Consider the following 276,466-nt stretch of genomic DNA (forward strand, 5'->3'; position numbering starts at 1 on the left):
TCTTAGACTCAATTTTGTGTTGTATTCTAAAGAATCTAATTCAGTTTACTTAACTATATGCATGATTACTTAATGTGTATTCTGGTATTTAATATTATTCCACTGTCCCTCAACAGCATTTGTAGCAATGGCCCTACGCTAATAAGACAGTCGACACATAGCTCTAGATAACAGAACTTCCACATTCATTCACATCCAACCACATCTGATGATAAATACAAAATAAATTTCTGACTCGTAACAGATATTGGTTAATGCTGGAAGTGGCACCATCAGTCTCATCTGGTAATTCTCAGTTACTGCCCCACTCGTGTTACTGCTGTAGCAACCGTTTCGCTGCAAGACTACGTAACTGTTTGGTATTTACTGTATCTATATTTCATGTATAGTTATATGTATAAGTATACATATATATACATATACATATAGATTATATATATATATATATATTTGTATTTATTTATTTATATCTATTAAATCTAATCAAAGACAGTCTGACTGTTTGTACATAATATCAACATCAGCCGACTTCCTCCTGTAAACAAACATGTACTTCCACTTCACTCATAACTAACTGTACATTTAACTAACACCATTTCGGCAAGGCATAAAAGAAAGGAATAAAGGACTGACGAACCGGAAACTCAGTCCTCATTACATTCAGACTCAAAAGTCATCTCTCACAATATGTTCCAGCAAAAATCACAAGAGAAGGAAACATCCATGCCAGTTTCACCACTTAGTTGTCTACAACTGCTGTGCATGCTACAAAGAGGGCCGTGAGCACTGGAAAAGAACACTGGAGATTACAGCTGCCACTTGCTGATCGAGGATCTGGCTCATGACGAGGGATAACAGACGCTGTTCTTGCTGCAGGAAGAGCGGCCGGTTTTCAGGATGTCGTGCCAGATGAAGTAATGTACCAGCCGCACGCCTCAGCATATCCAGACTGGTTCCCATAGCATCTGGATTGTCTCTAAGTGCACTGATACCATGCTGATAGGCTACCCCTAATGCAGTAGCTGCCGCCTGCTCGATGAATGCTACTAGCAAGGACACACACGGGCTCTGCAGTGCAACAGTACGTGCCACACCACTGTCCGCAGTGGCCAGGTAGTGCAGCATATTCACTGCAAACTCTCGTAGCACTTGCTCTTCTGAATGGCACAGAAGTCGTGTCAGCACAGCACACAGACGTTCCAAACGGGAGTAGGGTGGCGTAGCTACAACCAGATCTACATTAGAGTCCGTTACGCACAATTTGCACAGAGCTTCCAGTGCGAGGCGCTGGGGTGACAACGAGCCTGAAGATCCCGGAAATGGGTCCTGACCATGAGCAGCTGGACAAACTGCCCAGTGAAGAAGTCCATCAATTACGGGCCGCGACACTTCCTCAGGATGTTGACCGAGGTCCATATGACCGGCAATATTAGCCGCTGTCACCAACACATTTTCGCGCACATGGTGCAAGAAGTCCCACCACCATTCCGCCTCACCTTGTAAACTGCTACAAGAATCTGCAAAGTCAGCATCTTCTTCACTGTCATTATTGCGCTGTTTCTGTGCACGAGGAGGATGTTCGTGGTGTAAGAGTAAAAGCTTCCCCAACAATCCAAGGAATGTAACATTTTTGGCAAACTCTGCTTCATTGCCCGGGACAAATGTCAGATTCCTCAAAATATTTGAAAGACAAACACAACGCCTTGCCTTTGCATGCTCTGTATCAGTAACAAGGTAAAGGCTCGCTTCATCTCTCGCGTAACATTCGTCTTCATAATCTGACATACGTCTTCTTTTCAACGTTCCCGCAGGATCCCTTATTTGTATGCCGCCCCTGTTTTCTCCCTTTATCTCTGGTCTCACATCTGTTACTTTTGACTTTTCTTCAACTTCGTCACCATAGTCATCTTCCATTTTTATGTCTTTTCCTTCATGTTCAGAACCTTCGAGGAACACATCTTGTTCCATTTCTGTTTCCGTTTCTTCGTGTTCTTTTACAGTTCCGTCACAACTGTTGTTGCCATTACTACTTTCATTGCTTTCTAAACATTCACAATTGTTAAGGCTAGTTCCTTCAACAGCATTTCCAGCACTTTCATTACCTTCACTGTTTTCTTCACTGGCAATAATTTCACTTTCAACACCTTCTTTGATCTTATAATCGCAACTGGATTCATTCGGTGTTGTGCTGTTACAGTTATCACCTTTGCTTATGTTGAATATACTACTCTCATTGCTATTAGAACTATTGTCGTTGTTTGTATGTTCTGTTTTTATGTTACTGCTGCTAAAATTATTTGTGTCAATAGTTTCTGATACAGCATTATCTCTCTTTGTTTCAATATCCTTTGGTACATTTGGAGAATGCGGCAACTCCCTTTCATTATTACTACTGCTCTCACTTTCGACACAGTTTGCTTCCTTTTTCACTTCTACAGTTTCTTTAGGAGGCTCTAAGGGGTCTACGCAGTGTTCAGGCAGCAATGAATTTTCTCCCGTATTTTCCGTTTTTATCCGCGAAAACACATCACTCAAAATAGTTTTAGTCCGTTTCACTTCATCACTATCCTGCACATCTACGAAGGAGCTGTCTTTACTCAAATGTTCCTCATTAAGTATCACATTAGATGCACTGCTCGAACTATCAATAACACCGTTGTCATCACTACATTCCACTTTTAGCACTATAGGAGGAGTTACACTCAAGTTTTCAATGGGATACGATTCTTCTTCACTTACTTTTGTCCGACAATCTTCTTCCTCTTCGGCACCTACAGTTTTACTGTCATCGAGCAGTCTCGCAAATGGAACATTACCGAACTCTCCTTGGAAACATGACACAATGTACTTCGTCGAACTGATGTCTGAATAGGTCAACTGCCACGGGTCTTGAACCACATCATCGTTTTCTGCCAAGTCACCTTCAATGTCCCAGCTCTTCCGATTATCCACAACAAAAATCTCATTACCTTTGTTCACAATTCGAACTACCTCACCCTTTCTAGTCACAAGAGTATAATTTGGTGTCGATTTCATTAATGTTATGTGATCTGCAGGATCAACTGGCACTCTAACTTGCCCTAGGTCCACTTCCGGTGTTTCCACCTTTGGTGCCTGGAACCACTTCTTCCCAGAATCTGGAAGAGGCGAGTCAAACATGTCAGCTAAACTGCATCTGAAATGCTCCAACAGCACATCAAGGAGTCCTGGCATGTGGGCTAGTCCAAAATATGCAACTGTGGCATCATCAAACAAAAGGATGTTGAGAATATCCAGAGCCCAAGCACTCTCTGCCAGTAGGCCAGAGCGCAGACTCATCATAAGCCTCCATGCTTCTACGGGTGCTACATCCCCTCGTGTCATTCGCTTGCGTTTATACAAAACAGGCAATGTTGCTTCCACACTTTCTGGAGGGAAAACGATCTCTCGCTTTGGGGCACTCTGTTGTTGGTAGACCTGCGCATTATTCATCCCAGGCGGCTGCGCCTGAAATAAGACACCAGTAGAAAATAAATATAGGTACAAAACATGGTCAGCAAAACTGACAAATCTTAACACATGTAATTTTTTAAACTTCAATTTGGATTTTTTTTTTTTTATAAGTTTTACTTTATACTATGAAATGGGCTATGGGAGAAAATAAAATTCAAAAACTTTAAACATGTGCAAAATTTATACTCACCAGGATTATCATGCTTTGTTGAAGAACAGACTTAATACTTAAAAAATTGCAAGCCTTTGAGTAAGTGGCCCATGCATTGAGAATTAAAGAAATTGGTACATTAAGAGTAATGCAAGATCATCTACCTGTATGAAATACTCAGGAGGAGAGAAAATGCCTCTACAGAAACTAATAAAACCCCTATCTTGTTGTCATCTAAAGTCTACATAACTTACTGCACAATCATTAAGCAAGTTGAAAAGGGATGAGGCAAAAAAAAATTAAACACTGTAACAAATACTGTATTATAACAGCCTCCAAGTTACCTTGCAAAATTTATTAGTCATGCTTCTCTGTGGAATGAAGTGATTCATGTTTTGGGAATTATTGGCAATTTGTTCCTTTGTTTTACCCAGTCATTACTAAATAACAGCTAGAGGCAAGCTGTTCTGCTGGTATGGTGGCACTGTGGCATCTCTGCACGAAGTACAAGTAACTTGCATATAGCAGTCCAGTTTCAACATTAAAAAGGATATGGCAAGTATATGTAACGTCAGCCATTATGTACAAGTGGCAACCTACGGTACTTTAATACAGTGTAATGGGTTAGAACGATATGCCATAATGAGTCATAACAGTACAACATGCTGTATACTCCAGCAAAAAAATATGAAAGCTGACTTAGGATGAAGTGAGCAAAATGAATATACGCAATATAACTTTTAAAAAGTGCATAAAAAGCATTCATGATTCAAAGTCTGCACAAGAAAGGGAAACAGACAAAGGAGAAGAAATATTCTGACTGTAGTGCTGGGGAAGGGGCAGGGGAGGGGGGCTTGTTCCTTATAACTGTCTCAGTAAGTGGTGTGGTCATGTGGAGCTGCTACAAGGATAACAGAAAATGAAGAGACACACAACTTTTGAAATCTATATAACTACAGCATTAAGTTATTTCACAGACTATTTGCATAGTGGAGGGTAAGTTATGAACTTCTGACTACTGATCTTACTAGTGGTTAGCCAGGTTCTTATTTTTATGGCATGTATCATATTTTGTGGGGATGTACAGTCTAGGCAGGTATCTGAAAATTCTGACAGTCTCCAATGGTTCTGCCTGATAAACAATAAAGCCTCTCCAATTCTACTTGTATAAAGTGTACCGAAACAGTTGGTGACTGCAATTGTTTCATAAAGTCATGTAGTTCACTGAATTTCCATTTTCTTTAATGTTACCAACACAATCATTCCACGTAACCACTTTTGGTGCCTGTTGATGGTATTCTCATTCAACATTCAGCAATCTATAGATGAACTCTTTTCATTCAGAGTCTGTAGTGAAGCTTCAACACCACAATGCCAGTAGGGATTCAATAACTCCACCAATGATTTTTTTAACATTCGCGACTCGAAAGAGCTATTCTTCCACAAGCCGAGTTCACTATTTCTCATTATCATTCTCCACCTATCAGACCACAAAATTTATTAGTTTAGTGTGGTACATAGTAAGGTTGGGGTAAAGTGATATGAAGTAGGAAGAAGTAAGTTGTGTAATGCAATATATTATCCAATAGGAAAATTCTGTTATTTTTGTAGGTAGCATACATGATGGGTGCAAATCTATTTTCATTTTTAATATGAACATTGTAGATGGCTTTTAACAAAGATTGAGAAGCTGCAGAACATAAGCATTCAAAGTGGAGCACAAGCGTGCAAGATTTTTTAAAACGACAATTCTTAGCTGAAGATGATAATTTATGTCCTTTATTCTTTTAATTCATTCTTTTCTACAATGAGAACTAATAAATAAATTGGACTTTGCTCTACTATTAACTGAACCAAACCACTGTCACTTCTGTTCCACATTAAGGATGGCTATAATAGGATCAGAGCCACATTTTTGTAAATTAATGTGCTCATATTTAAGAGAGAGAATGGAAAAGAATTAACTGTGTATACCTGAATAAAAACTGAACATGAACAAACTCAATGAATATCAAAAAATATCCTCGAAGGACTGGGTTTGGTGGCACCACTGTATAGTATGTGCATATACAGAGGGGTGGTTGTGTTATTGCTTTATTTGTCACAGTAATCAGTGATCAGATGGCACTCTGAAGGCCTGTCTGTGCACCCTCTGTTTTGACTCTGCAGGCAGTAACTATGCCAAGTTTGCCATAATCATTTTAGGGTACAACCACGCCCTACTGATGAGTCAGCACTCCTGTTGAACAGATTCAGCCATTTGAATGGTGTCACATTGGGGTCCTGGGGGAAGCGGCGGACGTATTAACGGATCGCTGCACATGTTGGACACAATATATCAGTGGCGTGTTGCTGCTTTCAACAAAGGTTTGTGGAACATTCCCATACCTGTATACCAGGCTCTGGACATCCTCACAGTACAGATGCATGACGAGATAGGTGCACTGTGCGAGCATTGGTGTCTGATCGATTATCATCCAGGGCCAAAATCTGTGCATATGTTGCACCTGTTGTGTCATCATGGAGCACTGGGAATCGTCTGCTTGCAGCAGGGATAAGATCACATGTGCCTCTGTCCAGACTATTACTGATACCACAACACTGTCAAGCATCACTAGTGATGGATGTACACACCTGTATGGTGTAGACCTGGTGAGCTGCCTACTCCAGAGTGCATTTGCCCTGAACACGCTGGTCACATGGTCACATCCCAGGTCTCATTGGGGGAGTGGGGGGGGAGCAGTCATGGTCATATTTTGTGTTTCTGGAGGTTAAAGTAACCAAAGCAAACAGTGCCCGTTGCCTTGCACAGGCTATTATCCCCACACTACTGCCATTTCTTCATAGAAAGGGATGTGCTTTTTCAATGGGATAATGCACGTCCTCATACAGCTGCTGCAACACAAGCTCTTTGTGGTGTACAGAAACTGCCCTGGCCAGCAAGATCAACTGATCTCTCGGCTACTGAACATGTATGGGACATGATGAAGTGGGAACTTACTTGTTCTCTGGGGGCCTGCAAGAACCACGACCAAATTACTATAAAAGGCACAAGATGCTTGGGACAATCTATCACAGGATGCCATTTGACACCTTTATGATAGTTTGCATGTGAGAAAACACACCTGCATCACCACCAGAGGGGAATACACTGTGTATTGATGTGACTGGGCACTATTTACTGCGATGGGAGTTTCGTTTGATCTGAATGATGAACAACCTGTCACCTCAATGGTCAGTAAAACCACTGTCCTTGAGGCTGTTGCTTTTTTTCAGCAGTGTATATAGTCCCATAAAAAAATACTCAATACCTACTGTCAACATGCATACTGATTTCTAACACAGTAAACTAAGTAGTGCCTTAATCAAGATGACCTTTTTTTTCCAGTTTCAACATTTTGTTGCCAAGGAAACAGTAACTTTATTAAGTTTCTTAAAGCATTTATTAATGATTCTGTCAGCAGTTCCTGTATTTATATTAGGCAATTAGTTTCAAATGTTATAGGTTCTTTTTCATGCCTGGCCTACTGAGGCTGCACTGACAGTGCCTGAACGATAATAATAAACATCAAAGAGGCAATGCATGAGTGTGATTTTGACTTAGTAAAAGGCATGTGTGGATTGTAGCATTTTTTCTGGAAACATTTATACAGATTAAGTTGCCTCTTTGATGTTTATTATTAATATCAGGCACTGTCAGTGCATCCTCAGTAGGCCAGACTTTAAAATGAACCTGTAAGGTTTGAAACTAGCCGCCTAACATAAATACCACAACTGTTGACAGAATCATTAATAAACGCTTTAAGAAAATATGATTTGTTATTACTTTTCTTTAATTTTACTCATCTTAACCTGTTTCCTGATGGAACCAGAAAGTATGTGTGTGTGGAGTGGGAGATCAGGGCCTATTGTTTTAAATGAAATCTCAATAGTGATACAGATTCACAAACCTTATATGATCTTTGAAATCTCTGTATCTGCAGTTTACCTCATGGTCCTAGCAGCAGCCGAGTTGCTCTCTTACCTATAGCCATGTACATCTGATGGCAATCCCATTCAGTCACTCTGTGCTTCAGTCAAAAGCCAATACAGAATACCAACTGTACAAGCTGCTTTAATGGGGCAAAAATGAAGCAACTACATTTGAGCATCCTGACACTGCACTATTTGTTCCTTTCTCAAATTTTAAATGCCTCATTTACAACCTACTAAATGGCTCACTTATTAACCATGCAGCTTACTCATGGTTGAACTTAAGAAATCTTGGACTGCAGCTGAAGCACTATGCAGAATTATTCTCACACTTACACATCATAAGAACTAAAACTCTATGGCACTATCACACTATATAACATTGACCTGCTGTCTGACCACTACTTCATCTGAAAAATTGCATATTACCTCCTTGAGCTGCTGGTAAAATTCCTTATCAACCAGTTTCAGCTGTCTGGTCATCAGCAGGTTCATCAAAATATTTATGGCATCATGTTAAGTGAAATTAAAAATCATTATCGTTAGAGGATAAAACCACAAATTATTGACTGCTATCACAAGGTAATATAAGCTACATTGTAAGCTTATAAAAACTATGCTAAGTAGTGTATTTGTTCATGTTATAACTGTAATCCTCATTAATGCTGTGAACAGATTCATACCGCATACCAGATGTGCAGTACTAATCTGTTCAAAGTTTTAATGTTGGTTACGGTTATAACATGAATGAGCACACTACATAGCACAGTTTTTATAGACTGAGGATGTAATTTATATTATGGTGTAATAACAGTGAATATTCCACCGTTTTATCATCTGATGATGATTATTTTATATTTCACCTAATCTTAGGTTGTGAGAACTTTTATGAACCTGATGATGTGGGATGACAAACTAGCTGGGTAAATACAGAATTTTACCAGCACTTCAAGGTGGTAATATGACATTTTTCAAATACATTAGAGCTGTGGGACACCATCTTCTGAAAATCCACTCAATCAGCACTGTGCAGTAGTATTACGAAGACTCACAGGCAGCACATGACCTTGTCAGCTGCTAGTGTCAAGTTTCTGAATTAGAGCTACCACTATGCCATAACAAAGCTCCCCATTAGTGTTCACGAGGCTGAGGGCACCCTACTAAATATCTGTAACAGGTTTATTTATTGGTCATAACACAGTACAAACATGAAAGCTTTATGTGTTTGCCAGATATGCCTACCATAGAGACACACGCCCTCGACAGTGTGTTAATATTTGTTAAATGCTGACTTCAAAAGCGTGCTTCGGAATCAATTTATGACTATTTATTAATAGAACAGACAAAACGAGCCATATGTGATGTAAGACCAAATGCACATACTCTTTATTATGGGCACTTCATTTAATGAAATAAAAGTACATCGACTTCACAATGTGCTGCAAAATCATTTCACGACATGACCCGAGTTTAACACAATGGTTTGGAACAGTGTCTACAAAACACTGAATGTGTTTATTTTTCAATATGAAGCAAAGACTTTGACATACTGTAATGTACAAGCCTCTTAATTTTTTTTTATAACACAGGTTGTCCTCAAGTTGTTAGCACACGAAACAAAGGCTTCTCTAAATGTCTTTCAGTATCTCGACATGGTACAAAAAGCAACACCATAAGTAGACTCATGATGTGTGTAGAAAATTCAGATTGAGTGAGAAAAAATTAGAAGCAGCGAACCTTTGAACCCGGTAGTTGCTGCATCGAATACGGCTTTCCTTCCGATCGGAACGGAGCACGTGGGCTAACCATCGGTGGCCTTAGGAGTGAGTTTTGATTAATACCAGGAGTCTGCATACTTGGAACCCACTGCTGCTGTGCCTTAAGGAAAAAAGAAAGAAAGAAGTAAATAAGACTCTGAATAAAATACTTGTGTTACTAAAATTATTTATAGTAACATCTCTGACAGTTTCACTAACAGCTTCAATCTCAAAAAGAGTAAGAAATACACAGTTCACACAAAAATTATGGTTACGGATGTCTTCAACCATAAACAACCAACCCTATATGGACAAAAGTGACAGAGAACATCGTAATTCAAACTGTAACACAATACCTGTTGTGGAGGCTGATACGGTGACTGTCCACTAGCTTGGTAGCGGTGCTGGTCCCACTGGCTGTTAGCTGGCTGACCAGGCACAGGACCACCAGCTCGTTGAGCATTTTGGTTCCACTGTGGAGGCCCTTGTGGAACAGGTCCTTGTGGAGGGTACTGTGCCCGATACTGAGTGTTACCACTACTCCAGCCTACAATACAACAAATTCTCTATTTTAATCACACCACATTTAAATCAATCTCATGAGATGCATTTATGTCTCATCAAATACTAGAACATCTCACTCTAATGTGAATCCCTCCAATAACTACATACAACCAAGAATATGAGAGTTTAATCTAAGAGGCTCGTTATTAATCCTGCTGCAATGTATTTCAAATGGAACAACAAAGTGTCTGGATCTGAGGAAATTATAAAAACAGAATTGCATAACTTAGCTCTCTTAAATGTTCACTGTTAACTTTATTAATCTGAAACTGATTACAGGTTTAAATCTTTAGAAAACCAACGCAAAGTTAAAAACTAAGTAAATAAAAGTCTCCAAGGCACTAATTTTTTTTATGCATTCTTGCACTTCCAGTTAACATATTACTGTCCAACAATTCAAGTTTGACGAACCTACACAGATCAACATTTTTTCAGTTGCCAATTCATTCAGTCATCCCAAACACAAGAAAACATTTTTGTAACATTCCATAAAACACTAATTCTCATTTATAAGTACTGAAATGGAAAATTGTAAGTACATTTCATTGATACAATACATCTGAAAACACTTGCAAAACCACAATGAACCATGAGCTGTACGATTTATTTATATATTTTGTGTTCCGGAGAGCTGTGTTGTAGATATATCACAGGGTATTGAACATGTCAGTTTTACTGATGTGTTATGGTATTATAAAAGTAGTACTACTATTCATTTTTAATATCTAAAGCTCAGGTTCTAACACTAAAAAACAAATTTTGCAGTTAAATAAATATTACAGAAAATGTAAATATTACAGTACATATATAATATAAAAATAAATACATTTACAACAATAAATAGACAGGATCATAAACACTCTATGGTCTAAAATGACACACACAACAAGAACTGACTTAAATTTCTTTAAGCAAGAGCTCGTCTTGCCATCTGCCAAACCTAATTTGTGAAGAAAGGGCACTAAAAACCTAACAGCCACTGAAGTGCATCTCCTTCCAAACTAATGCCAAGTTTGCATGCCAGAAGTGGATATCGCCTTTTCTTCTAGATCATGATTACGATATGCTCTAGTAAGTTTGAAAAGGGGCTTTTCCCCCGAAATTACTCAGGCTGTAGATTTTGGGATATAAGGAGGCACCACAGACAAAACAGCACATGAAAAACCTGTGCTCAAGCTTAAGATGGGTTTGAACATTACAGTGCTTTAATAAATACAGAACTTTTAATGGTGGTAATGTCACCGACTTCCTACAATCTGTGAACTAACTCAACCAATCAGTTATTGGGCAGCTATAATTTAACCGGGTACATTAAATGTATTCACAGTTGTGAATATGGACAACCATCAGCAGTATAACGGAACGACAACAGAGAAAATTTGTGTCGAACCAGGACTCGAACCAGATTTCCAGCTTATCGTGAGCAGTTGCCTTACCATTAAGCTATATAAGCACAACTCATGGCCAGACCCAAACTTCCACATGTTTCCAACCACGTGTCTACAACCTGCACTCGTACATTCATATGTATATTCTCGTACAGGGGAGACATTTTAGGCAAAAGTCACTTTGCCCGGTGTCAGTAGATAAATATTATATTTCAGCACCTGTGTTATTCAGAATTACAATGCACTGTTGCTTTGGACATGCATACAATGATAAGGTGACCACTTGTGGTAATCGGGAAATCCAGGTTCGAGTCCTGGTCTGGCACAAATTTTCACTGTTGTCACTCCGTTAAACAGCAATGGCTGTCCATATTTGCAGCTGCAAATACATTTAATGTATTTCATAACAGCTGTAGTCACCACAGTGTCTTTTCCTTCAGGCATGTATGAACGTTTACCCAGTCAGTCACCTAGTCACATGCACAAACACCAATTTGCCTCCTTGGTTAAGCTATCAATCAGAGTTGTTGGTACAGAGGAACATACACAGAAAACAGCAAGTAGCAGGAACCGGAATAGGACATTAGACACAGCAAAGGGTGTTGGACAAGCATGTGTAATGACTAGGGACTGGAAAATGTAGCACCTATTTTTGGCAAAATTCGTGTCCAGTTTCTTAGTTTGTAAATGACTAGACACACAAATTTAAAAGGTTGACACACTACATGAGTGCAAATAGACAAATTATTAGTTCTTTGAAATCAACTGTTAAAAAGAGTGCTGATTGCGGGCTTTTGACTGGCATGTTTGTTTTTGAAAACACTTCAACAACTTTTTCTACCGAAATTGCTTTTGTTTTCTTCATTTGGCTGTATTTATACTTTCAAAAAAGATTGTTCTGTTGCAAAGCACCAGCATTTTCTCACCAGTTAACTGAATTCCTCTCAGATTAAGGTGTTACTGGACATTATTTGTCTTTTCTTGCCCAATCTGAAGATTAAAAAATCTGCAGACTATTAATTTCGACCTTCCGTGGGCATTCATAGCCCTACAACCCATGCTTGACAACACTACAGATAGAACTGACAAGACACTTAGCGTAAAGTAAATCGATCATACGTTAGCTTGGTTTTAACATTAGAAGAATCATTTCTGCACCATCAAAAAACATTAAAGACTGTTTTCCAATCACTATAGCACAGAGGGCATTATAGGCTATAGTCACAGACGGCAGCAAGTGTAAACAGACTAGAATTTTGACCGCCGCAGGGGAAGGAGCAGTGTGGGGAAACAAACCCCGCCTCCATTTCATTGGGCAGCAGCCTACAGCAGAACTGACACACTGTCACAGGGATTGCCGATCTCTTCTGGTGTTGTAAGAGTCATAATTGAAATCTGTGATGGAGCAGGATTAGTCGCTTCACTTATTTCAAAATAAGAAAAGAAAACAATGAGTAACACACAACACAAAGCATTTGGGGTAGCTACCACACAATTGCTTGTTGAAGTTGCAGAGTATTGTTAATGATACAGGCCGGAACTCTAGCGGTACATTGCATTACGCGAGTGTGTGTTAAACAGACCACTCAATCATCCACAATTGGCATCACACCAGATCATTGAGTGTATTGATACATCCTTGCATTTGTACACTTTATTTTGCACATAGGTCCTTGTGCACATTATCTATCCAAATTGGGTTTCGTCATATGGTGTATAATGCCAGTGACTGCTTACATTTTCGATATTCTATGCAGAAAATACAGCCATTTCAAACTTTCGCTAACAAATAGCTCATCTGGATACAGTTCGCTATGAAATGGCATCTATTAAGTAATTTCACATTTTGAGGCAGAATTCACATTTATTTTGGATTTATCGGAAAATGTGAATTATTCCAGTCCCAAGTAATGACTCATTATTAAAGGTACCTATTTTCTGCAAAGTGCAAAATCACAAAATTTTACAAATTTTGTTCAAAATGAGTAACTGTTGATCTTTAAGAAAAATCACAAAATAAATGATGAAATTGTGTGGAATCATATCATTTGAAGTTAATGGAGTAAATTCAATTAAAGTTATGGCAATGAAATACAAATATTGATGACACTCGATTCTACACTACTTCGATATATTGAATTCAGTATTGCTAACTAAACTTCCTGCACAGGGAAGTAAAGTAAAATTAATTTTATGTGATGCTGAAATAATAGCACTGATTATGTGTGTGTTTTAAACAATATGATAAATACAGTCTTTTCTGCTGTAGGAGATGGTATTTCTTGCTCCTACAGATGAGGTAGTGGTGAAATGTACCAAACATCAATTATACCTTGATCAAATCTCATTTCTTAGGGTCTATTTCATTATTTTGTTGTTGCCAGAATCCATATCCTGATTTGTAGGTAATGGTTTGAAAAATATTGAGACAAACTGGTAGTTGTACTGAAAAATAGTTCATGAAGAACATGTCATAGGTAGAAATACAAATGATGCCAGAAATTATATTCATTATGAAGTCAAACTTGTTAAGCATCATTTCTCTCCTAAGATGAGGGTATTGCTGAAGGACAGTCAGTAACGCTCAAATGCTACAACTCTATCTACATGAGTGCAACAGTAAAATGTAATTTCTAGGCATTAGTAGCCGGCCGAAGTGGCCGTGCGGTTAAAGGCGCTGCAGTCTGGAACCGCAAGACCGCTACGGTCGCAGGTTCGAATCCTGCCTCGGGCATGGATGTTTGGGATGTCCTTAGGTTAGTTAGGTTTAACTAGTTCTAAGTTCTAGGGGACTAATGACCTCAGCAGTTGAGTCCCATAGTGCTCAGAGCCATTTGAACCATTTTTTTAGGCATTAGTTTTGAAGACAACTGGTACACAATCTTTATATCAAAGGCAAACTAATGTACCATACTCTGGAAGATATATAAATGTTGTAATGTATTTGTTTCCCAAATGAACCTACATTAAACTCAACCTGAAGACACATTTGTTAGCATAACTAGTCTCGGTGAACTATTGCGGAAGGTTACTTAACCCTTTCATTGCTACATAGGTGCTCTTTGCATTCTGTGTTGAGGTGGCTTTTGTTAAGGCTTTACTGCTCTCCAGATGTTGGTGCCTGTGCCGAGACACAGTGTTCTATGAAATCTTTTTTCAAAAACTATTAAGTGAGAAACACTTATTTTTGTATATCTTACCTGATCCCCCTCATGCACACTAAAGCTATCAGTTGGTTTGTTGCTTGTTCCATAAAGTTTGTTAATTGCTCCACACATAAAATTCATGATAATTATTATGATGTGGAATGTGACAACAAACACATAATTTTTATCTACAACTAAATAAAAAATTGAAAATAATGGCCGCATGTTTGCCATTTACAGTTCTTCTTGATCTTCTTCTGCTTCTTTTAATGACTAATCATCTCTACTCAAGAATTGCTCTATGGCGTATAGGGAGTTATTAAGCGGAAAGCTCTTTAATCTACTTTTGGAAACACTTCTGCTATTTGTTAAACATTTTATTCCCGTACGTAGACTTTTAAAGAGCTGTACAGTTGCATATTTAATCTCTTTCTGTGCCGAAGTTAGATTCATTAAAGGGTAATTTTTCCTTCTAGTGTTGTATTTGTGAAGATCAACGTAACTGTAAAATTTGGACTGATTACTGATTATAAGTTTCGTAAGTGAATAAATGTGCTGTGAGGCTGTGGTTAATATTTCCAGCTGCTTAAAGAGATATCTGCAAGATTTACATGTGCACACTCCATACATAACTCTATTTAATTTATAATGGGCCACAACCACTTTTTGCCTAGGCGAGGAGTTAGCCCAGAGTATTATCCCATATGACATCAATGAACAAGCAAAATATTTTAGCTTGCTGACTTCTACATTCACAAAGTTGGCAATTACTATTATGACGAAAGTAGCAAAACTTAAACATCTTAGCAGGTCTACAGTATGGTTTATCCAGTTTATGTTTTCATCACATTCACACCAAACACTTTGCAATTTCCATCCCAGTTTATTATTTACTGTTGGTGTACTCAGTTAATAGAAGGGAGGATATTCTCAACAGTACAAGATTGGGTTAAATGCATTTTTTGAAAGTTTACAGTAAGCCCATTTGTGCAAAACCATTCAGTAACTTTCACAGAAACATCATTTACCATTTTCTTTGTTGATGGTTCATTGCTTTCTTTGTTGATGGTTCATTGCTCAACTTCACAAAAATGCTTGTATTATCTGCAAACAGAATTAATTCTGCTTCCCAATGCAAATGAAATGGCACATCATTAACATGAAGCAAGAGCAGCAATGGACCAATGCTACGTCGGAATTCATCAAGCAAGCAAGAAATGGTCAATAGTTATTTACTTGGAATGTTTTTTAGAGCTCTGAGAAGCTGGATGTCAAGACATTTTGGAAAGGTTTCCTCTTAAATTCCATGCTTAACAATACACGAGCCCTTCAACAAATAGTTAATGGTGGCACAGGGACACACGAACACAAAACATATATCTGTATGGTTCTAAGCATAAGTCAGAGATGATGGATGCTCAGCTTTCTGCAAGGTATCTCGCGCCCATCCTTTTTGCCCTTCTATACAGAACCAGAAAAAATTATCACTGAGTACTGTAATTACCCATGTTACTCAATTCTATTTACTTTCTATGCAGTTCCATATAATGCGGCAATAAACTGGTGTAACTGTAACGTATAGTATTTCATATTTCCAAAATTGGAAAATTAATCCCTTGATATATTGACTTTTCTTCACAAACTGTTCCAAAAAGGTATTTTATTATTAATGAAAATAGCTTTTGAAGTAAGTGTGACTTACAAATTTTTGAAGATCACTGTTAATAAAATCCAGAATATACTTGTGCACTGGACTTTCACTGAAGTATCCTGAATCATAAAGTCATTTTGTAGTTTGTGTGTAGATATGGAATCAAATCATGTGTTTCACAGTGTGTCCCTTTGAATGGAAATATTGGTGGAGCTAGTCACAGTACAGTATAAGCATTTATCTCGTACCACTGGTGAGTACTTGTCAGTCATCTGTTCAACTTTTATCACTTTCAGTCTCCAACGAAATAACATCACATACTACTTCACTTTCTGGGGTGCTAAATTCAATGTCAAACTTAGAATCACTGTACAGCCATCCATTTTAAAGTACCCAAAGCTACAAACAGTAAAGGTGATGCCCCCTAGTGGCCGAACACTTAACTACCCATGCTGAAACGGATGTAAGCAAGGCTTTACTTTTTCAGAGGTCTGTTCTTAAGTTGCTGGGATACTCTTGGGATTTTAAGTTTTTGTCAGAATAATAAAAACTAACTCTGGCTTTATGTTAAAGTGTTAAATTTTTGAAATCAAGTATTGCCTCTCTATAGTTTCTCATTTGTAACTAATGAATTATTTTCATTACATACAACAAATAGAAGCTGTTTGGGTTGAATCAATACAACTGACAAACTGTGATTATCAAAAATTAAGTCTAATGTACATGGCACAAAAAAATCCCAGAAACAAATAATTCCTGGCTGTTACACCACAAAGTAAAGGGAAAAACAAAGATGATGATGATAGGTCCACAATATCAAATTATGAAACTTTACTGTCACTTTAAAACATGAGGAATATCACATAAAATAGCTAAACAGAGGGAGAAAGTTCATATTGTCCTCATAAGCTGGGAAGAGACCCCTAACAGCACCAAGAACTATGTGACTTAGCTTCTTTTTTCTGTCCCCAATCTTTAAACTTTTAAGAACCCTCCAAATTACAGTGCTTACCACTTACCGTATATAGAAGGCCTTTGTTGACTATATGGTGGATAGGGAGACTGCTGTGGGTCTTTTGCAAAATCTGGATGCCTTCTAGGGGTCTGTGGAGCTGGAGGTGGCATTGATTTACTATGAGGGCTTCCAGGATACATCTGACCACCTGAGCCAGTTGCAGTAGCTGCTTGTTGACCAGAATATACCTGTTGGCAGTATTTACTTTCAATTGTAACTATTTTTCACAAACAAATATCAAATAACAACACAAACTGTAACAAAACTATCACTTCTGTTTCTTCATGAATAACATTTTTAAAAAAAAAGTGTTTATACATTACTGTTCACAAGCTCCTTGCTGTTAACTGCACTAATTATTCCTGGTAATGAACTGCAATTGTGCTGTACATTTTCACACTATCCCCTTATTAGAAACAGTACATCAGAATCATAACATTTTTGTATCAGTGAGAATGTGATCTCATATCTACCTGAATAATAACTATGAGGAAGCTAAAAAGATATAAATGATCCCCAATTATACATAATGTATAGACAGTGTATGTATAAAATAAAAAAAATTAAAATACACATTTGTTTATGACGACTTGAAATTTTCAAACTCTGTTCAGAATTAGGTAGGGGTGGGCTTTTAGCTTAAAACTTGTTGGCAGAAAAGTAACAAGTATGTTTTGTGTGTCCCAGAATGTGTTATAAATTCATATTGGGAAGAAATTCATATTGGGAAGAAATTCAAATTGGTGTTCAAGAAATCATAAAATTTATATGAAGTGTTGTTATCTGCAACAATTTCAAAGTAGGAATCACATGAATTCAAGTGATCAAATCTCAAGAACTTTGTTTTAGAATATTAAGACTGTTAATTTTTACATTTCAACTGAGGTTTTTGCACATAATGATGCCTAACTAGATAATAATATTGTTGGTTTCAACTGAGAATACTGTATTATTAATCTCGAGGGTGGAAGTGTTGCAGGCATATTGTCCTCCTTAAGGCAGAGTACATTACACTGTTTATTCAAATAACGGAAAACCTAGGATGAGATGATAATAAATAAAGAGTTATGATAGATAGCTACTCACTACACAATGGTGGTGGTGAGTGGAAGACAAGCACATTGAAAGAAGACTGCTACATACTATCAGTGAATGCCCAGAGGGGGCAGTGGCAGTGTGTGTGTGTGTCTGTGGGGGATGGGGAGGAGGAGAATTTGTTGCCTACATCTGACAAAGGGAATAGTTTGATAGCTGATATTACAAAGAGACTCAAAAAGTATGTTTCATAATATAATTGCAGTCTAAGTATATTTTCTTGAATGTTCCACTACACTTCAAAGTGACACAGATACACGACATTTTTCAACATCATCAATTCTCTGTAAATAATGATCAGAATGTTCTGTCTGTCAGTCAGTCAGTCCCTCGACAACAGATATCTGCTCCTCTGTCATGAAGCCATTTGAGCATTATTGTGTGAACATCCTCATCATCGGAAAATCTGTGACCGTTTCAAATCAGTTTGTCAATTGGTTGGACATTGTCATCTGTAGTAGATGCCACTGGTCATCCTGCCCTATCAGCACCATTCACACCCATGCGGCCTTGGTCACATTGTAAGCACCATTTTGCTATGGCTGGATGCAACACTGCATTTTGTCCATATACTACCAGAATTTCAAATTGCATTTGTGAGAAAATTAGACTTTTATCCATAAGATTTTTACAGACTCAAGTACTAAGACTTTGCAGCTTTGGAGTATGTTTACAGTTTCCGTGCCATTTCACTTCCACACTGTGATGCAGTTGTTATCCATACCCCAGTAGAACAGTGTCTGCAGGACATCTAGAACATGTACTCTCTTTTGACAATGTGCCATTCTTGTTGCACAATAGTCTTAACATGGGACAACCAGTGTAACTTACTATTTCAAGTACCCTCGTATATAGTAGGCCTCTTTCAGTGTATGTCTCTGCACTTCAAAGCCTCCTCTATGTAGTGAATACTGACCTATCCCATTAAATATTATTATTACACTGTTTATTGACAGTTTTAAAAATGCAGACTGATGGTAACATCAGGTATGTATGTAAAAGATTTCACATGGTGTTTCCTACATCAAGTGCAAATAGAAATTTGTGTTCAAAGTGATTGTTTTTGTATCATATACTTCTATCATATCAAGTGACATATTCTGTGTAGTTTACTCATGAGGTAACATGCAAGTCAGATTTCATCCTAAGAAGAACATTCTTTACCATGAAGTCCTAATAACTGTAAATGTAAACATTTTTGCTTCTCTCATCTATAAAAAGAACAAAACTAATGAACTTATGCCACAGTAGAGTTCCATCAGAATATCAACAGAACTACGGCAACTTTTGATTACCCAGAAATAACTGTGTAGAAGGAGCAAAACTAAAACAAGTTGTGAAATTCGATTTTTTAAAAAACCTATGATCTGTAGAAGGTAGACGTGTTTTCATGATTTTTACTCTATATACTAACTACCCATAATTATTATTATGTACCAATGACGAGTACATTAAACAGTAAATTATCAACTGCAAATACACATTTTTTATAATAAAATTTCAACTATGTTGAGACACACTGTGTGGAAAGTTATCTGTTCAATGACAAGTACACACACTATTCTTCTTCATTCTTACAGTAAGTTTGCCTGTAATGATAATGTAAATGTGTGACTTTCAAGGGGCTTACTACAGAGAAATTATTCTAACCAACATAATTAGAAAATTACCTTTCAATGGACAACAGAAATTTTCTGTTGACATGTATTTAGTTCCATCTGCACATGGTGGGCAGAGAGGGGGGGGGGGGGGGGGGGGATGATAATACATTCCCAACTACTGTCTTATTTTCTCTCCAATTTTAAAATCTTCTGCCAACAGTCCATCCGACACTGCATTAGAAGCAACTTCAAGAAATGTAGATTTTTTTTATCTCCCCTCTGAGTTTTTAAAAATGTAGACCTCTCAGGCTGAGCACTAATTTAGCTTAAGTAGCTTCAATGTATCATTGACATTTATTTGTAAGAGTCTTGAATAAGTAATGGGTGTGCTCAGAGTTTTGGAATGCCACAGGCAAAGTCAGCATTTTGGTAGACATCATCACTGCTCCTCTACAACCTTCTTTTGATTTGCTCTCTTTGTACCATTCAACTTTGTTCCGTAAAATGTTAAAGAAACCTGCCAGTATTACCATTACATCTGAAAGGGGCTGGAAAATCTCAAATGAGTGAACTTCAAAGGGAAGCTAAAACTTCGAGAAAAGTGTATGCCATGTATCACTGATGTTTTGATAAGAAATGATTGAATATGAACTGAGTAATGTAACACTACATCAACTCTATTGATAAAAGGCCATGCACAGTACTTCTATAACATAAATATATAATAATGTGTCTATGTACATACCAGCTGTACTAGATTGTTATGCACTGTGCAGTATCTGTAGCATACCATACAAACAGGTGTGAACAGTATTGCATGATGTGGTATTGGTACAATCAGGCCCAAAACATACAATATTTATAATGACAAGAAAAACAAATTACAGAAGACGCACAGTTTCACACGTGCACCAAGTGATTACAGTCATGAAGATCCACCTTCCTCTTGGTTGAAATGTGAATTCACTTCATGATCTGTGCTTAGTCAGTGAAAACTTAATGAAGCACAATTAGATGCAATTTTAATATACAATACTGATTTGGCAATGAGGCACTCAAATACAAAATCAGTAGTTTGACACACAGGATATCAGTCTAAAGAATGTGACAAACGAGGGAGCAAATCATATCACAGAATTAAAGAATTTAAAAGAAAGGCAGCTAATAAAAACTGAAACTGTTAGTGTTACAATGCTCTCCTATGAAACCAGCCGAGGCTGTTATAAAACTGTAGCTACACATATTTTATAATGGGTTATACTCATGTCTAAATTAACCAATCTTGAAACACTTATTAAGAAAATGTGGATGGAAATCTCGGAAGTCTCAAAATTAAAAGTTTTGGGCACCACGTACATCTAGACAAACATTGCAGTAAACCTTTTAGAGATCTGAAAAATTGTGGGCTGTTGAACTTGCGGTAAGACTGTTTGGAAGTTAAAAATTTTCAGTAACTGCAATACAGGCTGTAACAACATTTACATGGCTTAAATAGAACTACTCAAGAAAGAATATACAATCCCTTAATTGTCTATGTCCTCAATGAGAAAGTTACAAGGCACAGTAACACAAATGGTACAATTATGTATGGATGAAAAGGGAAACCATATAATTTAGATATCTCACTCAACATAGAACATAATTACACATATACTTAAGAAATGGTATGACACACTCATGCATTTACAATTTCTGTGGCATAGCATTTGGAGCTGTAAAACCTTATGTGATGTAACAAAATATTTAATATTGCATTGCTTCCTACAGTTATAATCACTGACTAACATGACACAGTGATTAGTGTACCACAGGTACATTCATCCACCCAAATATGGGTTACACATGGTTGCCGTAAAAAGCTTACAGTAAATGGAGGGATGATTTACTTGAAAAGAAACATCCCACTCCATTTCCATATTTATCTTCTGTCATCTTCTTTACAGTTGTAGGTATTCAAAAATACATCGCATTGATCCAGAAAATGTAAATGAATATCAGCATTGTTATTTCTTTCACATTTTAATGAAGAAGTATGATTTACTTTTATACAAATGACTATAATTACCGGATCTTGACGGTAATAGTCTTGCTGTGGTGGATACCCTGTGGGTTGCTGTGCTGGTGGTCCCGTAGGTGGAGCAGGATAGCCAGTACGTGAAGGATAGCCAGGTGGCTGGCTGGGCCCCCCGTACTGGTTGTGTCCAAAGGGATCTTGACCACCAGCCGACTGCTGCGTCCCACTACCTTGTCCATAACTCCTGAAAATAATAAAAACTAATTGCAACACATTATTTTCCTAATTACAATGCCACCAACTGTTACCTCAATATAGATTCTCACATTTGCTCAATTTTAGACTACTGCCAGCCTATTCTCTGATAGAACAAATGTTCTTGCTAAGCCAAAGACAATATGCAATAGACCCAAATGAAAATTTAATATTCTCTTGTTTTTACTTTCACGCAAAGGTAGGTGTGTGTGTGGTTTTTTTTCTTTTTTTTTTTTTCTTTTTGGAGCTTACGGGTGCTCAGTGTTGAGGCTATCAGTGCCCTTACATATTTTGAAAGAAACAAATATGATTAAAATGTCCAAAATTGTTGTCTCACAGTGTGAAGGAAACCTATAAAATGACACTCATTCACTCACTCCCATGCCACTCACATGGAACCACACAATCACCATGTCTCACAGGAATTAATACAATGGAGAAGGGTGAAAGGCACCATTCCTGGGATTAAAATAGAAGTAAAACCACAGAAGAGCTAAAGGAAAGGCACAGGGAAAAGTGACTGGTCGACCACTTACAAAAATATGAGTGACCCAGTCATCCTGTTAACAGATTAGGAACATCATCCTAAAATTTTTGGAAACACGTTGGAGATATCACAAAATCTTAAAACTCTCAAACACATTCCTTTCAATGTCACTTGAAACAAAGGGGACATATGCTGCTGCCGCCCTCTGGTCTAAAAATAAAACATAATCTAGTAAAATGTGGTGCACAGTCATCTGTATGCTACAGGCAGCACACACTGGAGGATCCTCTTGGCAGAGCAAGAAGCCATGCATCAGAGGATTGGCCTATGTGAAGACAAGTAAGCAGGACTCCATCCCGTCTTTGTGGCCAAAGCTTATTACCAATCACTTCCACCCACCCAATCATCTTCCCATTGACACACTGTTGTGGATTGGCAAGACAGCCAACCCACTATGAGAGGAAGCCGAAAGGCACACGTTTTAGCTCACGCAGGCTGGCATGAGGTCTGGAACAGGTCAAGGAAATGAGACTAACAAAAAACGAACGTAGATGCTGGAATATTTAACTTTAATCCATAAATGGTGAACATCACTCTTGACGGTACATGTCTTACAGCATCACTAGTAACTGGGAATGGCGCTTTGCTAGGTTGTAGCAAATGACGTAGCTGAAGGCTATGCTAACTATCGTCTCGGCAAATGAGAGCGTAATTTTTTAGTGAACCATTGCTAGCAAAGTCGGCTGTACAACTGGGCGAGTGCTAGGGAGTCTCTCTAGACCTGCCGCGTGGCAGCGCTCGGTCTGCAATCACTGATAGTGGCGACACGCGGGTCCGACGTATACTAACGGACCGCGGCCGATTTAAAGGCTACCACCTAGCAAATGTGGTGTCTGGCGGTGACACCACACACACAACTCTACTTAAACAGTGAGGTGATGGCATGCAGGGGGATAGCACACTGAAATAACTGAAGATCGCTCCATGCCTCCTTGACTGCTACATCCACCCTTTTGGTCCCCTCAATACCCATGTGTCCTGGTACCCAGCAGGACACCTCCATGCCCACCCAGCCATTGTAATTGATGGAGGATGTCCTGGATATTTTGGCCTACTTTATCTGCTGGATACGGGCATTGTAGAGAGTCCAGAGCATTCAGAGAATCTGAACAAACAAGGAACTTAGCAAACTAAGCACACCTCATCTGCTCCAGTGCCCACAAAATCGTGTACAGTTCCGCATCGAAGACAGTAGAGTCTCAAGGCAGTTAAACCTTGAGGACACTATCAGGGAAAACAACAGAGCAAACAATGGGGCCCCTGTTTCAACCCATCCAGAAAGACAGCTGTAGAGCTGTGGCGCTCAGTTAAAATGGCAGAAAATATAGTATTTAAACATATGCAGGAGTGCAATCTCTCCTGTACTGCACTAATTCTAAAATTACCCTGGGAATATGCAATGATGACAGTGGCAGGTAGTTAAAATCCTGGATTTGAGGACTTACGTTTCCCATATTAAGTGACTCCAGCACACACTGCACGCAGATTGCAAATGGCGCTGTTGCTCATAGACGATTAGAGAAAAGGTGTTCCAAAGGTGGACGAGCAACAGTATTGTATGAAAGTGAATTTGGAGTATGAGGCTGGTCCTGCAAGCACCGGTGGCCAGTCTAATCCCCTCAAGATGGATAGCATCAATGATATTCAGATAAGAAGGCCTCACTGAGCTGTACAATGTGCATCCACAGTCAAAGCGTGAACACACAAAAGCCCTATAAAACTAAACAGATGTGCCCTGTCTGCTCCCCAACACCTGTAGCTAATGCACTTTATGATATTGAGTGCTTTCTGGGTTCTGGGTTTCAGCTCTCTCAGGTGTGGTAACCATAACAGTTTGGAGTCAAAAATGAGGCCCAGAAACCTGACTGAGTCTTTCAAATGTAAAATGGTGTCTGCCATATGCAAGTCAGGTAAATTAAAAATACTATGATAATGACTAAAATGAAAACACATACACACTTTTCTGCAGAAACCTGAAAACCTCTCTGTGCAGACCACTCCTACAACTTAGAACTACTTAAACCTAACTAACCTAAGGACATCTCACACATCCATGCCCAACGCACGATTTGAACCTGGTTCCAGACTGAAGCACCTAGAACCATTTGGCCACAAGGGCCAGCTAGTTACATCTGACAGGGCACGACTGCAACACTGGAGGAGTAACAAATAAATAGCAAAATCATCCACAAATAAGGAGCACATACAGGACTCCTTACCATAGACATGATTCTGTTTAAAGTACAGCAAAGAGATTAACACTTGAAACACTGTCCTTAGGAACACCATTATCCTGCACAAAATGATCCAACAGCATGTCACCAACTTGGGATCTAAAAAAAGCACTTAAGACAGTAAAGACTGCATGGAGATCTGGAGATGGCTACAAACGCCTCATTGATGGAGCTGCATGTCAATACTTTCTCCAAGTAGTATCATACATCTTACTTATATCAAAGAAGATATCAAGTCAGTGATGTACTGTAAGTAAGACTGTTGAATAGCCGTCTCCAGTACGGCAAGGTTGTCAACAGTGGACTGAAATCTGGAATTCACACCAAACGTGATTAAGGAATTACCTGGTCTCTAACAATCAGACCTGACAACAGTTAACCATTTGCTCCAGGGTCTTTCCTACACAGCTCATTAAGGCGACACTCTGATAACTACTGGTACATGTGTGGTCTTTTACTAGTTTGAGGAGAGGTAGCAGAATTGCTTCTCTCTAGGAGTTGGGAAAGTTTCCTGTCTGCCATATAAGTTTGAAACATTCGAGAAGGATTTCCTTTGATGCTGCTGGCAAATGTCGAAGTATGCAGCACTAGATTTGGTTGTGACCGGGTGCAGTATCTTGAGTTTCAGGCAGTGCTAATTCCAGGTCCCACATGGCAAGAGGCCAGCTGAAAGCCTCAAAATTGTGGAATCTGAAGTCCATATTGTCCCTCTCTGCAGTCACACAGTAACGGTAGATCACTGGATCCCAGCTGGAATTGGTAGTAGTTGCTGTAAAATGCTCTGCCATTGTCTGAGTGATGACACCAGGCATTGTTTGGAAAACACCCTCATTTCAGCACTGCTGCTATTGGTAAACAACTGTGCCCCAGAAAATCCTCCCGATGGCTGTCCATACCTCTGTAGAATATGTGGAACAGTTGATGGAGCCCGGGAACATTTGCCATGACCTTTCCTTGCTCTCCTTAATTACGTGTTGAGCCTTGGCTCCTGCAACTTGAAAGGCTGTGAGGTTGCTTGCTGTTGTGAGGCATTTAAACCATCGAAGAACAGCATGCCACACCCAGACTGCTGAACAACACTCATCAGTCTACCAGCACACAGGCTGCCTCCTAAGATGACCTGAAGACTTTGGAACGGAAAGTCAGCAGGATCACTCGTCTGATGTGTGATCCACTCATTTCTGGACACTGTCATGGTGTTCAAACACAACCAGCTGACTGAACAGTGTACAGTTAGCCCTGCTGCCCATCCATTTCGGTGATTTCTGTTCAAGCAATCCTTTTCCAGTGGGTGAATCCACGCTGAGAAGTGGTCACCGGAACAAAGGTCATCAGTTGCTTCCCACTGTGTTGAGACTGCAATGGCTGGAGAGCAGAAAAAGAGGTCATTGTCTGAGGACAAGCCGGTAGCAGCTGATAGAAGAGTAAGACTGCCTGTGTTGAGGATGCACAGCTCCTGAGATATCATGAGGTTCTCCAAGTTTCGACCCCTGGGACAAGTATAGTTCAAGCCCTATAATACATTATGGGCATTGAAATTAATCAGTAGCAGAAACAGGCAGGGGAGTTGTGCAATAAGACATATAAGCCTCAGAGTCTATCACATCCTGTAGAGGTAGATACAGGGCGCAAGACAGTGATCTTATCACCCATGTGAAGAGCAACAGCTACTGCTTCTAGACTGGTAACCAAGGAGAGAGCAGAGGATTGATAGGATTGATGTGCGTTACTGACAAAGACAGTAACCCCAATCTTGGCTCTTTCCCATGTCAGGTGAGGGTACAGCCCAGTAGCACAGGGGCACCAGTGGCCTTGAAATGTGTTTCCTTAAACACAAACACAGGGAGTGTGCCTTTGTAAGGAATTTCGGTTCCTCCATGTGTGTCCTGAACACATTAAGTTTTCGTATGTCCATCCTTCTGACTGAAGGTTGGAGGGACTTCGGTCATCCACTTATGTAATAAAATGGAACACCTCAGAAGCTATGTTGGCATTTTTGGGTTGGAGACACAACATCAATGTTATAGTCTATGGAAACCAGTTCAGAGATGTCTGCCACTGATGGGATTGTGTATACGATTGGAGTTAACCCCCTTGGCATCAGTTAAGGCCTGAAGATCATATATTGAGTCACCAAAACTGGTAACTGTACAATAAATAACATCAAAAGGACGACTGCAGGTGTCACATTTTATAACATTATATGAACCCATTAATGTTCCACTTTTAGATGGGAGCCGTCTATCACGAGGTAACACTTTCACCCTAACTTTTGGCCTGGGAGGGGAGCCCACAATGGGTGGAGCTCAGTCTTTGGTTGAGATGGTTGTCCCTGTCTCACATCAAGGTCCATAGCCTCCAAAGAAGAGTCAAAACAGGTGTCTGAAAGGATGACATCAATACTGTCAGACTGTGTACTTCCCATCCCCACCAGTGGACAATTCTTTGCCTTCAACTTTGATTTTTTGGTCCGAGGAGGCAACTGCAGAAGTGGTAGTGTCAGTACTGGACAGTGGACCAGACTGAGTCTTTGGAGGGGCAGAACTTCTGCATTGTCAGCAACCACGCTTTTTCTGAAGTTTTGGAGGGAGGGACAGGCTTCAAAATGACTGCAGCAGCACAAGTACATTGACCAACGCAGGTACTAGTGCTGATAGTAGCAACCTCTGTTTGCATAGCAACATCAGCTGTTTAGGAACTGAAACAAAGGAGGTACAAGTAGTGAACATTGGTGGGCGGCATAGCTTTATTATTTTTTTGGCCTCATTATATGGAATGCATTACAGAGTCTTATGCTTTCGCACCTTTTGTTCTTCAAGGTATACACTACAATCCTGACTCCAGACACAGTGAGCCCCAGAGCAGTTCATACACTTCAAAGGAGATGTAAAAGCGACTCTTCATGGGCAGCCTTACCACATTTTCCCGAAGTGGCTTCTCCACGACTCCCACAAGTAGTATGTCCAAAGTGCTGGCATTTGAAAGAAGGCATTGGGTTGGTGACATAACGCCGCATGTTTAGATGAAAGAAATCTGCCTTAATGTACTCAGGGACTTCCATACTATTGAATATCAAGATAAAGGAATCTGAATTTACAAGATCCCATCTACCCTCTTCACAATGTCTTTCACATCGACTATACCTTCTGGAGTCCACTCACATCACAATACCTCCTTGGGAATGTGAACGAGATCCCTGCAAGTCACAACACCTTTGCTGTAGTTCAACGTGTTGCACAGTTCAGTGTCTATTGCACACTCCCCGAAGCAGCTACCTTCTTGGAGGTTAGCTGATGGTTGGGAACTAGAAGTTTACACTAACAATGTCGCATTGCACAAGCACTTTACTGTTTTTAAAGAGCCACAGGTTCCCTCAAAACCCTTTGGGATATAGGATGGGGAAACCTTCTCAAAACTACACTCTTTTCTTCTCACTATTAAAACCACTTTCTGATAATCAGCACGTGTTCTATTACTCAAGACAATACTTTTAGAATGAATCAGAAGGACTGGCTACATGAGCCCGTTTGTTAGATTGGGTACCTTCCAGCAGTCTACCTTTTCCACTGAGAGGAGGAAGGGAAAATTTCGAAGGATCCATTTTGGTCCCATGAACAGCTAGGGGAATAAAAGTTCACCTAGACAGAGCCCCACATAACAAAGTAAGCCTTATACAACAGAGGCACACCAGGTTCTTCAGAAGTTGCCCGCAAATGACTGTTCCACCTCATCAGCGTACAGCACACCTTGAGACTGAGGGGTTTCTAACAGCAGTTTGTACCATCCATGTGATCCGGGTGGTAAAGCCCATGACACACAACATTCCACCATCATGCTGCACAGTGGTTGCTGCAGCATGCCCAGAGCTTATGGTGACAGGCGACTGGTGACACTTACCAGTCCCCAGCTCAGGAACCGTAGGGTCACCAAGCCTGTACCCAGGAAACGAATCCTGAGCACCTGAGGGCCTTTCACAAAAGGCTGATGTCAGCCTCTAGATGGCCATTATTAAGGAAGCCAAGAGACTGACATAAAAAGGAGAAAAACCTTGACACTGTTTTGTGTTTTAATTATCATGTGATAAGATACAGATATCATCAGCTGTAAGAGTGTACAACTCAAGTTACAAAAATGAATATAAACTCCAAATTGCATCTGTACAGAAATGTATCAGCCATCCATGTGATAAAAATAAAGCTGCATAAACAAAGTGAAAATTGGTATGCCAGCAGTAACGTATAAATTACATCCAGCCATCCCCCACATAAGTACATACCATACACTTACATTCATTTACCAATAAATGGCTCATTTACATATTCAGTAACTAATATGTAAATGGCTCATTTACATATTCAGTAACTAATATATACAGATAATAACTGGGTCTGGTGCTATGAGTCAGTCAGAAAGCAAGCACATAATCAGTATGCTACTATGTTGAAATATTACTTGCAGGTGAAACTTTACACATTCATATTCACTCTGTATGTTCTTCCTTTTATATTGTGCCAGCAGCTTCAATGTTTCTGTACAAATAAAGATGTAACACCAGTTGTTGCTTGTACGGTAAACAGCAAGTTTCCGCAAAGCACTATCAAACAAAAACCGAAAAAGAGCTGAAATAATTCCAAGCAGAAGGAAACTCCTGTTGTATGTAAAACGGGACTAATAAAGGAGACACATTGAAGCTGCTAACCTGTCACACAGCGTTCACTTGAGTAGTTGTGCTACTTCCAGCAGATTCAACAGTTTGCTACACTATAATATTTACAAGAAAGGTGTTGACAGATCAGACCAGATGACAGCACATTAGCCATTCAAAAGAAAACAGCTGAAATGTTGGCAAAAATTATTCTTTCACCTTTTTATGATCAGTGCTGCTAGTACTTTTTATCCGGTATTAGGAAACCAGGAATCAATGTTGAAAGGAAAAAATACAAATTAGCAAATTTTCTTCTGGAACTAGCAGTCAGTTTTATCCCAAAAGAAGGTGAATCCAAACCTTGATTTTATAGAGTGTAACAAAGTAATCAGACAACAGAGGTGTGAATCCCCATGGAGAGACACTTTCTTGTGGTATGTTGTCTGAGTTGTGGAGCTCTCTAGATGCTAAACTGTTTCAAAATGTATCACACACAGACAAAATACATGTAATGTGTATGATGCGTTTCTTTTTTCAGATGACATAAACATGGTATTTTAATACAGATAATCCATGTTTTCATTTGATAAGATAGAATACAATAAATCTTTACATATATTTCAATAAACGAATGTCTAGATTTTTATGGAATAATTCAACGTATTTATTTTATTGTTCCAAAGAAGCAAGTTTTCAGAAATCCTCTAAAAATGATAGTGTGGATAGTCTGAGATAGACCTGAGAGACCAATCTTGAAAGTGTTAATAATGATCTATTTGTCACAATGTATTGTCCTTAACTATCTCCTTAAGTTGCAAGCAAGTGTCCAAGTGAACAGCTCAGAATTTGAATGTTAAAGTGCCCACAGCAAATGTTCCACTGTAAGGCTTTAAGTTCCAATAAAAAGAATTTTAAGGTCCAGAGCCATTAATTATTACATCATAAATATAACATCCACAAAATGATTTAAAATGTTTGTTAACAGGCACATGAGAGAGATGGCAGAAATTGCAAGAAGTTCTTTGAGCAAGGTCGAAGGTTGCAGGCATGATAATCTGTAACTAAAAGGTGACACAAACAACATAGTGAACACAGGGTTGATCAGCAACTGTAGCATACACATAAACATATCACATAAACAAGTACTTAAGTGCAGAACAAAACTAAATAACTATACACAGAATAACTGTCCCACTGAAATTATTTCTGCTATCTGAACTTGATACGTTACAGACTCAAAATACCCTAAAGCAAAGCAACTAATAATGAATTTTCTTATTTAAAGCCCTCAGGTCAATCAAATGAATACAGGCAAAAAAAGTGAGTACCAAATCCATGACAATTTTTCACCACAAAACAAATGGAATATTATATAAAACAAGCCAGTTACTTTCAGAATGAATTTTCACTCTGCAACAGACTATGCACTGATCTTTAGAACTGTGTGCTGGATCTCTGCCTTTTGCGTCTGATGTATGAACAAATAAATCACAAGGTTTCCAAAAGTGTGGGCATGTCACATACAGCTATATGCATAAGAAGCACGAATTTCCCAAATTTAGTCCATACACTCATAGCAATTTTCCCTGTATTTTGTTGATGGTCACAGAAAATGCAAGTCACAACACAAACTACAAACATTTCAGTTTGAATGGCATGTCCATTAAAGAATCATTGGGATGTGTGGCAACAGTGCATCTTCTCCTGTAAATTTTCCACTTCAAACTGAAGCTTTGATGATATTGTTCAACATCTTTTTCACTGCAACCCTGGTGCTGTTGCAAAGTAGTGGTGGATTTATGTTCCACAGAAGAATGATAGGCATGCCACTTTTCAATGCTGAAATGTGTCGTGGAATGCCTGGCAAATCGAGTTGAATAATTAAGAGCTTTTTCTTGATTCATTACGGTATCAATGGACTCATATGTTGTCACTCTACCTGGTGTTTCATTTTAGATGCAGGAATTGATGGCACTGACATCATTGGTATTGTCTGTTAATGTAGCACTTGCATGAGCAACTAGTGATTTTTGTGATTCTGTGTGATATTTGGTAGAACTTAGTGAATCAGTTCATCTGTAGCTGCTGTGATTTTATAGAAGTTTGTTGACAATGCATAAAGTTGTGCAAATTCATCGATTGCTATTTAAACATTCTAGTATACAACAACTGTTTTGCAAATGTCCAGCAGATGCTTCATGTCGTAATTGCACATGTTAATTGGTCTTCAGAAACCAATGTCTGTAAATGTTGTAATAAAACTGATGATTTGAGACATGAGTTAATGTCATCAATGGCTGTTTTAGATGGGATAACTGGTGGATTTTCCAAAATTTAGTTCCTGGCAAGCATTGCACACTTGAAACACACACATACGTGACCAATTACTATTCCCAGTTTTTGGAAGGTTGTCGGGCCATGTAGGCTAATTGACAGTAATTGCAAGTAACAGCATGCTGCATTGTCTGGTGAATGGTGTACTGATGGCCTAAGATGTCAATCAAACCTAAATTGGGATGTCTTGAAACTGCTTTGCACTGTTTGTATTGTTTAAACTTGTTTTCTGATGCATTCTGTGAATAACATGTTGGCACTTCAGATTACTGTCTTATGCATGTAACATCCTCACACATTGAAAAAAACACAGTTAACATTGTTGGCAAACATGACAATGCTCTTGCACATGCATTTTCCATTGTGAAGTACACACACTGTCAATTTTCAAGGTGCACTGTCAAATGAGTAACTATTTGACATTGTTCATGGATTGGAAATGATAAAATGCACCATACTATTTCATTCCTACTAATGTACCATTCCAGTTGATAGTGGTCGATTCCATTTATAGGCGCTGTTGCATTTACTGCTCCAAAAATTGCCATATCATTTCCTCCATTGAGATATTTGCAAATGTACTTTATCAGTTTCCCTGAATTGCAATACTCGACACTGATGAGTGCTTTGTATGTTTTTGAGAGTAATGGCGAGTACAGAAAAGCCCAACAATTACAGAGTTCAGCATCATTGTTTCATACTTTTTAAGTGATGGATTTGCAGCCATCTTCAGTGGAGTGTCGTGTTACAGTGGATATCCTTCACTGCCACTGGTAGTCAGTCTCAGCAAGTAATGCTCCTAGGTATCATCTCATTCATTTCCCATTAGATGTGCATGGAGAATGGTTGTTGAATAAGCCACATGGACCATAAATAACATTTTGGTGACAACTTCAAAGAAGTCCTGATCACTGGTGATACCTGCTGTTTCTGCAGAGATGACACTATCAACCTGACATTGAGAGATCTTTTCTGTCAACTAAGGCAAAATGTTTACATGTGACAATTATATTTTGCCATTAAATGGAAAACAACCAACAGCATTTCTCTTCAAAACCGTGATGCTTGGAAATGAAATCCACTGAAGATTTCAATTTTTGTTTAAAGCCTTGGAGAAATATAATGATGATCCAATGACAATTGACTAGTTAACAATAGTTCTTTTATTTTATCTTGTGTAGGATTTCATGTGCATGTAATTTAAAAAGGTCTGTGTGGGCCTATGCACAAACATGCGTTATTGCATCTTGTGCGTACCCATGCATGTGCTGTGGACTACCTATAAATGTGGCCAGTAGTGTGACCATTTTGCTCAATTCACTGGGATTCACATTGCCATCTTTAACAACTGAAGCATATAAATGAAAGTACCCTTCAGAATGCAACTTGGTTTCATGCAACTGATTGTAGAGTTGTCATTAGGTTTGGATTTTCCCATACATACAGACAATTTCATCATTTTCACAAATCATCATCAAAATGGCACTGACTGTTTTCCTAGTTTGCTATAAATGTATGTATTAATTCAGAAGCCTCAAAGAGTATATGCAGGGTGATTATGATTGAAGTACCAGTTTCAAAACTCAGTAAAAACCTAACCAAATTTGTACAGATTATTATTGAACAAGGGGAAAATGTTATGAATAAAAAATTATGACTAGATGGGACTGAAAGTGGCAGAATAAGCAAAATAAAAGACACAGGGTAACAGCTGTTCCTAATTTTGAACCTGAGATGCTCGGCATGCATGTCTCAAAGCAGTATTGCATGATACTGGTAAAGCTCTTCTACAAGAACAGTGATGTGTGCCAGTTGGGCTGAGTTGGGTTGTTTGGGGGAGGAGACCAGACAGCGAGGTCATCGGTCTCATTGGATTAGGGAAGGATGGGGAAGGAAGTCGGCCATGTCCTTTCAAAGGAAACATCCTGGCATTTGCCTGGAGGGATTTGGAGAAATCACAGAAAACCTAAATCTGGATGGCCAGATGCGGGATTTAACCATTGTCCTCCCAAATGAGAGTCCAGTGTGCTAGCCATTGTGCCATCTCGCTTGGTGTGTCAGCTGCTTTGCAGAAAGTTCCAGGTGCTGAAGGGTACAAAAATAGGCATTGGTCCAATTTTTGCCAAGGTTCTGGAGAAAATTATTATAAAATTCAAAAAGACAGGTTCTTCTGTAGTAAAGTGTGGCACAGGGAGAAAAACAACTGATCAAACATCAGTAGAAGTGACCACAGCATTGCAGGAGAGGTCACAAGGTGGTGTGTAAACATGCAATGCATGGGGAATTGCCCAAACTTTGGACATGAATGTGAGCATGGTGAATAAATTTTTACAAAACATCCTGCATTGCTATCCACAATTTTACCAATCTTCAGGAGTTGCTTCATGCTGACTTACCAGTAACAAAAACGTTTTCTCTAGTGTTCTTACTTGCACGAAAGTGGACAATGAATGGCCATAGAACATTCTGCACACAGACAAAACCCATTTCCAACTACAAGGACATGACAATACACAGAATTGCAGAATATGCACATCAACCGTTACTGCTTCAATCTGCAACAGTAACTGCATGGTGCAGGTTGATGATATTATAAGACCATATTTTTTGAGGAGATGGGTCCTGCAGGGCCTGTTACCTGTGCCATCACAGTTAAACACTGAATGCAAGGTGGTGCTCCCCTGCATATTGCACAGTCAGTGATGAAGTTGCTGCAGAGGCACTTTGGAAATGCTAGAATTATCAGCTGTCATTTCCCTACAGCCTGGATGTTCAGATAATTTGATCTTTATCTATGTGACTTCTGTCTGTGGGGTAACCTGAAAGATAGTGTTTAGTGCTCTGATAACAAACACAGCTGATATGAATGCACACATTGAGCACCACATTCTGAACGTGAACCATGAGACACTCCAATCTGTTGTGCAACATGCCATTTTTAGATTTCAACTTGTGGCAGGAAACGGTGGACAGCAAATTGAACACATCTTGCGCCAGTCTTATGACATGCTTTTTATGCCATTTCTTGGCCTTGTGAAAACTAAAACCAGATGTCATTGTTGCTTTTTATGCAGTTTCTGGTCTCTGGACAGTTAAAAACCAATTTTTCCCATCCGACGTAGTACAACAATGTCGCAGTGGATGGGCTTTGCTAACTTAAAGTACCACAACTATTGAATGCCAAACTTCTGCCATCATTACACAGTATGGTTGGTTTCATATGCAACTAACATCATGGCTGTCATATTGCGATTCATCTTTTGTTAGTAGCCAAAATCACTTACATTATGACGCTTAAAGTGCTGCCTAGTGGTAAACTTTTCATCCCCCCCCCCCCAAAAAAAATAACGTTTCCCCCTTCTTCAATAATGTTCTATTGATATAAGATGTCATTCTGAGCAATGTTTTTTTTTCTTTTTTTTTTTTTTTTTTTTTTTTTTTTTTTTTTTTTTTTTAATTTACAGCATTTCGAAAATGGAATTCAAATGGTAATTACCCTGTACTTTACAGTGGCTCCCTGTTCTGAGATACACCTATCAAGATTACTGCTCAGAGGCAAAAACAAAGGCAAGAGTTTAACATTAACTATGTGGGATTACAGTACACAATTATCCATTTGCAATGAGATGACATACCAACAAAGGATAGAAGTCCTCTAATTTCTGTATACATTACATGCCACCAGATAAAATGTATTTCTCTTAAAATTTCTGGACAGCAAAGATGCAAGAGATAAGGTTTTACAGCTTTGTAGCAAGACAGGGAATAAATAATATAACAGCAATTACCATGTTTTGATTAACTTTAGAACATATCTTAAAATTCAGTATCAGAGAAATCATTCAGATCAGTGGTAACACTGTCTACAGAACTTTCTTCTGACTGTGCAAATTTTCAGTGTGGTGTAAGCCTTTCACTTGAACACATCTCCCACAGTTACAAGATCAATCACTTCCTGGAGCAAACTCTGCACATTTTAAATTCATTCCGCATGTGTAATTTCTGGATGTAACCTCTTCTTGCACTCACCTCCTCATGATAAAGATTGAATTTGTCGGAAAGGAGTATTAATTTTGCACATTTCTTCAGTTAGTTGTATCTCGCAAAGCACTTATTGACAATTTGTTCAAAGTCTCATCTATTTCAATCACACTTCAATAATAAATACAAATAACAATATACATTTATTGTCTAAGTGCAACTGAAATAACAAAGACTGCAAAAATGTCTGTTTCCTTTCATGGCGAACACTTGTAAACTACTACTGTCTTTCAAATCTTGCCAAATGTGACTGTCGTTACGTCAGGTCTTCAACACACACAAAATTTTTGATCCAACATTGGATTCTTCTTTGGATTGTAAACCTTATCAACACACTTTATGTATTTTAATCCCAAAAATTTTACAATTCTGTCTATCAAATGAAGGCCCCCTGTGAAATCATTTCATGCATTTAAGACATTAAGACATATGCCACTTGTGGCTTATAGGATATGGACAACAATCACACAATTCTAAAAAAGCGAGATCAAAAACGTTTTTTTCTAGAAATTGTGCAAATTATGAACACAAGTCTTCTTTCCTTAATATACTTGAAACTTCTTGGCAGTTTAGAGCCATACACTAAACCAGGACTTGAACCGTCACCTTTTGTGGCCAAGTGTTCTAGCAACTGAACTACTTGAACATGAATCACGATTGGCCCTCAAAGCTTCACTTCTGGCAGTACCTGATAATATCCTTATTCTGAGACAAAGTTCCATATCAATCATACGTTTCCATTCAGTATACTTCTGCACATATTCTATATAGTATCTAAGGTGAAAAGGCACATGCTTTTGCTGTGGCAATCTGCTGTCTGGTCACGATTTCTTCTCCTCTGGGACTCTCTTTAAAATTGCATGAAATTCTTAAATACCTCGTATGTGATCCTTTCATTTTCCTCTGTGCGTACTGGAATTTAGTAGCATTAGCTAACAAACATGAGCAAGGAAGTACTCAAGAGGAATCTACATTCTCCTTGCCAATTATTTAATCCAGTGACTACATAAGTGACTCAAAGTCACAACACAGTTTGAAAGCCATACTAACGGCAACTGCATGAATCAAGCATAGTATTACTAAATAATACATGTCAGTGATAGGTATCACCTGAGTAACTGTTGTTTTTTATGGTGCTGCCTGAATGACAGCCATGTCATAATTGACACTGTGTTAACTGTATGCATTTACTGCCATGGACTGAATTCTAATTGGCATTGGCAATTACAGAAGAAGAAAGTACAAGGGTTGGGGGAACTGACATTCTCCTGGCGACTGCCACAACTGTTGTATCCCAGAATATGTAGTCATAACTTATCTTGTGTAGAGGAATGGTCCTGGTCCTGGTGGTGGTGGTGGTGGAGGTGGTGGTGGTATTTTCAATCCACGTCTGCAATGTAATGCTTGTCACATTTTTATTTCTAGTGGGAGTCAATAGAAAATTCATGTTGCGGCACCATAAATAAAATACTTTTTTTAACCTTTGTTACATGGTTCATGTCAGTCAGTCTGAACTCTCATGCAAAATTCATTTATGCCATCTGCACACTAGTTCTCTCCCTCTCCCCCCCCCCCCTTCCCCCATACAGAAATAAAAGAACATCAAACAGTACTGTAGAGCAGTAAACAGAGACAGCTCCTTTGATTGCTCTTCATATTACAGTTGTTACATTACAGTTTGAATGTTGTAAGCAAAAATTTGTAGTGGAGAAAAAACAATGCAACAATTACTTTACTTCACACAGACTGGGTATACAGACTTAAATTCAAATTAGTGAAGAAAAACAAATACAAAATGCATGGAGTTAAAACATCATTACTCAATACAACAACAACAGCTCGACATACTAAAAAAATTTCAAAAAAGTGCAAAGAAATAAATCTATGGGAAGAAACAGTAGATGGTAAAATATAAGCAGCATCTTACAGCAACAATTCAAATTTTGATTATGTGAAATATTTTAACATCAACTTTACCTCAGCATAGACCAAACAGTGCAGACAATATTCCATTTGTTGGTAATTCTATGTAAGCCACTTACCACAGCTTAAATGTGTTGTGGTGGAGTTCACATTTTTCATTCCCCTGCGAAAATGCCAGAGGAACAGAGCACAAATAGTACACTTGTAATCCTCCGGTGAGAATGACTACACCACTGCAGAGGAGCTTGCACAAGATTCATTCATTAATATTACACATTACCTGCAGTTTCTTTCTCCAAACATAAACATTTTCCAGGAAGAACCACTCTGGCTGTTCTCCAGAGTAATAAATAAACACAAACAAAAATATCTGACCTTTCTCTCCTCCAAATATGAGGCAATTTTATTACCATTCTATCCCCCCCCCCCCCCCCCCCCCTCACCATTGTTTCACGACTGCTGCCTCACTACACTGTCCTCTCATATACTTCGTTGTTTCCAACTAAGGGATGTTTACCTTTCAGAGATCTGTGGTACTTCTCTTTTCTATTCTTCTGAAGCAAAAATTAGTCACAAATGCATGTCAGTGAACAATACAGAACAATACATATCCTGACAACACATTACAAGAAGTCAATATCAGATCACTCCATGATAAAATACATGCACATTGGTTTATATACTGAGGAACTCGAAGCCCACCTTTCAGCCTCAGAAGCGTAGGGAGGATACATAGGCCGAGCAGGTGGATATGTGCTGCTGGGAGAGTACTGCTGACTGAATTCCTGCCCCATATTCATTGGTTGTCCACGACTATGGGGATACTGATCCGGATACTGAGAGTACCCGGACTGGCCTTGATAGCCTTGCTGAATTCCTGCAAAAATTCATATTAACTAGAGTACCATTCCAAAACTGTACTATATTTGCAGTAAATTGTAATCAGTGTAATTTGGATATTCTATATATTGCAAATTAAAAGAATTACTGAGATGAGCAACTTACTGAATATCAATAACAAACAATGCAACAATTACTTTACTTCACACAGACTGGGTGTACAGACTTAAAGACAAATTAGTGAAGAAAAACAAATACAAAATGCATGGATTTAAAACATCATTACTCAATACAACAACAACAGCTCAACATATTAAAAAATTTTCAAAAAAGTGCAAAGAAATAAATCTATGGGAAGAAACAGTACAAAAAGAGGTAAACCAGCAAGCAAGCAACAACACTGGACAGAATCACACAGAAACCATTCTACAGTTAGCCACCCATTCCCTCCCATGTTTTAGGAAACAACACAATTCCCTTTATGAATTTTTGCCACTCAAGCTAACATATATAGGCAAATTAACAAGGAAATTAGTTTTCTTAGAAGATTAAAGTGTCAGTTCATGCTGACGTGTGAAATGGAAAAAAAAGTAATAAACAGAAAGCAAAAGGAAAACTCACACTGAAGCATGCAAGCAAGAACATCTAAGGAGGGTTACCTTGGGGACGAGAGGGGCCTCCAGAAGGGCAGTAAGGATTGGGCCTCTGCCCAGTCGCCACGTCATCAAAAGGGTTGGAAACGCTAATGTTATCCCCCGCACCTTGCGTCGGCACCCCCACACCTAGCACAATAAGCAACTGCTGTCACAAATTCCCCCAACAGGTTGCAGTCAAAATCAAGTTATGAGTTTTACAGATAAAAGCAGAGAAGGAAGATCAAACTTAAAAGTATGTTTTCTCATGGCCTCCATAGCTACTAACAAAGCAAATTATAAACACAAAAATGCAAAGCAATCTCTTACATTATACTATATTTTACAAATTAAGCTCAAAATGAGGCACAGATGTAATACAAAATAAAGTATCAATAAATGCCTACCCATGAGGAGCACTTTACTTTCAGATTATGATAACCCTATCTTTCTCCCCCTTCAATGGCACCAAAGAGTGGTCACACACCTAAAATAACAAATATAAAAGCAACAATTCCTGCCAGAACTTGCTGGTCTACCTCAGCAGGGGAGAAATATTTATCCAGCAATCTGAAGCAGATATCTACATGTGACATAATATTTTGATACTGAGTTTATAAAAAATGAAGATTGTGCATTACGAATTTATCAGAATTTCAGATTTTTGCCTCTGGAAATTGTACAAAAGCAGTGCAAACTGGACTCCTCAGAAGATATGGGAAATAGTCTCTTAACTGTAATATCAAAATATTTTCTATCAAATCTTATGAAGGTTTAAGACTTACCCGGGTGGGGCGAAGGGGCATTTGTTTGGGAGGAAGGCCTTTGCATTGGTGGAGAACTGTAATCAGGTGTGCTTCCTGGTGGGTAACCGTAACTGTATCCATCCATGGATGCTCCACTTGAACCAGCTGCTGGAAATGAATCCTGTGAATTTGATGAGCCTGTAATTGAAAGAATCCTTTATCACACACAAATGCTTCAACAAGTGAAGTACAATAGTCGAAATCTGAATCAGTAATTGCTCCAAGTATTCACAAACTACAGAAGTGTCAAATTGCTTTTTATAACAATCTGCTTAATAGTCTCTCAAAAAGATTTCATATTAAAGTAAAGTATTACCTTTTCTCAGCAAGGAACAGAAAAAAAAACTGTGTGTAAATTATAGGAACATACATTCAGTCAGTATGTGAAAATGTCGAAGGTGTTACACAGGGAAGTACATTTTTCAGAAATTTCACACCAAATCATTAGCACAGCAAAATAACTAACAATGTTTTGTCTTGGAATTATCACTGATTCATGCACATGCACATAGAGACCTGTCAACAAGTCAAAGAGGACAATTAAATTAACCATCAAAATGAACTTGCTAAAAAAAGGGGAGGTGTTGAGGAGCAGATGGGGAAAGGATTCAGCTGTGGCCTTGTTTAAGGAGCTTAGGGAAAGAAGACAATGGTAACTCAAACAGCGCTAAATCAAGAAGTTTGGATTGTAGACTTGAATATCAGCAGCCCCAACATAAAGTGGGTCCAATGTATGAATCTTATCACTCAGTGCTAACAAAGATTCACGATGATCAGCATTAGTATATATACAAAGAGAGGGGAAAGGGGCTACATCGCGGGTACTGCTGCATATTTAGCAGTCACAGTGGACACAAAATTCTACAAGACATTCAGACCAGGACCTGCATATTAAGATGTTCATCAAATACTGGGACTGTCTGCACGTGCCGAGCTATTGAATAAAAATCAGTTTGTTATGTGGCAGGAATTGCTCCACTATACAAAAGCTGTTCTTTTCCATTCTGTTTGGAATTATAATTCTGGAGGGAACTTTATAACATATTTGGAGCAATGCTGTACAAGGGCTTACTGAAAAGTATGCCTGCAATGATTTTTTAAATAAAATTAATGTTGTTACCATTCTACACATTTATTCTTTGTGTCTACATATTTGCAACCCTCTGCCACTAGAGGGCTCCGAATTGTAGTGTACAGCATGGCAGTATGTAATGTAACTATGTCGGTGTGTGAGAAACTGAATGCTGTAATCGATTTTTGAATTTGAAGAGTTCGTCCAACCTCTTCTTTAGCATGACAATGCCAAATCACACACGAGCACAGTGAAATCTGCTGTAATCCGATGCTTAGGGGGATCACTGTCGGTCGATCGTCCTCCACACAGTTCTGACTTGGTCCCATCTAACTTTAATCTTTTTCCAAAACTAGAAGAACACCACCGAGGCCTTCAATTTCATGCTGATGAATCATTGCAAGTAGAGGAATAATATCTCTATTATTAACTGTTATTCCATTCTAAAACAATGCATGGAAAAAACCAACAACTATACCTTTCCATGCAAGCTCTGATTTCCCTTATTTTATTATGATGATCATTTCTCCCTATGTAGGTCAGCGTCAACAAAACATTTTCACATTCAGAGGAGAAAGTTGGTGATTGAAATTTCGTGAGAAGTTACTGTGACTGTGAAAAACACCTTTGTTTTAATGATGTCCACCCCAATCCTGTATCATGTCCATGACTCTCTCCCATATTTCTCGATACTACAAAATTTGCTGCCCTTCTTTGAACTTTCTCAATGTGCTCCATTAATCGAACCATGTAACGATCTGACGCTGTGCAGCAGTACTCCAGAAGAGGATGGACAAATGCAGTGCAAGCAGTCTATTTACTAGATCTGCTGCATCTTCTAAGTTTTCTGCCAATAAAACACAGCCTTTGGTTTGTCTTCCCCACAACATTTCCTATGTATTTTCTTCCAATTTAAGTTGTTCGTTATTGTAATTCTTAGGTATTTAGTTCAATTATGGCCTTTAGAGCTAACTGACTTATAGTGTAACCGAAGTTTCATGGATTCCTTTTAACACTTATATGGATGATCTCTCACTTTTTTCTTATCAAGTGCTGCATACTTAAAAATGATTTAATTACATAATTGATAATGGCACTGGCAGGTGATGAAAACGATGTCATGAAGAGAATGTGGCACATCTTTATGTTACATTAGAATACTGGGGAAAAAATTAGTCACCCCCCAAAACAGTACAATGCTAATACTGCACAACGTTTCTAGCTTTCACAATCACTCCAGTTTTGCAAGGAAGAGAACCTGTAAGTTTCTTCAGGTGTGACATACCTAACTGAAGCCACTCAGTTATGGTTAAATCCTGTATAGCTACCAAAATGTGGGGAGGCTGACTGTCATTTCACCCATTATTCCAAACCTTCCCACACAGTTTCTATGGGATTACCATCAGATGATTTAGTACACCAACTGAAATGCAGTAAGGCCCCAAGTCTTCATCAAACCAAGCACATATGCGTGAAACCCAGTGAACACAGCTGTTATTGTGTTGAAAGAGGGGAGTGTCCACAGCATTCTCATCATGACTATGAGGAAAGGGTGACATTTAGTCACTCACAGTGTTGAAATCAACATCCCAGCTCATGTTCACAGTAACCCAATTGGGGGATTCCAAGTCACAACGTCGTGACGACCACGGCGGACAGAGCCATCACACCGACGTCATCTCAGACGCCGTCGCAATCTGTTCCACCGCGCGACCGTGGCCCTGGGCGCGGACGGCGGAGGGAGCGCGCCGCGGGCGGAGGGTATTTAAATCGGCCGCCGCCGCGACCGAACCCAGTTCCCTCTGAGCAGCCATAGCGTACGGATCTCCGTGCCTGCACGTTCACAGGAGCTCAGTCCGTCAGTTCACCTGATGATGGCGACATGTTTGATCGCCGAAATATTGTGCCCGTTGGACACTATAGACCGGCAGCATACCCGTGGATATTTTGATTATCAAATACGCCGGGAGAAACTCAAGAATCACACACTAGCAACTATCTATTTATGACATCAAATTTTACAGCTAATCTTAACTACATTACTGCTTAATGTGCATTCATTTTTAATAAATTTCAAAGTTCAGCTTTAACATTTACTACATACACAATAATCTCAAACTGAAGGTAATTCACCACCTTCAGTGGTTTAGGTGAGAGCCTTATTCCTTTGTAATCTGTATTTCCAAAGTAATGGGAGTAATTTCCAAAGTAATTCATAAAATTCAGGAGGTGGTCAACATTAACTTTCACTTATTATTGGAACACACATGAAATAGAAAGATGTTGTGCACTGGTCGAATTTCACACAGTAAAAAACTAACTGCTACTGTTTATGGAAAACAGCTTGCACACAGACAACCCCCACACACACACACACACACAAATGACCACAAAATCCTACTATCTCAATATCCGAGACAAAAAAAGGAGCAAATACTGCTCAGCAATTAAGAAACAACTGAAGAAGGGCTTAAAACGACAAACAGCCACTCCTCTTTATCTTCATTCTGAACTGTATTAATTCTTTACTAATGGTTATCCAGCACAGTATGTGAAGCTGAAGATTAACGAAACGTAACCAGTCTTCAAATTACTTACTCTGTTTAACGAACTACAAAAACACAGAGAAAATGTAAAGCATTGTTTTGTTTTGTTACGAGTCCATAAATTTCAATATCTGCGATGAACAAGATGGGGAATATTTTGGTGCAGAACAAGTCAGATACGTCAAAACTCATTTTTTATCTTATTGCTAACCACTACAAACAAAACAGGATTTCTTTATTGCAGACATTAGACTGCAAATTATCATAAAACTGGTTACAATAAAAGTACAGGAAATGGATGTTTCAGATTAAGAGGAAAGAGAACAATTCATTACATAGTAAAGCTACATGGCTCCTTGTGATATCTTACCTCATTCCCACACTCGTATTGAAGAAGGGTGTAACTGATCAAGCACACGCATAACCTAACACATCCAAACTTAGATTTACACCCTGCAAGCCACCTCTCATGGTATACGGAAAAATCTTTTGAGGATCAGTCAACAAGCAGTGCCTCTTTTTTTTTCTTCAGTAATGCTTATTAATTTAAAAATTTGAATTTGGCACTATTCTACAAAGCTTCTTCTCTAATCTACTGCAGTGGTAACTTCCTGCATCAACAGATGCCAGTACTGCAGTTGCTTGCAACGTGGTCAAAGTCTATGTTCGTATTAAACAGCGTTCTGTGATAGAAGCCTGAAATGTAGAAGTAAAAATGCCCATTGGCATTCATGAAAGACAGAAAAATGTGTAAAGTGATGGAACAGTGGATACCAGCACTGTTTGTCGGCGTAACAACGCTGAAGACAGATCATTGGCTCATGAAAAGCAGAGCAGCAGGTGACGCCACCCAACATGAAGTGAGTCGATGACATTATTCATGGTGATCACCAGGTGACTGTGGATGATTTGTGTTACATTACCTCCCACAGTAATGGCATTGTGATGATGATGATTTTTTCAGCAAATGTGATACTCAAAGCTTTGTGCGACTCGAGTATCAAGAATATTAACACTCTGTCGGGCGTAATTGGCCCGACAGGCACAACTGAAATGTTTTTGTTCCCTCTCTCCCAAATAAGTCAGCGTGGGATTTGCCTGCCATTAGTACCTTCCTATCTTCAGGCAGTGTTTACAACACCCTCCACAAATTTTTGCGTGACCTTTGTAGAGAGCAGATGTGACGTTAGTGGCCTCTCATGCTCATTGCACTTTAATACATCTTTGCTTTTGGAGGTGTGTATTTTTGGTTCTTTTTAAGAGTTGTTATTTTGCTCACTTTATGGATGAGTAATGTGAATTTTGTGAATATCTTGTAAAAATATACAGTTCAGTAAGCTTGGCCTTTCAGGCACATTCCGACTGAGTACATAATTATCCTCAAGTTCTCTCTTTTAGACTCTAGATTCTTCAAAGATACAGCTCAGAATTATTACAAATTGTCTAACCCCTGTCATCTCGAAGAAATACAGGATTTGCTGATGTACAATGATGAGGAAGACTCCATACTGTCTGAGGATCTTGGTGATGAAAGTGACATTGATTCACAAGATGAGATGGAAGAATGTGAAGGTGATTCTTTAAAGCAGCGAGATGGTGAGGATACTGCTCAAGATGAAGAAAGAAGAGACAACAAAACAAGGAACTTTTATTTGGGAAGAGATAAGAAGACCATGTGGGCCAAAAAGGCACCTGAGGAAAGACATCGTAACGGGATCTTACATCATCACCACTCACCTCCCTGGAGTCATAGGAAATGCTTAGAATGCTACAAGTGCAGTTGAGTGTTGGAATAATTTATTAGCCGATGATATCCTTGCCACCATTATCAAATATGCAAATCAATACACTGACACTATCAAGGATCATTTCACTAGTGAGAGAGACATCAGATCCACAGATGTAATTGACCTAAGAGCATTTATTGGTTCGTTGTACCCAGCAGGTGCATACGGAGGAAATGGTCAAAGTCTGGAGGAACTTTGGGAGACTGAAGGTGACAGACTGAAAAATTAAGTCTTGTGATGAATATCAAACAGTTTAACAGTCTGATATGTTGGCTTCGTTTTGACACCTGAATTACCAGAGCCCAACAGAAGGAACTTGAGCAGCTAGCTCTTATTCATGAAGTTTTCGAAGAGTTCATGAAAAATTGTCAGAAGAGCTATTGTCCTGAGGATAGCATCACAACAGATGAAATGCTTCCTGGTTTACATGGTTTATGTCTTTTTTTGGCAGTATATACCCTCAAAAACTAACAAATATGGAACAAAACATTTTGGTCTTCTTGATGCTAAAATGATATACACAGTGAACATGGAGATCTAAATTGGACTACAGTCTGGAAGTGGTTTCTGTGTCAGCAACAAACCTACTGGAGTTGTCAAGAGAATGGTTAAGCCCATATTTGGATCTAGCCAAAATATCACTGCTGATAACTGGTATTCAGATTCTCATCTTTTGACTATTTGAAGACAAAAAAGCTGTCGTATGTTGGAACTGTCTGAAAAAATGAAAGACAACTGCCACCAGATTTTCTTAACATAAAAGGGAACACACAATACAGCAGTATGTTTGGCTTTAATGATGGGAAGGTTTTCGTTTCCTACACACTGCGCCATAACAAAAAATTAGATTCTTGTACATTTGCTTCATAATGATGATGTCACTGGTCCTGAATCTGGAGAAATGGAAAAAAAAACAGAGATAGTCACTTTCTAGAATTCAACAGACGGTGGCATTGATAGTGCATATCAAATGTGTGTTACTTATTGTATGAGCAGAAACACAAAGCGCTGGCCAGTGATCGTTTTTTATTCACAATGTTGAATGTAGGTGGTCTCAACTCCCAGGTTATGTACCTTGAAAGTCAATTGGAGAAATTGCAGAGAAGAGTGTACCTAAAATCTCTGGCACATCAACTTGTGCTTGGAGAGCTACACAAAGGAAGTATGAAAAAGATTAGAATCCCCTCCAGCTTGCGAAGCTGACTCAAAAGATTTATTCACAAAAAAGACACAGAAATCACCTCCTCTCCCACATCCCAATATACGTAGACGCATCACCTGCACTACAGAAATGGGTCGCAGAAGAATGTCAAACTATGAATGTAAAAACTGTCACAAATATAGTCTGCCAACTTTGCTTATCTGTGCACCTATGTATTTCCTCTGGTAATTGTGAGAGAAGTTGAAAGGCACCAGCATCAAAACAGTGACTTAAAATGGTAGTTTTTTTCATAAATTTATTGTTTGATAAAATTTATGTGCTGAAAAGTGTTACTGTTCAGTGGTGGATTCAAAAGTTCGGTCGTTTATATTCTGTTTCTTCTGTGTTTAATAAAATGTTTTTTCAGCATCCATTTTCATATGTTGTGTTACTACACTTTCCCATGAAAGCCACCTACCACATTTAGGTTACTAAAGTTGAAAATATGAAATAATAGCTGATTTCAAAATCTCTGCCTGTTACGCTCATTGTGCCTGAACACAGGATTCTCAGAACTGCACCTGACGAATGGTTAACCAAGCAGAATAAAAGGCCAAGAAAAACAATTTCCTGCCAACTCTTGCAGCCCTTCTGTTTGGAGGGAGAGGAGTTTTGGGAAAATTTGTGATTGGAGACCAAACATGGGTTATTTTTCTGAAGCATACTCAAAGAGGTAGTCAATGGAATGGCATCAAAGGAACTCACTGAAGAAGAAAAAGTTCAAAACTTCGTGCCTGGCAGCTAACATTATAGCTACAGTATTCTGGAATGCAGGGGGCAAGATTATTGTTGATTTTTTGGAGCAGAGATGCACAATTAATTCTGTCAACCATGTCAGAACCCTCAAATAGCTTAAAGCACATCTACAGTGAGTTTGCACAACATAAGCTATGGTGGATGCTGTTGTTCTGAACGACAATGCAAGACCACACATCAGTCATTACATCACTAAAGAGATTGTGAAAACTCGGTAGGAAGTTTTGCCTCATCCCTCATATAGCCCTGGCCTGGCATCATTAAGCTTCCACCTGTTCGGGCCACTAACAGCAGCTCTTCATGGGATTCACTTTGAAGATGAGGAGGCCATGAAAACATCAGTGTGTCAACGGTTTCAGAAGCAGGACTGTGCATTTTACCAATCCAGATTACGTGCCCTTGTTAAAAAGATGGACCAAACCCATGGAAATGGACAGATTATATTCAAAAGTCGTAGATTAATTGTCAATGTGTGCTTTCCAATCTATGTAGTTGCATTTGAAATCTTTGACACACACACACACACACACACACACACACACACACACACAAGAAGCATTTCTTTTTGACTGACCCTCTTTTAAGCAACAGTTATTTCTCTTTCCTTATCAAACGCACAGAAAAAAACTTAACACTTGCACAATGGCTCTATTATTTATTGAAACACATTAAATTCCAATCACAAAATATTCTTAAAAAATATGTTAGTAGGAAAATCTATTTACAGTACATCTAGTTAGTATGTCTATGGAACTGCCATGGAACTAAACACTGCACCTTGCATACCTCCATGAAGCCCCCTCTTTCCTTGACGTAAGCATACAACCGATAGAGATCGAGAGGATTCTTGGAGATGGTGGGACATGCTGAGATAGGTGTTCCACGCTCCTCCATGAACTGCAGCAGTTTGTCAAGCCACATGCGTCGCTCGTGGTTCTCATCCATCTCATACAGTTTGCACAGGCTGTCTGGCTTCTGTGTCACATAACATACTTATTAGTGGGTTCAACCAATACACATTAAAACTCAAAATTTACAAGTACATCAAAATAGTTACAGTATTCTAACACCAATAACCTTAGTTACAATTTGTTGACTGTCAAGTTCAAGTGTAGTTCATACTGCATCTACCCCACTTCCCTATGGGAATACTAAAAACTGCTTTGACATATCTATCTTACCATGTTACATCAAACTGACTGTGATTAAAACTCGACAATTTCAGTTATGTGAAAGAAAGACTACCCTTAGTGGTTACAAGCTACTTTGTCTGTCGTAACACATGACATATAAATTCTCCCACTTTGTAAACGAAGATGGTGTCTAGAACTGATAGGTGCAAAAAACACACAGGAAAAACAGAAACACTATTTCGAAGTACAAAGTGATATTTGTTTCTCTTTTGATGTATGTTCTTTTTATTCGGTATCAATAAGTCATTGCAAAGCCTAATCTAATGTTCGCATTCAAAGTAAATGTAAATCGCGCTCTGGAGACGTATGTGCTAAGTAAGTGCATTAATAATCGGAAAGTTCTACCGCAGATAATAATAAAATTTGAAAAATGTTGAGAAAGCAGAGAGTGTTGCACTCTCGATTCAAAAAAGAACGCCCAGCGATCGACAGGTAAAAATTGGTAGAACTTCGTGCGTCCGTTAGAAGATGGATACGCGAAGCATACAAAAATTTCCACCGTCGTACCATAGCGAAAGATCTTGCCAAGAACCCCGGAAACTGCTGATCATATGTAAAATCACTAAGCGGATGGAAGGCTTCTATGCTGTCACTCGTCGACCAGTCTGGGTTGGCAATAAAAGACAGTAAACGGAAAGGTGAAGTTTTTTATTTCGCGTTTAAGAAATCATTCACGCTGGACGATGGTACAAATATACCGTCGTTCGACCGTCGCACAGACTCCCGCATGGAGCGCATAGAAATAGACATCCTTGGCATAGGGAATAACTGAAAGAGTTGCAAACAAGTAAGTTGCCAGGTCCAGATAGAATCCCAATTCGGTTTCGGGGAGAGTGCTCTGCGGCACTGGTCCCTTACTTAGCTTGCATTTCCCGCGAATCTCTCGCACAGCGCAAAGTTCCGAGCGACTGGAAAAAAGCGCAGTTGACTCCTATATACAAGAAAAGCAAAAGTACGGACCCACATAATTACAGACCACTATCCTCAACATCGATTTGCTGCAGAATTCTTTAACGTATCCTCAGTTCGTTGCACGGATTGCCCTTTTTTCACGTGCTGAGCATAGATGAAGGGCAACAGGCAGATTCCATATTCCTCGATTTCCGGTAAGCGTTTGAGCCGGTGCCCCACTGCAGACTGCTAATGAAGGTACAATCACACGGAATAGGTTTCCAGTTGTGTGACTGGCTAGAAGACTTCTTAAGAAATAGAACCCAGTAAGTTGTCTTCGGCTGTGAATATTCATCAGAAACAAGAGTATCGTCAGGGGTGCCTCAGGGAAGTGTGATAGGACCGCTCTTATTCTATAAATGATCTGACGGGCAGGGTGAGTAGCCATTTAAGGCTGTTTGCTGATGAAGCTGTGATGTACGGAATGGTGTCTCGTTGAGTGACTATAGGAGGAAACAGGATGATTTACACAGAATTTTTAGTTGGTGTGATGAATGGCAACTAGCTCTAAATGAAGAAAAATGTAAGTTAATGTGGATGAGCAGGAAAAATAATCCTGTGACTTCCGAATACAGAATTAGTAGTGCTGCTCGCCACTCCATATGAATTAAATATCGAGGTGTAACGTTGCAAAGCGATATGAAATGGAACGAGAACGTCAGATTGGGAGTAGGGAGGACGAGAGGTCGACTTCGTTTCATCGCAGAATTTTTCACCTGTAGAGGAGATTGTGTGTGGAGCACTAGTTCAACCCATTTTTAAGTACTGCTAGAGTGTTTGGGATCCACACCAGGTCGTATTAATGGAAGACACTGAAGCAATTCAGAGCCTTGCTGCTAGATTCGTTACCAGTAGGTTCGATCAGCAAGCAAGTAGCACAGAGATGCTTCGTGAACTCAAATGGGAATCCTTTGAGGGAAGATGACGTTCATTTCGCGACGTATGCCATACTGAGGAAATTTAAAGAAGCAGCTGCTGAGGCTGACTGCTGAACGATTTCATAGTCGCCAACGTACATTTCGCCTAAGGACCAGAAATTAGGACTAGTAAGGAGGCTTACAGACAGTCGTTTCTCCCTCGATCTGCTTGCTACTGGAACGGGAAAGGAGGTGACTATCAGTGGTATGTTGTATGTTTTACCTTTCGACATGCACCATACGGTGGCTTGTGGGGTATGTATCTAGATATAGATGTAGATATCATACGTATTAAGCCTTAGTGATTTTGTCCGTCGTTAAAATGGTTTGTAGATGAACCTTGCGATAGCATTTCGCTGGTGGCAGTTTATCCCAATTGGAACATGGTCACCTTGACGTCCACCATATGTCACAGAAGTTCAGTGGAGCAAAAACTCTAGACTCAGAATTGTGTAGCAACCTTTAGTTACATTATACAGCTATTCGACGCACTCATGAACTCATTCTGCCCCCACCTAAAACATAATATTGCTGAAACCAGTTACTTCGTCACCGTCTCCTACCCCCTGCAAACTATAGTGAAGGGCGTTTAATTGTTTCCTACCAACGAGGTGAAGATTTGCCACTGACACATGCGCCCCTGCCCCCAATAAAATGTACGCCCCTAGTCGCTTACCACTCCCACAACGCCACTTTCCGCCTCCACATACGTTCTGCAGCATTGATGTTGAATGGGGTTCCCGTTTGCTTTTAACGCTTGAACATTTCGCCCCCGTCCATTCCGCCCCTTGCTTCTACAGTTCTTCCCGTGGTGCCCAACCACACGACAGTTCTCACGTTGTGACTGACGGCACTGCCTCTGGACGTGCCCTGAGCGCCCACACCTGTAGGATCGCACGTCAGCGGACAAAATGACTCGCCTATTGCATACCCCTGTCGCTATATCTATCTCCTGATCCGTAGCTAACCTAACGGCAGCGTTAATGTCTTTCGGGCTACATCACAGAACGCTTTTATACACATCGGACGGCAGACCTCTGAGGAAAGCGTCTGGACCTTTATGCTCCTCGTCCTGGAAGATAATCTTATTTGCTTCATCTCTTCCCATTAATTCGTAAGTATGCCAATTGACTTTTATTACCCCATCGCTGAAACTTTCGACTGAATCATTGTGCTTCCCTGACGTTCCACGCAACTGTTTCCGTAAAAACCTCGCGCTATTCTGTTTTCTACAGCGTTTATTGATCCACTGTTCAAACCGCTCAGAAGACAGTACTTCTTCAACTCCCAGTTATACCTATCAAACGCTTTTGCGTCCTCTGTCAGCCGCAACTAAGCCATTTGCAATAGCTAATCATCTGTGTAAACGCCAATCTTTGCTACTGCCTCCAAACCACCCAAGAAGGACAAAAGATGGTTCAAATGGCTCTGAGCACTATGGGACTTAACATCTCAGGTCATCAGTCCCCTAGAACTTAGAACTACTTAAACCCAACTAACCTAAGGATGTCACACACATCCATGCGCGAGGCAGGATTCGAACCTGCGACCGTAGCAGTCGCGCGGTTCCAGACTGTAGCGACTAGAACCGCTCGGCCACTCCGGCCGGCCCAAGAAGGACAACACATCGTCAGTTGGTTTGCCAGAAAAGGGAGAAATCAAATTAGCGGCGGCTGAATCCGCCGATGTAGTAGATAAACTGGACGATAGCCCATCTTCTTTCACATCAACCATTTGCCTATACGTCTCTGCCAAGTCCATTGTTAACTGCTTTACCTGATTTATTAACGTACGAATCACCTCCCGCCCGGAAATACCATGCGTCCTGGACTCTGTCACTGACCCCAATACACAATTAAGTATAATAAAACAGCAACACACCGAGTGACATGGTGCAGTGCTTAACACACTGGACTCGCATTCGGGAGGACAACGGTTCAAATCTGTTTCCGACCATCCTGATTTAGGTTTTCCGTGATTTCTATAAATCGCTTCAAGCAAATGCCGGGATAGCTCCTTTGGAAGGGTACGGCCAACTTCCTTTCCATCCTTTCCTAACCCGATGCGACGATGACCTCGCTGTTTGGTCCCCTTCCCCAAATCAGCCAAAACAGCAACAACATCAGGACAATATCCTCTCACAATCATCGATTAAGGTAAGATAAAGTTCCGCCTTCTGGCCCAATCGTGCCCGACCCATCGCCGTGTCATCCTCTGCCAATGGTGTCACTGGATGCGAGATGGAGGGGCATGTGCTAATCCCTCCGCTCTCCCGGTCGTTGTCGGATTTCCTGATCTTGGAATAGCTGCTAATCGGTCGCGTAGATCCTCAATTGACCCACGTGAGGCTGAGTGCACCCCGTAACCTCCCTGCAAGGAAAAAATCCTGGCAGTGCCAGGAGTCGAACACGGGTCCTCCAGCTGGCAGTCAGCCGCGTTGACCACTTTTTTTTTTTTTTTTTTTTTTTTTTTTTGTGGACGGGTGGTGGCTCGGGGGGCAAAGCGGGCAGGGGTCGAAACCTGAGGCCTGGCCACAGCGTCCCCCTCACCACCACCGATCCTGTGGTGCTTAGGGAAGTGGAAGAAAACGGGAATCAACAGTAGTGGAAGGCGTTGTTAATTATTTATTTGCATGTGTTTTTGTAAGATTCACTAATAGCATGAAATTATGGGAACACATATGCGAAAGAGAAAAGAAATATAAATTCTGGTTAAAGAAAAAGAAAGGAGAAAAAAATAAAGCAAAAAGAAATAAAATCCGCGCAATCTGCAACGCGCTCTCCCATCCGCGGAGGTCAGAAGTAGAATAGATCGTAGGCGGTTGAAACTCAGACACCGCCGGGGGAGGAGGGGTAGGTGCACTCTGAGCCAGGCACCCCCCAACTCACTGGAGGTCTAACAAAGACCGCTCGAAGATAGTTAGCAAATAATGTTCGGTAACGTGGCGTGTTTTCGAGAGCTGCATGGGCTGTTCGTAAATAGGTCCAGAAGTCGAGGCGGGATTTAGGTCCCTCACGAAAGAGATAAGCGACCGCCCACCCTTTGACCCACGTAATAGCATGATATTTGGCGGCGGGAAAATGTCGGTCCTCCGGGTATAGAAACATTCGAGGTTCGACTGTGTCTGGTGGCACCCGGAGATAGCAGGCAATGATTTGCTGCACAAAGCGCCATACATCTTGCGATGAGGCGCATGTCAGACGGTGTTCATCAGTGTCCAGTTGCTGGCAAAGGAGACAAAGAGGGGATCCCGACAAGCCAATGTTGTGCAGGCGCTGCTTCGTGGCAAATTTCCTGTTGACTATGTGATACCACAGTGCCCAGACGTTCGTAGGGAGGAAGGGCTGGTGGACGGTAGTCCACACTATGGGCCACTGGATGGAGGGGTGTTTGGTCTCCATCACATTCCGGGGAACACAGCGCAGCAACAGGCTGTAAAAATCCTTAGTCCTAGGTGGGCATGTGTCTGGGAGACTGGTATGTATGTAACTGTAGTCGACGAAAAAGGTCGAAAAATGGGACAAATAAGGCACGATATGGCCGACAGACACCGGTGGTGAGGTGGAAGCAGGTAGGAGGACCTCAAGCAAGCTGCGGGTTAGAGATGTACCCTGGCCCATCCACTGTTTTCTCATGGTACTCATGTACAAGGCTGCAGCTCGCATTCGGACATTGACGAGCCCGACGCCACCATACCGTGAGGGCAGGGTAAGTGTCTCATAACGGACTTTAAACATTGAACCAGCCGTGAGATAATAGCCAAAAGCCGCCTGAAGGTTGCGCCCAATGGCAGTTGGTAGAGGGAGAACTTGCGCGATGTGAACCAATTTTGATGCCACATAAAGATTAATAAACTCAACCCGTTGAAGTGTGTCCTGGCGGCGCAAGAGGTTCTGGCGGACGTCGTTGCGGATGACGTGTAACAGGCGACGGAAATTCGTTGCCGCCGTGCGTGTGACCGTGGGGGTAAAGGTAATTCCAAGGTACCGTAGAGTCCGCACAAGCGGCAGGGGTGCCACTTCAGCCTCCTGGAGGCCTCGTCCAATGTGCATTGCAGAAGATTTGGCGACATTCATGGCACTGCCAGCGGCAGCCCCATAACGGGTAATCAATTCGAGGACATCCCTAATCTCAGAGCCAGAGCGAATGAGGAGGAGGAGGTCATCAGCATATGCTCGACAGCGAAAAGTGTGTTGACGCAGGGTGAGGCCAGAGAGCTTGGTCGTCAAGCCCCCAATAAGGGGCTCAAGGGCAATGGCATACAGGAGGGTAGAGAGGGGGCACCCCTGCCGTATCGAACGGCAGATAGGTACCGGCCCTGCTAAACGTCCATTGACTTGGACACGGGAACTGGCACTGTCGTAAAGACGCCGGATGACGTCGAGAAACGGAGGGGGGATGCCCATTCGGGCTGCCACCGAAAACAGGAAACGATGACGCACTTTATCGAAGGCGCTGTCGAAGTCTATAGCGACGACCGCTGCCCGGAGCCTGCAGGCCGCCGCTATCGCAATTAAGTCGCGGCATTCCCCTATGGCAGTCTGTATGTTAATCTGCCCGCCAGGCGTCGTTTGCTCTGGCGAGAGGATATGAGGGAGTGTAGTTCGGAGCCGCATTGCCAGTAAGCGCGCGAAAATCTTGTAATCGGCATTGAGGAGGGTGAGCGGTCTGTAACTCGTGACCATCGAACCACGGGCTGGTTTGTGGACTGGTATAATGATGCCCTCAGCAAAGACGGGTGGGATTGCTTGGTCAGATGTTATCAGTTCTTGATACATAGTCGTCCACCGTGGGGCCATGAGGTCCCGAAAGGAACGGTAAAACTCAATCGGTAAGCCGTCAATGCCGGGCGATCTGTTGACTGCACCCTTGGCGATTGCGTTGTGGACTTCGTCTAGCGTGACCGCCACTGTCAAAGCATCCGCCTCCGTGTGGGGGAGGGTGCGCGTGACGTAATGCAAAATGGAGTCGTCTGCTGCAGTTTCCCCCGCGTCGTCATCACTATAAGTACGACGGTAGTGCTCGACGAATGCGCGGACGATGTCATTCTGAGTGGTCACCTGCGTTCCATGAGGCGCGGTCAGAGTGCTGATGATCTGCCGACGACGCCTTCGTTTGTCGGACACTATATCATGCATGGATGGAATTTCTAAATCCGCGTGATCGTGGCGCCGCGTCCGTATCACGACCCCTTGCAGTTTCCGGCGTGCCAGCGCAATTATCTTCGCCTTAGTTCGTTGCCGTTCCAACTGGTTGTCCGGGGTTGGCGGTTGAGCATCCAGATCTCGGAGAATCGCGTAATAGAAGTCAACAGTGGTGCGATGCCAGTCGGCCATGTCCTTCCCGTATCTCATCAGTGTCCTCCGGATCGCCGGCTTGGCGCAGTCTAACCACCATGTCAATGTCGAGTGGTAGCGGGGAAGGCGTCGTTCGCAGGCTGTCCATGTTTCAGTGACTTGTTGGCGACACGCCAGGTCATGCAAGTGTGAGGTATTGAGTTTCCATGGCGCACGGCTGCGCCATACTGATTGCGGCGGAAGGAGGACCGTACAAATATAAGTGCAATGGTAGGAAAAAGCCAGCGGCCAGCGTTCGCCGCCCCGTATCGCAGATCTAAGAGTTTCTGAGACATATATCCTGTCTAGTCGGCTTGCGGAATGACTTGTAAGAAAGGTATGACCAGAAAGGTCGCCGTGTTGTACTTCCCAGGTATCGTGAAGCAGGAGGTCTCGCACCGCTATACGTAGCTCCTGGCAGGTAGTATAGTGGGGAATCTGATCTTTAGGATGCAGGACGCAGTTAAAATCACCCCCTAGTAGGCAATGATCATAACGACCTAAAAAGAGGGGAGCGATTTCTTCGGAATAAAACTGGGCTCTTTCATGCCGTCGGTCGGTGCCTGAGGGAGCGTAGACATTAATGATGCGTGTCCCCATGGCAGTGAGTGCCATGCCCCGAGCTGATGTAAGAAAGGCGACATCGGTCACAGAAATCCCGTGGCGGACGTAGATGGCCACCCCGCGGCCCATAGGATCACTCGCGGAGGCGTGGGCGGTATAGCCATTGATATCCGGGAGACTAGCCAAGTGAACTTCCTGCAGAAGGGCGAAATCAATATCCGAAGCCCAGAGCATCTCCTGCATAAGGCGGATTTTCACCCTGGAACAGATGTTGTTGGTGTTGATGGTTGCTATCCGGTAGGCCTGGTGTCGGATTGCTGGAGGCTGGTCCACTCCGCCGTCCGCGCAAGGGTGTGGGCGTCGCAGTGGAACTTTATCCCGCTGGCCCGCAGGGGAGTCTGGGGAGGGTATGATTAGTGGTGCGGCCCTGACGGCGCAGGGTCCCGTAACGGCTCCTGCTCCGTGACCTCCTCCTCGTGCCACGCCGTGGAAGCGGAAACCTGTGTATCGTCCATTTTGTCTGCAGAAGATGTAGTAATTGTGCGTGGTGTAGTGTCGCCTGTGATGCGTTCTTGATTTAGTTCAGCGTCAGCACGGGGCGCAGGCACACCGATAGATGTCTCCGCGCTCATTATGTCATCGTCAGCAGTAGCAGGTTCTGAGGCCTCGTGCTGGTCGACGGTTACGTCGTCCTCGACTTGTAACGTCTCCTCTTGGCCGGAAACGGTGCGACGTCTTCGCTTGCGACGTTTCGGGGAACGTTGTTTCCTTGTGCGACCCTCCGTGTCCGACGACGGAAGGGAGTCGCGTCGTTCTAGCAGAAAGGCCGCTGTAGGAACGATGAGCGAGTCGATCTCCATCGTGGTTCCGAGATCAGGGTCAGCGTCTGGTTGCGCCGGCATCTTCGGAACGGCGTCGATGGCCGGCCGAGGCGGCGGGTCGTCCGAGGCGCTCTCCGTCGGTGTCTGGTCGGGCTCGTTGGTGGCGTCGTTTGTGGTGACCGGGCGACGTTGCAAAGTGGTAGGAGAAGCCAGAGCAGCGGCATAGGTCACCGGTAGCACTGTAGGTTGCGACGTGGGTGGTTCTGCGGCAGCTGGAAGTTGCGTAATACGCCGTTGTAGGCATTCGGATCTAAGGTGGCCTTCTTTGCCGCACCCGGAACAGGTCCGAGGCTGGCCGTCGTATATAATTATTGCACGGCATCCGCCGATCTGTAAGTAGGACGGTACGTGGCTTCGGAGATCTATGGTGACCTGTCGGACCCCGTTGAGGACAGGATACGTCCGAAACTGTGTCCACTTCTCCGCAGTGTGGCCGTGGACTGTGCCGTATGGGCGTAGTGCCGCGATGACTTCCTCAGCTGGAAGTTCGAATGGCAATTCGAAAATGCGTATCGTTCGCATACCTAAGCCTGCGTGGTCGACGGTTACCTCCCCCACATTGCCATCAGCGTGACAGAAGCGTAACCCCTGTTTGGTCTCACGTAGTATGCGTTCGCACGCCGCGTCGTTAATGATTTTCACATAGACCGTGCTGCTCACGATGGACAAATGTATGCCGATAATATCGGTCGCCGGGATCTTCACTTCCTCTCGCAGAAAACGCTCCACCTCGAGTGCTTTGGGTCTGGTATAATCGTTGCAGAAAGTAAATCGGAGTGTTGATTTACGGTAACGGTTCGCCGTGGATCGTACAAGGTAAGCCGGCACTTAAGCAACGGCCGTCAGAAAGTAAACAAGGCGAGCTCGCGCGCCGCACGAAGTCAACACGTACGCATCCGCTCTGTTGCCCTGCCGAAGGCAGACTGGCCACTCAACTACGGAGGTGGACGCTCGCAAATCTACAATACTATCTTACATCTTACGCATAATCGTGAGACTTCAATTCCCTACACTGCCTAGCACCATCGTCATAACGTCGGCACCTAAAATGCTCTATTGATACAGTAGTGACTCAGTACATGGTACACACACTGTGCCCTAATAGTTTGCACTACAAGCACCTTATTGGTCATAAAGAGTGCTCCCTGAAATTGCCACGAAATTTTGACAAATCAGCCGTTCTTCCGACCTCATAAACACTACTCTAAAGTTCCGATAACACTCCCCCTTAGAAATCCTCTGTACGCTAAAGTAGAAGAACTAAACAAAACAGTTAGTCCACTGTAATTATTCCTGCTAACTGCTGCAGCCGGTATGAGATGCTGGGTCGGGCTGCCGATAGCCGTATCGGAGTTGCTTCAGACACGCAAATGTAGAGGCCCGAGGTTGATGACATCTACAGTAGCAGGGTTGAGACGAGGTGGTGGGTTGAGCCAGGCTGTTGACCGGTGGTCGACCAAGAAAACAGCATTAACACTCACTCATTTTATTAGAAAAGTTACAACACTCCTAGCGTTGCTCCGTAACAGTTACACCCGCTTGTCGTGTGACGACAGTTGCCGGCGGTTACTGATACTGTGGCCGATCAGCAGCCGGCTTAACGTCAACAGCAGAGCAGGACTGACTCTGGTAACCTGCGGCAGCTCGTACACCGTCTCTGCAGGTCAGGGCAGTAGCCCAGACAATGAAGACCAAACAAGGTGAAGTAGACGCAATTTTTTACGGTGGTAGGAGTTTAACGTACTAAAACTCCACATTAATGGCGTGTAAGGGTGGGGGTGGGGGGGCATTTATAGGTCACTTTATTAAGTTTTTCTCGAATAATTCATAAACCGCAGCTTCTAGCGAAAATTATTCCCAGTACAAATTGAAACTACATTAAATTTCGTGCAAAAACGGTATTATATGCTTTTTCTTTAGAGCTAACATTTTCGGCGTTGCAGGGGATGGAAAAGCTGAAGATTATTAAACATACTGTTTTCATGGTAAAAAATTACTGTTTACTGTTAAATAAGGTGGGGTAAGAACAAAAATATTAAATTTGTGTCCCACGTTTAAGTGCAGTAGCGATGCAATAAGGGATAAATTGTGTTCTATGGGTGTAAGAGAGTGGGGAGGCATAGGTAGAGGGCAGAAGTGCAAGGGAAGTAGGCTGGCGAATTGTAGTCATGCACTTCTCTCCTTCATATGTCTGCAAAACGAAGGGCGAGTGGTGACTTCCCACCACTCTATGTAACTCGCCACCTCACAAGAAGCAACTATAGGGTGTTTCACAACGTTATACTACAATTGCCCTCCACAGGATGGTGTGTTTATTTTCCACAAAAGTGTGTTACACTACATGTGATACAGTTATGAGTTACTGTGCCACTAATACTAACGCAGAAACGCTTACGCTTTGCCAGTGATTAGTATGGCGGGCTGCAGATGGTCTAAATAAGTTTGTGAAACACCCAGTAGTTGCTTCTTGTGATGTAGCGAGTGGAAATCACCTGTTCTGTCTTCAGGAGGGAATGGCATGACCACAGTCTGGCGAACTATCTTCCCTTGCACTTCTATCTTCACCCTCTCCACCCTGTTACACACTCGAGTATAATTTATGCCTCAGTAGGCTCTAAGATACTTATACGTGGTACAGACATTTAACATTTCATCTTAATCTACTTCATCTAACAACAGGCATTAATTTGATACCATCAGAACACTACTTTTAATAAACTGCGGGTTTTCCATCCCTCAGCAACGCCGAAACTATTGGTCGTAGAGGAAATACGTATAGTACGTTTTTTATTTTAATTTTTTACTGGGAAACAGTCTTGCTAGAAACTATGGTTTTTGAGTCATTCAAACAAAACCTAAAAAAAGTTGCATTTAACCCCCTCCCCCCCCCCCCCCCAACCACCACGCTCACACCCAACTGGTGGGGATTTATAGTATGTCGTTCATGACACTTCCTCATACAACTATACAAAATTTTGTGTCTATGTTTTTATTCTCGTAATTTTCCTTCATTGACCACAGGGCGCGCCTGTAGACAGGGTAGTCCGCCATGGTTCTTGTAGCGGATGACAGCTCACATCGGTAGTGTTCGCCATTCCTAGCGGAGGCGTACAGCGCAAGTACAGGCTGATGTCGGCTGTACAACTCCGGTCACGAACGGCTGACCTCCGAGGCAGAAATCCAGCTACTGCCGAAGTGAACCCGAGGTGGTCCACCAGTGGAAGGTGCCAACTTCACGGGAGTAGACTTAGAGCCAGTAGTCGGCTCGTCGACCATGTCACCCTGTTGCCTGATATCAACCTACAGCCGTAGTAGGTGCTGCGAGACTCCGATTATCTCTACTGGAAATAATGGGTATCTATACAGGTTTGGTGTCCAATAGTGCCGGGGCATTGCTTCTAAACGCGTACCCCAAGACAGTGTTGCGGCCAGAATGTGGGCAACTGGCCTGCGACTTCCGTGGTCGCCCTGCCATTCTGCTTCGCCGACAGTACTGCGAGTACTGGCCTCTGACACGCAATGTGGAAACCAGCTGGTGTTACTGCCGCATCTCATGCAATGGTGTTTTGGTTCGCTCCGTGCCGACTGGCGGACGCGGCCTCCTTACAACAGCTGCGGCAATTCCGCTTAGTAGCACCGAAAACTAGTGGCGGCGGTATGAGACAGAGCACAAGCTCGGAATACGAAAGGATGATGAAGGAAATCGGCCGTGGCCATTTCAAAGGAACTAGCTAGGCATTTTGCCGGAGAAGTTTAGGGATATCAGTAAAAACCTAAATCTGGGTGAGCGGACGGGGATTTGAACTGTCGTCCTCTAGAATGCGAGTCCATTGTGCTAATCACTGCGCCATCTTGCTCGGTCCAGATGATACGAGAGGACTTCAGAATGTAAGTTATACGTTATTATGGCAGGCAAAGAAACTTTTATTGAATGCTGCACTACTCTTTAAAATGGCAGACATACGTGACACTTGTTTTCGACATAGTCACCAACTCTTTGTAAAACAACGATCGGATGTTCAACCAATCGTTCAGCTCCTCGACGATCCATCCCTTGCTGAGGCAGTCATTCGAGAACCACTGTGTGAACGTCCTCATCCTCGGAAAATTTTTAACTGCTGTGAATCACTTTCTCGATTGACTGAAAATTTCCGTCTGTGGCCCATATCGATGGTCTTCCTTCCCGTTCAGCATGACCCATGTCTGTGCGCCGTTGTCAGATTACCAGCTCTGTTTCACTATGGCTGGACGTGACATCGCATTTAGTTTAAACACCGCCAGAATTTCACGGTGACCCTGTGAATCATTTAGATGTTTCACCTATAAGAATTGTATATCTAAATTGTACACGTTCTCAACGTGAAATTCTGGCGCTCACTTACGCCCTGGAGTTCGTTTCCAACTGCCGCTCCCACAGTGTGATGCACACCGCAGCACTGCCACTGCAGCAGACCAAGAACATGTGCTCTCTTCTCAGAGTGCGCCACTCGTGCTGCGTAATGATCTTAGCCTGGGACGACGCGTGTAACTCTTTCAAGTCTCCTGACACTACGCGCTACGCCACGGAATCTCAAAGAGCGGAGCGAAGGAAAGTTGCAGTTATTTTGAACATAATTGAATCTACGTTTACGTTATTTTGTGCTCCATTTATCAAATTTTGTTGGTGGTAGCGTAGTTAATTTTAGCCTCCCATCAAATCTAACCTGAATGCCAGCAAATATTTAAAAGTATGAGCGAGTGATGACAGGCAGTGAGCGAGAATAGGCTTCTAATTTAAGGATAATCACGGTTAGTTCAAATATATGCTTACTTCTTAGTCGGAATTATAGCAGTTCCAGCTTCAACACATAGGTAGAACATTAAATAATTAATTTTTCACCTGCTCTCATATCCTCTCTCCATCGTCGTTATAGTATCCGGACAAATTAGTACTAGAAGTTAGTTACTACTGAAATGTTCAGTTACTGCTACCTGGAGTCCCATGTAGCGTACTGATATCATTACAGTTGTAACAACGATGCAGTAACAGATATTTAAAGAACGCGCACTCGCTTGCCATGATCTCAAATGCACTTGACGCTTGTCATCAATCCTGCCGCTTTTCACGTAATGTAGTGAGGTCTAACAAACTAGGTCAGTGCTATACGGTGCATTTGTGTAACTCCGTTTAATATACAAGGTGACCTAAAAGTTTGTTAACATTTTAAAACCCGCTAATTCAGGGAATAATGTAGATAGGGAGGTAAAAATTGATATACATGCCTGAAATGACATGGTGTTTCACTGAAACCAAAAACGAGTGCAAAAACTGGCTAACAGACAATGCTGGACAGTAAAATGTCAGTGACGCCGCATGAGAATCGTGTATAAAATGAGCTGTAATGAGAGAAGGTTTATAAACACGTGCTGGAAGGTACGACCTTTATTCAGTATGGCGCTCCTCTCCATATTGCTATGCTTGTGAAATACGTCTTGTGTACATCGCTTGGTGAGGATCGAATGCTGCGTTGTCACGTCCGTCATCCTTGACCTCCCAAGTCCCCAGCCCTTAATCCGTGTCATTATTGATTGTGGGGTCATCTGCAGTCGCAAGCCTACCACGATCATCCGATTTCATTAGGAATGCTAAAAGAAAACATCCGACGGCAGTTTCTCACCATACCTACTGTTCAGTGCTGTTCACAACATTGTCGCTCCACTACAGGTATTGTTGATGAATGACAGCCGATATGTTGAGCATGTGTTACAAAAAACACCGTCTTTCCCAAAAATCAATTTTTATGCTAATTATTACTTTTGTATACACGTCAAAAAAAGTTTTGCATCACCCCGATTCCAGGAACTCCTGAAGATAGACGTTGACTGTGGTTATTGTATCACACACACAGTCCCTTTGACTGTCACTAAACCCACCCGAAGATGTAAACAACCATGCATGAGCAGCGCCTATTAGACGGAGGGGGTCCGACAGCCGATCAGTTCCACTCATTACACCAGGAAGGAGGTACACAGCACGTGTTGTCTGTAGTTCAACCGTACCTAGACGGGCAATACCGCGGTTCGATCGCTTCTGCATTGTTACTTTGTGCCAGGAAGGGCTCTCAGCAAGGGAACTGTCCAAGCGTCTCGGAGTGAACCAAAGTGATGTTGTTTGAACATGGAGGAGATACAAAGAGACAGGAACTATCGATGACATGCCTCGCTCAGGCCCCCCAAGGGCTACTACTGCAGTGGATTATCGGTACCTACGGATTATGGCTCGGAGGAATCCTGACAGCAACGTCAGAATGTTGAATAATGCAGCCACAGGACGTCGTTTTACGACTCAAACTGAGCGCAATAGGCTGCATCATGCGTAACTTCACTCCCGACGTCCAAGGCGAGATCCATCTGTGCAACCACGACACCATGCAGTACGGTATAGATTTGCCCAACAACATTCCGAAAGGGCCGCTCAGGATCGGCATCGCGTTCTCTTCAACGATGAGTGTCGCATGTGCCTTCAACCAGACAATCATCGGAGACGTGTTTGGAGGCAACTCGGTCACGCCAAACGCCTTAGACACACTGTCCAGCGAGTGTAGCAAGGTGGAGGTTCCCTTCTGTTTTGGGATGGCATTATGTGGGACCGACGTACGCCGCTGGTGGTCATGGAAGGCACCGTAACGGAAGTACGATACGTGAATGCCATCCTCCGACCTATAGTACAACTACACTCCTGGAAATGGAAAAAAGAACACATTGACGCCGGTGTGTCAGACCCACCATACTTGCTCCGGACACTGCGAGAGGGCAGTACAAGCAATGATCACACGCACGGCACAGCGGACACACCAGGAACCGCGGTGTTGGCCGTCGAATGGCGCTAGCTGCGCAGCATTTGTGCACCGCCGCCGTCAGTGTCAGCCAGTTTGCCGTGGCATACGGAGCTCCATCGCAGTCTTTAACACTGGTAGCATGCCGCGACAGCGTGGACGTGAACCGTATGTGCAGTTGACGGACTTTGAGCGAGGGCGTATAGTGGGCATGCGGGAGGCCGGGTGGACGTACCGCCGAATTGCTCAACACGTGGGGCGTGAGGTCTCCACAGTACATCGATGTTGTCGCCAGTGGTCGGCGGAAGGTGCACGTGCCCGTCGACCTGGGACCGGACCGCAGCGACGCACGGATGCACGCCAAGACCGTAGGATCCTACGCAGTGCCGTAGGGGACCGCACCGCCACTTCCCAGCAAATTAGGGACACTGTTGCTCGTGGGGTATCGGCGAGGACCATTCGCAACCGTCTCCATGAAGCTGGGCTACGGTCCCGCACACCGTTAGGCCGTCTTCCGCTCACGCCCCAACATCGTGCAGCCCGCCTCCAGTGGTGTCGCGACAGGCGTGAATGGAGGGACGAATGGAGACGTGTCGTCTTCAGCGATGAGAGTCGCTTCTGCCTTGGTGCCAATGATGGTCGTATGCGTGTTTGGCGCCGTGCAGGTGAGCGCCACAATCAGGTGTGCATACGACCGAGGCACACAGTGCCAACACCCGGCACCACGGTGTGGGGAGCGATCTCCTACACTGGCCGTACACCACTGGTGATCGTCGAGGGGACACTGAATAGTGCACGGTACATCCAAACCGTCATCGAACCCATCGTTCTACCATTCCTAGACCGGCAAGGGAACTTGCTGTTCCAACAGGACAATGCACGTACGCGTGTATCCCGTGCCACCCAACGTGCTCTAGAAGGTGTAAGTCAACTACCCTGGCCAGCAAGATCTCCGGATCTGTCCCCCATTGAGCATGTTTGGGACTGGATGAAGCGTCATCTCACGCGGTCTGCACGTCCAGCACGAACGCTGGTCCAACTGAGGCGCCAGGTGGAAATGGCATGGCAAGCCGTTCCACAGGACTACATCCAGCATCTCTGCGATCGTCTCCATGGGAGAATAGCAGCCTGCATTGCTGCGAAAGGTGGATATACACTGTACTAGTGCCGACATTGTGCATGCTCTGTTGCCTGTGTCTATGTGCCTGTGGTTCTGTCAGTGTGATCATGTGATGTATCTGACCCGAGGAATGTGTCGATAAAGTTTCCCCTTCCTGGGACAATGAATTCACGGTGTTCTTATTTCAATTTCCAGGAGTGTATATCAGCAGCATATGGGTGAGGTATTCGTCTTCATGGACGACGATTAGCGCCCCCGTCGTGCACATCTTGTGAATGACTTCCTTCAGGATAACAATATCTCTCGACTAGAGTGACCAGCATGTTCTCCAGACATGAACCCTATCGAATATACCTGGGATAGATTGAAAAGGGCTGTTTATGGACGACGTGACCCAACAAGCACTCTGAGGCATCTACTCTGAATCGCCGTTGAAGAGTGGGACAATCTGGACCAACAGTGCCTTGATTAACTTGTGGATAGTCTGCCACGACGAATACAGGCATGCATCAATGCAAGAGGACGTGTTACTGGTTATTAGGGGTACCGACGTGTACAGTAATCTGGACCACCACTTCTGAAGGCCTCGCTGTATGGTGGTGCAATATGCAATGTGTGGGTTTCATGAGCAATAAAAATGGCGGAAATGATGTTTATGTTTATCTGTATACCAATTTTCTGAACAGGTTCCGGAACTCTCGGAACCGAGGTGAAGCAAAATTTTTTTGATGTGTTTATTATGTGAAACGCCATGCGCTGGTGATTTGCTGAACTTTTTTGGTTTCAAGAAAACCCCATCTAATTCCAAGCATGTGTGTATATTTTTACCTCTCTGTCTACATTTCCCCGCGAAGTATTGAATTTTCTAATTTTAACTGACGTTTGGATCACCCCGTACAAACAACAGACATTGTCTTGCGTACGTATCACTTACTGTCGCCAAGTGGGGTATTTTTATTTCAAAGCAACAGTTCCATTTTGTACCCGTGCGAATTGGCATCACCATTTGTCTATATTATCTCGAGATAAATAGCTCTGTCTTTTATACGTGTAACTTATTACCGCAACTTGTGGTCTCGTCAAGAAACAATAGATTCCACGTCTTTCCCATACGATATTACTTCTGTTGCAGGAGATGTTCAGTCATATAAATAATGGAACTGGTAGAGATTTTTATTGTGCATTCGTTGTCCGAGCATACAGCAAACGTTCCCTCTGGCAATGCTAACACATGATAGGCAGAGATCGGCAGTACGCATTTAGCCGACTGCGTGCTGTGTTGCAGCCCGAGGTCGTCGCACTCTGCGCTGCACCAGGTGACGCGGATGATGGACGCGATGACGCTGCTGGAGCCGTTCGCCTTCACCAAGATGACGACGACGCGCTGGCAGTCGCACGCGCCGCCCCCGCAGCCACAGCGCCGGACAGCCGCCACGCAGCACCCGCAGCCCGCTCACCGCCCACGCGCCCGCCTGCACAGGAACAAGTCACCCGCCACAGGTCAGTCGCTCGCAAACCGCCTACCCTCACTTTGTGGCTGTGGCGGTTTGTCAACGGGTACCGTACAATATTTACATACACTATATGATCAAAAGTATCCAGACACCTATTAGTGGACGTTAATAAGGGGTGCGTGCTTCCTTCGCCTTTATAACGACTTCAGTTCTGCTGGGGACACGTTCAATGACTTGTCTCAATGACTGTGGAGGAATGGCATTCTTCCTCGAGAGTCGAAACCAGAGATGGTAGTGATGTTGGATGCTGGGGTCTGGAGTAAAGTTGACGTTCTGACTCACGCTAAAGGTTTTTCTTTGCGTTCATGCCGGCACTCTAAGCAGGCCACTCCATTTTAGGCATATTATTGGCCACAAAACATTATCTCACAGATGCTGCTTTACGACAGGGAGCATTGTCCCGCTGATATAAACCAGGATTGTCTCCGAAGTGTTCCCCTGCTGTACGCAGTACAGCGCTTTCTTAAGTGCAGTAAGGAAACCACATCCTAGCCACGAAAAATGCACCCATACGGCCATCTGTAACCGTATTTCACCGTAGGCACGATATATCATGGCAAGCAACGTTCTGTAGGCACTCAACAAACTAAAACCTCTCTATCGGATTCTCGATGGGTGTAGCGTGTTTCATCACTCAAAATCACTCGTTTCCAACAACCCACTCTTCAGTGGCGTCGCACTTTACATCATTACAAGTGTCTCTTTGCGCTGACTACAGAAATTTGTGACAGGAATTATTCCATCAGAGTACGTCATTCTTTTCGGCTCCTTATGCAGTCATTGTGCTAGATGGACTGAGATTCATGAGTAATTTTTACCGCTGATTTCATACGACTTTTTACAATCAGCCTACCCCAGTGCTCGACGGTCCCTGTTGGTCGATACATTGAGTCTGCATGGTCTTGGTTTAGCTGTTGTTGTTCCTTTGCATTTCCACTTCACAATCGCATCACCAGTCGACTTGTGAAGCTTTAGAACGGCCGAAATATCCGTGATGGATTCATTACTTAGGTGACATGCAGTGACTATACAGTCCATGTTCGAAGTCACTAAGCTCTCCTGACCGACCCATTCTGCCGTTACTACTCCTCTACTGACAACACACTCCACACCTCCGTTTCTACTGGCGGATCCGCCTCACGTGACATCCAGTGGTCAGTTCCGTATTATATAAGGGTAACCGTATACTTCTGCTCAAATAGTGAATGTTGATACTACAGCTATGAGTTGGCCATTTGTTTTCCCTGGAACATTTTTCATGAAATCTCCAGTCACAGCCTTCGCTCTATGAATGATAGTATGCTGGAATAAAAGAGAAGAGGGTGAGCGCTTGTGATCCCCCGTCTTCGAGTTCATTAAAAATTTTGTATCTGCTCCAGCGCGTGGATCTGCTCCTGTGAACCGCTTCTGCAAAAAAAGGCCGAGAGTAAAGGACGCGAGTAGGAGCAGGAAAGGGTGAAGTACTTCGGTACTGCGTGTAAATTTAAAGCACCTTTACTATAGGAAGAATATGAATACTTAAATTGTTACTTAGCTTTGGCGTTCATGCGAAGCCGTACATCAATCAAAGCTAACATCGACTAGAAGTTTCAAAGGCAAAATCTGTAGTGGCTCGTCCACTATGCAATAGAAACAATCTTGCTAGGTCGTCTGCTCGTAATCAAATGGGCTGAACGTGGAGCGGCGCTCGTCGTGCTCCACATCGTCGGCTAGAGGGCGCTGTGGTCGGAGTTGTTCGTCCGCTCTCGTAGTGCCAACCTAAGAACTTGTACCTAAGCCGTCGCATCGTAGCTATCGATACCACAAAAATTGTGGCAGTATCGTGAGGGGGATGCTGTTCCGGCCGTAGTGAAGCATCTATCCCACTTGCTAGGACGAAACCACGGAAAATCTAAATCTGAGCTGAGACTTTTAACTCGATCCTCCGACACACCAGTCCAGTGAAGAGGGCATCAGCCACTTCCAGTTGGTTTACACAGTGTGAGAAGCAGACAGCTGTTCCGTATTACCTCAAAATCTTCATAATTCAGGATCCGAGGGGTTATCATCAGCTGAAAAAAAACCAGAACGCATTGACATACCATAGTGCCTCAACTACGATATTTCTCTCAGCGAACAAGATACTCCAGTAGCTAGAACTAACTTGACTAAAAACCATCGTTGGACTGGTACTAGCTGAAAAATCCATACTCCTTCAGTGACGTCATTTACATCTACATCTACGTGATAACTCTGCTATTCACAATAAAGTACCTGGCAGAGGGTTCAATGAACCACCTTCAAGCTGTCTCTCTACCGTTCCACTCGCGAACGGCACGTGGGAAAAACGAGCACTTAAATTTTTCTGTGTGAGCCCTGATTTTTCTTATTTTATCGTGATGATCATTTCTCCCTATGTAGGTGGGTGGCAACAGAATGTTTTCGCAATCGGAGGAGAAAACTGGTGATTCACATTTCGTGAGAAAATCCCGTCGCAACGAAAAACGCCTTTGTTTTCATGATTACCACTTCAATTCACGTATCATGTCTGTGACACTATCTCCCTTATTTCGCGGTTATACAAAACGAGCTGCCCTTCTTTGAACTTTTTCGATTTCATCCGTCAGTCCCACCTGATGCGGATCCCACGCAGCACAGCAATACTGCAGAATAGGGTGGACAAGCGTGTTGTAAGCAGTCTCTTTAGTACGCCTGTTGCACCTTCAAAGTGTTCTGCCTATGAATCGCAGTCTTTGGTTTGCTCTACCCACAATATTATCTATGTGATCGTTCCAATTTAGGTTATTTATAATTGTAATCCCTAAGTATTTGTCTGAATTTACAGCCTTAAGATTTGTGTGACTTATCGGGTAATCGAAATTTAGCGGATTTCTTTTAGCACTCATGTGAATAACTTCACACTTTTCTTTATTCAGGGTCAATTGCCACTTTTCGCACTATACAGATATCTTATGTAAATTATTTTACTTGTATTTTTGATCATCTGATGACTTTACAAGACGGTAAATGACAGCATCATCTGGAAACAATCTAAGACGGCTACTCAGATTGTCCCCTATGTCGTTAATATAGACCGGGAACAATAGAGGGCCTATAACACTTCCTTGGGGAACGCCGGATATACTTCTGTTTTACTCGATGACTTTCCGTCTATTACTACGAATGTGACCTTTCTGACAGGAAATCACGAATCCAGTCGCAGCCTACTCCGTAGGCTACGGTTTACATAGTTTTGATGCACGGCAGTTCTTTAGTTTTACGAGCCTTATTTTATGTGCTGTCACCGTCTATCTCTAATAGTTAGTGTTGCTGATTGTTACTAGAAAGTTAGGTAGGAGCTTCATTTCCGGTAACTTTTCTTGAATGGAGAGGTGTGCAATTGGGTCCAAGGCGCGTGACATGCTGCGTGAATCAGTAAGTGTCAACATTGACACATGAGCCGCCGAAATTGAGTCAGGCTGAAAGGACTTACACCAGGCTGGGTGGTGGGAGTGCTGGCTCCGCTTCCAAATGACAAATCTGTGGCCTGCGTTTGCCACGAATCTTACAAGTCTCCGGTCGGATTTCAACATACATTGAACGACTCAGATATTACTATTTGTCAGTTTTCCTGGATTCTTGACAGAACTTTGGGTTTGACCACATTCCTGCATTTGTATAAGGCGCAGACAAATGAAAACTAGACAGATGGGAAAAAAGGAAGAAAAGTCTTCATTATTTCAAAAGTAATCCCCATAATTGTTAATACATTTATCCCACTGTGAGACAAGACGGTCAGTGGCTTCACGGAAAAAGTTTGCGGTTGCTTACGGAACCGTGATTTTACCCGGGCTTGTACCTCTTCGTCCGAAGCAAATCGACTGCCACTAGTATCTTACTTCAGGGCACCAAAATTATGGATATCGCATGGGGAGAGATTGGGACTCTATGGAGTATGTGTAAGGGCATCCGAGTGAAACTTCTGCAGCGTAGTCGAAACGTGAGGGCGGGCATTTTGTTGACAGGTTGTGTTGACTACATTGCAGTCGTTTCGCTGGGAATCTCTTACACGTACCCCATACAGTCCCGATCCCTCCCCATGCGATTTCCAGATTTTTGGAACCGCCGGCCGCAGTGGCCGAGCGGTTCTAGGCGCTTCAGTCTGGAACCACGCGACCGCTACGGTCGCAGGTTCGAATCCATCCTCGGGCTTGGATGTGTGTGATGTTCATAGGCTAGTTATGTTTCAGTAGTTCTAAGTTATAGGGGACTGATGACCTCAGATGTTAAATCCCATAGTGCTCAGATCCATTTGAACCATTTTTTTGGAACCCTGAAGAACGATACTCGTGGCTGTAGATTTGCTTCGGACGAAGAGGTGCACGGATGGGTACAATCATCATTTTGTAGGCAACCGCAAACACTTTTCCAAGAAGGTAGTGATCCCCTTGCCTCGCAGAGGGATAAATGTATTAACACTTTGCTGACCGGCGATACCACAGCGGTGTCGTGCGCGAAATAGTCGTCAAAGACCGGCGACACCACAGTGGTGTCGTGTGCATAGTATCGCCGAGAGGCCGGCGACATCGCAGTGGGGTCGTGAGCATATTATCGCACAGTGGCCTGTGACAGCACTTAAGTATCATTTTCATTCTGTTGGTGTTTTGTTTAGGTAACAATAAGTTACACACCCCATCAAGTTTCTTGTTTTTATAAGTACTTGTGCACTTTCATCATGGCAGACGAAAGAGACGATACGATTATTTACGATGAATGCGCGGACGTCTTGTCTGACGTTCAGGCGTGATTGGGAAGAAGACATTGGATATCAAAAAAATGAAAATTAAGCAAAATCGTCAGAGGATAGATAGTGAAATACGTCCAAGAAGAACTCGGCGAACGCTACGGTTGCCATCTGATTCGGAAGAATTTACTGAGGACCAATAACAAATTTGAAGGATCTCCGGGTCCACACATGTTTCCCAAAGATACACAGAGCGTGGTGGATATCGTAGAACGATCTGTTTGAATATATTGGCAACGAAACCAATAAGTATTACAGTCAAAATTTCAATAGAAGGGAACTGGATTTTAAAAAATGCCAAATTTGTCGACGTTATGGGGCCCGAACTTCGTTGATAGACACACCGATATTTCGCAAAACGATTCAGACAAATATTATCATTTTTACATTTTTCCGACAGCAACAATAAACCGAATAACGCCGACCGGCTTTTCAAAGTGCAATTCGTAACTGATTATTTTTCCATAAAGTTTAAAGAAACGTTTAATCTAAGTCAAAACATCTCAGTTGATGAAGGAATGAAACCATGGCGTGGACAGTTAAATTTTAAAGTTTACAATCCGTCGAAAATTACCAAATATGGCTTTCGGAGCTGTGTGATTCGAGTAAGGGATACATTTCCTCATTCGAGATATGTTCCGGCGCTGGACAACCTTTAGCAAAAACAATGATGGAACTATTGACACCTTCTTATGGAAAGTGGCATCACCTCTGCATAGATAATTATTATAACAGTGTAGAACTTGCAGAGAAGTTACTTGAAAAGAAAATTCGAGTTTGTGGAACGATACAGCAAAATGGAGGATTTCCGGAAAAATTAAAGCTCGCAAAAATCAATGTGTTTGAAGCTTGTCATTAACGCAAAGGTGACAAGCGGCCGGCGACAAGCCAATCCGAATTAGCGCTGCCGGCACCAAGCGAATAAATTTATAAGAGACGGGCGGACGGCAAAGTGTCAACAGTTATGGCGATTACATCTGAAATAATGAACACTTTACTTACTTTTATCCATCTGCCTCATTTTCATACAACTGCCCCTTATACTACATTGCATGACTGAAGATGAATGTGGTATTTGAGATTCCATCGTAATCTCACGACTGTGCACATCCGACTGCTAATCTCCCCGTAGCCCATTTTAGTGTCGACCGGTTTGAAACATGCTCATTGCTGTGTTCTATCGCGCGATAGATTGAAACGCCGCGCCGGTTCATCTAGAGCCCGGCGGCCCGGATAAGCGTTCGTCGGCACAATGCAGAGTGCACTGCTCACGACCACCGCAGCGCCACCGCCCGCTTCAGCGGACTTGGCTTGGCTTCACAAGGAGTGCCGGACACGCATTCCGCCGCCAGATACCCATCATCTGTGGTACAAAGCGTGTGTGTTGTGAGGCCTCACGAGCTTGATGTCGTTGTTGCTGCCTTAGGGCTTGTTTGCCACGCTGTGTAACATTTTTCGAGCACGACTGTCATGTTTTCGTGGTTGTTTTATTTGCCTGTTGGGTTTTTCTACATTGTCAGTTGTGTAATTTTGGTCTCTGGCGGTTTCCTGATGAGTGTAGTTCCATTTGCGCAATTTGCAGGGCCAAGGGTGCCAACTGGCTCTGATCTTACCGACCTGCTTTCGTCCACTGCCCCTGTGAGGCAACCTTCTTGTTTCACCTTGAGCCCATTTTACACGAACAACTTCTTGTCTCAGTTGAGAACTCGTGGCAAGTGAGTCTACTGCAACAACTCGGACGTTTTATCCTGTACTCTGTCTCGTCCGTCACGAGTGACCATTTTCGTTTACACGGCAGCACCAGAATTCGTGCGTTGTCAGAGCTGTCTGCTGTGCAGTTTGGCACCTGCAAGGTGACAGTGACTTTGCGAGGGACCATCATTTTCACGGCTTTGTGCTGTACGTGTCGCTTCACGTTTCCTCTTCACTATCACATCTGAAAAAGTAGACCTAGGGATGTTTAGGAGTGTGGAAATCTCGCGTACAGACGTATGGCACAACTGACATCCAATCACCTGACCACGCTCGAAGTCCGCGAGGTCCGCAGAGCGCCCCATTCTCCGCTCTCGCGATGTCTAATGGCTACTGAGGTCTCTGATATGGAGTACCTGCCAGTAGGTGGCAGCACAATGCACCTAATATGAAAAACGTATGTTTTTGGGGGTGTCCGGATACTTTTGATCACATAGTGTATATGAGCAGAGCAGTAACGAATGGGGAATCATTCTAGCGACGATAAGTAGCGCAAATGCGGAAATCCGCTGACTTAAGCGACTTTGACAAAAACCAGATTGTTTTGGCCCAGTGCCTGTAAGCGAGCATCTAGTAAACGGCGAAGCTAGTCGGCTTTTCGCTTGCTACTGTCGTGACCGTCTATGGAAAGTGGTTGAAGAATGATGAAACCAGGAGCAGATGACAATACGTTTTACAATATGTGTACAAAGTAAAAGCCTAGACAATGCGTAAATAATAACGTAAATGAATAAACGTCCATACCTCATCACGGAACATAGGGATCGGAGGCTTGCCCGCTCTCTAAAGCAGGATAGGTGGCGATCTGTGGCATATCTAACTACAGAGTACAGTGCTGGTGCAGGCACAAGTGTTTTGGAGCACACCATTCGGCGCACAGTGATGTTCCGCAGCAGAGGATCCCTACGTGCTCCCACGTTGACTCAACAACATCGTCGGTTATAATTACAGTGGGCACGGGATCACCGTGACTGGGCAGCGGGTCAGTGGAACTGTGTCGCCTGGTCGGATGAATCCCATTTATTGATAAACCAAGTCGATGGTCGTGTCCAGATACGCCGTCATCCAGGCGCTCTGCTGCTCGAAACATGCAGCGCACCACGGACGCAGGCCAGTCTGAGTAGTATTATGGCATGGGGGAGATTCGCCTGGGCTTCCATGGGACCTGCGGAAGTAATCGAAGGCACCATGACACATCTGGACTCCATGAACATTATTGGGGACCACCTGTAACTCCTTATGCTTGATGTCTTCCTCAACAGCGATGGCATCTTCCAGCAGGATAACAGTCCGTGTCAGAAGGCCAGAATCGTGCTGCAATGGTTTGAGGAGCATGATTGTGAGCTCACGTTGATGTCTTGGTCATAAAATTCGGCTTATCTGAATCAGATTAAACCCAACTGGGACGCTATCGGGCGCCAGCATTTTTATAACGATTCTTTTCCCAAAACATTGGCTTGTACTTCAGAGTGAAGCCATTTTGTTAAAAACCATTTAAAATATCCGTACGTATTACGTTAGACAATATCATCAGTTTCAAAGCAGTTTTTGAAATTTTGTTCTAGGTCGAAAATTGTGGCGTTCAGAGCTCCCACCAGCCGCCTTCGCACTCTGTGAAGATTTTTCGTCGATGTCATGTAGTGTCTTCTGGGCGCAAATCTTTTACTTAAAAAGACAGAAAACAATCTTAAGGGTGTACAACAAATGTCTAAAGTCAGTTTGGTAATTTGTTTGTTTTTAGTTGAAAAAAAAGGAACGTGTACATCGGTTCCAAATCGAGCGTCGCCCTGGTCTACCTCCCTTAACTTCTGATGATAGCAGACGACGACATAATCTGTTCTGCGCGTGCAAAGTCTGAAACATGCTCAAGATTTCATAGCTCCACACTAGGCACAGGCAGTCGGTCACTGACGTCACTGTTCCGCTCCCTACTTAGCTGGCTGCTGATTTACACGCAAGCACAGAATGCGCACCAACAATGAGTAGTCGTTTGTGGCGAGAAAGTCGCTGGTGTAAAATGGGGTTTCAGTGTAGGAAACCAGCATACCACAGCCCGTGGCACTACCTCGTTACCCGCTTGTGTCGTTAGTTCTGAGGGACTGGCTCTGCTCTGGAAACCTCCTTGCAGGTACTAACGAAAGGGCAACCAGGTTCACTGGCAGCAAACACCTCCACTTTTGAAGCTGGTGACTCTGGCCACATACCCTCTTAGCCACCGTAATTGAGGCAAAGATTTATGAACTATCGTCCTTAGTTCACTCCTTCCCTACTCCAAATCCCCGCCACTACCCCTCTATGCCACTTGGGCTGTTATCCATTGTTTATTTCGGACCTAATTTATTACCCTGGAGTGGATCTTATGGGTTGAAGGACAAATGTTGGTGTTTATTTAGAATGTAATATATTACCCAATTAATTATCCTTATCACTACAGTTTATTACCTTATCGCTGATATTTATTACTCAATTGGGATAATTTGTGACTCAATATGGCGGATGCAGTACGGCCAACACTATGACATCACAATCAAACTTGACTGAGAGGGTTCTGGGCAATGATTATGACCTACAAGGGGCGTTTGAAAAGTCCATGCAAAAATAAAAACTACTTACGTGTTTGGGGTAAACCTTTTCTATTTTTCGACATAGTCTCCTTTTAGACTTATACACTTCGTCCAACGCTGTTCTAATTTGTTGATCCCTTCCGAATAATAGAAATTGTCCAAGTCTGCAAAATAGCTATTAGTTGCTGCAATCACCTCCTCATTTGAATAAAATCTTTGTCCCGCCAGCTATTTCTTCAAATTGGGGAACAAATAGTAGTCCAATGGAGCCAAGTCTGGAGAATAGGGGGGATGGGAAACGAGTTAGAATCCTATTTCCATTAATTTTGCGACCACAACTGCTGAGGTGTGTGCTGATGCATTGTCATGATGGAAAAGGACTTTTTTGCGGTCCAATCGCCTGCGTTTTTCTTTCAGCTCGGTTTTCAAACGGTCCAATTATGACGAATAATATGCACCTGTAATAGTTTTACCCTTTTCCAGATAGTCGATGAGGATTATCCCTTGTGAATCCCAAAAGACAGTAGCCATAATCTTTCTGGCCGAAGGAATTGTCTTCGCCTTTTTTGGTGCAGATTCTCCCTTGGTAAACCCATTGTTTAGATTGTTGTTTGGTCTCAGGAGTACGAGGTTTCATCCACACTGTCGAAACGATTCTTCCTGAACAGCTGCAAACCATCCTTGCAACACTTCACACGATTCCGTTTTTGGTCAAGCATGAGCAGTCGCAGAACTCATCTTGCGGATAGCTTTCTCATGTCCAAATGTTTATGAAAAATATTATGTACCCGTTCATTCGAGATGCCCACAGCACTAGCAATCTCAGGCACCTTAACTCTTTTGTCATCCATCACTATATCATGGATTTTATCAATGATTTCTGGACTCGTAACCTCCATGAGGCGTTCAGAGCGTTCAGCGTAACTTGTGCCCATATGGCCACTCCGAAAATTTTGAAACCACTTATAAACTGTTCTAATTGAAGGTGCAGAGACACCGTAATGTTTATCAAGCTTCTCCTTAGTCTCCTGTGTCGTTTTGTAATGTTTAATCACCACACGAAATTCTTTTTCGTCCATTTTTTGACAATCGCTCGAATTCCTTGATTCACACGAATGCCAAACACACAGAAATAGACCAATATGGCTGAAACTTGGTGTGCGTTCTTTCGAAAGATGCTACTAGCTAAACATGACCTCGATATACACCGGTGGTGCCATCTCTCAGATTTTGCAAGGACTTTTCAAACGCCCCTCATATCATTACTATCTGCCTCCCTCTTATTCCCCTCGCCCCCCTCCACCTTCTTCCCCTTTTCCCTGTAGGTTGCTTGTGCTGTTATCCTGCGTTTATTGAGGATCTAACTTACGAATATGGTGTGTTATCCTATGAGTTGGACTGCATATATTGGTGTATACTTAGGATTTAATTTATTGCACAGACTATTATGGCTGTTGCTATAATTTATTACCTTATTAGAACTACTGCATTTATTGCTCCTATAATTTATCGTCCTTATCACGACAATTTCTTACCCAATATGGCTGTAGGATTCAAACACGGCTGCCCAAGAAAAGTCTGACATTTTGACATCAAAATGGACGTCACCGAATGTAAAAACAGCGGAAGATTAAACAAATACGAGTGGGATAGCTTCAATATGAAACGGACTGTTTATTGTTTCTAGGTCCCTCCAGATATGTGTGTAGCAGTGATACGTTCAAAATACGCCAGTGCTGTAAAAAAGGCAGGAAATTTTTAAAAAATCGGAGAAACATACTTTTCATATTGCATAATCTATTTATTTGAAACATTCGTAATGTTTCTCCGAGTCCCTTCAACATATATGTAGCAGTATTACACTGATAGTCCCCTGGTTCTAGATTTAACAGTTACCACTACCTCCTTGGACATGCAAGCAGTGGTATTTAACTATCACTGATTGTGTGAAGGACCTACAGCAGATGTATATTATGCAGCTAAGAGCGCACTGGCGGAAACACATCGCGAGGGTAGCTGCTGCTGGTTGTAGCCTGAATTAACACATGAAGCGCCTCCACCCCCCACCCCACTCCCTGAACCAATTGTGCATTATATCCGCCCCCATCATGTCCCTCGGTCCCTGGATCACAGAAGCTAAATACACAGCCAACTCCTACAGCCAAACCTGGTAACCTGCTTTCCTAATAATTAATAATTATTACAATGAAACGATGAGCGAGTGATGCTGAAAAAGTGGTTCTGCTGAAGACATCGTTGCCACGCACTGCGTTCAACCATAGTGACTCCAACTTTGGTCACTGTCATGTGTAATTCTATTACAATTTATCATTACTGAACACACATAATGTGCAACACATGTTAAACAATTATATATTACAGAGGACCATAACAGTAAGCAATCATGAGATGCAGAGCAATTCCATCATGCATTGTTAATTTGTTCTCGTGTACTGTTCAAGAGTGGAATGGTTATATTTGAAGAAGACAGCATGGAATGCATCACAATCACCACTGACAGGTCGAAACACGGGAGGTGTTTAAAAAATAAAATCGTGACTGACTTTAGAATACAGTTATTTTAGAAACAAATCCATTACTTACATTTCGTTCCAGAAACGGAACTTCTGCTACCTCTATCATTTAGCCCCATCCCCGTTCCATTTGTGAATGGTGCATGAAAAGAATGAATGTAGGTAAGCCTTAGTATTATCTCTAATTCCTCTGATTCCGCCGGCCGAAGTGGCCGAGCGGTTCTAGGCGCTACAGTCTGGAACCGCGCGAACACTACGGTCGCAGGTTCGAATCCTGCATCGGGCATGGACGTGTGTGATGCCCTTAGGTTACTTAGGTTTAAGTAGTTATAAGTTCTAGGGGACTGATGACCTCAGAAGTTAAGTCCCATAGTGCTCAGAGCAATTTGAATTTGAATCCTCTGATTTCCTCTTTGTGAACATCCGACGAGATGTATGTGGCAGGAAATAATACATTTTTCTCCGAACATACTCTGTCGGAATTTCTACAGTAAACCATTCTGTGAAACACAACGCCACTCGTGTAATGTCTACCATTGGAGTTTGTTTAGAAAATCCGTGACGCCAACTAAACGATCCCATGCATGTCGCCCAACGTTGTATATGATTAAATAAAATTTAATGTGACCTGGGAAGGGTATATGAAGCTTTGTGTTTTGCCATAGACAGAATATGTCAGTTAACTGATCAGCATTAGTGACATGATGGAATGTATAATGCGACAGGAAGTTCGTGTGGATGTAATGTGCACTTTTATTGTGTGCAAGGGGTAGCTTTGACAGCTAGCATTGTGTTGACTAAAGTTTTCCTGAGCAGTTATTTGGAAGAAAATGATAATGGTGAAGAAGAAGAAGAAGAAGAAGAAGAAGAAGAAGAAGGAGTGTTCTTGCAAATATTTTGTAGGTACACAACTTTGGTGGGGGAATCTGAATCTCAACTCGGTGTCAAAGAAACCAACCCATTCTTGATAGTGTATTGAATATGAAAACAAATATTCTTGTACAAAATCTTTATTAATTGTTGCATACATATTTACATGCAAGATACATTTCTTCCTTCATCTTTTTGGTGTTCAAAATGGTTCAAATGGCTCTGAGCACTATGGGACTCAACTGCTGAGGTCATTAGTCCCCTAGAACTTAGAACTAGTTAAACCTAACTAACCTAAGGACATCACAAACATCCATGCCCGAGGCAGGATTCGAACCTGCGACCGTACGCGGTCCTGCGGTTCCAGACTGCAGCGCCTTTAACCGCACGGCCACTTCGGCCGGCTCTTTTTGGTGTAATTTTGATAATGTCCAGCTAATTTTTAAATTACAATTTAATCTACATCAGAATCTTCTCGTTCTTTTTCCAACCAGTAATCAGATCCCGAATTGTAATACGTATCTAATTTTTTTCCTGTAAGAGAATTTATGCTGGACCGTCACTCGTACTCGAATTTCCCAATGATGACGAGCGGTCGCCTTAACAGCTTCAGCTATCAATGCACACTTCCCGGACCGACATAAACTTCCATATGTCACACTGTCTGCATCCCTATACAGTGAAAGTTTGAGTCAGTCTATGAGGCACAGCTGATGGTAGGCTTTATAATTAATTTCGGATGGCTGTAAGTCGTCATTAACGTCTGTTCATCCAGACACGAAAGTAAATATTACATGCCCCTGTGATCGCAAGGGTCTCGATTAATCACAGTCTCGTCCTCACCGATGCGGGAGTACTGAGTAAAGCTGTGAGCATTAAGTGATGAATATACAGGACAATGTCATAGGGATATAGATAGCGGACATATGGAAGCATGGGTCCGTTCGGGAGGCGTGCGTGAATAGCCATAGTGGTTAAGGCGACTTTTCGCGATAAGCAGGTTCGAGTCCTTGTCCGGCACAAGTTTTTACATCCCACAAACAGATAGTAAGTCTATACCTAACACAGCCAATGCCAAGATATTTGCAAACAGTGAATTTATTTCGAATTAATTTAAGATGGCTTCCACTCTTTATTATTGTCTGCTCATATAGATGTGCAAGTAAATATTGTTAATTCACTCCACGTATTTTCTGATGTACAACTGTAAGTTTACAACGTTTTCAAATGAACTACCATTAAATGTAGTTATTCCATCAGGCTCAAACTCCACTGTGTTTCCGTAGCGGTCGTGCGGTTCCAGACTGTAGCGCCTAGAACCGCTCGGTCACACCGACCGGCTAACATATTTAAGTGATTTACATTGCAAGATCACAGGTCAACACATGGAACAGTGACGGGGGTTAATGATAGACTCCAGTGTTAGGAAAGAAATGTAATATTTTTTTACAAAAAACTTTTTTCTACTGTCAGTCATGATTTTCTTTTTTTAAATATGGACTACAAAGCAATGATAGATGCATGTTTTTTTTTTAAATACGTCATTACCGCCCTCTTTCTTTGCAGACAATTCAGTGGCAGGATCACAAAATAACTTTTATTCCTTGAGCTGTCGCTATTTTCTTTTTTAGATGCGGTGTTTGTTCCATGCACTCCATGCCGTTTTCTCCGAATACGATCATTCCTCTCTCGAATAACATGTGAGAAAGAATGAACAATGCGTGTATTAAACACATAAAACCTACCTTGAAGTAGCTCTAAGGGTAACTGGTGATAAATCATTGGTCTCGCACCTGCTTAGCGCCCATGCTGAATCACTCGCTGAACACTACAGAAACTTTGTTTACCGCGTTCGTTACAGGACAAGTGAGCACATTAAGCACAAAGCGCGCGAAATTATTCAGTAACAGAGGGTGGAGTGAAATCGATATGCTGGCACCCAGGGAATAGAAGAGTCTGACTCAAAAGACTCTGACGACAACATGGGCGCATAGGACACTCCTCAGATGACTGACAACGTCCCGACCAGCAACTAGTTATCACTGCCTGCTGAGGAGTGAATTAACGAAGAGATATGATAAAAGACGGCCATTGGGAGGCTACCCCCACCTGTCGTATGCACGACCAGCAAATACGATGAACTCAGTGAGCTACCCACTGGTCTCACTGGTCAGCTGAAGACAGCGTTCAAACCTAAAACGTTTAGGTTTCCGGCAGACACCTTGAAAGACAATACAGGGTGATTCAAAAAGAATACCACAACTTTAGGAATTTAAAACTCTGCAACGACAAAAGGCAGAGCTAAGCACTATCTGTCGGCGAATTAAGGGAGCTATAAAGTTTCATTTAGTTGTACATTTGTTCGCTTGAGGCGCTGTTGACTAGGCGTCAGCGTCAGTTGATGCTAAGATGTCGACCACTCAACAGAAAGCTTTTTGTGTTATTGAGTACGGCAGAAGTGAATCGACGACAGTTGTTCAGCGTGCATTTCGAACGAAGTATGGTGTTAAACCTCCTGATAGGTGGTGTATTAAACGTTGGTATAAACAGTTTACAGAGAATGGGTGTTTGTGCAAAGGGAAAAGTTCTGGACGGCCGAGAACGAGTGATGAAAATGTAGCACGCATCCAGCAAGCATTTGTTCACAGCCCAGGAAAATCGACTCGCAGAGCTAGACGAGAGCTGCAAATTCCACAATCAACTGTAAGGAGAGTCCTACGAAAAAGGTTAGTTATGAAACCTTATCGTCTGAAATTGGTTCAAGCACTGTCTGCAGCTGATAAGATTAAAAGAATCGATTTCTGTGATTTTATCCTTGCTCAAATGGAAACAGATGAATCTTTCGTTTCAAAGATTGTGTTTAGTGATGAAGCAACTTTCCACACAACGGGAAAGTCAACCGTCACAATGTCTGTATATGGGGCACTGAGAATCCACGGGAAACAACTCAGTATGAACGTGACTCGCCTAAGGTGAACGTTTTCTGTGCCATTTCAGCCAATAAAGTTTTTGGTCCCTTTTTCTTCGAAGGTGCTACTGTAACTGGACTACAGTATCTGGAGATGTTAAAGAATTGGCTGTTCCCTCAGCTTGAACAAGAAGCACAACAATTCATATTTCAGCAGGATGGAGCGCCACCACATTGGCACTTATCTGTCCGTAACTACCTGAACGTCAACTACCCGAGGCGATGGATCGGCCGCCAGGCAGCCCGTGACAGAGCACTTCATCACTGGCCTCCAAGAAGCCCTGATCTTACCCCTTGCGCTTTTTTCTTATGGGGGAATGTTAAGGATATGGTGTTTCGGCCACCTCTCCCAGCCACCATTGATGATTTGAAACGAGAAATAACAGCAGCTATCCAAACTGTTACGCCTGATATGCTACAGAGAGTGTGGAACGAGTTGGAGTATCGGGTTGATATTGCTCGAGTGTCTGGAGGGGGCCATATTGAACATCTCTGAACTTGATTTTGAGTGAAAAAAAACCTTTTTAAATACTCTTTGTAATGATGTATAACAGAAGGTTATATTATGTTTCTTTCATTAAAAACACATTTTTAAAGTTGTGGTATTCTTTTTGAATCACCCTGTATATTCCTTCTCCAAGGTTTTGGGAAACAAAGTTTCTAATTCTACATATATCCTACTGGACAGAAATACAAGATTCAGGTGGTCGTCCGTGACATCCGGCCTGACAGATCTGAAAACAGAGCCATAGTGGCAGCGCTTCCCAAGAACTTCACCGTAGACAGCGTGAAAGTCATGACCAAGTGTCCACCACTGAACGTCCAAATGAAGGCAGGATCAGGCAGCTCCGGTTCCTGGCGACCTAATTGAACAAACACAAGAACTTGTCGACCTACCAACTTATTGCGCCTTAAGGTGACAGTTACAAACTACGAGGAATTTGAAGGTCCCACGCAGTACTAACGCTCTGAGGTATTTTATCATGACGCACAGCAGTGTCACGTGAAACCAGCGTGCGTAACGTACGCTGGGAATCACCTGTCTCGAAAATGTGTCACACTGAGGAATAACTCAGCAAACGTGAGTGCCATGTGGTGAAGCACATCGAGCACATTATAGCCAGTGCCAAATTACGTTAAAATATTGGAAAGTTGACGACATACCGGTACTGCAGCTCCGTGCAAGACACACTCACCACTGCAACACGCCTAACCATGTACACCTCAACCCCCGAACAGTTTCCCGCTTTAATGAACTGTCACCAGTGAGCAGCAGCGGCCAGAACGAGTCCGCAGCGGATTTAACGCCGAAATTGCTTCCCCACCCCACCGTTCTCAAAACGACACAACTCCGGGGCCCACTACCAGCTGCAAATACCCTCAGAATTCGCAGGAACCCTGAAATAAATCAAAGATTTGTTTAAAGAATTCAGTATCCACGAGTTCCGACGCAAACCATCACGAAACTACGCGCCCTCACTGACAAGTTTTCCTAGGTCGTCATTGTGGCTGACGCTGTCATAACTTTCTTCAGTGATGGCTCAGGTTAGACTGAGGGCATTCCATACCCTAAACTGGATATCCACTAGCGTTTCTGACAAGAAGTATGAATTGGAGCACTTGTTTCGTCGCAACGGAATTGATGTGGCGTGCCTTTCTGAGCCGCGCATGACCGACACTGACAGAGTGACCATCCATAACCACGCATTGCATCGGGTCGACCGCGATGGCCGTTGAGGTGGCGGCGAGACCGTCCTGATGAAAATATCGACGCCACTTTAAGATACTCAGTCCTCCCCAGACTCCCCATATTGATGCCGGAATCGCTTTGGACACACCACAGTCCACATCGACAGGGGACGTCAAATTGATTCCACATAGTTAGATTTCCAGAAGGCTTTCGACGCCGTTCCTCACAAGCGTCGTCTAACCAAACTGCGTGCCTATGGAATATCACCTCAGTCGTGCGACTGGATTCGTGATTTCTTGTCAGAATGGTCACAGTTCGTAGTAATAGATGGAAAGCCATAGATTAAGACAGAAGTATATCGGGCGTTTCCCAAGATAGTGTTATAGGCTCTCTATTGTTCCTGATCTATATTAACGACATGGGAGACAATCTGAGTAGCCCTCTTTGATTGTTTGCGGATGATGCTGTCATTTACCGTATTGCAAAGCCATCAGATGACCAAAACGAATTGCAAAATGATATAGATGAAATATCTGCACGGTGCGAAAAGTTGCAACTGACCCTGAATAAAGAGAAGTGTAAATTTATTCACGTGAGTACTAAAAGAAATCCGCTAAATTTCGATTACGCGATAAGACACAAATCTTAAGACTGTAAATTCAACTAAATGCTTAGGGACTACAATTGCAAAAAGCCTTAACTGGAACGATCACATAGATCATGTTGTGGGTAGAGCAAACCAAAGACTGCGATTCACTGACAGAACACTTAGAAAGCGCAACAAGTCTACTAAAGAGACGGCTTACACCACACTTGTGCGCCCTATTTTGGTGTATTGCTGTGCGGTGTGGGATCCGCATCAGGTGGGACTGACGGATGTCATCGAAAAAGTTCAAAGAAGGGCGGCTCGTTTTGTACTATCGCGAAATAGGGGAGATATTGCCACAGACATGTTACGTGAATTGGAGAGGCAGTCATTAAAACAAAGGCGTTTTTCGTTGCGACGGGATCTTCTCATGAAATTTGAATCACCAGTTTTCTCCTCCGATTACGAAAACATTCTGTTGGCACCCACCTGCATAGGGAGAAATGATCGTCACGATAAAATAAGAGAAATCAGGGCCTGCACAGAAAAATTTAAGTGCTCGTTTTTCCCGCGAGCCGTTCGAGAGTGGAACGGTAGAGAGACAGCTTGAAAGTGTTTCATTGTACCCTCTGCCAGGCACTTTATAACAGAGTAATCACGTAGATGTAGACGTAGATGTACGCTTATTAGCAAAAGTTCGAGGGTATTGTGTATCAAGCAAACTTAGTGACTGGATTGAGGATATTTTGGAGGGAGCACGGAGCAGTTATCTTGGAAGCAGAGTCATCAACAGATGTAGAAGTAACTTCGGCTGTGCTCTGGGAAAGTGTGTTGGGGCCCTTGTTATTTATATTGTTTATTAATAACACTGCGGACAATATTAACAGTAACCTCGCAGATGACAGTTATTTAATGAAGTACTACCTGAAAGAATCCGCACAAACATTCAGTCAAATACTGATAAGATTTCAAAGTGTGCGAAATTAAACACTGTGCACTTCAAAAAACGAAAAAAGTTAGTTTTCTATGACTATAATATAAAAGAGTCACAGTTTGAATTGGTCATCTCATGCAAATAGCTGGATGTAACAGTATATAGGGGTATGAAATGAACCGATCAAACAGGCTAGGTATAGCAGGTGTAATACTGCGCTGTTCACTGGTAGGATTCTAGGGAAATGCATTCAATCCACAAAGGAGACTGAACTGGCACACGTTTGCGATGGACGCAAACTATCCTGTGAAAACCCGTCTGGAAAGTTTCTAGAACCAACTTAAAGTGATGAATCGAGGAGTATGTTACAACCCCCTACGTATATCTCCCGTACATATTGCGAAGACAGTGTTAGACTTGTTACATCATGTACACAGGCATTTAAGCAATCGTTGTTCTTACGCTCCACACATGAATGGAAAGGGGAAAAGCGGTAATAGCTAGTACAATGGGACGTGCCCTCTGTAATGCACTTCACAGTGTTTTGCGAAGTGTAGATACAGATGTAGAATGACGCACTCATGTGACGCAGTAATGAAAGTATACAGAGTTATTCACAAGCAGCTCCGTACCTCTACAAGACATCACAATAAAATGACGCATACAGAATATCCCTCCAAATTTCGATCAGTAAAACATGCCGTGAAGTAGTTGCAGAGTGCAGTATCAGGGGGTAGGCAAATCAGAACATAAAATGATGGAAAAAATCGCAACATCAAAACATAATTAACGTAGATTGACGTACAGTTTTGCAGTCTGGGTGCGTAAGATAACCGTGAGAGTGCTCCTGTTGTCATACGAAATCGCACCCGAGACCACAACTCCAGGTATAGGTCCAGCGTGTCTAGCACGCAGACAGATTGGCTGCAGGCCTGCCAACTTGCTTTTAAGTAGCACAACTCCTTCGTGTTGCGGTTTTTCTCCATCAGTGTAGATACTCGTAAACCATCCACTCCGGATTGTTGCATCGAATTTGTTTACGCCTGCAGATACGCAACCCACTGAACAGATCTCCAATGAGGACTGCTACCGTTGCACCTTCCCTAGTAGCAGCGGCAGCAGCAACCTCAGTGCACTGCACGCACGTATTGACATTTGCCTTGCCACAAACTGTGCCCATATTTAGCATCTGTAAAGTGAATTTAAAACTTGGGAAAATGCTCTCTCCACTCATATGTGTCTACTTTCTGTATGTGTTCTGAAAACCCGGATGTACTTTCGAATAACGCTGTATAATTATAGCAGATACGAATGAGGAACCATTCAAGCGACGATATGAGCCGCAAGGAGAAATGCAGTGACGTAAGTGATTCTGACAAAGGGCAAATTGTTATGGAAAGTCGCCTGGAAACGAGCATCTTGGAAACAACGGAGCTAGTCGCCAGGTTCTCTGGTACTGTTATTAGCATATACGTATGAAAAGTGGTTGAAGAATGGTGAAGCCACGAGTAGATGATGAGGTGTCGGTAGTCTACGCCACATCATAGAACATAATGGCCGGAGGCGTGCTCGCTCTGTATGTCACGATATCCGACGATATGTGGCAGACGATATGTTGGAACACGTGAGGCAATACTAACCTTACGACTTATCTTAGAAGAAAGATTAAGAAAAGGCAAACCTACGTTTCTAGCATTTGTAGACTTAGAGAAAGCTTTTGACAATGTTGACTGGAATACTCTCTTTCACATTATAAAGGTGGCAGGGGTAAAATACAGGGAGCGAAAGGCTATTTACAATTTGTACAGAAACCAGATGGCAGTTATAAGAGTCGAGGGGCATGAAAGGGAAGCAGTGGTTGGGAAAGGAGTGAGACAGGGTTGTAGCCTCTCCCTGATGTTATTCAATCTGTATATTGAGCAAGCAGTAAAGGAAACAAAAGAAAAATTCGGAGTAGGTATTAACATTCATGGAGAAGAAGTAAAAACTTTGAGGTTCGCCGATGACATTGTAATTCTGTCAGAGGCAGCAAAGGACTTGGAAGAGCAGTTGAACGGAATGGACAGTGTCTTGAAAGGAGGATATAAGATGAACATCAACAAAAGCAAAACGATGATATTGGAATTTAGTCAAATTAAATCGGGTGATGCTGAGGGAATTAGATTAGGAAATGAGACACTTAAAGTAGTAAAGGAGTTTTGCTATTTAGGGAGTAAAATAACTGATGATGGTCGAAGTAGAGAGGATATAAAATGTAGACTGGCAATGACAAGGAAAGCGTTTCTGAAGAAGAGAAATTTGTTAACATCGAGTATAGATTTAAGTGTCAGGAGGTCGTTTCTGAAAGTATTTGTATGGAGTGTAGCCATGTATGGAAGTGAAACATGGACGATAACTAGTATGGACAAGAAGAGAATAGAAGCTTTCGAAATGTGGTGCTACAGAAGAATGCTGAGGATAAGGTGGGTAGATCACGTAACTAATGAGGAGGTATTGAATAGGATTGGGGAGAAGAGAAGTTTGTGGCACAACTTGACTAGAAGAAGGGATCGGTTGGTAGGACATGTTTTAAGGCATCAAGGGATCACAAAGTTAGCATTGGAGGGCAGCGTGGAGGGTAAAAATCGTAGAGGGAGACCAAGAGATGAATACACTAAGCAGATTCAGAAGGATGTAGGTTGCAGTAGGTACTGGGAGATGAAGAAGCTTGCACAGGATAGAGTAGCATGGAGAGCTGCATCAAACCAGTCTCAGGACTGAAGAGCACAACAACAACAACAACAACATGTGGCAGATCTGAGTACAGAGTACAGTGATGATGCAGGCTCAAGTTCTTCAGAACACACTGTTGAGCGCACATTGCTGAACATAGGGTTCTGCAGCAGACGACTCCTACGTCTTCCCATGTTGGTCCAACAACATCGTCAGTTATGGTTACTGTGGGCAAGTTATCATCGAAATTAGACCGTGGATCGTTGGAAACGTGTCGACCGGTCGGATGACTCATACTATCTTGTGGCAGCTAGTATGCACGAAGCAAGCAATGGGCCATGGTCGCAGGCAGTATTATCCTATGGGGGACATTCATCTGGGCTTCCACGGGATCTGTGATAGTAGTCGAACACACGGTGACAGGTATGGTATGCGTGAACATTGTTATGGAAAACCTGTATTCCTTCTTGATTGATGTCTTCACTGACGGCGACGATACCTTCGAGCTCTGTAACTGTCCTTGTCGCAACGCAACTTGACCGGCAAATTTGCTTGTTCTGAACCTGATGGAAAATATCTGGGATGCAGTCGAGCATCAGCTCCTCGCCCAAAAACCACCATCCCGTTATTTGTAGGAACTGCGTCACCTGTGGATAGACGTCTGTCGATACATGCATCAAGATACCTACCAAGTCTTGTCGAACCATGACACGCATAATCGGCGGTGTATTGCGATCTACAGGTGGACCAACACGCAAGTAAACAAATGGTCTTAATGTTTTGGCTTATCAGTGTACATACTTACCTCTGTGTCTTATCACCGAGCCGGCCGAAGTGGCCGTGCGGTTAAAGGCACTGCAGTCTGGAACCGCAAGACCGCTACGGTCGCAGGTTCGAATCCTGCCTCGGGCATGGATGTTTGTGATGTCCTTAGGTTAGTTAGGTTTAACTAGTTCTAAGTTCTAGGGGACTAATGACCTCAGCAGTTGAGTCCCACAGTGCTCAGAGCCATTTGAACCATTTGAACCATCTTATCACCGCTTCAAACATAGTCAAGCTTGTGAGTTACTGCAACACAATGAATTTCACCCTCTGACTGTAGAACTGCAAGGATCAAAAGAACTCCTCGGAAATCATTACACTACCACTCTTCGTGGCATTTCTTAGTTACATCGCTACCTCTATACATTTCTTAGCCATGGAAAACCATCACGAGTCACAGGAAGCTACTGATCTTTGCCTTTCAATGCATGTTGAATGGGTAATGTGGCGCAGTGAGTAACCTTAACTCAAGCCCCTTTCCAGCCATCCTAGTCTAAGTTTTAGCTGGTTTCCCTTTAGGTAAATGCCGAGACAGGATTCTCAAGTAGGTCGCATTTCTCACCCTCATTCTTTTCTAAATGATTTACTGCGCTGTCTCTAACGGCTTTAACGTCAATGGGTCGTTAAACTCTAAGCCTTGCTTCTTGTTCTCTCTGAGGCTGCTCCACTGTGCCTTCTTTTCGTTACTGTTGTTTTATTTTCAGGAAGTGTGTCTTAGTCCCTAGAACTGCAGTTCCCAAATATGTTTGGATGTGTGTGAAGTCTTATAGGACTTAACTGTTAAGGGCACCAGTCCCTAAGCTTACACACTGCGTAACCTAAATTATCCTAAGGATAAACACACACACCCATGCCCGAGGGAGGACTCGAACCTCCGCCGGGAGCAGCCGCACAGTCCATGACTGCAGCGCCTCAGACCACTCGGCTAATCCCGTGCGGCGAACTGCAGTTTTGTCTCTCGACGAAACTGTGTTCACAGTCTCTTTTCCTTGGTTTTCATAGTACTAGTACTTGGGAGAGCAGTTACTCTCCTAGAACCGAATTACCAATTGGATTCCACTAGTGTTAGCAATGTCAAACGTGCTGTTTCTGTAGCTCACTTCACGTCAGAGCAGCAGGAAAAGGCAGTTTGGTTTGAAAAACAAGTATTTATATGTTTGCTGCGGAAGATGGCCACACAAACAAACGCTGATACTGTTTCTAGGTAATATTACGAAAGTCACCTAGTGCTGCCACTCCATTGTGCATTTTTTCTTGCACTAACATGCTGCAAATGCCTACATCTAATTTCTGACCTGCTATTCTAGTACTTTGCTGTGGATAGCTTCAAATATAGAAAATTACTTATCATATAAGTTACCGCAGGGCTGTCACATACAAATCAATTTCTCGGAAAACTGGAAGGCTGTCATTTTTTCCTACAAAGCACATATGAAAATACAACAGCGGAGAGAAATCAAATCTGAACTTATTTTGACAGAAAATGTACATTTTCAGCTCAGTATAAGGATGCGTTAAAGGTACTACAGGTGACAGAGAAATGAGTACAAATGTTTTTTCCCCTTTATTGTATTTCAATTCCCCATCGGGGTGGGCTGGCAGCAGCATATGCGCTGCTCTTCAGCCGAAAGACATAGAACAAACAATAGAAGACATTTAAAAATATAAAAAGGAGAAAACATGGTGAACATAGATTTAAAAAGGGGGAACATCATGGAAGACAATAGACAAAAAAGGGGCGACTGTAAAATGGAGATAAAAACTGTAAAAAAGTAGTGCACACAAAAAACTACACACTGGGACAGTAAAAAGAACACAAGGCATAGTATGACCAGAGCATAAAAGTATCGACGGATGACGTAGCACAAACAAACACTGACAGTGACACGAAGTACAATGCCAGCACACAATTAAAATCACACCTCTCGACGCACAGGAGAAACAGCACTAAACACAACACTGACGTGGTACTCTGACGATGATCAAAACGGAGGATCTGCCAGGCGCAAGGAGATGAGTGACACCGGGAGGGTGGGAGGGGAAGAGAGGGGGGGAGATCAGCGGGGGCACGCCGAAGAGGGCCAGGTAGGGAGGGATGTGGGAAGGAAAGAGGCAAGTATGGGGTGCAGGGTCTCAGGGGGGGGGGGGGGGCGGAAGGAGGAAAATCCGCTCTGGGAGAAGGAGGGAAGTGGAAAAAGGGGACCCTGGGGAGGGGGGGGGGGCAAGGCCAGGTTATAGTTGGAAGGAAGGGTAGATGTTACGGCGAAGTTCATCATCCGGGAGGGGGAGGCGCTGGAAATTGTCCTGTGAAGGAGATGGAGGGTGTGGAGGTGGAGAGAAGGAGGGATACAGTGATAGAGGCGCGGCAATGGGCGGGGGGTGAGTACAAATTTTTAATTATGGCAATATTCGTTTCATTCGTCTTCCTTATTTCGCTCTAGCTACTCTGAGGTAGTGAGACAGAAAAGCTCATTCTAAGTGGAATCTTGTTCTCTTTCTTTATTTATTTTAATAAGTTGTAACATAAGAGGGGTGTTAGATAAGCAATACGACACTTTTTTCGGCCAATTTAAGATGAAAAAATGTGGAATTTGTTGTGGGACATTGTGGAATATTCCCGCTTCAGCCCATATAGTTCATGACGTTCCGATAGATGGTGCCCCTGTTTGCAACCTTCTAAACTGTATCAGTAACTGACCAGGAAAGTACTTGGGCTCGAACAAACAGATCTGTATGAACGTTTGGTTACAGGACCATTATGTTCCTCTGAATGTGCTGGTGGGTGTCGTTTCTCTGCAAAACTCTGCAGTCATGCTCTAGATATCGCTGTAGATGTAATTGTAGACGCCATACGCAATACAGCAATCTTAACTATAAATGTAAATGCGGAATGTCAATAAAATGCTCCGAGCAATACGAATGACTGCAAAACGCACAGTGAAGAAATGCAAGTTGATCGCATGGCGTATTTGCACATTCTATAATATCAGTGTTGAAGGCCACGTCAGTGACACTTTTGAAGTTGTTCACTGGTTCACCAATATCGTAGCCAGCGTTCTGCCACGTGCAACGAAGCTTTGGTCTGTATACTCCCGCAGATAACTTATTGTAAATGACAGAATGCATATTCATGATAAAGAATCTGCCGTGCAATTTCGGCTGCATATTACTGGAACGTAGTTTAATGTAGTCTGTTATTGTCTTGGCATATGTTTTATATTGCCTGAAGAAATACACATCCAGAGGTTGTGCATATTTTGTAGTTTTAGGCGGAATGATTTTTAAATCTACATGTTTTCCACCAGATGCTTCCAGTAGTACTCGTTCATCCTTATGTCCAGACCAGGAGTCACAAAGTACTAATGACTTTCTCGACAAATGTGGATTCAAAACTGACAGAAAAAACGTCTTCAGATGTTGTTTCGTCATCTTCGCACTCACACTTGCATCGACGACGACATTTGGAGGGCACCGCGTTTCTATTTCCCTTGACACGCGGGGTCCAAACTTTCCACTGGATTCGTGGAAGGAAATATAGAGTTTGTCTGCCAATCGTCCGTCCATTGATATAGCAATATCGATCGTGTAACTATGTGTTGCACAGTTAACTGATTGCAACATCGCGACAGTGTTTCTCTCCCCTTTCATGGATAGTGTTCTGTCACAAGAAAGTTCATAGCTGAGCTGACTCTGATCACAGTTCCATACAGAACTAATATCGATATTTTCTCTCGTGATATGCTCATTGACGTCAGCAACAAACGTTTGAGCTCTTTCAATCAGCTCTTCTTCGTCATCCTTATCTTTTCGTGCTTGGAGCATAGTGATACGGCGTGATGTTATCCTAAACTCCTTTTTCAAATTAGTAATAAATCCTAGTGAAACTGTAAAGTTTGTATACCCGAGATTTCGGGCTACGTCCAATGCCCAGTGTTGTAAATGCCAATAGTGAACGGCGGAACCGCATTCTCGCGCTTCATCGAATTTCGCCATTACACGCTCCTTGATGGTCTTGAACAGCAGTGTACGATTTCCTTTGAAAACTGTATTTCCTTCTCTTTCCTTTGCCACGTAATCCAGTATGTTTTTAATATTGCTTTTAGACTTCAGTTTAGGGTATCTTTTCAGAAGCTTGTCGTATGTGTCGAAACCTCTTACGTAATAATCATCGTATATGTTCTCCAGTGTGTTGTCATCAAACGCCGTGATGATACTTGCAACTGATACCAGAAAACATGCGAATGATCGTCTTCTGCCGGCCGGGGTAGCCGAGCGGTTATAGGCGCTACGGTCTGGAACCGCGCGACCGCTACGGTCGCAGGTTCGAATCCTGCCTCGGGCATGGATGTGTGTGATGTCCTTAGGTTAGTTGGGTTTAAGTAGTTCTAAGTTCTAGGGGACTGATGACCTCAGAAGTTAAGTCGCATAGTGCTCAGAGCCATTTGAACCATTTGATTCGTCTTCTACACCAGTACCATCTTCACGAATAAGGGTTCTTCGTAACTTCATCTCAACCAATCGCAATACATTAGCAGGATTGATTACCAATCGCCGAGCCATCTGACGCTTCAATACACAAATAATGTCACAAAACGCAACTTCAGAGGCACACCGCACCGTCCCTACTGGTCCCGACTGGCGCACCGGCAGGTCAGTGTGCAATGCGGCATGGCATACGCAGAGGCCTCTAACGGACGACTGCAGAGTTTTGCAGATGCGGGAGTATCACTAGTGCAACAACAGACCTTTACATTATTTCTCACACGATTTTGGTGTATTTGTGTTTGTTCGAGCCCAAGTACTTTCCTGGTGAGTCGCGTTCTAAGCAGAAAGCTGTCACTGAGTTTCTTTTGGCGGAAAACCAGAGCATCGCAGATGCTCATAGGTGCTTGCAGTATGCCTACGGAGACCTGGCTGTGACTAAGGCACGGTGACTTGTTAAGCTAGGCATCTGTCATCATCGCAACGAGGTCGTGCAAAGCTGCTCCATCTCATCCATACCGGCTAACCGCACACATCTGTGACTCCTACAATACTGGAACACGCAGACATTCTCATTCCAGGTTATCGACGGATCACAAACACTTCGCTACTCAACTGAACGTCTCTGTTGGTAGTGCTGACACAGTTGTCCACCATCTGGGGTACTCAGAGGTTTGTGCCCACAGGGTTTCGCGTCACCTAATAGAAGACCATAAAGAGCTTCCATCTATGATGGATGCACTCCACAGGAAGCAATACGTGGATGATGTGGAGGTTATGACACAGCAAGACGTTGGTCCTAACTTACACCAGTGGAGTGCTACCATGGGAGCTTACAGGCCCTCCCAGTAGGGTGGCCTAAGATTACCGCATTGAAAGGAGATTATGTTAAAAAAATAGGGTTATATAGCCAAGAGAGTGGAGAAATAATATGGTGTATTGGAATCCCGAATAAAACCAACCTGCTTTCAGAAAAAAATAAGTTGCTTTACTTACTGAACGTCCCTAGTATTTAATAAATAAAGTAACAGGACCACTGTTTAAATGAAAGTATTGTAATTTTCTGACTTGCATAGAACATAACTCTATTATATGTTTATGTAACAATTCATTACAAGTCCTTTGTTGGTGTACTCTGACTTCAAACAGGTCATACTTCAAACACCTCTACACAGAAAAGTGAAGCGCCATCTGGGTTCAATAGAATGCCAGCCGACCAGTGGGTAGCCTCACTTCGTAGACGGGATCCAGATTTGCAGCACCTCAAACACGGTACGTCCACGGACACCAAATGCAATCGCAGCACGAGTAATGTTTCCTGGACTGGTATTTTCTTGTAATTCTATTGCACTGCTCTAAGATCTAGGCTACACTACATTAAACAGAGCTAAAGCACAGCTGTGTGAACTGACATTCTACTCTGTGGTCACAGGTGAAATTTTCTGGGCCTACCACAAATACGAATTAGATATCAATGACATTTTGTATTTCTTATGTTAATACGTGTAAGTTGAATATGAACTTGATATGCAGAATTGTTCTTTGTGCAGCTTTTTATAGCAGTCGTACATGTTTTCTTGCAGTTGTTGAAATGGAATACTGGTTCACCGTAAATATTATAGGGTTAATCTTTCCTACTATTTTAGAAATCGGCAGTGGCAATTCGTCTAAGATTGATGAAGGCTTATAAGGACTGAGTTTCTTCATTTTCAAGGGATCAGTAGTAAACGACTGAATTCAAACGTGACCATACTACTTCTAAAGATTATCTAATGTATCGAAACTGAACCACAGTTGAAAACATCCATATAACGTGTAATTTGAAGACTGGCAATGAAAGGTGAATGAAATATTTTACCTCATATGTATATGGTGTAAAAGTGGAGATTATAGTTTCAGTGGAAAACTGTGACAACCTTTATGTAATGCTAGCTGAGAAACCCAGCATTTCTTGGGTATTCATTTACACCTGTGCCCGAGACTTCGTACGTGCGGAATTTTTTGTCGCATCAGGCTTCGATGTTCAAATACACACACACACACACACACACACACACACACATGCCCGAGGGAGGACTCGGACCTCCGACGGGAGGGGCCGCGCAATCTGCGCATGGCGCCTCAAACCACGCGGCCACTCCGCGCGGCAAGACTTCGATGTATACACTGTTTGAAGTAATATGATACGAGACATGAACGGAGAGGTTGTTTACTTGACTAATACAGGAGACAGTCACATAGAGTTGCCAATGAAAAAGCAGCTGACAGTAAGGTCAATACCCACAACACACAGCGTCTGGCCTCGTACTTTGTTTACGGTCATGGCATAACATAAGCTTACGAAGAATTGTACATGTTTAAAGCGAAATCGTGAATTGACAGGAATAAGTGAGATTCAGGGTATGAACACTCACTCGCCTGTGTTATTTCCCGTCAAAATTTCCGCTTCTATAATGTTACGTTGAAGAAAAGTAACTTTAACCCTCTGCGAGTGAAAAGTTCTGAGGAGCGAGATGATAATGCATGACGCTCTCCATCAGAGTTATGTTGCGCTTCACCTGCAGAGTAGCTTCCAGAGAACGAGTTACAGTATGATGTTCAAATACACACACACACACACACGCACACGCACGCACGCACGCGCGCGCGCGCGCGCGCATGCCCGAGGGAGGACTCGAACCTCCGATGGGAGGGGCCCTAAGGTGAGACCAGTGAGCTCAAAGAAGAAAAATCTAGATCCTGTAGCAAGTCCCACTTCGTAATCTTCACTGGATTCTTGAGACCGTTTTCAGAAAGACTCGACCGTTTTCGTAAACAAAACGAAATCAAAATGCAATGGTTCAAATGGCTCTGAGCACTATGGAACTCAACACCTTAGGTCATAAGTCCCCTAGAACTTAGAACTACTTAAACCTAACTAACCTAAGGACATCACACACACCCATGCCCGAGGCAGGATTCGAACCTGCGACCGTAGCAGTCCCACGGTTCCGGACTGCAGCGCCAGAACCGCCAGACCACCGCGGCCGGCAAAATGTAATGAGTACCCAAATCACATAGCAAATTTAATAAATTCGTCTTTCCTAGCAAAGAACGTAAGTCAAACCTATCGAAAGAAGCAAAGCAATATCGTTCAGTTTTAAATTCACAAACGGAAACCAGTAAATCCATATATACGTAGTAAATTCGCTGTTGATTTGTATTTGTAAAGATGAGACTGTATCGCGTAACTCTGTCACTGACCTGAACTTCTGAAAATCAAAGCCAGCGAGATATACGGGCCGTGCAACGAACTTGGGCATCACACTAGTAGTCCTGCTTGCCAAACTTCGCGAACACTCGGCTCCGTGCAGGGCCCACGGGAAATCAATATTTAATTGAAAAGATACCTACTATAGTCCTAATTTTGTCGTGTGCCATCGAGAACTTACATGCATTTTTACGCGCAGTTAAAAAGAAAGAAAAAAACTGACAGCAACATCTATTGGTTCTTTGGTGTACAACCAAACTAACAGCGCAGTCTATTGGTTGTTTGGTGTACTAAACCGTGATGATTAAACATCCGAACTCCTAAGGTAAGACAAGTGAGCTCAAAGAAGAAAAATCTAGAGGCAGCACTATTAATCCAGTCAAATTGCAGATATACCTTGCAAAAGGTGGGGTAGAAGATTTTATTTTTTTAACTCCTTCATATTGTTGGAAAGGTTACAAAACCAAGTTTTGCCAACAAAATTACTCTTGGGAAAACTTTCTGCAGTCAAAAAACTTCGAAAATTTCAGACTTTTTTCAGTTTTTTCAAAATATCTCAGTTTCATTTGCTCCTATCGCTTTAACGTCTAATTTCTTTTTTAAAGAGCACAAAATTCTCTACAAATTTGATTCTTACCATTTTTTTCTACTCCCAGTATCTAAGGCGCTACAGCGCGTCAAAAAATACCAATTTTTCAAACTTCGAAAATTTCAGACTTTTTTCAGTTTTTTCAAAATATCTCAGTTTCATTTGCTCCTATCGCTTTAACGTCTATTTTCTTTTTTAAAGAGCACAAAATTCTCTACAAATTTGATTCTTACCATTTTTTCTACTATCAGTATCTAAGGCGCTACAGCGCGTCAAAAAATACCAATTTTTCAAATTTTGAGCATAGTGGCAACATACCTTATTTTTGAACACTATTTTTTCAGTTTCTGTTTGTGTAGTATAAATACATGATACATCATGCTATATGTTGGAATTTACCACCTCACTTTCAGGTATTCAATTTCTCTGTATGCAACATGAGGATTGCTGGGCAACCAACAATTGTGATTCTTACATCACTACCTGAAGTTCACTATGGGCCACCTAAGCCCTGGTATTTGTAAAACTATAAACATAAAAGTGCATCATTAAAGACACACACACATACACACACACAGACAGACACACACACACACACACACACACACACACACACACACACACACACACACACACACACACAAAATAAATTGTCTCAGGAAACTGAACTATTATTAGTGCAATAGGCAACCTAATTAGGTAGGTAATTATTCTTGTATATAAAGGCCACACAGTTGACATTAAAAATAAGTAGCTTTATTACAATTAAAATGCATTGTCAGTTACTAAAAAATGTTGACAATTCTGGGTTTGAAATACTTGTAATATCGCACTTCAGCGCACTTGACACAGGTATGAGCATCACTTCCAACGTTTTGATGGGCCAGGTTCCTCAGTGTCACCAGAAATACTTTGAGTTACGGATTCAGGGTCTGTACATAGAGTTGATCCCAGATTGACCTCTTCTTTAAACAGCGAGTCAGCCTCAGCAAGTTCGTTGATTTCGTCAGCGGTTTCCTCAACATCCTCCATAACATCTTCTTCACTGTCTTCATATAAAAATTTTGGCACGTTTTCGCAGTGGACCCCAATACACTTCTTGCAAATTGAAGAACATTTCAAACCCGCTTTTTTGCAGGAGCGTGCTTCGCCACAGTCCAGCTTGCATGAGCATGAAACAATGTGAAGAAGTGCTTCAGGTGCTGGATCTTGGCTCATTATAACGAATATTGGACCGTGGTCACTGTGATTCCAGCCCCATTTCTCAGGAGGTTTCCAGTTTCCCATCCAACTTTGGACTTGTTGGTAAGTCCGCAACGAATGATGTTGTGCAGCATCTTGTGTAGGTGGCAACCGTGCAAGATTCAGTTTGCTTTTTGTGGCAGACTTGGCGAATAGCTGGTACCGCAAATGGTCTAGTGTGTCGGAACTGCTTACACCTCCACTATACAATGCGATAGTAACCTGTTCTCCTGCTGTTATTATTTCTTCACTGGTAGCATGTGGTTTATTGAACGTGCAAAGTGCTGAGGTTAGGTGTTCATTTTTCGCAACAATATTGCAGCACTTAATTTGTCCTTGACCAAAAAAAGCGGATGTTGCACCACATCCGCTAAAGGCGTGAGTGAACAGAATATATTCACTGTCAAACTTGTAAGATGCAGTGGAAAACCACTTGTCTTCTGCATTTCCTCTTCCGGGCTTTAAGAAAAATAAGTTTTCAATGCCTTGCCCCAAACCGGTCATGAGCAAAAGCAGATCAACATCATCTCCTACAATGACAACACTTCCAAAATCTTTGGTTCTTGAATGCCAGATGTTACAATCATAACGTCAGCATCTTCTTGTGCCTGGCTTTGAAGCTGTTTCAGCCATCACCAAATCGTCACCATATTTCTGGAAAAGGCGAGCCTTGACAGTTCGAATATCAGGACGAGATGATGTGAGTATTTGCTCTAACAGATCGTCCATAGAAAACTGACATTCTTCCGTACTGGTTTCCAGGTAGGCAAATATAGCCTCCATGCCTTCATCTACTTGTGTTGCAGGTCGGTTACCTCGATTCTGTCCAGTAGCTGAAACACGGTGAAAGAACTTTCTGTAGCAAAATCTGTGGTATCGCCCATCTGCAGCAACCAAATCATTTACATTTTGAATCCGCTCTATCACTTGTTGACCAAATTCATCACCACGTCGTTTAGCCTGTTCTAATACTGTCGATTGCACTTCCAATTTCATTACTTTGTAAACAAAATTTCGTTTGGCATATGGCAATCTTAACTGCTTGGTTAAAAAGTCATCAGAATTCCCTTTTGCAAATAAGAAGCATTTCTCTTAGAAATTGAACTGACCTTTTTCCTGCGACCGACGTACCACGCCTGTTGGTTCCTGAGGATGCTATCATGCTCTCATTAATGTACTTCTTGTAGCATGCTTCACGCAACATCACTTCACTGAGCGTTTTCAAAAACGGGTGTGGGCAGACTCTCTGCGTTTAGCACTACAATCGATAAGTGTGCTCAGTCCTTTCTTTTTCACAAATGGTTCAAATGGCTCTGAGCACTATGAGACTTAACATCTATGGTCATCAGTCCCCTAGAACTTAGAACTACTTAAACCTAACTAACCTAAGGACATCACACACATCCATGCCCGAGGCATGATTCGAACCTGCGACAGTAGCGGTCTGAAGCGCCTAGAACCGCACGGGCACACCGGCCGGCTTCTTTTTCACATTGCGTCCACCACTCACCACAGTTTTTTCGCAAATGAAACACAAATTCATGTCAGACATACTCATTTTCAGCACCACAACATATACTGAATGGAAGCGACTCCAAACTGTAAGACCCTTATTGTTGTGTGCTAATAGCTGTCAGCGCGCTGTGAACAATCACCAGAGATAATCGCCTTCCGCCCGCCAAAGAATAAATACGCTTTTGCCCGCCCGCTAAAGAACAATTCCTACATACCTTTTCTTATAACTGATCATTAACGTCAATCAACTGTAGAAAATCTACGGCACCTGCATGCAATCGTATTACATATTGTAACATAAATAAACTTCACGCAATCCGACGTGAATGTGTTCGTAGTTACTGAATATGATGCTGTTTGTCCTGGCCCTGCAGCAGAGTGAGATGGTAATTTCCAATGAATAACATGATGAGTAATATGTTTATACTACACAAATAGAAACTGAAATAACAGTGTTCAAAAATTAGGTAACTTGCCACTTTGCTCGAAATTTGTAGCGCCTTAGATACTGGGAGTAGAAAAAAATGGTAAGAACCAAATTTGTAGAGAATTTTGTGCTCTTTAAAAAAGAAAATAGACGTTAAAGCGATAGGAGCAAATGAAACAGAGGTATTTTGAAAAAAACTGAAAAAAGTCTGAAGTTTTCGAAGTTTTTTAACTGCAGAAAGTTTTCCCAAGAGAAATTTTGTTGGCAAAACTTGGTTTTGTAACCTTTCTAACAATATGAACGAGTTAAAAAAATAAAATCTTCTACCCCACCTTTTGCAAGGAACAGGCTTTTTTCTGACAGTTTTGCTGGACTATATGCGTTACGAAATCTTGACGCTCGACATCTTTAGCCGCCATTTTGCTGAACGTATATCTGTCTCTCCCTATCCAACTGTCAGTATACAGCTGTCCCGCAAGTAGACGAGTAAAATTTTATTTTGCCATCATTATGTGCACAAAACATCGCATTTTATCTGAATTAAGTATTTTTGACATCCCTGATTGCTGAGTCTGGCAATTAATTGACCAGGAAGCATTAAATACCTACAGAAAATTAAGAACCGTAGCCTACTGTTTAAAAATATCATCTTCACATTATCAGCTGAAAAACTGTAAAGCAAAACTTCCTTGAAGTCACAGCAATTCTGTAATTTGATTGTAACTATTATTACATGTTTCGTTAAAGTCTGACGACCTTCATACGAAATAAAATGCACTATGCAGGGAGTTAGTGGGGCTAGTACAGATAGTTTTTATATTTCACGATTTATCTCGAAACAATTTGAGGCAGATTTTTAAGATTTAATGTATTTCGATTAACCAGTTTTCATACTAAACGAATCATTAAAGTGATTCTATGTTTCTTCAATAGTTTGATCACCAAATGGAAAAATCTAAACAAATGCAATCTGTCCACATTTAAAAAAGTAAATTCTAAAGTGTTGCCATTAACTGAAATGGCATAGGATAAAAGTTGACACCGTTTTTTTATATATAAATAAGACCAGTTTTCCCAAAACAAAAAGATTACTTAATTAAAATTATTTTGTGTCCACTTTTACCATCCCCATTCTCCTCTACTTAAACAAAAGTTTTGGAATGATAAAACCTGTGATACTTTGATCTCGCTTTTGTGGAAAGGGTGAAAAAAAACTTAAAAGTAAATAATTTTCAGTTCAACATTAATTTATATTTTTCATTTACGTTAGACATTTGAAAACAAAATAATTTTTGTCAGCTTCTGTCGAACAGAACAGTTTTTTCCATTGACCTTATTTGTTACATTTTTTTGCATTTGCTCTTAATCTAACTCCAATATATACTGACGCAATTTCTTTAATAAGTTTTGTTTCGTGCATGTCATCTAGGTCAAATACAAAATTTACAGAATGTGCATTAGGTCCAAATATATTTTTTTCATTAATAGAAAAATGGTGAGACACCGAATTTACGAACTTGGAATAAACTTTACCGAAATCTTCCACATTTGCAAACGTACGAAACTTCTTCTCACAATAAACAATAATTTTGTAAATTGCAAACTTAATTCCTCTCCTAGAAACCTGCTGAGTGAAAGCAGTTGGGTCAGACAAAGGCTTCCTACAATATGTGTGGTCACTTACTTTGTCATTACCAAAAATTAACAAACTAGCACACTCACAACACTTCAAATCTTTTAACATTTTTAACTACAAATCCTTCTACGTAATACAAAATATTATTAACATAATTACTGAGGTTTACGTTTTTCAGTCTACTACAATAATCTAAACACTGTCTCAATGAAGCATCGTTTACACTATATTTTCTGTTTGAACATGGCGGTACCTAAAGTGAGCAATTGAAAACACACTGTTTGATTCAAAATCAAGTACATTAGTCTTACATCCAGAGTTTATGCTATTTTTAATGGCTTTGAGAGCTGACTGGAACTGAATAAATTTTAGATTATTGTTCCAGCCTCTTTTACCTCTAGTACATGAAAATAGTAATTCCAGTTGATCTTGAGACACTTTATACATTAAAAAATGCTGAAATGGGTCTGTGTCATGGGAAAACCATTCTGTAGCAAGCATTCCTACACTTTTAATAGACAGCAAGAAACCCAGAGCAAATGTCTTACGGGGATGACGTAGAATGGATATACCTTCAATGGAGATAGACTTCAAAAAATATTCTATCTCTTCGCAATAATTGTGGCAGAAATTCATGTCGAATTTATGTAAAGGTGGTTTTAAGCCCTTAGCAAAAATATTTCTGCTATTTAACAACTCAAAAAGTTTGTCTACTTTTCCGATAAAAGTAACAGTTGCAGTTGATCCTCGAAAATCTTTATGTTGATGTGACTCAAGAAATTCAGTAGCATCTGCTACACTTGAACTCAGGGTTTAAGCAGCAAGAGAGACATTCATCTTCTTATTGTGCAACTTAACATGCTAGTTGGTGACTCAATTAGCAAACTTCAAGCCTTCACTCTCCTGTAGTTCATTTAAATTAACTATGTAGCTCCACTGTGCTTCACCATCAACTATCTGCAAAATCTGTTTCTCAACCTTTCTTGTTGATTTACGCATGTGGCAATGGTCCAAAACTACATAAACATTGCATTCAGCTTAAGGGTGCTTAAAATACGAAATAATTTTATCAGGTTCATCGTTGCAGCCCATGTTTTTCAAAGCTTGCGGGTTTACAACTAGGCCGTCACAAGTAACGGACCATACGACTACACCAACTTCATGTAATTTTAGGAGGCATGTATGGATTAATTCAGCTGAAAGTTCAGCTTGAATACTATTTACAAAAAAATATGCAACTGGACATTTAAATTTTTTCTGTACGAAACAATTTGGAATAGTAATGCTTCTATAGCTAGTTCATTCAAATCTACTGGCTTAATGCCACCAAAATTTACATAACCACTGTTAACTTTTTTAATATTGTCCCATAAGAATTGTTTATGAATCATCATATTGTCAAAAATTAAAGCACATTCTTTTAAGCAGGGTTTTTTCTCTATATTTTCTTTTAAGAAATTGAACACTTCACTGATGAAAGCAGGCTCACAGCTGACAGATGAGATCAAAGATCTGATGTAATTTGGATGGGGCAAACTAAATAATGATCTAACGTATCTATATGCTTTAGGTGAATAAAAATGTAGTGTCGGAGCGAACTGTTTTATATCATCTCAGTATCTTCTTACTTGTTCGTCACACATGGAGTTTTCCAATTCGTTAACGATGAAGTGCAAAGGAAAACCACTAAAACTAAATTTTAAATGATTCTCTATATCATTGTTCAGGTGTCCTTTTTTTAAAGTTCATCAACCAGCTGTGCCACTGTCGAAAAGTTTTTGTTTCGTCGACCTACAGCCATTTGCAATCTTCTTATCTTCTTTCTTAAATTTGTTTTCGATAGTGAAGGGAGGTTTGCCTGAATTCCTTTATTTTCAGCAACTGCTTCAGGAGACTTTTCCAGTTGTACACCTGTGTGATTTACATCCTGCAAGAAAGGAGGTCATTGTAATTTTGCATTCATCACAACAGTTCAAAATTATAAAACCTCCATAAGCAAGCTTAAAACAATAATTATAAATATAGGCCTATTGACGTTTATTTTGTTCAGGCCTATACCATTATAATTAAAAGCTTGTAATATATTCCACTTACTTGAGTACTAGCAGGTGCTTTACGAACCAATTGTCGCCTTGCAGTCATCTTTCTCTGAACATGTTTCGGAAAATCAAAGGTGGATGGGACGGCATCTTCTTTTAACAGTCTTAATGATGCTCCTGGCCTCACTTTATAGCAATTTTCGGTAACGTGTCTGCTACATATTGTACTGTACGCAGTAGGTGAGCACTTGTCTCTATGAATTGCTTGCGCCCACAATTTCTGCATTTCCGAACGAGAAAATGGAAACCTGTATAAACAAGAGGCAAATACAGATCTAAATCCAAGAAATATCGTCTTCAGTAGTGCAATTTATACATGAAATACAGTGCGGCAGGAACACTAGTTCTAAACAAAAACATAACTTACCTGTGAAAATGAACTCCGCTGTCTTTCCTCTAGAGTTCTTTACAACCATAAGCTACTCAATATTTCACCATTATAGCTTCACAAACTTAATAAATAGCTCTCGAATGAATGATTATCAAACAACAGAAAGCACAAAACAACACGACCTATACCCGTACGTACAGAGTTGCCAATCTGATAAAAATTGATCGTCACTATTTCCAAGGGTCCAAAGCTCAGCAGTTGTGTATCTTGTTTTTATTGAGATCTCTGGGTGGGACCGAGCGAGGTGGCGCAGCAGTTAGCACACTGGCCTCACATTCGGGAGGATGACGGTTCAAACACGCATCCAGCCTTCCTGGTTTAAGTTTTCCATGATTTCTCTAAATTGCTTCAAGAAAATGCCGCGCTAGTTCCTTTGAAACAGCACAGCCGATTTCCTTCCCCATTCTTGCTCCGTCTCTGGTGATCTACACTCATGCTCATAAATTAAGGATAATGCTGATGCATGGTGAAACAACGCTCTGTTGGGCAGTTTGCATTTGACCTGTCGTCGTCGCACGGTGGCGCTGGCAGCAGTCCACATACACAGAGGTGTGTTGGTGCATGTCAGAGTACGGTGCAGTGAGTAATTGTGCAGACGTTTCCAGACGCGCTAATGGTGACTGTTGTTGAAAATGGCTCAAAGAACACATATTGATGGCGTTATGAGGGGTAGTATACTAGGGCGACTGGAGGCTGGTCAAACACAGCAGATCGTAGCACAGGCCCTCCGTGTGCCACAAAGTGTGATCTCAAGATTATGGCAACGATTCCAGCAGACAGGAAACGTGTCCAGGTGCTACAGTACGGGACGTCCACAGTGTACAACACCACAAGAAGACCGATATCTCACCATCAGTGCCCGCAGACGGCCATGGAGTACTGCAGGTAGCCTTGCTCAGGACCTTACCGCAGCCACTGGAACAGTTGTCTTCAGACTCACAGTCTACAGACGACTGAACGGATATGGTTTATTCGACTGGAGACCTGCAAGGTGCATTCCACTGACCTCCGGTCACAGGAGCGCCCGTAAAGCCTGGTGTCAAGAACACATTACATGGTCATTGGAACAGTGGTCCCAACACGGAGGAGTCCAGGTATAGTCTGAATAGTGATTCTCGCCAGGTTTTCATCTGGCGTGAGCCGGCCGAAGTGGCCGTGCGGTTAAAGGCGCTGCAGTCTGGAACCGCAAGACCGCTTCGGTCGCAGGTTCGAATCCTGCCTCGGGCATGGATGTTTGTGATGTCCTTAGGTTAGTTAGGTTTAACTAGTTCTAAGTTCTAGGGGACTAATGACCTCAGCAGTTGAGTCCCATAGTGCTCAGAGCCATTTGAACCATTCATCTGGCGTGAAGCAGGAACCAGATACCAACCCCTTAATGTCCTTGAAAGGGACCTGTATGGAGATTGTGGTTTGATGGTGTGGGGTGCGATTATGATTGGTGCACGTACACTCCTGCGTGTCTTTGACAGAGGAACTGTAACAGGTCAGGTGTATCGGGACGTCATATTGCACCAGTATGTCCGCCTTTTCAGGGGTGCAGTGCGTCCCACCTCCCTCCTAATGGATAATAATCCACAGCCCCACCGAGTTGCTATCGTGGAAGAGTACCTTGAAACAGAAGATATCAGGCGAATGGAGTGGCCTGCCTTTTCTCCAGACCTAAACCCCACCGAGCACGTCTGGGATGCTCTCGGTCGACTTATCGCTGCACGTCTTCAAACCCCACGACATTCCAGGAGCTCCAACAGCCACTGGTGCAAGAATGAGAGGCTATATCCCAGCAGCAGCTGCTAGAGCACCTGATCCAGCGTATGTCAGCCCGTTGTGCGGCCTGTGTACATGTGGTTGGTGATCATATCCAATACTGATGTAGGGGTACATGCGCAGGAAACAGTGACGTTTTGTAGCACATGTGTTGCGGGACGGTTTTCTCAACTTATCACCAATACCGTGGACTTACAGATCTGTGTCGTGTGTATTCCCTATGTGCCTATGCTGTTAGCGGCAGTTGTGTGTAGTGCCACGTTGTGTGGCACCACATTCTGCAATTATCCTTAATTTATGAGCATGAGTGTGGTTGTCGATGGTACATTAAACAATAGTTTGCTCCTCCTCTCCTTTTAGATGAGCAGACGATTTTGGATAAAACTTTAAATTCCGATATCTTTTTTCCGTGATCCGATTTTAATGAAATAAAGCCGACATGTTGCCAAAGGTCACGCTCAAGTTACCTGTGAAAACCCATGAAAATTCGTGTAGTAGTTTTGAAAATTAGCATGTACAAACAAACATACATACACGACAGTTTTAGATAAAACTTTAAGTCACACTATATTTTTCCGTTATCTGATATGGATGAAATAAAGTCTGTGCATTGCACCAAGCTACTTTCGTGTTACCTGTGAAAACCCTACGAAAATTCGTCTAATAGTTTTGGAGATTAGCGTGTTTAAATGGAGAAACAGAGAGACATGAGGGTTTCACCATTTTATTATTAACACAAAAGGTTGCCACATATTTTGAATGATTACCAAAATCAAATGCAAAACCGAATTTCCCAACAATGTTTGCGTAATTTTGAAAACAATCAAATTGCTTTCATTACTTTCCCAGACAGAACTCAGCATCGTGACAATTTATATTACACAAGTCCAATGATTTCCTCAATCCATTTTATTAGCTTCATCTTGTAGATAGCAACTTGCATAGTCCCACTTCATGGATCATTTATACTGTATCTCACCTCTCCTATCAGCCGTTGTTAATAATTGCTGAACGCCAGATCACTGAAGGTAAATTAACAACGATCAGGTATGTGGTGTTGGGAAAACGTTAAATGAAAGAAAGTGAGTTAATAGAGTACCACATACATTAAAAGAAACAAATGCGTTAGTCATCTTTTTGCCCAGTGTATCTCAGAGCACGTGGTCTTGGTAGAATTATTGATTGTTTGTTACTGCTTCATATTGGTCCTTGAATACAACGTACGCTTCGATCTTCTTCGAGCTGTGAGTGAAGAATTGTGTTATTATCTCTGGTGGAGAGCGAGGGATCTCTACTGTGGTGTAGGCAGGTACCAGTGACCACTGCTTCACGGTCGGCCACAATCCTGGAGATACAGTCTCTTCGACTGGTAAAAATGTCAGACGGTAGCTAGCCACCACCTGGCATATTAATGCATTCTGTGCCAACCGACAGATGACCATTCGACAAAGACCATCTCTCATCAAAGGTACATTGTGCAATTACAAGCGATAAGCCCGAGGTACAAATGAATCATGCAAAAGGAAGGCTGAGGTAAGTGCCATGTTACTACCTAATTGCAGAGAGGGAGCAAAATCAGGTGTGTGAGAAGCGTTGTGACTGACAGTGTATGGGGGCCGCCAGATGCCAAACCGCTCAATGGTAACAAGCTGGCAATCCCATGTCGTTACGTATCCGATACTGCCGCACACTTGTCAGTGTCGAGCTAATATGGCAGAAGTCTGATTGCAGCAATATAAGAAGTTACAAATATTTACCAAAAATGCTAAATTGATTCCAAACAAGCTTCAAATGCATGCTTAAAAGTAATGTATCCGAATTTAAACAAACAGGATGGCACTGCTAGCTTAGTGTGGACTAGATGTTGCTGCTGAGTGAAAATGTCGGGCAACTGAAGAAGGTCCGATGATGGTTTCAATGACCTCTTTAATGAGGCTTCATTACAATAATTAGTGTGTGGCGTGGGGAGTATGACGGCGTCTCCCCAGAGGTGATGGCCTCAGGTTACTGATGGCGGGTTCCACTGCTGGGCGGCAGGTGCTGCATCGCCAGGTTCCCATATTTCCTCGCTGTAGTGAGTGTGGTTGGCTGCAGCTAACGCAGGGACATTAGCCTGCATCACAGAGAGTATCAGTCTTCTGTCAATACCCTGGCGGGGTCAGACATGACTGGAACCTCCTATCATACTCCGGGGTATGTTGGTCAAGTGTGGAGTCGCACCTGGTGCCCAGAGGCTTAGGCATCAGGCAGCGGTTAATGTCCCAGCTGTGGCAGAAGTATCTGCGTCACTGAGACAGAATAGCATAGCCTCAACGTCATAGCACTAGCCACCTGTTCGAAGACGACAGGCTGCTTTGAGCGTCCTTAAATACTGATTCTCCGTGCTGTTCACCACGGCTAGTGTGCCACACTGAACTGTGTGTAACGTGTCAATGACTTTCCGGCTGTCATAACTGAGTTTCAGTAATTGTGTAGGTTACGTCAAGTGGCACGTGTCGTCTGTCGTCACTGTACTGTTGCGAAGTTGCTGACCGTGCAGCCCCTTTGCCAACTACAAATGAAATAGCGGTGCCCTGGTTTCGTCATGATGCAATTTTTGCTGGTTCCAAGACTCGCTTGTAACTTTATCCCTTTATATTCCTCCCTGCCACGAAGAAAATTCGGCCTCAAATTTTACTGCAATAAAAACACTAGTTATTTACAAATATTTACACTTCGGATTTATTTCCCCACTGATGGTATCACACTGTACATTATTTGCTCGAATTCAGTAGCACTTATTTCTGTGCAGAGGTCTATGTTCAAGGTACACTTTGTCCCTCATATCATTGCTTCTAAAAAATGGCTCTGAGCACTATGGGACTTAACTGCTACGGTCATCAGTCCCCTAGAACTTAGAACTACTTAAACCTAACTAACCTAAGGACAGCACACAACACCCAGCCATCACGAGGCAGAGAAAATCCCTGACCCCGCCGGGAATCGAACCCGGGAACCCGGGCGTGGGAGGCGAGAACGCTACCGCACGACCACGAGATGTGGGCTATCATTGCTTCTGGTTGATGCCATTGCGACAAGTTTGAACTCATAGATGGAAGTCGGCAGGGATGGGATTGGGTTTACTTTCCACATAAGTTGGTAGTATATGATTCTAGTTACTGTGAAAATTATAGTGGCAACTGAGGTCTACACAGGTGACAGAAGTCATGGGATGCCTCCTAATAACGTGTTGGACCTTCTTTTGCCCGCTGTAGTGCAGCAACTCGGTGTGGCATGGCCACAACAAGTCGTTGGAAGCCCCCTGCAGAAATGCTGAGCCGTGCTGCCTCTGTAGCCGTCCATAACTGCGAGAGTGTTGCCAGTGCAGAATTTTGTGCACAAACTGACCTCTCGATTATGTCCCATAAATATTTGATGGCATTCATATCATATGATCTGGATGGCCAAATCATCCACTCGAATTGGCCAAATCATCTACTCCAATTGTCCAGAATGTTCTTCAAACCAATCACGTGGTCGCCGCTGACCTAGGGGTGAATCTTGCGACAGTAATGGCATTCTGGTCATAGAGTAAAGATGAAACGGTACTCCATCCATTTCTACAATATGCCACTCAATGTCAACTTTGGTGTGATGTGCAACCAGGCAGTCTAAACCGAGAATGACCATGTAGCCACTGCCGAACACAGGAAAAACCTCTACACCAACGCAGAAGTTATCTTCCCCAACTCAGAAACCAAATAAAGTTGAACCAGTTGAATCTACAAGACCCCAGCTTATGCTGCTTATTGACCAACATGGCGGATTCACTTTCACTTTATCAAGTATAGCCTTACTTGCCACAGATACCTGCAATCCGGTGTCTTACAAAAATTCATATCATATGATCTGGATGGCCAAATCATCCACTCGAATTGGCCAAATCATCTACTCCAATTGTCCAGAATGTTCTTCAAACCAATCACGTGGTCGCCGCTGACCTAGGGGTGAATCTTGCGACAGTAATGGCATTCTGGTCATAGAGTAAAGATGAAACGGTACTCCATCCATTTCTACAATATGCCACTCAATGTCAACTTTGGTGTGATGTGCAACCAGGCAGTCTAAACCGAGAATGACCATGTAGCCACTGCCGAACACAGGAAAAACCTCTACACCAACGCAGAAGTTATCTTCCCCAACTCAGAAACCAAATAAAGTTGAACCAGTTGAATCTACAAGACCCCAGCTTATGCTGCTTATTGACCAACATGGCGGATTCACTTTCACTTTATCAAGTATAGCCTTACTTGCCACAGATACCTGCAATCCGGTGTCTTACAAAAATTCATATCATATGATCTGGATGGCCAAATCATCCACTCGAATTGGCCAAATCATCTACTCCAATTGTCCAGAATGTTCTTCAAACCAATCACGTGGTCGCCGCTGACCTAGGGGTGAATCTTGCGACAGTAATGGCATTCTGGTCATAGAGTAAAGATGAAACGGTACTCCATCCATTTCTACAATATGCCACTCAATGTCAACTTTGGTGTGATGTGCAACCAGGCAGTCTAAACCGAGAATGACCATGTAGCCACTGCCGAACACAGGAAAAACCTCTACACCAACGCAGAAGTTATCTTCCCCAACTCAGAAACCAAATAAAGTTGAACCAGTTGAATCTACAAGACCCCAGCTTATGCTGCTTATTGACCAACATGGCGGATTCACTTTCACTTTATCAAGTATAGCCTTACTTGCCACAGATACCTGCAATCCGGTGTCTTACAAAAATTCATATCATATGATCTGGATGGCCAAATCATCCACTCGAATTGGCCAAATCATCTACTCCAATTGTCCAGAATGTTCTTCAAACCAATCACGTGGTCGCCGCTGACCTAGGGGTGAATCTTGCGACAGTAATGGCATTCTGGTCATAGAGTAAAGATGAAACGGTACTCCATCCATTTCTACAATATGCCACTCAATGTCAACTTTGGTGTGATGTGCAACCAGGCAGTCTAAACCGAGAATGACCATGTAGCCACTGCCGAACACAGGAAAAACCTCTACACCAACGCAGAAGTTATCTTCCCCAACTCAGAAACCAAATAAAGTTGAACCAGTTGAATCTACAAGACCCCAGCTTATGCTGCTTATTGACCAACATGGCGGATTCACTTTCACTTTATCAAGTATAGCCTTACTTGCCACAGATACCTGCAATCCGGTGTCTTACAAAAATTCATATCATATGATCTGGATGGCCAAATCATCCACTCGAATTGGCCAAATCATCTACTCCAATTGTCCAGAATGTTCTTCAAACCAATCACGTGGTCGCCGCTGACCTAGGGGTGAATCTTGCGACAGTAATGGCATTCTGGTCATAGAGTAAAGATGAAACGGTACTCCATCCATTTCTACAATATGCCACTCAATGTCAACTTTGGTGTGATGTGCAACCAGGCAGTCTAAACCGAGAATGACCATGTAGCCACTGCCGAACACAGGAAAAACCTCTACACCAACGCAGAAGTTATCTTCCCCAACTCAGAAACCAAATAAAGTTGAACCAGTTGAATCTACAAGACCCCAGCTTATGCTGCTTATTGACCAACATGGCGGATTCACTTTCACTTTATCAAGTATAGCCTTACTTGCCACAGATACCTGCAATCCGGTGTCTTACAAAAATTCATATCATATGATCTGGATGGCCAAATCATCCACTCGAATTGGCCAAATCATCTACTCCAATTGTCCAGAATGTTCTTCAAACCAATCACGTGGTCGCCGCTGACCTAGGGGTGAATCTTGCGACAGTAATGGCATTCTGGTCATAGAGTAAAGATGAAACGGTACTCCATCCATTTCTACAATATGCCACTCAATGTCAACTTTGGTGTGATGTGCAACCAGGCAGTCTAAACCGAGAATGACCATGTAGCCACTGCCGAACACAGGAAAAACCTCTACACCAACGCAGAAGTTATCTTCCCCAACTCAGAAACCAAATAAAGTTGAACCAGTTGAATCTACAAGACCCCAGCTTATGCTGCTTATTGACCAACATGGCGGATTCACTTTCACTTTATCAAGTATAGCCTTACTTGCCACAGATACCTGCAATCCGGTGTCTTACAAAAATTTACAAAGTCCCCTTTGATGTAACTGGTCAGAAAAGGGTCTGCCACTGGTTTTGCACTTGCGCTGACTTTTACTGGCTGCCTTGTTTAACTGAGAGGAGCGAGGTCTGGCCTTTAGCCGTGTTCCATGCCTCTCCGAGTTTCTGTCCATGCAATTCTGTTCAGGATGTCCAAGCCATGTACATATCTGGCACTGCCATTCTCTGCAATCAGGCCTGATATACCCACATGTAAAACATTTAAGATCTGTGTTAAACAGGACCTTATTTTTCAAAGGTTTGGCGACCACATTAGTCTTGGCTAGCACCAACACTGTTTCTGCTGCTTTGTTTAGAGTCTTTGGAAATTCCATCGTGACTCTACGAGACATTTTTGGGTGTGAACCCAGTAATAAGGCGTCAAGTTCTCTTTGCTCAGCTTCTTACAAGTAGGCTTCATTAGCATTATCGTCCTCCATGAGCTCTTATGTATTGACATTCATTTTCTGAATACGATCTACAAAACACTCTGCTAATTCCCCATGCTTTTGAAACAAGCTGTTAAGTTGCTCACGGTAGTGTCTCGATGTATCCTTCCTTCTACATCTGCCTACTAACTCTTCTCTGAAGACATCAAACAACAGCGTTTTGCTTAAATTCTTGTGGTACATCACATGTGTCCATGTGCCCCCCCCCCCCCCCCCCCCACCGAGCGAGGTGGTGCAGTGGTTAGACACTGGACTCGCATTCGGGAGGACGACGGTTCAATCCCGCGTCCGGCCATCCTGATTTAGGTTTTCCGTGATTTCCCTAAATCGCTCCAGGCAAATGCCGGGATGGTTCCTTTCAAAGGGCACGGCCGACTTCCTTCCCCGTCCTTCCCTAATCCGATGAGACCGATGACCTCGCTGTCTGGTCTCCTTCCCCGCAACAACCAACCAACCATGTGCCCCCAGTAGTTTTAACTTGGCTGTACTCAACAATTGCTCATTACTCCAATTTCCTAACATAGCAGCTGTGTCCAAACTATCGACAAACGTCAAAATATGCTCTCCAGATTTTCCTGAAAATGGTGTTATCAATTCAGCAGTGCTGGTGCCCAGGACAAGTGCACTAGGAAGTGTCTGTTCCCTCCTTTCCTCCTTTAGTTGCCCAGATTCACTTAGTAGCTGAGCTACTTGGTTTATTAACTGCTAAATAAGCGCCCTGAGCCGAAATTTGTTCCACCATGTTGCCTACTGAGAGAGGATAGGAAAACAACCATACAGGCTCAAACAAAAATTGTGTTGTTGCATAGGATGTCCGTGCTGCAGACGATCCGAGGTTATGGCTGCTGTCGTCTGGCTGTTCATCTTCTTTATGTCCATCCCCAGCAGTCCCCCTAACATAAGTTATAACATGACGGCTCTGATAGCTTAGTGGGGGCTAGGATTCGCTGCTGAGGGAGAATGTTGTGCAGCTGAAGAAGGTAAAGTGATGGATACAATGACTTCTTTATTGAGGTTTGATTTCAATCATTAGTGTGTGACATGGAGAATGTGACAGCATCTTCCCAGAGGCGATGGTCTCCAGCTGCTGTGCGTTCTGCTGCTATACAGCTGTTGCTGCGTCACCAAGTTCCTGTGCTTCCTGCCTGTAGTGAGTGTGTCTGGCGGTGGCGACCACAAGCACATCAGGCTGCACCACGATGCCTGGCTTGGAGCGTAGTGGTCTTCTGTTGGTGCAAGAACAAAAATGCAACTTACATACCGCTTTATTTGCAAAAACAAAAAAACGTTCTGGTACTGTGGCACTCTAGGGGGTGATTTTTCTTTTTTTTTAATTTAGACATCCCAAAACGTTATTTTAAAGCTTTCTTTTGTCAGAGGTACCGGTATTGGGTACTGAATCGCACTGTCACAAATGAAGCACTGTGCTTGTATGTGTGTATGTGTGTGTGTGTGTGTGTGTGTGTGTGTGTGTATGAGATAGAGACAGAGAGAGACAGACAGAAAGGAAGTGAGAGAGAGTTTGTGTTTACATAGAATGGGATGGACACAGAGAGTGGAGAGGAAGAAATGTGCTGAATATGTATACATGAGCGAAGGTGGGGGAAAGGACTAGTGTATATACACTGATCAGCCACAACATTATGACCACCAACCTACTACTGATATAAACCCATCCAGACGATAGCAGCATTATCTGACAAGGAGTGACTGCTAGTCAGACACACGCATGGTGCATGCAGTATCAGTGAATGTGTTGTCCGTGTGTAGAATGGGGATGCCCTGGAGGCTCAGCTTGAGCATTTTGGAAACTGCACTACTTGTCGAGTGTTCGGCGAGTGCTATCGTGAGTGTTTTCAACACATGGCGGAACCAAGGTGAAACCACTTCCAAACATCATGGGGCTGGGTGGCCACCCTTCATTATAGATGTCGAAAAACTGAAACCACTTCCAGACATCGTGGGGTTGGGCAGCCACCCTTCAGTACGAATATCGGATGTTGCAGACTGGTAAAACAGAACAGGCAGTGAAATGTGGTCGAAATAACATCAGACATTAATGCTGGGCACAGTACAAGTGAGTCTGAACAAATAGTGAACCAAATACTTCTAACGATGGGCTTCCTCAGCCAATGACTCATGCATGTGCCAATGTTAACCACGAGATTAGCGACTACGACTGAAATGGGCACGTGATCATCAGCACTGGACAATGACACAGTGGTAATGCTCTGCACGGTCCGATGAACCCCAATGCTGATGGGAGGGCACGAATCCGTCACCTTCCAGGGGAACATTTCCTTGACACCTGTACTGTGGGACGTAGACAATCTGGTGGCAGCTCCAGTATGCTTAGGAGAACATTCACGTGGGCTTTCATTGATCCAGTGGAGCTCGTGCAAGGCACCATGATTGCCAAGCAGGATCTTACACCGCTTCATGACGATCATGTTTCCTGACAACAGTGGCATATTTCAACAAGATAATGCGACATGTCACAAGGCCAGGAATGTGATGGAGCGGTTCAATACAGTGCCTAGTTCCAATTGATGTGCTGGCCCTCAATTCACCATATCTGAACCCGATCGAACACTTCTGGGATGTGATTGAATGTGGAGTCAGAGCTTGTCACCCCCATCCTTGGAGTTTATGGGAATTAGGTAACATGTGGGCGGATGTGGTGCCAGCTCCTCCAGCGACTTGCCAAGGCTTTATTGCTTCAGTACCGTGAAACATTGCCACTCTATCCGTGCCAAATGTGGACATACCAGCTGTTAGGTAGGTGGTCATAATGTTGTGGCTGATCAGTGTACATGACCCAGTCACACTAATGTAACCATTACCTACGTTCGACATCAAAGTGCTATAGCCACTCACAGACAACAGGTGGCAGCATTAGCAGTGTAGAGTATAACGTGTGTCGGGGTATGCAGGAACAGCGCAATCTTTGTCAGTGCAGAAATGGTGTGATTTATCTAATGTCTAAAAGGGCCCGGTCACTTGCTTTCAGGCCATATTCAGTAGTAACAACTGTACTTCAAAGTATCTCATTCTGTCTGCCGCCACACATACTGCGCATAACATCATACTTTGTAGCTTATATTTTAGACGTTGTTAGCCATATTTTCATCCCCCTATACTGAATATGTATCATTACTGTATTACAGGGATTTTAGCCTGATGGTCCGAGGAAAAGGTTAAAAGGGGTTGTCAAGAAATAAAAAGTCTGAAAATGTGATCGAGACTGTTTTCTACTGATTTTTAACATTTTATACCAATCACTGAGCTCCAGTCAAAAATGCTTTCTAAAATTTTAAAAGAGTGGAAGCATTTCCGAAATGGCTATGTTTGTAAACTGGTCATGTGCCACCATGGTTAAAGCATACCATGCATGGCAAAATTGCAATATCCAAAACTGATGCCAAGTGGTTATAAATCTGTGGTGCAACTGTGATGCATCATGCACTATAGATGACAGAGCTGAACGATGCCTGCATAGATGTGTACAGACAAATAGATGTAAAACTGTTGAGCAATTGACAAGATGAACCAAGGGACTATTAACAGTATCTCCTCATGGCCATTTAGTGCATGTAGTTGCATATGGGTCTCTGCAGCAGGTGCATGGTTCATGCATAGGTTCATGCATAGGTGTTCATTTTTTATGCGTGCTGTTCTAGGGTGCACTTTGTTTGATTAATCTTCTGCCACAACCTTAAGTGTTATTTGAACCATATCCATGTAGATGCAGTTGTAGGTGCACCCATGTGGACTGCTGTTCATCAGCGACGAAGGCTGGAATTTGCTTGCCAATAGCACCACTGGACATCCACTAAGTGGTGACAGAAGGTCTTTTCAGATAAATCAGTTTTACGCTCCATTATGTCAAACTTCTGAAAGCAAACACCCTGCAACAATCGTCAGGCGGGTCCAGGATAGAGAAGGGAATGTGACGGTCTGGGGAATGTCTTCATGGCTTCCCTGGGTGTTCTTGTCATGTCGGAAGACACAGAGGATTAACACAGTTATCCATCTATTATCGGGAACCACATATACCCCTACATGCAGTTTGTTCTTCCTTGGCACGCAGTTCATTGGAATGTACAGAGGAACGTGTATCACCCTGCACTACTGTACCAGACATTGGAAGTCACTGAGTGGACTGAAGGGACATCAAAACCACATTTATGGATCTAATCCTCATCAGTTTACGTTCTTATTTTTTAGATGTTTCTTCCCTACTCCTTATCATTTCTTATCATTTATAATCAGGACATTGTTCTATGTGTCCACTAACTGGGCTGTGCACAACCATAACTAGTCCTGTCCAGTTCATGTAGGGTGACTTCCAGATGGAGTAGACAAACAATGAATACATCACTATGCTTTTGATTCTGGGTGAATTCGATAACCAAGCTGCTATTGCTGCTCGTACACATACTGCACAGTACCCTCAAAGGTGACATCCTGATAAGAATGTTTTTGTCTCCTGGAGCAATGTCATCAGGGAAGCAGTAGTCTTTGTCCACATGTAATGGACAGGTGTCATTCAAGGACTAGACATGCTCCACAAACACAGGATGCAGTTCTTGATACCATTCACCTCAGTGAAATACCCATGATATTGCAAGGCAGTTCAGATATTTCAAAAATTGGTTGTTAAAGCGTTGCTTAGTGAAGAATTGCACCTGTATCATTACACATATACTCAACACCAGTGGCCAGAAGACCTCATTCAACGAATGCAGTTTTGTGAATGGCTTTTGCAAAAAGTGGAAGATAATGAACATTTTATGAAGAGTGTGATATGGACAGACAAATCTAGCTTCACTCGCAAAGGTATTTTTAACCTCCACAACAGACATTATTAGTCACAACACAACCGACATGTCACACATAAGCATGACTTGTAGGCACGCTTTGCCATAAATCTGTGGCCTGGAATCATGGAAGGAGTGCTTTTGGACCCCTACATATTGCTGGAAAATTTGAATATGCTCCTGTATTGTATGTTTCTTTACAGCACTTTGCCTGGCTCATTGGAAAACATCCCACTTAGTGTTCGGCGAAAGCTATGGTCTCAACGTGATCGTGCACAGCCACGGTTCAGAATGAATGTGTGTAACTATTTAAATTAAGCGTTTTCATGGAAATAGATTTGTCACTGAGGTCAAATATTCTGACCTCCATGTTCCCCGGACCTTAATCCACTAGCTTTTTATTTGTGGGGACACCTAAAGGAACAAGTTTATAGTATTCCACCAATGGATGGATACAACCTAACAGCATGTGTTCATACTGCTTTGGCAATGATGGATGCAGGTGTGTTGCATAGCATGTTACAAAGTATTTTGACTCTAGAGGGAATGGCAACCAATGCAAACAACGCATTTCTTGCATTGGCTTTAACACTGTGTATAAAAAAGAAAAAGAAAACGAGATGCTAGTCGAGGAAATAGTTAAAACTGAGAGACATATAGCTATGAAACTCTGCTAAAGGAATTTTTTTCTTTTTTTTACTTGGCCCTCACACTGAAAAAGAAGACACAAGTATGCAAAAATTTATTTTCATCTAGTTTGTTGCCTAACAACAGTTTATTAAAATATCACACTGTGGAAACATATACATTGTGTTTGGAAGAAGATGTGAATTTTGATATTTTTTTATTTTATTGCACTCCTTCTTGCGTGTTGTGCATAAAATATTGCTTTTTTTAACTCTTCCAGCATAATACCATATATGGCTGGGAAAGAGGCAAGACGTCTACCATTTTGGTAATTGCCGGTACTGTTTTGTCTTTATCCTTGATCATAGTTTCCACAGTTGCAAAAACTCATGATAGTGAGATGTATTGTAATAATCTCTTTTTTGCTAAATCTGCACAATGTAACATCAACACCAAAAATCAAAACTTCTCTCAAACACATCAAACACTCTAAATGTTTGACAAATGCATCAGACAAAGCCACACATAGTAAATTATTTAAAAAGCTAGCAAAGGATGACAAACTGCTTGTTCGTGTATGGGGGGATTTGAAAATTTGATATCCTGTCATACAAAAACTGCACACAGTAGGTGTTCATATGAACAGTTTATATTATGTTTGTAAGATAATAACTAACTACAGAGTGAATCACATCATAAGAGTACATTTGGATGGAATCATTTAGTTGACCAATAGTATATTTTAATTGAGCATGACCATAAGATGTTAACCTGGACTGGTCAGCTAAAAGAAGTTCACAAAGATATTTACATGTAAGTGTCTGGTGGTTAGACAAGGAGTAACTGGAACACTGTTCTGCACAGTGAGTTACAGAAGTGTGTATTAATAAAATTCAAAATTTTATTGTTATATTTTACTTTATAGAGGGAAACTAGCAAAATTTGTGGACACAAAATTACGATCAGACAAAGAAGTGTCATTAACTATGTGTTTTTTATCAAGGAAAATGACAATATTATAAGAATTATGTTGTAAATATCATACATATACTCATCGGGATCTGCAAATCCTGGGAAAAAAATGGCTAAAATTTCAAATTTTGTAGATAGAATAAACAGTAAATTAACAAGTTTTGCTAGTGAGAGGGGCATTTTTGAACTCAGACAAATCAGAGCTACAAAATTGTGGAACTGAATTTTGAAAACAGCCACTGATTAAAAATCAAAAATCAAATAAGAATTTTAATTACAAATATTTGCGGAAATATGGTATTTTAGAAGAAATAAAGATGTTCACTAAAAAGGGGAGGGTGAAAGCTTTAAACTGAATAATAATCTGTCAGTCAAAATCAGTTATTAGTTCACTTTATAAGTTCCATCTCTACAAGTTCTTGAAATTTTATTTCCAGGTTATTTAATATAAGTATCATTGTTAGTGATTTAGAAACTATATTGTCACTTAAAGGAAGGTGTAAGTAGATGAATGACGAACACTAGCTTTACTTAACGAAAGTTTATTCAGCACTTGCACATACAAGAACGCAGAGCGATGTGCCTCTGGCCAGAACACTTACGGTATATATACAGCTACAGAACATTCCAGTACAATGATTCTTGCCATTTGTGGATACTTCTAGAATGGCAATGTTTCAGTTCAGGTGAGTTTTGAACTCACGACCCTCCATGCAACAATCTAGTATCATAACCACTGCACTACAGCGGCTGCGCTACTCGGCTTCTTCTGCGAGATTGCTCCCTCCTTAAGAGAACAGCGTCTCGCTGTTACATCCTCCTAGTCCAGGAATGAGTCATCGGTCTTGCATACTCTGACTCTCGATGACTGATGTTCACCCCGGTGGTGATCTTCTTATAACTTCCCTTGCCGCTACGTTCTTTGTCACCTTTCCACTTGTTGCCTGTCGCTGGAGCTTCGACTGTACCCTGGGTTGCAGGAGCCTTATAAGGCTTCATTCGAAGGGCGTGGACCGTATCTCTGATCTTTCGTCGTCTTGTGTCAGGTTCGAAGTCTTCAACTTCGTTACATCAGACAACAGTCTTACAACCTTATAAGGGCCAAAGTAGCGCCTGAGGAGTTTCTCAGAGTGACCAACCTTCCGAACAGGAGTGAAGATCCAGAAGAGGTCACCAGACTGGTAGACAACAGGGCGGTGGCTTGTGTCATACCTTCGGCGATCGTTTTCTTGAGCCTGCAACGTACGGAGTCTAGCTAGCTGCCGAGCTTCCTCAGCTCTGTTTATTATCAGGCCGATGTAGACGTCTTCCACGTCATCAGGATGTAACGGAAACACAGTGTCGATCGTCGTAGTCGCCTCACGCCCATGCACCAGGAAAAATGGCGTAAATCCTGTGGTGTCTTGTTTGGCGGTGTTGTAGGCAAACGTCACGAAAAGTAGCACCTCATCCCAGTTGCTCTGCTCAACATTGACGAACATTGATAGCATGTCGGCCAAGGTCTTATTAAGGCGTTCAGTAAGCCCGTTAGTTTGCGGATGGTAGGCAGTCGTCATGTGATGAGTAATGCACCGACAGTTTATCTCTGTCATAAGATTCGATTGAAAAACTTTCCCTCGATACGTAATTAACGACCTTGGGGCACGGTGTTTCGATACAATGTCTTCTACGATGAATTTGGCTACCTTGAATGCTTCGGCTGTTTTCACGGCTTTTGTAATGGCATAGTACGTCAGACAATCAGTGCAAACAACAATCCATCTATTGTCACAAGCAGACGTTGGAAATCGTCCGAGGAGGTTCAAATGGCTCTGAGCACTATGGCACTTAACTGCTGAGGTCATCAGTCCCCTAGAACTTAGAACTACTTAAACCTAACTAACCTAAGGACAACACACACATCCATGCCCGACGCAGGATTCGAACCTGCGACCGCAGCGGTCGCGCGGCTCCAGACTGTAGCGCCTAGAACCGCTCGGCCACTCCTGCCGTCCGTCCGAGGAGGTCAAGCTCAATACGATGGAAAGACGTTTCGGCTGGTGCAATTGGCATGAGTCGGCCAGGTGGTTTCTGAGGAACTGCCTTTCTCCTCTGGCACTCGCTACAGTGCGACACATAGTGACGGACACTCCTAAATAAACCCGGCCAGAAAAGTCTCTTGCGGATCCTATCGTATGTCTTAATAAATCCTAAATGTCCGGCCTCAAGTGTGTCATGGAATTTCTGTAGAACATCTAAGCGCATGTGTTTAGGAATCACTAGTAGCCACCTCTTTCAAAAACGGATCAAAGTTTTTCTTGCAAAGTAATCCATTAACTACCTTAAATTGTCCTTTCACATCCTCTGACCGATTTAAGGAAGCATAATTTGAGATATCTTGGCGTCCTTCTTCTGCTCGGCAGAGAGATCCTAGAGTGCAGCGAGACAGTCACTATCTTCATCAAAGTCTTGATGGTCTCGCACAGGGTTTCTTGAGAGACAGTCCGCATCTTGGTGTTTTATCCCACTTTTGCACGTTATGGTAATGTCATATTCTTGAAGTCGCAGTGCCCACCTGGCGAGTCGTCGTGTTGCATCCTTAAGACCTGTCAACCAACAAAGTGAATGATGGTCTGTAACAATTGTGAATGGCCTTCCGTAGAGATACTGTCGAAATTTGCACATGGCCCAGATCACAGCAAGATATTCTCTTTCTGTAGTTGAGTAGTTTCTCTCGGCTTTTTTAAATGTCCTAGACGCATAGGCTATAACCTTCTCTTTTCCATCCGAAATCTGCACTACAACAGCACGGATCCCATACCCACTGGCATCTGTGTGTAGTTCTGTAGGTAGTCTCTCATCATACAGATCAAGTACAGGGTCAGTCGTCAGAGTTTTTTGCAGCAAATCGAAAGAATCTTGTTGAGCACCACCCCAGATAAATTTAGCATCGGCTTTTAACAAGTCTTGGAGTGGCCTGGCTTTGATACAAAAGTCTTTGATAAAACGACGGTAATAAGAGCACAATCTGAGGAAGCTTCTCACATTTCTAATACTTTTAGGGATAGGAAATTCCGTCATAGCTCTCACCTTTTCTGGGTCTGGCCGTACACCTTCGTTTGACACAAGGTGTCCAACCATTTAGATTTCTTTTGCTCCAAGGGACACTCTCTTGCATTAAGTTTCAGTTCGGCTTGTTGGTACGGACTGGCTTGTTGGAGGCACTTAAGAACGGCCCTCAGTCTTTTTATGAATTCATCAAATGTCTCTGAGAACACTATAATGTCACCTAATTAACAAAGACACATCGTCCACGTCAGGTGCCTTAGAAGATTATCCATCATTCGTTCCAAAGTTGCTGGTGCATTACACAGACCAAACGGTATTACCTTAAATTCATACAGGCCCTCAGGGGTGATGAATGCAGTTTTCTCACGATCAGCCTCATCTACTTCGATTTGCCAGTATCCCGAGTACATGTCCATGGTTGAGAAAAACTTAGCCCCTTTCAGACAATCTGGTGTATCATCAATTCATGGAAGAGGGTAAAGGTCCTTTGTAGTTATCTTATTAAGCTTCCTGTAATCAACACAAAAGCGCCAACTGCTATCTGTCTTCCTGACAGAAACCACTGGTCACGACCATGGGCTCTGCGGAGGCTGAATGATGTCATTCTTCATAATTTTCTCTACCTCGTCGCAAATTATTCGACGTTCCGTTGCTGACACACGTTATGCTCTCTGGCTTATTGGTTGATGGTCTCCAGTGCTAATCCAGTGCTTCTGTTATATCCTAGCCAGTAATGCCACCCGAGCCCGCTGCCAAAAGGTTGGCAGCATCAAAGTCCGGACGCCGTCCGCATAAGCAGCACCAGCGAGACAGGAAATCGCCTCAAGTCTGCGCGCGCCACCGCTGGCTTCTGGGTTCTTAAGCGCTGGAGTCGCGAGCGCTAGGACAGTTCTGTATTCGCCGCTCAGTTGTATACTCGCCACCGAATTGTGTACTTGCTAGTCAGTTGTGTGTTCATCGCAGCAGAGTTGTTGTTTGTCGTCAGCCGACGCTGACCTAGCCGCTCCGACTCGAACTAGACAGATCTCTGTAGACACGGAGTTCACTACTGTGTTTCTGTATCTTCGTTAATAAAGATAAGTACCGACTTTTATTTAATCAGAGTGTTTGGGTTTTCATCTTTCTGTTCACTGTTCCAGCGGACCGGTCGGCCCGCTATTAAAAGTGTGGCGGTGACTTCGTAAGCCGTTTCTACAGCGAATTGTTTGTCCCTACGAACGCCGCCACAAAACTGGCGACGAGGACTGCCGAACTCGTGTGCAGGGCTGGTTCAACTTGTTTCTGGTTATACTAATTATAGCGATAAAATTTTGGGGGCTGGTTTCATTTGTGTTCACTATGTCTGCCGACTTACAACAGTTGATCTTGTTACAGAGTCAGCAAATACAAAGTCTGGTGGAAGCAATCGCCAAACAAGCGACTAATCCTCCAACGCAAAAGGAACAAGCACAGGCAGCACCACCTTTCCGTGCTTTTGATGCATCACGAGAAGAATGGCGAGAATATTTCGCGCAGTTGCAGGCGCACATGACAGTCTACAAAATCACGGGTACTGAGCGGCAGCTTTATTTAATTTCCACTGCAGGCGTGGAAGTCTATCGACTACTTTGTAAGTTGTTCCCGGAATCCAAGCCAGAAGCTTTAGACTATGACGTTGTTGTTAACAAGCTTGCTGAGTATTTCGAGTCGCGAGTTCATGTGGCAGCAGCCAGATTCAAGTTCTTCAGATTAAAGAAACTGCCACATCAATCTAATAAACAGTGGTTAACAGATTTACGGGGCCTCACCCGTCAGTGCCGATTTAATTGTGTGTGTGGACCTTCCTACAGTGATGTCATGTTACGAGACGCTATTACTCAAAACATTGCAGATTCTCGTATTCGTGCTGCTATCTTAAAGTTGCCTGACCCGTCATTAGAGACTGTGATGAACATCATTGAAGCCCAAGATACTTTTGACTATGCTGAGTGTGAGTTAGATCAGCCATGTATTTCTCAAATTGCCTGTGCTAAGCAAGTTATGTCACGCCCGCGGCCCCACCGGCAGAGTCAGACTGTATACACTAGCCGGCCGCGTCATGTTAAACACATTCGTCAGCCGCGTGTGCAAAATGATAGAGTTAAGTCTTGCCCTAAGTGTGTTCTTGCTCATCCTCGTGAACGTTGCCCGTTAATAAACGCGGTTTGTCACTTTTGTCAAAGGAAAGGACACATCCAGACTGTTTGTTTGCGTAAACGCAAGAACAATTCTAGTGCTGCCCAGCCCATGGATATTCATGTTCTTCAAAGCCAGCCCGCCCAGAAGGTCACGTTTAAAGACTCTTCCACGGTTCGTGTGGGTAATAAACTTGTTCGCAATAAGCCACCCACCCAGCCCTCTGCTATGCGACCCAGGCGTAATTCAAACGCTGTTAACAGTAATGTACAGACTGCAAGTGAAGCGGGAGTTGTTGTTCCACCCGCCCAACCCACGAGTTGTCGTAAGCAGCGAACACGCGCTAAACGCGCTGATTTTGTGTCTTCCGCCTCCACTGCACCGATCCAGAGACAGTGTAATAAACTATTTGTGAAGCTACGCATCCAGGATAAGACCTTCAATTTTCAATTAGACACTGGTGCGTCTGTGACTCTCATAAATAGTGCTACGTATGAGGCTATCGGCCGCCCTAAACTTCCAGCGGCAAAACATTCTTTGGCTACTTATAGTGGAGAACAAATTCCTGTTAGGTGTATGTAGCGTGCCAGCCACATTCCGTGACCATACAAAAACAGTTTCATTCACAGTGCTCCGCGCTACAGACAGTGTAAACATTTTCGGATTAGACTGTTTTGACTTGTTTGGCCTGTCTATCCAAGACAATGTGTTGCAAATTAATTCTGTTGTTGTTCCTCAAGACAGCATAACCGATTTGTGTAAACGATACAGTGACATATTTAAAGACGAACTAGGTTGTGCTGCGAACTTTGCCGCTCATATTACGTTAAAAGATAATGCTCAGCCTCGATTTTGTCGTGCTCGTCCAGTGCCTCACGCCCTCCGGGCACCTGTAGAAGATGAACTTCGTCGTTGGCAAAACAACGGTGTTATTCAACCCGTTTCAGCGAGCCAGTGGGCTTATCCCTTAGTTATTATAAAGAAACCGTCTGGCAAGTTACGTTTGTGTGCTGATTTTAAGTCGACAGTTAATCCTCAGACTGTCATTGATTCTTTTCCTTTGCCTAGACCGGACGAGCTGATGGATAAGTTAGGGGAAGCTCGTTTCTTTTCCAAAATTGATCTCCGTGAAGCATATTTGCAATTGCCCCTCGACGAGCAATCACAACAGTATTTTGTCATAAACACGTCGTTAGGGTTGTTCCGTTTTCTGCGTTTGCCTTTTGGTTGTGCGTCAGCTCCAGCTGTTTTTCAGCGTTTTTTGTCACAACTTCTGGCTAATGTGCCATCGTGTTGCAACTATTTAGACGATATTGTTGTGTCCGGTCGGACGCCTGCTGAACATTTCCGTAATTTGGAGTGTTTGTTTACAGTGTTGTCTCAGGCAGGCCTACGTTGCAACATCGATAAATGTTCATTTTTCCTTACGGAGTTGGAGTATCTGGGACATGTTATTAATGCTCAAGGCATTCATCCCTCCCAGTCACATTTAGCAGCTATTCGTGATTTGCCCGCCCCTCGCAATCTGCAGGAATTGCAAGCAGTTCTTGGCAAATTGACATATTACATTAGGTTTATACCTAATGCATCACAGATTGCTGCACCGTTGCATCGTCTCCGCCGTAAGAATGTTCCGTTTGTGTGGTCAGCTGATTGCGAATCAGCCTTTCAGCAGCTTAAAGAGGCTTTATTGAATGATCGTTGTCTGGTCCATTACGACCCTAACAAGCCTCTGGTGTTAGCTTGTGATGCCTCTTCTTTCGGCCTCGGTGCTGTGTTGTCTCACCGAGTCGGTAACACCGAACGTCCTATTGCGTTCGCATCTAAATTGCTAAACAAAGCTCAGTGTAATTATAGCCAATTGGACAAGGAAGCGTTGGCTATTGTGTTCGGTGTCACAAAATTCCATCACTACCTCTATGGTAGACCATTCTATTTAGTAACAGATCACAAGCCCCTGACGTCACTATTTCATCCGTCTAAACCAGTTCCTCAGCGGACAGCTCAGAGACTACAACGTTGGGCTCTTTTGTTATCACAATACCAGTATGAGATACTGTATCGCCCTACAGCTCAGCATGCAAACGCTAACGCGCTTTCTAGATTGCCGATTGCTGCGGATGATGTCTTCGATTCCTCTGACGACTCTTGCCATCAGATTGACGCCGATGAGCATCAATCCCTCCGGGATTTTCCGATTGATTATCGTCAGGTGGCACGTGAGACAGCTACGGATCCTCATCTGAGTTTACTATTACGTTTTGTTCAACGTGGTTGGCCGTCCAAGGCAAAGGACTTATCGGATCCTGTGGTTCGTCGCTATTATCCGTAACGTTGTCTGTTTCGCACGGAGTTTTGCTGTTACGCACCGAGAATGACCAGCTTCGTGTAGTGGTTCCCCAAGTGCTCCAATCCAAGGTCCTCGACTTGTTGCACCAAGGTCATTGGGGAGTGGTCCGCACCAAGCAGCTTGCCCGCCGTCATTGTACATGGATCGGCATTGATAAGCAGATTACGCAGATGTCTACAGATTGTTCGACGTGTGCCGAACACCAAGCTGCTCCGCCTCAACGCTATTTTGAGTGGGCACGCCCTGCCGGTCCCTGGCAGCGAGTACATATTGATTTCGCTGGTCCATATTGGAATTCTCGTTGGCTCATCGTGATAGATGCATTCAGTAATTTTCCGTTTGTTGTGCCCACGCAGTCTACAACGTCTGCACAAACTATACAGGCGTTGACTTCAATTTTTTGTATTGAGGGCCTTCCAGAAGTTTTAGTGTCTGACAATGGTCCACAATTTACCTCTGCTGAATTTGAAAGTTTTTGTTCTGCCAATGGCATTCGCCATGTTCTTACTCCGCCGTTCCACCCTCAATCGAATGGTGCAGCGGAACGTTTTGTACGCACATTCAAGGATCATATGGACCGCCTTCGTGCTACGCACTCTCGTCAGCAGGCCCTCATCACGTTCCTGTCGTCGTACCGGACCACGCCACGCGACGGCCCTTCGCCTGCGGAGCTTCTCCACGGCCGTCGTCATCGCACCCTACTGCGGTTGTTGCACCCCCCGGATCGACCCGCCGCTTCTGAGCATCGCACGCGTTTTCAGCGCAACGACGCCGTTTTTTTCAGAGTTTATCACGGTCGCCGTCGTTGGGAACGTGGTACCGTGATAAGTGTCCAGGGTCGCGGTTTTTACACTGTTCAAGGTGCTACTGGGGTGCACAGGAGGCATCAGAACCAGTTGCGCCGCGCTGGCCGCCCGGATTCTGCCGCTCGTTCTTTGTCCACAGATTTGGTCCGCGGCGGGTTCCAGCCGCGCCTTCCGACTTCGCTGCCGCCCCCAGGGCAGCAGCAGCTGCCGTCGCCGCTACCACGCCGACGGCCCGTCCCGTTGATGCCTCCCGCGCAGCTTCATCCGGGAGCGCCCCAGGTGGTCGCTCCGGCGCCTGCGGTCCCTCTTCAGTCGCCACCGCCTTCGGAGCTGATGGACGTCGACCCCTCAGCCGGGCCGCCTTCCCAAGCGGTGGCTGTGCAGCCTGTCCTGCAGCCGCTTTCCTTGGGCACCCCCACAGAGTCTGACACCGCAGCGCCTTGTCCGGCGCCCACTCAGCAGCCGTCGACGCAGCGTCAGGAGACGCTGCCTCTCTTCGTGGGTCCCAACGCCCCGTCGCGTCCAGTACCAGAAGCTGCGCCCGTGGTCACAGGCGTGCACCCTGACCTCGGTTTTCAGTCGGTGTTTCCCGAGGCCCCGCGCAGCCAATGCTGGGGTGCGGACCGGGGACTGCCACCGACAACAGTCTCCGCCCCGGTCTCGTCCGCTACGCCTGCGGCCAGACCCCTCCCCCGCCGTCGACGCTCGCCACGTCATTATTCAACGACGGTGCGGCGATTTGGGGGGGAGGAGTGTTATATCCTAGCCAGTAATGCCACCCGAGCCCGCTGCCAAAAGGTTGGCAGCATCAAAGTCCGGACGCCGTCCGCATAAGCAGCGCCAGCGAGACAGGAAATCGCAGCAAGTCTGCGCGCGCCACCGCTGGCTTCTGGTTTCTTAAGCGCTGGAGTCGCGAGCGCTAGGACAGTTCTGTATTCGCCGCTCAGTTGTATACTCGCCACCGAATTGTGTACTTGCTAGTCAGTTGTGTGTTCATCGCAGCAGAGTTGTTGTTCGTCGTCAGCCGACGCTGACCTAGCCGCTCCGACTCGAACTAGACAGATCTCTGTAGACACCGAGTTCACTACTGTGTTTCTGTATCTTCGTTAATAAAGATAAGTACCGACTTTTATTTAATCAGAGTGTTTGGGTTTTCATCTTTCTGTTCACTGTTCCAGCGGACCGGTCGGCCCGCTATTAAAAGTGTGCCGGTGACTTCGTAAGCCGTTTCTACAGCGAATTGTTTGTCCCGACGAACGCCGCCACAAAAGCTTCACTGACGATTTGTCTAATTTGCTCTTCACCTGTGGATTGAAGCATTCAGAGAACTCTTGAAGAATGGCAGTTAGCTTCTTCTGTTGTTCCTTAGTGAGGTCTGGTGATAGTCGAGCTAGAAGATCCTGTCTCGTAGTGGTAGCGCGAAAGTAGCGCTAATTTCGCCCACAGACCCGGCATGGGAAGTTTCTATGACGCTCAGCTGTTCTGCAATTAACAGCTCAGCATTTACTACGCACATGCATCTTGGAAGGATCTGCGGTTCTCGGCGACACTTAACTATCCACAATTCACCGAATCCGTTCTTAAACGAGATGCCAGAGGCTGGGATGACCAAGTTATTCTCCAGTGGTTTGCTTCTCTTACATTCCACTACAAGATCCATGGGTTGATGCATGGCTTGACACATGACAGCTACCTTTCTAGTGCTGACTGTAGGAATGATCACTTCATCCAGCACACATAGTTTCCACACACTCGGATGCGCATCTTCCTGTCCAGAGTACCTCATCTCATCTACCATAATCTTGGAGCGACCACAATCTATAATTGCTTGAGAAGCTATCAAAAAGTCCCATCTGAGAATGACGTCATGATTACACTCTTGGAAGACGCTGAATTCTAACAGCTGTGTATGGCCACTTATACCCACACGAATGACACATCTTCCTGTAGGTTTTACATATTTCCCATTAGCCTCCTTCAGCAGAGATGTTTTGCTGTCGACGAATACGGTTTTCTGCAACTGGCGATGGTACTTCTCCGAAATGACTGATTATGATGCTCCAGAGTCCACAAGAGCTTGGGCTGGTTGGCCATCCATGAGGACATCGACGTAGTTTCCTATCATTTTCGTAGTGATCGACGGCGGAGGATTTTTCTCTTCGACAGTCTCACCTCCAAGGAAGGTCGCACTCTTTAGTTTTCCAGGTGGCGGCGGCTAGGCGATCGGCTGCAGCTTCTAAACGGCGATGTGGACCTTGATCAGCGTGTTGGGGAGCGTCCTCTCCAGCGGCTAGCTTGCGGCGATGGTGACCTACGTCGTCTGGCGCCCACCTCTTCTTGTTCATCTTCGTCGTCCCGGAGTTGGCGACGGCTAAGATCGTTCTGCTGTCTTTTGGCGCGGGCGCCATCAAATATCCTTTCTCGACAATAACGCATCACATGTCCCGGTCGTCCGCAGTGGAAACATACTGGTTGGTTACCCTGGGTCCTCCAGACATCAGTCTTCCTTGGTACCTAAACAGGTTCCTCATGCGGCATTGTAGAAACGTAACTTCGCCTGGGTCTCGACTTTTTTACTGTTTTAAAGAGAAATGAAGGACGAAAGATTGGGTTCAATGTCCGTTCCACTTCCTCGCTTATGACCTCTTGAAGCGTCTCGGTTTTTTGCTCGACGAGCAATCCAAGTGCCTTATGAACTTCCTCTCTCACTATCCGACAACGAACACTTGTGAAATCAGTTTCTTCCTCCATCACAGACATCGATACGACGCTTGGAAGCCGTTCAAACTTCTTGCGTGTAATTCTTTTTTGATGCATTGTCTCGATATACTAGCACCATTTTATGAAGTCGTCTGCTGTCGAAACCTCCTTCAGGAGTAGGGCTTGATACATGTCCTCAGCAACACCCTTCATGAGATGTGCAACCTTATCTTCCTCCTTCATTTGAGGATCCACTACTTTACACAGCTCCAAGACGTCTTGAATGTAGGATGCTGTAGTTTCTCCTGGACGCTGTGTCCTGCACTTTAATTTATCTTCAGCCTTGCACTTCTGTCGTTGTGTGTCGCCAAAATACTCGCGCAGTTCCGCATGGAATACTTCCCAGCTTGTGAACTTCTCCTCGTTGTTCTCATACCATTGCTTGGCAGTGCCCTCCAAGCAGAAAAATATGTTAGCCAAACACACGGTGTCATCCCATTTGTTAAATTTTACTATAAGCTCATATACCTTCAGCCACTTGTTTGGATCTTGACCATCGTCACCAGAGAACCCGGAAGGATGTCTCATGTGATGGCACACAGTTGCTGTCATCGTGACGTCATCTTCTTCTTCTGTCTCTGATAGATTGGGATCTATAGAATATGCCTCAAACTCGGGTTTCTCGCCACGTAAATGGCGGCTCTGTCGTGGCCTGATGGGAGCCACTGTGTCGTCGACAATGTGCGGTATCACAAGTTCCAATACCCAGCGCCTCCACCAGAGTAATGTCACGCAGAGGAAGGTGTTAGGAGTTGAATGACGAACACTAACTTTACTTAACGAAGGTTTATTCAGCACTTGCACATACAAGAGCGCGGAGTGAACTGCCTCCAGCCGGAACACATACAGTATATATACTGTTACAGAACATTCCGGTACAATCATTCTTGCCATTTGTGGATACTTCTAGAATAGCAATGTTTCAGTTCAGGTGAGTTTTGAACTCTCGACCCTCCATGCAACAATCTAGTATCATAACCACTACACTACAGCGGCTGCACTACTCAGCTTCTTCTGCAACAATATTTTGAACAATTAATTCTGATAAAATACAACCTGAATACAAAATTAACTATTTTGTGAAATTGTCCCCTATGTGTATATTACTATCAGGAATGGTATAAGAACAAGTCAATAGTTCCACCTTACTCCATTACTGCTAGTTCCAATATAAATCAGTGGTGAACTTCCCACATAGAAGTGTTGATTTCTTGCATAGCTATAGATGCAAGCAACAACTGTGTTTGCATATATCTCTGTGTATAAGGAATTTTATAATAGCTTTGCATTTCTACTCTTTTTTTAGTCTCATAACTGCTTTTACACAAATAATCTGACAATATGTGGCCTCATGTAGAAATTGAAACTAACTCATCTACCTATATCCAATTTTCTGTGGGGCATAGAACACTAATAACACTTAGTTCAGTACTAGTACTTGGTGTTGCCTTTTTCATACTACTGATATCTTATCATACCAGATCACTTCCACAAACTTTGTAAGTTTATTCAAAATCATTTACTCTCCCCATTACATAGATTTCTGTCACATCTGGATGTTTCTGAGTCATAATCTCTACGTTGCCACAGGAGGGCCCTGTTTAAGGTCCAAGGGCCACTTGGGGCACCAGGCTGAGGCACACTAGAGGTGCCTCTTGTGAAAAATTTGCACACAGAGTGTATCATAATTAGTAGCAAAACCAATCCATTTCCATGTTCAGTAGATTTAGGTTTATTTTGACAGGTCTCATGAAGAGCCCAAGGAATTGCAGCTTGGCAGGTAATGTAAGTGCGAGGGAAGTAGAAGGGAAAGGGGGCATGAAATGTTTCTTGTGTTGAAAAATGGGAGGGGGGGGGGGGGGGGGGGTGGCAAATGACATATTGTCACTTGTGTGGAAAAATGATCCTTGTCACAGAATTTGGTAGAAAGATGTACCTATTAATTTTCTGGTTTCTTTCAATCAGTGTGGTATACTTGTGTGATATGGTAGTTTTTGTTTGAACTTTTCTGGTCTGTTATAAGCTGAGGTTTGATAGGGTCCCTGAATGTTCATCAAACCAGGAACATATGCTTGCAGACCTGTGAACATAGCTGTTGCCATCATGAAAGATGGTAGTGTCCATGGCATATCACCATGAATATATAGAAGAAAGGAAGATAACTGTTTGGCAAGAATGCTGAAATATACATCCGTAGCCTGAATGAATGGGCTCAAGCCATGGTACAAAAAAACATCCCTCGAAGATCACAGGACCACCTCCATCCTGACCTACACCCTCAGTGCATTATAGTTTAAATGCCTCATTGAGCCACCAATGCACTCAGCACCTTGTATCGTTTGAAAAGAGGAAAAACTATGACTCAACAGGCCACACTATGTGCCTCCAGTCCTCTGTGTTGTTTGGCTCATTAAGTAGATTTATGTGCATTTGTGAGTAATGGCCTTTTGTGAGGTACCACCCTACGCTAAATGTCCATTGCACTCCCTTCACAACTTACTGAGATGAAACTGCATTCACTGATGTCATTTCCTGGCAAGTTTGAAACTGATCATCATTGACATCCCTGTTAGTTAAGACCTTATCATGACCATAGTTAATATGCTGTTACTTGGCTGTGAATGGTACACTATTCCCTGTAAACACATTCGACATTCCACATTGATACACTAACAAACTGGGCAACATCAGTCTCAGTGTGGTTATATCCACATCCAAATACAATATCTCCTTTTCCATTCTGTCACCTCTCCTTCTCAACCTAGCTTACTGCAGTGATTCGTACAACTGACATCACTTGCCTGAAATGATTTGTCAATGGTGGATGGTCACATGAGTGCCTGCTTCTAGTTCTATGTCATCTACAGAATTCCAAAGTGACAATAGTGCTCTTTTATGAGGATAGCTAATATCTTTCCCCATGAGCTGAACTCTTTGTGGACAGAATTATTGATCAATAAAATCAAAATATTGTATGTGCTCTATTTGTAATATACAAGGGTATGATAAAAGATATTTTGATATTTGATAAAAAGACATATTGGTCAAGTTTTTTATAATATATTATGCAGTGTTATTTATTTTTTACAGAAATGATTTTACAGATGAATTAAATGTTGGCTTCTTAGTAGTTATATATACTGTCTGACAAAACAGTGAAGCACCCAGAAGACATGGTCGGCTGTCAGACATATAAAACACCAGTGTTTGTGTAAAAGATTATAGTGGCAATTCTCTGTGACAGGTAGAACAGCCACCGTAGTTCATTAGTGCATGAAGCACACTGTAACCCCTCCACATCTGTGCCTGCCATCCAAGAACAAGTAATGGATTCCCTGCAATGTTCTGTATCATCCTGCATCATTCAGTAGAGATTAGCAGCAGCCAGACTAGGGAACTACTTTCCCATATGTAGGCTCCCATTAACGCCACAACACAAACAGCAGTGTTCGGAGACGTGCCACGAACATGGAACCTAGACTGCTGATGAAAGATGTCACATTGTATTCTGCAATGAATCATGATTCTGCGCTAGGCTAGATGATCATCGTCGACAAGCATGGTAGTGACATGGGAAGATGTCCCATTCTTCCAATGTTTTGAAGAGGCATAGTGGTATTAGTCTTGGCATCATGGTGTGTAGAGCCATGGGGTATGACTTTACATCGTAGCTGGTACTGGTTACAGAACTGTGATGGCAAAATGGTACATAACAGACATCCTGCATTCTCGCATACTGCCACTCGTACTACAGTATTGTGGTGCTACTTTTCAACGGAACAATTCTCATCCACACATGGAAAGTTCCTCTGTGAAGTCTCTGTGTGATGTTGAGGTATTCCTGTTCTAACAACATAAAGATTTGTTGTTGATAGAAAATGCTGAGGACCAGCTCAGACATCAACTCTGTCAAAGTGCCAGTATCCAGGATACCAAGGAATGACTTGCCATTGGAGAGGGTACAATGGCTTTATGACACCCTTGACAATTGTATCAGTAAATAAAGCCAGGCAAAAGAGAGTGCAATGTCATACTGATAGGTGGGTCCACTTTACTGTCAACTTCTTTGTAAATTTGTCCCAATCTTGTAATCACTGAAATAATATCACATACCCTCTCAACCCATGAAGTTTCGTTTTGTTCCCTCCTCCCCAACTGGGTGCTTCACTATTTTTGTCGGGCAGTGTATATACACTTTTCTGACACATGGAAATACACAATAATGAGATACTTGTGACCTGTATAACCATTATCTTTTGTGGAAGTCCAGAAAAACAGTTCCTTATTGTCTAACATTGTCTTGATGGACAACTCATCTCTGAGAGCTACATAAAAGGTATACAGAAAATTAGTATTGCAGAAACAATTTTAAATAATGCTGCAGAGCAAATGTGGAGATAAAAGCCAAAACCTTACCATTTTCAGAAATGTTTCTTGTAGCTCACCTATTTGTTAGCACAAAACAGCTGCAGTATCATTAAAGGAGCCACTCAAGTAACTGTTGCCACCCTCTCCATCTGCTCTGTGTGCCACACAAGCAAATACACTACTCTTCTTTGCATAAAATGCTGTAGGGCTGATTTTATATAAAAACAACTTTTCCTGTGAATGTCTAAGTTAACAAATTTGTAATTCTTAAAGAAAATAATCACAATGTTTTGGAATAATATCTACCATAGTAATTTTTTTATCCAGATATTTCTCAAAATTATCCACTTTTTGTAGGATTTCTTAAAAGTTCACAGCTTACCCTTTGTAAGATCATTCATAATAAGTATGAAGAGCTGAAACAAATGTTTCCACATTCCCAAGATGCAATTGCTCAAGTGATTCAACAAATTGTCACAGCACTATTTTACAATGTATTGGAAGCTTACAAACTTGTTAAGCACAACCATAGAGGGTTATATACTGTCGTTAATATTCAGTAACTCATATCTGTATGGTACAGTTTATAATAGTTTTAATGTTGCTAAGTTTGGATTTTTTTTTTCTTTACTAAAAGTAGTTCTGAAGGAGCATACCACCACAGTCACACTTTTGACATGAGCCACTTTTAGTTAAGGGACAGCACCATTTCTTACTTAGTGATTCTTAAACTGCAATGCATCTCCTCCATTACTGGCAGTTCATGAAGCCATACTGTCACATGCTTTCATGTTTTCACTGTGTTTGTTGGTTCTTGATTGACTAAGAGTTTGTTACATTGTCCTATGTTTAAATTGACCCTCACACAGTATATCACCTCTTCTAAGATGGTTTAGAAAGCTATTCATTAATGAAAATGTGGTTAAGATGTGTCTGAATTTTGATTCCCACAAATTTTGCAATGACTGAAAATGTGGAAAGATAGGAAAGAAGTACCATCAATATTTTCTGAAAGTTTGAATCATAAATGTGCTCCATAATTAATTATTATAAACAAAAATGCTTCAGTTTCGAGCTAGTTGTCATAGTATTATATTAGTGAATATCTAAATTCATTACACATTTAACAATAAGTCATTACAATTTCACCAAGTAAATTTTTCATTAAGACTTTTGACTTCTTTCATTGTAGCCGATCCAGGAAGTCTCATTCAATGGACCGCACTCCATGCCTGACAAAGCGGTCACATCCTGGAGCAGCAGTGAGCGTGAAAACACAAGGACCTGTAAGACGGAGCAATGAGGGACCGCCTTCATTACCATCTGCAACACCTTCACAAGATAGTGATTCTCATGAAACCCCACCAAAAGTGTTCCAGGCTGCCCAGTATGAACAGCATCTTGTAGAGACTCTTGAAAAGGATATCATTCATAGAAATCCTAATGTGCAGTGGAACCGTGTCGCTGGGCTGAGCGAAGCAAAAGCAATACTTCAGGTGATGAACAATATTCAGTTACACACTTATTTTAGACAGTAATATTTTGTTGAGTTACATGTTATTACTAATACAACTCAAGAATATTCAAAAATTTTGGCGAAATATGATGAAAGTATTAAAAAACCAGAAGAAGGTGTACATGAGAAATGTTTCTCTACTGCTTGAATAACTTTTTGTATTTAAAATATACTCTGGATGTGTGGTATCAGAAATTATGTTTTATATCTCCTGCTTAATAAAAAGAACAGTTTAATACTAAATCATTGCATCAGACATGAGAGCAAATAACCTCCCCTTAGGTGCCCCGGATATTGATTGACATCTGCACTCTTCATGCCACTGGTTAGTGGCTGTCAGGTACTGCTTAACACGACCACCATTCTCTTCCTCCTGTGTTCTGTATGTAGAGGAAGCATGATGAGACCTATGTGTGTCCTACTGCTTCTTATCTTGCTCATGTGGATTGTCCCTGACAGGTACAAAAACAACAAAGTAAAACCAAATTCCTTAACACACCTGTTATAACCTTTAATCACTAATAAAGTGCGTGGAGATACAAAAGTAGAAACACTCGCGGGTTACATGTTACTAACTCCGTATCTGTCACTCGACTCCCGGGCCGTGACATGCGGCCGGCGCCGTTCATAACCAGGTGGCGCTCCCGCGCTCGGCCGAGCTGCGGAGCGCCTCTATCGCCGTGTTCGCGTACTAACGCAGCGGCACGTTTGAATGTCGTGGCACTGTCACAACACTTTTCCCCCCTTGAAAAAAAAAACGCTCACTTTCGTGGAGACACGGACAGTGCGGACACATCCATGGCCTCTTGGGAGGTCCCGAGAAGATCCCGCGGAGAAACACGAGAGTATGGTCGAAAATGTCCAGGACGGAAGCTGGCGCGTGGAACGTGCCTCCTGGACGAGATGATGGGTGAAAACTCCGGAGCAGCATCCATAGGTGTCGTGGACCTGGGGGTGTGCTCCAGCGAGATGGGTCCCGGAGAAGGCGGCGTCGCGACTGGGGCCGGTTCCGGCGTACTCGGAAGCGGTAGCGACGGCGGCGGCAACAACACGCCCGGAAGATCGGCAGCAGCGACAGGACTGGCTTCTCGGACTGGTGGAGACGAAAGAAGGGGCGGTGGTACCGGCGTGGCCACCACTCGTGGGCGCATCTGGTCGTAATGGCGAACAACCATGCCGCCGTCCGTACGTATTTCACAAAGCCGGCGGCCGCGAAGAGCCTGGACCACCCCTGGAATCCATTTAGGGCGAGATCCATACCCCCGGGCCCACACGTCGGCGCCCACCGGGTATTTTCCCGCACTAGGGGACACAGTACAAGGCCTGACAGGGTGAAGCAGATGCAGTAGGGTGCGCGGTTGGCGGCCATGCAAGAGTTCAGCAGGGCTGCGATCACCCAGAGGCGTGAAGCGATAAGAACTCAGAAATTGCAACAGAGCGTCATCTGTGGAAAAATCACTAAGGAATTTTTTCATTTGGCTTTTGAAAGTGCGGACAAGGCGCTCGACCTCCCCATTCGATTGCGGATGGAAGGGCGGTGCTGTAACATGATGAATCCCTTGTCCAGTACAAAAATCACGGAAGGCCTGCGAAGAGAACTGAGGGCCATTGTCCGTGACAATCGTGGATGGAAGACCTTCTAGCGCAAAGATTTTTGACAAAGCCAGCGTCGTCGCCGCAGTGGTGGGCGACGGACAGCGAACAACAAACGGAAACTTCGAGAAGGTGTCAATCAACAGTAGCCAATAAGTGCCGAGGAAGGGGCCGGCAAAATCAGCGTGCACCCGTTCCCACGGCTGCGCCGGATCAGGCCACGGAGAGGGCAGAGTACGAGGCGCAGCCAGTTGTTGAACACACTGAGCACACGCAGCGACCATGTGGGCGATGTCCGAATCGATACCGGGCCAATAAACGTGCCTGCGGGCCAGGGACTTAGTCCGAGAAATCCCCCAATGGCCCTCATGCAATAGTTTGAGAACAGCTTTGCGAAGAGAGGCGGGCACCACAACCCGTGGAGATGCGCCATCCGTGGCCAGAAGAACAACACCCTCACGAACAGACAGACGAAGGCGCAAGGCATGGTAGTTGCGAAGGGGATCCGACGCCCGGCCCTTGGTCCTGTCCGGCCAACCCCGCTGAACAAAACCAATCACCTGACGCAGGACCGGATCCCGCGCAGTAGCCGACGCGACCTGCGAACCCGTAAGTGGAAAACCCTCGACCGCACGACGTTCTTCCTCATCAATGTGGAAACAGAGGAGTTCATCGCGATCGAAAACCGGGTCGGGGCCCATCGGCAAACGCGACAACGCGTCAGCGTTGGCGTGCTGGGCCGTGGGGCGATAGTGAATCTCATAGTGAAAACGAGACAAGTATAAGGCCCAACGTTGCAGGCGGTGAGCTGCCTTATCCGGAAGCGACGCCGAGGGGCTGAACAGAGAGACCAGCGGCTTGTGGTCGGTGATGAGGTGAAACTTAGAACCATACAAAAAAACGCTGAACTTTTTCAGAGCATAAACGATAGCGAGAGCCTCCTTTTCTATTTGAGAGTAACGCCGTTGGGCATCGTTGAGGGTCTTGGAAGCGTAGGCGATGGGTCGTTCCGACCCATCCTCATACCGATGGGCGAGAACAGCCCCTAGGCCATACTGTGACGCGTCAGTCGCCAGAACCAAGTGCTGACCCGGACGGAATGTGGCAAGACAAGGCGCCGACTGCAAATGAGCCTTCAGGCGGACAAAAGCCTGCTCACACTCGGCGGACCAACAGAAAGGAACGTTTTTGCGTAACAGCTGATGCAGAGGATGAGCCACCGCCGCCGCGGAGGGAATGAATTTGTGATAATAAGCAACCTTGCCTAGAAACGCCTGAAGTTCTTTGACCGTAGACGGCCGGGGTAGAGCGGTAATGGCCGCAACGTGCTGTCGTAGAGGACGTATACCCTCACGGGACAAGTGGAAACCAAGATACACAATGGAGGGTTGGAAGAACTGAGACTTGTCCAGATTGCACTTCAACCCTGCTGAATGCAGAACCCGAAACAGTGAACGCAAATTGCGAAGGTGCTCCTCAGTGGAGGCCCCCGTGACAACAATGTCATCCAGGTAGTTGATGCAGCCGGGAACGGAAGCCGTGAGCTGTTCCAAAAACCGCTGAAAAATGGCCGGCGCGCTAGCGACGCCAAATGGTAACCGCTGGTACTGATACAACCCACAAGGAGTGTTGATGACGAGAAATTCCTTGGAAGATGCATCCAGCGGCAACTGATGGTACGCCTCCGATAAGTCAAGTTTGGAAAAGAACTGGCCCCCAGCGAGCTTGGTAAATAACTCCTCAGGACGGGGAAGAGGATAAGTGTCAATGAGGCTTTGAGCATTGACAGTGGCTTTAAAATCACCACACAATCGCAGACTCCCGTTTGGTTTAGAAACCACCACGACGGGCGATGCCCATTCGCTGGAGGTAACAGGAAGGAGAATCCCCGAAGCTGTTAACCTGTCTATCTCAGCTTTGACAGGCGCACGCAACGCCATCGGAATAGGGCGTGCCCGGAAAAACTTAGGGCGAGCCGTAGGTTTAAGAGTAATGTGGGCTTCAAAATCCTTGGCCCGACCCAGACCCGCAGAGAACACGGACGAGAATTCAGAACACAAGCCATCCAGCTGTTGATACGGAATGTCCTCAGATATGAGGTGCACATCATCATCAATGGAAAACCCGAACAACTGGAAAGCATCATAACCGAACAGGTTTTCAGTGCCCGCATGATCCACCACATAAAACGTGAGGGGCCGAACAACAGACTTGTAGGCAGTGGAAGCATCAAACTGGCCAACGATAGGAATTTTCTGCTTATTATAAGTTCGTAGATTTCGCGTAACTGGAGACAAGGAAGGGGAGCCTAACTCCAAATACGTGCGAGAATTAATGAGAGTTACTGCAGAGCCAGTGTCCACTTGCATGCGAATGTCTTTATCCAGAACACGAACAGTAACAAACAACTTATTCGTTTGAGGAAGCACACAGTTAACATCCATGTCCGATGCCTCGTCCTCGTCGACAGGAACTTTAGGGGACTGACACACAGAAGCAATGTGGCCTTTTTTCCTACATGAATTACACGTGGCCCAACGTTTTGGACACGCGGCTCTGTCATGCTGTACGAAACAACGTGGACAAGAAGGAAGGGCGGAACGAGCCTGCTTCTGTGGTTGCTGTTTTCGCTGCGAGCGTGGCGGCCCAACGCGACGTTGTTGACGCGAGTGCACCGCCGCCACATCGTCGTTTTCCTGTGAAACAGGCACATTGTCTGCGTCGAAAGTGGTGTGTACAGCGCCTACATCACACCACGCGTCTATTTGCGCACCAGCAGCGTGAGACACTTCAAACGATTGAGCGATGCTGAGAACTTCCGACAACGACGGGTTTGGCAATTGTAAGGCACGTTGCCGAACTTCTTTATCCGGAGCAAGCCGTAAAATAGCGTCCCGAACCATTGAATCAGCGTAAGACTCATGATGAGTGTCCGTGACAAACTGACATTTCCTACTCAGACCGTGTAGTTCCGCCGCCCAAGCCCGGTAAGATTGATGGGGCTGTTTACGACACCGGTAGAAAGCCACGCGGGCGGCAACGACATGGGTTACTATTACGTTAGACAATAAGTCACACATTTCTTGGAAGGACAGAGAGGCAGGTTCCCGCAGAGGGGCTAACTGAGATAACAGCTGATAGATCCGTGGGGAAATCCAAGATAGAAATAACGACTTACACATAGGAGCGTCGACAACACCGAAAGCCAAGAAGTGTTGCCGCAAACGCTTCTCATAATCCTCCCAGTCTTCAGCGGCCTCGTCATAAGGAGGAAACGGAGGCGGAGAAGAGGAAGACAGACGACGAGTAAGCGACGTCGACAACGCCTGAATAGCAGCCGTCAGCTGTGTTTGTTGCGCCTGAATAGCAGCCGTCAGCTGTGTTTGTTGTTCAATAAGCGCTTGCATAAGCTGTTCCATGTCTGCCCCGACACGAACACACAAGTCCACAACGCAGGGGAAAAAAAATATCCGACCTCGTCGCCAAAAAGTGTTATAACCTTTAATCACTAATAAAGTGCGTGGAGATACAAAAGTAGAAACACTCGCGGGTTACATGTTACTAACTCCGTATCTGTCACTCGACTCCCGGGCCGTGACATGCGGCCGGCGCCGTTCATAACCAGGTGGCGCTCCCGCGCTCGGCCGAGCTGCGGAGCGCCTCTATCGCCGTGTTCGCGTACTAACGTAGCGGCACGTTTGAATGTCGTGGCACTGTCACAACAACACCGGTGTTCAAAAGTTTCCTTAACAACTTTCCACAGAAAGAACATCCAAAATTTAACATTCTATGTTATAAATCTTCTGAAAGACTTTAACTTGGACCAGACATGCTATTGGGAGTTACAGTATTCATCTCTGAATTTCATGTATATGCTTTGCCAATGCAGCCTTGCCAGAGCCATACTAATTTTTAATCTCCTGTATATGCTGAATTTTATCAGTAGTATTTCATTGAAATGGGATACGCCATTTCCTGTCTCCATAATTAAGTACATAACATAGTTAGCCTTCCACTACTACTTCATGTAATCATCACTAACTAGCAAGATAATGAATGTTTCTCATGATGATGTGCAATTATGTAGAGACAGCCACAATTTGCCTTTAAAAATAGTACTGAGTGACAGTAAGGCACACAAAAAAATGGAGATTTCCACTTGCTGAGCGGTAAGACATCGTTTCCTCAAACAACAAGGTTATCAGGAAGATAAACATAATTTTGAGGTTGCTGATACATTGCTTTGGATACTGGAACAAAATAAAAACATAATATTTAAATAAATATCAAATTAAATAAATACTAATGTAAAAAGTGAGTTACACACACAAAATTTAGAGGTATTCAGAAAAATATCAGTCTATAGAACCAATGTTAGGGAGGGCTGGAATAGTAATAGGAAGAAAAAAGAAGAATAGTGTGACAGAGTCTGTGGTGTGAAAGCAGAAGGAGCTAGGCAGATTACATAATATTGTTGAAGTTCAGACAAAGGATAATGTAGGAATGTTGGGTGTTCTATATGGACATTATCCATTTATGTAGAACATTTTGCATCTGTGTAAAAGATCTGTCCTTTAGTTGGAAGTTACAGATGGTATGGGTTCTGAACACGTTGGAGTCTCAAAGTTTCATAATCTTGCTACTTTAGGAATCATATCAATTTAAACATTAATTTTTTTTCTTCGGGAATACATATATGTCAATCACACATAAGACACATAGGAATTTCTAATAGTATTCTAAGCATACTGGTTTAAAAATTCCTTATTTTTTCTTAGATGCAGAATATTCCCATAATTCATAATGAAGAATAGGTTATTGAACTGAAATCACTCATGTATAAAACAATGGAAACACCAGGTTGAAATATCAGCTGTATAAGAAAAGGATAGATTGCTACTCACCATAAAGATGACATGTTGAGCTGGAGACAGGCACAATAAAAATATTATTACACATTTAGATTTTGGCCAAAGCCTTTTTTAGTAAGAAAACACACACACATTCATTCACACAAGCAAGCACACCTCACACATACATGACAGCCATCTCTTGCAGCTCAGACTTGTGAATAGTTGCCCCATAATCACAAATACTAATGTATGGTGCTTCACCTGGAAGAGTGACCTTCTCCGTTCTCAACAAACAGATCGATCTCATTTCTTCACGGAGTACTAGTAAGCTAGGGAAAATAGACATTTTATACTACTCACAGTTCTGCATGTAATTACTTCAGGCTGATCAGACTACAAAATTTATACTGAAACCAACTTTTTATCAACTGAATATAATGTTGATGTGATCCATACTTCATTCTTGATAACTCATTCGATAATGAATATAGAAAGCTGCTCTTGCTTTCTAGGTGACATGTAAAAACATGATATGTCATATAGCTTAGACCAGTCAGCATAAATTAAATTTTAGTGTTTTTCAACAATATGGCAATAGCAACAGAGAAAAAAATTAAACATTTAGTGTGAAATTATTGTTGCAGATAACAGTCCTCTGAAACTCTTTGGCAGTGACTAAACATTTATCAGTGTTTACAGCAATATGTAGGTAAAGTTCCTATACCTACCAAGTGAGCAGCTCGGGGTATCAGAAAAATCAAAGGACATCATATCCTACATTAACATATTTGTAACAGCATTGCTGTTTATTTAAACATTATCTATAGTCTTACACTGCCAGATTCATACATGTTAGGGAAAACTGTCTTTCATGGTAATTTCTTCATGACACATGCACCATGTAGCATAAATTGATTGTGGTGGATATTGTGTAAAAGCTTACCTAGACCTCTGTGAGACCTATGGTCATTTCAGAAAGTAACATAACTACTATGAACTGTGTCAATATTACTGCTAACATTCATGGCTGACACATACATTTTGAACCCTAGCCAGGTATGCGTAGTCTAAATTTGCACTTATTATTAACCACAAATAATGTTAGGAAGTAAATTTATTGGTGCACCAGTATAAAAATCCCAGAGTCTATGAAGAGGATTCTGCAAAATGTTTGGTTAGAAACTTTACAAAATATTTTAACTGCATGTGCCCTTAGAAAAAATACTTTTTTAACCTTTCCTGCACTGTCCCAGGAAATTATGTCACTGCACCATAGTGCAGTACTGAATGAAAGTATGTAAACACAATCTGCAGATTACATAGTGGTAGGGATTTTCAAATGCCAAGCAGACAGATAGGAGCTTTTTGGAGAACTTACCCTTTATGCTGGTTCAACTCAGTTTATTATCCATCTGAATGCTTAGACTTTTACATAGAGTTTCATTTAGTGTATTCCCATTGACATCTATTTCTAACCAGTAGTTGTAACATTTTTAACTGATTTCAATTGCATAATATAAGATTTGTAAGATAAAGTAAAATAATGGTAAGAATATCATGGGAGACTGTCAGTTCACCTGCCCAACGAACAACATCCTTGCATAACATGTGTCAGTAGACATTGAGTTATAAACACAATGTTTATGTCTGGCATAGTGGTTAAAAGAAAAATATGCAGTAATACATTTACAAATGTGTAAAAAAAATCAGAAATTTTAAAATCTTTTGCTGTTCAAAATATCAACCCCGGTGTGCAACCTCAGTTATTAAATTAACAGAATATACACTGAAGCACCAAAGAATATGGTAAAGGTGTGCATGCTCAGGTACAGAGATATGCAAATAGGCAGAATACAGTGCTGTAGTTGGAAACACTTATATAAGACAACAAGTGTCTGGCGCAGTTGTTAGATAGGTTACTGCTGCAACACTGGCAGGTTATCAAGATTTAAGTGACTTTGAACACGGTGTTGTAGTCAGTAGATGAGCAATGGGACACAGCATCTCCAAGGTAGTGATGAAGTGGGGATTTTACTGTACGACCATTTCACGAGTGTACTGTGAATATCAGGAATCTGGTAAAACATCAAATCTCCAACATTGCTGCGGCCATAAAAAGATCCTTCAAGAACAGGACCAACAATGACTGAAGAGAATTGTTCAGTGTGATAGAAGTGCAATCCTTCTGCACATTGCTGCAGATTTCAATGCTGGGCCATCAACAAGTGTCGCTGTGAACCATTCAATGAAGCATCACAACACAAAGCTTTAGGACAGTCAGTACCAACATTGGACTGTTGATTATTGGAAATATGTTGCCTGCTCAGAGGAGTCTCATTTCAAATTATATCAAGCAGATGGACGCCTATGGGTATGGAGACAACCTCAAAAATCCATGGACCTTGCGTGTCAGCAGGGGACTGCTCAAGCTGGTGGTGGCTCTGTAATGGTGTGGGGCATGTGCAGTTGGAGTGATATGGGACCCCTGATATGTGTAGATACAACTCTGACAGGTGACATGTACGTAGGCATCCTGTCTGATCACCTGCATCCATTCATGTCCATTGTGCATTCCAACAACACCCAACACATCCAGAATTGATACAGAGTGGCTCCAGGAACATATCTGAGTTCAAACACTTCTGCTGGCCACAAAACTCCCCAGACATGAACATTATTGAGCATATCTGGTATGCCTTGCAACATGCTGTTCAGAAGAGATCTCCACCCCCTTGTACTCTTACAGATTTATGGACAACCCTGCAGGATTCATGGTGTCAATTCCTTCCAGCACTACTACAGACATTAGTCAAGTCCATGCCACATTGTGTTGTGGCACTTCTGCATGCTTTTTGGGGCCTACATGATATTAGACAGGTGTATTGGTTTCTTTGGCTCTTAAGTGTGTTTAGTAGCACTTGAAGAAAATAAGTAAAGGTACAAGAAGCTGCTTTCATTTTAGAAAGTATGGCATAAAGTTCCTGATGTTTCAGATGAGAGGCTAACATTTCAGATGGTTAACTTTGCATATAAGCACAATACACAAAATTTGTCAGCAAAAAACCTAATAATAAAGTTTCAAGGTTAACATCTATGATCATGATGAAGAACTAAGATATAGGAGAACAAGTGTGGAGGTACTTAGACATTCACATACTGTGCATTATTTATTGTTTATGAAGATGTATACATCAATGAAATAGACACTGAAGAGTAATGGAATGATACACATTTCCTTAGTAACATACAGTACCATGATGATGGTGGACACTTGTAATGGCATGGGGTTTGCAAGACACTAGTTGCCCCATGGACTCTTACTGATTGATGATTCACATCTGGTAGAAACTAGTCTAATGATGTGTAGAATCCCAGGCTTGCTCAATAGGACTGAAATTAGACCATACTCTAATATCCATAGAGCACCACACTGACAACATTCAAGAGTGATGTGATGATGTGATGATGTGGGTATTTACACACATCATAAAAAGTTTTGTGTCACCCCAGTTCCCAGAACTCCTGAAGATAGACATTGACTGTGGATATTGTATCACAGACACAGTCCCTTTGGCTGTTCAGAGATGTCACTAAACCTGCCTGAAGATTTAAACAACCACTCACGAGCAGTGCCTATTAGATGGAGCGGGTCCGACTGCCGATCAGTTCCAGTCATTCCACCAGGAAGGAGGTACACGGCTCATGTTGTCTGTAGTTCAACCAAGCCTAGATGGTCAATGCCACAGTTTGATCATGTCCACATTGTTACTTTCAGCCAGGAAGGGTTCTCAACAAGGAAAGTGTCCAGGAGTCTCAGAGTGAACCAAAGCAATGTTGTTTGGACATGGAGGAGTTACAGGGAGAAAAGGAACTGTTCATGACATGCATCGCTCAGGCCACCCAAGGGCTACTACTGCAGTGGATGACTGCTACCTATGGATTATGGCTCAGAGGAAACCTGACAGCAACGCCACCATGTGCAATAATGCTTTTCATGCAGCTACAGGACGTCGTGTTACGGCTCAAACTGCACGCAATAGGCTGCATGATGCGCATCTTCACTCCCAATGTCCATGGCGAGGTCCATCTTTGCAACCATGACACCATGAAATGTGGTACAGATGGGCCCAAAAACATGCTGAATGGACTGCTCAGTATTGGCATCATGTTCTCTTCACCGATGAGTGTCACATATAACTTCAACCAGACAATCGTCGGAGACCTGTATGGAGGCAACCCAGTCAGGTTGAATGCACTCTGCCCATCAAGTACAGCAAGGCAGAGATTCCCTGATGTTTTAGCATGGCATTATGTGGGGCTGACATACGCCATTGGAGGTCATGGAAGGTGCTGTAATAGCTGTACGATACGTGTATGCCATCCTCCAACTGATAGTGCAACCATATCGGCAGCATATTGGCGAGGCATTCGTCTCCATGGACAACAATTCGCACCCCAATCGTGCACATCTTGTGAATGACTTCCTTCATGATAATGACTTTGCTCAACTAGAGTGGCTAGCATGTTATCCAGACATGAACCCTACTGAACATGCCTGGGATAGATTGAAAAGGGCTGTTTATGGACAACGAGACCCATCAACCACTCTGAGGGATCTACACCAAATCGCCATTGAGGAGTGGGACAATCTGGACCAACAGTGCCTTGATGAACTTGTGGCTAGTATGCCATGACAAATACAGGCATGCATCAATGCAACAGGACATGCTACTTGGTATTAGAGCTACCGATGTGTACAGAAATCTGGACCACCACCTCTGAAGGTCTCGCTGTGTGGTGGTACAACATGCAATATGTGGTCTTTATGAGCAATAAAAAGGGCAGAAATTATGTTTATGTTGATCTCTATTCCAATTTTCTGTACAGGTTCTGGAACTCTTGGAACCGAGGTGATGCAAAACTGTTTTTGATGGGTGTATTATTATCATGCTGAAAATACATATCTCCAGTAGGACCCTATAAATCACAAATATAAACACATGATCTGTCAGCCAGTACCTGAATCCTTAGCCTATGAATGATAGGAGTACATGCACCAGAGGTCACGTTCAGTCTCATATGAATTTCATCACATGAAGAGATTACCACTTATTAGACTGCATCTTGATCGTTATAGGATTACACACACATTTTGAAATATGCAATTCTGTTCTGGAACTCATCTGCCTTAGTGACCTTTTACTTTTTGTTGAGCATCCATTTGCAGTGTTTTTTCCCTTATGCTAATTGCTCTGGTCTGCGAGGTGTGGTTTGCAAATTGTTTATTGTGTGATGGCGGTTTTTGTACCTTATGGTGATGCGATAGGTCTTGATGGTATTGTTTCCCAAATATTGTGTACAAAAATAGCAAGTGATCTGGAGGGCTGTGGTTTGTCTATCTAAGGTTAAATTCTCAGCCCAGTGATGGAAATCCCTACCAGCTAAATTCTGATAACTGTAGTTGCAGTATTACCTGGATCAATATAGCCACTGTATATACAGGAAATTGTGGCCAATGAAAGCTCCAGTACCTGTATAGCTTCAGGGATGAAGCTGTCCCTTGCATCTGACTTGTGTCACTTGTCAGTCAAACATGTTGCCTTTCTGTGTGCAGCTGTTCTGTGTACAGCCAGTGCATGGTCTGACTACATTTCAGTCATGTACCATACTGAAACACTCAATTCAGTGAAACAACAAAAGTGCTATTACTCCAATGTGGTAGCAATCAGTTTCCCATCAGCATATATATCTGACCTCATACAGATGCAAATATTCTGTTGTAGAAAAACTGGCTCTGTAAACCTGTGCTATTAAGAAATCTGTTTTACTTACTTTATTTTAATTGAGTCATATTTTTAATTACTTAACTGAGTAGGACATACAGTGAGAAAGTTGGCGTAACTAATTTAATTTTGAAGCCAAAAAATCCACTATGAGAATGTTACAAATATTCTTTCCAAGATCCTCAAAGAACATGCATCAGTCAAGTGAAATTATTTCTATTTCCGGAACATACATTGCCATTAAATCTATTTTATTATTAATTTACAAACTCATTTCTTTCTGATAAATGGAGAACTTCCAGAATGAATGTTCTATATAATCATCAATTACTGACCAGTGAATGGCATATTGACATTTACATAGGCTGAAAAAGCACTCTATGTTTCAGGAAGCCATGGTACTCCCAATGCTGATGCCTGATTTCTTCTGTGGAATAAGAAGACCATGGAAAGGAATTCTTATGGTGGGACCTCCAGGAACAGGAAAGACTATGTTGGCTAAGGCAGTTGCAACTGAGTGTGGTTCAACATTCTTCAATATTTCTTCAGCAACACTTACCTCAAAATACCGTGGAGACTCAGAAAAGCTTGTGCGACTATTATTTGAAATGGTACGCTTATACAATAATGAAAATTCACTTAAGTTTTCACTAACTGCATAAAAATCAGTTTTAATCAGTCAAAGTAGCAATCTGGTTTTAGAAGTCAGTATAGCACAATCAACCATTTATAAGTCATGAAAGTAGTTGCACTTTGCCTACGATTCAGAGATTTTGAGAAAGCTTAAATTTAATGTCAGTAAATTCTCTTCTGACAGTCCTTGACAGACAATACATTGATTCAACCTATGTTATTATGCTGATGAATGCATAAACCACTGCAATGACTATCATTAGATTTAACCAGGATAATGGGAATTTTAAAATTGAGAAAAGAAGCATGTACGGAGTTTTGTATCACCGATGCTATTCACAGCAGCCCTAGGTGAAGTTTTCAGGTACATATGGTGAAAAATATTTGTTAATGGAATGTAACTGAACAATCTTCATTTTGCTGATGACATTGTGTTGTTTGCCTGCAAATGATTTGTAATCAGTACACAGGAAAAAAATTGTACAAATTAACAATGAAGTTATAGAACCAGTTGAAAAGCTGTATTTCAGACATTTGAAGACAATGGCAGTGTATGCAGCAAAAGAAAAAAAAATATAGGAACAAAAGTGGCCTGGGTTGCTTTGGTACACTAAATTTCAAAAGTAAGCATCTGACGTGTATGAAAAGTAAAGCTTGCAGTTTGTGTATTTATCAGTTATGCTTATGTTAGTGAGATAATGCAGAATCTGTACAAAACTTGAGGGTTTTTCAGAGAGCAATAGAAATATGCATACCATAGACCATAATGGTCTAAATAAAGTAACTTTCCTTTTTTCCAGTTCATGGATAATAATTTATTTTTTAGAAGTAAGCAGATTTTTTAAAAAGTAGTGCCCTCTTTTGTATATGGGTAAATACACATTTGCAGTTGTCCTAATTATATAAAGAACAAATCAGTTCTATCACTGTCATAAAAGTAGACTGTCATTAACACTACATATATTTACATTTGACATTATAATGAAGAATCCTGTCTTCAACACATCTAGTAGGGAAGACAGCACTGTTAGTGTTACAGAGCCTGAGGAGATTATAGAGCATATTTCTACAAACAAACCATGCAGCACAGTACGTCTTTTTGGAGCTGGTTTGGTATAATTTGCTATTAATCTCAAGAACAGGACAGTTGAGTTAAAAAACTGAAACTGTGCAGATTCTAATAGTACATTTTAATACTCTCTACTCCATTTGCATTCAAGCTGGAACAATCTAGATCACAGCGCTGGCAAAACTAAATTATTACTCTGTAGTATAACATTTATTGCAGAGAAATATTCCTGAAAGGTTAAAATTATGTGACTTATGTGGAAGGCAAGCAAAGGTCTATACTCAGGTCTCAGTCTGACATATAGCTTCAACCCATTGGGAATTTTTATTGTTGCTTAAAGTTTGCTTCAGGTTTAATGTTTCATTCTGAGAACAACTTCAAGGCATTTACATTGTACACTGTTTTGTTTATAATAGCATTTCATTAATGTCTTCAGAATTGATATGCTTGTTGCTACACTCTGATTTTTTTAATGTCCTCTGAGCTGATTCTTTCAGTGCATCATCCTTCTCACACTTTATTTTACAGGTTTCAATGCATTTTCCTCCCTTCCCTTCCCTTTTCTAAAATCCTTGGAATTTGTAAACTAAGTTGATACTCTTTGTTCTCAGTTCAACTAATATTGGTGTGAATATACATAATTTTTTCAGTCAGTGCAACTGACAACAGTCTATGACAATGGAAATTCTAAACTGAAATGGAAAATTGACACTTATGAGGTTCCAGTAGAAAAACACAAGAACAGCAGATGATAAAGATAGTAGACTTTGGAATCAGATGTTCCTTTATTGACTAAAATAGAAGAAAGGGCTGAAAGAAAAGGGGCAATTTAAGAGATATGCAGGAGACCCAACCAGGTTCCCAAGTCAAAAAAGTCATATTGTCACTGGATAAGAAATAAATAAATAATGAAACCAATGGATAAGATTTAAAAACTAGAAGACGAAAGTGGTGGAGAGGGTAGCCAACAACTCAGAAAAAAGTGGAGCATATTGTGAAACTAGAAATATAGATAATCAAGTTTGGCAAATCCAGATTGAATACTAAGAAACTAAAGAGGATATTCATTGTACACCTAGACTCTGATACCCATAGTTAGGAAAATGCTCAGTGCTACTGTCCTGTCAGACTGGATATAAATATCAAAAATATTAATTATTTAAAAATAGTTGAGAGTAACTTTGACACAAGCATCTCCACATCATAATGCTCCATTAAAGTGTCTCTGTAAAGCAGTGTTTCAGGAGATCCACTGCATAAGCTGTGGCCTATACTTTATAACAAATAATTCAGTTCATATGATCACATACAGCTAATTTGTTGCCTACATGTTTCAATATTGGTAGAACAAGTTTATCTAAAATATATGCCAATCAACTCATTTCTTATAATATACTGTATATTCTAGGCTAACAGCTCATACTGCTACATTACAAATACACAATGTACATTTAAAAATATAATGACATGTAGAAAAAAAGGCAATATGATTGGAATAGTGATTGAATACTTGTATTAATTTTTCAAAGTGATTTTGTTTTCTGGGTCTCACTCATACCAGTTTTTCAACTTGCACATTTTAATTTGCTGCAATGAATAAGATATTTCCTTAATAATATACATTATATTTCAGGCTCACTTTTATGCCCCAAGCACTATTTTTATAGATGAAATAGATTCACTGTGTTCACAACGTGGTACAGATTCAGAACATGAAGCTTCCCGAAGATTTAAGGCAGAACTGTTGATTCAAATGGATGGTCTTAATTCTAACAGGTATGAACACCATATTTACTTCAAATGGTAAAGAAACATCCATTAATTAAGTTATATGGACAAGTGTTGCCTGTGTGGTTGACACTGCAATCAGTGTTTGAGTAGAGTCTGAGAAAAGAAAAAGGTTAGGGTACAGGCACATTGGAAGATTAATAATGCAGAGATTGTGAAACATATGTAGTCCCTAAGCCATTGTTGTGAATTCCAGATGAGCTGACAGTGTGAAAATTTTACACATAAAATACAATAAACAGTTTTGAAACATGCACACACACACACACACACACACACACACACACACACACACACACACACACAGACAGACAGACAGACAGAGAGAGAGAGAGAGAGAGAGAGAGAGAGAGAGAGAGAGAGAAAATGTAACTGTTTATTATTGTGTCATTCCTCAGCATACTGTTTTGGCACTAAATAGGGATATTAAATATAGCCTATATTTTCCCAGGTAGTGTATTGGATTTTTGGGTGTCCCAGCTGTTATGCACTCTTGGTCACTACAACTGCTACTCTATAAGTTAAAGAATATCTGACCAGATTTTTTCCTTGAAACAAAAAGTGCTTCATTCTGTCACAGAAAAGGTCAAACTACTCCACTGGTGTTTAAAACTCAAAATAAGAACAAGTTTGAAAACACTCTGAAAAATAACAGACTGTGCACTGCACATGTCCACTATTTTTTAGTTAGTTAGCTGAGTTTGCTAGTGAGTGTAACCCCAGAAAACAAATTCTTTCAGGAAATCAGCAAATTTTATCCCAGGTTTTTCTTTTGTCATAATAGAAATGTCTTCCTTGGGTGTTAATTAATTCAGTTCTTAATGGGCACTTGTAATACTTGTAGCATAACAAATCCAAAAATTAAACACAAATCAGCAAGCTTCATTTAAAGTTATAAGTTTACTCTTTTGTGAAACATTCCATGAGTCACAATATGCTCAACTGCGAATGTTGTTCTCAGGCCTGTGATGAGTTACTTACTGTTTGTAGACAGCTGGAAACAGATCTGACAACTGTTAGATGACTGGAGCTGCATCAAACAGGTGTACTTGGAGGGCTACAGAGAAACATGTACCAAAGATACCTTGAATACAATCCTCCCCTGTTTCCTCTACAGCAAGTACAGGATCTATCACTACTCGCCATTGTGGATGGTGTGGTAGGTCTCAGGGCCCTGTACAGAGGAGACAGGGACCAGAGAGAACTCAAGGTTTTACAGCCACCCACCCCACCCCCAACCAATGAATTCAAGGTTCTGTCTTTCACTGAAACTGAAACTGAACCAGTAAGACTCACTTCACTTATTTGGGAATCTGCTGTGTCCCATGTCAAGGGGATAAAATTTAAAAGAGTATGGGGTCTATTAAGCACTGACACTTATAACATACAGGAATACCTGTACCCTTAGAAAAATTTCAGCAAAGGATGGGAAGGATCACCACACGCACTCCACACGTATGCCCATTCAACATTCTGAGGAGGCCGTTGCAGCACCCATTGAGGGAACAGACAACTGTGTATTGTGGAGCATATTTGAACAAACAGTGCTTGTCAGGCAAGCTTCAAAATCATACTTGAAGCCTTCCACGACTGGAAGGAAAGGCTGAAAAGAATAGCCATTTTCACAGACATACATTCTGCAGCATTTCCCCTGGTTCTCAGTTGAGAAGGCGGCTTGAATCACTTTGACTTTGGAGGTTCTGCGACAAGTTAGGCTACAAATTCTTAGAATTGCACCATAGAGTAGAGAAATCTAGGGTCTGTCTAGATGTGTCAGGTTTGCACTACACGTCAGAAGCTGTTACCAAGACAGTTGATGGTTTGTGGGGTGCACAAAAGATTTTTTTTATATTACCTGACTCTTCATGCTGTCTGAGTAATGACACCTGTAAAAGCATCAGTGTAAGGTCAAAATTAATGCACTCCCCTTGCCACCTTCCCCCTATCCACCCAAAAAAGTATAGAAGTCCTAGTTATCAGTATCAATTGCTGAAGCAGTTGCAACAAAGCACCAGGGTTAATAGCACTCCTAAAAAGCAGAAATGCTGAACTCCAGGAGTACTACCCCAATTTAATGCTTGCACCACTGCCAAGATTGGTGATATAGATATTAGTGTCACTACTATTAAGAAAAAATTTAAACTGCTAAGATTGAATGAAGTTCCATGACCTGATAGAATTCCTATTAGATTCTATACAGAATTTGTGGCTGAGTTAGTGCCCCTCGTAAAAATATTATATACCATAGATCCCTCAAACAAAAAAAACTGTGTCCAGTAGTTGGCAGAAAGCACAGCTCTCACCCATCTACAAGGAGGATAGCAAAAGTTATCTACAAAACTACTGTCCAATATCATTGACATGCATCATTATAGAAACTTACAACATATTCTGAGTTCAGACATAACTAGGACTTCAAACAAAATCACCTCTTGCAAGGCAACCAGCATGGATCAAAAAGCATTGTTCATGCAAACCCAACTCACACTTTTCTCACATGAAATCTGGAAAGTTATGGAGCAAAGCAGTCAAGCAGATGCATTATTTCTTGAATTTTGAAAAGCATTTGACTCAGTACCTCACCTAAACTTCTTATCGAAAGTATGATTCTGTGGGATATCAATTGAAATTTATGACTTACTGAGGATTTCATGGTGGAGAGGATGAAGCATGTTATCTTGGCTAGAGGGCCATCAACAAATGTAAAAGTATCTTCAGGCAACCCATAGGTAGGTTTCTTGGGATGCTTGCTGTTCACGTTGCATATTAATGACCTATCAGACAATACTCATAATAACCTCAAACACTAACCATTGTGGCCGAGCAGTTCTAGACACTTCAGTCTAGAAGCGCGCGGCTGCTTCAGTCACAGGTTCGAATCCTGCCTTGGGCATGGATGTGTGTGATGTCCTTAGGTTAGTTAGGTTTAAGTTCAAATGGTTCAAATGGCTCTGAGCACTATGGGACTTAACATCTGAGGTCATCAGTCCCCTAGAACTTAGAACTACTTAAACCTAATTAACCTAAGGACATCACACACATCCATGCCCAAGGCAGGAGATTCGAACCTGCGACCGTAGCAATCGCGCGGTTCCGGACTGAAGCGCCTAGAACCGCTCAGCCACCGTAGGCGGCTAGGTTTAAGTAGTTCTAACTCTAGAGGACTGATGACCTTAGATGTTAAGTCCCATAGTGCTCAGAGCCATTTCTTTTAACCTCAAACTTTTCACAGATGCATTTATGTGTAATGAAGAACTACCTGAAAAAATTGCACAGTTACTGAGATAAATCTTAATAAGATTTAAAAGTGGTGTAAGGATTCACATCTTGCTTTAAATTTTCAGAAATATAAAATTGTGCATTTCTCAAAATGAAAAAAGTCGTATCCATCAACTTCAATAACAATCAGTCACAACTCGAATCAGTCAACTTGTACAAATACAAGGTTGTAACAATTTGTAGTTATATTACATGGAGAAATTGCCTAAGCATAGTTGTAGATAAAGTAAGTGGCAGACTTTGTCTCATTGGTAGTACACTAAGAATACATAATCTGTTTACAAAGGAGGTTGCTTACAAAACACTCAAGCTATGCAGTAGTTCTATAATGCTCTTCCATGGGTCTAATAAATCTGTGACCATTTGTGCTGTCCTTGGTGTAAGGACAGTATGAATGGTCGCAGATTTGTCAGATCCACAGAAGAATTGTTAATGGTACAATGTTAATGATATCTTAAAGAAGCAACACTGTTTATCTTTGATTTGTGTTATCTACCATTTTTAAATGCTTTTGCATTTTCTGTTTATTCTGTGTTTGTATTGTTGTCTGCCATTAGTTGTAAGCTGTTACACATTGCAATAAACTCTGCACAAACGGGCTTATTTTCATGGTTCATTTACTGTTCATGATCACAGGTTATGGTTCTAGGTGCATAAGTCTGTTTTCAGTGTAGTGGCAGAGAGTTGTTTCCTGGTGTCATGCGTAACAGCAAAACTTTTGATGTCACCGGCATAGTGTTGGCGTGGCACAATGGAACAATCTACACATCAATTTCATTAATATTGTCTGCAGGGGACAATTAGGTGGTGTAGAAATTCCAAATGGATGTGATATTAAGAGGAAAAGACCTTTTAGATACTGCCAATAGCATTGTTACTCAGTCACCACAGGAGAGAGAAGCAGAAGTAAAGACATGGCAGGAAAAGGACACAAAAACACAGGAGTTTATTGTGACCTGGATGGAGGTAGCACCACTCACTCATCAGCTGGCATGTGGACAAAACTGAGACTGTGTATGAAAAAGAGTCCACAGTATTTACCTACTTCAGCGAAAGTGTTTCTTGCTCCAGTTTGATGATGACGCAGTGGTTACCATTGTGTCGAAAACACAAAAAAATCAACACAATATTCAAGCAAGTGGGAGAACCACTTTCAGATAAAATGATCATAACAAAAGTGGTAATGTCATTGCAAGGGCAATATAAACATTTCTGTTCAGCATGGGAGTCCATATTCTTTGAGAAGGAAATGTTAAATGACTTAATTTCAAGATTGCTCATTGAGGAAGAGAGAAATAATCAGTGCAATCAGCCGGAGGTAGCTTTAGTCAGTCTAAGCAGGCAATAAAAAATTACCTGTTATGCTTGTGGTAAGACGAGCTACTACGCAAAGGACAGTAAAAGTAAAGCAAATATAGAACTAAGAAGTTGCAATTATTGTAAGAAAAGATGTCATTTGAAGTCAGATTGCAGGCTGTTGAAATCAAAGGAAGGCAAAAAGGCTCAGAATGTAAATGCCTTTATGTGTATGAATCAAGGAGTTGACCTAGAAAATTATTGGATGAGGTGCTAGCGAGCATATGTGCAACAAACTGAGAACTGTTTACAAAACTGGACAGTGTGCAAAGCTCAATGAAAGTTACTGTGGGTGACAGTAAACTTCTTGATGTGACTGAGCATGGTACTGTGGAACTGTATGCATGGATCAGAGTTAAATTTATCAAAACAGTAATTAGTGGAGTGCTTTTTGCTCCTGAACTGAAATTCAATCTGTTTTCTGTAAGAACTGTGTTACACAAAGATATGTGTTTAGTTTCAAACAAGGAACAATGTGAATTCTTGAAGAGTAAAGGCAAAGTTTGTGCATTATTCAAACATGTCAACAAAATGTATCATACACTGTTTTCACTAAACGGAACACAGTCACAACTGTCAATGGTTTCTTTTATGCATGTGGATGAAACACACACTGTGGTTGACAGTAATAACATGTCAATTTGTCTATATATATTGAAAACTTGAGTGTCTGGCACAAATAATTGTAACATCAGAGCATTACGCAAGTGAAAGAGTTTTTATTATATAAAGGAGTGAGATTCATTGAAAACATTTGTAAAGAATGTTTAGTATGTAAACAACATCACTTGCTTTCCCTGTCAGTTCCTCTGGAGCTAATGCCTCACTCGAACTGATTCGTGCAGATGTCTGTGGACCCATGGAGATGCATTAGCTTGGAGGAACTGGTTCAAATGGCTCTGAGCACTATGCAACTTAACATCTGAGGCCATCAGTCCCCTAGAACTTAGAACTACTTAAATCTAACTAACCTAACGACATCACACACATCCACGCCCGAGGCAGGATTCAAACCTGCGACTGTAGCAGTCACGTGGTTCCGGACTGATGCACCTAGAACTACTTGGCCACTGCGGCCGGCTTCTTGGAGGAGCAAGATATTTTTTGCATTTGAAGGATGACAACTGTGGTTAACACAAAGTATTCTTTATGAAACAGGAGAATAAAGTAAAATGTTTGATTAGGAATTTTATGCAAACACTGAGAGAGAAAATTGTCGGAAAATTAAAGTTCTAAGGGGTCGTAATGGACTGGAGTTTATGAGTACTGACTTAGGTACATTTTTGAGTGAAAATGGCATAGCCCATCAAAGATGTGTTGTGTACACTCCACAGAAAAGTGGAAAAGCTGAAAGGGAACTGCACACCTTGGTTAAAGCTGCTCATTCAATGATTTCAGGAATTTCCAAACATTTCTGGGCTGAAGCAGTTAACATGGTGGCTTATTTATTAAATCAAACTGGTCCAAGCCCTATAGAAAGTAAAACTCCTTTTGAAGCATTTTATGTTAGAGAATTCCCCTTAGCAGATTTGAAAATATTTGAAACTCATATGTCTGTCCCCATACCCAAGGAAAAGTGACTGAAACTAGGCCCCAAAAACAAGATAGATTTATTTGTGGGTTATGATAATGATGTGAAGGGCTACAGAATATTTGTACCTTCCACAAAGAGAACTGAGATGCAGCAAGACATTATTTTTTGCCACCAGCAGTATCCAAAAGGAAGAAGAAAGCTGATGTTCATGTAAAATAGTCAGATACTATTCATTGTGATAAAAAGAACATAGATGAAGCTTCAGATTTAGAGGAATGGAAAGAAGAAATGAGGACTAACGTTGTGGAAGAAAATAAAAGTCAGCCTAGAGGAGAACAAGAAATCAGTGAAGACAGTGAAAACAGAAATTTGTTTAGAGGATGCAGAGGACAAGAACACATACAATCTTAGATCCAGGAGGAAAATTCAACACCCAAATCAATTGGAGGATTATGTGTCAGGCCTGTTGACAGCAGTGATTGACAAAGACCCCAGCACCTATGCTGAAGCAATGTCTTGCAGTGAAGCTAAAAATTGGAAAATGCTAAAGCAAGAGAGCTGCAAGCCCTAGAAGAAAACATCACATGAGATTATGTATGTAAGCCAAATGAATGTGATGTTATTGACAGAAAGTGGGTTTTTAGGCAAAAAAAGGGATGAAAAGGGTAATGTTGTTTCTCACAAAGCTTGTCTTGTAGCAAAGGTTTCCAACAAAGCTTGTCTTGTGACTCTTCAAGCTTTCCTGGCGGATGTGTTGTAAATTGTCTTAGACAATTTACAAAGCTTGTCTTATTTAGAGGTATACAGTGCAGTAGCAAAACTGGTTTCATTGAAATTTTTTCTGGTTAATTTTAATGAGAATAACTTTTCCATCTATCAACTGGAAGTCTTTAGTGCATTTCTCTATGGAGAGATAGTTGGAGACTACTGGTTATTGCAGTAAAATTAATGGCAAAGTTTGTAAACATACAAAAGCTCTGTATGGTTTAAAGAACTTACAAATAACTGTGCCTGATGTTACATTTTATTCTGTCATGCTAAAAAAGTACTTTAAGTAAATAATTATTCTTAATTATACTTTATTTTCAACATGATTATTTTAAACCATTTTGTGGTACTTAAAATCACAAAATACCTGTAATTATTCTGTACACTTACAATTAGAAAATAGCTTTAAACTGACGAGTCACCTATGTCCCAATCATCTGATTGTATATGACATGTTATGAGACAATAAGGTTTCTATTCTATTCTACCAAGCAAGTAAAAGTTTCGAAAAAAAAAAATGGCTCTGAGCACTATGGGACTTAACATCTACGGTCATCAGTCCCCTAGAACTTAGTACTACTTAAACCTAACTAACCAAAGGACACCACACAACACCCAGTCATCACGAGGCAGAGAAAATCCCTGACCCCGCCGGGAATCAAACCCAGGAACCTGGGTGCGGGAAGCAAGAACGCAACCGCACGACCACGAGCTGCGGACTAAAAGTTTCAAGTCTGCCATAAAAACAGGTAGCCTATTTATGGGGATTATGATAGTCAAATTGAAAGAATCCATTACAAATTTAGAAAAAAATGTGGGCTTTATAAGACATAAGATTTCGCATGTAATAAATGAAAATTCTGAGCTGCAGAACGTTTCCCCAACTTGGCGTTAAGCGCCAACAATCAGTCGAATTGCTCGACAAACAAAAGTAAACTATGAGCAAATACGTGTTGCACATGCAAAAAAAATATCAACATATTTAGTGACAGGACGTGTCTAGCTTGCACTATAATATCAAAAATTACGGAAAAGAGACATGTAGAATCAGAGAAATTCGAGAGTACAGAAGCGAACAAAATGCGACGTTAAGTCGAAGAGTTTCAGGTCTTTGCTACTGTGGAAATCGTTCCTTTAAAGGAATTGTGTGCATCAAATATAAAACTGCTTCATTTCTCTTGTGCAAATGTGAATTCGAAATGGAAGATATGGTTGTGCATGGAAGATGAGCTAGGACTAAATTTTAATAACAAAGATGGTACTTACGTTTTTTATCAGTATGCTCATTGATGAAGTTAAAGATTTAAGAAGTAAAATCGACGAACTCCGTTGACAGAAGCTACAAAATGATGGCGAAATATGCAGAGACAAAAAAATTGGCGCTAAATTATGCAAAAACCAATTCCCTGCAAAGAAAGCCTTTACGAGAACTGAACAATATATTACGACTAAAAAAACATTTAAAGCTGTGAAAAGAATTGCGAATGATTCTTCCTTAATTATTACAATAAGCAACAGGTTTCTAGCACTTCAAAAAGGATAAAATAATTAACAACAAAGTACCTGTACTGAAAATACGGTATTAATTTTACAACTGAAGCAAACAAAATAAATAACAAGAAATATTCACACAACAGAAACAGCAATGGCATAAGCAGCAGTCACAGTTGGAGTCAGTCCATTCATCCTATTATGTGGGTGTAATAATGTGTTGTGATAATGTAACTGGCCAGAAAATGTATAGGCCTAGGTAAAATGCTATCAGTTTACAAAGATGACTGCTTCCAAGACACTTGTGTGTTCCACAGCAGACTATTGTTGAAGTGTGTGGAAACTATACTAAACAGGACTTATAGGGGATACTGAACTTATACAAGTGGTCACATGTTTGTTTGACTTGAAGGAGACCATCGAAAATGCTGAAAGACTTGAATTGGCAGATGCTTTAAAATGGACACCAAGTATCCTGTGAAAGCCTATTTACAAAGTTTCAAGAACTATTAATATATATGGAATCTAGGAATGTAGTGCAGATGCCTAAAAAATTCACTCATATACCAACTGCAAATACAAAATTAGTTTAATTGGAATGTAAACAAAGTCATTCTTCCCACACTGCATATGCAAATTAACTGGAAAGAAACTGTAGTGTCTGATACTGTGAGAAGTACCCTCTGTCATGCATGTCACAGTAGTTGGCAGAGTGTGTGTGTAGACGTATATTTTTTGGACAATTCCATTTATACCATAGAAGAGTTGAATAGACAATATTTATCAGAATTTTGAGACACATCTGGTTACTGTGGTTATGCAAGCCTATCCAGTTATGTCTCCAAGAGTGACCCAAAGCCTCAGTATGATTGATATTCCCCTTGTATTTCTTCTGAACATTACAACAAGAGATTCTTCCAAGGCATACGTGGTAGCAGCATCACAGGGGTAATGGACATTGTACCCTATACCACCAACACAAGGACGTTAACATCCATGGAAACATTGAAAACTACGAAACAGATTCATTAATCAAGTTACTACTGTATTATTATTTATGAGTCTAATTTAAATCCAGGTTCAAGTTCTAGTATGTTACAATTTTTCTGTTGTCACAATAGAAAAATGATTTTGCAGGAACTGAGTTAATTAACTGATTTCATTTTTTAATTTCAATGTTTCTATGGAAATATATTATGTATTAATAAATATAGGTTAAAACCAATAAGTAAACAGTGTGCATCTTTTGTGAAATAAAAGATAATTGTAGGGCAATGACTGAAAAAATTAGTTATTTTTCTGTCTTTTATTATACCAGACAATAATCACTGATTGTGTTTATACAATTATTGATTTCAAGTGTGATCTACAGCCATCTCTAAATCAGTATTGGAGCACAAGAAGCTTTTTTACACAGTAATGCAAATGTAGCATACTTTGTTACATGTAATTCTCTTTGACCATGTGATCAAACTAACAAGAAGAATTGTCACTACAAAATGTGCACTGTAACCTTTTACACTGTGCTAGGAGTAATGGAGAGGATTATACCTACTCCCCTGCTTCCTGCATCCCCCATGTAAAATGCCAAGTTACATTGCACATATATTAAATAAAGCCTCCAAGCACACAAAAACTTCACTTTTACCTTGCATATAATTCTTCCAGTGATAACAAATATAAATCTTCTGATCAGGGTACAGCTGAAGATCAAATATGAATACATAACAATCTTTAAATCAGGTCTTAAAGGGCATTATAGCCATAGTGCAGTAAATATCATACCTGTCCATTTGTCTTTTCATGTGTCTGCACGTGCATCAAGTCTATGAGCATTTCTTAGGTGTGTGTGTGTGTGTGTGTGTGTGTGTGTGTGTGTGTGTGTGTGTGTGTGTGTGTAATTCCTCCATCATACAGAAATAACAAAAGTGCTCTCAAAAATTTTTCAGTTCAGATAACAAGGTGATAATGGTACTAGCAGCAACCAACCATCCATGGAACATTGATGAGGCATTTCGCCGAAGATTTGAGAAAAGGATATATGTTCCTCTTCCAAACGGTAAATCTGCATTCATAATTCATCATAATAATGGTATTCATACAGCTGTGTATTTGATTCACAGGGGTGTACTTAAACCCAAATCATTGAGCTATGACACACAGTATTGTTACACATACTGTAGCATCACTTGATGGAAAGATATTAACTTTCTCCTTATTATATTCCTAAAATCAATACACATATACACTCAGATCTACATATAATGTACAACTGTGCATGTACATGCAATATCAGTAACTGAAAATCCAGGAATAGAGATAGTATGTATGTAGGATAGAACACTGCCCGCCAAACAGAAGGAATTCTGAACAGTAGGTAATTGCTTATAAAAGAAGAAAATGCTTTATTTTTGGAGAATGTCCTTTATTAGGACTACCAATGCACATGCTCAACTCAGCACAGGCTCTTGTATTGCAATGCTGTTTATCTAAATGAGGTCAGCAATGATGTCAAATGGGATAAGTGGTGGGGGAACAGAGATATATGTAGAGTGAGGAAATGGATGAATGGTACAGTAGGTGGGGGGGGGGTGGGGGGGGGGGGGGTTATGAAGGATAGTGCTGGGATAGAACATGTAACTGTTTTGCAAGGTCAAGTTAGGGATAGGTGTGCCAGGATGAAAACAGAGAGGAAAATGGGAGAGTACTGGGGTAACAATACAAACTCGTAGATACATATAGGAGATATGGAAAGGTTCAAAGTTATGAGTAAGGATGGAGTAGTAGATAGAGGAAACAGGAAAAGTAAGAGCATGTTACGGGAACAATTGGTGAAATTAGTTGATAACATGAAGGGAGAAGAGAAGGAGGACAAGTGTGGCACAAGAGTTAGCAAATATTGAAATCTTAACTGGAATGAACGATATGTAGAAGGGAGATTTCCCACCCACAACATTCAGAAAAACTTAAGGCTGTTGGCAAGAATCCAAGTAGCATGGCTTGTAAAACAAATGCTGAGGACAACCACTTGCATAGCATGCTAAGCAGTCATGGTTTGACAATTTCTGTTCATGTGAGTGGATAGTTTAGTGCTCATATCTACATAGAATGCTGCATAGTACTTTCAACATAGTTATATGCTGTGACTGCTTCCATGTGTGGCTCTAGTTGTGATGAGTGATGCCAGTGATAGAATTGGTCTAGGAATGGTTGGCAGATGTATAGGACAGGTCTTGCATCCGGGTCTTATACAGGAATATCACCCAGGGGTCAAGGGATTGGAAACAAGATGGCCATAAGGACACACAAAGATACTGCATAATTTTGGTGGACAACTGAATAGGGGTAGAGGAGTTCTGTTTAAGTCAGGGTTGGAAGGGTTGATATACTCTGTTGATGCTTCAGTATGATCCTCAGTACCCTAGGAAAAGAATTGCCTTTCACTGAAAATTTGGTATCCACTGGTTGCCAGTCTGTATGGGGGAGGGAGGTGAGACCTTTTTTATGTAAGACGGGTAGCAGCTGCAGAGTGGATGTACTTCTGGTGAGTGATGGGTTTAATTTAAAGTGTCTGAAAGTGGCCATCAGTGAAGTGAAGGTGGCTCTAGGGGCCAAGGAGGACAATATAAAACAGGTGGTAGATCGGTGTTAAGATTTTGAATGAATGACAGTGGGATGTCTTCAATGGGTCTCTAAATCATAAATATGTCATCAGTAAATCAGAACTAACTAAGGGTTTCAGGACTGTGAGTGATTAGAAAGGATTCCTCATGAAGGCTCTTGAACAGGTTGACACAGATCATGTAGATGTAATATGATTTTCCAAACATCCTTTGACCATTGATACAGGAATGCTGAATATGGGCAGAAATAACTGCAGGTCAAGCATGGAGAAAGGAGGAGATGCCAGTTACATTAAGAAGGCATGAAACTATAAAAACACTGATACCCATATACTTTACAGTGATCAGTGTTTTAAAACTTATGCTGCAAAAGTAGATTTTCTTGGAAAGTTAATAATAATAATAGCATACAGGACTCCATCTGTTAATTTTGAATTATTTATGAAATATTTATGCATTATTAAACTTCTTGACTTCCAAGCAAAATAAGGTAATATTATGTGGAAATATAATTTTTCAGAGAACACCTGTTCTAGAGCTTTATTTAAGTTCCTTGCCATTTTATGTGATCCAGCTCCTTTATGCAATTTGCAACAAGAATTATGGGAATGAGCACTACTGCTACTGACCACATTTTTATAGATGCATTGAGATTACAAAGTGCTATTGAAATTCCCATAGTTAATGGCCTCTCAGAATATTATAGTCAATTGCTGATGTTTAATATCAGAGTGCACCACATAAATAAAAATAATTGGAAAATACAAGGGTGATAAATGGACAAGAAATTGTCAGATACAAACTGGAAAGATATGTACAATATTCCTGGTGTTAATGAAAAACATAATGTATTCTGTAACATTGTAATAGGCTACTAATAGAAACTGCATTCCTAAGAAATTAAAATATGGAAGCAGATTAAATGCATCTGAACCTTGGGTTACATATGTAATCAGAATATCATGCAGAACTACGAGAAAACTCTACTAGTCATCAAGGGACATGGATGATGATAGGATTAAAGCCCATTTCAAACTGTGCTGTAAAAGTCCAAGTAAAGTCGTCGGAGTGCCAAATGGTATGTATTATCAATAAAAAAATAAGCTCCTTAAAGAACAAGATAAGAACTGTTTGGAACCCACCAAAAAAATGAGACAGGAGAAAAGAATCCAGAAAATGGAGAATTTCTTTAAAAAATGAGGAATTCTGCATAAATTTATTTGGCCAATAACAGATAGATTAGGTTTGAATATTTCCATAGAGTACTTTCCAAAACAAGTTACATAAAATTCAGCATCCTCCTACATTTCCAAAATAAGTTTCCAAAATTTATTAATTCTCTTACAAATAAATGGTCAAGTGGTTATGAAGAAATCAAAAGTAAAATAATGAAATGTTGTTCAGCTGAGCTTACAATTAGTAATATATTGGCTTACTTATGCAACAAATCTTTTCCTAGAGAGACAAGCGTTCTGTTTTCTGCAACTTCACAAAAAAGGGGGCAAGACACTATTCCAAATTACCAATCTGTCTTATTATTGCCAGTATTTTCAAAAAAAAATTTAGAAGATCATATAAGTTGTAAACACTTTTGTTTGTTTATTTATTTGTCCATCTTCAAGCATCTGCATGCAAAGGATGCCTAGACATTTGTAAGCACACTCTATTTTATTTAGTTGAGTTGTATGTATTTCTATTTTTAATGTTTGACAAGAATTATCTTGGTGTACAGGTTGCCTTAGGCTATTCCTTCTATAATTTACTTCTATATGCAAGAGGTAACTGCATATGAAGAGAAATAAACTGTTAATATATTTAACTGTGTGGAATTAGGCCTATAAGGTATTTTAGTCATGGAAATTCCAGAAGTGCACCCGTTGGTCTTGTTCAAACAGATGCTCCCCCCCTCCCCCCCCCCCCTTTCTCTCCCTCTCAATTTTTCTCTCTCCTTTTTTTTTCTTCCTCAGGGAGAATCACCCTAAAATCAATACCTTATTTTAAATGAAAGTGGAAGATATCATAATAGGAACTCAGTGATAGTTGTTTAAAAACATATGTGCATTGTTTCCCCAACAAATAAATAACAAGTGACAGAATTATAGATATACCGTCCATGTGACTATTTGAAGTAAATTTAGTCTCGAAATGTATGCCAAGGAGTTCAGCAGATGTGCACTCATTTCAGCATAGGATTAACTGAAAATAATGTTCAGTCTTTTCCTTGGTATACAATATACTAGAATCAGTAAAATAGAAGCTGCTACCATTGAGAAATTTTGTGACTTAGCTAAGGGAACCACAGTATTCCCAAGGAAATGCTTAAATATTATGAAGTAGTAGACACAGCAGGTGCCTGGTTTTTATCTTATGTGAATGACAGAAAGCAATGTGTATTCCTGGTTTTTATCTTATGTGAATGACAGAAAGCAATGTGTATCTGTTGCCTGTCAGTCACTTAACAATAGGCATTCAGAATTAGAACCAATCAGACTTGGTGTACTGTAGGGTTCAAGTTTGGGTCCTCTGTTGTTTCTGATCTACCAGTACATAAACAATCCTTCATTTGCAGTTTCAAAAAGTACAAATTTTAATATTTTCTGTAGATGATATAAGTGTAGAAATAAGAGGTAGTATCAATTTCCTAAGTGAAAAGGCAGCTGTTGAAAGATTAGAAAACGTCAGCAGTTGTTTTAACACAAATGCAATGCAATGTAATGGTATTTGCGCTATGTTGAGTACATTCAGTTCAGTACATTTCATATAACTCTACAAGCTACAGAAATAGTCTACTGAAACAATGAAGTACAAGAAATAGAAAGTGTTCACTGTTTTGGATCACAACTTTAATTGGAGAACTGTGGCCTGGAATTATTTTAGTGCATTAGTTCGGCTATGTTTCAATTCCTACGTTTTTAAAAATGAAGAAACTAGTTTTTTCTGCACATTTTCATTCAATAATGAGTTATGGGATCATTTTATTGGGATGCTCTACTTATATGAGCAATATTATTTTCAGATGATGGTAGTGTGTTATAAGAATTATGTATGGTGTTATCAGTGCTCCTTCAATAAGGCTGCTTTTGTTTTTATATACATCATTTCCTTCTCTGATTATGACACAGTTTACATCACTTTTTACTGCAGTTTCACGGTTTTTCAGCACTTCTTGTAATCGAGCTCCAGGCTTTCAAATTCTATTCACTTTATATTCTGACTTAATATCAGGTAGGACTGTGGCTAGTCCCCTACCATGACTCATTGATAGTACGTATGTTTCTTCTTTCTTATTCACTGTCTGTTTTTCTGCACTGCATTTAATTTCATCATTTGTTGCACTAATACAATTTTTACTTCTAATAGTACTGTACATGGTGGTAATGAGTTTCCATTGGCAGTTTTTTGGTCAATAGATTTTTCTGAGCAGTTTCCTCTGACACTGAATTTTTTTTCGACTTTTTTGGGCTGCCTGCACTTCGAACCCTGTACACGCTCATTAGTGGAACACGAAAAACATTTGTTCTTAACACAGGATGAGAGAATTTCTTACGCCTAATATATATAGTACACATTCTTGTTTGCAGCTTTGCATCTCTGTGGGAATGTCCACAACTGCATCAAATTTTTCAACATACTATCTGGCTTTACTCAACTTGTTTTGCAGCCCTTCCCCCACAATTACTTCAAGTCTGGTGTATTACTTTACTGTATCTTATTTAGACCTATTCAGTTGTCTGTACAACCTTTAGGGCCTACTGCTTGTTAAATCTGGACCAGTAAAAATACAATACAATACAGCACAATGAAACTGGTGGTATGCTAAGTGAACAGATGTGCTAAATAAAACATACTGGTAGTTCATAATGTGTTGTAAGAAAGACCTGAACGCTTTGTCCCTTAGAAAGCAGTTTCTATTAGAAGTATATATAATTCCTAGCAGTTGTGTTCATAATGACAACAGATGGGGCCCTGTCCCATTGTTTGTTTTTCTGTCTAAAAATTTTTTTTTGACCAGATTACATACAGTGTGGCACCTATAACCCACTTTGTAACCTTTCTCAGAAAGTTTGGATACTCACTACTACCTCCCAATACATGTTTTCTACATGATAGTCATAGTGGACAAATTGGTGCACAGTGAAACTAAGAAATACACTATAATTACAACACAAGAACGTAAGCTGACCAGCTTGTGCGCTGCTGAAACTAAGTGTTGTCCAGTGCATACAACAATATCATGCGACCATTCATGAAATTTTATGTCATAACAATGCGTTATTCATAAATGATTGTTGTCAAGATAGGACTATTACACTGAGGTGACAAAAGTCAGTGGATAGCAGTACACATGTCCAGATGGTAGTAGTATTGCATACACAAAGTACGAAAGGGCAGTGCATTGGCTAAGCTGTCATTTGTACTACGCTAATTGATGTGAAAATGTTTCTGATGTGATTATGATCACACAACAGGAATTAACAGGCTTTTAACGTGGAATGGTGGTTGGAGCTAGAAGCGTTGGACATTCCATTTTGTAAATCGTTATATAATCCAACATTCCGAGATCCACAGTGTCACGAGTGTGCTGACAATACCAAATTTCAGGCAACCCCTCTCACCATGGACAACGCAGTGGCCGATGGCATCCACTTAATGACTGAGGGCAGTGACGTTAGCGTAGGGTTGTCAGTGCTAACAGATGAGCAACACTATGTGAAATAACCACAGGAATCAATCTATGATGTATAAAGAACATATTCATTGGGACAGTGTGGTGAAATATGGCATTAGTGGGCTATGGCAGCCAATTAGACCCTAGAAGTCTGGAAGACCATGGCCTGGTCCGATGATTCCCGATTTCAGCCGGCAAGAGCTGATAGTAGCGTTTGAATGTGGTGCAGACCCCATGAAGCCATGGATCCAAGTTGTCAACAAGGTGCTGTGCAAGTTGGTGGTGGTTCCATAATGGTGTGGGCTGTGCTTGCATGGAACAGACTGGGTTCTCTGGTCCAACTAAACCAATCATTGACTGATAATGGCTAAGTGTGGCTAGTTCGAGACCATTTGCAGCCATTCATGGACTTTACATTCCCAAACAATGATGGAATTTTTGAGGGTGACAATGCACCATGTTACTGGGCCACATTTTTTTGCGATTGGGTTGAAGAACATTCTGGACAATTCAGGTGAATGATTTGACCACCCAGATGACATGAGTCCCATTGAATTTTTATAGGATACAGTCAAGAGATCAGTTCGTGCACAAAATCCTGCATTGGCAACACTTTCGCAAATATGGACAGCTGTAGTGGCAGCATGGCTCAGTATTTCTGCAGGGGACTTCCAATGACGTGTTGAGGCTATCCCATGTCAAGTTGCTGCACTACACCAGGCCAAAGGAAGTCTGGTATAATATTAGGTAGTATCTCATGACTTTTGTCACCTCAGTATATGTTGTTGAAGAGCAACATGGCTGCTGTATCTCATGGTGTTTTTATGCAATATATTTCCAAGATTCTCTCTGGGCAGGCAATTAAAAAATTAAGCGCTAAAACATGTGCAATAGAGGTATTACAAGAAACATTATCAGACTTAAATTTAATACATGTTGCCTCTCGTATGGTGTAATGCCATTCTGTGCAAAACTTAAACTACATAGTGTTTCAACTGTTGCTCCCGAGATCAAACATTGTTTTCAAATAGCTTTGTCCTTTGAGGACGGCCCAGTGGCTGAAATGCGTAAGAAGTGATTAAAACATTATTTGTAGTCAAAACAGAAGAATTGTATTATACAAGCTCTGTCACGGCAACATCTTACATGAGTCAGTGTTATGAGAGTTTTATCCCCTGGTAAAGAAAATTTTCTACCGTTATTACTCAGACCCTGTCCTGCCAAATTTGTAAATTTAGTGAGAGAAGAAAGACTCAGAACACACCTGTCTGCTTCCTTAATCCCAATTTTCTCATTGTTACGACATTCACATGAAATATGAGCACCAACTAAGAGAGACTGGGAAGCAGATGGAGATGATCCAAGTCATTTGTCTTTTACGTTATTCACAGTTTGGATAGGATAGTGAGACACGAAAGACAGGTGTGGCTAGACATGTGGTGGTTTGACAGGTGACACAGCTCGATGCATCAGGAGTGCCAACACAGATGCGCGTAGTCCGTAAGGAGTTAGCATGTGGAGCTGTCTGTCTGAGCAGCAGACCATACATCAACCCCTGCTACTGGAACAGTATATGAGTGCCATGAAATGACCCAGCTGTCATAAGGGCACCAAGTAACCTGAGGGGTTATTGTCGACATCTACACTATATTCTGCAAGCACCCTCATCGTGTTTGGTGGAGGGTACTTCGTGTACCAGTGACACTTCCCTCTTTTTCTCTTGCAGTTACAAATGGTTCGTAGGAAGAACATTTGCTGGTTTGCCTCCATGTTGCCTCAAATCTTTCTGATTTTATCTTCATGGTCTTTTCATGAGCTAAACATAGGAGGAAGCACTATATTGGTTGACTCTTCAAGGAACATGCACTTTTGGAATTTTAACAGTAAACTACACTGTGATCCAAAATTACTCTCTCGCAGTCCCTGTGACTGTTGGCTGAGCATCTCTGACACTTTCAAGCTTACTAAATGAACGTGTAACTAAATTATCTGCTTTTCTTTGGATCTTTTCTGTTTCCTGTATTAGTCCTGTTTGTCACACATCTCAGACTAATGACAATGCGTGTTCTTTGCAGTGGTTTGCAAAGTACAGATATAGATGTTTAGATTAACTCAAGTGTTGGTCAAACGAGTGTTTTGTAAGTCAACTTCTTTATCGATGGACTACATTTCCTAAGAATTCCTCTAATGGGTCTGTCTGGCATCTGCCGTACCCAAGAGTAGCTGTATGCAGCAGTTCTACTTCAGATTGCTGCCTACGCATATCGCTTTCCAGTGATAAAACATGGAAATGCATTTGGAGTAATAACCAGCATACGTGGTAAAATAAATAAACTTTTTTAAAGTGTGGCAATAGTTGCGGATGCAGGGGGGGGGGGGGGGGTTAAAGGGCTCAAGGTTCCCCCCCTCCCCCCCCCCCCCCACACACAAAAAAAAGCATCTGGGTCTACCCAGTTACAATACTTCGTATTGTCCTTCTTTCTTAGCACAATTTTCATTACTTATCCTAACGTAATCGATTTTAAGTAGGTATAATATGTTATCAACTTTTAAATTACTTAAGAAGCTGTTTACATAACGAGTCTTTAATTCGCACGCTACAGGCGTCTAAAGCTAGCGAAATGAGGGATGCTCAACTACCGGACCTACCGATAGATGGCTGTAGCGCGTGCCGGCAAGAGATCTTATCATTGAGTGTCCGCCATATCTGAATTTGGCAAAAAACAAAGTGTCAAAACACGGATGAAAATGTTTTTCGTTCTGCGCCCTCATAAGTATTTTATATTGGATGTTCTAGATATCTACACATCAACATAATGAAGTGTTTCTAATCTAGCGAGAAAAAACGGTGACAGTTCTACTATGAAATTCCTAAATTCCAGTGTGTTTTGAAAGTTTGACAAGCTGATCTATAAATTGATTACTATTTTATGAGTGCTTTACTTATTTGCCCGTTTTAAAACACTATTTAAGATTCAATGGAGGTCAACAAATTACCTTACTTGCCGAAGCTCGTATAATTCGGAAAATCAAGTGTGGACAACAGTGAAGACATCTCTTGAAAAAAAGTTGACATCGTTTGCTTAGGGGTATCTTTACTGACAACAGAAATTACAACTGAACTATTAAAGTATTACTTACGTATAAACGGAAAAAATCGTTATTTTTTCTTTATCTGAAGTGATGCATTACCGATCTGCATATATGCTGACACTGTAATTGCAACATGCACTTACGAATTTGGCTCTCTGTTTGATCAGTAATTTTAATGCCATGATTTTATTAACGCCTGTACATGACACGGTGTATTTAAACTGAGTGATATGGTAGAAGCACCAGTTTTTAACAGTGCTTCAGTCTTTGATACGAGACAAGAAATACATTTAAATGAGACAAACACAAAGCCCAACGTTAAGGCTCCTCGTAAATGCATGACTTGTATCATTTGGAAGTTAAGTCTAGTAATAATATTATATTGGACTGATCCATGATGATCTAGGAAGTGAAGGAACTTGTTGAAAATAACCTCGATCACAGCTGTTAATTTTAAGGTTGGGGTGTCTTAAAACTGTAATTTTCCAGTCTGACACCCAAACAATTTTAAAATTGAATTCAAAACATGTCAGTGACCAAATTAATTACACTTTGAATTAGAAACATAGAATTCTATTTCTGTGAATCTTGGTTCCAGTCTTTGACATGGTGTCAATCACTGGAATGACTAGTTGTCAGTATACGGCCCAAGCAAAAAACAAACCTGAAAGTGAAAGCTACAGAAGCTGGCCAGACAGGCACCCCAATGGCTGCTACAATCTGTGTGAGACAAGGGTGACATTATATTGCAAATTTAGTCTAAAAAGTTCCATATTGTCTGAATTTGTCCTATACTGACAGGACATTCTAGTCCAGTCGATTTTCTTATCTGCAAAAGTACACTAGCCAATACCAGTGGCACAAAGGTAGTGCCACATTACAAACTATCTGGTAACAACAGAAGTATTGGTGGACAATGTACAGTAAATAATATGTAATAACCTGAGAAATTCAAAATTGGTTTGAAGAAATAGAACAGTATTTGGATAGAGAGTAACATTTTGAAAATAACAAATGATGCAAGTAGAGTTTTCAGTTTTTATGAAGCTCGCTTACATTTTTTTCCCCCTCTCCCTTTTCGATTATCAAGGGGAAAATGTGATAACATAAAAGTGCAAGAAAGTTGTGTACAATGTTGGAAATGATGAAAAAGAAAATCTCACTATGCTTCCTCCTCCATGTGAAGAGTATTCCTGTAATAATAGCTAATATCATACCAAGAACATGAGGCTGTCACAGTGGAGATTTGTTTTCTGGTACAGACATCTGATACAACTATTCCACAGCAAAACGTACTTTCAATAGGTGTGGTACCAGTGCACTCCCATAGGATAACAGAATATTATGTCCTCCAGGAATCACATTGGGTACACCACATACAGCATAAACTGTACAGCAATTACAATGCTTTGTGAGCAAGTAATAACAGTCAGTATCTTTAATTTTAACATAACTCTTGACTCCCATAATTATCTGCTTATACGTGTGCTTGTACTACAGGTTATTGGTAAAGCAAATACTAATTGAATAGGTCTTCACGCTTTTAATACCTAGCAGAAATTCTGAAAAAAGTAAATTGTTTTATTACTGTATCACCTCTATGGTGAATTAAGAGGTACTGACTGGTTTCTTTGAACATTTAATAGAAGCCTTCTTTTTTACCTGCTATTGATAAAGAGCCATTCCGAGTTCTGTACAGAACAATCTCTTGCATTTTTCATGAGGTTTGTTATTCTGTACACTAGTATTTCTTCTTCTAAATGGTAAATAATGCATTCAGACAGTGCTGGTATTAAAGGTAATTAATGAAATAAACTATATTTAAACCAGAAAATTAAAGGTTCCACATGGCACATGAAAAGTACCTTGCTACACACAAGTATGTACAGATTCCAAAATGTCTGTGAATTTGAGTTACAAACTTTTTTAAATAGAAATATGAAGATCACAATACTTTGGGTCTGCAATAACTCAAACGTAAAATACTTTAGTTCCCTATGGGAAACTTTGTTCTTTACGTGACTCGTGCAACTGCTATCACTCTTAATGGAAACCAAATGGCTTATGTTAAAGTTAACTAGCAAAAAGTGTAACCATTGTTACATAATTTCTGTGAAGTAAGATTCCTTAATGTTATTTCCTTCCTTTGTCATCATAACTTGATAATTTCAGTTCCGTATGGGACATATGAACTAACAAAATGAAATGCTTTTATTACTATGACCAAACAAAATCTTTTTAACATGTAGTACACAGTTCAAATCAGCAAAAAGTGTAATCGTATAATTAAGGTAAATGTTGATGAAAATTAGGCATGTAACATGAATACTGAAATTTCCTAGATTTCCAGGTGTACCTGTAATCACTGTATTACGTACTTTGTAGTGCTAGAAAGATAATTCTATATGATTATTTGCATTCTCCCCCCCCCCCCCCCCCCCGCCCCTCAACACAGGTAAATATAATAGAAAGACATCCTAGCAAAATAAAGACAGGTTTTGCCTGACTCAGGCCCCCTTATTCTAGAATGGTTATAAAGTAATAAGAATGCTTAAGATCAACTGGAACATTGTGTTCATTATAGGAAGTATTAAAACAAGAATTAACAGAGTAACAATTTTATTGTTCTGATGTTGCAGAGTATCCACAAACATTACTGTTTGAAACATAGGGCCACTCCATACTCCATTAGATCACACCCATCCTGTGATTAAACTGTTTTTTTGAAGTGAAAAATTCAAGTTAACGTAATTATTGAGGGAAATATTTTCTCACACTGAAAGCCATCTGTCAAATAAGTCTCAGAACATTTTTTTCATTAATTTCACACAAATCACCCGTTTTTAATGCAAGTGCATATTTTGTAACACCAAACATCTTAAAATAAGCTTATATAATAAACAATTATAATTTTTTTACAATATCTACACAGGACGTAAAGACTTAATTTTACTTCAATGTGATTCATATTTTGAAGTTCATCATTACACAACAACAACTCTATGGACAAAATAGTTTTAAAAAATCTGTCAAAATGTCACACCCATCTGCATAGAATGTCCCGTTACATAATTTTTCCAATTTGAGCACTATACATGATTAAACAATACGAGTTTATTTAACTTCTGCCTTATACTTGATTTGTTGTTTAAAATTTTCTCAGCAGGCTTTTTTTCCACATGTTTTTAAGCGTATTCAGGAGTATAGGGATGCAATCTTACAAACAAGTTGAGTCTGATGTAAGTCCTCAATCCTAATTTCATAATGGTAATCATGACCAAGAGCAGGAAATGGGTAATCTACAAATTTATTTTTAACACAATGCAAAATCTTGTCCTGTATATATTTCTGTCGCATATCCCCAGCAATCACAAACATCTGAAACAGTTTCTGAGTATTCTACAACAGAGTACACGCAGTCCCCTGTTTTAACCAGTTTTCCCCGGTTAACAAAATTTACAAATGCATTTTTATTGGCCATATTGGGAAAAGCATAGAGAGAATCACATTCTAATGCAGATTTAACTACTGGTGGCTTCAGTATGTGAAGACAGTCTTTGCACGTGATCTGCCTTGAAAGGCGCAATGACACATACCCTGCAATATAATAGAGTATGTTTTACTTGTGAAATGAGAACTTAATCTTATCATCAAGAAGTGCACACCACTCCTCTACTTCATTTTCTGCAGCACTTTCATCACTTACTACTACATGCTTTCTTGCATGAAAATCATAAACAGGTGGCAAACAACACACATTAAAATTTGAGCAATTCCCATTCATTGCAGTGACACTGTTACCCAAGAGCAACTTTCTCATGGCACATTTGAACTGGTATGCATTTGGATTGTTGTTCCAACCACATCTGGACCGAATGCAGGGGAAAAAAAGCTCTTTGTGGTCTTGTGACAGTTTATATGTTAGCAAATACTTCAAAGGAGATTCAACACGAAGCATACTTGTCAGAGCTATGTGCCTTACTGATTGCATATTGAAAATTATCCCAAAACCAAAAGTATTTCTTGCATGGAGCAGCAATGGAACACCAATGATTTTTAAGCTTTGGATATAATTTTCAGTGTGTCTGAAAATACCAACGTGTTGACTGGGTGTTGTGTGATGTCCTTAGGTTAGTTAGGTTTAAGTAGTTCTAGGGGACTGATGACCATAGATGTTAAGTCCCATAGTGCTCAGAGCCATTTGAACCATTTTTTTTATTTTATTTTAAATACCAAGCCAATAAGATTTGTTGTTAAGTCTCAGGGGGCTCTTATACCCTTTACCTAATGGATTTCTGGAGTTCAGAATATCAAAAATCGTATCAATATTATACAAAAATTCTACTGTTGCTTCACTTCCTTTAATATTTGGATCACCAGCCCTCCTCAAAAACACTATACTATCTGCCACACTAGAACTCAAAGTCTGTGGAACTAATGAAACATTCATTTTTCTATTTACATAACTTATATGTTGTCCTGATAGTTAGTTGGCAAATGTCATACCTTCTTCTTGTTGTACTTTGTTCAATTGCTCAATGAAATGCCATCTAATAATGCCAGTTGGAGACTCAATAGCAGATACTTCTGCTAGAGCATTTCTGGCAAAGTTAATCACATGACATGTCCAAGATACAATAAACATTGTAGCTTTTAAAATCACCCTTGGAAAAATTTAAAGTACAGCCAAGTGTACGTAAAGTGCTTATATTTACCTTGCAGCCATCACATGTAACTCACCAAACCCTAATGCCAGAACTATGCAGCCTCTCTAAAGCGGATTTTATCAGTGTGGCCTGATTATTTGCCTGTACACCGTTGATAAAGAAATATGCAATCGGGCATATAAATTTGCCTTTAATAGAGACAAGCATGAAAACCAGAGCCTCAGATGCCTCTATTACTTCTTTTGACTGAGGCACTTCCCCACCAAACTCTAAAAAACCTGTGTATTGCTTAGTTCCTTGGTCCCAAACTACTTGCTTCCTAATTGCCACACTGTCTACAATTAGACATGAATCGCTGAATTGGTCCCTTACAATTGGGTTAGAATCAACGTACTTAAAAACATCTTTTAAGAAGCCAGTTTCACAGTCGACACTTGCCACCCATTTGGAAATCAATGATTTACGGGTCAGAGGCATTAATTTTTGCAGGTATTCATATGCTGCTGGTGAATAAAAGTACACAGTCATCGCAAACATTTTCACATTTGTTGTGTATCTATTACCCTTTGACGAGAGAGAGTTGTCCACTAAATTGCACACTAATTCCACTTGTGTTCCTTTCTGATGATTGAGGAAGTTATGTAGCTTCTCAGGAAGATGCCCTTTCTCCTTCAATGAACTTATGATGTTATCCATGGAAAACACTTTCTTCTCTCTTCTTCGAAGTTTTTCTCGGACACACTTCAGTTTACGTTTTAATTCGTGAACAATGTCTGAGAAAAAATTGCAAGTTTCGGTCGCCTTGTCTTCCATTTCTACTTTCGACTGTATACCACAATCAATTACTTGAGAACCAACTGCACTCTGAAATAAAGAAATAATTTCGTTATATATGATTGAAATAACTCAAGGCTTGATGAAAAAATATTACAAGAAAACTTTGGGGGTGTGAAAACACCCTTATACTAACGTTTTCGACACAATTCGCAGCTTCTGCATTGGATAAATGGGACATGCTTTCCACGGAAGAATTCTCATTGACAACATTCTCCACGCAATCACCAGCTTCTGCAGAGGGCAAATCAAGCACGGATTCCAGGACAGAACGCTAAAAACAAAAATATGGAACTGTATTACAACATTGCTTAGACCTATGTAGCCTATTTGTGTCCGTACGAAATAAATTCACAAAAGTCAAAAGCACACACATAGCAAGGAAATTAATAAGCTACCTCAAATGGAGAAGCATCGTTGTCACTCAAAATCCTAACATGTCGTCGTGGCTGTTTATTTGGCGGCATCAAATGTGTCGGAAAGCCAAAAACTGATGGCACTGCTTCGGGTCTGAGACGTTTCTTCCACGTTCCAGGGCTCACTACGTAATCATCTTGTCGGAAAAGGTTTCCGCAAAGAAAACTGCAAGACGTAGGTTTAAAATCTTTCCGCGTCACGGAAGTAATCCACTTCTTCAGCAGCTCTGGGTGCTTTAGAGGAAACCTGTTCAAAGACATCGAATTAGCAAACGCACTAAGTCTGTATTGTTGTCGTACTGTATCGGTAGTCCTATTACCTGTGAAATGGTAAGTCACTTTCCTTACTCCATCGCTTCGTACAATTGAAAGCAGAACAAGAAATCACCATTTCGATAATCCGTAATTCCTTATACACCGTACAGACCGAGAGAAACTTCTTGGCAAATTCAAATATGGCGGGCAGTACAGACGATAGTGATCAGCTGGTAGAGCCATCTATCGGTAGGTCCGGTAGTTGAGCATCTCTCATTTCGCTAGCTTTAGACGCCCTTATGCACCAACAGCGACGCCGAACTGCTACCGCCGCAGACCCGCGTGGTACTTGAGAGAGTAGTGTGCAGTAAACAATGAGTGGTTTTCTTTCTTTTTTTTTTTTTTTTTAACAGGGGAAGAAGGGGCCGAATCGCGCGAAAATGAACCGATATTAATCGAAAACAATGCCAGCTACTTCTTATTGTCAACACAAACGTTCATCAGGTGCATCCTTCTGATTATTTTGTATGTTTTAAATGAAATTCATATAAACGCGATTAGTCGGGTTTGTGACTTTTTGTTCGGTTGAGTTCGTTGATCTTTGGATAGGTGTGGTGTGGCTGCCTGTGGCCACGAGTCTGAGCACTCGTTCCTCCCTGCTGGCCCTACAAGGGACAGCGTGAAGTGAAACTTAATGTAATACAACATAAATCATCGGGTTTCTTCGGTTTGTAATTCTTTTTAAACTAGCTTTCTTCGCACGCCTGCAACTGCTCTGAATTTCATAGTTTTATATTCTATTATTTACCTAAAATCGATAAATAATCTTTTACAGGTTAAAGTACTCATCCATAAGAACAACTTTTACTATCGGACCTACTTCGAAATCGCGCAAAGCATCAGCTGTTTCATACATTTCGGTCAAGTAGGTTATCAGATGTGTAACTTTTGTGCAGCTGATTTTTTTCGGGATTTCGAAGCTGCTGAGTATTATTCTAACCCCTTAAAAGGAATTTTCACTATTTTTAAATAACCCTGTAGAGTAGCTCCGCAGAGTTAGTTTCGTTGGTAAGTTGTTGATTTCATCGTGCGCGCAGGCCGCTGGTGGCCGAGTGTTTCTAGGCACCTCATTCTGGAACCGTGCGACCGTACGGTCACAGGTTCGAATCCTGCCTCGGGCATGGATGTGTGTGATGTCCTTAGGTTAGTTAGGTTTAAGTAGTTCTAAGTTCTAGGGCACTGATGACCTCAGAAGTTAAGTCCCATAATGCTCAGAGCCATTTGAACCATGTGAATCATCGTGCACGATTCTCTACAACGTGTACAAGCATCAGTTTGTTGGCTGCTGTTAACAGAGCCCGACCCAGTGCTATAGAGAGTGGCTAGTACATACATTACCTGACCTGAAAATCGTTTCGATATTTCTTATGTAACAGGAAAAGCACTTAGCGATGAGGAATTGTATTAACATCTGACACAGTCTTCATAACCACCTCGAATTATGAATATCCAGAGTAGACAAGAAAGAAAGTTTCAATTGGATTGGGTAAAGAAATATTGTCTGTAGCCAAAAACAGAATGGTGCATAATGTTTGTCTTGCGTACTATTTTCTGGTCCAGGTGGTAGGGGAAATCATTCTGTAGCGCTAGGATCTTTAGCCACTCGTCCACTTTGCAAATACGAGGGCAGTTCAATAAGTAATGCAACACATTTTTTTTCTGAAACAGGGGTTGTTTTATTCAGCATTGAAATACACCAGGTTATTCCCCAATCTTTTAGCTACACAACACTATTTTTCAACGTAATCTCCATTCAATGCTACGGCCTTACGCCACCTTGAAATGAGGGCCTGTATGCCTGCACGGTGCCATTCCACTGGTCGATGTCGGAGCCAACGTCGTACTGCATCAATAACTTCATCATCATCCGCGTAGTGCCTCCCACGGATTGCGTCCTTCATTGGGCCAAACATATGGAAATCCGACGGTGAGAGATCGGGGCTGTAGGGTGCATGAGGAAGAACAGTCCACTGAAGTTTTGTGAGCTCCTCTCGGGTGTGAAGACTTGTGTGAGGTCTTGCGTTGTCATGAAGAAGGAGAAGTTTGTTCAGATTTTTGTGCCTACGAACACGCTGAAGTCGTTTCTTCAATTTCTGAAGAGTAGCACAGTACACTTCAGAGTTGATCGTTTGACCATGGGAAAGGACATCGAACAGAATAACCCCTTCAGCGTCCCAGAAGACTGTAACCATGACTTTACCGGCTGAGGGTATGGCTTTAAACTTTTTCTTGGTAGGGGAGTGGATGTGGCGCCACTCCATTGATTGCCGTTTTGTTTCAGGTTCGAAGTGATGAACCCATGTTTCATCGCCTGTAGCAATCGTTGACAAGAAATTGTCACCCTCAGCCACATGACGAGCAAGCAATTCCGCACAGATGGTTCTCCTTTGCTCTTTATGGTGTTCGGTTAGACAACGACGGACCCAGCGGGAACAAACCTTTGAATATCCCAACTGGTGAACAATTGTGACAGCACTACCAACAGAGATGTCAAGTTGAGCACTGAGTTGTTTGATGGTGATCCGTCGATCATCTCGAACGAGTGCGTTCGCACGCTCCGCCATTGCAGGAGTCACAGCTGTGCACGGCCGGCCCGCACGCGGGAGATCAGATAGTCTTGCTTGACCTTGCGGCGATGATGACACACGCTTTGCCCAACGACTCACCGTGCTTTTGTCCACTGCCAGATTACCGTAGACATTCTGCAAGCGCCTATGAATATCTGAGATGCCCTGGTTTTCCGCCAAAAGAAACTCGATCACTGCCCGTTGTTTGCAACGCACATCCGTTACAGACGCCATTTTAACAGCTCCGTACAGCGCTGCCACCTGTCGGAAGTCAACGAATCTGTACGAGACGAAGCGGGAATGTTTGAAAATATTCCACAAGAAATTTCCGGTTTTTTCAACCAAAATTGGCCGAGAAAAAAAATTTGTTGCATTACTTATTGAACTGCCCTCGTACATTCTAATATAAAATGAAAAAGAATCCTGAATATGACAGAAATCGGTAGATTTTCTGTGCATCTACAGACAAACAAACCATTACAGTTTCAGAACATTTGGACGATTTATTCAAGAGAAAGCGCTTCACAGATTTAGCAAGTCAACAACGCATTGGTCCACCTTTGGCCCTTTAAGCAAGTAGTTACACAGCTTAGCACTGATTGATAAGAGTTGATATATGTCCTCCTCAGCGATATCATTCCAAATTCTGTCTAACTGGCGCGATAGATCGTCAAAATCCCGAGGTGCTTGGAGGGCCCTGCTCGTAATGCTCCAAACATTCTCAAGTGGGGAAAGATCCGGCGACCTTGCTGGTCAAGGTAGGGTTTAGCAAGCACGAAGATAAGCAGCAGAAACTCTCGCTATATGCGGAAGGGAATTGTCTTGGTGAAATGTAAGCCCAGCATGGCTTCCCGTGAAGGATAACAAAACGAGGCCTAGAATATCGTCGGCCTACAGCTTTGTTGTAAGGGTGCCGCGATGACGGCCAAAGGGGTCCTGCTATGAAACGAAATGGCACACAAGACCATCACCCCTAACTGTCGGGCTGTATGGCGGGTGAGAGTCAGGTTGGTATCCCACTCTGTCCGGGGCGTTTCCAGACACGTCTTCGCTGATCATCAAGGCTTAGTTTGAAGCGCGACTCATCACTGAAGACAATTCTACTCCAGGCAGAAAGTGGGTGACACCACTGCAGGCAGGCTTGTTGGTGTACAGAGGTTAATGGTAGTCGGTGCAAGGAGCTCCGTGAGCTCAGCCCCCTTTCTGTGAGCCGCCTATTGATGGTCCTTGTGGTCAATGAAGCACCAGTTGCACGTTGCTTCTATGATAATGATGAATCCGTGGTTCTGATGATTGCTCGGTCCTCATGTTCTGTCGTCTGTTCCTTCTTGACATCGTATTCTGCCATGGTTAATCCATTCCTGCCAACATCATCGAATAGTGGCATCGCTCCTATCCGAACGTCGAGCAATTCATCGATTACTCCAACCAGCTTCTTTAAGAACAACTACACGTCCTTTCTCAAATGCTGATATCTACGTATACTGTTCGCGCGCCCATTTACGAGGTACAGTTGCTGTCTAATTGACAGCAAAAAAGCTCATAATTAGATGATTGATTGTTACCATTATGTCATAATAAGAAAGGTACTCAACAAAGCCGACGAAGCCGGCCGAAGTGGCCGTGCTGTTAAAGGCGCTGCAGTCTGGAACCGCAAGACCGCTACGGTCGCAGGTTCGAATCCTGCCTCGGGCATGGATGTTTGTGATGTCCTTAGGTTAGTTAGGTTTAACTAGTTCTAAGTTCTAGGCGACTAATGACCTCAGCAGTTGAGTCCCATAGTGCTCAGAGCCATTTGAACCAAAGTCGACGAAGCGAAATATTATGCTACCCTTGGCGACGAAATAGGATACCAGTGGTGCAGGACAATTTAGTGTATGTATCAGGTATTTCGATGTACTAATAGCACAGTGCATGGAGATTTCATAAGCTTCCTGTCTGCAACTGACTTGACTGGTGCTGCATTAAGCGATCAAATCGTTCAAGTTCACAATTTGAGATGTGAAGGTTATGACGGAGATGCCAACATGTGTTGAAAGTTAAGTGGTGTACAATTTCGATTAAAGTAACTCCTGCTTCTAGCGACTTTTATGCATTCTGCAGAACATAAACTAAACCTAGCTACCGTGGAGACCTGCAGCTTGCCTAGTGTTCGCAGTATGATGAAAGATGTAAGTAGTATTACCAGTTTTGTAAGTGAGTGAGTCAGCAAAAGGGTTGGAACTCATCAAGCGAACTGTCCTTGAAATCATCCGAAGGCAAAAATAGTTTCAAAATATTAATGACACACGCTGGCTTCAAAGTCTGATGCACTCCAATTCAAAGAGCTCTTTCACTATAGTGTACAGCTTTTTTTTTTTTTTTTTTTAAGTAATTGACGGACCTTCTCCGCAATCGGAAAGTGCAAGTCTTCTGGTTTCTATTTGACGATGGCTTACCTTTGACGGTAACAACCCCTGTATTTGAGATTACTGTTTCGCTTTCACGCCAACTCTAGGCTGTTGCATTAGACCTTAACTTTTGCTATGAGATGGTAGACGGTGTAATAAGAACACTGGAGAGGTACAGGAGAAAAGCCAGACATTCAATTCAGCGCTGAAAAATAGAAGCTCCAGATGCTAAGTAATACTAAGGTAAAAAAAGAACCTTCAATATACAGGGTGGTCCATTGATCGTGATCGGGCCAAATATCTCACGAAATAAGCGTCAAACGAAAAAACTACAAAGAACGAAACTTGTCTAGCTTGAAGGCGGAAACCAGATGGCGCTATGGTTGGCCCGCTAGATGGCGCTGTCATAGGTCAAACGGATATCAACTGCGTTTTTTTTTTTAAATAGGAACCCCCATTTTTATTACGTATTCGTGTAGTACATAAAGAAATATGAAAATTTAATTGGACCACTTTTTTCGCTGTGTGATAGATGGCGCTGTAATAGTCACAAACGTATAAGAACGTGGTATCACGTAACATTCCGCCAGTGCGGACGGTATTTGCTTCGTGATACATTACCCGTGTTAATGATGTACCTTAGCATATGGCAAAATCTAAAAAAATCATCTGACATGACATTACAGAGAGGATGATTTCATCACACTGTGTTCCTGATTGTACTTCTTTTTGTTTCATGTAGGACTAAAATAGAAACTGTTTCATTGCATAGTGTAGTATGTACTCATGTAAATTTGTTCCTGCTTACTAATCTGTGTGTGCACTGCTCAGTTTAAAGGTATTACAAGTTTGTTGCTAGTATTCTGCTTTACTTTAGATTGCATCCATTTTTATACTTTCTCACATTTAATGAAATACTCCATGTTACCAGCTTCTGACATAATTGGTAGTCAGCTTTATTACATCTGGTCATGAAGTAAGTATGTATTTCTGCTTTGCATAGTGTTGCTTCTTGCCACTAAGTATCCTTTGTGGACGTAGTAACGGACACCCGTAACAGGGACTACTGACAATACAATGCACTACAATCATCCTTCCACACCTGTGAAAATTTGATAGGAAATAAAACACACACACACACACACACACACACACACACACACACACACACACACAAGCTTTCATAATTGGATCTACTAGTGAATCCTGTATAACTAGAGTTTGCTAGATGCAGTAGTATTCAGTTCAGTGAAAGTGTTTTCAAACTATAGCACACAATCCGATGTACAAATATGTACTTCGACGTAGAATAATTTTTCTAATTATAATATATGGCACACTAACTAAGAACTCTGTCACTAATATTACAAAACATACTCACCAGGAAAGTACTTGGGCTTGAAGAAACAGATCTGTATGAACGTTTGGTTACAGGACCATTATGTTCCTCTGAATGTGCTGGTGGGTGTCGTTTTTCTGCAAAACTCTGCAGTCATGCTCTAGATATCACTGTAGATGTAATTGTAGACGCCATACGCAATGCAGCAATCTTAACTATAAATGTAAATGCGGAATGTCATTAAAATGCTCCGAGCAATACGAATGACTACAAAACGCACAGTGAAGAAATGCAAGTTGATCCCATGGCGTATTTGCACATTCTATATCAGTGTTGAACGCCACGTCAATGACACTTTTGAAGTTGTTGGATGGTTCACCAATATCGTAGCCAGCGTTCTGCCACGCGTAACGAAACATTGGTCTGTACACTCCCGCAGATAACTGATTGTAAATGACAGAATGCATATTCATGATAAAGAACCTGTCGTGCAATATTACTGGAGCGTAGTTTAATGAAGTCTTTTATTCTCTCGGCATATATTTTATATTGCCTGAAGAAAGACACATCCAGAGGTTGTGCATATTTTGTAGTTTTAGGCGGAATGATTTTTAAATCAACATGTTTTCCGCCAGATGCTTCCAGTAGTACTCGTTCATCCTTATGTCCAGACCAGGAGTCACAAAGTACTAATGACTTTCTCGACAAATGTGGATTCAAAACTGACAGAAAAAACGTCTTCAGATGTTGTTTCGTCATCTTCCCATTCACACTTGCATCGACGACGACATTTGGAGGGCACCGCGTTTCTATTTCCCTTGACACGCGGGGTCCAAACTTTCCACTGGATTCGTGGAAGGAAATATATAGTTTTGTCTCCCAATCGTCCGTCCATTGATATAGCAACATCGCTCGTGTAACTACACTGCTGGCCACCGTAAATGCAACACCCTGAAGGAAGCATCCGAATCAAGTGAAATTTACGCCATGGGTATGCAGCGATGAGATATGCAACTGATTAGAATTTCAGCGCAGACGCACATCACGCGCGCCTGTGGCGACACCTCGTAGCGCCATTTAAGGCTTGGCGATTGCGACGAGTGTACGTTCGGCACGTGTGTTTACCTTGTGGTTGTTTCACAAGACGATCAGTTATGCCTCGTAGACAACAGCGAACATCGTTTGATCAAGTATCCGAATTCGACAGAGGAAGGATAGTGGCTTACCGAGATTGTGGATTATCATACAGAGAAATCGCTAGTCATGTTGGACGAAACCAAACAACTGTAATGCGGATATGTGACCGTTGGGTGCAGGAGGGTACGACGGACCGACGTGGTCGATCGCATTCACCTCGGTGCACCACTGCACGTGCTGATAGGCAAATTGTGCGCATGGCAGTGACGGATCGCTCAGTGACATCCCGAACCATAGAACAGCACATTGCGTCTGTAACGCATCATCCAGTGTCTGCGTGTACTATTCCACGCCGTTTACAGCAGAGTGGTCTGTCCGCAAGACGTCCATTGCTTCGTCTACCATTGACGCAGAACCACAGACGTCTCCGTTGCCAATGGTGTGATGACAGACGGGTGTGGACGGCAGAATGGAATGACGTTCTCTTTACTGACGAGGTACGCTTCTGTCTGCAGCACCACGATGGTCGAATTCGAGTGTGGAGACACCGTGGAGAGAGGATGCTGGACAGCTGCATTATGCACCGCCACACTGGTCTTGCACCGGGTATTATGGTATGGGGCGGTATTGGATATTACTCTCGCACGCCTCTAGTACGCATTGCCGGTACTTTAAATAGTCGGCGCTACATATCCGAGGTGCTGGAGCCAGTTGTCCTTCCTTACCTTCAGAGCTCGGCCACAGCCGTATTTCAACAGGATAATGCGCGACCACACGTGGCACGCATTGTCCAAAGGTTCTTCGTCAATAACCAGATTGAAGTGCTTCCCTGGCCGGCTCGCTCTCCGGATCTTTCGCCGATAGAAAACATGTGGTCCATGGTTGCTCAACGAGTGACCCAGATTACATCCCCAGCTGCCACACCAGATGATCTTTGGCAACGTGTGGAAGCTGCTTGGGCTGCTGTACCCCAGGAACACATCCAACGTCTCTTTGACTCAATGCCGAGACGTGTGGCAGCGGTGATCTCCAACAATGGCGGCTACTCTGGCTACTGATTCTGGCAGGAACCACATGTCACAGACGTCTGTAAACGTAATCATTTGATACTTGGTCAACATGTAATCTACAAAATAAATTTTGTTGTGCTACCTCTTGTCTTTCTTGGTGTTGCATTTACGGTGGCCAGCAGTGTATGTGTTGCACAGTTAACTGATTGCAACACCGCGACAGTGTTTCTCTCCCCTTTCGTGGATAGTGTTCTGTCACAAGAAAGTTCATAGTTGAACTGACTGATGACAGATCCATACAGAACTAATATCGATGTTTTCTCTCGTGGTATGCTCATTGACGTCAGCAACAAACGTTTGAGCTCTTTCAATCAGCTCTTCTTCGTCATCCTTATCTTTTTGTGCTTGGAGCATAGTGATACGGCGTGATGTTATCCTATACTCCTTTTTCAAATTAGTAATAAATCCTAGTGAAGCTGTAAAGTTTGCACACCCGAGATTTCTGGCTACGTCCAATGCCCAATGTTGTAAATGCCAATAATGAACGGTGGAACCGCATTCTCGCGCTTCATCGAATTTCGCCATTACACGCTCCTTGATGGTCTTGAACAGCAGTGTACGATTTCCTTTGAAAACTGTATTTCCTTCTCTTTTCTTTGCCACGTAATCCAGTATGTTTTTAATATTGCTTTTAGACTTCAGTTTAGGATATCTTTTCAGAAGCTTGTCGTATGTGTCGAAACCTCTTACGTAATAATCATCGTACATGTTCTCGAGTGTGTTGTCATCAAACGCTGTGATGATACTTGCAACTTTAACCTTCTTCTTAGGAGACGGTTGGTATTCACTGTCACTGCTTCCATCGCCTCTTCCCGCACTTGCCGTAGCACTACCGTTTGCAATGAGTTGTTCGTCATTATCATCCCTATCATCATCATTATGTGTTAGTGTAACAACAGTATCTTTTTCTAACTTATGCTCATATTTCTGCGTTATAATAGACACCAGAAAACATGCGAATGATTCGTCTTCTACACCAATACCATCTTCGCGAAGAAGGGTTCTTCGTAACTTCATCTCAACCAATCGCAATACATTAGCAAGATTGATTACCAATCGCCGAGCCATCTGACGCTTAAATACACAAATAATGTCACAAAACGCAACTTCAGAGGCACGCTGCACCGTCCCTACTGGTCCCGACTGGCGTACCGGCAGGTCAGAGTGCAATGCGGCATGGCATACGCAGTGCCTCTAACGGACGACTGCAGAGTTTTGCAGATGCGGGAGTATCACTAGTGCAATAAGAGACCTTTACATTATTTCTCACACGATTTTGGTGTATTTGTGTTTGTTCGAGCCCAAGTACTTTCCTGGTCAGTGGCAAGAAGCAACACAGTTCAATGCAGAAATACATACACATTGCGTGAAAAGATGTAATAAAGTTGAATAACATTACTGTCAAAAGCTGCTAAATGGAGGTCCCCATAAACCCATTGGATTATACAGCTTATACAGCTGTCTCACAGCCAGCCACAGGTTTCAAGTCCGTTATTACATTGCTAGCTGTGAGACGGACCGAGCAGCTATAGCGCCTCCTTAGTGTTTCTTCTTCGCTGTTACTAGATGGCATGAACGTAATATACCATTGGAAAGTTGAGAAATCGGTCTGTTTGGTGGTGAGTACCACACACGATTTCTTTCGATTTTTTACGAGTTATAAGCAAACACTTTCAGGTTTTGTTTGGTTTATTCTCCCCAATCCCATCAAGAAAACACCCTCCAGAAGTTGTGCAGTGTGTAAAGCAAGGAAGAAGGAAAGTGATACACGACATGAATGTGAGAAACTCTAGTGGCGTTGAACATGCCTGCATTTTTCGGGTATATCACACCAACAAAAACTTCTAAAACAGCATTATCTTCATTCCTCAACAATTCAATAAATAGTGAGGATAGATTTATAAAGAACTGTAATCAAAAATATATATAACTTTGAGGAAAGTGTGTAAGACAACATATGATGATTTTCGCAAATTTAAATAGTAAATGTAGGGTCAACTGTGGGAAAAATATTAGTAAGTCACTGGGTGAAATGGGAGAAAGTTGAAGAATGGATGTGAACTAAAATAAAGTAGGATATGAGGAATATACTTAAAATGCACTTAAACTGAGCAGTTCACATTCGTATTCGTAGGCAGGAACAAATGTCAACAGAACACTATGCAGCAAAACCAATTTCTGTTTTATATGAAACGAAAACAAATATGGAATTATTTACTCCAACAATCAATACAGATGCAAGCAAAAATCGAGCAGAATACAATCAGCTGATTCACAGTGCAGTTCAAAGAGTGCAATACACACAGGAAGTCATATATCAGGAACACAATGCGATGAAACCCACTTCTGTTTACTGCGAATCGAAATCAAATACGGAAGACATTAAATCACTCGATAAGAAAGCGAGATGATGTACTGATAATTTTGCAGTGCTCCAAATGTCATGGCAGAGAATCGAGGTCATGTTACCGGAAGTCCCCCTAATGTGAATTTCAACCCCCCCCCCCCCCCCCCACCCTCTACACACACACATCGCTCTGCTGAGACTACCAGACACTGACTATGCGAGAACTGTCTCCAGTGTTCACGAGATCCAAATTGAATCACATAACTGTAGTGCTTATGACGGGGCAAAACTGCACTAGAATGTTGGCTCCCACAAAGATAATGCACTAAGACTTATACAAAAAACCTTAAGATAGTAAACACTAGTCTAGAAAGTAAAATACAAAGGTACAATTCACTTTTTCGAAGAAATACGTGGGAACAAAAATTAAACTATGCACTGTGAATAAAACAAACTAATATCGCTCCAGGTGCGTCTGTGGAAGCGGTGCCGCAAAAATACGTGAAAGGACCAGAGCTGTCACGACGGTCCCACGTGGCACGCACACATGCGAGTCAGCAGAAGAAGCAACGGCAGTGCGAACTGAGCTGTCGTATAGTACAGACGCGAATTTCGAGATTCTGTAATTTCAGTCCGCGGATCAGGAGTGTCGAGCTTAACGCGAGCTCCCCACAGACTCATACGGATCTTTGTTTTTCACTCTCCCTTTGCTTCATCATGTCTGCGAAACACACAGCACCCCCACGATCACGAGAAAAAGGTTCGTTTTGTTCCGGACATGCTTCCACTGTTCTCCTGCCCTCACACAACCAGACGACACGCTCGTCACCGAGGAGGGTACACCGTCTGGGGTCGGTGTTCGAGCGGAACTGTTATGCAAAGACAATTATCGCGATCGACGGTTAATGGACATTGCGAACCAATTTCATTTTTGTCACTTGTTCATTTACTCATTTGGCAAAATAATTTTCGCAAAGTGTACTTATCAATTTCCTGTTACCACACCGTCGAACAAAGTGCGTGGGTGTCAGTAAAGTCGGATCACTCTACAACTGACATGTAAGCGGCGATACCCACACGTTCCCGCTTCACTGGTGACCCCAACACGATCGCTACGCTAAATACGCGGTGATGAACTTTCATCAGTGTGAGTGATGCAGAACCACAAGTGATCTAACGCTTTCGTCCTCGCGTATGAAGAGTGAGTTCACGAACAAACCTTCGTGAACTAGGCGCTAAAGCAAGGTGACAGCTTTGGAAGAACTGCAAAAGACAATAGACAGTGTACAACAGACAATACTTGAGCTGCTAGTGCGCAACCAGAGACTGGAGAACAAGTTTACGGGAGTGGCAGAAAGCACAGGATGTGTGTTTTGGTTAGGCTGCCCTCCATTTGGCCCCGTGGCCCAATCATGTGGTTCAGCCAAGTGGAGGCAGTTTTCATGAGCAACATCACCTGTGACCTCGCCAAATTTGGACATGTCATGAGCCAGCTAGATCAAGACTATGCAGCCAAAGTGTGGGATATCACCACCACGCCGACATAGTCTTCATATAAGTGACTAACAGAGGAGTTAATAAGGTGAATTTCATCACTGCGGGAACAACAGGTGAATCAGTTGCTGCGACAACAGGAGTAGATTAGATTAGATTAGATTAATACTAGTTCCATGGATCATGAATACGATATTTCGTAATGATGTGGAACGAGTCAAATTTTCCAATACATGACATAATTAAGTTAATTTAACAACATAATTAAGTTAATATAACAACTTTTTTATTATTTTTTTATTTTTTTAATAATTTTTTTGTTTGGTTTTTTTTCTTAATTTATATCTAAAAATTCCTCTATGGAGTAGAAGGAGTTGTCATTCAGAAATTCTTTTAATTTCTTCTTAAATACTTGTTGATTATCTGTCAGACTTTTGATACTATTTCGTAAGTGACCAAAGACTTTAGTGACAGTATAATTCACCCCTTTATGTGCCAAAATTAGATTTAATATTGAATAGTGAAGATCATCCTTTCTCCTAGTATTGTAGTTATGCACACTACTATTACTTTTCAATTGGGTTTGGTTGTTAATAACAAATTTAATAAGAGAGTATATATACTGAGAAGCTACTGTGAATATCCCTAGATCCTTAAATAAATGTCTGCAGGATGATCTTGGGTGGACTCCAGCTATTATTCTGACTACACGCTTTTGTGCAATAAATAGTTTATTCCTCAGTGATGAATTACCCCAAAATATGATGCCATATGCAAGCAATGAGTTAAAATAGGCGTAGTAAGCTAATTTACTAAGATGTTTATCACCAAAATTTGTAATGACCCTTATTGCATAAGTAGCTGAACTCAAACGTTTCAGCAGATCATCAATGTGTTTCTTCGAATTTAATCTCACATCAATGGACACACCTAAAAATTTTCAATATTCTACTTTAGCTATATGCTTCTGATTAAGGTCTATATTTATTAATGGCGTCATACCATTTACTGTACGGAAGTGTATCTACTGTGTCTTATCAAAATTCAGTGAGAGTCCGTTTACAAGGAAACACTTAGTAATTTTCTGAAAGACATTATTGACAATTTCATCAGTTACTTCTTGTTTGTCAGGTGTGATTACTATACTTGTATCATCAGGAAAGAGAACTAACTTTGCCTCTTCATGAATATAGAATGGCATGTTATTAATATATATTAAGAACAACAACAGACCCAAAACTGACCCTTGTGGAACCCCATTCTTGATAGTTCCCCAGTTTGAGGAATGTGCTGATCTTTGCATATTATGAGAACTGCTTATTTCAATGTGCAATGACAGGAGGCCATCGCAGTTCCTGCGCCATTTTCAGAGCCTCGCATAGTCCGACATGGTCCTAGACTTGCTATTGCGTGCTGTCTGGATGTGCAGCCTTCCAGCACAAGTGCAAGCAGCCATTGCTGCACAAACAGAAATGCAGCTGGACACTGTCATGGACTTGGCTGATAGGGTGTGTGACGCACTGGCAACAACACCCAATACCACCGCCGTGGCAGCCTACAATGCTGTCGCTGTGCCTGCAAATTTGGCTTTGTGGTGATATGTGTCTCCCGTAGTTACCAGTACAGATGCCAACCTGCCCTACCTAGTTCGAGACCTGGCCGCAAAGGTGGCAGTACACAGGTCGACCAGTTGGCACACTCACAAACAGAGAGCAGCAGTCCCCATAGTGGCACAGATTTCGATACCACTGATCTGGCTCCCACCACCATCAGCGTGTTACCAGCCATTCTGGTGGTAAGCCGACAACATTAGAGCATCAGCTGAGTGGGCACTGCTGGTATCATTCCTGCTTTAGCTATAAATCGACAAAGTGTCGGCCTCCCTGCTTGCACTCGAATGCCAGCTGCAAATGGGCCTAGGTTCACCCAGTTGCAGTGCAATATCCAGTCATCTCCTCAAAATGGAATGGCCTAGCAGCGTGAAGTACCTCATCTGCATGGGTTCCAATCTGTCTCTTTCCCCTTGATTTATGCTAAGAGCTTGCTGGAAGACCTAGACAATCTCTTATGGTGGCAAACAACTCAACAATAAAAATGTACAGCACTTGTCACAGAAATTGGGATCCTGGACTGTGTCGCACCTTTCCTTGTAAGTTTGTTGTGGCTGATGTCAACAAACCAATCCTGGGTGCGAATTTCCTTGGTCACAACAACATATTAGCTGACATGACAAGTGCCCTTCTGATTTGACAACAAATTTGAAAATAGAGGGACAGTAACAGCTGGCTGCCTCGTTCAGTGTTAAACTAGTGAAGTTCCCCAGATCATATGCAGATATACTGGACAAATTTCCAGAGCGCACTTGTCTGCCTTGTGCACTGAGGCATGTCGAACATTCAGCAGCCCACCACATTATTACTACGTGTGGACCACCAACCTCATGCTGTCCACATCAACTTGCACCCGAGTGACTTGCTGTAGTAAAGGCTGAGTTCGAGGCCGTATTGTGACAGTGCATTGTTCGTCCACCATGTAGCCAATGGTTCTCTGCCTTGCAATTTGTGCCAAAGAAAGATAATTTTTGGTGCCCATGAGGAGATTGGTTGGTTGGTTGGTTTTGGGGAAGGAGATCAGACAGCGAGGTCATCGGTCTCATCGGATTAGGGAAGGACGGGGAAGGAAGTCGGCCGTGCCATGCCCATGAGGAGACTACCTACCTTAAATGCACAAACGGTGCCAGACCGATACCTCAAACCACGCCTGTAGAATTGTAGCCACGCCTTGGTGGGCTCTGTTATACTTAGCAAAATTAACTGCACGAAGGTGTTCATGCAGATCCCTGTGGCACCTGAAGACATTCAGAAAACAGTAATTATAATGCCCTTCATTCTTTTTGAAAGCTTATACTTGTCGTTTGGTCTACAGAATATTGCCCAGACATAGCAGCATTTACTGGACGGCATTTTACGAGGCATATTTGTGGTATTTTATGTACCTTACTGATATCCTCATCTATTCAAAGTCATCTGAATGCCATCACTGCCACGTAATGACGATCTTTCAGTGGCTGAGCGAGGCCGGCATAGTCATTGATCCCTCAAAAATTATGTTTGGGGTCACAGAAATTGACTTTCAAGGGCATTTACTCAGAGCCACTACTGGGTAAGGTGCAGGGGATGTTGAACAAGGCACGCCCACAGACACACAAAGGCTTACGCCACTATCTTGACATGATAAATTTTTATCGGTGCCATCTGCCTTATGCCACCACATTGCTGGAACCTCTGACTGTGGTGCTACGTGGTCCTACCTTGAAGCCGGCCAGTGTGGCAGTGCGGTTCTAGGCACTTCAGTCTGGAACCGCGTGACCGCTACGGTCGCAGGTTCGAATCCTGCCTCGGGCATGGATGTATGTGATGTCCTTAGGTTAATTAGGTTTAAGTAGTTCTAAGTTCTAGGGGACTGATGACCACAGATGTTTAGTCCCATAGTGCTCAGAGCCATTTGAACCATTTTTTCCTACCTTGAAGGGAGAGACCCTTGTTAACTGGTAGTATGCAATGGAGAGAGGATCTATTAACTCCAAACGAAGCCTTGCAGTAGTGACACTGCTCTCTCACCTGGTGCACGACGCTCAACTGGCCGTGGTCATGAATGCTAGCCAGACAGCTATAGGTGCAGTGCTTCAACAGCGCATTGGCAGCAGCTGGCAGATGCTCAGTTTCTTCTCATGGAAGCTTTCAGAGTGGCAACACACATGGAGTGCTAAGGATCATGAGTTGCTTGCGTTGTTCAAGGCAGTAAAATTCTTCCGCTTATCAGTAGAAGCTCATCCCTTTGTAATTTTCACCAACCACAAGCCCCTAACTCACGTATTTCAGTACAATAATACCACGTGTATGCCACAGCAATACTGGCAGTTGGAGTACATGTCACAGTTCTTCACGGACATCCTCCATTACCGCAATAAAGAAAAATTTTAATGGAGCAAAAAATAGTACATTCATAGTGAAAAATGCAACAGGAAATGACAGTGAAAGGAAGTTTGTTGACATTAATCAATAGCAGTTGAAGCAGAAACAGCAGTATCTTTCATAAATATAATACTACAGTGAAAAATGACATTTCCTAACATTTATACAAACCTAGCAATGCACAGGAAGGAGTAAATTATCCAACTGTTGTCTCTCTTCCAAGATTTGTGTAGTGATCTTGAGGATGTTATGCGTATAAAATAATTTTGAAAACAAATTACTCTACACAGAGTATATGCAGAGTTTGTTCTACTGGACAAGTGAAGACTATGTTATGTATCTTAAACCCACTGCATCATTTGAGCACATTCCATAAACTGACTTAGAGACAATGGATGTCGTAAAGAGTTTGGTGTATCCACACAGTCTGTGTTACTGATGAGAATTAATTCGCCTTCATTACACAGAATAAATCCTATATTATTTGTATGTGGCAGTTTCTTCCTTTCCAATTTCTCTTTCACAGACTTTGTGTAATGGACCCTTTTTTACACAGATTGTCATTACTGATGTCAGGATGTTTCATGTTGTTTCAGATGAAACAAGATCTGCCTTGGTGAAACTATGCCTAGAAGGAGTAAATGTTGATCCCTCTCTAGATACTAACAAAGTTGCTGACAGCCTTAAGGGCTACACAGGATCAGACATAAGTAATGTATGTAGGTAAGTAAAATACAATTTGTTGAAAATCAAAGTACACTAATAAGGCAGAACATTATGACCATCTTTCTTCCATTTAAATGAGGGAAGCTGATAACCAAAGCAACTTGACAAATATGATTTTCCAGTGAATATCACAGATGTGACATGGCTTGAAAAATGAAACAGTGCTGGAGGAGATAAAAGTGCTTGAGAGCACACAATTCATGATTCATGATTGCTCATGACTTTCTGCACCCATGTGTGTGCACTAATTTATCCATTGACACCAATACATATTATGTCATTCAGCATTACAGGATTCACCTTAGAAAATAGTGTAAGAGAAATGTGTTATCTTCTCTAATAAATCAGGCTTCTTGTTTCATTATGTTAAATGATGCACCAGAACATACTGGCATCTTGGAGATCACCTGAACAACACACACATCATGAGATATAAATAAATAGGCCAGTGATCACAATACCATGTTATGAGTGGCGTCCATCTGTGTTTACCTCAGCATTACAGAAGGCAATTAGTAATATCCCTGTTATGATCAAGTTTTTGGTTGACTCACAGAATATTACATGAATGATCAGTATATTCTTGCTTATAAATGTAGACTGTCACTAATAAAATACTAAATAAAGTAGTTAAACATATTAGTAATAGTATTAACTGAAAGACTTTGAATATTCTGTACTACTGTCAGTCATGCTGCATGGCAGCTTATGTAACAGTGACCCAACTGCTAATGGTTGACACAGTAATTTCATTTCATAAATAACAACAGGTGACACTTATCTCTGTAACATAATAGACCATTATATGAATAAATCACTGCACACTGTTATGATTTAAGCTACTTCATGAAACCATCATTCTCTCATATATCATATAACAAATTAGAGTTAATAAGTCCGACAGACAACAAGCAGCCTTGTTTAACTTTCAAAGAGGAAAAATTCTGCGCAGTATGAAGCATGAATTATGGATGCCAGTATGGAATCAGAGGACAATTGAGCCACAGGCTAAAATCCTACCTACATGACAGACAAGAGAAAATAATCTCAGATGGGATCAACATGTAGGTAAGAGGGCTGGAGTCCAAATGGGGAATGGTAAATTATGGAGCCCTACAAGACTCTGTCCTCAGTCACCTGCTATTTCTTAACTGTGAACATCACATCCTTCAAATCTTGAAAAGGATAATCTCCCAACTCTGAGACATCAACATCTCAAAATCTGCTTATTTTGGTTACTTCCAGTCGCTCATCTTGTGCGGCAGTTCACTGATACTGAAAAAAGTCTTTATCATCCAGAGACAGATTGTCAGAGTGGTGTGTGGAGTGCCTCTAAGAATTTCATGTCCTAATCTTTTGAAGCAAATAGAGATATTAATTACTACCTCTCAAAATCTCTTTTTGATCATGCCATTCATGCGTCACAATACTTCTCAATATGAAGTAAATGAATGAGTACTGCCACCATCATAACACAAGAAGGAAATGTGGCATACAATAAAACTTGAAGAATTTTCTCTGTAAAATGCACTAGCACAAAAATCTTGAACTCACCTCCAAGTCATATTAAATCCCTACAAGGCAGTAACTGAATATTTAAAAGTAAGCTGGAGCAGTTTCATCTTGAAAAAGTTTCTGTTCTCTAGACAAATTCTTTAACAGACACAGGTAAGAGTATTTTCCATATCTACCTGTGTTTTGCTGTTTTATTGTCTCTTTCTTCTTTAATTAGATCTTATAAATCACATTGTGTCCTGTAAGTTATGAAGATGGTTACTGTATTTTATAAATCAAAGGCTGTGTTTAGGTAATATCTGAAATTTACATTTTAAACTCTGTATTGACATAAACATACAAAATGAGTTAACAGTTTCAAGTCATTCCACAAGCATGTGTGATCACACAATAATGGATAAATGGAATGTGTATCAGAATAAATAAATAAAAACACATTCCACTATTTCTCTGGCAATTTCAGTTTCTATCTACATAATAAGTATTCTCAATGGATTACAACTTAGATGACATTGCAGGCCAATGGATAGAGATCATAGCTTTTCAGCAAGCTGTGTGTTAAGTAAACATTGGATTTAAAATGGTGAAAAATTGCAGTGTATATCATGCAATGAAATAGCAATAAATGGTACAGTTGGACAGTTGTAATATATCACTGTCTATCCCACAGCCTCTAGTGAACACAATAAGTGATAACAAACAGTAACTGGTGTCACATCAGACTGTAGCACTTGATATTTCTGACACATGATGCTTATGAACCAGTACTAATTACCTGTTGTGCTTTGCAGTGACAATCATTGCTCTTGTCAGAATGGTATAGAAACTTGAAGCGGGCAAGATCAGAGAAAATAATGCTTGCTCAGTTTAGTTGTACCAGACATTTGAGTATTGACTCAGATGCAAATTGATGCTGAGGATTCAAACACAAATGGCAGAAGGTCACCTATGTTGTGGTACTGAGTTATGGATTCTAATGTGTTATAGATTCCAGAGCTCAGTATAAAATGCATGAAATGTTACTAAAAAAACCACCCCACTTGATCCTGAAACAGTAAATTAAACCTTTGTGTAATTATTCATGTTTTGTGTGCTCTTCTCAGGGATGCTGCCCTTATGGCAATGAGGCATAAAATATGTGGCAGGAGTCCAGAAGAAATTAAGAAAATCAAGAAAGAAGATGTTGATCTACCAGTAACTATGCAGGATTTTGATGAAGCATTAACAAGATGTAAAAAAAGTGTATCAGCAGGAGACATTGCAAAATATGAAGTTTGGATGGAAGAATTTGGATCTTGCTAGAGACCTTGAAGTGATGATTATTTTTTATGAAGTGTAAAATGACATGTGATATAATTTTCTAGCATGTTCAGACTGAAATAAAGATTATCCATGTATGGTATTCTTAACCTAATCTTTCCCATACTCACTAACCATTATTACTGATTCGCTCATTTTTTGAAACAAAATATTTACTAATTGTGTCTGGACTATTTGTTAAGATTTACTGCGGTGTGTTCTATAGAATCGATCAAAGATATGAAAATTGTTTTGCGTCATTCTCATTAAGAAGAAAGAATTCTTATTGTAGCGTTTGGCTGTCAGTGTTAGTCCTATGTACTTTATATGGGCAGTTTTCTGGTATCAGAATGAGCCCAAGGAGCTTTAGAATGCATAATATATTTTTTCCTTATCCCTTTTCATACATTATTTTTTAACTTAATCATTTTTCATTGTTGCATATTCTAAACTTTTTTAAAATTGTTGTTCCTAACCAACCTATGGTATACAATATAAGAGATATGGGATAAATGATATATTAGCATCATAAATACCAGAAATATTTATGTGAAATGGATGAGTACCCCAAAAACATGTAGTTTACATGTCTTGTTGAACTTCATGCATATATGTTAAGTTATTGAGCCAGCCATGCAGTTTGTATACAAATGCACTGTGCTAACACTCAAATCTGTACATAAATCAAAATGAACCAAATCCAAAGAAAACACATTAGGTTGGCTAATGATGGTGTCACACACTGTGTGGTGCCTAGTGGAGTACAAATGTAAATGACATACACATTACTAGGACCAAAATTGATATAGTACAAGAAATTCGAGAACATATTAGCTTAAAAATATGTTGTAGAAAACTTAACTAATGACCAGTACAGTTGGTGATGCACCACAAATTTGTATAAAATACAAAGATAACAAAGTACACAAATTTAAGTATTTTGGGGAGATCATCAAAGAAAATTGAGTGAAAAAAGAAGCACTTTGGAAGTGAATGCAAGAACTCAACAAAGCACATCAGGCATAAAAGCAATCTAAAACACAAAGTCATCTCCTGAAAGACATCGATAAATTATTGTGAAACCATTTTGTATTGTCTCAGACAGAACCAAATGGACGAGTCACAATCTTTTTTTCCCATTATTTTGCACTTAGGAGAACTGTCCTACTTCCACAGTGATGTCAAAGGGGTGGGGGAAAACTGTGTAGCAAAATTTGGCTCTTTTGAGTTTCCCACCACCTTTTGATTTTCGCACCATTTTGCACTTATGGCAGTTTACCTATGTCAGAAGGATGGGGGAGGGGACAAAATCTGTCAGAGTTGCATGGCATCATTAACGATGATGTAGATGAGGGGGAAATCTAGCAAAAATGCAGACTATCCTGAAACTGGCCTAGCCCAACTACTGAAGAATTCATTAATCAGCAGTTACGGGCATTATTGAGGAAAGTATCAATCCGGTGGAGCACCTGTGGTGATCATCCCCAAAAAAGAGTGTGTATGGATAGCTCAAAATCATATCAGTTTTGTTTTAGTTACAGATAACTCAGTAGTCGCATGATTACAGGTGCTTATCTGATCTCAAATATAGCAGAAACTATGGATAATTTTGGATAGACTCCACCATGGACTTAAAGAGTGGTTATCACCAGCTAGAAGCAATACTGGAAGACCAGCCAAAAACGCATTTATTGTTCCTATGGGTAACTACCAATACTGGTATATGTCATTTGGATTAAAGAATGTGGCAGCCACATTTCAGCATTTGCCACATGGATTTTAGCAAGGTTTGAAAGCAAGGACGTGTACGGTACATTTGGATGACGTAGCTGACCTTGCTCAGGATATGGAAGAACAAGTGCTACTGTTAATGAAGGTGTCTGACAGTTGCACACAGCACATCTAAGACTGAGTATTGAAACATGTGATTAATCATGAAGAGGTCTGAACTGATGCTAGTTGGTAAGGGCCATGCAAGATTTTCTGCACTGTGTTCTGAGGAAGAGCTATAGTAGTTTTTGGTTTTATTGAATTGTTATAGAAAGTTCAATGTGAAATTTGCAGAGGTAGCATGGCCACTTACTCACCAACTGAGGAAAGGAGTGATGTGTCATTGCACATCAGAGTGCAGGGATACAGTCAGTAAATTAAAAGAATTGTTAAGATCTTGTACAGTGTTTATTTTTTCAAACTATGAAAATGAATTTGTATTGTCATATGATGCAAGCAATAATTTGCTTAGCCGTTTATTGAGTCAGGAAGTGGACAGAGCAGAGCATGCAGTTGCCTATTCCTCACATTGATTGAATACATTGTAAAGAATTTACTCTAAAACAAAAAAGGAAATGCTTAAGCCTCATATGTGGCATAACATACTTTTGATATTACTCACATTGTAGTATACTAAAAGTAATAACAGGTATGTGGTGTTGACATGGATATTAAGTTTGAAGGATCCATCAAGCAGATTGATGCACTGGATACTGAAGCTTAGCGAGTTCAATTTTGAGGTAATCCATGGACCAGACAGAACACAAGGGAACGCAGACAGCCTCAGTCTCAAGGTTTGTGTATTATGGTGAGTGGGTCACACAGCTGCAGAGTGATAGAAAGCACAAGAGCCAATGAAGACTGCAAGTTATGCAGCTACAGTTCATTCAGCATGGTGGAGTGTTATGTAAGAAAAGAAAACAAGGACCCCCATCTTGTGATTCCAGCCACACTGTGGAAGGAAGTGTTGAGACAGGTACATGATAATTTGTTAGCCAGCCATGGGGGTCGAAGAACCATGGAGCAGCATATAGCAAAACAATACTGGCAGTGGACACTTAAAGAAGATGTAAGACTGTACATGTATCATGTGCACAGTGGGTTGAATTAAGCCCTCAGCGTATTCCACTGCAAAGATTAACAGAGGCTAGTAAATCATTTGCAATGATTGATATGGAGATCTTAGGCTCTTCTAAGGTTTCTGAGAGTACAAGTCTGTCACACTGTGAGGTAGTATATGGCCAGAAAATGCCTTCACTATTTGAGGTAGTGAAGGCTAAAGTAGGGAGGAATGGAGAATAGGTATGGAATTCCACAAGAGCTTTACAGAAAGTATGGAATGAAGTGCGCAGGAATGGCTCTGCTAGGAGGGGCTAAGGCGGTGGGCGAATTTGTTGAAAGAAATTGTTCTGACACCTTTTCTTGAAATGAGGCCATTTATTGGCAGAAAAACCAACAGATGCGAATTCAAATGGACAACATGAGTCAGGCCTGGGAAGGCGAGGGTGAGCCAAGATGTAGTGGTGGGCAAAACATAATTTGCAGCAAACTTAGGTGAAGTTAAAGAAAAGTGGTGGCTGCCATTCGGACAAGTCCGATTGCCATGGCAGCTACAGAAACAAAGTCCTCGGTGCCGCAGCACCGGGAAGAGAAGATGATGTTCACAGCCACAGGGCTCGTGGCAGAGAGCGTTTTCAGCTGACGGGCAGCAGGGTACCTCCAGCGCAGCCATGTGATTTCCTCCACCCTGACTGGCCAGGAGCCGAGAAAACCACAGCAGCACCATGGAAAGTTCCGAAGCATGACTTGGTCAGCTTTGCCTAAGTGGTATTACCTCATCAGCACATGAGGGAGGTGCGTGATTGAGATTGCCCACCTCGGTGGTGACTTGCTGCTGCCAGACCATGGGACGAGAAAATTACAGGCAGCTGGATCTACTGGCTAATGCTTGACCATAACAAGAGAATGAAATAAACCTTTTTAAATAAAATAAAGATAGAATCCCCTACTATCTGGCTCAACCTTACAGAAGTGCAAAGAGCAAATACAAAGGCCCCAGAACATCTTCAGTGGATGGGGTAATGAAATGCTAAGTTACCTGAATACCATGTAAGACAGCTGGTATGTTAACAAGCTATTACACCCCAGAGGGAAAGGTAACAAAATTCTTCACTTATTACCGAGGTCCATACTTCATTAGTGAACATGAAGCTACAACCTCCTCCAAGTACACAAGACATCCATATTGGGCATATCTGCCTTAACTGCAATCTGCCTTAGGGTGTACTCGACTCTTTACTGCCATTACTGGTGTCATTTCCAAAAAAGGGGAAGATGTAGGAAGGAGAATGTAACACAAGTGGAGTGGATTACTTCTGTGCAATCTGCATACAAGTCGCTTTCACATTAAGACAGACAGTTAAGCAAATGTATAGAGGAAATGACAGTGTACTAAATTTTCTTATAGTTTTATAAGATGCATTTTATAGCTCATATCATGTATCACATCCAGCTCCATAGCTGAGAAGTCAGCTTGATTGATTACCATACAGAGGACTTGGTTTTGATTCCCCATGCTGCCAGAAATTTTTCATTGGTGGGAGGACTGGAACAGGTTACACGCAGGTTCATGATGCCAGTAACTGAGGAGATACTCGACCACATCATAATGACACCATATTTATTCAACAATGGCTGGGGGTTAGGTGTGTTGACTCCCGCTCCTCCATACCACATCCACATGATGCCATTAGTTGATACATGACACAGTGGTTGGTCAGGCACAGTTCACTCATCTGTGGCAAGAACAGCAGTGCTTATATTTTATTGCTTCATGTACCATGATAATGAGAGTGTCTGAATGTATTATGTGCACATGATGAATGAGTTTTGTTTTAATTTGTATGTATTTTGACTGAGATGTTAATTTGGTGGTTGCAATTAGTGGATGAATTTCATTCTTGTGATATTTTAACAGCTGTGCAGGAAATATCTTTTGGGTTGTCTGAATTGATTCTAGTGTTTTGTTAGTATAGTAATTTGGGGATTTCTATTGTTTTGCAATGGTGGGAGATGGTGTTTGCTTATTTTTCTCTATAAATATACTGTAAGTGAGGTATAGCTACTAATGTTTTCAGGTTGTAGATTTAGATGGAACATTGGGAGAGGAAGTAACCCACACAGTTGGTACATGGTACAGCATTAGAGAAATTGTATTACTGGAATGGGGTGGTGTGCAGTGATTTTGTGACAATGGTTCAAACTGTCACAGAGATGTGCAAGATACAGCTGTTTCTCAAGGGGACAGGAGCAAGAAGATGCCCACAGGCATCCTCACAGCACAAGCATATTTCCAAAACACAGGACCCTACTGGGCACAATCTGTGTGTGACCTAATTAGAGTTATCAGCACTTGCTATGAGCAGGGATGTTCAAGGGGAACAGAGTGCTTAGAGCTATGGAACAGTGGGACACTGTTGAATGGTACAAAATGTGACATCTTGGGACTGACATTTCAGCTCCCAGCAACAATAACAAGAGCTATGGCTCTGAACATAACAAATTTACTGCTGTGTTTTCTTGATAATCCTCTACATCACTCCATACTGACATCACTCATTGATCATATAGCTGCACAGAAAGGGGCACATAAGTGTGGAACATATGTTCCAATAGATTCAGTAATATTGCAGCAGGTACCAGCACAGAGTCATGGTAATTGTAATTTAATCCTGGGGCACCATCTTAATCCCAGTCCGAACCTCTGTCTATGAATGCTAGAGAACCAACTGTCGACCCGAAATTCCAGTCTATTACATACTGATCAAGTGTGTCAGCCCCAGAGTGCTGAACAATTGTGGGTCTACCAGCCTCCATAAACCATGTGATCAAGTGAACAAAGAAACAAGGCGCTCAATGTAGAAATTGTAAATAATGGTGTCAGAGGACAGAGATGCTACAGTGTTAGGTTATTTTAAATGATTAACAGGCTTAGAACAAGCCAGGGATTCAGAGGACTGAATATTCCTGAAGAGGAAGACGTTTTGTGTAACACAGTCCAGACTTCACAACCCATTGAGAGTCAGGCAGGTGAGCTGAATATGAAATCTTGTTACTGGGTGCTAGAATTCTGCTGGCACAGCATGCTGCAAGATCACAGTCTGCCACAGTGGTGGGCTGAAATTCCACATGTCATGACACAATTCTACACTTTCATGGTCACCTACATGACTAGAGACGGGGCCCTATCACACCGTAACTGTGCAGAGTTACTATACATACTCATTACTCAGCACCTACCAGCACTTTTATTCATACTGTGATTGGCTCTGGGATGTCCAACTACAGCTGACACCACCTCTAGGTCAGCTGCCTCTGTGGGGCAAATCAGCTTCAACTTCACCTAGCCCATTGTAGGAACCACTGCTAGAACTGATAGTTTTGGGTCTGGAACTGGGACTACCAAGGGAAGACCTCCTTTAGGGTGTCTTCATCTGCTACCCTAGCCACCATCAAGAGCCCTGGGCCAAGTGCTGGGCATCTGTGCATCTGACTTGCTGTTCACAGTCATTGCCTCATAAGCCTGCTGGCTGCCATAGGTGCCTACCATACATAGTATAGCTGGGGCGCTAGCTGTGGTCTTCTGCTGATGCAAGCATCATTGCCTTTAGTACACAAACACTCCTTTGAGCTGGACATGTAGCATGGAGCTATACTGAAATAGTGACCATTGCCTGGGTGACCACTGGGATGCTGTCATCAACCTCTGTACAGAAGTCTTGTAGCATAAAGAATATTAGTACTGATTGAGTTCTCCTGATCTGCACTTGCTGTGATACTGGTGGAACACAAACCACACTTCGCACACACTTCATTCTAGGGCAGAATTGGACATCTGGCTAATAATGATGTCCACACCCTGAAAGCATTACACTGTGTGTGTATGTGGGGGGGGGGGGACGAGTGTGTGTGTGTGTGTGTGTGTGTGTGTGTGTGTGTAGAGAGAGAGAGAGAGAGAGAGAGAGAGAGAGAGAGAAAGCTAGAATATCAATTTCTGTTTATCATTAGAAGGTCTGTACCAGTCATTCTGACTGGTGAGCATTGTTTAACATTCAATAAATAGTGTATGTCTTTATTTAATGTAATTTGGTGGTTTATAGCTTCTGTAAAAGACAAAAACCTATTACAAAAAGTGGATAACTATAAACATTTTTATCATAAAATGGCACCCAGTTATGTTGTCTGCAGAGTATTTTTTTACATTTATCATCTCTACATGTGCAAAATGGATTTTTACATCTGCTTAGCTTATTTTATTTCATTCTTCTGATCATCCCTATCTTTCTTTCCATTTTACTTGATGTAGTGGAAGTGCAAACGTGTGTTTCTTGCTGCTCTCTGTCAGTATATTGTTGTGCTCTGCAGAAGTTCAGGGCTCCTCATTATTGTGGCTCATTGGTGTTTCCACATGTGTAGAGAATTACTGAATTACTTGAACAGTTTACCAGAAGAAGAGTCTGCACGAGAAGATATTTATGATTCTGATGAGTTGGATGATAAACATGTCAAAGATGACACAGAATATCAGCTTCATGAAACAGAACATGGTGAATCATCTGAGGTGCAAGATGAATATTCAGAACCTGTAAAACAACACACAAATAATCCAGTTCTTATAGATTCAGTTCCTGTGGTGCCTCAAACCCCTACTCACAGTCAAGGAAGAAAATGGAAATAATCACATTCATCTCAGCATCTGGAAGCTAGAGTGAGGAGACTGCACCCAGTGGAAAAGTGTGGACTTGACTGCACCATGTCATGCACCTGGGAGATCAGTGCATCATAACATGTTGGAAACTATAGGGCCAACATGTAATGCTAAGAAACTTATAGACAGATGGTGATAGACAGAGGGTGTTACTTGAGTGCATTGTGAGTGCTAATAGACAATAATATTCTACAAATCATAAATACTTTACAGAAATTATAGCCCAAGAAGTTAATCAAGATGCTTAGGTGGTGGCAAGTGTGGGGCCCGCCATTTTTTTCTCGCACTATGGGAAGACTTGATAGAAGTAATGAGTAGGTTAACAAGTAGAGGTACTATACAAAGTATGTTGCTGATGATGTCATCGATGATGCACTTGATGGGTCATGAGATGTTCCCATCCCCACCCCTCCCTTGCCTGACAAAGGTCAATTGCCCCTCCATAAAGTGGTCAAAAGTTCAAATTTTGGCAGGAAATTCAAATTTTGATGGGCAATTCAAAACATAGCCCAACTGTGCTAGCATCTTTCCTGTTGAAGTAGGACATTATCCTAATTCAAAAATGCAAGATGGCGACCAGCCCATACTGGGACGAGCTCTACAACATCATAATCCAAGAACTGGAATACTGGCACTGGCTGTATTACATCACAATCCAGCTCAGACCTTTTGGGCTATTTACAACAGCTTGGTGGGTTTCCTATGGAAGGAGGGCTGTGGTCCAAAATATAAATTTGAAGGAAATTAAAAATGGTCCATTGTCATGCTGACTGACCTGCAATACTGGAACAGGCACTATAACATCATAATCCAGCTCAGATCTGTTGAGTTGAAACTTCCTGGCAGATTAAAACGGTGTGCCGGACCAAGACTCAAACTTGGGACCTTTGCCTTTCGTGGGCAACTGCTGTACCAACTGAGCTACCCAAGCATGACTCACGGCCCATCCTCACAGCTTTACTTCTGCCAGTGTCTCGTCTCCTACCTTCCAAACTTTTCAGAAGCTCCCCAGCGAACCCCCAACCATGGGGTAAATTTGACCAGTGACACAAAAAAATTATTAGGTAAATTAATCAGTAGCTAGGTGGCTAGCCCCCAATATACAATATTCAGTTTCAGAAAACTGTTTGTGTGTTCTGATATCACACTTATATTGAAAATTTTGGTCAAAGTATCCCCATTTGATGGTACCAACTTCCCACCTGAATGATTTTTAGTAGAAAACAGAGCAAAGAAGAACAACACAAGATAAACAGGGTCAGGGCTTTATTGGAGGTGAATGGTTCATCAGAAATGACTAAAAGCAGTAGCTGCAGTAAGCAAATTAAATCCAACATTTTGCCATTTCATATAATGCATCATAATATTCAGTCTCTGACTAACAAATTGCAAGAACTAGAAATAATACTATGTTCTGACCTAAATGTTGATGTTATCTGCATAACATAACATTGGCTAGAAGAACCACAAATAGAAACACTAAAGATCCCTGGTTTTTCCCTAGTCAGTTCATTTTGCAGGTCTTATTATAAACATGGAGGGAGAACTATCTTTGCAAAGCAGCATTTGAGGTATAAAGCAATCCAAACATATTCTGAACTGAATAAAGAAAAAGTCTTTGAAATGGTGGTTATTGAACTTACTGACATTCAACAAGTTATTATAACTATATACAGATCCCCTGATGCTGACATAAAAGAAATCCTGTATAAATTTGATATGATGTTAAATATTGTAGAACTAAAGAAAAGAAAATCATTTGTGGAGACTTCAACACAGACTTTTTGAAACCCTCAAACTACAAAGAAAAAAAAGTACATGACAAAGAGTTTCAAGTTAATCCCCACAGTAAATACACCAACACGAATCACTAGGCGTAGTAAAACTGCACCAGACCAAATTTTTATTCAAGAAGCCTTTTCTCACTACAGTAGTGAAGCAGTTAAGATGGGATACAGTGGTCATGATGCTGTGTTGTTATCACTGGAATTATGTTCAGAGAAAATATCTCCCATTAAAATAACTAAGTGCAGGGATTTCACTGATGGCATTATAGCAAACTTTTGCAACATAATAAGCTGAGGAACATGGGCTGAAGTGTTTAATGAAACAGATATAAATAGAATGTTTCATAACTTTCGTGGATCATATAAGTACTATTTTGACACAGTCTTCCCACTAAAGCAACATAAATTAAAACCAACCAGAAACAAAAGTTGGATTACTAAGGGCATAAAAATCTCCAGTGCAAGGAAAAGATTTCTACATTTGTATAAAAAACAAAACACTATATCATTAGAAATGCAAAATTATATCAAAGAATACAGTAAGATCTACCACAAAGTTATTAAAGAGGCAAAGAAAAGGGGAAATGATGAATGTATCTGCAAATCAAACAACAAAACATGGGCCGCATGGAACATCATCAGATTTGAAACACACATAAAACCAGTGGCAAAAAATATTAACTTAAAGCTGGAAAACAAACAAGTATCAGATGCTACCTCTGTAGCTAATATCTTCAATGAGTACTTTGGCAAAACTGCAAATGATCTTATCCAAAGCAACTTTCAGAATACTACTATGAACTACATTGAGAACTGTAAACCACTGATGGGGTCTTTGTTACCGAAGCAGGTCACACAGAGTGAGCTCATACTGGCAATGAGCTCATTAAGGAAACTTTATGTTGTTTTGATGAGATTCCAGATTGTATTATAAACCAAACAAAATGATATATTGTAGAACCTCTGAAGCATGTTGTTAACCACTCCTTTTCCAAAGGTACCTTTCCAAATTTTCTAAAGATTGCAAAAGTAACACCCTTGCACAAAAATGGAGCCACAGACAATGTTAACAATTACAGACCTGTAGCACAGCTTAGAGGCTTCTCAAAGTTCTTTGAGAAGCTCTTTTATAATAGGTTGCTAGAGTTTGTTAACAAAAACTCATTGCTGTCAAATCATCAACATGGCTTCAGGCAATCTAGATCCGCAACCACAACAGTCTATGAATATTTGCACACCATTCTAAAACCTGTAGATGAAAAGGAAATGGCTACTGGAATATTCTTGGATCTATCCAAAGCATTTGATATTTTAGATCATGGTATCCTGCTATGTAAGTTGGAAAGAAAGGGAATTAGAGGTATTCCAAATCAATGGATTAGATCATATCTTACTAGCCGGCAATTAAAAGTTGTTCTCAGACGGGACGCAATAACTGAAAACGTTTCAAGAACAACAACATACACTTCAGAAAAAACTACCATTAAATATGGTGTGCCACAAAGATCAACATTAGGTCTTATCCTATTTCTTTTGTATATTGATGACCTGAATGACATTGTCCATGCCAAACAGAAAACTTTATTTGCAGATGATACCATTATTTCGATTACATGGTCAGACCGAAAAGAGCTTCAATTAACTACAGGTGCATCATTGCTGGAGCTAACACATTGGTTTGAGAAAAATAAACTTATAATTAACACTGGGAAAATGGTGGCCATGAACTTTCATATGTCCCACTATAAACAACAAAATGAACACGCATTGAAAATAAACAACAAGATTGTAGAATTAATGGTGATGTTAAGTCCCTTGGAATATATCTGCAGAGTGATCTCAAGTGGAATACACACATTAAAGGTCTTACAACCTAGCTATCATCAATCTGTTGAATGCTATGGATACTAAGCACAAGCTGTAATAGAGAAATAGTAATACAGGCACATCATGCACATTTCCAGTCAGCAATCAGATATGGAATAATATGCACCCTATAGTCTATTTGTTTTCAAAACCCAGAAACGAGCTATCAGAATCATCTGCAACATGAAGAGCCAAGGATCATGTCACTCTCTTTTTCCTACTCTAAAGATATTGAACCTTGCATGCCTATATATATTTGAAACAATAGTCTTTGTAACAGAATATTTAAGAACCTCCAACGCCTATCAACTGAAGAGCTCTGTGCACAATTACACAAGAAGAAATGGCAATAACATTCGTGTCTCCTATGCTAGAACAACAGCCTACCAGAAAAGTGTCCTTCATAGAAGCACACAATCGTCTAAACCACCTCCCTAACAACATCAAGTTGGTAAAGCAAGACAGCTTGTTCAAAAAAAAAAGCTGAAGTCATTTCTGATGGACCACAGTTTCTACTCTGTAAATGAATACCACTCAGAATGAAACAGAATTTTATAATGTTAAATTAATAAACATTTTATGACAATTATTTGTTTATTAAAGTGTACTAGCTGTACATTTAACGTTGTTTGAATGTAGATATTTGTAGTCCACAGCATTGTATTGATCTTTACATATATATATATATATATATATATATATATATATATATATATATATATATATATATATATATATATATATATAGGGTGGTTCATTGATAGTGACTGGGCCAAATATCTCATGAAACAAGCATCAAGCGAAAAAACTACAAAAAATTAAACTCGTCTAGCTTGAAGGGGGAAACCAGATGGCGCTATGGTTGGCCCACTAGATGGCGCTGCCATAGGTCAAATGAATATCAACTGCGTTTTTCTTAAATAGGAACCTCCATGTTTTATTGTGGCAACGGCCTTGCCGCAGTGGATACAGCGGTTCCTTTGAGATCACCGAAGTTAAGCGCTGTTGTGCGTGGCCGGCACTTGGATGGGTGACCACCCAGCTTCCATGCGCTGTTGCCATTTTTCGGGGTGTACTTAGCCTTGTGATGCCAATTGAGGAGCTACTCGGCAGAATAGTAGTGGCTTCGGTCAAGAATACCATCATAACGACTGGGAGAGCGGTGTGCTAACCCCACGCCCCACCTATCCGCATCCTCCAATGAGGATCACATGGCGGTCGGATGGTCCCGGTAGGCCAGTCGTGGGCAGAAGACAGAGTGAGTGCATTTTTAATTACATATTCATGAAGTACATAAAGAAATATGAATGTTTTAGTTGGACCACTCTTTTCGCCTTGTGACAGATGGCACTGTAATAGTCACAAACGTATCAGTACATGGTATCACGTAACATTCCGCCAGTGCGGACAGTACCGGTATTTGCTTCATGATACATTACCCGTGTTAAAATGGACCGTTTACCAATTGTGAAAAAGGTCCATATCATGTTGATGTATGGCTATTGTGATCAAAATGCCGAATGGGCATGTGATATGTATGCTGCTCGGTATCCTGGATGACATCATCCAAGTGTCCGGACCGTTCGCCAGATAGTTACGTTATTTAAGGAAGCAGGAAGTGTTCAGCCACATGTGAAACGTCAACCATGACCTGCAGCAAATGATGATGCCCAAGAAGGCTGCTGTTGCAGCTAATCCGCACATCAGTAGCAAACAAATTGCGCGAGAATCGGGAATCTCAAAAACGTCGGTGTTGAGAATGCTACATCAACATCGATTGCACCTGTACCATATTTCTATGCACCAGGAATTGCATGGCGATGGCGACGACTTGGAAGTGTACAGTTCTGCCACAGGGCAAAAGAGAAATTACGGGACGATGAAAGATTTTTTGCACGCGTTCTGTTTAGCGACAAAGCGTCATTCACGAACAGCGGTAACGTCAACCGGCATAATATGCACTATTGGGCAACAGAAAATCCACGATGGCTGCGACAAGTGGAACATCAGTGACCTTGGTGGGTTAATGTATGGTACGGCATTATGGGAGGAAGGATAATTGGCCCCCATTTTATCGATGGAAATCTAAATGCTGATTTCCTACGTGATGTTCTACCAACGTTACTGCAAGATGTTTCGCTGCATGACAGAATGGCGATGTACTTCCAACATGATGGATGTCAGGCACATAACTCGCATGCGGTTGAAGCGGTATTGAATAGCATATTTCATGACAGGTGAATTGGTCGTCGAAGCACCATACCATCGCTCGCACGTTCACCGGATATGACGTCCCCGGATTTCTTTCTGTGGGGAAAGTTGAAGGATATTTGCCATTGTGATCCACTGACAATGCCTGACAACATCCATCAGCACATTGTCAATGCACGTGTGAACATTACAGAAGGTGAACTACTCACTGTTGAGAGGAATGTTGTTACATGTATTACCAAATGCATTGAGGTTGAAGGACATCATTTTGAGCATTTATTGCACTAATGTGGTATTTACAGGTAATCCCACTGTAACAGCATGTGTTCTCAGAAATGATAAGTTCACAAAGGTACATGCATCACATCGGAACAACCGAAATAAAATGTTCAAACGTACCTACGTTCTGTATTTTAATTTAAAAAACCTACCTGTTACCAACTGTTCGTCTAAAATTGTGAGGCATATGTTTGTGACTATTACAGCACCATCTATCACAAAGCGAAACCGAGCGAGGTGGCGCAGTGGTTAGCACACTGGACTCGCATTAGGGAGGACGACGGTTCAATCCCGTCTCCAGCCATCCTGATTTAGGTTTTCCGTGATTTCCCTAAATCGTTTCAGGCAAATGCCGGGATGGTTCCTTTGAAAGGGCACGGCCGACTTCCTTCCTAATCCTTCCTGAACCCGAGCTTGCGCTCTGTCTCTAATGACCTTGTTGTCGACGGGACGTTAAACACTAACCACCACCACCACCACAAAGCGAAAAAAGTGGTCCCACTAAAATATCCATATTTCTTTATGTACTACATGAATATGTAATAAAAAATAGGGTTTCCTATTTTAAAAAACGCAGTTGATATCCATTTGACCTATGGAAGTGCCATCTAGCAGGCCAACCATAGCGCCATCTGGTTTCCTCCTTCAAGCTAGACAAGTTTCGTTGTTTGTAGTTTTTTCGTTTAACGCTTATTTCGTGAGATATTTGGCCCGGTCATGATCAATGGACCACCCTGTCTGTGTGTGTGTGTGTGTGTGTGTGTGTGTAATTTTTAACTTCGTGAATCATTTATTGACCTGTCCAATATCTGTACAAGATGTCACAGGACCAAAGCTAAATACATAGATAAATAAATAAACATAATCAAAGAGTAATTTAAGCTATGTCCACCACAGACTGAGTCTCTCCATAGCGACCCATATTGAAGAGTACAAATCACGTAGACTCACAACAATTGAATGCATGAAGGTACTTAACAGAGGCATGTATTTGTTCTCCCATTGCTCCATAAGCACATGGAGTAGCAAAAGGGTCCAAACACCTCCCCCTCCTCTGTCTGTCTCCTGTCTCCCAGTCTCCTGTCTCCCTCTCTCCTGTCTCCCTCTCTCCTTTCTCCCTGTCTCTTGTCTTTGTCTCCCTGTCTCTTGTCTTTGTCTCCCTGTCTCTTGTCTTTGTCTCCCTGTCTCTTGTCTGTCTCCCTGTCTCTTGTCTTTGTCTCCCTGTCTCTTGTCTTTATCTCCCTGTCTCTTGTCATTATCTCCCTGTCTATTGTCTTTGTCTCCCTGTCTCTTGTCTTTGTCTCTCTGTCTCCTGTCTTTGTCTCTCTGTCTCCTGTCTCCTGTCTCTCTCTCTCTCTCTCTCTCTCTCTCTCTCTCTCTCTCTCTCTCTCTCTCTCTCTCTCTCTCTCTACATGTCAAGAACTCCAACTAATACTTGACATAATAGAACATCAGTTCAGATATGTCGACCATAAGTAGTATCTCCTTAATGATCCATATTGCAGAGTACAAGTCACATGTGTTCACCCCATTTGAACACTTAAAGGTACTTGTCAGTGGTATATATCGATTCTCCCACTGCTCTATATGCAAGTAGAATAGCAAAAGGGGCCAGTTAGCAGTAATTTAAGATATTCCCCACAATGTGTTGTATGTAGGCTTGTAGACTATACACAGCTATCTTTCTAAGGTTTGAGGCATAGCAGAAGCAGCATCAAAGTTTTTAACACCACACGCAACACATTTGTAAAGGTTCTTGTGTAAGAAAAAGTGCTATAATAGTCCATACAGATGTGTGGACGACTTTGGCTCAGCCTACCATATATTTTTTTCAAATATACGGGACACCTACAAAAATACTCCAGTGTCACTCTCTGACACAAAGATGACCTAGGCATCCACTAAAACAACTTATTGATCCTATTTAACTGGAACTGAAATGGATCAACAATTGCTTTTTGTGACTGGAATATGATAATAATGACTTTTACCATCGATATTCATGTAAGGAAATTGCATTTCAAAGATAACAAAGAGCCATTGTTATTTATGTAAAACAAGTAATAAGTAGTTAAAAGAAAGAACACTATCACGTTTAAAACCATTTAACATTTTTATAAATCTTTTCTGTATAGTGCAAATCTCATGCAGTCATTCATGTTTGCTTATTTACATATTTTGCACTGCAGTGAATATTTTCACAAATGTTTCTGAGACTCAACTCTCTGGTATACATTTCTGTGCATGGGAAAGTGAAATTACATTGTAGCATTAAAGAATTCACGATCATAGATTCCAAAACATTGGTCTTTTTACATGACCAGCACTTAATCATTTTTGAAAAAATACGTTATATGACTGCATTTGAGCCTGGAAGGCAAATGATACATTCTTTAACCTTAGGGAGGATTGTTATTGGAATGTTTTTCTCCTTAAATAGATCGAAAATTCCCACCCACCTATCCTGTACTGCTACAGTGTTAGCATTCCATTCACATAATTTTTCTACTGTAATTGTTTTAGCCATACAAAATTCATCAAACAAGAGTGAACAATCAAGGATTGTATTGCCCATGTCTTGTACTGTGGAAATACTGGCCTCTTCATCTGACCATTTTAGTTATGACTTCAAAGTAGACCAACAAAAGTCAGTGTTATACGGAAATTTCTGACTCCATGAAACTAGATAGTCATATGCTACACAGTAGAAGATGTTTGCAGATGAATAAAATCTATCTTGAGCTGCTCGGTCACACACATACAATTTCAGTAAGATGGATTTAACTTGGACAAAAAATTATTATCTCCCCTTCTAACAGCCATGTACCGCAAGTCTCTAGAGGAAAAGAAGGTTCCAAATGATTGGAAAAGAGCACAGGTAGTTCCAGTTTTCAAGAAGGGTCATCGAGTAGATGCGCAAAACTATAGGCCTATATCTCTGACATTTATCTGTTGTAGAATTTTAGAACATGTTTTTAGCTCACGTATCATGTCATTTCTGGAAACCCGGAATCTACTCTGTAGGAATCAACATGGATTCCAGAAACAGCAATCGTGTGAGACCCAACTCGCTTTATTTGTTCATGAGACCCAGAAAATATTAGATACAGGCTCCCAGGTAGATGCCATTTTCCTTGACTTCCGGAAGGCGTTCGATACAGTTCCGCACTGTCGCCTGACAAAGTAAGGACCTACAGAATATCAGACCATCTGTGTGGTTGGTTTGAAGAGTTTTTAGCAAACAGATCGCAGCATCTTGTTCTCATTGGAGAGACGTCTACAGCTGTTAAAGTATCATTTTCTGGGGAAATGTACATCAGGCCATAACAGTTTTCAGGAAACAAAAGGCAATTATAAGAATAATGAAACAAGTGAGCAGCAGAAAATCATGCAAACCTTTCTTTAAAGATCTAAAGATCCTACCCCTTCCCTGCATTTATATACTGGAAATAGTCACGCATGTCAAAAAAAGCATACTGAGAAAAGAAAACCTTTTTCCTCAAAACAAAAGTGTCCATGATTACAGTACCAGGTCAGACAGTGACATACACGTCAATCATTGTAACACCACATTATGCCAAAAAGGTGTATATCATGCAGGAACAAAACTTTACAACAGATTACCAAGACATATAAAATCTCTTACTGAACTACAAAGCTTTAAAAAGTCTGTGACATCCTACCTTCTGAAAAACTGCTACTATTCAGTCTCACAGTATCTTATGCAAGAAAAAATGTAATTTGTATCTTTAATTGTAGAAATAAGTTATAAATATACAGTATTTCAAAAATTTGTAATTATTATCTGTATAGATCCAATTTTTCATAAAAATTTATAAAATTTATGTTTGATATTAGAAAATCCAATAGCCAAAAAATGTTTTCTGTCCAATATCCTGTAAACAATATATGTACTTAAAAAGAGATTTATATGGACAAATAAATAAAAAAATAAAAAAGGATAACCTCTGGCGTGCCACAGGGGAGTGTTATGGGACCATTGCTTTTCACAATATATATAAATGACCTAGTAGATGGTGTCGGAAGTTCCATGCGGCTTTTTGCGGATGATGCTGTAGTATACAGAGAAACTGCAGCATTAGAACATTGCAGCGAACTGCAGGAAGATCTGCACCGGATAGGCACTTGGTGCAGGGACTGGCAGCTGACCCTTAACATAGACAAATGTAACATATTGCGAATATATAGAAAGAAGGATCCTTTATTGTATGATTATATGATAACAGAACAAACACTGGTAGCAGTTACTTCTGTAAAATATCTGGGAGTATGCGTACGGAACGATTTGAAGTGGAATGATCATATAAAATTAATTGTTGGTAAGGCAAGTGCCAGGTTGAGATTTATTGGGAGAGTCCTTAGAAAATGTAGTCCATCAACAAACAAGGTAGCTTACAAAACACTCGTTTAACCTATACTTTAGTATTGCTCATCAGTGTGGGATCCGTACCAGGTCAGGTTGACAGAGCAGATAGAGAAGGTCCAAAGAAGAGCGGCGCGTTTCATGACAGGCATATCTGGTAAGCGTGATAGCGTTACGCAGATGTTTAACAAACAAAAGAGGCGCTCTGCATCGCGGTGTAGCTTGCTCTCCAGGTTTCGAGAGGGTGTGTTTCTGGATAAGGTATCGAATATATTGCTTCCCCCTACTTATACTTCCCGAGGAGATCACGAATGTAAAATTAGAGCGATTCGAACGCGCACGGAGGCTTTCCAGCAGTCGTTCTTCCCGCGAACCATACGCGACTGGAACAGGAAAGGGAGGTAATGACAGTGGCACGTAAAGTGCCCTCCGCACACACACCGTTGGGGTTGCGGAATATAAATGTAGATGTAGATTTTTTACCTTTGTTTTTAGTAGCTTATAACAATGCAATGCTTACGCAACACAAATATTCTGCCTTTAAGTTTCTAGAATGCTTGTTCAAAAGACATTTAGCTGACTGTGCACAAAGCATAACCATAATTCTGATTCCTTATTACTGAAAAATGAATGCAAAGTAGCAGAACACCTTGGTTCTGACAGGAAAAATGATTTTAAGGCAGGATACAGTTTCACAATCCTTACAAGTGCAGGCAATAATGCTAACCACCTTGCTCTGCTGTAACTCAGTACTTGCTAATATTCAATATTCACAACTTCACAGAATTCTGTATTCGTTCCACCAGAACACTGTATATGTGGAAATGCTTATAAATTTTACACACATTGTTTTCCACACCAGTGGGCTACTGCTGTTACTGTGGTGTTGTGAATTATATATGCCATGCAACCAATCCCTATAGGAGGCTTTTTAAGACTGACTTTTGATTTGCTGGAAACATTTTGTTTAGCTCCTCTCTTAACTCCACCAAACATACTATTCATTTTATCAGCTGAGAGACACACAAATTTTGACTTCCAGTTATTGGCCTGTAGAACATGTTGTACATGCTGATAAGACGGCTGATGTTTCATTTTCAACAGAACAGAAATCTGACAACTTCACATGTACCCCACTTACAGGTTTGAAATATCTGACAATGAGAGGAAGTAATTTAGTTGATTTATGATTGCTGGTATCAATAGAAATGCTTATAAAATTCATTTCATTAAGGTCTTCAGTAAGAAGCTCTTTGCACGATGGATCCAATACATTGTGTACTATACATTCTGTTTTTGCCCTTGCACAACTAAACTTGGTATCATACAGTTTCTTAATACTTTTCAATGTGCAGTCCATGGAACTATAACTGTGTCTGTGACGCACAGTGTGGTAGGTAGATGTTCCTTCTACGCAGCCAATTTTAATTCTTCATTGCGTGAGACAGAATGAATTTGTAAAAGTTACTAACAAAGAAAAAAATTGCAGTAGTTAAGAACGAAAGTATAAGATTTCAATATTACAGTATTGTGTTAACATATGTACTCCTCTACTGGGTACAAAGGTGCTCATTTTTAATGATGTTGCAGCAGCTATTGAACCCAATTTATGTTTCTTACAAGGGAACCTCCCCACCGCACCCCCCCTCAGATTTAGTTATAAGTTGGCACAGTGGATAGGCCTTGAAAAACTCAACACAGATCAATCGAGAAAACAGGAAGAAGTTGTGTGGAACTATGAAAAAAATAAGCAAAATATACAAACTGAGTAGTCCGTGCACAACATAGGCAGCATCAAGGACAAATGTCAGCTCGACGTGGTCCCGTGGTTAGCGTGTGCAGTTGCGGAGAAAGAAGATCTTGCTTCAAGTCTTTCCTCGAGTGAAAAGTTTAATTTTTTATTTTCAGACAATTATCAAAGTTCAGGCACTCACACATAATCAACTTCGCTCTCCAAAATTCCAGGACATGTACAGATTTGCTTGGACATATTCAGGATTTGACGCTCTACACAAGGAAAAATTTGAAACGTTAAAAACCGTTAAAACATATGTTTTGACAGAGCACAGGGAAAACTGTGCGACTGTGAAACTGTTGCATTCATTTGTAGCAGTTTATGTGACACTCTTATGTTTTCATCACTTTTTTGGGAGTGATTATCACATCCACAAGAAAACCTAAATCGTGCAAGCTAAAACCCATTCGCCAAGTGTACAAGTTAGGTGGGTCGACAACATATTCCTGTCATGTGACGCACATGCCGGCACCTGTGTCGTATAGAATATATCAGACGTGTTTTCCTGTGGAGGAATCGGTTGACCTATGACCTTGCGATCAAATGTTTTCGGTTCCCATTGGAGAGGCACGTCCTTTCGTCTACTAATCGCACGGTTTTACGGTGCGGTCGCAAAACAGACACTAAACGTATTACAGTGAACAGAAACGTCAATGAACGAACGGACAGATCATAACTTTGCGAAAATAAAGAATGTAAACTTTTCACTCTCCTGCTAACCACGGGACCACGTCGCTCCTGAGCTGACATTTGTCCTTGATGGTGCCTATGTTGCGCACGGACTACGCAGTTTGTATATTTTGCTTATTTTTTCATAGTTCCACACAACTTCTTCCTGTTTTCTCGATTGATCTGTGTTCAGTTTTTCAAGGCTTATCCACTGTGCCAACTTATAACTAAATCTGAGGGGGGTGCGATGGGGAGGTTCCCTTGTTAGAGGTTTGTTTACGGTTAGGCCGAGGCTGCGCTTGGGAGCGTACTGCGGCCACGCCGGCCGGTGGGGGACACGCCGCACGCTTCGTCAACATCGCACAGAGTATTTCCCCGACGTCGCCCCATGCCTCTATTTGCGCTCCAGCGGCGCGAGAAATTTCAAAAGACTGAGTGGTGGATAGGACTTCATCTAGAGTCGGATTTGCCAACTGAAGGGCACGTTGCCTAGCTTCTTTGTCGGGCGCCGATGGCATAATAGCATCCCGTACCAAGGAATCGGCGTAGGATTCTTTGTGAACTTCAGTAACAAATTGACACTTTCTACTGAGGCCGTGAAGTTCAGCAGCCCAAGCGCGATGGGATTGATTTGGTTGTTTTTGCAACGATAAAAGGCAACACGAGAGGTTACCACATGCTTTTGCTTTTGAAAATAGACGGAGAGAAGTGAGCACATTTCAGCAAAGGACAAAGACGCAGGCTCTTTCAAAGGAGCCAATTGCGACAACAACCGATACATTTGAGGTGAAATCCATGAAAGGAACAGAGACTTACACGTTTGTTCGTCCGTGACATGAAATGCCAAGAAGTGCTGTCGAAGACGGTTTCCGTAATCAGACCAGTCTTCCGCCGTCTCGTCGTAAGGAGGAAAAGGAGGTATAGACAACGACAAGAGACGCCCCGCATTTGATGCCGCGACGAAATCACGACTCGCATTTGTGAGAAGCGTTTGCTATTCTATGAGATCTTGCAGTAGTTGCTCTAAAGTAGCCATGGAAACATGTGGGTCAACGATGGAAAAGAAAATTCAATACCTCGTCGCCAATTGTTATAACTTCAAGTTGAAGAAATATATTTCAAGGAAGATGCAATACATGAAAGTCACAGATCAAGTAAACAGAGTAAGACGGGTGTACACTTTCACAGTCAAATCACAACTGAATCCGAGTCTAGCGGCTGCTGGCTGGCTGGCCGCTTAGGTGGGGCGGGTACTGCATGGCTGGCAGACAGCGCCGCATGTAGAGGACGCACTTTGAAAGATCGGCGAGTCACAACAATAGAGAGAGTCAAGACTGATCTGATGTACATTCATTACTTTCCCTAACCACAGAAAAAAACTTGTTATAAATTTGGATTATATAATTTAAACTGATGTTATGTACAGTACAATTAATATTGTGCATGCATGTTGCTCATAAGTTAAGACATTTTTCCTTCAATGTTGCAGAAAGGAAAATTTTGTTTTCTTATGATCTATTACTTGAAAAAATGGCACGGCTGCAAATAAGCATGTGTTACCCCAATAGCAAGACTGAAAATAAAGGGAAGAAAAGTGAAATTATATGATGATGAAGACTAGTTTGTTACCCTTTATTGAATAATCAGACATGAAAGACCTACCTCATAATTCATGGTAAGGGTGACATATGTCCAGTGGTAGTTCTTTCTAATTAGTGACTGTGGTGCCCTGCGTTAATATTTTTCTGTTTACCTTCTATGATGATCTTAATTTCAGAATTATAAAGCAAAAAGGTAAAGAACATCATGCAGTTTGCTTCGCATTGCGAGAAATCTTTTCCTTATCTCTGAAGATGCTATTATGAATCACATAGTCTCCACTACGTCCTACATATGAAACAGCAAATTCCAAAGAAAGTGATAAAAATTTATGAAATTGAGCCTTATTGAACCATGAAGTCAGATCCTCTCAGCAGGCTGCACTTGTCTGAAATGCTTGCTTTGCTGTTGCATGAGAAGTTCAGAAAAATATCATAGGAATGAGGAGGAAAAGACCATGTTTCACAGGGTGGACAAAAAGGCAACTGGAGAGAGGGATTTAAGTTGATTTTAACATAATAATATTATATATTTTGGTTATCAGAAATCAAATTTTATATCACGTAGTCAATCAAGAGTACAGGTTGTTGGGATGACAACTTTAAGTGGTTATTCCTCCTAAAGTATTTGATTGAGAAACGCAATTTTTTATATTTATAGAAATTACTAGTGAACACAGGGAGCCCTGTGTGTAAGCATTTTTTCCCCAACAAAAAATATGTTGAACTCAAACTGAACAGCCTAGTTGTTTGAATAGAATTTTAAATTTAAATTGTTGTGCCAACAACTTATTTATTATGTTCACTGTACTTCAGCTCACTCCTTGTATAAATTTTGACTTGTTACATCATTAATAACTCATGGTATGAAGTTCTATAATATTCTGATTAGTTTTGTTAATGTATGAGTTCAAGAAATTTTAATTCAGAAAAAATGATTTCTAAGAACTGCCAGAAACCCAATCTACATAAAATTCCGAGGGCCTAATTAGTAAGTTAGAAAGAAAAGTCTATGGGTATGATGAAATGGAAAATAATCTCAATAAATGATAGGAAAAGGAAAGGATTCCTCAGCTCCATGAGACCAATGCCGGAATCATTCCTCAGTTTCCACCAGGGGCCATCCTTCCCACTTTTCTATAATTTTTTAGTTTAAAAAAGGGGCAAGTGGAGATGATGAAAGCAAAATGGAGATAAATCTTACAGTAGCACTGACATCAACAGTTAGTTTTATGTACTCATTCTTTACAAGCTGGGTCAAGACACGTGCAACAGAAGAGACAATGAGAAGTAAAAGGATGCACTACAAAGATATTTCAGCCCAAAGGGAGAACAATCCAGGAGCATCGAGGATGGAAAGATGTATGCTGAGCCATAGACCAAAGAGACTGGCAAAACTACTGAATCTAATAAGACGTAGTTCTTCAGGACAGCACCACAAAGCTGGCAAGAACATCCTTGTGAGCAGTGAAGACAGCAGCAATGTTGAGAGTGGGCCATCCGAAAGATGTTCTACAGGCCTCCACTCGACTGAAGACCTGGTTTATGAGGGAAGCTCCGAGAATGACACATCATGCAGAAATGCAATTAGATGACTCGACTTTTAAAATACCAGGGGAAAATCAGCTTTAGCAGGCATCACCACAGGTGGGATTGAAGGCAAGCCTAAACTTGAAGACACAGTGGACTCCGATTCCAGAAGATGGCTGGAAATTATTAATGATTGCATTTGAATGATCTTGGTCATACAAGCTCCTCCAGAGCATGTTAAAGAAGCTGAAGAACGTCCTAAAAACGTGGACAACTGTCGCTTCAGCCCTGTACATTACAGCTATTCTTTAACAAACCTATGAAAAGCAGACAGAAATTGCTTTGTGAACTCCAAGAGCTATCTTCCGCTTTTGTTGCAAACTTTTTTTGTCATCTATAGTAAAACTTGCAAGGACCAGTATAAGCAGCTGGTCGCATCTTACTTCTTATCTCAAAACTCATGGGCAGTCTACTGAGGATTTGAATTCACACAAAAAGGTGATTGTGTTTTCTAAAGGACTGAAAAATTCATGAACTGTTGACACTCATCGTAAAAGGCTACTGAATATTGAAAGCAAACATTGGAAAAATGTTCTTCAGCATTTAATAATGATAATAAGTTTCCTGGACCAGCAATGTCTGCCCTTGAGAATAAGTACTGATAAACTTTTTCAGCATGACAATGGAAAGTTCTTTAAAGTCATTGAATTATTTGAAAAAGTTTGGAGCTGTGATGATAGAGAACCTGTATAGAACAAAGAAAGGTAAGACAAGGGTCATTATTTTAGTAATGATGATGTCTGCAAAGTATTACAGTATCACTCTGGATTGCACACCAGGTATTTTAAATGTTGAGCTTATGACAACTGCGGTATGCTTAATCCAGGAGACATGACTTGGAGGGGTATACGACACCTGAGTTCTGGGGCATTTCTGAGATTCCTTTCAATATCCAATTCTTCAAGCTCCACTCTGATGCAGGTTCACACTCAAGTCCTTGTAAGATAAAAAAAATTTCATTGTAGAATGGTGTCAATGGTGTGTCAGTGAGGTGACCATGAATGGAAAGTATTCTGGTCTCCAGAAAAGAATTTTATATTTTAACAAAAGAGCATTTTATGTACCATGTAGCAGTCAGTCATTCATCCTTGTGGTAAAGGATTCTGCTATGTCTTCCCAATATGCTGTTTCCATGTTTTTGACAGTGAATAGCTTCTACGATTTCTTCTCCTCCTCCATTCAGTGTTGGACTACCTTGAAGAAGTATCTTTCTAACTTGACACTAAAACTGCTGAGCAATACTAGGTGGGAAAGCTATATTGATGCACACACTCCCCTGAAGTTTCAGGCTGGAGGAGTTTATGTCACGTTTGTTCACATATCAGAATAATTCAATGGTATGACTGCTCACAAAGCTATGGGAGTTGTGAATCAAATAAAAAATTACACCTTTCTAACTTCTCCAGTAATCTGATATGATGTACTGTTTCACACCAGTGTAGTCAGTAAGACCCTCCTGCAGAGTACTGACATAAATATTTCTGAGGCTGTAGAAATACTTGAAAGTATGAAAGTATATTTTGAGAACTGCAAAACAGAAGAAAAGTTTGTGTCTTTCTTGACAGATTCCAAAGAACATGCCACAGAATTAGAGCTAGAAGATCTAACGTTACTATTACTGAAATGTTTAGTTCTACACACGCAACTACATTTAGAGGTACAGTTTTTTTTACCATTTTAAGCAACAAGCCAAGTCACTTTACCTGTCAAGGAAAGAATGATACAATACAGTGAAATGTTACACAATTTAATCCTACTATTGTCTTTTTGGCGAAATATACAGAAAAGAAGAATAACCTTCATAGGTCACATTTTACGGCATAACAATTTCATTAAGAGAATATTAGAAGGAATCATTGAAGGAAGAACTCGCCGAGGACGACCTAGATTAAGCTACATTCAACAAGTAATAAATGACATCGGGTGCCAGACCTATGCAGATATGAAGAAGAAAGTTGACAAAAGAACGGAATGGCGTGCTGCTGCCAACCAACCTGTGGGTTGATAACCGAAGAAGAGAAGAAGAAGATTGTCTTTTAAATGTAGTTACCGCATCTTTGGATGAGAGATTCACTCAGTTGAAGTCTCATTGTGATCATTTTGATCATCTATACATCAGAAAACCGAAGAATACACCTCCTCGTAGCCTAGACAAAAAGCATAGAAACCTCACAGTGGTTTGATAAGACAATGAGTCAAGCATCATTGACGTGCTGGAGTTGAGGCAAGAACTTAAAGTCCTTTCAGCGTTTGCAAAACCCAGAATAAGTCCAACAGATACTTCGAAGTTTATAGAAAGACATAATTTTTGTCCCGGTATTAACATTTCTCAAAGAATTCTCCAAACACTTCTGGTGACAGTTGTTGAAACCATTGTACAAGAAGGGTGACAGAAACGAAGTAACCAATTATCGTTCTATTTCACCCTTAACTTGTTTCTTCAAGATTCTCGAGAAACTTGTACACAGAAGGATTCATTGAACATCTTAGCCGGCCGAAGTGGCCGTGCGGTTAAAGGCGCTGCAGTCTGGAACCGCAAGACCGCTACGGTCGCAGGTTCGAATCCTGCCTCGGGCATGGATGTTTGTGATGTCCTTAGGTTAGTTAGGTTTAACTAGTTCTAAGTTCTAGGGGACTAATGACCTCAGCAGTTGAGTCCCATAGTGCTCAGAGCCATTTTTTTGAACATCTTAGTAAATACAATATTCTCAATAAAAGTCAATTCGGTTTCCAGAAAACATCTCAACAGAAGATGCAATATATACTTTCACCAACGCAATTCTTGAATCAATCAATAATAAAATGTCTCCAACTGGAATTTTTCGTGACCTTTCTACGGCGTTTGATTGCGTGAACCATAAGATTTTTCTGAGAAAGGCAGAATTTTATGGGTTAACTGCAGAAGCAGGGATGTGGCTTGCCTCCTATTTAAAGGACCAGAAACACAAAGTCATGGTAAACTACACTCATGGGGAACCGGTGTCGTCTTCTTGGGGTACAATAAACTGTCAAGTCCCACAGGGCGCTATTCTGGGTCCTCTACTTTTCCTTATTTTCATAAATGACCTTCCAATGTGTACAAGGGCTATGGTAAAATTTACTTTCTTTCCTGATGACACGATGATTCTGGTAGACAATTCAACAAATACTAATCTTGAGATCACTGTAAATGCAATTTTTCAGGAGACCTTTAACTGGTTTACCTCTAATGGACTAACACTAAATTTTGAGAAAACTCAATTGATTCAGTTCCATACAAGCCAAAATATCGAAGGTGAGATTAAAGTTAAATACAATGATGGGAATTTAGCAAGAGTGGAGCCAACAAAGTTCGTGGGTCTTCTTGTTAATAGCAATCTAAACTGGTCCTTACACATTCCTTACCTATATAAAAAACGAAGCTCAGCAGTTTACGCTATTCATGCGATTGCATCCTTCAGTGGCTTAAATACTTTGAAAGCTGCCTATTTTGGTTATTTTCATGCCCTGATGGCCTATGGAATTGTATTCTCGGGAAACAAGCCAAAGGCAAACAAAATCCTCATAACCCAGAAAAGAGTCATTTGGATTCTGTGTGGTGTCAAGTACAGACATTCCTGCAGGAAACACTTCCAAGAGCTGAGAATAGTCACAACAGTATCTCAATATATTTTCTCTCTCATGTGTTTCGTGTGTAAAAACAATTCCCTTTTTGAAATGAAGAGCATGTATAATAACTATGACACAAGGGTAAAAAATGATCTTCATCTTGAACAAAAGAATCTAAGTATGGTACAAAAAGGAGTACACTACTCTTGCATAAAAATATTTAACGCTCTCCCTCAGACAATAGAAATGTCAGTTACTGATCCACCTACTTACAAAGATCAACTTAAACAATATCTTCTAAGTAAAACCATTTACTCACTGGACGAATTTATGTAAGAGAATATGTGAATTGATTTTGATCTATTGTAAGTCTGTTCAATGTAATTTGTAAGTTTTTACAAAAAAACAATTCTTGTAAAAATTTTTTTCTATGTAATATATTATTCATTGTACAACCTATTACTATAAACAAATGTCTGAAATTTATCTAAATGACATGTTCTACACCCAAGCGATTTGTCACTACTGGGTCTACAGAACACGAATGAAATAAATAAATAAATAAAGAGAAGTATCTCAAAACTGAAATTGATGAAAACATATCTCAGTTCAACAATGAGCCAATCTCATTTAAGTGAACCTCCAACAATATTTACTGAGCACAAGCTTGCAGAGGACTTAAATTATGTGGATCAAGTGAAAGAGTTTGCATAAGCAAAAGCCAGGAAAGTTTGATTTGTCTGTTTTTTTTTCCTTTTCTTAGTATTCAGAGGTATAGCTCTTTAGAATATTATGCTTTATTTTGTTCACTGTGAAATAAATTATTATTTATACCTTATTCTTCAAAGCAAATTAACATGAAAATTTTAAACTGTGTTGTAATATATTTTGTTTTCCACAGAGTAGATTATTGAGACATAGCTGTAAAAACTGTTCATTTATGGTAACAATAAAGTCACATTGTTTATTAAAATAACTGTTAAGAGCTGGAGTTGTTAAATCATGTGACTAACTATTTAAGTCAAGTTACCACACATACCAAATAATGGACGTTTTTTAACATTACACAAACTTTTTTAAAAAATTGAGGTGGAGGGGGGAGGCGGCAATTTTGCAGCTCACATAGGGTGGCAGTGAGGCTTGTATGTATGACATCTAAGATTTCCAGCAGATTTGTACCTACTGCTTACCTGTAGCATCCAGGCTTCCTACGCATCAAGAATGAAGGCTCTGCTATGAATTTCTAGCACTTCTCCAAGACAGTAAACTACTGAGGAGGATATCATTATTCCTGCACAAGTACTAACCTGCATGGTTCAGAATACAAGATTGCAATCATGACATCTTCAGTGATGTTAGAAACGAAGATGGCTGACCTGTTGATATGAATGCAGTCCAAAATAGTAGATCCAATTCCCCTGGCACTGCAGTCACCTACCCCTATGATTTATCCACAGTGGAGGCTACCTAGCCATCAAACAAACCAACCACTTGTGCTCTGTACTTGTTAAATTGTGTAACTGAGTGGCCCAAAATCATATGTATGCATTATACAGCATTGTAACTTCTTCGGCAAATAAAACACTATTCAATACGGTTCTATACAACATCATGCACAGTATAGGCTCAGCTGTGTTTTGTATTTTTTAGATGCAATTTTACTCCAGGGTGTAGAACACGACAGAAAACAAAAATTGGATGTCAAATAAGTTAAAAAGCCTTAAATATATGTTCATTTAAATGGTATGGGGTGACAATTATTGAACTATATGAAATAAAATCATCATAACTTCTGAATGGTTCGCATTAGGAAGTTCAAACTGCGTGGTTGGCTATGGGGCATGATGAGAATTAGCACGCACTGTATGGTTTGATTTAGCGATGAATCTCATTTCATTTGTATGGGTTCATCAATAAGCAAAATTGGCACATTTTGGGGACTGAGAATCAGCAATTTATGATCAAGATGTCTCTTCACCCACAATGGGTGACTGTGTGGTGTGCAATGTCCAGTCACAGAATAGTTGTTGTGATATTCTTTGATGGCACAGTGACTACCAAACAGTATGTGGAGGTTTTGGAAGATGATGTGATTTCCATTATCCAAAATGACCCTGATGTGGTTCATGCAAGACAGACCTTGACCCCACCAAAGCAGGAAAGTGTTTGATGTCCTGGAGGAGTACTTTGGGGACTGCATTCTGGCTCTGAGGTACGCAGAGGACACTGGCATGGGCCTCGATTGGCTGCTATATTCTCCAGATCTGAACATGTGTGACTTCTTTTGTGGGCTATATTAAAGACAAGGTGTACAGGAATAACCCCAAAACCAATGTTGAGCTGAAACAGCCATTCAGGAGGTCATCAACAGCATCGATGTTCCGACGCTTCAGCAGGTCATGCAGAATTTTGCTATTCATTTGCGCCACATTATCATCAATGATGTCAGGCATATCGAATTAGTCATAAACTAAATCTGAATATATATAGTGATGTTTACATGTTGAACAAAGTATGGACATGCTGTAGTTTGTAACTAATTTACATTTTTTTAAATATAGTTCAATAATATTGTCACCCTGTAATAACAGACTTGTTACTATACATGTAAATGTCTAATACACTGAGGTGAATAAGATAATTCTTAGGCTGTTATAGCAATGCACCATCAGATAGAAAAGTCATTTTACAATACTTATTTACAGTGATTGCATTATTGCATCGAATTTGTAGAGAAGTCTGATTGTACATAATACTCACATTATTTGATATTATTTTGTAACATACACACATCAATCCGTTCTGCTAAGAAAATCATCAGTGGAGCTGAAGGACTTAGCCATCAATAAATTCTTTAGGCTCCTCTTAAACTGAACTTCATTTGTAGATGAACTTTATATGGCTGCTGGCAAGTTATTGAAAAAGTGCATTCCTGAATAATGCGTACCTTTCTTGACCAAAGTGGTTGACTGCATATCTTTGTGAAGGTTATTCATATTTGTAATATTAATTCCATAAACTAAGTACATCATTTGAAAAAGAGGTGTATAATTTTTAATTACAAATTTCATTAAGGAATGAGTATATTGGGAGGCAGTAGTTGGTATACTTTGTTTCCTAGACAGGCATCTGTAGGATGATCTTGATTTCACATTAGACAATGATTCTAATTATACATTTTTTGTACTCAGAAAACTTTAGCTTGACTTGATGAGTTACCACAAAGATGTACTGCAGGACAACCTTGTTTGTGACTGGAAAGGCCAAGATGAGACAGTGAAATGACATGAAATTATGGAGTAAACCACTAGAATCTGAGCCATCTATAGTAATAATATTTACAAGCAAAAAAGAAGGCAATGGGGGATATCAATGTAGACAAATTTCATTAACTCTATCCATCAAGGTTTTAATGACTGTCCTTGTCTTTGACAAAGGGAATGCCACAGCTGTAATGAATAGTGAAGATTGTCATAAGAAGATTAATGACCTTTTGGAGTCAACTACTTATAAAAGGCTTTGTAAATACCTACAACAAATGTTTTAAGAATTACCAGTGAACTGGTAAAAGCGTCTTCTTTCTTTTAGGCCATAAGAAATGACTCTGCAGGACAGAAGCTTCTCTGCCCAGACCATACGGCCTACGAAAAGTGTACACACTGGAAGCTCTTTTGAGACTTATTGTGAGTGCAATGGGGCATCCATGCATGATGTGCTGTTATATCTAGTGCCACTTGTGCAATTGCACTCTCACAGAACTTACAGTTGTATTAAAAACTCAGTACATGTTATTGAAAAACTAGATGACATGAACATGGGCCCAGGTGATCATCTTACCAGCTTTGATACTGTGTTTTTATTTTTGATGGTTCTTTTGAATGAAGATATTTCAGATGTAGACATTTTTCTGACTGGTACAGTAGCTTTATTTAGACACTGTCGCACTACAACCTATTTCCACTGCAGAAAATGAATTTTATGAGAATATTGATGGTGTAATGCTGGGCAGCTATCTTAATTTAACTATTGTCTATTTGTTTATACAGATTTTCTAGCAAAGAACACTGCAGACAGCCAGTAAAAGACCAGCTCAGTGGCATCATTATATGGATAATACATTTCTAGTGTGGTCATACAGTGAAGAGGAGTAAGCTGTCCACTCGGTGTATCTCAGTAAGTTCAACCCAAAAATTTTATTTACAATGAAAAAAAAGAAATGGGCAATTTAATTTCCTGGGTGTATGTGTGATCAAATGGGTGGATGGGACTTTGGGCCATAAGGCATACAGGAAAGCTACACACACTGATTGATACCTCCATAAGAATTCCAATCATCTTCCAAGACAATAAAGGTGTCATTAAAACCTTGATGGACAGAGTTAATGAAATTTGTAAAATAGTTTATTTACAAGATGAACTGAATCACTTACAGTCAGTTTTCAAGAAGAATGGTTTGTCCAGAAAGGAGCTGTACAACGCATTCCAACCAAGAGGAGAGAAAGCCATGTACAATGACGAACAATGGCCATCTAATGGGAAAGTTTTCCTTCTATATCTTAACAAACTTTTGGATAGACTGGAAAAATTTTGGACAAGAATGGATTGGAAATGCACCTTTAGGCCCACCAAGAAGATAAAGGAATGCTTAAGATCGGCAGAAGATGTAGGGCATACACTAAGACACCTGGGGTGTATAAAATTCCATATAAATATAGGTAAGTATGCAATGGAACCACAAAAAGAAGTGTTAAAAACCATTTAGTTGAACACGAAAGGAATTGCTATCTGAAACATATTGACAAATCAGCCATAGCAGAACATATTTTTTGAGATGAAAATCACAAAATAAAATTCAGTGATACAAGTATTTTAGCAAAGATAATGTATTATCATGTCTACATGTACAAAGAGGCCATAGAGATTCACAAGCACCTTAATAATTTAGTAGCAAAGAAGAAGATGTTAATTTAGAGAAAATATGAATGTCAACTCTGTACCAACAGAATGATGATTGATTACTTTTAATCGGGAATTACGGTTTCATCCAGAGATAATCATACAATTTGTATCACATGACAAATGTGGTGCCCTCAACATCTATGTCTATATTTATACTCTGCAAACCACTGTAAAAGGCACGGCAGACAGTACATTCTATTGTATCAGTTATTAGGCTTTCTCCTCATCCATTCACACATGGAGCACAGAAAGAATGATAGTTTTAATGCCTCTGTGCATGCCATAATTAATCTGCCACAACATCTAGGTGGGGGGGGGTTGATGCTATCAGCAATGGAAAATAAAACATAGAAATGAAGGCTCTGCAGGCAACACGAGCAGTACAAAACGTTGTGTACTGGAGTCGTTTTTTCTCTTAACTCTTTCAGTGAGTGAACGGAATTAACTTGGTGTTCATTTGCTGCCGTTAACACAAAATCCGAAGCAAGTTCCTAATTTTTAATTTCTTCGTTTTGAGTAACTATGTCTCGAAGAAGAACATTAAAGAGTCGGACTGAAAGACAAAGAGCTGGAGAGAGACAGTCTACGCATAGACAAAGTAACAGGAATAATGTGGATACTGATAACGATAAGTCTATTGTTAACACAAAATTTCGTAGGTGACTGTCTACAGACGTTAAATAATTTGGAAAAAGCATATTTATGCCATCCGTTGTACATTTCATGTTTATTCTCTACTGGTTTCGGTTGTTACAACCATCATCAATGAGAAGCACATCTACATCAATGGATCAGCCATCCGTTTCTGTCACTGTACCGCTGTGATTTTGCCATGGCACAGTGTGTTCATATGGGTTGTGTTAAGACAGACTATTATGAAAAATAGACATGTTCTACATTTGTATGGCTCATTATATACATATATGACGCAGATGTAGGGTTGCTCCATTGGTGTACAGTGTTTTTATCCTTGAAGATGATTGTAACAATTAAAACCAGTTGAGAATAAACATTAAATTGTTCAGCTGATGGCACAAACGTGTTTTCCAAATTCTATTGTTGTTTTGAAAGATACATTTAAATGTACACTGATCTTAGTTCCAAATAATTTTGTGAGTTATAACTGCAGATTTTTTCTGCAAATTGTCTCAATGGTTAATTATATCATTTATGCTCCTATCATACTTTTTTTCCTCTTCAATTTCAGTATTCTTTTATAAAAACGGAAATTAAATTCAAATAATTTGAACGCTCGCTACAACGCTCCACTTGAGTCATGTTATCCCTGTGATGCCACTGGTTAGCTCGCTGCTCCTACTGTCGTAATGCCAATTAACAGTGATGTCTTGTTTTGGAAAATGGGTTACAAATTGTGTGTTGTACCATACTGTACAAATACATCTAAAAAAACTCGTGGAAAATTGTTTTTTAATGTTCCCGAGTATGAGAAGATGCGTAATATGTGGTTGCCCTATACCAGCAAATTTCCAACACGTCGACGTTCAAATTTACTAACTTAATTAAAAATTGTTGCATTTTGAAGTTTACATTAACTCATCTCCGAGGTATGTTCTCCCACTGTTACAACGAAGGATGTCGTTATGCAACTAAATTAAATTCCAACTGAAAACTGAAGTTTTACCTAACTACACCTCAATTATTCGGTAGCTCATTTCTTAGAGGGGTAAACCGTCGAATTTTATAAGACAATGTCCATAGATCACTGGTGCGAAACGTGAAAGAACATTTTAACTTGTTTAACGACTCGACAGTCCTCTCATACGAAAACCAAATCTCAATTACAAAACTTAACCATGCCGATCAGAAACAGGATAGTATTCTTTTCCTTGCTGTTCACATGCGCTTATATTTGCAATCACTGTTCACATGCGTCACGTTAAAAAAAGATATTTCTAGTTAATGTGACCACACATTTTTTACTGTATTGAAACTATGTTTTTTATCTTCGTACTGTCTAGTTTGCATCCTTATTGTTTAAAGTTTTGCAATTTCATCATCTTACATGAAGATGAAATACGGTAAGTCTGCTTCAGACGCTAACGTTAGTTTACGCTCACAAACATCACAGCCCTTACGTTTGTCACACCTGAGTGTTGTACACGCTTTTATATCTCTCCGTATAACCTCATCGTCCTACATTTCGTTGTACTGTAGACGTATGTTTATACCATCACTACTAACAATGCTTTCCAAAAACAGTGAATTGTTTGTTCACAAAGTAAATGCATTTTTTCTCTGTTGCTGGTTTCTCAGACCAAGATTAATGTGAAGCTGTGTATAACAGAGCCCACATTCGAAACAACTGCAACAATCAGTTCTTGATAATGCTATTTTCGTATTTCGTGTAAAGCTTTTAAAAATATATGATCCTCCCAGGATTTGACTGAGTCAGACGTCCCATGACATCCACTCACTTTCATCGCTGATCCTTTCATTCAGTTTTTTATTACAGAGGGCAGCTAGTCCTCTGATCTAACACGCTGAGCAACCATGCTGGCAAGGATTCGAACTTCTTAAGGCGGGTCCACACTGAGCGCGCCGTGCTGCGCCGCGCCGCTGCAGCCTGCGCACTGCTGTAGCACAGTAGAATGCGCCGTCCGCGCCGTTCCGAGGCGCGCACTGTGGTTCCAGTTGGAGCGCGCGCACGTCTGAAGATGGAGCGAGCCAAGACTGTGAGTGCCGCTTTTATTGTGCTGTACCATCAGTTAAGGAAGAAGAGGAAGAATCGTCGTCATTGGGTAACCCCAGTGTTAAAGAGTAGTGCATTATACGGTGGACATGGTCTTTTCAGTGAACTACTTGCAGACGACAGTGGACAGTTCGAAAACTTTTATCGAATGTCTTTCGAAGACTTCGAATATCTGTTGAAAGTGATCGAACCAGACATAATGAAGAAAGACACAAATTGTAGATGTGCTATATCTACCAAAGAGAGACTGGCAATAACATTGCGCTTTCTGGTAACTGGAGATTCCTTTACAAGTCTGATGTATCTGTTCCAAATATCTAAACAAAGTATATCAACGATTGTCATAGAAGTTTGCACCGCTCTCAATAATGCACTGGAACCCTTTGTGAAGATAAGAAGTTATTATTGTTCATTGTCGTTAAATGAAACCATCCTTTTCAAAGGATTTGTAGTTAAGTTATTTGCATAAAGTTGTTACCTGTCCGAAGTCAAATGTGTACAAGGTAAAAGAGGTTGAGGGCTGAAAGAATTACATCAAAGAAAGTTCCTTACAAACAATTATTTATTGACTGCAGTTTTGTTATTCGTTACAGCCTTATGTACGTAAATATCCGCATACAAATAAAAATGTCTGAAACACGTTATTGTTAACAGAATGTGTTTAATCAAATGTATTTATGAAGCACTACAAAAAAGTATATGATGGAGGTTCTTGGAGCAGAGCTGAATCTGGTAGACGGAGCGAGATAGAGTCATGTTGTTCATTGCTGCTGCTTGGTTGAGTAGGGACAACCGTTTGATGAGCACAGGTGACTGGGAGTGACTCGAAGGAGAAGTTGCAGAATAGGACTGCATTCGGGAGAGGGGTGGGTGGGGAACAGGACTGCTTTGGGGAGAATGGACCGCAGAAGGAGACGAACTATCTGATGTCAGATGATGTGCATACAAATCAGTCTCGGCATCGAAAATCAAATTGTTTATTCTGTGCATTAGCCCTGATCGCCTGTGGGTGTCAAATTTGCGGAGCTTCGTTGCAATATGTTCTCCGAATGTGGAACACTCGTCGGGACGTACATTTCCCACACTTTCCAAAATGCCATAGGCCTTCATGAGCATCGGATCTTCTTTCTTCTTACGTTTACTGGCCGGTTTTTTTTTTTTTTTTGGGGGGGGGGGGGGGGGGGGGGGGGACTGGAAAACCTTTCCCCTGTACGCCATTCCTTCTTCTTTGTTAATAGGAGGTGACTCGCCAGGACTCTCCGGAGTGGTGTCATTTAGATGTAACACTTCTTCGGCGACATTTACCGTAGAATCCTGTTGGCTTTCTTCATCACCAGAACTCTGAAATGAAACATTAGGCTATAATGTATTAGGTTTGACAGTAAATGCCACAGCCAGAATTCTATTTCATTATGGTAGAGTACGAAGTAATTTCTATTCCTTTAATTCAATATTTCTTGGCGAACTCGGAAATTCCACTATAGTGACAAGTACGGTTAAATTTGTGAACAATGGTCGATGGATTGATATCGGATGTTTTCTGAAGGCACACATGATGGCATTGATTGTTAACAAACTCTTATGACAATGTCACGACTGCAGTTTCGGCCGTAAGCCATCGTTAAGTTGAATTTCGAAATATGTTAAGTTATATCATTGTAACCGGCATGCACTTGTTCTGAGCATAAAATATTGCAGTACAAATTTCATATATGAAATGAAAATTCTATGCAAAATGCAGGACTATGGCTTAACGCCGAAACTGCAGTTGTGACGTGATACTAAAAATTTGTCAACAGTCAATCGCGCCATGATTTCCTTCAGAAAATATTATATCACTGTGACCCCCTCACAAGAGAAATTCTTGTTATCGGCAAGCTTTCATTCTAGAACTGCCCATTGTAGACGCTCATTTCAACCACACTTGACGCGATTATTTAACAAAGACATGTTTCAATTCTTCAGTTTTTAAGACAAGATATGTTGTATCTTCTTTGAAACCCTTTCTTTTCAGTTGCCGAGTACTACAGAAGAATGGAAACGATGTTCGGAGGAATTTGATAAAACATGGAATTTCTCCCATTGCCTGGCTGCTACGGACGGTAAACACGTAATGTTAAAGGCACCAATAAATAACAGCAGCGAGTACTATAACTACAAGAACTTTTATAGCATTGTGTTATTTGCTCTGGTTGATGCAAAGTTCAATTTCTTGTATGCACATGTAGGTTCACAAGGTTGTATATCTGATGGCGGAATATTCAAAAGCACTAAATTGTGGAAGAAATTGCAAGACAACTCCCTTAATATACCTCGACCTGAACCACTTCCTGCACGTGAACAAATGGTTCAAATGGCTCTGAGCACTACGGGACTTAACATCTGTGGTCATCAGTCCCCTAGAACTTAGAACCGCTAGTGCACGTGAACAGATGAGACCATATGTTATATTGGCCTACGAAGCATTTCCTTTGCATTAGAATGTGATGAAACCATACGCAGGCGTCTATGCGAAAGGTACAAAAGAGAGAACATTAAACTATCGACTTTCAAGAGCCCGTCGGGTTATCGAAAATTGTTTTGGAATCGTGACATCCGTTTTTAGGGTCATGAGGAAACCAATGCTTCTGGACCCAGAAAAAGCCAGTGTTATTGCACTGACAACTATTTACTTGCATAATTATTTGAGAAAGAGCAAGAAATCTTCCAGTTTGTATGCTCCAGACGGCACAGTGGACAGTGAGCTGCCAGATGGTACTTTAGTGGAAGGAACATGGAGACGGGAAGCACAACCAATGTCATTATGCAATTTAAAGGCAGTGCCAAGAAAAAGTTCGTCAAATGCCCGAGCTACTCGCGAAGAGATAGCCGACTATTTTATCAAAAATGGACGTATACCTTGGCAAGATGAGGCAGCATGAAAGCATATACGTGTTTGTTATCACTACACCGTTGTGAAGACCACACTTTATGGCCTAATTATCTATTGTGTTAAAGTGCTAATAGAACCTGACTGTATATTATAGATAATTGTTATATAACATGTACGTACATATTCTGTGTTTATGGTACCAGTGGGAGTGTCTCGTTCCTTCAGGAATTCAGATAATGGGAAAGCAAACCAGTTACTATTGTAAGTGTCTGTCAGCCCTGAAACAATAGTGCGATGTTATAATACATGTAAATGGGAAACTGTGTTGTTACAAACATCGTTTATGAATAATTAATTACCTTTTCCAGTGCCCCTCGACTTTTTCATTTTCATTTTCTCCCTTCTGTAGGAAGACAACAATGATGTCATTCTTTTTTTTTTGCTTCGTCGATTCCACAGCCGACGCCACTCGCAACCCACTGCCAAGCATCACTTTTTTTGGTTTTCACGTGGTAATTATTGTCTTTTGGGTCCCACAGTTCCCACCTTTGTCTATACAGCTCTATGAGGTTCTTACTTTGCTTCCGGTCCTACTCCATAACGAGGACACCTACGCGAGAACACACGACCTGTCACCGCGCATTGACGCACGCAATAAACTACCGCGCCCGCCAGCCGAAACTCCGTCTAAACTGAGCGCGCGCAAATGCGCCACTCCCTTTGATGTACCGACAACAGCCGGAAAACTGCGCGGCGTGGCGCGGTTCGCCGTCCACACTGGACGCGCACACCCGCGCACAGCTTAAAGGCCGGTTCCCACTAGGGCTGCTGCGCGTCATAACCGCGCGTCAGCGGCGTGGTTGCCATGGAAACGGCATCAGCGGCACGGCGCGGCGAGCTCTGCGTCGCGGTTTGACCATGTCGAACCGCTTCCGCTGCCGCGTGACGCGCCCCAGGTGCGCGCCGCCAATCACAGAACGCGCTGAGCGTGACGTCAGGTACGCAACCCCGGGCCACAAGAACTTTCGCCGAACCGCTGGCGCGGACGCGGCGGCAGCTATGATATACTTATCATCCGATTCCAAGGAAACTATTCGGTAGAAAAATTTGATTCTAGGGCATGTTACAGCCTGATATCTTCTCTCAATAAAGGGCCGAATTTCTTTTCGATATTGGTCGTGGTTACTTGCTGTATCGCATTTACGTAAACCTTTACACGAAATTTTAATGAGTGTGCAGAGATAAAAACGCATTGCGTGGACTTTGCGTACAGTTCATTTTAGGTAATACATTATTGCGTATGAAATTTAGTCAACATATCGAAATTGCTTTTGAAGCTGAGAGCAGAACGATAGCTATCACCGTTCTCGAGATATTGAATGATATGTCGGCGGACGGGCTGTGCGGTGACCGCGCGCAGGTCGCTCGCGACGCGACCGATACTTCGTCCTGCTCGTTGTAAACCATGTGGTTGTATCAACTGCAAATTTCGTAAACGGTTCAAGAAATCTAAAAGCGTTTTTTTGCAAACGATTACTTGTAAAAAGTCATGTATTTCGTCGCATGATAAATATCCAAAATCTGTTTATCTACCGAGATACGAAAGAAACTACAGTTTTTCAGAAGGGATTGATGATTTTTTTTAAACAGCATTTAATAGCGTGTGGAATGAGAAGTTAAACAGAAACTAATTTGCTGGTATGTCATAAGATGTAATTTGCCAAGTATCTACAGCTACTGATTATTTCCTTTGGTAAGTAACAAACTTTTTTTTTCTTTATCGAGTGTACTTTAGTGGTTCAAGACGCGTTTCGCCTTTTACTTTAAGGCGTTTTCGGTGGAATCTGGAATGATTCAGTTTTGTTTTAAATGCATAACTGATTACTTACAGTGAATCGAGTTTTTGGCGGACATATACGTTTCCCCTCACCTGGTCACATGCTGAAGGTTGAACTAAAACTTAGATTATGGAACATAAGCACATTTTCATGTTCGCTCTTTTTTCTTCTGTCACTAGCTGTAGACATTTTACCGAAAACACTGATTTGAAGTCGTAACTACATTGTGTTCACCTCATGCCCCTTCCTGTTTGGTTTGTTTATGTACATGTTGCCAACTTAAAGAATTATATGCTGAAATTGTTTGTTTATTTCTGTTCTCCTTATATCTGTATATGTGTGGGGCTAGCCAGTGATAGTTATAGAAAGTTGAAAGTGAATGCAGTAGTTGTCAGACAGTGGTTGAAAGGTTTGGTGTTCAGCTGATTTCAGTTTTGGTTTAAATGTTTTGTGGAGGAGAGCATGGAAGACTAAATTCACTGCTTACATTAACAGATAAAATAGTAGAATAGCATTTGAACAAATGATTATTATCAGATTACTATCATGCAACCCCTTTGTCCTCACTCTTTGACGCCTCATAATATGTCCTGTCAACTTACCCCTCTTGTAGTCAAAGTTGTGCCGTAATTTCCTCTTCCTACTCTATTTAATTCTGTACCTCTTCTTTAGTTACACGATCCTCATATCTAATCTTCAGCATTCTTATTGATCACCACGTTTTGAAAACGTCCATTGTCTTCTCGACAGAACTGTTCATCGCCCACGTTTCACTTACAAGGCTGGACTCCACACAAATACCTTCGTAAAATAGTACCCAATCATTACAATTTATATTGCATGTGAACAAATTTTCTTTTTCAGAACGCTTTTCTTGCTATTCACAGTCTTCATTTTATATCCTCTCTACTTCTGCCTTCTCAATTACTGCTTCCCTTTCAAGTCATTGAAGTCTTAGAAATGCAGTTTGGTTTCTGTACAAGTTGTAGATAATCTTGTGTCCCTGTGTTTTATCGAAGACATCTCCAGAGCTTCAAAGAATGTTTTAATTAAGATTGTCAAAACCTTTCTCTAAACATGCAAATGCTCTAAACACAGTTTCGCTGTTCTTCAGTGTGTCTACTTGGTTAAGTGGTAGGATCAGTATTGCCTTGCGTGTTCAGACATCTCACAGGAATCTAACATTGTACTTACGTTAGTTTGTACAACCCCTCCCCCTCTCCTGTCTACATATTCCTTCCACTATCTAGCCTTCTCTTATTTGCTTAGTTCTGGCTTGCCAAATGAGTTCTTGACAGTTGCTTCTCCTTTGAGCAAAGTTTTCTTTGTTCTTTCTCATTTTCATTCCCTTATGTTTTCCAAGTGCAAAATGACGTTGCAATTTTGGACTTTCTGTCAGCGTCATGTTTAGATATTTCTATTTCCAATGGCCTACTTTATTTGCTGCATTTTTATATTTTTCCCTCTTGTCAGATTTAATATTTCACGTTTTATCTAACGATTTCTACTGTACCTTCTTCCCGTTCTCATACTCTGCTGCATTCACCACTTCTTCTCTCAAAGATATCCATTCGTATTCTAGCGTATTCCTTCCTCTGTTTCAGTCAGTCGTTGCATTACGCTAACTTTAAGGTTATCGAAAAACTGTGGGTCTTGACTTATTCAAGTTTCATTTCCTTCATTTGCAACCATTTACTGTCTCTTTAGTTGTAAACTGCAGCTCGTAACTAATAAAGTATTGTAGGTTTGCGTCTGCATCGGGAAATGTCTTATAATTTAAAATCTGGTTTCGAAAACTTTGTTCCAAATATGTATTATTCTTTCATGATTCTTAAGCAATGTGCTAGATAGTGAACAATGATGAACGGTAGTCACGAAATCTGTTTATGGTGAAATGAGAAAACATGCATAATGGAATATGTGAAAGAGTACATTGTACAGAAAATGAAAAATTGGTGTGTCTTCACCCAACTTCGTCTTTCCTCCATGTATGTGTAAGATATAGTTTTTCAAACGCACCAGGAGTTTCAGTGGGTCCCGACCCGTACCTCAGTAGCTGTCCATCATTGGCTACCGCTAGCGTCTGCCGCTTCCAGATGGGAACGCCAATTCCGCGAGCCGCCGCGTCAAAGCGGAAAACGCTTGCCGCTGCCGTTGCCGCACGACGCGCTGCCGCGCTCTAGTGGGAACCGGCCTTAAGGCGTTTTCCGCGTTGACTCGCGGAATTGGCGTTCCCACCTGGAAGCGGCAGACGCTAGCGGTAGCCAATGACGGACAGCCACTGAGGTCCGGGGCGGGACCCACTGAAACGCCCGGTGCGTTTGATTAACTGTATCTTACACCTACATGAAGGAAAGACAAAGTTGGGTGAAGACATACCAATTTTTCATTTTCTGTACAATGTACTCTTTCACATATTTCATTATTCATGTTTTCTCATTTCAACATAAACAGATTTCATGACTACCGTTCATGATTGTTCACTATCCCCTAACACATTGAAACAATGTACGATAAAAGAGATTATTCAAATAGTTAAGCGAGACAAAAATTTAAAATGTGATACGGTAGCAGGTACACGAAAACAGTAAGAACACAAAGGCTAGGTGGAAGGGATGAAAGTGGAAGCCACCTGATAGAATTTCCCACAGAGCACAATGTAATCATCGCCAGCACCTTGCTTAAGAATCACGAAAGAATAATATAAATTTGGAACAGAGTTTTCGAAACCAGATTTTAAATTGTAAGGTATTTCCTGGTGCAGACGCAAACCTGACTGAAGACTGTCAATAGCAAGAAAAGCGTTCTGAAAAAGAAAATTTGTTCACATCGAATATAAATTCTAATGGTTGGATACTATTTTACAAAGGTATTTGTGTGGAGTGCAGCCTTGTATGTAAGTGAAATGTGGACGATGAACAGTTCAGTCAAGAAGACAATGGACGCTTTCAAAACGTGGTGATCAATAAGAATGCTGAAGATTAGATACGAGGATCGTGTGACTAAAGAAGAAGTACGGAACTAAATAGAGGAGGAAGAGGAAATTACAGCACAACCTTGACAACAATAGGGGTTAGTTGACAGGACGTATTATGGGGCGTCAAAGAGTGAGGACAAAGGGGTTGGGTGATAGTATTCTGATAATAATCATCTGTTGAAATGCTATTCTACTATTTTATCTATTACTGTAAGCAGTGAACTTACTCTTCCATGCACTCCTCCACAAAACATTTAAACCAAAACTGAAATCAGCTGAACACCAAATCTTTCAACCACTGTCTGACAACTACTGGATTTACTTTCAACTTTCTATAATTATCACTGGCTAGCCACACATACATACAGATATAAAGAGAACAAAAATAAACAAACATTAGTTTTCAGCATATAATTCTGCAGATTGGCAACATGTACATAAACAAACCAGACAGGAAGGGACATGAGGTGAACACACTGTAGTTACGACTTCAAATCAGAGTTTTCGGTAAAACGTCTACAGCTAGTGACAGAAGAAAAAAGAACGAACATGAAAATGTGCTTATGTTCCAAAATCTAAGTTTTAGTTCAACCTCCAGCATGTGACCAGGTGAGGCGAAACGTATATGTCCGCCAAAAACTCGATTCACTGTAAGTAATCAGTCATTCATGTAAAAAAAGATGTGAACTGTTTTATAATCTGCAAGTATCACATATCAAAACGAAACTGAATCATTCTAGATTCCACCGAAGATGCCTTAAAGTAAAAGGCGAAACGCGTCTTGAATCAGTAAAGTACACTGGATAAAGAAAAAAGAAAGGAAATAATCAATAGCTCTACATATTTAGTAAATTACATCTTATGACATACCAGCAAATTAGTATCGGTTTAACTTCTCATTCGACATGCTATTAATGCCGTTTAAAAAAATTCATCTATCCCTTCTGAAAAACTGAAGTTACTTTCATATCTCGGTAGATAAACAGATTTAGGATATTTATCATGCGACGAAATACATGACTTTTCACAAGTTATCGTTTGCAAAAACACACGTTTCGATTTCTTGAAACGTTTACGAAATTTGCGGTTGATACAACCACATGGTTTACGACGAGCAGGACGAAGTATCGGTCGCGTCGCGAGCGAGCCGCGGTCGGTCACGGCACAGCCCGTCCACCGACATATCATTCAATATCTCGAGAACGGTGATAGCTATCGATCTGCTCTCAGCTTTAAAAACAATTTCGATATGTTGACTAAATTTCATACGCAATAATGTATTACCTAAAATGAACTGTACGCAAAGTCCACGCAATGCGTTTTCACCTCTGCACACTCATTAAAATTTCGTGTAAAGGTTTACGTAAATGCGATACAGCAAGTAACTACGACGAATAACGAAAAGAAATTCAGTCCTTTATCGAGAGAAGATATCAGGCTATAACATGCCCAAGAATCAAATTTTTCTACCGAATAGTTTCCTTGGAATCGGATGATATGTTTTTCATAGCTGCCGCCGCGTCCGCGCCAGCGCTTCGGAGGAAGTTCGTGTGGCCCGGGGTGCCGTACCTGACGTCACGCTCAGCGCGTTCTGTGATTGGCGCCGCGCACCTGGAGCGCGTCACGCGGCAGCGGAAGCGGTTCGACATGGGCAAACCGCGACGCAGAGCCCGCCGCGCCGTGCCGCTGACGCCGTTTCCATGGCAACCACGCCGCTGACGCGTAGTTACAATGCAGCATTTGCTATCGTCAGTTCTGAAACTAAAATTTCAGACACTTTTATGTGGAGCGTATGACTTTAAGATGCATGACCTTTTTTTTTATCATAGATCAGTCACTTCTACATATGGTAATTCACCATGTTATGTGCACTTACAGATTTATGGCATCGACACGAATGGTCGAATTTCGATCATAGGCGATACTAGTTACCCATTTACGTGTATATAACTGTTTGTTCTCAGAACAGCCGGCCGGGGTGGCCGAGCGGTTCTAGGCCCTACAGTCTGGAACCGCGCGACTGCTACGGTCGCAGGTTCGCATCCTGCCTCGGGCATGGATGTATGTGATGTCCTTAGGTTAGTTAGGTTAAAGTAGTTCTAGGGGACTGATGACCTCAGAAGTTAAGTCCCATAGTGCTCAGAGCCATTTGAACCATTTTTTGTTCTCAGAAAAAGATATATTAATTTCACAATACTGCCGGTTCTCATTAGCTGTAGTTTAACTAAGTGGATTATTCGACTGAATTTTGGCATGTCTCATGTACTCTAATTAGAATATTAATAAATTATATTATGAGATGAATAAATAACTATTTTCTCACAACATAAACAGAGTGTATACGCCCCGGGACAACCGGGAAATCCGGGAAAACCCGATAATTTTTGCCATCCGGAAATTATTCGGAATAGTGGTAATTTTTCATGGTTTTAATATTCAGGTAAATTTTTGTAATTTTGACTGGTAATAATTGATACTCTAACAGAGAATATTACTATATCCCGCTACTGCAAAATAATACTGCAGCAATAAAACATACACGAGAGAAAAATACCAAAGGAAATGCGCTTTTTACAACTACAAAACACCGTGCACACACAAGCGTCTGCAAACAGCAAAATGTGTCGAAGGCCTTAGAACGAAGACTGCAATACTTCGTAACAACAAACTGCTTCCGATGAGCGTAACGTCACAACTAATTACATAGGTTCGTTTGAGAGGTTGCTAGAGGGCGCATGCGCAGTTCTGTCGCACAAGAGCAGTCTTTCCCGGTTCTCCGGCTACTTGAAGACAGATGCTAACCGAAAATCTCTTTCCGGTGCTCCCAAGCTGCCGGATTCGCGCGGAGCAGTCCGAGTTGTAGTGGGGAGGTGGTTAGTCTCCACGTGGCCCGTTTTGCTGTGCCTGTCAAATGAAAACAAAACTGATTTCTGTGGCCGGGAGCTATCAAGTGAATTAAAATACATTCACATAATTACGGAAGGCTGAAATATATTACTAGTTTCAATTTTCTGATTTTATTTCATTTCCTCGTCTTTGACAGTCAAGCAATACTTGCTTTGCAGAACACTGAAGTTATTTTTGTCGGTTTGCTAGAGAAATTTGGCTTTTATTAAAGTTTTCCGCTGATGCAGTCAATTCATTTGAAACGAAACTTTTCATTCCACAGTGTAGTCCAGTGTGCTGAATTTCAAGTGCACGTTTTCTTCTTCTGGCAAGTATGGCATTTTGCCATAATAAAGAACCAAACATGAGATAGTACAGTACTGGTACTCTGAGAAAATAGACATCCCGAAAACCACACTAGAAAGGGTAATATGAGGTTGGGTCCTACTTCTTTGTGAATATGGACATACAAATGTGTACTTCAAGCCGAATTATACATTTTAATATGGTTTACGAACTTTTGATGCCCTGTTTCTTTTATGACGTAATGTAAGATATCTTAATGCATTATACGTACGAACATACGGGATTCCTACGCTATCGTAGCTGCGCAAGCGTAGTAACGCCTGTTTTCTGGCACACCATGGCAACTGCATAAAAGAACCTACTGTATTTCTAACAGGTCTCGGGAAAATACTGCGGTTGGTGGTTTCAAAAGCGTTACTTTCAAAGTAAATTTCCTTTTACGAAAGATAAATTACGTTACGTGTGAGAATGTGCGATGAATTTTTTACATCATAGAGCGTTTGACTTGTTTACATAGTATAACACACGCAAAAGAAAGACCAGTATTACATGTGAAATCTTAGATTCTCTTGTAGCTTACTAATCTTCGAGATCAATATAATATGTGAAAGCTTCGCTTTTCTTGTAGCTACGCTATGTATATTAATCTAGACCATCAACTTTTCCTATTTGTGTGTTCGCGCCACGTAACAGTGATGTTTATATTGGCTGACTACATCACGTGTCCTATGCTGTAAATATCGGCTGGCGAGATCACGCGACATGAGCTATGACTGGCTTACAATATGACTTCGCAATCTCGATTTCAGTGCTTTCTTTGGTGGAATTCGGATTTCATGATGATGATGAGGAGGTTCCATATTCCGAGGAGCGTAGGGAACGATGCGGGACGTCCGGAGGTCGTAGTGGAGGTGGTTTGCCATTGCCTTCCTCCGACCGTAATGGGGATGAATGATGAACAATACCCAGTGAACTCGAGGTAAGGAAAATCCCTGACCTAGCCGGGAATCGAACCCGGGACCCCGTGCGCGGCAAGCGAGAATGCTACCGCAAGACCACGAGCTGCTGAAAAATTCCACTTTGCACTTTCGTAATTACGAAAACATGTAGCGTACACGTTGCTGCACATCATCCAAGATATCTTTTCTGATGGATTTCGTTTACTAAAGTGGCGGCGGGAAGTTCTACGCCGATGACGTACAAAACGTTAACCATTTAAAGGACTAATAAGTTCCGTGGGAAAGTATACTGTCACTTAACATGGAAAAGTGTATTTTCACCTGGAAAAAAGCGTAATTTTTAACCGCAAAATCCGGGAAAAATCCGCATTTTTTCCCCTTGTCCACGTATATACCCTGATAAAGGAGCTTTATGTCATTGCCTAGTAGTGCATTACTTTTTTTCATCAACTTAAAACTGGGTCCTTTGGCTGTGAAAAGTTTATCGAAATCGATCAACTCAGTTGAAAATGATGAGCAGTTTACTGCAGGTGTATTCCTACAGACGGCAGAAAAATCCTGCAGAGGCTAAAGAGACACTGCATTCATAAATATTATGAGTTTTGGAAAGAACAAATACAGATGAGTGTAAACTGAGAGATGTCCTCCTGTGAAGAACTTAAAAGAAATAAACATTCCACATCAAGGGAACCAGGGATTCCCACTCGACCATCTCCAAATCTAAGGAAATTTCGTATGAATATTGCATATGGTCTTGGATGGTTGCATACCAAATTTCAGTCCAGTATCTTCAGTGGTTGAATTTTTATGGGCTTTTAAAGAGAGGTTACTCATCTTCACACCACATACAAAGGTGCAAATATGCCAAGTTTGCTAGGCTTTTTTTTTAGAAGTTATAGAAAACATTTGGTCATTTGCTTTAATATACATAGACACCTTTTAATGTGAATCACACGATGGCAAAATTTAGCGATTTAGCCATACCTAAATAGGGATACAAGCCTCTAAAGTGGCTAAAAAATATGCCACACTTTTCTGCAGGCCAAGGATTGACCAACCACTGCTGCTCGTCATATGAACCAATCATACCAAAACTTCAGAGAGTTATTCTTACCTGTGATGCCTATATATGTATTAGTTTTAACTAACATTTGGTGCCTAAATGAAAAGATATGCATCTGGCCAAAACTTTCTATGTGCAAATTTTAGGGTAATTTTGGGGGGCAATAACTCAACTGTGTCTTGTTCAATCCCTTTTTCTTGTCTTGGGTGGAAAGAGCATGCTTTAGGCTTTCAAAGTTATATTGCTTAATTCCTGGATCTTGCATATTGGTGAGTAAGAATACGTTTCAAAATTTATTATTTTAGCACTTTGAGAAGATAGAAATGTGAAATATTTTGCTCATTAAGCACCATAATTAATTTTTTATTCCAGATTATAAATCAGTTTCAAACATTAATTTAACACATACCATAAAAACAAATATATTACACAACAGAGCAGATTTACAAAAAATACTAATATAAAATACTAAAATAATAAAAAATACTTAAGAGTCAGTTCTATTTATGGTTAAACAGTTTTGTCAAGGACAGATTTTGAATAACTGTATTGTCTTCGTGATGATGATGATGATGATGATGATGGTCCTTCTAAAGTCATGAAAATATGTAGCTCAGGAAACCAGCAAATGTCTTTAGCAGCTGGCCAGTGGAGGGAACGAGCAGAACCACATGAGTGCATAAAGCTGATGAGGACATCTTGTTGTTCATGTGAAACTTCACACAAGCTTCCAACCCACCAAAACATGTCATACATACATGCAATATATTGTCCTGGTGGTAAACTTGCAATTGAGATTGCTGGAATTTCTTCATCTGCTTCAACGGCTTGAACTCAACTGCTGTGGTGTCACCTGAAACTCTGCTTGCTCCAAACTGATTGCAATTAATTTGGTTAAATTGATGATTTTCTCTTGCTCCAGATATTGTGTGTCCCATGGCAAACTTGTTTCTTGATCGGGCAGATTTTTTTTTTTTTTTTTTTTTTTTTCTTTTTCAATCTCTTCTTTTGGTACATAAAAAAAACTTTATCCATGGATTCAACAAATCGTATGGAGCCAATATTTTGTTACCTAAGATGGCAGTTATAAGAGCATGAAAGGTAAGCAGCGGTTGGGAAGGGAGTGAGACAGGGTTGTAGCCTGTCGCCGATGTTATTCAATCTGTATATTGAGCAAGCAGTAAAGGAAACAAAAGAAAAATTCGGAGTAGGTATTAAAATCCATGGTGAAGAAATAGAAGCGTTGAGGTTCACCGATGACATTGTAATTCTGTCAGAGACAGCAAAGGACTTGGAAGAGCTGTTGAATGGAATGGACAGTGTCTTGAAAGGAGGATATAATATGAACATAAACAAAAGCAAAACGAGGATAATGGAATGAAGTCGAATTAAGTCGGGTGATGCTGAGGGAATTAGATTAGGAAATGAGACACTTAAAGTAGTAAAGGAGTTTTGCTATTTGGGGAGCAAAATAACTGATGATGGTCAAAGTAGAGAGGATATAAAATGTAGACTGGCAATGGCAAGGAAAGCGTTTCTGAAGAAGAGAAATTTGTTAACATCGAGTATAGATTTAAGTGTCAGGAAGTCGTTTCTGAAAGTATTTGTATGGAGTGTAGCCATGTATGGAAGTGAAACATGGACGATAAATAGTTTGGATAAGAAGAGAATAGAAGCTTTTGAAATGTGGTGCTACAGAAGAATGCTCAAGATTAGATGGGTAGATCACATAACTAATAAGGAGGTGTTGAATAGAACTGGAGGGAAGAGGAGTTTGTGGCACAACTTGACAAGAAGAAGGGACCGGTTGGTAGGACATGTTCTGAGGCATCAAGGGATCACAAATTTAGCATTGGAGGGCAGCGTGGAGGGTAAAAATCGTAGAGGGAGACCAAGAGATGAATACACTAAGCAGATTCAGAAAGATGTAGGTTGCAGTAAGTACTGGGAGATGAAGAAGCTTGCACAGGATCGAGTAGCATGGAGAGCTGCATCAAACCAGTCTCAGGACTGAAGACAACAACAACAACAACAAGGGGCTCTGCAGACTAGCACGGGCTGCTAGTCTTTTTACTGTTCCTTCAGTGCCATCACAAGGCGATTTACTGTGGCTTGTCCCAAAAAAATTCTGTTTGGCTGTGATACCAAAATTCTTTTCGTGCAGATATAAACTGATGAAATTTTTGAAATTCTTATGCTGAGCAGCTGAACCATCACTAAAATAATAAATGTTCTTGATATTTTCAACCTTTGTCTTTAAATATGCTATTAACTTTATCTGAAAGGCATGAACAGCAATAGTATCATCACAGAGACTGTTTCTGATCCACAAATGCTAATACTCTGATATTCTTTGCCACCAAATTAGACAGCAAATGGATGTAACGTGGCCTGACTATTGTCCCAATGGAATATTTGTACAGCATCTTGAACAATAAATAAATAATTCTCAGCAAACTCCATCAATATAATTAATTCATTTTCTGCAAGAGTTCTTTTTAACTGCTTAAATTATTAACTTTGGCGTTTTGACACAAAGTGATGGTGTCTTAAACCGGTAATTTTCAAAATCGGTGCCTCCGTGAAATCTTCAACAGTTCTCTGATATGTCTCTAATGTGTGTCTGTCAGTATGGACCATTGCTTGCATTCCATTGTTTCTTCAGAGTCATCATCTTTAAAAGCATCTTCAAGAAAAGCCTCTAGTTCCCTAAACATTCCTCAGAACGTTGCAGCATACACTCTTTTGATTCCAAACTGCATACAGTTTTTTATTTTTCATAAAATTCTTGTAGTCATCTTGGATGGATGTTGCTGAAGCCAACATTAATTTGAAATTTTGATGAATTGCAGATACACATACTGAATGTGATTCAGATCACCATCTGCAGTACACCATATCGGCCTGAGCTCAAAAAATTTAGAGGATCTCAATTGATTTCCATATTGCTTACAATAAGCAATGTACATTTCTTTCAGCTTACGAAGGAGCAGGCGTTTCTACTTGTGACTCTTTTGCCTATTTATTCCTACTACAACACAATTCTTTTTCCATGGACATAAACATACAACTCATTTTTAGAAAGGTGAGAACATATTGTTTTACTTCAACACTGGGATTTTGGCAAAACTGAAACGGGGAAAAGCCCATCTTCCATCTTTAGTTTCCTAGCCTTCTTCACCATTTTAGTTGAACAGTAAATTCTTTAGCCTTTTTTCAATAGTCCATCTGTTTGGGACCAGGTCAAAATTTGAACTTTACTGCAATTGCCTGAAGTCTGAAGCTTAATCTTCAGTCCTTCAATTAAGACGTCCATGTCTGTACATTTTTGGCACTCTTCCATTTGCATCTGAGCAACATCTACTTGGCTAACACCAGCAGCTGGGGCAATTACCTTAGTAATGCTGCCTTGGGCTTTCAGAACTTTGCACTTTATGTATCCCATTGAATCCTTTTTGCTGATCTGTTTAAGCTTTAATGGTGACTCTCCAATTGATGATAATGATTTATTAGCAGTAAAGCAAGCATCAACAACATCCATGTCTTCAGTGGATGGTGGTTCTTGCTTATCCTGGTGGGATGATTGTTTTTGGGCCACTTCATGTCTACATTTGGTACAAATTTTCTGACCAGGTTTAAAAACTTCATTAGTCAGTAACTTCAACCTGTCAGACATTGCAATGGTTGTTGGTGTTAAAACCTTCTTCATTAGATGTTTTTCTTTACCAAATGGGTTGCAGCAAGTCTTCTGTAGGAACTGAAATTTTGTCATCAACAAGGCATTATGGTATGAACTAATTTGGGCACCTTCAGTGAAATCAAGCCCAGGTCTATGTCATAGAAGCTCGTTGTCTATTGGTGACATTTCCGTAACTGATTGTAGTTGACTTTTGTCATAACAGAATGGTGATGATTTATGACAATCAACTCCATCTGATCCACCAAAGCAGCAAGGTGCAAGGGTCTCTTGGTTCATTTTTATACAATAGTTTATTAACCTACAACAAACAATTTTGAAAGCCGATGAACATCCTGGTTTGAAGCACAGCAGATTCTGACTTGTTTGTACAGCTATATGAAACATACAAATTAGTGTATCAAAACATATTGGTTGAGTGCTTACCTTTAGCTACAACAATGATTACTGATTATTCAAACACTCAGTACTCAACACTAAGATTGCAAAATGTCAACACCATAGATTACACTACACAGAAGACTGACATTATGAAAAGTGGCAATACTGAAAACTGCAATTGAAAGTGATGATTCAGCAATGTACCACCACTGTGAGGATAGAGCCTTAAAAAACTATTGCTGCTTTATAATGCCAAGTGAAACTGAGTGACAAAGCATATATGCATCACCATGCATTGAAGGGTTAAAACATTCTAAAGCAGTGCATCATTCCATTGTGATCATCTAGATTTTATAATCTTAAGAGCATTTTCTCAAGTTTTATTATACTTATATTCTCTACTGTAAAATAATGTAAAAACACTTCTTATTAGCATAGTTACACTCCCTAAACCAAAGGCAAATCTTATACCATTAAAAGACACTACAATTACACATTTTTTGACTTACAACTTCAAATTGTATTAATTTTTTGCATTTATCGATAATCCATTTTCCCTACTTTTGATAGGTATTCTGATTCATCAATATGCAAGATCCAGAAATTAAACAATATAGATTTGAAAGCTTAAAGCATGCTCTTTCCAGCTGTAGCAAAAAAAAAAAGGATTGAACACGACACAGTTGAGATATTGTCCCCCAAAAATACCCTAAAATTTGCATGTAGAAAATTTTGGTCACCTCTGCTGATGCATATCTTTTCAACTAGGCATCCAGTGCTAATTAAATTTGATCCACTTATAGACATCATAAGTAGAAATGACCCTCTGAAGTTTTGGTTTGATTGGTTCAAATGAAAGGTAGCAGTGGTCAGTCAAACCTTGGCTCTCAGAATAGTGCGACGAATTTTTTAGACACTTTAGAAGCTTTTATCAATATTTAGATGTGGCTAAATCCATAATTTTTGCCATGGTGTGATTCAGCATAAGAAGTTCTCCATGTATATTAGAGCAAATAACCAAATGTTTTCTAGAACTTTTAAAAAGATGTCAAGCAGACTTGGCACATTTGCACCTTCATAGGTGGTGTGAAGATGAGTAGCCTCCCTTTAAAGGTCCATAAAAATTAAACCACTGAAGATACTGGACTGAAATTTGGTAAATAACCGTCAAAGGACATATAGAACCTTCACACCAAATTTCATTAGATTTGGAGAGGGTCGAATGGAGACATGTTTTAATATTGTCACTTTGACATGGAATGACCCAAAACATAAATAAATAAAAATTTTCGTGCTCTAAAATGCTTGAACAAATTATTTCTTAGTAATGCAATCAATTTGCTTCCTTTCCTATCAAGGTGGTATGATTAAGTTTGCTTACAACTTGCACACATATTTTTATACTGCTTCCACTTACTCCATTTCTTTATTATTAATTTTCAATCCTCACTTCAAGAGTTTATATGCAGAAACATTCTTATATAAAAACACATTACATACATTATGCACACAAATGCTTTAACTGATAGTTTTCCTAGTTTGGTAAATAACCTTCTATAATTAATAGCTACTTAATATTCTTTTACATTAAAAAATGTTTTTTTTTCCTTCTGCAGAATTCAGATTTATGGCTTTTGCAAAAACCTTCATTACTTTAAGTACAGATAAAATAGTAATTGGTTACAGTTTTATGATATGAGCATCCATCAGTACCCAGAACAATTATTCCTAATTATCGTGAATTTTTTTTTACCATCAAGAGAAGAGTGTATGGATATGACCAAAACACTTTTATGTTCACTCACATTTTTAGGTGTTTTCAAAACACTTCTTCTTCCATGATTGAAATCATCAGCCAATGTGAATAATATTTAATTATTCCCGAGGACAGTTCATGACCATAACACAAGAAGTGAACGTACAATTAATGTGCTATATGTAAGGCTTGCAAAGACTCATAACAGTTACAAATATTGTGGTACTCTCTACTTCAACAAATTATCTGAAAATGCCTACACAGTGCCAGTAAATAAATTTAAAACTATTCTTTTGTGATGGACGAAAGGTAACATAATTTACTCTGCTCAAGATTTCCTTGAGTGTGTATCAAATGACCTACATTTCTTATAAGAATGAACTACAAACTTTACATATGGTACACTGTGTAACTGTTTTATTACTGTTTCATAAATCTGTTTGATTACTTAGGATATTTATCATTCACTTAACTATGTAGATCATTTATCTTGTAATTACTCTGTAAGAACACTCCCTGTGGTTACTGGTATTTACTTAAATATGTATTGCATCTATCTTGGATCATTTTCTTATAACTGATGATATTTCTCCAAGTTTATATTATTATTATTATTAACTTTGTTGACACTGATTGCATGTGAACATGCTCAAAGGTGAAATAAAACATCTGTATATTTGTAAACAGACTAATTAGAATCTAGTCACTAGATGATCATTGTTCTGTATTACGTTATTCTACATTTGTCACTTTCAGACCTTGTGTTCTGTCACTATGATACAAATTCCCCTCGCTTAAGTGCATTTATGTAGATTGTTATGATCTTTTATAATTCAGTAATTTGTAACAAGTCATTTTGTTTTCTTTTACTGCATACTTAGTCATAACTACTAAACACGCAGTATAACTAGGCACTTCCAGAGGATGCTGGGACTGTAAGCAAGTGATCATCATCTACCAGATGCCAAGTTTGTTTTGTTTGCAATAAATAGCAAATCAAGTTTAGTCTTAGAAAAATCGGCTAGAAAAATATTTGTGGACATTAATCACTGGTTCCTAGCCAATTCTTTGTCACTAAACTTTGAAAAAACACACTACATGCAGTTCAGAACTTGTAAGGGGCGTCCCACAAGTATGTGCCTGACATACGATGACAAGCAGATAGAAAAAGTGGACAGTGTTAAATTTTTGGGATTGCACCTTGATAATAAATTCAACTGGGAGGAGCACACCATAGAACTGCTCAAGCGTCTTAACAAATCTCTATTAGCAGTGCGAATTCTGTCAGACATAGGGGATATAAAAATGAAAGAGCTGGCATACTATGCTTACTTTCAGTCCATAATGTCATATGGGATTATTTTTGGGGGTAATTCATCAAGCCAAGCAAAAGTTTTGTGGGCACAAAAATGTGCAATAGGAGTTATATGTGGTGTGAACTCAAGAACATCCTGCACAGGCCTGTATAGGGAACTAGGGATACTAACTACTGCTTCCCAATATATTCATTCATTAATGAAATTTGTCATTAAAAATATATCGTTTTTTCAAACCAACAGCTCAATTCATGGAATCAATACTAGAAATAAGAATAATCTTCACAAGGATTTAAAGTCACTTAGTCTTGTACAAATAGGTGTCCATTATTCAGAAACACACATTTTCAATAACTTGCCAGCAGCCATAAAAAGCTTAACAACCAATGAAATACAGTTTAATAGAAGCATTAAGGTTTTATTGGTGGCCAACTCCTTCTACTCCATTGATGAATTTTTCAGTAGAACCAACTGACTAACTTCTCCACCATTTCAGTGCAGTAATGTGTTAATTGTAAATAAGTATTGTAGTAGTTCTATTATATGTTTATTGCCTTATAAATAAAAAAAACCTTTTTTTTAATTTTAAATTCAGTGCATTAATGCCATCTTAGTTAATGAGTGTTGTAAAATGATCCTTTCATATAGTGTTCATCAAAAAAAATGATGATCATTCCACTTGGGACCTGTGGAAGGCACATTAGCTTATTTGTTTTAGTTGTAAATATCTGTCATGTGTTATTGTTTTTCTGACATGTTCTACATCCTGGAGGACCTCCTCACTACTAATCACTTGGAATGAAAGTAAATCTAATTTAATCTAATCTAGGAGAGAAACAATCTAGAATAGAAGAGGTGTAGGAGGAGGAGGATATTAATGTTTAACGTCCCGTCGACAACGAGGTCATTAGAGACTGAGCACAAGCTCGGGTGAGGGAAGGATGGGGAAGGAAATCAGCCGTGCCCTTTCAAACGAACCATCCCGGCATTTGCCTGAAGCGATTTAGGGAAATCACGGAAAACCTAAATCAGGATGGCCGGAGACGGGATTGAACCGTCGTCCTCCCAAATGCGAGTCCAGTGTGCTAACCACTGCGCCATAGAAGAAGTGTGTAGGAAACATGCCCCAACTCATTCTTGCAAGGCAAGAACAACACTGAATTCAATACTACATATGCAGTGCTATATTTCTACAGCACTGTCTACTGTTCCTAGCTAAGTTTGCCAATGTGCCAAAACAATCTATACTGGCCCAAAATCATCCAACTTCCACTGCTTCCTCTGCTCACAGAAAAGTGTAAGTTATGTTTATAGTATTTAATAGTATATCTCTCTCTTCTAAGTTTACTGGTGAAAAATGTTTAGACTGAAACCATTAACTCACCCAACCCCATCCCCATCCAGTTCTCCCTTCTCTACTGATGGTGAAAGTTACAATGTTATTGATTCTCCCACTGATTTTGCTTCTTTTTGGGCTATCAATATTTTAATGGCAGACAGAGTTGTTCCATTTATTTCCACTATTGGACTGTTAATGAAATATTGTGACTATCTAGGCAGTACTGCCTTTCTTTTGTAACTTACATGAAATTCATGTCATGCAAAATTAATTTTGACAACAGCTATTACTGAAGTAAGTATAGCATTCTCAAATTGGTTAAAAATCTTATGTAATTTTCTGTTTGCAACAATTATTATCTCATATTTATATTGAAATTTCCCATACATCTGTGTGGGGTGCCCAGTTCAGAAACAATTTAGCCTGCATTGTTACTGTTTCTCTTTGTCCTATTGTTGCTTATGTTATGTGAATTCAATAGATTTCATATCCACCTTCAATTTTAATACTTTTAGTTCTTTCTCTGTCAATGTCTAGCATGCCTTTAACTGTTTCCTAATTTGACAATTTCCATTACTCAGAATTACATGAGTATTTCTGTCATTATGTTTCCCAGTCATATCCTCTGGATTGCTGCAAACACTTAATCTTCCTACTTCAAATTCTTCTCAGTTCCATATTTAAACTTAATAACTAGACTACCATGAAGATAACATCCAACAAATGTCATATTAACTTCAGATATACTACATGCTTCGGTATGCAAATGATTAACATTTCAGTGCAGCTACATACAGCAGGTATGAAAAGAAAGGAAGGAAGGAAGGAGGATTAGGGTTTAATGTCCCTTCAACAACAAGGTCATTAGAGACAAAGCACAAGCTCAGATTGTTTTCATTAGGATGGGGAAGGAAATCACCCGTGCCCTTTCAAAGGGACCATTACGGCATGTGGCTCAAGTGGTTTACGGAAATCACAGAAAACTTCATTCTAGGTAGATGGATAAGGATTTGAATCACCGTCCTCATGACTAAGTCCAATGTTTTAACCACTGTTACTCCTCACTCACTCTGTAGGTAGGAGTAATGCAATCTATATATATAAGGAAAGATTTCATTTCTTTTTCAGAAATTGCATTTTAATTTTGTTTGCCTGTGAGACAATTGTGTTATGCCTTGTACAAGGAGGGGAGTTGTCTGACAGCATACATCAGAATTCAGTAGTGGCAGAATCACAGTCTGTAGGGCTTCAGTTTATTCTTCTGTAGTAGTGCTGCTCGTGTTGATTGGAATCCCACGACTGATATGAATATACACTCCTGGAAATTGAAATAAGAACACCGTGAATTCATTGTCCCAGGAAGGGGAAACTTTATTGACACATTCCTGGGGTCAGATACATCACATGATCACACTGACAGAACCACAGGCACATAGACACAGGCAACAGAGCATGCACAATGTCGGCACTAGTACAGTGTATATCCACCTTTCGCAGCAATGCAGGCTGCTATTCTCCCATGGACTTTCGCAGCAATGCAGGCTGCTATTCTCCCATGGAGACGATCGTAGAGATGCTGGATGTAGTCCTGTGGAACGGCTTGCCATGCCATTTCCACCTGGCGCCTCAGTTGGACCAGCGTTCGTGCTGGACGTGCAGACCGCGTGAGACGACGCTTCATCCAGTCCCAAACATGCTCAATGGGGGACAGATCCGGAGATCTTGCTGGCCAGGGTAGTTGACTTACACCTTCTAGAGCACGTTGGGTGGCACGGGATACATGCAGACGTGCATTGTCCTGTTGGAACAGCAAGTTCCCTTGCCGGTCTAGGAATGGTAGAACGATGGGTTCGATGACGGTTTGGATGTACCGTGCACTATTGAGTGTCCCCCCGATGATCACCAGTGGTGTACGGCCAGTGTAGGAGATCGCTCCCCACACCATGATGCCGGGTGTTGGCCCTGTGTGCCTCGGTCGTATGCAGTCCTGATTGTGGCGCTCACCTGCACGGCGCCAAACACGCATACGACCATCATTGGCACCAAGGCAGAAGCGACTCTCATCGCTGAAGACGACACGTCTCCATTCGTCCCTCCATTCACGCCTGTCGCGACACCACTGGAGGCGGGCTGCACGATGTTGGGGCGTGAGCGGAAGACGGCCTAACGGTGTGCAGGACCGTAGCCCAGCTTCATGGAGACGGTTGCGAATGGTCCTCGCCAATACCCCAGGAGCAACAGTGTCCCTAATTTGCTGGGAAGTGGCGGTGCGGTCCCCTACGGCACTGCGTAGGATCCTACGGTCTTGGCGTGCATCTGTGCGTCGCTGCGGTCCGGTCCCAGGTCGACGGGCACGTGCACCTTCCGCCGACCACTGGCGACAACATCGATGTACTGTGGAGACCTCACGCCCCACGTGTTGAGCAATTCGGCGGTACGTCCACCCGGCCTCCCGCATGCCCACTATACGCCCTCGCTCAAAGTCCGTCAACTGCACATACGGTTCACGTCCACGCTGTCGTGGCATGCTACCAGTGTTAAAGACTGCGATGGAGCTCCGTATGCCACGGCAAACTGGCTGACACTGACGGCGGCGGTGCACAAATGCTGCGCAGCTAGCGCCATTCGACGGCCAACACCGCGGTTCCTGGTGTGTCCGCTGTGCCGTGCGTGTGATCATTGCTTGTACAGCCCTATCGCAGTGTCCGGAGCAAGTATGGTGGGTCTGACACACCGGTGTCAATGTGTTCTTTTTTCCATTTCCAGGAGTGTAGAATTGGTGGGTTCATGGGGGTCATTCTCAATTCCATGCAGGATCTCAATGGTACCATGTGACTAGCAACCAAGAAAAACAGACATATTATTCAGTCAGCCATGTAGGATCATACAGCAACATCAAATACCTGAAGTCAACAAACAAACTTCTTTGCAGAATGACATGCATCTACAGCACCACAGACAGTCAACACATTGACCATTGTTGCAGCTTCCCTTCACATAGCAGCAGAGAGAAGCACACCACTAGTAATATGCCAACCTACAACAATGGACACAGGAGTGGCAGCACATTATCTTTTCAAACAATTTCCAGTTCTGCATACAGCATCGGGACAGATGTATCTATGTGGGTGTGACTCCAAGGAGAATGAACAGTACTTGATTGCATTTGTCATTATTATACAGGCCCAGCACCTGGTATGATGAGATGCCACTGTGTACACAACACTACCACCTATTTCTAGTCTGAATAGCTGGTCATCTGGACAGCTGGTATGATGACAGCTTTCAATACGATACTGCAAGAATGTGTGTAGCCTGTCCTGCCTGATCTATCTCTAAACAGAGGATGTTTGACCGTTGCATTAAACAGCATGCTCCCAGATCTCTTACACACAAAAAAGACTTGTCTCCAGTTGCTGAGAGACCAGCAAATGTCCACTCACCAACCACAATTATCGACGAACTCTGGCATAAAAATGAAGCAGCACTTACTCCAAGCTCTGTTTGACTCGATGGCCAGCTGAATTAGAGCTGTAGTTGCAGCCAGGAGTGACAGCTCTGTGTAATAAATTTTGCACTCTCTGTATCCCAAAGTCAGCTACAGATTTAATCATATATTCTTCCTACTCTACTGTATACGCACAATAAGTAAAATTTCATTGTGTGTTATTCTTGTTGGTGTTGCAATTTTAATTTCCAGCAGTGCAAACATTTTCTAAAAATCTTGTACCATCACATCAAGCATAATAGCATCTTTGAGGACCAACAATGTACATTGTTAATCAGTCACCATCAAGTATGTTTCAGTTAAGTAAACCTGTTGAATCACTAACAATGCCACAATTTTCCAAACAAACAATTTCACAAATTAGAGCATTGGGCTAAATTTTTATGCAACATCATATTTAATTTTGTGCTGAAAGAGTCCAAAATAATGAGCATTTTAGGCCTAATGCATGAATTCGGTGATTCATATATCATAAATGTGGAGGAAAGAGCTACCAATGCTATTTTTCTTTGTCAGATGCTATTAAGAGCCCCTGAGATGAGAACCAAATTAGTCCTGACTGGCTGCAAAATTGATTACGCCTGTGGGGAAGAATCCCAATTCTAAACCACAAGCATCAAGTCCTTGACGAAATAATTGCCACAGGCAATTGCATTTATGTGTATACTAGTCAATCTGAAACCAAGAGAACAAGAAAGGAATAATGCAATAGCTCCTAACCAAAAACCAAAACATTTTACATTCAGTTATCATCAAGCCTAAAAGCTAAACTTCACTTGGTGACAACTGATCCCTTCTTCTAGTCAAGTTGTGCCGCAAATTTCTCTTCTCCCCAATCCTATTCAATACCTCCTCATTAGTTATGTGATCTACCCATCTAATCTTCAGCATTCTTCTGTAGCACCACATTTCAAAAGCTTCCATTCTCTTCTTGTCCAAACTATTTATCGTCCATGTTTCACTTCCATACATGGCTACACTCCATACAAATACTTTCATAAACGACTTCCAGACACTTAAATCTATACTCGATGTTAACAAATTTCTCTTTTTCAGAAATGCTTTCCTTGCCATTGCCAGTCTACATTTTATGTCCTCTCTACTCCGACCATCATCAGTTATTTTGCTCCCCAAATAGCAAAACTCCTTTACTACTTTAAGTGTCTCATTTCCTAATCTAATTCCCTCAGCATCACCCGATTTAATTTGACTACATTCTATGATCCTCGTTTTGCTTTTGTTGATGTTCATCTTATATCCTCCTTTCAAGACACTATCCATTCCGTTCAACTGCTCTTCCAAGTCCTTTGCTGTCTCTGACAGAATTACAATGTCATCGGCAAACCTCAAAGTTTTTATTTCTTCTCCATGGATTTTAATACCTACTCCGAATTTCTCTTTTGTTTCCTTTACTGCTTGCTCAATATACAGATTGAATAACATCGGGGAGAGACTACAACCCTGTCTCACTCCCTTCCCAACCACTGCTTCCCTTTCCTGTCCCTCAACTCTTATAACTGCCATCTGGTTTCTGCACAAATTGTAAATAGCCTTTCGCTCCCTGTATTTTACCCCTGCTACCTTCAGAATTTGAAAGAGAATATTCCAGTCAACATTGTCAAAAGCTTTCTCTAAGTCTACAAATGCTAGAAACGTAGGTTTGCCTTTTCTTAATCTAGCTTCTAAGATAAGTCGTAGGGTCAGTATTGCCTCACGTGTTCCAATATTTCTACAGAATACAAACTGATCTTCTCCGAGGTCGGCTTCTACTAGTTTTTTCATTCATCTGTAAAGAATTCGCGTTAGTATTTTGCAGCCGTGACTTATTAAACTGATAGCTCGGTAATTTTCACATCTGTCAACACCTGCTTTCTTTGGGATTGGAATTATTATAATCTTCTTTAAGTCAGAGGGTATTTCACATGTCTCATATATCTTGCTCACCAGATGGTAGAGTTTTGTCAGGACTGGCTCTCCCAAGGCTGTCAGTAGTTCTAATGGAATGTTGTCTACTCCTGGGGCCTTGTTTCGACTTAGGTCTTTCAGTGCTCTGTCAAACTCTTCACGCAGTATCATATCTTCATCTACATCCTCTTCCCTCTCCATAATATTGTCCTCAAGTACATCGCCCTTGTATAGACTCTCTATATACTCCTTCCACCTTTCTGCTTTCCCTTCTTTGCTTAGAACTGGGTTTCCATCTGAGCTCTTGATATTCATACAAGTGGTTCTCTTTTCTCCAAAGGTCTCTTTAATTTTCCTGTAGGCAGTATCTATCTTACCCCTCATGAGATAAGCCTCTACATCCTTACATTTGTCCTTTAGCCATCCCTGCTTAGCCGTTTTGCACTTCCTGTCGATCTCATTTTTGAGACGTTTGTATTCTTTTTTGCCTGCTTCATTTACTGCATTTTTGTATTTTCTCCTTTCATCAATTAAATTGATTATCTCTTCTGTTACCCAAGGATTTCTAGCAGCCCTCGTCTTTTTACCTACTTTATCCTCTGCTGCCTTCACTACTTCATCCCTCAAAGCTACCCATTCTTCTTCTACTGTATTTCTTTCCCCCATTCCTGTCAATTGTTCCCTTACGCTCTCCTGGAAACTCTGTACAACCTCTGGTTCTTTCAGTTTAACCAGGTCCCATCTCCTTAAATTCCCACCTTTTTGCAGTTTCTTCAGTTTTAATCTACAGTTCATAACCAATAGATTGTGGTCAGAGTCCACATCTGCCCCTGGAAATGTCTAACAATTTAAAACCTGGTTCCTAAATCTCTGTCTTACCATTATATAATCTATGTGATACCTTTTAGTGTCTCCAAGGTTCTTCCGTGTATACAACCTTCTTTTATGATTCTTGAACCAAGTGTTAGCTATGATTAAGTTGTGCTCTGTGCAAAATTCTACCAGGCAGTTTGCTCTTTCATTTCTTCCACCCAATCCATATTCAACTACTACGTTTCCTTCTCTCCCTTTTCCTACTACCGAATTCCAGTCACCCATGACTATTAAGTTTTCGTCTCCCTTCACTATCTGAATAATTTCTTTTATTTCATCATACATTTCTTCAATTTCTTCGTCATCTGCAGAGCTAGTTGGCATATAAACTTGTACTACTGTGGCAGGCGTGGGCTTCATGTCTATCTTGGCCACAATAATGCATTCACTATGCTGTTTGTAGTAGCTTACCCGCAAGCCTATTTTTTTATTCATTATTAAACCTACTCCTGCTTTACCCCTATTTGATTTCGTATTTATAGCCCTGTATTCACCTGACCAAAAGTCTTGTTCCTCCTGCCACCGAACTTCACTAATTCCTACTATATCAAACTTTAACCTATCCATTTCCCTTTTTAAATTTTCTAACCTACCTGCCCGATTAAGGGATATGACATTCCACACTCCGATCTGTAGAACGCCAGTTTTCTTTCTCCTGATAACGACGTCCTCCTGAGTAGTCCCCACCCGGAGAACCGAATGGGGGACTATTTTACCTCCGGAATATTTTACCCAAGAGGACACCATCATCATTTAACCATACAGTAAAGCTGCATGTCCTCGGGAAAAATTACGGCTGTAGTTTCCCCTTGCTTTCAGCCGTTCGCAGAACCAGCACAGCAAGGCTGTTTTGGTTAGTGTTACAAGGCCAGACCAGTCAATCATCCAGACTGTTGCCCCTGCAACTACTGAAAAGGCTGCTGCCCCTCTTCAGGAATCACACATTTGTCTGGCCTCTCAACAGATACCCCTCTGTTGTGGTTGCACCTACGGCACGGCTATCTGTATCGCTGAGGCACGCAAGCCTCCCCACCGACGGCAAGGTCCATGGTTCATGGATGATGTGTGCTATTCCACCTTGCAGATCACATAATGTAATAAAGCACAAAAGTACTATATTATTATTATTATTATTATTATTATTATTATTATTATTATTATTATTAGATAATTTTGTTTCCAGGCAGCAAGTAAACTGTCCACAACACCCAGACAAAGTACTGCATCTTCCTAATAGACTAAAGTGTAGCAGATGTTACAGAAGTTATGTGGTAGTGCATGTTTCATCAACATACCTATTCACTTTTACAACACACTGATCATTTTAAATATTGTTTTACTTTCTTTATAATATGGGCAACAAAGTTATGATTAATTGCCCTTTTTTACTATGAGCCATGTTAAGTACCCCTGTAAAACAGAGTTTAGGTCTACTATACACAGCAGTTTTGCTGAAGCAAGTAAACTGATTACAAAGTGAGGAATGGAAGCAGTGGTTCAGATGGGAGTAAGACAGCATTGTAATTTATCCCTTATGTTATTCAAACTGTATATTGAGTGAGATGTGAAGTTAGTTTGATGTTCAATGGATCATTTGTGTGATTAATAATAATGATGTGGAGTCAGTCACTTTATACCCATATCACACACTGGCATGTAAATATGGCTACATACTTACCATCTACAATGGATTTTTTGTGAAAAAGAATTAAAGTTCAGGGAGAAGAAATAAAACTTTGAGATTTAACAATGAAACTGTAATTCTGATAAAGACAGGGAAGTACTTTAAAGATTAGTTAAACAAAATAGTCTTGAAAAGAGGTTATAAAATGAACAACCACAAAAGTCAAACATGAGTAATGGAATTTACTCTTATTAAATCACATGATATTCAGGGAATTAGATTAAGAAATGAGACACTAACAGCACCAGATGAGTTTTGCTAATTTGTTAGCATAGTAACTGATGATGGCTGAAGTAGAGAGTATTTAATGCAGACATTGGCAATAGTAAGAAAAGCATTTCTAAAAAAGATGAATTTGTTAACACTGAATATAAACTGAAATATCTGAACCTTTTTTCTTAAGGTATTTATATGAAGTATAACCATGTATGGAAGTGAAATGTGGAGAATAAACATTCAGACAAGAGAAGAGAAGAGAAGCTTCTGAAATGTGGTGCTACAGAAGAATGCTCAAATTATATGGGTATACTGAATGACTAAACTGAGAAAAGTGATGCATCAGTTGGCACAATGAACTTGCGTTTGGGAGGATGACAGATCGAACCCCATCAGACTGTACACATTGAAGTTTTCCTTGATTTCCCTTGATTGTTTGAAGCAAATGCCAGGATGGTTATTTTGAAAGGGCACAGCTTATTTCCTTCCCTATCCTTCCTCAGTCCAAGCTTTGTACAGTGTCTAATAATCGAGCTGTAAATAGGACATTAAACCATACTCTTCCTTCCTTCCTTCCTTCCTTCCTTCAAATAACTAATTAGGAGGTATTGAACTGAATTGCAAGAAAAAGAAATTTGTGGCACAACTAGACTAAAAGAAGGAATTTTGGAGCTGGGAGGAAGGAGGAGAGGGGAATAAATTGCAGAAAGACACCAAGGTGTGAGTAAAGTATGAAGGTTCAAACGAACATAATTTGCAGAAGTTTCACAGACAGAAAGAGGCTTGCACAGAATAGAGATGGGTGGTGAAACTGCATCAAACCAACCTTCAGAGTGATGATGACAACAACCATCCACAGAGCATGTTTAAGTTAAGGAATAATATTAATGTGATAAGCATTTACATCCCACCCCTACTTTCCTCATCATCACATTGATTCAAACCCACAGACACTGGACTTGCATTTCAAATCAGTGGGTCTGAAACTCCCTTCTGGTCTTATAGGTTTAAGTGTTCCTAAATCACTTAAGATGAATACTAGGATGCTTCCTGTGAAAAGGACATAGTTAAGTTTGCGTGAAGACTTTATCCTGCACAAGAAATTAAACCCTAATGTTCCCTGTTCGGCACTCACAGTTCGAGAAATGATAAATATCAGCACCCTTAGTGATGGTGCTGCAAATTTTTCCTAGTTTATACAAATGAGTATAACGAAGGTACCCTTGTTGTATTTTAATTACTCTATTCAAAAACACAAGAACCACAGTGCAGGATACAGGAAGTGTTTTATGGATGCTAAGTTCACACAAGTGATGTGGTTTATTCTAGTATAGCTCACTAAAGTGAGGTGGATTAACACCAACTAAGTTGACATTTTGATTGCAGACCACAATACAGGTTCCTCCTGTTTCCTTTCACTTTCAGCAGTTAAATAAATTAAATGGACATAGGTTACAGTAGTTATGCAGAGGTAAAGAGGCTCAGACTGAATAGAGTAGGGTGGTGAAACTGTATCACACCCATCTTCAGACTGATGACCTTGACAACCAAGCTGAGAGCATGTTTAAGTGACCTCAAAGTAACCCCAAAAAAGAATTTTAATAGCTTAAGTACCCGCAACATGAGGATCACTCTGATTACCAAGGAAAATCTCAGTTCTGCACAATGGATCAGGTTTGACTAATCTGATACTGACTGTTTTTCCATAATGGGTTCACCAATCCCTTCTACATTCACCATCAGCATAACAGGAATAAAGTTTACAAGTACTGGTATAGGAAAATATTCCATTATGGTTTTCAACATATAAATTTATTGTATGTCACAACATTCCCTTTGCAGGATAGTTAACTTGTTATTTCCGACACATGAAAACTTTAAGTGAGTAAAGGGACACAAATTAAGCAGCATCAGAAACCAGGTAAGAAGAGTGTACCATAACTGAAATTTATGAATTATAATCTTTCTCCTTGCCATTTAACATGAAAGTGTGCAGAAGCCACAATATAATAAATCTCCACTCATTGTTGATTTTGTATTTATTTCTGTAGATGTACACCTTCCTCTTTCCATTCAATCACCTTAAGCTAAGCTGTAAAGAAGAGTCAGTTACATCATTCATCTGTCATTAATCTAAATTAAGGTTTTTTCCATATATTTACTGTTTATGGATTTTGTACCTCAGTAAGAATCGAAGCATCAGAAAGGCAGTCATGAACATGTTTAGACAACTTTCAAAGCTCTTAGCAAAACTAATCTGTCCCTGCTGTCAACAGCTGTCTGTTGGTGCATGAATTTAAGGAGAATATAGCATAGCCGACTTCTTCCAATGTGCAGTGTACAATTGTGACATAGTTTGTGAATTTGTAAAATTGTCTTCAAAATGCTCAAGCCAAAAATGAATTTTCTTGATTATATGGACGACATAAAAGAGTATCAAAGAGTGTGTGGTATAACCACCATTTAAAATGATAGTTATGTTACATACAAAATATTAATAATTATTGCTGCCTGACTACAGCCTGCCATAACCTGAACACACATCAGTGCTCATGTAAAAGAAGCTGAACTTCATAATTCCAATAGACTGCTGCATAAGAAAATTGTTAAGCTGGTAAGACATAATCCTTTTTGTGATAAAATATATGCTATATAAAGTACCAGTATCAATATGGACATTACATGACACAGCAAAAACCTCTAAGCAACATTATATGGGAAGCATTAATTGTTAATACCCAGAGAATGAAAGTGTTAAACAGGCAGACTGCAACATTAATGCTGCATATGCGGAGATTATAAAACAAAGCTGTGTGAAAGAGTGGGAGGGGTGGTTAGCTTTGTGGTTGATAATCGCAAGAATTATGAGCTGGACGGTGTCAATTGTACAGTGGTAATACATTTTTGCCATACGTATGTTTGTGGCATAAAGCTGTATATTTACAAAGATATAACTACTATTTTACCTACTTCTACTCAAGAACTCACTCGGCATACAGTAGCAGCTGTCAGGTAGAAACAATTTTCACTTGCTTTTGAAAATATCTTTGTTATTTACCATACATTTCTGATAAGACTTTAATAGCTGTACAAGTCACTACTTACTGTCACAAAAGTTAGATAACAGTCAAGGCCATGTTCCTTTAGAGCATTTGACCCACTCGGGTAGCTGAGGGCATTAGCATATCATTTGCAGGGTTCGGGAAGATGAGTCTGCTGAAGATTGAATCCACCTTGTGGCAAGCCAGCCAACCTGGATACAGTTTTTGGGCAGTTCCCAGTATCCACCTAGGTAAATACTGGGCTGGTACCCACATCCCACATCAGATACATGCTACGTAAACATTTAGAAAATGTTCTCACACTTGAACATGAGATTTGCACTAGATGCAGAGAGATGGGGTACCCAGACTCCATCCAGGGAACAACTGTCACTAACTTTGTTTCAGCCTTTATAGCAATGATGACCCCATAGAAAAACAGGAAAGGGGAAATGAGAAGAAGCAGCTTCTTTACAATACCTTATTTGTTTCAGTATTATATTCAGATTTGAAAAGATTGTTGATAGCAGATTTACTACGGAATAAATGTACTGTGATACTCCTGTCATTATTACTAATTGCTCAAACAAAGAAAGGCCTACAAAATTTGTGGATTCAACACACAATTCTAATCTAATTCATTTGTGCAATGAGTTTTGTCAGTCCAAATGAAGAATCACTGCAAAACAATCACTTCCTCAAAACATTCCTGATACACGTGGCTTCAGCCATATTACGGAGAAGACTGGGAATGGGATCTAGAAAATTACAAGAATTAATTATGTCCAAGAAATGTGTCTTAAAAATTATCTATCTGTCAATTTTTATTGTTTATTACATCAAAATTTTTCACAATTGCAGGAATAAATAATTGAGACAACCAAATTTCACAAAATTTTGCTACATGTTGACGCTGAAGAGTGTCCTGTTCCATCCTTATTCTGGACATTTTTAACAGTGGTGTTTTAAAATATATCTGAGAATATCTCAATAAAACTCAGAAAGCACATTTCACATTATAATTTCCATCATCCCCTCTACTGTAACCACTTTATGCTTTCAAATAACTATTCCAATGAGTTTTACATTTTGTAAACTTTGTTACAAGTTAGTCAGTAGGAGCATGTTTTAGTGGTTGAAACTTCACTTGGATCTCTTCTTTGCAGTAAAAATTATGATTTTTGAAATAAATCACCAAATCGACCACCAAAATGATCATGTTCGACAATGCTGAATGTATCCTCATGTGGAGAGAGGTGGGAAGATGTAATGCACCCAAAAACATAGTCAAACATGATCATTTTGGCAGTCCATGTGTTATGGTGTATGAAGGCATAACAATGCAGAACTCCAAAACGTTGGACAAAGTACATTCACCCGTCAACATCATTGTGGCTTTGTACGCTTACGTCAGCAGCTCAAGGTCTTGTTTGCTCAGGACAGGATGTGTATGTTGTCATCATCAGTATTTCATCATTGTCATTCATGCATGAGTCACCAAAGTGGCATCCGATTTAAAAAAAAAAAAAAGACTTGCACCAGGTGGCCAGACTCCTCAAATGAGGACTCCCAATCACAGATGCAATAAGCACAATTTAGTTTTTGGACTCTTCCCCCCCATGCAACTGTTCTGCCCTAACTTCATTTTTATGGATGACAGTTAACAACCACATCAAACTGTGCATGTGGAGCTGCTCTCTGAATGAGAGGATATTCGGTGAATCAAATGGCCTGCCCATTCCCATCAAGTGCATATAGGATGCATCGGAGACACACATTGCAGCACGTCCACATGCACCAACGACCATCCAGCATTTGTCAACTGTGCTGGTGGATGAATGGAATGTCCTACAGTGAGAACCCTTTAACAACCTTGTGGTCAGCATGGGAACACACTGCAGAGCGTGCACCACTGTCTATGGTGACCACACATCCTATTAAGAATCATGTTTCATCTTTTCTTGTAACATCCAGGGGAGCATCACGAATAGCAGTGACTTCAGTGTAATTATTGTCTTTTACTCAAAGTGTTATTTCTGTTTATTTTACTGCATATTTCTTTCAGTTAAATATGTTTGAGGTTGTACCAACTGCAGGTGACAGTCTGAATCATCATATTAGTCTGAAATATCAGGTATGCCAAGATCACTTTTAAATCTTTTTATTGATTACCAGTTTTGACAGATCTGTGCTGTTATCATTGCATCTTGTAAAACATTAACATTACTAGCCTGGTCAACATTGTAATGTTAAATGAATGTCTGCTAAAATACATCAGCACAACATGATGTATGTTTTATATTTGTGCAGGTTTATGTTTGATGTGCTGACGTTCCTTGCTATCTTTTATTCTAAGAGACCCAATGTCACTATGTGACTTGCAAGTTTGTAAAGATCATGAACTTCTGTTAATGTGTTACAAGGTCCCATGACAACAGCCTAGATCTGTCCAGACCGGTACGTAATAAAAAGATTTGGTTGGTTGGTTGGTTGGTTGGTTGGTTTGGGGGATTTAAAGGGACCAGACTGCTATGGTCATCGGTCCCTTTTTCCAAAGACAAAGAACACCCACAGAGAATAAAAAAACGAGGAACAGAAGAGATCACAGACGATACAGAACAAGAGAAACTGAGACAAAGACAAGACAAAACGAACTAAAACCACACAGAGTGTGACGGTGGTTGGCCGACCATAGAAATAAAAAAGGAAAAGCCAACCACTTAGAAACACATTAAAAAAAAAATCAGTTGAAAATCATAGGCCAAAGGCCAGAATCAACACAAAACAATAAAATAAAACAGAAACACTCAGATTAAATGATAAAATCCCCCTGCCCGAATAAAACGTAAAACTAAGTCAGCCATAGTGGAGTCGTCTGTTAAAAGGGCAGGGAGCGCATCAGGCAGCGCAAATGTCTGCCTGACCACAGCTAAAAGGGGGCAGGCCAACAGAATGTGGGCCACCGTCAAAGCCGCCCCGCAGCGACATACAGGAGGGTCCTCCCGGCGCAGTAAATAACTGTGTGTTAGCCGGGAGTGGCCAATGCGGAGCCGACAAAGGACGATGGAGTCCCTGCGGTTGGCTCGCATGGATGACCGCCACACAGTCGTCGTCTCCTTAATGGCACGGAGTTTATTGGGTGTAATCCGATCGCGCCATTCAGCGTCCCAAAGCGCAAAAACTTTTCGGCGGAGGACTGCCCGCAAATCAGTCTCTGGGAGGCCAACATCCAGAGATGGTTTACACGTGGCCTCTTTCGCCAGGCAGTCAACATGTTCATTGCCCGGGATACCGACATGACCGGGGGTCCACACAAAGACCACAGAGCGGCCGCAACGCGCAAGAATATGCAGGGACTCATGGATAGCCATCGCCAGATGAGAACGAGGAAAACACTGGTCGAGAGCTCGTAAACCGCTCAGGGAATCGCTACAGATCACGAAGGACTCACCTGAGCAGGAGCGGATATGCTCTAGGGCTCGAAAGATGGCGACTAGCTCAGCAGTGTAAACGCTGCAGCCAGCCGCCAAGGACCGTTGTTCGGAATGGTCCCCTAGAGTTAGCGCATACCCGACACGACCAGCAACCATCGAACCGTCGGTGTAAACAATTCCAGAGCCCTGATACGTGGCAAGGATGGAATAAAAGCGGCGGCGGAAGGCCTCTGGAGGGACCGAGTCCTTCGAGCCCTGTGCCAAGTCGAGCCGAAGGCAAGGGCGAGGAACACACCACGGGGGTGTACGCAGAGGCGCCCGGAAAGGAGGCAGAGAGGCAGAACAGGGAAAAACCCAAGCCCGCAGAGAAGCTCCTTGACGCGTACGGCGATCGGACAATCCGACCGGGGCCGACGGTCCGGCAGATGGACGACCGACTGCGGGAACAGGACACGGTAATTTGGATGCCCGGGCAAACTAAAAACATGGGCAGCATAAGCAGCCAGTAATTGTTGGCGTCGTACCCGGAGTGGAGGTACACCTGCCTCCACTAGTACGCTGTCCACAGGGCTGGTGCGGAAAGCACCAGTGGCAAGGCGTATCCCGCTGTGGTGAATTGGGTCCAGCACCCGTAACGCAGATGGGGATGCTGAGCCATAAGCCATGCTCCCATAATCCAGACGGGACTGGATTAACGCCTGGTAGAGCCGCAACAGGGTAGAGCGGTCGGCGCCCCAGCGGGTGTGGCTCAAGCATCTCAGAGCATTTAGATGCTGCCAACACGTCTGTTTAAGCTGCCGGATATGAGGCAGCCAAGTCAACTGGGCATCGAAAACCACCCCCAAAAACCTGTGGGTCTCCACCACAGCAAGGAGTTCGTCGGCAAGATAAAGCCGCGGCTCAGGATGGACCGTCCGGCGCCGGCAGAAATGCATAACGCGGGTCTTGGCTGCCGAAAACGGAAACCCATGCGCAACAGCCCAAGACTGCGCCTTACGGATAGCGCAGAGGACCCCGAAGACCCCATCCATGAAGCGTAGAAAGAATGTGATGACGCCATGTCGTATCGTACGCCTTCCGCATGTCGAAAAAGACAGCGACCAGGTGCTGACGGCGGGCAAAGGCAGTACGGATGGCCGACTCCAGGCTCACCAGATTGTCGGTGGCGGAGCGGCCTTTACGGAACCCACCCTGAGACGGAGCCAGAAGGCCCCGAGACTCCAGTACCCAATGCAAGCGCCGGCTCACCATCCGTTCAAGCAACTTGCAAAGAACGTTGGTGAGGCTACTGGGACGGTAGCTGTCCACCTCCAGAGGGGTCTTTCCGGGTTTCAAAACGGGGATGACAATGTCTTCCCGCCATTGCGACGGAAACTCCTCCTCGACCCAAAGACGGTTGTAAAGATCGAGAAGGCGCCGCTGGCAGTCCACTGAAAGGTGTTTCAGCATCTGACAGTGGATGCCATCTGGCCCAGGAGCGGTATCAGGGCAAGCAGCTAGGGCACTGCGAAATTCCCACTCACTGAATGGAGCATTGTAAGATTCCGGGTGGTTGGTGCGAAACGAAAGGCTCCGACGTTCCAGCCGCTCTTTAATGGAGCGGAAGGCCTGGGGGTAATTCGCAGAAGCGGAACTCATAGCAAAATGCTCTGCTAAGCGATTTGCAATGACTTCGGAGTCAGTACAAACGGCTCCATTCAGTGAGAGCGCAGGGACGCTGGCAGGGGTCCGATAGCCGTAGACGCGTCGAATCTTGGCCCAGACCTGTGAGGGAGTGACATGGAGGCCAATGGTGGACACATACCGCTCCCAGCACTCCTCCTTGCTTTGGCGGATAAGGAGGCGGGCCCGCGCACGCAGCCGTTTGAAGGCGATAAGGTGGGCTAAGGAGGGATGTCGCTTGTGACGCTGGAGCGCCCGCCGGCGATCTTTAATCGCTTCAGCGATCTCAGGCGACCACCAAGGCACAGCCTTCCGCCGAGGGGACCCAGAAGAACGGGGAATGGCAGATTCGGCGGCAGTAACGATGCCGGTGGTGACCGATTGAACCACCGCATCAATGTCATCAGTAGAGAGAGGCTCAAAAGCGGCAGTGGAGGAGAACAAATCCCAGTCAGCCTTATTCATAGCCCATCTGCTAGGGCGCCCAGGAAAGTGACGCTGTGGTAGTGACAAAAAGAGCGGAAAGTGGTCACTACCACACAGGTCGTCATGCACACTCCATTGGACAGATGGTAAGAGGCTATGGCTACAGATGGAAAGGTCAATGGCGGAGTAGGTGCCATGTGCCACACTGAAGTGTGTGAAGGCACCATCATTTAACAGCGAGAGATCGAGCTGCGACAATAAATGCTCAACGATGGCGCCTCGACCTGTGGCCACTGACCCACCCCACAGAGGGTTATGGGCGTTGAAGTCGCCCAATAGCAAGAAAGGTGGCGGCAATTGGGCGACCAGTGCAGCCAGGACACGCTGCGAGACATCACCATCCGGTGGAATGTAAAGACTGCAGACGGTAACAGCCTGTGGCGTCCACACGCGTACAGCGACAGCCTCTAAAGGCGTCTGGAGAGGGACAGACTCGCTGTGCAGAGTGTGAAGGACATATATGCAGACGCCACCAGACACCCTTTCATAAGCTGCTCGGTTCTTATAATAACCCCGATAGCCACGGAGGGCGGGGGTTCGCATCGCTGGAAACCAAGTTTCCTGGAGAGCAATGCAGAAGAAAGGGCGAAGGCTGAGAAGTTGGCGGAGCTCAGCTAAATGGTGGAAGAAATCGCTGCAGTTCCACTGGAGGATGGTATTGGCCATGGCTGGGAAAGGCGTGACGGGTCGGGGAAGGCAGATTACGCCGCTGGGTCACCTGCTGCCTCCAAGTGAGCACCTGTGCCAGTGCTTTCCATGGCGTCGGAGGGACTGGCGAGATCGAGGTCCTCAGCAGACGCCAGGATCTCCACCTCGTCCTCAGACGCAGAGTTTGAAGGCTGCGGTGGGACAGGTGCCACCGCAATGTCAGGATGCTTGGGAGCCTCTTTCTTCAACTGCTTCGCACGCTGTGCCTTGGGAGGGTCTGGCTGGGAGGGCCCCACTGGGTCAGTCTCAGGGACGGACGACGACCATGAAGCCCTATGACCAGCGACCGGTTGTTGTTTCATAACTTTGCGGGTGTCCGCTTTGACACTGGGCAAAGCCTGGGAAGGGAGGGCCCCAAGGGACCCCTTCCTGGGTAGAGGAGCCGAAGAAGCCCTACGCTTCTCCGGCTGGGAAGGGGGGACGAATGTCCCCGATGGTTCGGGTGGTGTTGCTCCTGGAGTAGATGGAGCAACAGAGGGCGAAGTGCCCCCCACAACCAAGGGGGCCGGTTCATTGTGACATAGCTGAGAGGCAACAGTACATGACGACACGGGAGAGGTCGGACCGCTTGTGCAGCAGCGGCATAGGTGGATGTCATGGGCACGGGACGTAGCCGCTCATATTTCCGCCTTGCCTCGGTGTAGGTCAGGCGGTCCAGAGTCTTATATTTCATTATCTTCCTTTCTCTCTGGGAGATCCGACAGTTCATCGAGCAGGGGGAATGGTGTTCTCCGCAGTTAACACAGATAGGAGGCGGGGCACATGGAGTATCAGGATGCGAAGGACGTCCACAATCCCGACACGTGATGCTGGATGTACAGCGAGATGACATGTGCCCGAACTTCCAGCATTTAAAACACCGCATCGGAGGAGGGATATATGGTTTCACATCACAACGGTAAACCATCACCTTAACCTTTTCGGGTAAGACATCACCCTCAAAGGCCAAGATGAAGGCACCGGTGGCCACCTGATTATCCCTCGGACCCCGATGGACGCGCCGGACGAAGTGAACACCTCGTCGTTCGAGGTTGGCGCGTAATTCATCGGCGGACTGCAGAAGAAGATCCCTGTGGAATATAATACCCTGGACCATGTTGAGACTCTTATGCGGCGTGATGGTAACTGAAACATCCCCCAACTTGTCACAATTGAGCAACCTCCGTGACTGGGCAGAGGATGCCGTTTTGATGAGCACAGAACCAGAGCGCATCTTGGACAAGCCCTCCACCTCCCCGAACTCGTCCTCTAAATGCTCCACAAAAAACTGGGGCTTGGTCGACACGAACGATTCTCTATCAACCCGCGTACACACAAGGTACCGGGGTGAATATTCGCCACTGCCTTCTTTAGCAAGACGTTCCTCCCATGGAGTAGCTAGGGAGGGAAACGATCTCTGATCAAATTTCTTCCCGTTGAGGTTAGACCTCGATCGCTTAGAGACTGCTGGTGGAGGCCCACCAGCGATAGATGATGTACCACGCCTCATTGCGGGTCATCCGCCCTGATGCCACCTACTCCGACCAAGGGCCCTCCCCACGGGCGCCACCCAGCCACAGCAATAGCCACCTGGCAGGATGGCCATTGCCGGGAGTCCTGATGCCCCAGGGAGATGGGCATCTACTCCTTGGCATACGTGGGGAGTGAACGGCGCAGGCATCAGTAGAGCGATCCCTGTGTTGTCAGGGGGCTACAACCAAGAGGGTACATGGCAGCCCCACCACAACGGACTGGCTACCGTGCTGGATGTTAGGTGACATGTGATCCATGGTCGCCGTCAACGCAGAAAATGGCCCTGCACAGTGCTTGGCAGAAAGTGCACGCAGGAGCGCATCCATACCCAAGCGATGGAGAGCGGGCAACACTGCAATGCAACGCCGAATAAGATGGCGAAAGTTCACAACACAACACGGACACAATGCACCAAGTAAGGCGCCTTTCCCCAATCGGCTCGCTCTTCGGAAAAATTTTGAGATATGGAGGTCAAACCCGACAGGGAACCATCACATAAGGCCGAAACGTTTGAGACTCCTTTTAGTCGCCTCTTACGACAGGCAGGAATACCGTGGGCCTATTCTTACCCCCGAACCCGCAGGGGGGAATAAAAAGATTTATAAGCAATTGTGGCCTACCTGATATTTCAGAATAATATAACCATTCAGTTACCTTCCATACTATACTGCAGCAGTTCTTTCTACACAGCGTGTCCCTGTTTCATTAGGACTGCTTGTGTTAAATTCCACACCGCAATGTTATCTCTTGGTAAGGTATGATTCTTGAAGTTTCAGCAACAGCCGTGTCAAAGGACAAATTGCTAGTGTTGCTGTGGCAGACTTTCTGGCTGATAAAGTAACAGTGCAGAGAGGTGGAGGTGGAGCTGTGATGCAGCATCAAGTTTTATATTAATTTTTGTATTTGTGGGCGAAAAATTTTATTATACAGGGTGTTCAAAAACAGTGTTAAATACTGTGAGAAGTGGTAGTATGCATCAAAACAAGAAAAAATGGTACAAATGGCTCTGAGCACTATGGCATTTAACGTCTGAGGTCATCAATTCCCTAGAACTTAGAGCTACTTAAACCTAACTAACCTAAGGACATCACATACATCCATGCCTGAGGCAGGATTCGAACCTGCAACCGTAGCAGTCACGCGGTTCCAGACTGCAGCGCCTAGAACCGCTCGGCCACTCCAGCCGGCTTCAAAACAAGAAAAATAACTCCAGTAAACATGGGTCCTGAAATGTATATTTTTTGCAATAAACACATGTTTACAGGTGGTGTTCAATGTGGCATCCATTCATGACAATGCACCCCTCTGCCCTCCAATGTAAGGAATGATGCACCCTTTCAAGTATATCTGGTTGCTGTTGTACATGCACGCACATATAGAAGAGACAACCCTGTAGTGTCTGCACATCATTGATTGGTGTAGTGTAGATCAATTCCTTCAGGTGTCCCCATAACCAAAAGTCTAGGGGACTGAGGTCTGAGGAATGAGCATACCAAGGTATGGGGCCCCCTGATCAATCCAGCAGTCCTGGTGCACAATCATGCATGACCCACATCTGTACTCGTCGCTAAAATCGTGCTGCCTCTAGCAACATAGGCAATACATCAATGAGAAAGTCCAGACAATGCACCCAGTTAACCTTTGTGGTAGCATGTATGGTCCTATTAATCTTTTGCCAAGTACATCTGGTCATATGTTGATAGAGAATCAGTGTTGATGCCCTCTTTCCTTAAATGCTTGGGGACATATATCTACCCATACATGCTGGTTGTGGAAATTCACAACACCATCTCCTGACAACCATGCCTCGTCAGTAAATAAAATCTTTGATGTTAACAGTGGTCTGCACCACACTTCTGCAACAGCCATTGGCAGAATCGCCATCTGCCATGATGATCCTGTGGCCTTAGGGCTGAACACACTTTAGATGATACACGTACAGCAATTGATCATGAACCACCTGCCAGATAAGAGAATGACACACACTTTCTGCTGCTGCTGATCATCGCACACAGCTCCCAGATGTTTCTTCCACCAAAGGTAACACACACTCCTCCATGTCAGATGTGCAGACTGTGCGGGGCCTTCCACTGCCAGTCTTCCAAGGTGCAAGGGTATGTGTGTCCCTCAGAAGCTGAAAAGTCTACCAAACAGGTTATCAGAGGGCACTCTGCACTGTGAATATTTTTCAGTGTGGGCTCACAGACTATGTCCATTTGCTAGACCATAGCAGAATAGCATATCCACCATTTCACTTGCCCAGTAGTAGGCTTCCATTGCTAAACAAGTAATGGAAGAGAGGAAATGTAAATCCACTAAACCATTTGTACATACAGACAGAGTAATAACAGTAAACATATGACTGAATCCACATCTGGAAGAAGGTAAAAGACCACGATACGTACCCAGAGTTGACAGTTACTGTACAACACGGCTCAAAAACACAATGAAAACTAATGTAGGCTAACAATATAACTCAAACCACACAACTGACTGTTGACCACCTAATTGTAGGTAGAGCACTGTGAGTAAGATATCATAATACCATGCAGACACATTTGACAGAGTGCCAATGCAATGACTGTGCTAACATCCGTAACCACGCATCATGCAAGCCCTTCCTTTAAACATGGGTTTACCTTGGAAAGTATGGATTTCCAGACCCAAGTTTATATTCAACACTTTCTTTTGAACACGCTGTATTTGACCCGCATAGGGAGAGCCAGGTTCCTGCTCACTCTTCCATGACAACACCCCAACCCACAAAGCAAAGACTGCCTATGATTTTTTGGCCAGCAAATGGATCACAGTCCTGGATCACCCACCATATTCGCTGGATTTGACCCCAGCCAACTTCTTGATATTCCCCAAATTGAAGTTGAGAGGACAATACTACAACACATTATATGGAAGCTCCAGATAATTGTACTGCTGTACTACATGCAGTTCCAGAAAAGGACTACAATGACTATTTCAAACCACTTTTAAAACAATGTCAGCATGTATTGATAAAGGATGAGAAAATTTTGAATAAATACAGTGAATTTGTGAACATAATCCAT

General features: G+C 41.4%; 3 protein-coding genes across 3 annotated transcripts; 2 read left to right on the plus strand and 1 right to left on the minus strand.

Annotated features, from left to right (window-relative positions):
• Positions 1-445: 445 nt before the first annotated feature.
• Positions 446-48,410, minus strand: LOC124556240 (trithorax group protein osa-like). The gene is made up of 10 exons (XM_047130228.1): positions 48,252-48,410; positions 43,774-43,786; positions 40,083-40,241; positions 39,325-39,447; positions 38,495-38,702; positions 21,898-22,072; positions 17,141-17,324; positions 9,729-9,919; positions 9,353-9,493; positions 446-3,486 (listed from the first exon to the last, which is right to left on the minus strand). Exons 1-10 carry the CDS (start codon positions 48,408-48,410, stop codon positions 766-768), a joined length of 4,074 nt encoding a protein of 1,357 aa, XP_046986184.1. The 3' UTR covers positions 446-765.
• A 12,762-nt stretch (positions 48,411-61,172) lies between these two features.
• LOC124556241 (putative uncharacterized protein DDB_G0290521) lies at positions 61,173-133,654 on the plus strand. Its single transcript, XM_047130229.1, has 5 exons — positions 61,173-61,195; positions 66,528-66,742; positions 94,603-94,725; positions 127,886-128,285; positions 133,597-133,654. The coding sequence occupies exons 1-5, from the start codon at positions 61,173-61,175 to the stop codon at positions 133,652-133,654; spliced, it is 819 nt and encodes a 272-aa protein (XP_046986185.1).
• Positions 133,655-136,071: 2,417 nt separating this feature from the next.
• Positions 136,072-198,082, plus strand: LOC124555751 (katanin p60 ATPase-containing subunit A-like 1). Its single transcript, XM_047129774.1, has 6 exons — positions 136,072-136,370; positions 149,009-149,230; positions 151,955-152,097; positions 162,487-162,596; positions 195,069-195,195; positions 197,817-198,082. The coding sequence occupies exons 1-6, from the start codon at positions 136,089-136,091 to the stop codon at positions 198,013-198,015; spliced, it is 1,083 nt and encodes a 360-aa protein (XP_046985730.1). The 5' UTR covers positions 136,072-136,088; the 3' UTR covers positions 198,016-198,082.
• The last annotated feature ends 78,384 nt before the right edge of the window (positions 198,083-276,466 follow it).

This window comes from Schistocerca americana, chromosome X, assembly GCF_021461395.2.
Source record: "Schistocerca americana isolate TAMUIC-IGC-003095 chromosome X, iqSchAmer2.1, whole genome shotgun sequence".
Classification (NCBI taxonomy): Eukaryota; Metazoa; Arthropoda; class Insecta; order Orthoptera; family Acrididae; genus Schistocerca; species Schistocerca americana.

Coding starts and splice junctions, on each gene's coding strand:
- LOC124556240 (XM_047130228.1), bottom strand. CDS start 48,410: ATGGATGAGAACCACGAGCGACGCATGTGGCTTGACAAACTGCTGCAG. Junction 39,448..40,082: donor TGCCCCTTCGCCCCACCCGG/GTAAGTCTTAAA, acceptor TTATTGTGCTAG/GTGTGGGGGTGCCGACGCAA. Junction 22,073..38,494: donor TCCTCAGTATATAAACCAAT/GTGCATGTATTT, acceptor TGGACAAGGTAG/TGGGACGCAGCAGTCGGCTG.
- LOC124556241 (XM_047130229.1), top strand. CDS start 61,173: ATGATACGAGAGGACTTCAGAAT. Junction 66,743..94,602: donor GAACAAGTCACCCGCCACAG/GTCAGTCGCTCG, acceptor GACTTCAAACAG/GTCATACTTCAAACACCTCT. Junction 94,726..127,885: donor TTTGCAGCACCTCAAACACG/GTACGTCCACGG, acceptor CTTTGTCCACAG/ATTTGGTCCGCGGCGGGTTC.
- LOC124555751 (XM_047129774.1), top strand. CDS start 136,089: ATGGACCGCACTCCATGCCTGACAAAGCGGTCACATCCTGGAGCAGCA. Junction 162,597..195,068: donor ATATGTTCCTCTTCCAAACG/GTAAATCTGCAT, acceptor ATGTTGTTTCAG/ATGAAACAAGATCTGCCTTG. Junction 195,196..197,816: donor GACATAAGTAATGTATGTAG/GTAAGTAAAATA, acceptor TGCTCTTCTCAG/GGATGCTGCCCTTATGGCAA.